This window comes from Phytophthora cinnamomi (assembly GCF_018691715.1).
Source record: "Phytophthora cinnamomi strain GKB4 chromosome Unknown Contig6, whole genome shotgun sequence".
Lineage (NCBI taxonomy): Eukaryota > Oomycota > Peronosporomycetes > Peronosporales > Peronosporaceae > Phytophthora > Phytophthora cinnamomi.
The window spans coordinates 245,886-473,900 of NW_027150939.1; the positions used below are offsets into that span (position 1 = coordinate 245,886).

General features: G+C 56.3%; 33 protein-coding genes across 35 annotated transcripts; 17 read left to right on the forward strand and 16 right to left on the reverse strand.

Annotated features, from left to right (window-relative positions):
* Positions 1 to 31,892: 31,892 nt before the first annotated feature.
* IUM83_07335 (uncharacterized protein) lies at positions 31,893 to 32,345 on the forward strand (the record flags this gene model as incomplete). The annotated part of the gene is made up of 1 exon (XM_067931621.1): positions 31,893 to 32,345. One exon carries the CDS (start codon positions 31,893 to 31,895, stop codon positions 32,343 to 32,345), a length of 453 nt encoding a protein of 150 aa, XP_067799213.1.
* Positions 32,346 to 32,537: 192 nt separating this feature from the next.
* IUM83_07336 (uncharacterized protein) lies at positions 32,538 to 32,873 on the forward strand (the record flags this gene model as incomplete). Its single annotated transcript, XM_067931622.1, has 1 exon — positions 32,538 to 32,873. One exon carries the CDS (start codon positions 32,538 to 32,540, stop codon positions 32,871 to 32,873), a length of 336 nt encoding a protein of 111 aa, XP_067799143.1.
* A 19,111-nt stretch (positions 32,874 to 51,984) lies between these two features.
* IUM83_07337 (uncharacterized protein) lies at positions 51,985 to 52,866 on the reverse strand (the record flags this gene model as incomplete). The annotated part of the gene is made up of 1 exon (XM_067931623.1): positions 51,985 to 52,866. The coding sequence occupies one exon, from the start codon at positions 52,864 to 52,866 to the stop codon at positions 51,985 to 51,987; it is 882 nt and encodes a 293-aa protein (XP_067799142.1).
* Positions 52,867 to 56,745: 3,879 nt separating this feature from the next.
* IUM83_07338 (Zea mays Retrotransposon Opie-2) lies at positions 56,746 to 57,420 on the forward strand (the record flags this gene model as incomplete). Its single annotated transcript, XM_067931624.1, has 2 exons — positions 56,746 to 56,821; positions 56,870 to 57,420. 2 exons carry the CDS (start codon positions 56,746 to 56,748, stop codon positions 57,418 to 57,420), a joined length of 627 nt encoding a protein of 208 aa, XP_067799126.1.
* Positions 57,421 to 58,041: 621 nt separating this feature from the next.
* Positions 58,042 to 60,897, forward strand: IUM83_07339 (Retrovirus-related Pol polyprotein from transposon TNT 1-94; the record flags this gene model as incomplete). The annotated part of the gene is made up of 1 exon (XM_067931625.1): positions 58,042 to 60,897. The coding sequence occupies one exon, from the start codon at positions 58,042 to 58,044 to the stop codon at positions 60,895 to 60,897; it is 2,856 nt and encodes a 951-aa protein (XP_067799125.1).
* Positions 60,898 to 77,026: 16,129 nt separating this feature from the next.
* IUM83_07340 (dihydrolipoyllysine-residue succinyltransferase component of 2-oxoglutarate dehydrogenase) lies at positions 77,027 to 79,205 on the forward strand (the record flags this gene model as incomplete). Its single annotated transcript, XM_067931626.1, has 8 exons — positions 77,027 to 77,184; positions 77,268 to 77,314; positions 77,414 to 77,488; positions 77,569 to 77,892; positions 77,974 to 78,029; positions 78,100 to 78,601; positions 78,675 to 78,750; positions 78,821 to 79,205. 8 exons carry the CDS (start codon positions 77,027 to 77,029, stop codon positions 79,203 to 79,205), a joined length of 1,623 nt encoding a protein of 540 aa, XP_067798927.1.
* Positions 79,206 to 79,403: 198 nt separating this feature from the next.
* IUM83_07341 (uncharacterized protein) lies at positions 79,404 to 96,458 on the reverse strand (the record flags this gene model as incomplete). Its single annotated transcript, XM_067931627.1, has 3 exons — positions 79,404 to 79,598; positions 95,723 to 96,124; positions 96,216 to 96,458. 3 exons carry the CDS (start codon positions 96,456 to 96,458, stop codon positions 79,404 to 79,406), a joined length of 840 nt encoding a protein of 279 aa, XP_067798928.1.
* A 1,334-nt stretch (positions 96,459 to 97,792) lies between these two features.
* On the forward strand, positions 97,793 to 100,510 carry IUM83_07342 (snf2 domain containing protein; the record flags this gene model as incomplete). The annotated part of the gene is made up of 1 exon (XM_067931628.1): positions 97,793 to 100,510. One exon carries the CDS (start codon positions 97,793 to 97,795, stop codon positions 100,508 to 100,510), a length of 2,718 nt encoding a protein of 905 aa, XP_067798929.1.
* A 572-nt stretch (positions 100,511 to 101,082) lies between these two features.
* On the reverse strand, positions 101,083 to 101,598 carry IUM83_07343 (peptidyl-prolyl cis-trans isomerase; the record flags this gene model as incomplete). The annotated part of the gene is made up of 1 exon (XM_067931629.1): positions 101,083 to 101,598. The coding sequence occupies one exon, from the start codon at positions 101,596 to 101,598 to the stop codon at positions 101,083 to 101,085; it is 516 nt and encodes a 171-aa protein (XP_067798930.1).
* A 252-nt stretch (positions 101,599 to 101,850) lies between these two features.
* Positions 101,851 to 104,523, reverse strand: IUM83_07344 (Molybdenum cofactor sulfurase; the record flags this gene model as incomplete). Its single annotated transcript, XM_067931630.1, has 1 exon — positions 101,851 to 104,523. One exon carries the CDS (start codon positions 104,521 to 104,523, stop codon positions 101,851 to 101,853), a length of 2,673 nt encoding a protein of 890 aa, XP_067798931.1.
* A 186-nt stretch (positions 104,524 to 104,709) lies between these two features.
* IUM83_07345 (uncharacterized protein) lies at positions 104,710 to 106,035 on the reverse strand (the record flags this gene model as incomplete). The annotated part of the gene is made up of 3 exons (XM_067931631.1): positions 104,710 to 105,489; positions 105,563 to 105,829; positions 105,925 to 106,035. 3 exons carry the CDS (start codon positions 106,033 to 106,035, stop codon positions 104,710 to 104,712), a joined length of 1,158 nt encoding a protein of 385 aa, XP_067799059.1.
* A 333-nt stretch (positions 106,036 to 106,368) lies between these two features.
* Positions 106,369 to 108,039, forward strand: IUM83_07346 (putative nuclear LIM factor interactor-interacting protein hyphal form; the record flags this gene model as incomplete). Its single annotated transcript, XM_067931632.1, has 5 exons — positions 106,369 to 106,540; positions 106,624 to 107,161; positions 107,233 to 107,407; positions 107,494 to 107,663; positions 107,739 to 108,039. The coding sequence occupies 5 exons, from the start codon at positions 106,369 to 106,371 to the stop codon at positions 108,037 to 108,039; spliced, it is 1,356 nt and encodes a 451-aa protein (XP_067799101.1).
* Positions 108,040 to 108,244: 205 nt separating this feature from the next.
* IUM83_07347 (vacuolar protein sorting-associated protein 28) lies at positions 108,245 to 109,203 on the forward strand (the record flags this gene model as incomplete). Its single annotated transcript, XM_067931633.1, has 3 exons — positions 108,245 to 108,298; positions 108,494 to 108,595; positions 108,718 to 109,203. 3 exons carry the CDS (start codon positions 108,245 to 108,247, stop codon positions 109,201 to 109,203), a joined length of 642 nt encoding a protein of 213 aa, XP_067799060.1.
* A 147-nt stretch (positions 109,204 to 109,350) lies between these two features.
* Positions 109,351 to 111,073, reverse strand: IUM83_07348 (CMP-sialic acid transporter 4; the record flags this gene model as incomplete). Its single annotated transcript, XM_067931634.1, has 2 exons — positions 109,351 to 109,431; positions 109,535 to 111,073. 2 exons carry the CDS (start codon positions 111,071 to 111,073, stop codon positions 109,351 to 109,353), a joined length of 1,620 nt encoding a protein of 539 aa, XP_067798925.1.
* A 1,584-nt stretch (positions 111,074 to 112,657) lies between these two features.
* Positions 112,658 to 113,783, forward strand: IUM83_07349 (putative hydrolase C9G1.08c; the record flags this gene model as incomplete). The annotated part of the gene is made up of 3 exons (XM_067931635.1): positions 112,658 to 113,015; positions 113,089 to 113,212; positions 113,282 to 113,783. 3 exons carry the CDS (start codon positions 112,658 to 112,660, stop codon positions 113,781 to 113,783), a joined length of 984 nt encoding a protein of 327 aa, XP_067798926.1.
* A 216-nt stretch (positions 113,784 to 113,999) lies between these two features.
* Positions 114,000 to 147,220, reverse strand: IUM83_07350 (the record flags this gene model as incomplete). 3 transcript variants are annotated; one of them, XM_067931638.1, is made up of 5 exons in its annotated part: positions 114,000 to 120,572; positions 124,365 to 130,357; positions 130,865 to 144,373; positions 144,719 to 145,836; positions 146,973 to 147,220. In XM_067931638.1, the coding sequence occupies 5 exons, from the start codon at positions 147,218 to 147,220 to the stop codon at positions 114,000 to 114,002; spliced, it is 27,441 nt and encodes a 9,146-aa protein (XP_067799017.1). The 3 variants fall into 3 exon arrangements, with proteins under 3 accessions (XP_067799017.1, XP_067799018.1, XP_067799019.1); XM_067931637.1 differs by lacking the exons at positions 124,365 to 130,357; positions 130,865 to 144,373; positions 144,719 to 145,836; positions 146,973 to 147,220 and having other exon boundaries at positions 114,000 to 120,761; XM_067931636.1 differs by lacking the exons at positions 124,365 to 130,357; positions 130,865 to 144,373; positions 144,719 to 145,836; positions 146,973 to 147,220 and having other exon boundaries at positions 114,000 to 115,478.
* Positions 147,221 to 148,123: 903 nt separating this feature from the next.
* Positions 148,124 to 151,219, reverse strand: IUM83_07351 (putative DNA replication licensing factor mcm4; the record flags this gene model as incomplete). Its single annotated transcript, XM_067931639.1, has 2 exons — positions 148,124 to 149,403; positions 149,494 to 151,219. 2 exons carry the CDS (start codon positions 151,217 to 151,219, stop codon positions 148,124 to 148,126), a joined length of 3,006 nt encoding a protein of 1,001 aa, XP_067799072.1.
* Positions 151,220 to 151,900: 681 nt separating this feature from the next.
* IUM83_07352 (formin-homology 2 domain-containing protein) lies at positions 151,901 to 157,447 on the reverse strand (the record flags this gene model as incomplete). The annotated part of the gene is made up of 1 exon (XM_067931640.1): positions 151,901 to 157,447. One exon carries the CDS (start codon positions 157,445 to 157,447, stop codon positions 151,901 to 151,903), a length of 5,547 nt encoding a protein of 1,848 aa, XP_067798997.1.
* A 2,587-nt stretch (positions 157,448 to 160,034) lies between these two features.
* IUM83_07353 (splicing factor 3 subunit) lies at positions 160,035 to 160,894 on the forward strand (the record flags this gene model as incomplete). Its single annotated transcript, XM_067931641.1, has 4 exons — positions 160,035 to 160,140; positions 160,219 to 160,397; positions 160,477 to 160,572; positions 160,682 to 160,894. The coding sequence occupies 4 exons, from the start codon at positions 160,035 to 160,037 to the stop codon at positions 160,892 to 160,894; spliced, it is 594 nt and encodes a 197-aa protein (XP_067799016.1).
* A 565-nt stretch (positions 160,895 to 161,459) lies between these two features.
* On the forward strand, positions 161,460 to 163,802 carry IUM83_07354 (Splicing factor 3 subunit; the record flags this gene model as incomplete). The annotated part of the gene is made up of 4 exons (XM_067931642.1): positions 161,460 to 162,148; positions 162,230 to 163,361; positions 163,438 to 163,566; positions 163,656 to 163,802. The coding sequence occupies 4 exons, from the start codon at positions 161,460 to 161,462 to the stop codon at positions 163,800 to 163,802; spliced, it is 2,097 nt and encodes a 698-aa protein (XP_067799073.1).
* A 221-nt stretch (positions 163,803 to 164,023) lies between these two features.
* IUM83_07355 (Fe-S protein assembly co-chaperone HscB) lies at positions 164,024 to 165,202 on the reverse strand (the record flags this gene model as incomplete). The annotated part of the gene is made up of 6 exons (XM_067931643.1): positions 164,024 to 164,237; positions 164,318 to 164,403; positions 164,490 to 164,579; positions 164,669 to 164,765; positions 164,864 to 164,981; positions 165,064 to 165,202. 6 exons carry the CDS (start codon positions 165,200 to 165,202, stop codon positions 164,024 to 164,026), a joined length of 744 nt encoding a protein of 247 aa, XP_067798999.1.
* A 147-nt stretch (positions 165,203 to 165,349) lies between these two features.
* IUM83_07356 (mmr1 hsr1 gtp binding protein) lies at positions 165,350 to 166,878 on the reverse strand (the record flags this gene model as incomplete). The annotated part of the gene is made up of 3 exons (XM_067931644.1): positions 165,350 to 166,600; positions 166,662 to 166,760; positions 166,831 to 166,878. The coding sequence occupies 3 exons, from the start codon at positions 166,876 to 166,878 to the stop codon at positions 165,350 to 165,352; spliced, it is 1,398 nt and encodes a 465-aa protein (XP_067798998.1).
* Positions 166,879 to 166,990: 112 nt separating this feature from the next.
* IUM83_07357 (Fe-S protein assembly co-chaperone HscB) lies at positions 166,991 to 167,944 on the reverse strand (the record flags this gene model as incomplete). The annotated part of the gene is made up of 1 exon (XM_067931645.1): positions 166,991 to 167,944. The coding sequence occupies one exon, from the start codon at positions 167,942 to 167,944 to the stop codon at positions 166,991 to 166,993; it is 954 nt and encodes a 317-aa protein (XP_067799067.1).
* A 402-nt stretch (positions 167,945 to 168,346) lies between these two features.
* Positions 168,347 to 172,368, forward strand: IUM83_07358 (Coiled-coil domain-containing protein 63; the record flags this gene model as incomplete). The annotated part of the gene is made up of 8 exons (XM_067931646.1): positions 168,347 to 170,236; positions 170,310 to 170,498; positions 170,586 to 170,674; positions 170,787 to 170,850; positions 170,949 to 171,080; positions 171,162 to 171,239; positions 171,320 to 172,007; positions 172,229 to 172,368. 8 exons carry the CDS (start codon positions 168,347 to 168,349, stop codon positions 172,366 to 172,368), a joined length of 3,270 nt encoding a protein of 1,089 aa, XP_067799071.1.
* Positions 172,369 to 174,507: 2,139 nt separating this feature from the next.
* IUM83_07359 (uncharacterized protein) lies at positions 174,508 to 175,110 on the reverse strand (the record flags this gene model as incomplete). Its single annotated transcript, XM_067931647.1, has 1 exon — positions 174,508 to 175,110. One exon carries the CDS (start codon positions 175,108 to 175,110, stop codon positions 174,508 to 174,510), a length of 603 nt encoding a protein of 200 aa, XP_067799070.1.
* A 1,752-nt stretch (positions 175,111 to 176,862) lies between these two features.
* Positions 176,863 to 180,283, reverse strand: IUM83_07360 (Nuclear pore complex, Nup88/rNup84 component; the record flags this gene model as incomplete). Its single annotated transcript, XM_067931648.1, has 3 exons — positions 176,863 to 177,008; positions 177,230 to 177,461; positions 177,602 to 180,283. 3 exons carry the CDS (start codon positions 180,281 to 180,283, stop codon positions 176,863 to 176,865), a joined length of 3,060 nt encoding a protein of 1,019 aa, XP_067798944.1.
* A 1,457-nt stretch (positions 180,284 to 181,740) lies between these two features.
* IUM83_07361 (Ferroportin (FP) Family) lies at positions 181,741 to 183,646 on the forward strand (the record flags this gene model as incomplete). The annotated part of the gene is made up of 4 exons (XM_067931649.1): positions 181,741 to 181,810; positions 181,892 to 182,051; positions 182,137 to 182,227; positions 182,309 to 183,646. 4 exons carry the CDS (start codon positions 181,741 to 181,743, stop codon positions 183,644 to 183,646), a joined length of 1,659 nt encoding a protein of 552 aa, XP_067799087.1.
* A 1,222-nt stretch (positions 183,647 to 184,868) lies between these two features.
* On the forward strand, positions 184,869 to 189,401 carry IUM83_07362 (mucin-like protein; the record flags this gene model as incomplete). Its single annotated transcript, XM_067931650.1, has 1 exon — positions 184,869 to 189,401. One exon carries the CDS (start codon positions 184,869 to 184,871, stop codon positions 189,399 to 189,401), a length of 4,533 nt encoding a protein of 1,510 aa, XP_067798943.1.
* A 1,876-nt stretch (positions 189,402 to 191,277) lies between these two features.
* Positions 191,278 to 194,148, forward strand: IUM83_07363 (uncharacterized protein; the record flags this gene model as incomplete). Its single annotated transcript, XM_067931651.1, has 1 exon — positions 191,278 to 194,148. One exon carries the CDS (start codon positions 191,278 to 191,280, stop codon positions 194,146 to 194,148), a length of 2,871 nt encoding a protein of 956 aa, XP_067799124.1.
* Positions 194,149 to 194,271: 123 nt separating this feature from the next.
* On the forward strand, positions 194,272 to 199,836 carry IUM83_07364 (putative mucin; the record flags this gene model as incomplete). The annotated part of the gene is made up of 2 exons (XM_067931652.1): positions 194,272 to 199,509; positions 199,831 to 199,836. The coding sequence occupies 2 exons, from the start codon at positions 194,272 to 194,274 to the stop codon at positions 199,834 to 199,836; spliced, it is 5,244 nt and encodes a 1,747-aa protein (XP_067799089.1).
* Positions 199,837 to 200,533: 697 nt separating this feature from the next.
* On the reverse strand, positions 200,534 to 202,032 carry IUM83_07365 (Kelch repeat-containing protein; the record flags this gene model as incomplete). Its single annotated transcript, XM_067931653.1, has 2 exons — positions 200,534 to 200,539; positions 200,614 to 202,032. 2 exons carry the CDS (start codon positions 202,030 to 202,032, stop codon positions 200,534 to 200,536), a joined length of 1,425 nt encoding a protein of 474 aa, XP_067798946.1.
* Positions 202,033 to 203,212: 1,180 nt separating this feature from the next.
* On the reverse strand, positions 203,213 to 203,542 carry IUM83_07366 (Retrovirus-related Gag-pol Polyprotein; the record flags this gene model as incomplete). The annotated part of the gene is made up of 1 exon (XM_067931654.1): positions 203,213 to 203,542. The coding sequence occupies one exon, from the start codon at positions 203,540 to 203,542 to the stop codon at positions 203,213 to 203,215; it is 330 nt and encodes a 109-aa protein (XP_067799088.1).
* A 1,337-nt stretch (positions 203,543 to 204,879) lies between these two features.
* IUM83_07367 (uncharacterized protein) lies at positions 204,880 to 214,936 on the forward strand (the record flags this gene model as incomplete). Its single annotated transcript, XM_067931655.1, has 3 exons — positions 204,880 to 204,937; positions 205,042 to 205,209; positions 214,104 to 214,936. 3 exons carry the CDS (start codon positions 204,880 to 204,882, stop codon positions 214,934 to 214,936), a joined length of 1,059 nt encoding a protein of 352 aa, XP_067798945.1.
* Between the last annotated feature and the right edge of the window lie 13,079 nt (positions 214,937 to 228,015).

Genomic DNA, 228,015 nt, shown 5'->3' on the forward strand with positions numbered 1-228,015 from the left:
ATTGGAAGAGCAGTAGGGCTGTGTTGCCCCTCCGAGTCTTCGGCAGTGGTATCACAAAATCCATAGACACTAACTGGAAAGGCCGTTCCGCCAGCATGTTACCAGGAGAGTATCCTTTCAGTTGGGGACGGCTCTTGCTGGTGCTGCAATCGGGGCACGATCTCACGTGCTTCTCCACGTCGGTGTAGAGTCCCAACCAGTAGTAATCTCGCTTGACTCGCTGGTAGGTTCTCACCACACCCTGATGGCCACCTTCCAGCGAGTCATGGCAATTCTGGAGCACTTCTTGAATCATCGTGGTGGGTACCACCAGACGCAGCGAGATCTCCTCTTGCGATTCAGCGTCCCGCCGACGACTCGTTCCCATGTAGTGTAGCAAATTGTCCTCCGACAACACGAACTTATCTGCGATTTTCCATGCATCTCTGGCGGCTCGGCATCCAAGTTTCTCAACATCTCCACGTAACAAGGTCTTCAGGTTAGCCCATCGTAATTCTTCGTCTTGTGCAGCAGCTATGCGTCGTCGTCTCTCTTTTTGGACTTCCACAGGATCAATGTCTTGTGCGTTAGGAGCTGCTGGTGGAGCTTGAGTCGTTTCTGGGGGTTGATTCTCAGGAGGGTTCCGGTTAGGGCGAGTCTTCGGCGGTAGCTTCGGCTTGTCGTGTGTGAATCGGACATGTTTTTTCTTGCTCTTGGTCTGCGCCCGAGTCATCGCCAGTAGCATTCCAGGTTCTGGACGTACGAAATCAGCAAATGTCTTGCGTTTCACGGTTGAGACGCCGTTGAGAATTTGAATAGAGCCTCCTGGAACCAGGTTTTGTGCTTCTGATCCTTGCGGCGGCGACTCGTAGATCACTTCTTGTATCCGATTGAGTCCGGCCAACTCTGCTTTCCGGGTTTCACTCAGAATGACCTTGGAAACTTTTGACTCCAAGGCTTCTGTTGCCAACGAGTTCGCGGCAGCATTGTATTCGCGTACCACGTGCAGGTATTTGACTGACCGCAATCGTGCCGTGAACTCCTTGTGATGATTCAGCTGTGCCATCAGCGATTCCTTCCGGCAAGCTATCACCCCTAGGGATTGCTGAATCGCGAGTCTCGAGTCTCCCACGACCACGTTTTCGGCGCCGTGTTCGATCGCGGTGAGAACGCCGTTGTTCATGCCGGTGTACTCGGCGATGTTGACCGTGGTTTTCTCGAGGTAAGCGTTCGCTGCAATAACTATTTTCCACTCGGAAGGCTCCATACGATCCAAGAACAGCTGCCGTAACCACCGTACTTCTCCGTCCATCGAAAGAGACCACGAAGCCTGTATGAGTCGTCGGTAGGCGTGCATAAAGCAAGTTTGGGTCCATGCGAGTCGTCGGTGAGCCTTTAGTCGGCGGGGTAACCAGTTCCAGTGAGTCATCGAGATCCACGAAGTTGGTCACCGTCGACTGGAGCAGCTGGTTGAAGGCACAGTCCTTCTCCTTGACTCGTTGGACGATCAGGTGCCACGGAGAGAGCAATACCGCGAATTGTACAGCTCTCCCAAAGAGTGACTTGGACTTGGTAACCCATTCCAATGTGGAGAAGCGAGGGTAGACTCGTATTGTCCGTCCCGTCAACTGGGTGTAGCAAGTCTTTAGTAGTAGCAACAACGCTAGCACCTCTTTCTCCGCCGCATGATAGTTCATCTCGACATCCTTCAATACACGTCCGCAGAAGCGAACAGGGTGCAACTTGTCATCATGCAGCTGTAGCAGCGTGGAGCTCAACGCCCACTCATTTGCGAACAGCATGACGTGCACTTCCTTGGTGCGGTCGAAGTGGCGGAGTATTGTGGAGAAGCGAATTCCGGGAAAGGGGTGATTGGGAGCGATCGGCAAAAAATGGATTCTGACGGAGTCACAATACCGCGGAAGTGACACCAGAGAAGCCAGATCGAGTGGATCTGGTGATGGGGGTGGATCGAGGCTATCAGATGTGTGTGGCGTCAAAGGGAGACTACTGGAAATACTAGAAGATGACATAGAAGACGTCTACATACGGCAGAAGGCCAGATCAGCACTATCAGAGGTGGTTGAATCCAGATCACCTGTACCCATGTGGATCCAAACCCAGGTCACCTGTACCCAGGCGGATCTGAGCTTCTGAGGGATGACTAGGATACGCAAAGCGGTGGATGGAGCTTACGCCAGCCGAACGACCCCAGATCAAGACAAGTTAACCCAGATCAGGGACGGTGGGATCCGGATCACATGTACCCATGTGGATCCAGATCCAGATCACATGCACCCATGCGGATCTGGGCCTCTGAGAGGTGGCAATGGCTAGTGAAGTGGAGAAAGGAGTTTGCGACGACCGAAGGACTCAAGATCAGCGAGGATCAGCGTGGATCAAGCGGATTTGGGAGAGGTGGATCCAGATCACATGTACCCATGTGGATCTGGATCCAGATCCCGTACGCTAGGGCGGATCCAAGCCTCTGGTAGACGGCTAAGACAAGGAAAGTGAGGAAAGGAGGTCGCAACAGCACAAGGACCCCAGATCAACGCAGACCGACCCAGATCAAGGCACTTCGGAGATCAGCGGATCTGGATCTGAGAATCAGGCGGATCCGGATCTGGCGGATCTGGGGATCTGGTGGATCTGGGACTCAGTGGGTGATCTGGCGACTACAGCTCAACGGAGGGAACAAGTGACGATGCAGTGAAGGTAGAGGTGGTCCGTAGAGCCGGCAGGTACAGATGGGAAGATACTTCGGATTGGGTGATAGGATTTTGGGATAGGATTGGACATAACCATAAATCAGACTCAAATTTGCCTTGGACAACGCAAGTGCCTTCGCCTTCGCCTGGAATCGGGATCGACATTGGCCCACCAAGAAACAGCAAGGTACTGGGTAGCAGATCTAGTGTCGGTTGAATAATCTGGATAATATATTGGCCAGATCAACCTTCCTAGTGAACTCCCTACAAGTGCAGATCCCAGATCACCCGGAGTTAACTACTTGGCCGGGTGATCCTTGATTCTCAACTACCCTGATCCTGCTATAGGAAGCGGCAAGTACGACAAAGGGCGACCTACCAAGTCGCAACAAGGGCCTACAACACACCACAAGGCAACCACTCGGCCGGATCCAGATCCAGGCCGCCAGATCCAAGTCGGGAATCACTTGATCTGGACCAAGAACCGCGAGCAGAGTGAAGATTTCCGCGCTGCTCCACCGGATCCCCGCGTCTCGCCAAGACGTTCCTACTTCAACACTTGGACTCTTCAGAAGTTACCAGAGGAGCAAGATCCAGCCCTACCGACGGGTACACAAGGTGAGGAGTTCAGCACTGATCACGGATCATCGGAGTACCCCCTCCGTTAGTCGGTGTCCGGGCACTGTTGGGAAGTTGGATCTAGCAATCTCGCAGATTTTGCTGATCCCGCTACACCACAATGGTGCGCGTGCCCGGATCTTCTGGTGACTCGGGATTTCACCGTGAGTCCCAAGAAGAAGTTCAAGTGAAGATGGAACAAGGGGACCAGGCGTCATCGGAGTTGGGATCGACGACGACGCCGCTGAATGAAGCAAGACCCACGGATCGACAGAGTGCTGGGAGGACCTCTGTCGACGGAAGAGAGGCAGATCCGGATCCGGATCTGGAAGACAAACCTCAACCTCCTCCCCAGGTCCCTTCGGGGACCCCGGTGGATCTAGACGTGAGTCTAGATCCACCAACAAAACAAACCAAGGCTGGCACAAATCGGTATACATTTGCTGATTCACCGGTTAAGCTCAAACGTGAGCAACTTCCCTACACTCCTCCACTGCCCAAGCCGCTGGATCAAGACCAGCCGAAGACATCGGCGGCGCGGAGGAAGATGAAGGCCCCGGATCTGGACGAAGAAGACCCCAAGGATCCCGGATCGGGATGGTCGGAAGCCGCTCTGGAGTTCGCGTTCCGCCGTGCAGAGCTGCGTGACTTCATCGTCCAAGATCCAGTGATGCGGATCCTGGATCGGAAGCAGATCGGACACCTTCAAGGCCCCATCGCAGCTCCCGCGACGGCGGACAGCAAGCTGGTCGCGGCGAAGAACCTGATGCATCTGCTGAAGGAGACCAGACTTGTGGCGGGACAGTTTGATCCGAACGATCTCTTCGATCTGGTTCTGGACCAGATCCAAGCCTCGACTCAAGGCCTCTTCGACAAGCTGAGGGTCTTGGTGGGTGAGATCCCGGCGACATCGTTGCCGATGGTCCCAGATCCCGGATCAGCATCCACCAAGGCCGGCTCGACAAGCTACTGCTTCCAAGCCGCGATGGGCCGCTTCCTGAGGGAGCAACGGACCCTCGCACCGACGCCGGCACCCCAAGCGATCCAGAACCCTGGATCACAAGACGTCGACATGGAGTCCACCGAGTCGCCGGATCCAGATCACTCTCATTGGGAGTACGATCCCGACGAACTCGCCTTCCCGACACCGAGCCGCGCCGCTGTCGCCACAACCACAGCCGGATCCACCGGATCCACCATGATCCAACGCGTCCGGATCTCGGCGATATCTGATCTCAAGGTGTTCTCTGGTAAAGACCAGGACGAAGATCGCGCGAGAGCGTGGGTCGGCAAGGTGAAGTCGGCGTTCCTACGCGATCAAGCATCCGACGGAGAAAAGTGCTTGACCTTCGCGGATCTGTTGTCTGGATCAGCGAGGAACTGGTACCGGCAACTACCCCGATCCACACGCAACAAGTGGTCGGAGCTGCTCCGCAGCTTCCAGATCCAGTACTGTGGGTTCGGGATCTCGGTAGCCCGCCAGTATTACCATGCTCGCAAGCGATCTGATGAGTCTGCGCTGGAGTACCTGCACCGGCTGAATGTCGCTGGACTACGTGCAAGACTCAAGATCAAGGACGGTGGACCCAAAGAGAAGCGCGAACATGTGGATCACTTCATTGAAACCTTGGGAGATCAGGATCTGGCCGATCGGCTGACGCTGCTACGACTTCCAGATGCGGACGAGCTCGAAGAAGTCCTGCGCGCGCTGGATCGAGCGAAGAACCGGATGAAGAAGTCTGCATTTGGATCCAGCAAGTACCGGCAGAAGGCCTCAGTGACGCCCGCACCGGCAGTCCCAGCGAAACATGTGCGAGCGGTCCAGATCCAGGCCCCCGACTCCGGATCCGACTCAAGTTCAGACGGATCTGATTCGGACGGGGACGATTACCGCCGGATCTACATGGCTGCGGGCGGTGAACAACCCCCACAAGCCGAGAAAGTGTCGAACACCCTAGATCGGGGCCAACTGGAACGCCGCTCAGCAGATCAAGTGCCTCGTGACCACAGATCCAGAGTCCATGCCGACGGATCCGATCACAGTCGCTGCTCGCACTGCGGATCCCGGAGGCACACGGAGCTTGGATGCTGGAGGCGCTTGACTTGCCAGAAGTGCGGCAAGAGAGGCCACCCGGCAGATCACTGCCTCTTCGTGTGCCGCGGGTGCGGGGAGCTCCACGACATGGGCAAGTGCCCAATGGAGGAGTTCTACAACTGGATCCGCCAGTGGTACAACCCGACCAAGCACGCGGGGATGCTACCAGAGAAAGCCGAGAAGATGTTAAACTAGGACGCTCGCCGGGTTGGAATCCGGTACGAGCCGTGCGTTCTAGGTATTGCATCTATGCATTTGTGAACAAGACATCGGTAGATCAAGTTAGCAAGCGACCAGATCTACAAGGTAATACACGTGATCTACATGGGAAACGTACTGCTGTGGTCTCAAGTCTCTATCAAGTCGACGACTTTGCCAGATCCGACGCGACGGTGACCGTGGATCTGGATCCGGAGGTGCCGCAGGGGTACTGGAAGCAACAGGATCCAGATCTGTGGTTCCGGCCCGCGGATGGAGAGGATACCACATCCCAGACGCCCAGATCCGGCCGCGTCGATGCCTATCGACGATCCGGTGATCCGGAGTCGCCAGATCTCCTTCCAGGAGATACTGGAAGCAACATTCACCGGGTAAGTGGTTCCGACAAGCCAAGATCACCGGCAAGATCAACAATGAGAAAGCGATCTTACTCCTCGATACAGGTGCCGAGGTGTCCATCTTGGACACCGCCTTTGCTCGTAAGGTTGGGTGCTACATCGACAGGAGACAGAGTCAAGAATGCGCTGGAATCAGTGACAATGTCTACACAACGGAAGGAAGAACTCGGATCAAGATTACCTTAGCAGGATCATTGGTGTATATCTTCGACATCTGGGTAGGTGATCTATCTGGCCAAGAAGCTATCCTGGACATGGACTTCATGGTCCCGGCCGGGATCCGGCTGGATCTGGCCGATGGATCACTCTGCCTGCCCGACGAGGTCCGGGTCCAGCTCAGCGGAAGGCGACAGCTCTACAATGACAAGGCTAGGCTCGTGAGGCTGGATCAGCACCTGCAGCTGGGTGCCGGAGAGTCCGTCGAGCTTCCGCTGCGCCTGCAGACATCGGATCAAGACAAGCTGTGGGTGACACGCGGAGATCTGTGGGTGCCGACCGTGGCCAAAGGACCAGGCAAGACACAATACCTTCAGATCACCAACGTCTGTGAGAAGAAGTTGGTGCTGTGTCGCGACGAGCGGATTGGCATGTGGCTCGCGGGCGACCGGATCCCGCGGCTGCAGGGCTTCGTGGCCGTCGGATCCCGCCGCTACTTTGAGTGGCAAAATCTCGCCCTGCAGGCCACCACTGAAGCCGGGTCCGCGAAGGCAGATCCCCCCGGACCCCGCCGCCGCCGATGGTTGAGCGCCCCGAGTACCCTGTGCCGCGCGCGATACTGCGGAGGCCGGATTTGCCACGGGCGCAGCCCGTGGAAACTAGATCACTGGGCCTGGAGAGCTGCCGGAACAAACCACAGCCAGATCCACATGCGCAGGCGGTCCAGGGTGATGTGCCCCAGGTGACTGCTGAGACACTGTACCTCCAAGCCTTACAGTCCGTGGAACCTTCAGATCCACAGCCGGCGAGGCTACCCAAGACCTGAAAGAGCGCGGATCTCGACACCGAGGACGCGACAGGACCAGACCAGGGTGATCCAGGCCTCGCCGTGGGCGACAGAGCACAAGGAGTCCCAACCGCCGCGGCGCCCGGGTGCTCGACGCTCGCCATGCAGTGGGAGGTGGTCCCCGAGCCGTCGCAAGCCCAGATCACCCCAGTTGAAGCCAAATCACCCGGTGGTGGGTGTGGCCGGGGCGGTCTGGCGACAAGACGGCCAGATCCGAAGGTGGTGCCAGACAGTGTGTGCGAACCCCCCAGGATTTGGGCGCTGAAGGCGACAACGACGTCAGATGACCAAGATCATGCGCTAGCGGACATGCCCAGGCCAGATCAGGACCCGCAGCAAGCCGCCGAGGATCTGCCATCCCCAGATCCATCGACGGGACCAGGCGAGGTGCCCACCGATCAAGATCCGACGCTGTACGCGCAAGGTGCCGAAGATCCAGCTGGCGTGGGACAGGCGGATCAGCCCGTTGTCCTATCGGAGAGTAATCAGGGTGGTAATCACCCAGAGACAGGGAGCGGATCTGCAAATCTGACATATGGTGATAAGGGACAGGACGCGGATCCAGCTGGCACACACGCATCAAGTGATGACCAAGCGGGAAAGGGCAGGGATCTACACGGCGGAATGAGACAGGAGGCCAACCAAGCACCGGGCACGACGGCCGCTACAAACCCGCTTAATGCAGATCAGGCTGGCTCGGATCCGGTCGAGGACGAGCAAGTCTGCATCCATGAGAGTGGCGATTTGCATGCAGAAGACGTCGAAGCCGAGATGGCGGTGCTGCCTGAAGTCACGATGGGGACTACAGACGTGAAGATCGAGGACATACAAGTGGGCGATCTGGACATCAACTCACCGGAGGAGATCGAGCACCTACGCGGGTTGATCTGGAAGCCCCGACACCTGCTGATCGGCAAAGGCAATGCGTTGTCCCCCGCCGCCCGTGGCGTAGTTTGAGATATTGATGTGGGCGACGCGAGACCCATTGCCCAGCGTGTTCGTAAGGTTGCGCCTCAGTTTCGCGAGAAGCTGTCAGACCTGATCAAGGGATTGCTCGGAGCCCAGATCATCAAGGCCTCGATCTCGCCATGGGCCTCCCCAATTGTGGTGATCATCAAGAAAAACGGCGTAGATATACGTTTGTGCATTGATTATCGGCTGGTTAACAGTCTAACTAGGCTGATGATCTACCCAATGCCCCTGATCAACGATCTGCTCGAACATCTGGACAAGGTACTTTGGTATTGCTCTCTCGACATGGCAAGCGGATTTTGGGTGGTGACCATGACAGATCGGGCTCGTGCAATCTCTGCCTTCATCACCCGTTCGGTCTGTTCGAGTGGAATCGTATGCCATTTGGCTTGAAGAACACCCCCCAGATCTACCAGCGGATGCTCGATAATGCGCTATATGGGTTCACCTGGATCCCGCGATCTGACAAAAGCGGATCCGGATCCGACGACGATCGAGCAGATTTTGCCCCGGAGCATGGTGATCTGGACACGTCAAGTGGTCTTTCGCCTAGATCAACGGGAGCTGGCTTGGACGGAAGCGAAGTCGACAAGCCCGGATCGGGCGGATCTGGATCTGCCCGATCTGGATCTGGAGCTGTTCGGCCTGGTCGACCCGGATCTGACGAAGTTCGAGCTTGTCGATGCCGGATGAGTGGTGATCTGGAGAGTACGACCCAGCATTCCCCCAGATCAAGTGGATCTGGGTCCGACGGACTTGGATCTGGCAAACCCGGATCCGGCCGATTCGGATCGGGCGATCCCAGATCAGGCCTGTCCGGATCAGATATGAGTAGATCCAGATCTAGCGAATATCGAGCTGATCTGCACCCGGCAAGTAGTGATCGGGAGAGTTCGATCAAGCGTTCGGTGTTCGGACGTTGATCTTATATTGACGACATCTTGGTGACCGCCAGATCGTGGGATCACTTGTGTGAACGGGCGGACGATCTGCTGGAGGAGTGTGACTAATGGAATATCTCGATTAGCGTGGTGAAGAGCTTCTGGGGCAAAGCCAAGGTGGAATATCTAGGCCATAAGGTGTCCAACTCAGGCCTGGAGGCGAATCCCAAGAATCTATCGGCCTTGGTGGACTTGCCGTTCCCGGGATCACTCAGATCAATGCAGTCGTTCCTCGGAAGCTTAATTTATTACAGTCGGTTTATCGAGGATTATGCGATTTACGCTGCGATCTTGTATGAGCTACGAGAGGTGGACTTCGTCGCGATGTCAAAGGCGGAAGCTCGGGCCCAGATCAAGGCACACCTGGATCAGCCCACCCCAGATCACATCGGATCACCGAATCAGGATCTGGGATCTGGTGATCTTGGATCCACGATTGGTGAGACCTCACAACCGAGTGATCTGCACCCCCGCGGTGTTGCGTCGACTCCACATGGAGGCGAAGCCCCCAGATCAGCGCTGGAACTCCAAGCATCAGGATATCCTGATCTGGTGATACCGGATCTGGAAGCACATAATCCGGAGATACCAGATCTGAGCTCTCATAGTCTGAAGACAGGCGATCTGGGCCTGGGTGGTCTGGACGAAATCGACCCCCGCTGGATCCGAGCTCACCGGGCGTTTGCTAAGCTGAAGAGCAAGGTTGCCTCGACTCCGATCCTGCGCCACTTCAACTCTGGTCTACAACCAGTAGTGGTGGTGTATGCAAATGATTGGGCGATCTCGGTAGCCCTGATGCAGGAACATGATGAGATCCACTATCCGGTTACCTTCGTAAGCCGCACGCTGAAGTCCAATGAACTCAATTATGGGAATGCCGAGAAGGAGGTGTTAGCGTTGCTGCGGATCCTGGATCTGGGTTATAATATGTTGGTGGGCCGCCCGATCAAAGTCCTGACCAGGTACTCCACACTGGCGTGGCTCTTCAGATCAAGGATGCCTAGGGCAGTGGGCCGCCCTGCTCTCTCCGTGGACGCTAGAGATCGTCAAGTGTACCAAGGGCGAAGACGAGATCCTGGGGGCGATCGCCGCCAGCATCTCACCCAGATCACAAGTGGATCAGGCCCTGATAGCGATTGCGCCGAAGAAGGAACCCAGGCGCCAGATCCAAGTACCGATCCCGACTGTACGGCTAGATGAAGAGCTTTTTGTGGTCAGCTTCGACGGATCCGCCCGCGTCAAACGTGGTGGAGGCGCTTACAGCGCGATCCTATGGAAGCTGCCCGAGTGGAGTGTGGTAAAAGCTAGATCCGGCTATGCTGAAGGGTTGACTGTCAACGAAGCCGAGTACCACGGCCTCCTGCTGTGTATGGACCTACTCGAGGGAGAAGATCGGCGCAGGCTAGTGATCTGTGGCGACTCAAACCTGGTGATCCGCCAAGTGAGAGGTGAGATCGACTGCAAAGCACCAGGGCTCACACTGCTAAGGCAAAAAGCCCTAGATCGGCTGCGGATCTGGCCCGATCACGAGCTGATACACGTCAAGCGCGGCTGGAACGGTAGCGCTGATAGTCTAGCGAGCGCCGCGCTCCAACGACAAGGCGGGATCCTGGTCGACGATGAGTCGGATCCGCAGGATCTGGTCACACGGAATCGACTGCACGAGATCCTGGTGGTTAGGAAGAATGAGGCCGACTCGGTCGCTCGAGTTTCGGCAGCAATCACCAGCTCGAAGGCTAGATCCAGATCTACACCTACCGTCCTACAAGAAGCGGTAGTGAGAGAACTGATGATCGATCGGATCCGGCAAGCTCAGGACGAGGAGGCGTGGATCTCCGGGCTGAAGAAGTATTTGGTCGGGGCGGCGCTAGATCTGACGCAGGATGAGGCCAGATCCTATGGCAACATTAGCATGTATTACGAAGTGGATCTGAGTGTTCTGCTGTTCTGCTGCCATCCTACGAGTAAATCGGAGGCGGATCGAGATGGACTGATGCGATTGGTGATTCCGGAGACACTCCAACAGGATGTTCTGCATCACTATCACGCGAGTCTGGAAGGTGGCCACCAAGGGATTGGACGCACGTATCAGAAGATCCGAGATCACTTCCACTGGAGAGGTCTCTATCGGAGCGTGCAGCAATATGTCGGAGAGTGCGTGGACTGCGAGACGGGCAAGGGGCGACCCCGGATCCAGGGTGAGTCACCCGGTAACATCCAGGCAATCTACCCGTTCCAGATCATAGCCATGGATCACATCCCGTCGTTGCCCAAGTCCTACAAAGGTAACACGGAGCTGCTGATCTGAGTGGATCTGTTCACAGGGTATGTGATCGCCAAAGCTAGCACCTCGAGAACGGCACAAACGATCGCGGAGTCATACGAGGAGTGCGTGCTCAGGCGATTCGGCGCCAGCGAAGTGATCCGGCACGACCGTGAGCCAGGGTTATGTCCGACTTCTTCAGATCGTTCAACCGGATCTTAGGACAACGACAGCGCACCACTATGGCTTACCGCCCCCAGGCCAACGGCACGGCCGAACGCATGGTGCAAACAGCGATCAGGGCACTCAAGATGTACGTGCAGGATCTGGATCAGCGTGATTGGGATGATTACGCGGAACGGCTTACCTTCGCGATCAACACTGCTCAGGATCGGATCCGGAGGGAAACCCCGTTCTACCTGGTACATGGGTGGGATCCTAGATCCACCTTGGAGGCGACGATCCCGTTAGGCAGCACTCGACGTCACGATCGAGATCCTCGGAGGCGGAGATACCAGATCCAGCGCTATTACCAACAGGCACGGGAGCAAGTCAATGAGAAGTTGCGAGAGGCGATCTCGGATCGGGCAGACCATCATAACGAAGGAGTGCACCCGCACCAGATCGAGGTCGGATCCCGTGTCTGGTTATACCTGGATCGCGTCAAAGAAGGATATACTCGGAAGTTGGCGCACCTGTGGCACGGCCCATTCCGTGTGGCGGAGAAGATCGGCGAATATGCAGCTCGGATCGAGTTGGCGGGTACAGAGTACCGCCTCTTGCTCAAGCTCAAGCTGGTGAAGACATTCCCAGATCGCCCCCAGATCCGGCTGACAGTCGAGGATACAGATCGTCTTGATTTCGATGAAGCCCTGCTGCCTGAAGATAGCTGGATCCAAGGTCTGGACGAGGACGAATACGAGGTGGAGAAGATTACAGACATGAGAACAGGAAAACGAACTCGTTATGGCCGGATCTACAGGGAATTCTTGGTGCATTGGAGAGGGTACGACGAACCGACATGGACCGATGAGACAGACCTCAATTGCGGTGCGATACTCCACGATTTCTTGCGGGATCGGGCAAATCGGAACCGGTTTGGCGTGATGCAGTCTCACGAGGAGTAGTGAGACAGGGATCAGCTGGAGTGAGTTGGTCACTCCAGCGGTGTGTTGGAAGAAGGATCTGCAGGGTGGCTGCAGATTAATGGGATGGGTGATGTATATTGCATGTGGAGATCTGGCGTTGTGTGCGTCAGATATTGGCAAACTGAAGACTGGTACGGTGATAATGCTCGCCTAAGGTCCCAGATCACTCAAGACAACTCAGAGCCGAGACGCCGAAGGTCAGGTGGATCTGGCGCATATGGATCTCGGTCAAACGGATCTGGGATTAGTGGATCCGGATCAAGCTGATTCAGGTCTTTCGCTACCCGTACTACGTGGATCCGATGCAAGGAGGGACAGATCACGTGACCTCGGATCTGAAGTGGAGCTGGATCAGGTGGATCCGGATCCGATGCGAATTGGAATATGTCTGAATGAGGTGGATCCGGATCTGACGTGAGGACAATGTGTAGCAGTGCAAGCTGGGTGACCAAGACGGCGAATGACCGATCTAAGATCGCTAGACGAGGGTGGAACATGTCGATATGGCAAAAGCGATATTGGTGAAAGAAATAAGACATGCAAGCTGGATCTGGCCTAGACAGGGGAGACTTCAACGATTGGGCAGTGGATCCGGCCAAGATCCAGGGCGACTCGGAAGGGTCCGGCCCCTACTCAGCGTCAGCAGTGTGGACACCGAAGAACTTGTCGGTGAGGCGCGCGATCTGGCGCGCTGGGTGATCTTGAGGGCTGTCGCGGTAGTGGTTGCGCCACGAGTCAGCACCGTTACACTCGTCAAGAGCCTCCAACAGATCTGTGGGCTCGGGGCGGTTGAGACGACGGTTCTTGATATTGGCCTGACGAGATTCGTATCCCGGATACCAGATCACGGACTCGTGGCAGCGGGGGAATTGGAGGAAGAAGGAATCCAACAGGATGTCCAGATCACACCACCCCTCCTGCATGGCCACTATCAAGACTTGCAGAAACCCTTTCCAGCGGTTCCCGGCGTGCGATCTGCGATTATTGCGCTCCTTGTGATACACTTTCAGCCAGGGATGAGCCTTCGCCGATGCCGGTAAGATCGGGAAAGTGTGCGTAGATTCCCAGTATGTAGTGGGTCTAACTTGACTCACTACTTTAGCTTACACGTTGCGCAACGTGTATGAGGAAGCGTAAGTACTTACTAATTACTTAGGTTAATTATATTTGAATACACAAATATAAGTTAACTTAGACAAGACTCCAAGTAGCTAGTTTAAGGTAAAATGAGAGCTGTATTGCTTGTAAATTGATCTTCCTCTAAAGTCTGCTAAAAACTGTTTATCATCTATGAAAGGGTTGACAGCGGCTGGCTGTCAGAGCCCCGCTAATATGCATGTCTCTGATTGGTAGAAAGATGCTGCTTTCTACCAATAGGATCTTTGGGTATGTGTGGACCACTCACTGTGGTGGTCCACTTCAATGTATCCATCGGTGTGTCTTACACCAATGTGAGGAAGTATCCAAAACGTTTAACAGATAACCTATCTGTTAAATTCACAAGTGGCTTGCAGCCACTTGTACGTGTAACCCCGTTACACCATCCCCCCTTAAGGTTAGACGCGCGGGGTCCCCGCACGTCAATCTTTGGAATTGACCATTCGTCAATTCTCCGCGTTTGGAGAAGAAACCCGCGCTCATTCAACGATGAGCGCGCCTCAAGAGAAGACCTCGAAGTCGGTGGGGAGTCATCTCTCCATCGACGACTACTTCGAACGCCAGAAGGCGAAGTATGGCGACGTCGTCGACTTCGACGACGACGATGAAGACATGGAGGGCGAGGAGGACTCGCCCTCAAAGTGTCGAGCGAATCGCTCGACCCTCACGCCAAGAACATTCGCCCGCGTGAAGGGGACGAATCGGACGCTTCGAGTTCGAAGCGTTCGCGTACTGAGAGCGATACCCCAGTCGCTTCCGCTGGGGCTCTTAGTACTCCGCGCGCTGCAGCTGCAGCGCGTGATGTCAAAGCTCAAAGCTCTCCGCGCGCTGCGCCTGCAGCGCGCGATCCGTGGATGCCGTCCGCGTCCGAGATCGCGGACCGGTATGGGAACTCGGTACCTCCGAATGAGGTGCCGCTGTACGTATGCAGCGCCATCAAAGATGACGCTGTGGCTGCCGAGCTGCACTTTGATGCGGAAACGCATCAAAGGCGCGATTACTACATCGGACTCTTCTATCAGCTCCGATGGTTTCAAAGCAAGAAGACCTCTTCTCGCAGCAAAGTGCCCGAATGGCAGGCACTTTGTCAAAGCTGGAACGCCTTTGTTGAAAACTTCAACAAGAGGCCGAGTGCTTACCGTGATCGGATTAAGCAAGCGCGTGATCGCTTCGAGACGTACTCGAAGCGTGGAAAGTTGGAGCAACTCCACGTTGCTGCGGAGGAGGCTAATGTGCCGTGCGCTGTGCCCGAGGGCTTTCAGGGCACGAAGTGCTTCCCAGGCGCGGTCCGCTTGAGCGACCGCGACCGGAACGGGTACACGTCATTCCGTGTGCACGAGAGTCTCAAAGAGCTCCGTGCTAAGTTCTTAGCACGTGAGGGTTCGGGCGCTAGCGATGATCGCAGCGCTCGTGTTACTTCCGCTGCGCCAGCGCGTACTGCTCTTCGTACGCCCTCACCATTTCCGGAACGTCCTCCAGCAAGACGTTCCGCGGCTCCCATGTATCTCGATGGGGAGGAAATCCTCTCCAACGAATACGAAAACGAGCCCCTTGAGGGTTCGTTTTCGGGGTACTATGGTCAACAATCCGCTCAACAATCCAGCGGGTTGAGCCGCGGGCGTCACGGATCGGCGGTGGCGGGGGTGGGAACACGCCCCGGGTATGATCAGCCCCGGGCTGATCCGTATGCGCCTCTCCACGACCGGGTGACCGTCGTGGAGCGTCTGCAGGGCGCTGAGTTCGCCGGCCTGAAACAGGAGCTGGCGAACCAGAAGGCCCAAGTCGCGGCGGTCTCGCAGACCGCCTCGAATATCCAGGTCGAGCTGGGGGCCCAGATGAAGGGGTTGCTCCAGCGCGTCCGCGCGCTGGAGGAGAGGTTGCTCGTCGCCGAGGCCAATTCCTCCGCTTCTGCCTCGGCTCCTGTCGAGGCTTCGGGTCAGCCGAGCTAGATGGCTCGTGCTGCAGGTATGGCTTCAGCCGTCCGACGTAAAAGGTCGGATGGAGGCGCATGCTAGACGGCATGTCTAACGTGTAAGCGTTGCCGTACCGTGCCAACACAGTGAACGGCCCGATGAAGCGCGGAGCAAGCAAGCTTGCTCCGAAATCCGAAACTGCATGTCTGGGCAGATTTTGAGTAGCTAACAAAACCAATGAACTAACTTTGAATTCATTTGTGTTGCCTCTGCCCACATTGTCTGCGCTCAGCTTCTGTTGATCAATACAAGCTGCTATTGCATCTTGGACAAACCGAATCACGGCTTGTCTTTTGGTGATGAAACTGATTGCATCCGAGCTGAAGTCATTCAGCTCGCTCTCCGCTAGAGGGCCTCTGCGTGGTTCTTCGCGGTGTCTGCGCCCTGCGTAGACCCGTGGTTGTTGGCCATGTTGTTGGGGGAGTCTGCGCCCTGCGCAGACTCATGTGGTTTGTCCATTGTTGCAGCTGACACTGTGCAAGTGTCAGCGGTTTTCTGCGGCTGCTGTATTGCAGTCGTAGATCCTCCCCCACTTAAAGTGGGAGCCATCACTCCGAGTAAACTCGGTAGACGTGGATGCCGCATGGCATTCACGTAGAACGTTGTATGCCCGGTTGAGGCATGCACTGAGTTATTGATGGCAAACTCTGCCATCGATAAGCACTCGCTCCAGTATTGGAACGAGTGAGCGTAGCACTTCAACATATCGACGAGCACGCGATTCACGCGCTCGGTTTGACCGTCCGTCTGCGGATGATCCGCAGTCGACATGGAAAGCTGGCTCCCAAGAAGTGTAAACACTTCTTGCTCCAGGTGCGCTGTGAAGCGCGGGTCTCTGTCCGACACGATGTCGGACGGCATGCCATGGTGTTTAAACACCATGTCGACGAGCAGACGGGCCGTCTGCTTCGCGGTCACCTCTGCTGGCACCGCAACAAGATGTACCATCTTGCTGAAGCGGTCTACAAAGACCACAACACCGGTGTTCCCTCCGCTATCCGGGGGAAGACCAAAGATGAAGTCCAAAGACATGGACTTCCAACACTCCGACGGAGTCGGTAGTGATTGTAATGGAGCCTGCGCAAACGGCGCAGGCTTTACGCGTTGGCATACCTCGCAAGCACGGATGTACTTGCGCACCCACTTATACTGGTGGTGCCAGTAGAAGTCGCGCGTGAAAAGGATGTATGTCTTCTCACGTCCGAGATGTCCCGCAGTCGGGGAATCATGATACTCGTACATGATCCTGAGTCGCAGGTCATGGTCATTTGGCACGACAACGCGATCCGCGTTGTCGTCGACTGCATTGTAAAGTAGTAGTCCGTCGTGCACACGAAAGCGGTGTGCACGCGCTCGAAGGTGCTCGGACAGCTCCTGACGGGACTTGTCAGAAGGTGCTGTGCCATAATCCAACAAGAGTTTCGTGTCCGCGTCGCGCGCGTACGCGGCCTTCACATCGTCCAACAGAGACGATGTGGGTTTGCTCGATCGCATGGCGTCAATGGCATTGACGTCAACAGCTTCTGCATAGTCCGGCCGACGTGATAACGCGTCGGCCACCACATTCAATCTTCCGGGTTTGTATTCGACCCGGAAGTTGTACTCCGCAAAGAATGAGAGCCATCTCGCCATTCTTCGTGAAATGTGTGGCGACTTCACTGCGGTGCGCAGTGATGCATGGTCGGTGTAGACCACAAATGGTCTACTCCCAAGCAAGTACACTCGGAACTTTGCGAGTGCATACTTCATGGCAAGGAGTTCCTTGTCATGCACCGGATAGTTGCGCTCAGCTGGCTTCAGCTGACGCGATTGGTAGTAGACGACACGATCACGGCCCTCGTGATCGTGCTGCATCAACGCGCATCCGATTGCAAAGTCGGATGCGTCACACACAACGTGAAATGGACGATCTTGGTCGGCCACTGCCAAGATCGGTGCCTCAGTCAAGCCCCGCTTGACTGCATCGAATGCCTTTTGGCAATCGGTGTCTAATTCCACACAGCTTCTTTCTTAAGAAGCTGTGACAGCGGGCGGATCTTGCCCGCATAGTCCTCCACGTACTTGCACAAGTACGTGGCCAAGGAACTGCCTCAGTTCCTTGACACTTGAAGGCGTTGGCCATTCATTTATCACTCTGACCTTTTCCGGTCAGGGCGAACACCATTCTTCCCTACGAGACACCCGAGGACGGGTATCTCGCTCGCCCCGAAGATACACTTCTTCAGGTTCGCGTAGAGCTTATGCTTTCGCATAAGCTCAAGTAGCTTCCGGAGATGCACCCTGTGCATCTCTACGTCGGTCTTCCGTCCACAGCTCCGGCTGTGGATGAATACATCATCGAAGTAGCTCGGTGCGAAGTCGCGCACCGAGCGCAACAAGTGCGTCACGCACCTGTTGAAAGTCGCAGGGGCGTTCTTAAGCCCCGGTGGCATTACTAGCCATTCCCAGAGCATGCCGCTTGGCGTGCTCACTGCCGTGAGAGGGATATCCCTCTCACGCATTAGGATTTGATAAAACCCATCTCGTAAGTCGAGAGCACTGTAAACGGTGCTCCCGGCCATCGAATCGATGATAACATCTTTTCGCGGTATCGGCGTCTGCGCCGGTACCGTCGCATCGTTCAGCTTGTTGTAGGCATGAACGATGCGCCATCCGCCCTGTGGCTTCTTGACACAGAACGTCGGAGCACTGTGCGGGGACTTTGATTCCCGCACGTGTCCTGCTTTACGACGACTTTCAAAGAAGTCGTCGATCGCTTTCACTTGCTCTCGCGGCAGTGGCCACTGCCGCGTGACACAGTACTTCGTGCCCGGCACGAGATCAATCTCGTGCTGAATGCCCTTATCCTGCGGAAGCTCCGCAGGAATGTCTTCCGGGAGTACGTCTTTGTACTCCCTCAACAATTCGTAATAGAGACTCGACATTAGCGAGTCCCAACCTTGTTCCTCGAAGCGCTCTCGCTTCGTCATCGCACTGAGAGTGAAGCCACTCTCAGTGGTACCTCCCATGAAGAGCTGCCTCAGCTCTTCGCTCTCGCTCTTCGTTCTTTCGCTGTTCGAATGAACGCAGACTTGCTCGATGCTTCCATCGTGCAAGTCGCGCGTGAAGCGCTTCCAGCTCGTGACTGGATGCGAAGTCAACCCCGACACCGTCGTCGGAGGATTAGCGAGTTCCATTTCCTGATACTGGAATCCAGTATCGGTACGCGTCAAGACGCTTAGCGTCTTGACATTCGGCATCACCGCCTCTGTCTGCCCAGCAGACTGCTCTTGTTGCGTCTCGGTCCCGGACCGAGACTTGCGCAGCGTTTTCCGCTTGCGCCGTCTTCTTGTTGTGCGGAGCCCGGCTCCGCACAGTTGTTCTTCTTGTCCAGGCCCGGCCGTGGACAGTCGTTCGCCGGCGGACCCTGTCCGCGGGCGCGCGGTATCAAGCCCGGCTTGACCGCATTTTCCGTCGTGCAGCCCGGCTGCACGGTAATGTGTCCCTTCGCCGGCAGACCCTGTCTGCGGGCGCGTGATATCAAGCCCGGCTTCATCGCATGGCGCTTCGTCGTGCAGCCCGGCTGCACCACAGCATGCAAATTGCGTCAGTGCGGTACGTTTGCAACCGTCCGCACTGTTTGCAGCGTCAACTCCCGGAGTTGACACGCCTTCGTCACCTCGACGCCATTCATTGGCGGAGCCCCTCATGACCGAGGGTGCGTCGGCTCCCGGAGCCGACGCGTCGTTGTCGACCTGACCGCTTCGGGTCAGGGACTGTCCCTTACACTCTTGAACGTGGGTGTTGGTTCCCGGAACCAACACATCTTTTTCTTCTGACGTCGGCAGCATTGCCGACGTTGGTTTCACTTGTGCGCGCCCTCGCGCACTTCTTGGGCATTCCGGGACAGCAGCATTAAGCGCTGTCTCGACTGGTGAGCCGCGCGCACCTGCTGGTGCGTGCGCTGCGGTAACAGGGCCATCGCTCTCTGTTCCGCTGTCGTGGCCGAAGCGCACGAGCGTGCGCTTCTTCCAGTCTATCATCGGATCATGCCGTGCAAGCCACGGCATGCCCATTACCACGTCGAACTTATCGTCCAGGTCCAGGACGATAAAGTGTTCGACAAACACTCGTTGTTTGTACGAGAAGCGCACGTTCTCGACGCGCTTCTCGGTCTTCACGATGGCACCTGTTGCCAGTCGTACCTCCAGAAGACTTCGAGGTGTATCTACCTCCTCGAAGTCAAGTCTCGGCAGGCTTCGTAGTCGAGCAAAGTTGTTCGACGCGCCTGAGTCTACCAATGCTCGAAGAGAGTCACTCGCTCTCTTCGAGTAAACGTTCAAGATGACTAGGTTTGGCCTGTCATCTTGTTTCTTGCAGTGAGAGCTGGTCTCACTGGGGGCTGCAGTCCTCAGTGTCGCGTGTCCGATGTCGGCACGCGCGACTGCATTACCAGTAGGGCGCCCCGCGCCTACTGGATGTTCGCGTTTTTTGTTGGTCCGCGGCGATGCCTAGCATCGCCACGACGGCCACCTCCAGGGGGCATGGGAGCTGTGCACTCCCGTGCAAAGTGACCGATCCTTCCGCAACGGAAGCATCGCACGTTACCTCCCTGCTGCTGGTAACCAGCAGTTGTTGCATTCGAGAGGTCCATTGGTTCTGGACCTCCCGGCCTACCGGGCGCGGTTGCGGCCTCGGCACGTTCACATGCAGTTTAGCCTGCCGCAGGCTAAACGCTTCTTGCATGGCATGAGTAATCGCAGCTTCGAGAGTACTCGGGTACTCTCGGAAGAGATAGGTCTTCACAGGCCCATCTCTAAGCCCCTTCATGAACGTGACGACCTTGGTCGCCTCGTCAATCGGGTTAGGCACGATATTTGATACCAAATATCGTGCGCGCTGCGCGTAAGCATGGACGTCATGCTTACCCTGCTGAAGGTCGAGGAACTCCGCCCTCGACCGGAGCTCGTTTTGCGGGGGCTCAAACGCTTGTTTGAGCTCCTCTTTGAACACTTCGTACGTGCTAAAGCACGTAGGATCGGAGAGTCGGCGTCCATACGCCCAACTCCTTGCGCGTCCGCCAAGGCAGGACATGGCGAACGCGACCTTCGACAGCGGGTCGACGATGCGTCGAGCCGCTATGGCTGTGTCGAGTTCGACAAGCCATCGGATGAGAGGCTCGCCCTCTCTTCCCACGTAATTGCTTACGCTCAACTTTCATGGTTGAGCACGCGGTGTCGTCCCTGACGACGCCGTCACTGAGGAAGCAGCATCACGCTGCTCCTTCATGATGAAACCCAGACCAACACCATGTTGCTCCGTCGGCGATAGCGTACGCAGCATTGTAGCTATCGCCGCTTCTCCAATGACTGTTGACAGTCGTTGGAGGGCCTCCCACTCTGGGTCAGACAGGTGGGGGCAGTCAGCGCGTGCAACATGCGTTGCAGGCGTGTTGAAGCTCTCCATGGGCACCTCCGTGCTCATGTGGTTCTCGGCTCCGCGTTCGTACACCGCGTACGAACGTCAAGCAGTCGGTCGTTGGACGGACTACAAAGTGCTACGGCCCGCGCTGCTTCCGCCCCAGATCAACTGGTGCAGGAGCGAGATCGCCTCATCCAAGATCGGGATCGGGCCCAAGCTGCGTCCACTGAGGCTGACCGTCACGTAGGGATCACCCGCGATGAGCTACATGGCAACCGGAGGCTTCTCCGGCAGACACAGGCCGATCTCAAAACCGTTCGATCCACCCAAACTGCAGCCACTGCGGATCTGATAAGCACCGTGGAGGATCGGGACAACGCTATACAGGACGCAGATCGCGCACGATCTGAGCTCGAGGATCTCCGTACGTTCCCCCGGCTTGGCTTGCAACTCCTTGGGCATGAACTGACGCATATCAGCCGCACAGGGGCGAGTTTGGGCACTGCTTAGCGGATTGTGGGTCTGCTTGAGAGCCAGATCCATCAGATCCGGGAGCAACATGAACGCCTCCAGCTGGATCATGACACTCTACAACGGAATCGCAATGCTCTCCGCTTGGAGCATGACGTCACTCTCCAACATCTGGCGATCGTGGTTACTGCAGTAGGTGCACGGCCTCTCCCTCCAATGAGTTAGGGGATCCGGCGGCTTTGCTCCGTACACTTCGCGAGCTGCCTCAACCTCAAGGAGATCGCCAGAGCGCTGGCGAGGTCCCAGATCAGTGTGCCCCAGAGCATTTTCCCGCTGAAGCAGCCAAGCACCCAGATCAAGAAGAGAAGCGTTCCAAGAGAAGTGGCGCGATCGCGGATCCGGAGCCCTCGAAACGTGCTCGCCGTGACTCAGCTGCGGGGAATCGCGATTCAGCACGCCCAAGCGAGCGCCTCCTCCGATCCGTGCCTAACAAGAGGGTCAAGAGTTCCGACGTCGAGATGGCTAAAGATCAAGCAGGATCGGAACCAGCGCACCACCCGGATCAGTACGATCTGGCTGAAGAAGGCCAAATCGACGATGACGGTGGCTTCGTAGATGACGACGAGGACGAACCCTGAGAAAATCACGGCAACCAGGCGGCCGAAGATGCGGACGACGAGAAAGAGGAGGAGGAAGGCGAGGATACCAGCGGGACTGGCGGGCACCAACGATGATGAAGAGGAGGACGAAGAAACCGCCCAGATCACCAACGAGTTGCTCGAAGCCCAGACTCTGCAGGCGATGGCTCAATCCCGATCCGCCGAACGTCGTCGTCAGCACGCGTCTCTCCGGTGTGGACCTGTGATCGGTGGATCCGGTGGACCCCCGGATGATGATCCCGACGATGACGAGGCTGCTGGTGCCAACCTGGATCCGGATCCGCGAGGGTCAAACCCAGCCCCGGCTAATCGGCGTCGTCCCGCCCGTAATCCACTAGCACGCGCCACTCCATTCGGACCTGAGGCGCAACGTATCCCTGGACGAGCGCAACCTCGGATCTTGATCCAGGCGGACGTAGATCCCTGGATCTTAGACGAGCTCGACAACAAGACCCTCGCTGCAATACGGATCCAGGCACTGTTCCCTGTCCTGCCGATTAAGCTGGGCTGGATCTTTCCTTATGGCCTCAAGTCGCCGACACCGACTTCTGCTGGGAACTGATCACGGAGAACAACGTACGAGCTCTACTAGCCACGCGTCACTGGGAGGTTCTTGAGAACTCAGATGGCGGAGATCCGCGACGAGCTGGACCGAGCGAGTAGAGAGGACCCGGTTCAAGCGACGGAGTTCTTCAGGCGTGGCGCCGGTCGGAGCGGTTAGATCGGCTGGATCCAGATCCGGGCGGTTACGCGGAGGGCTTGAATCCGAGCGCTGGCCAGACCACTTGCGGCCCGGGCCGGTCATGGGGAACACTAGCGCGCCAATGGGCGGAAATCAAAGGTGCCCGCAGTGATGCCGTTGTGCGGCAACAACTACGTGCAGGAGGCGATCGTGGAGAAGCGAATTCCGGGAAAGGGGTGATTGGGAGCGATCGGCAAAAGATGGATTCTGACGGAGTCACAATACCGCGGAAGTGACACCAGAGAAGCCAGATCGAGTGGATCTGGTGATGGGGGTGGATCGAGGCTATCAGATGTGTGTGGCGTCAAAGGGAGACTACTGGAAATACTAGAAGATGACATAGAAGACGTCTATATACGGCAGAAGGCCAGATCAGCACTATCAGAGGTGGTTGAATCCAGATCACCTGTACCCATGTGGATCCAGACCCAGGTCACCTGTACCCAGGCGGATCTGAGCTTCTGAGGGATGACTAGGATACGCAAAGCGGTGGATGGAGCTTACGCCAGCCGAACGACCCCAGATCAAGACAAGTTAACCCAGATCAGGGACGGTGGGATCCGGATCACATGTACCCATGTGGATCCAGATCCAGATCACATGCACCCATGCGGATCTGGGCGTCTGAGAGGTGGCAATGGCAAGTGAAGTGGAGAATGGAGTTTGCGACGACCGAAGGACTCAAGTTCAGCGAGGATCAGCGTGGATCAAGCGGATTTGGGAGAGGTGGATCCAGATCACATGTACCCATGTGGATCTGGATCCGGATCCCGTACGCCAGGGCGGATCCAAGCCTCTGGTAGACGGCTAAGACAAGGAAAGTGAGGAAAGGAGGTCGCAACAGCACAAGGACCCCAGATCAACGCAGACCGACCCAGATCAAGGCACTTCGGAGATCAGCGGATCTGGATCTGAGAATCAGGCGGATCCGGATCTGGCGGATCTGGGGATCTGGTGGATCTGGGACTCAGTGGGTGATCTGGCGACTACAGCTCAACGGAGGGAACAAGTGACGATGCAGTGAAGGTAGAGGTGGTCCGTAGAGCCGGCAGGTACAGATGGGAAGATACTTCGGATTGGGTGATAGGATTTTGGGATAGGATTGGACATAACCATAAATCAGACTCAAATTTGCCTTGGACAACGCAAGTGCCTTCGCCTTCGCCTGGAATCGGGATCGACATTGGCCCACCAAGAAACAGCAAGGTACTGGGTAGCAGATCTAGTGTCGGTTGAATAATCTGGATAATATATTGGCCAGATCAACCTTCCTAGTGAACTCCCTACAAGTGCAGATCCCAGATCACCCGGAGTTAACTACTTGGCCGGGTGATCCTTGATTCTCAACTACCCTGATCCTGCTATAGGAAGCGGCAAGTACGACAAAGGGCGACCTACCAAGTCGCAACAAGGGCCTACAACACACCACAAGGCAACCACTCGGCCGGATCCAGATCCAGGCCGCCAGATCCAAGTCGGGAATCACTTGATCTGGACCAAGAACCGCGAGCAGAGTGAAGATTTCCGCGCTGCTCCACCGGATCCCCGCGTCTCGCCAAGCCGTTCCTACTTCAACACTTGGACTCTTCAGAAGTTACCAGAGGAGCAAGATCCAGCCCTACCGACGGGTACACAAGGTGAGGAGTTCAGCACTGATCATGGATCATCGGAGTACCCCCTCCGTTAGTCGGTGTCCTGGCGCTGTTGGGAAGTTGGATCTAGCAATCTCGCAGATTTTGCTGATCCCGCTACACCACAGTATCGGCGCTACCGCAACCGTGTCTTGGAGAGCCTGGAAACTCCGGCGGGCCACTGTGAGGTCAACCCCCGGTGCGAAATCGTCTTCTTTCAGCTGGTACAGTGCCGCGCCGTAGGCAGTGAAGTCTTGGATGAAACGGCTGTAATAATTCAGCGCACCTAGGAAAGACTGCATCCCCTTCTTCGTTCGTGGGAAAGACAGCTTGGTGATCCCGTCCAGCTTCTTCAGGTCGGGCCGAATGCTGTCTTTTGACACTTCAGGGGATAGGAAGTCGACGCGTCCTTGCACGAAAATACTCTTGGTAAAGTTGACGTTGATCCAGCACTCTTCAAAACGACTGAGGAGGCGATCCAGCGTCGAAAAACAACTGTCGAAGTCTTCGCTCCCGAAGCAGATGTCGTCCACGAAGGATCGCCGGTCGAACACAGGCACCAGTGACGACTCGTCGGCTTCGTTGGTCGTAAACATATCGCCCTCTGGGCTGTTAACGAGTCAAGTAATAGGTTCGGTCGTCTCCGAGTCATCGCGGGCGGCTGCACACTTGGTTCGAGTCGTCGCTGTAGTGCCTGGTAGGCGAGGTGATGACTCGAGTCGTCGGCAGTACTCTGCTGAGTCTTCGGCGGCCTTCATCTTTGCTGCAAAGGCGTTCCAGCCGCCCTTCGGTTGCACAAATCCCCATAGCGCGTTGTCTATCATCCGTTGGTAGATCATCGGCGCATTCTTGAGGCCGAAAGGCATTCGTAGCCACTCGAAGTGACCCAGAGGACACACAAATGCCGATATGAGTCATCGGTGGATGCCCCTGCGGATTGTACTCCGGTCCTTGGTCTTCGTCGCGGCTTACCGTCGACTCAGCCGTCTCCAGCCCTGGTCCAGCTGCCCCTGGAGTCATGGCTTCAACGTCAGTCGTCGTCACCCCCGTCGAGTCGCCTGTAGTAGCGTCGAGTCGTCGACGATGTTCCTCCGTTATCCATTCTGAGTAATCCGTCACCGACGAGGCATCGGCACTGTCACGTTCACTGTTCACGAGTGGTTTCTCGCCCAAGTCTTCATCAGATCGCTGCAGGATACCTTTAGGCGTCGGGTAACTCGGTCGTTCCACCGCTGGGGGCTGCTTAGCCAACCATTGTTGGTAGAGTTCAGCGTCCCACTTGAGTAGTGTCTTGTCCCGTGGGGCAGCGTATGCGAGCACCTGCCACTCCTGGTACTTTGCGGAATCCAGCCGCACGTAGCCTTCAGTCTTCGGTAGCGACCCAATCGGAACCCAGACTATCACCGGGAAGTGCACCGGACAACTCGCCAGCCGATCCGTGGCGTTGGTCACTCGAATCCTGACCGGACGTCCCTTATAGAGCTTGGTGACAGTCGGGATGAACGTCTCCGTTCGGCGCATCCACGACACGTGAGTCATCGGCTCGGGTTGTCGCCGCTGTAGCTTGAACTCGTCCCATTCGTAGCCCGGTATCTGCATTGGTTCCGTCGGACCGTACGGGACGTGGCTTCCTTCGGCCTCGTCCATCATGTTTTGAGTCTTGATCAGCGGGATCACTCCCTCGTCGGGAAGCTTGGCCGTCGCGTTTAGGAGGTCCAGTCGGATACCGGCCGGGATCATAAAGTCGATGCCAAGCACCACCTCTACCCTGGGGCAGTGGTCCATAATCCAGACCTCGAAAACATAAACGCGCTCCCAGCCGAGGGTGACTTTCACCTTCGCCAGGCGAGTCGTCATCATCTTGCCCTTGGTGATTCCATGTACATCCATGCAGCGTCCATGCCCCACTACTTCGCGGAGTTTCAGTCGCTTGGCAAGTTTCTCCGAGATGACACTGACGTTTGACCCAGTGCCCAGCAATATCCTCGTGCGCGAGGCGTTCACGGCTCCGTTCACCAGGGTCTGCATCCTTACGCGCTTGTCAAATTTCTGCGCCGACCTCCATCCCATCCGTTCTCCAGCTAAGAGTCGTACTTCTGGAGCGAGTCGTCGGCGCGAGTCCTCTTGTACTGCGCTTGTCAGCCAGTCGTCGGCGGTATCCCCAACCTCGCCCTTATCGTCTTCTTCACACCATACACCTCCACCGAGGCAGTCACCTCTCTCCTTTTCCAATTCCGTTGTTTTCATGTCGTTATCCTGCTTAGTCTTCGTCCATTCGCACTCGCCAACGAATGCAAAGATACACTCTGCTTCAATTGCGGTCTTGGCTAACTGTGGCAGCCCGATTGGGACCAACCCAGTCGTAGTCGGCGGGCTGCCTAGTTTAAATGGTCCGAAAACAGGAGTTCCTGGAGCTCGGGTGTGAGGTCTTTCTTGTTCACCTTGGACTTGACGATCTTGGTGATTTCTTGGAATACGTCACATTTTCCGGCGTCGTGAACTTGTTTGCACAGCTTGCACCGGCGTCGGCAGTAGTGCGCTGTGTGATAGAGGCCTCCGCAGGCTGCACACGGCCCATACTGGCGAGGTTTCTCGTCGCGGTAGCCGCGGTTCTGGAATCGATTGTCCCGGCCTTGGCTGCGGCCCGCTGAGTCATCCCTGGGTTGTCAGTTGGCAGACCGGGCGTACGTGCCTTCAGCGGCAACTCGGCGTTCGTTGTCATTGGCTGCCGCAAGGTAGTGGTCGCTTCCACCTGACGAATAGCTATCACCCCAGCCTTCGCCGCAACGTTGTGAGTCGTCACTGTCGTGTTCATTTCCATCTTCGCTGTTGCTGTCGCCATTATATCTGTGGCGTTGTTGCTGCATCTCGCTCCGCGTGTCCCGCGTGTCCCGTCCATGAAGTTCGGCGACGATGTCGGCGACAGATGCTTCAGCTAGGCTCACGCGAGGCATGTTGCGTGAGGCTTCGCGACGACGCTCGTAATCTCGTTCGCGCCGGTCGCGATGGTTGTAAGCATCTCGCGAGTCGTCGCGGCGGCGCGAGTCGTCACGATGCCTGTCATCACGTCGTCGGGAGGCATCCCGAGTTCGAGAGTGAGGTAGCAACGAGTCGCGGGACGAATTGCGCTCGTCAATCTTCAATATCGCTTGGATCATTTCCTCCAACTCATGGATATCCGAGATACGCAGATGGCGCAAACGCCGTTCGAGTCCCCGGTCGCCGCAGGCTCGAGGAACCGCTTGACGTGGTCGCGTGCTTTGCGGCCGTTACTCTCAAACCGAATTCCGGCGTTCCTGGCATAGCCATTGAGCCGGTTTAGGTAGTCGCAAACATGTTCCCTGTCTTCGCGCTTGGCTGAGCAGTAGCGAGTCTCCGCTGACTGGCTGAACTGGGAGCAACAGTATTTGATGAAGGCTTCGCTTAGGAGGCCCCACATTCGCTTGGGCTTCTTGGACAGTTGTCGGTACCAATGCAGAGCACCGTCCCGAAGACTCAGCTCGAAAGGCATGCACCATTCATAGGGCGATGCTCGCGTCCCTTTCATCTCGTAGACAAAGGCGCGAAGCCATTGCATCGAGTTCTCGCTCTTGTTCCTGGTGCCCGAGAACGCCTTGATCTGCCCCAGTGGGTAATTCTTGCCACCTCGATACTCGGAGTCGCGTTAAGCAGCTCGGATTCGGTCACCTCACGGATTTGGCGCAGGTATTCGCCCATCTGCGCCCCTCCATCGCCGGTAAAGTCTGCTTCTTCGTCCGACGAGAAGTCGGTGGGCTGGTAGCGGCGGCTCTTGTTCCGTCCTGAACTGCTTTTCGTGCTCTTGGCCGATTTTGAGTCATCGGTGGTGCGTCCGGCGCGGTCTGAGTTGCCCGTAGTTGGTGGAGTCACCATGTGGGAGTCTTGATAGTACGGGGATCGCTCCCCTGACGCGCTAAACGCCCCTCCGGTGGATTTTCGGCTGGGGTTTTCGCGGATTGCCCTCTTCGGAGTCATCGGCAGCGGTACGCTAGCCGGGTTGACCACTTCGCGAGTCGCACGAGTCTTCTGCGAGTCGTCCAGAGTGAACGAGTTCACGCCAAAGGCTGTGCGGAGTCGCTTCTTCCATTTACAGAGCTCCGCGCCCGCTTCGGCCGGCACCCAGCACTCCAGAGTCGACGGCGAAGGAGCTCCAGAGGCCGAAGCCCCAATGCTTTCAGAAATCGCCCGGTTTCCTTCACCACTTGTTCGATTGTCACGGAACTCACTGGCCGAGCCAACTCGTGACACACAAATCTCTTCATCTCTTCGTAGAGGCGACCGAGCACCTTGTTGGCCGCCGGCGTGTCACGGTTTAGTGGCAGCCAGTTACCGGAGGTTTGCTCGGTCACTTGAGTCATCAGGACCGGTGACCTTGAGTCGTCGGCCGAGTATCTTGACCAAACAGCTGTGTCGCACGCTGTGTCCGTTTCTGTCAGTCAGCGCTTTCACTCCGCGCTCACATTCACCCGCCAAGTCGGCTCGCACGGTTGCCGCTCGCCGCTCACGCTCCTGCCGGTACGTCGCTTCACCGCCGCCTTTGTGATGTGTAATATCCTAGCTGACATAGCTGTTGCGATGATCCAGACGCTCCCATGGCCAACTCACCTCGCGCCGACTCGCCTGGTGTTGATGCCGGGGTCGGTCGTCCTGTCGACGACCACCCTGACTCTACCCCTGCTTCGGCGAGCCCTCCTCCGACAGCTACGGCTTCGCGTGGTGCTGGAGCTGCTCCCATCTTGCCTCCAGCACCCGCGATTAGCGTCGCTCCTGCCCCCTGAGCGGACTTGCCAGCTCTGGTCGCCGCCGACTCGGCGTTCGGGAGTGTCGTTCGCTGAGCTTGTTGTTGTCCCGCTGAGTCCCAGCTCGACTCCGGTGTCCTCCGCTGACCTCGTGGAGGGCGAATGCGCCGAGCCGAAGACGCATGGCCCTCGCCACGACACTGCTCCGGCTAAACAGGTACGTCAACTTCTTCTCAGCTGCATCACTGACTTGCTGCTAACGTTCGCTTCGTCTTACCGGCGTCGCACAGCTCGGCGCCAGCGAGAATGGCTTCAGGCGTCAGCAGCTCCACGATCCGCGCGCCACTCATTGTGGTTGCTGCGGGCCCCCGCTTCCTTGATGCTAAGCCTTTCGAGTCGGCGGCCGAACTCGCTGAGTTCTTCCAGGACCTCTCTCCGTCCTCGCCGTCGACTCCTCGAGTCCAAGCAGCTCCGGGCGCTTCTTCGGGATCAGCGGCAGCCTCGCCGAGTTCGACTTCGCCGCCGGCTCGGCCCCGCTCCATCTTGATAGTGCGTTCTGGCCAGGAAGGATTCCCGCTCGTCGAGTCCCCCTCTAAGCCGAGCTCCGACGACCCAGCTATGCGGCCCGTTTCTCCCGTTGCCGAATCTGACTTAGCTGGCGGTGGGTCGCTATATTCATCTATTCGCCCCGCCGGACGCCTTCGCCGAACCCCCCGCTCGCAGTCCCGTGCCTGCTGGATACCGGCGTGATGGCTTGCTCGTGGACGGCGTGCCACCTCTTCCAGCCGCCGACTCCGACAGCTTCCTGCCGAGTTCGCCGCCTCGCCGAGCTCAAGTCGCGTCCATGGGTTCTGTGTACCACCTGACGCTGCCGGCCCGCCTCCGTAGACGATCGCTGAGTTGTGGACTCGGCTCAACCAATGGGACTACGCTCGCCGAGTTGAAGAGAGTGATCGAGCCCGCTTAACAGCATATGCGCTCCTTCGCCCTCCTTCCTCGGCTGATGCCGCTCTCCCCCGGGTCCTTCTCGCCAAGTTCACGCCCCGAGAGATGCTGGAGTTACTCTCCTCGGAGGCTCCTTCGCTGCAGTGCTCGACCCAAGAACTCGCCGACTTGCGGGTCCATGTTGAGTCGCTGACGCGGGCTAATCGGGCTCAGGATCGCCGGATGAAAGTGGCTATCGCTGAGTCAGTTCGGTTGACCCACGAACTCGCTGCTGGCATCCGCGAGCGGGACCAGTGGAAGAGGGGAGCTCAGTATAATACTGAGTTCGTATCCTCTCTCCGCAAGACTATGTGCACGCAGTAGTTACATCTGAGGGAGGCGACTCGGCAACCCGGTCACTAAGTTGAATCCTCGCAAATGCTGATCGACCACCTCCGCCAAGTTATTCGCCAGCGTGACACGGATCTGGAGCGCCTAGGTCATCAACTCGTCGAGCGCGACGTAGCTTACTCGGATCTCCAAGGTGTGACCTCTTCTTACTTCGAACGTGTCCAAGAAGCGGCTCGAGCCGTCTCGCCCGGCGGCGCTGACCGGGCTTTGCGGTTCGCCAACCAGACAATCGAGCACCAGCGCCGAGTTTTCCAGCAGCAGAAGAATATACTCCGCCACCAGGGCCAGATCTCAGTGACCGACCCGAATATGGCCTTGGCTGCCGCTGCGAGTGTGGACGCCCCAGGACTCTTGCCGAGAGTATTAGCGCTCAGTGTTCGTCTGTGTCGTCTCCCCGAAGCTCTCTGGCCGGAGTTCGCTCAGATCCCGACTGGCGAGAGCAGGGATATTACTCTCCGAGTCGGCGGTGCTGTTGCTCCGATCCACACCCACCTTCGGATCCTTCGCCGAGTCAAGCGTCGACCAGCTGGTCAGGGGCTCCGGCAAGTCAGCTGGAGGTTCCTACGAGCTGGGTGAAAGCTCGCCGGACCTCGACGTTCCTTCGATCGAGCTCCGCCGAGTTCATGAGAGTCGATACCGTCGGGACCACATGACTCCAGCCACCCGGCCTTCAGCGCAACTTCCTCCGGTCTCAGCGCTTGCGTTGGCCGCGCAGAGTTCTTCCCGTGGTGCCGTGGTTAACATGGACAGCTCAGCTGAGTTAGGGACCCAAGGGACTTCTTCCCCGACCGCTGACCTCGCTGTCTCGGCGATATCTGCGGTCACTGCGTCCATCTCGCTCGATTCGAGTTCCCCCTCTTCATCGCCTGTGTCGACGGCTGGGGCTCGTTCCGCGAGTTCTCCCTCGGCGTCCGCAGTGCCAGTGCTGGACTTGTCTGGATCACCGACTCCTCGCTTGTTGTCCCCTCCGGGACCGAAGTCGGCTGCACGTACTACGCCGTCTCCATTTCGCCCGAAGTCGGCGGGTTCCAAGCACCCTGCGCCGTTCCGGAAGTCAGCTACCGCTACACAGCCTGCAGTTTTCCTAGCCAAGACTCCGGCTAACACCCCGTCCGTCTCCCGCTCCAAGAAGCCCACACCTCCTTCCAGAGCCTCCGGAACGCGATCCCTTCCCCGGGTGGCTGCCCAGAATGCTAGCGCGTTGCAGGCATTGGCTCTGAGACCTTGGAAGCTTCGGGCGACGAGGTGCTGGGTCGTCCAGACGACCCGTCGTCTCCTTCCTCGCCGCGTTCGTCGCAGGAAGTCGAGCCTTCGGATGCTACCAAGGGGTTGACTTCCGACTCAGCTGCATCTCCCGCCGCGCTAGGACAGCCCTCACCGACTCCAGCTCCGGTTCCCGTCAACCAGGAGGTCGAGTAGCTGGAGGACAAGCCGCCGGCTCCTCCGACGGCCGTCGAGACGGCTGCTCCCACCGCTGCGGCCCAAGTCTCGAGCGCGCCGTCGTCTCCCCCGGCTACCAGCGGCACCAAGCGCGCTCGACCTGCTTCTCCTCGCGTGGTGTCCAAGAAGGCTCGGTCTTCTAAGCCAGCTGCCGTGATGTCACAGACCAAGCCAGCGGCTAAGTCCGCGACGAAGTCGGCGGCCGAGGTGACGGCCAAGTCAACGACCAAGTCGACGGTCGAAGTTGCAGCTAAATCAGCGGCTAAGCCGATTGGCAAGGTGACCGCCAAGTCAGCGGCCAAGGCAACGGCAAAGGTGACCGCCAAGCCAGTGGCCAAGGCGACAGCCAAGTCAGCGGCTAAGGAAGCTACGCCCCATTCGGCCGCTACGTCGGCCAGACCCCAGCGTCCATCCAAGACAGCACGCCAGTAGTTCCGTCCGCTGTGGTCGGGTCGGTGTCAGCTACCAACTCAGCTAGCGGATAGGGTGCGTCGGACATGCCGCTCCCTGAGGTGCTGGCTCTACCGCTCACTACCCTGCGGACCCGGGCGGCTCAAGCCGTGGCTCGTGAGAACCGCGTTCCCGCTCAGATGAATCCTCCGTCAGTGCGGGGTCAACATCGTGATGGAGAGAGTCGGCGTCAAGTTATGCGTTGGTCCGCCGCCTTCGTCGCCCGAGGGCATTGCCGCCTTCCTCGACGTGGCGTCGGTTCGGCATCCTTGTCAGCCGTTGCGGTCCAAGCTCAGCGATACCACGTTCTTCCTGTCACCGGATTTGCTGCGCCGCGTTAGATCCCGGAATTCTACACCCAAGTCAGCCCCGCCCGTCGAGATTGTCGCCGAGCGCTGGCTCAAGTGTCGGGGTGAGCGGCTTGACTTTGTGAAGGTGTTCGTCGCTCTCTACGAGCGCATGCACTGGCTCGTGGACTCAAGCGTCGTTCTGGGCTACACCCCGACCTGAACCCGGGCCGCCCCATCGCTGAGTTAGCTCTGTGCTTCCAGCTGTGGTAGCAGTATAGCCACGAGCGAAAACCTCGTGGTGACGCCCTGCGCTCCATTCTCGCCGAGCTGTATGGGACACTGCACAAGGCGGTCGTCGCTTTCGACGCCACGGACAACCAACCAGCTCCTGACTTGGATCCCGAGCTTTACTTCGACCCTTCGGTCCCGTTCGCGCCCCCGGCCAATCTCCCCTAGTTTCGCGAGAAGCATGACCGTGCGCTTGAGTCCATCGACATCGACCAAGAAGTGCCTTGGCGTGCTTGGTAGCTCCGCGATCCGGCTACGCACCCCTACAATGAGTGCTTCCTGCCACTGAATCAGGAGTTTCCGGTGTTCGCCTCAGCTGACTTCGCCGCGGAGCAGGTTCAGCGGACTACTGTCGAGGACGTGGATTCAGCTGAGTCGGCTCCACCTGTCTGTCCCCCGAACGCGCCGAGTCCAGCCAGTCGCGGGGAGCTCGTAAGTCACTGACTTTCTTCAGCCGAGACACATGGACTACCGGGTAAAACCGGTAGCCGCTCTTGTATGGCAGCTCGAGCTCGTAGGCAAACTCCTCGACCTTTCTCTTCACTCTGAACGGCACATGCCAGCGGTGAGCAAGTTTCTTCTTCAGACCCGGCTCACTCGCTCCATAAACAACCCGACTTGGTCTTCAGCCTTAAACAATGAAGAGGTAGACTCAGCGACTTCTGTAGTTTCCTGATTAGCCTCTCCAGCTGACTCCGCCGAGTTAGGGAGGGCTTTCCTTTCCTTCCCTCTGAGTCGAGCCTTATGTTCTTCAGCTCGGCGAGCCTTTTAGGCCAGCTGGTATTCCTTGGCGACCTGAATGGCAATTTCTCGTTGTCGGTAGGCTTATCGGCGCCACTGGGTGGCCTCCGCCGAGTTGGCTGAGTCCTTCCTTATTGTCGAGTCGACTGGGCGTCCCAACCGTGTACGAGGTAAAATGGAGTCTCTCGCCGAGTTGAGTCTCGTGAGTTGTTGATAGCGTGCACCATCTTCTCAGCGATGTCATCCCAGTCAGCTTAAAGTGGATCTTCGACATAAACCCGTATATTCTGGATCATCGTCTTGACTGAGCGCTCTTGTTGGCCATTGGTTTGCGGCCTGTAACCCAGCGTGGCTCAGGATCTCGACTGCATTAACTCGGCGAACGGCTGGAACACTTTACTCATAAACCGAGGGTCTCGGTCATGTAGGATGAGGGAAGGTGCCCCAAACCTCCGGAACACGCAATCTTTAAAGGCCTTGGCTACATCTAATGCTGCCGTCTCACTCATCGCCTTGGCGATGACATAACCTGTGAAGTGATCTTGGAAGAGCAGCAGCGCGGTGTTGCCTCGCCGAGTTAGTGGGGGCGGAATCACGAAATCCATTGACAACATTTGGAACGGGAACTCGGATACCACGTTGCCAGGTGAGTACCCTCTCAGCTGAGGTTTGCTCTTACTGGTACTGCAGTCCTCGCAGGATTGGATATGTTTGACCACATCCGCGTACAGGCCGACCCAGTAGAACTCGGCTTTCACTCTGTGGAAGGTTCGCATAATACCTTGGTGCCCTCCTTCGATTGAGTTTTGACAACTGTGGAGTATCTCGTCGATCATACTCGTCGGAGCTACCAGTCGGAGAGCAAGGTCCGCCGAGTCGGACTCCGTAACGCGTCTCCGTTGACCTTGGTAGTGCAGCAGACCATCCTCGCTGAGTACGAAATTATCGGCGAGTTTGCCCGCATTCTGGGCTCGGCGATGAATGAGCTCGTCGAGTTCTCCCCGTAGAAATGCCTTCAAATCGGCCCATTTCAGCTCCTGTCCTGCGCCTTCGAAATGCGTCGACGCCGTTCCGCCTGCACCACAGCCGGGTCAATGTCAGCTGAGTCCGGCACGCGGTCTTCGTCGACTTCAACTTCCGCTTGGCCTTCAACTCGGCGGATTCGCGGAGGGGCTTTTTCTGATTCGTATTCATTGCTCCCGCCTTCTGGACTCAGCGACGGGGGCGTTTCGGCTTGCTTCTTACGCCGCGGCCGGCCTCTAGTGGTTCGACATCATCTTCAACGTGGACTCAGCAAGATTGGTTCCTTGTCATTACCGCCATCTCGGCTTTTGGCTCCGCCGAGTCAGCTTCAGCGTATAGGACTTCCGCTATTTGATTCAGGGCCTTGAGCTCGGCTTTTCGCTCACCGCTGAGTACTACTCGGTCTGACTGAGTGTCTAGGGCTTCCGTTGCCAGAGAGACGGCGGCTGCGTCATAGTACCGCACTACATGCAAGTAGCGAACTGAGCTCAGCTGACTGGTCTACTTATTATGGCGCGCTAACTCCATTTGCAACGTCTCCTTCTTGCACGCGATCACCCCATTGATTGCTGGATGGCAAGCCGTGCGTCGCCTACAATGATCAAGTCGGCGATTCCACGAGATAGTGCCGCCATGACTCCATTGATCATTCCAGTGTACTCGGCGATATTCACTGTAGTCGATGGAAGGTACACACTTGCAGCGATATCAATGTCCCACACCGGTAAGCGCCATAGCAGCTGCCGTTGCCTCCATTCTTCGCCGTCTTCGCCGACCCGTCAAACGATAAGACGTGCCCTTCAAAAGTCGAGAGTACGTGAGCATATAGCAACTCCGGGTCGAGTCGAACCGTAGCCGAGTTCTTGGACGGCGGGGCAAGGTGACTCAGCGAGTCGTCGAGACCAATATGAGGTTTGACAGTCGCTTGTAGCAACTGAGCGAAGTCAGCGTCCTTCTTGCTGACTCGCTTGATCTTTAGGCGATACGGGGACAGTAAGACCGCAAAGCGTACTGCCCTCCCACATAACGACTTCGATTGGAAGACCAACTCCAGGATAGACAATCTCGTGTAGACATGGAGGGTCTTCCCGGCGAGGAGAGTATGACAGATCTTCAGTAGGTGCAGCAAAGCCAACACTTCCATCTCGGCGGGATGATAGCCGAGTTCTTTCTCCTAGAGCACGCGCCCACAGAACCGAACGGGGTGGAGCTTCTCCTCGTGAGGTTGCAACAGAGTACTACTGAGCGCCCACTGATTGGTGAAAAGCATGATATGTACTTCACGCGCCGAGTCGAAATGTCGGAGTATCGGAGGTTGTGCAACCCTCTTCTTCAACTCGGCGAAGGCGGACTCAGCGGCTGTGAGGTCGCCCCCTTCGCTGAAGTCAGCGTCAGTCAGCTTATACAATGCTGCTCCGTAGACGGCAATGTTCTGGATAAACCGGTTGTAATAGTTCAGAGCACCGAGGAACGCCTGCATTACCTTCTTTGACTTTGGGAACGGCAGCTCGGCGATCGTTGCCATTTTGGCTGGGTTGGCTCTGATTCCACTCAGCGATACTTCGTGAGAAAGGAAGTCGACTGCCGGTTGGACAAATATGCTCTTGGTGAAGCTGATGCTGATCCTGCACTCAGCGAACCGAGTCAGCAATCGCTTTAGCGTCTCTAGGCACTCGTCGAAAGTCGTTCCCCCGAAACAGATGTCGTCGACAAAAGACCGCCGTTGGAATACCGGAGTCAGCGCAGATGTGTCTGACTCACCAGTGGAGAACATATCTCCGTCCGGTCCGTTGACTAGGTCTTGCAGTGGGTCCGACTCGGCGGAGGCTTGTAGACCGGCCTCAAACTTTGGCATCAAACTCAGCGATCTAGGTGATTGCCCCAAGTTCACGCTTGACCGATGCTGTCGCTGAGTTGAAGTAGCTGCTTCAGCTCGGCGGACGCGTTCCGCATGTGCATTCCACCCACCCCGGGGCTGTACAAATCCCCAGAGCGCGTTGTCGACGACTCGCTGGCATATCATAGACGCATTCTTCAATCCAAATGGCATTCTGAGCCACTCAAAATGTCCCAAGGCACAGACAAAAGCTGAGATCTCGCGAGCTCGCTGAGTCATCATAACTGCCCAAAGCCCGCTTGCTGCATCGAGTGAGCAAAACCACAGGTAGCTCTCCAACTCGGTGAGCAGGTCGTCGACCAAAGGCATCGCATATTCCATCAACACCGTGATGGCGTTGAACATTTTATAGTCAATGCACAGCCTCATGTCGACCCCGTTCTTCTTCAGCACTATCACATGGGCGAAGCCCATGGACTCTTTGAGAATGCGATGAGCCCAGCTGTGAGCAGCCCCTTCAACAGCTCGTATAATTTCTTCAGGTGCTTCAACGGAACTCGGCGAGCCTGCTGTTTAATTGGTTGGTGTCCTTGCACATCAATATCGCAAATCGCCCCATACGCCGGAGGTGGCAAAGCATTGCCGGTGGCTATCATGATACCTTCATGGGACCTGAGTGTATCGATTAGCTTCTCCCGCTGACTCGCCGAGTGAGCCGTGTACACCACGTTCTTTCCCTCATAATCCAAAGTCGTCGGTGCCGAGTAAGTGAGATCCGGCAGGAACGCCAGCTCGTGTGCGTAGTCAATCTGCAGTGGGTCTAACTTGACTCACTACTTTAGCTTACACGTTGCGCTACGTGTATGAGGAAGCGTAAGTACTTAGTAATTACTTGAGTTAATTATATTTGAATACGCAAATATAATTTAAATCAGATAAGACTCCAAGTGACTTAGATTAGGTAAAATGAGAACTGTATTGTTTGTAAATTGATCTTCCTCCTAAAACTGCTAAAACTGTTTATCATCTATGAAAGGGGTTGACAGCGGCTGGCTGTCAGAGCCCCGCCAATATGCACGTCTCTAATTGGTAGAAAGATGCTGCTTTCTACCAATAGGATCTTCGGGTATGTGTGGACCACTCATTGTGGTGGCCCACTTCAATGTATCCATTGGTGTGGCTTACACCAAGGTGAGGAATTATCTAAAACTATTAACAGATATCCTATCTGTTAAATTCACAAGTGGCTTGCAGCCACTTGTGCGTGTAACCCCGTTACACCATCCCCCCCTTAAGGTTAGACGCGCGGGGTCTCCGCACGTCAATCTTCGGGATTGACCATTCGTCCATTCTCCGCGTTTGGAGAAGAAATCCGCGCTCATTCAACGATGCGCACGCCCCAAGAGAAGAAGAACCCGAAGGCGGTGGAGAGTCATCTCTCCATCGATGACTACTTCGAACGCCAGAAGGCGAAGCATGGCGACGTCGTGGACTTCGACGACGACGACGAAGACATGGAGGATGAGGAGGACTCGTCCTCAAAACGCAAGGACTCAGTGTCGAGCGAATCGCTCGACCCCCACGCTAAGAACATTCGCCCGCGTGAAGGGGACGAATCGGACGCTTCGAGTTCGAAGCGTTCGCGTACTGAGAGTGATACCCCACTCGCTTCCGCTGGGGCTCTCAGTACTCCGCGCGCTGCGCCTGCAGCGCGTGATGTTAAAGCTCAAGGCTCTCCGCGCGCTGCGCCTGCAGCGCGCGATCCATGGATGCCGTCCGCGTCCGAGATCGCGGACCGGTTTGGGAACTCGGTACCTCCGAATGAGGTGCCGCTGTACGTATGCAGCGCCATCAAAGATGACGCTGTGGCTGCCGAGCTGCACTTTGATGCGGAAACGCATCAAAGGCGCGATACTACATCGGACTCTTTCATGAGCTCCGATGGTTTCAAAGCAAGAAGACCTCTTCTCGCAGCAAAGTGCCCGAATGGCAGGCACTTTGTCAAAGTTGGAACGCTTTTGTTGAGAACTTCAACAAGAAGCCGAGCGCTTACCGTGATCGGATTAAGCAAGCGCGTGATCGCTTCGAGACGTACTCGAAGCGTGGAAAGTTGGAGCAACTCCACGTTGCTGCTGAGGAGGCAAATGTGCCGTGCGCTGTGCCCGAGGGCTTTCAGTGCGCGAAGTGCTTTCCAGGCGCGGTCCGCTTGAGCGACCGCGACCTGAACGGGTACACGTCATTCCGTGTGCACGAGAGTCTCAAAGAGCTCCGTGCTAAGTTCTTAGCACGTGAGGGTTCGGGCGCTAGCGATGACCGCAGCGCTCGTGTTACTTCCGCTGCGCCAGCGCGTACTGCTCTTCGTACGCCCTCACCATTTCCGGAACGTCCTCCAGCAAGACGTTCCGCGGCTCTCATGTATCTTGATGGGGAGGAAATCCTCTCCAATGAATACGAAAACGAGCCCCTTGAGGGTTCGTTTTCGGGATACTATGGTCAACAATCCGCTCAACAATCCAGCGGGTTGAGCCGCGGGTGTCACGGATCGGCGGTGACGGGGGTGGGAACACGCCCCGGGTATGATCAGCCTCGGGCTGATCAGTACGCGTCTCTCCACGACCGGGTGACCGCCGTGGAGCGTCTGCAGGGCGCTGAGTTCGCCGCCCTGAAACAGGAGCTGGCGAACCAGAAGGCCCAAGTCGCGGCGGTCTCGCAGACCGCCTCGAATATCCAGGTCGAGCTGGGGACCCGGGTGAAGGGGTTGCTCCAGCGCGTCCGCGCGCTGGAGGAGAGGCTGCTCGTCGCCGAGGCCAAGGTTTCCGCTTCTGCCTCGACTCCTGCCGAGGCTTCGGGTCAGCCGAGCTAGATGGCTCGTGCTGCAGGTATGGCTTCAGCCGTCCGACGTAAAAGGTCGGATGGAGGCGCATGCTAGACGGCATGTCTAGCGTGTAAGCGTTGCCGTGCCGTGCCAACACAGTGAACGGCCCGATGAAGCGCGGAGCAAGCAAGCTTGCTCCGAAATCCGAAACTGCATGTTTAGGCAGATTTTGAGTAGCTAACAAAACCAATGAACTAACTTTGAATTCATTTGTGTTGCCTCTGCCCACATTGTCTGCGTTCAGCTTATGTTGATCAACAGAAGCTGCTATTGTGTCTTGGACAAACCGAATCACGGCTTGTCTTTTGGTGATGAAACTGATTGCATCCGAGCTGAAGTCATTCAGCTCGCTCTCCGCTAGAGGGCCTCTGCGTGGTTCTTTGCGGTGTCTGCGCCCTGCGCAGACCCGTGGTCGTTGGCCATGTTGTTGGGGGAGTCTGCGCCCTGCGCAGACTCATGGTTTGTCCATTGTTACAGCTGACACTGTGCAAGTGTCGGCGGTTTTCTGCGGCTGCTGTATTGCAGTCGTAGATCCTCCCCCACTTAAAGTGGGAGCCATCACTCCGAGTAAACTCGGTAGACGTGGATGCCGCATGGCATTCACGTAGAACGGTGTATGCCCGGTCGAGGCATTGCACTGAGTTATTGATGGCAAACTCTGCCATCGATAAGCACTCGCTCCAGTATTGGAACGAGTGAGCGTAGCACTTCAACATATCGACGAGCACGCGATTCACGCGCTCGGTTTGACCGTCCGTCTGCGGATGATCCGCAGTCGACATTGAGAGCTGGCTCCCAAGAAGTGTAAACACTTCTTGCCATAGGTGCGCTGTGAAGCGCGGGTCTCTGTCCGACACGATATCGGCCGGCATGCCATGGTGTTTGAACACCATGTCGACGAACAGACGGGCCGTCTGCTTCGCGGTCACTTCTGTCGGCACCGCAACAAGATGTACCATCTTGCTGAAGCGGTCGACGAAGACCACAACACCGGTATTCCCTCCGCTGTCCGGGGGAAGACCAAAGATGAAGTCCAAAGACATGGACTTCCAACACTCCGACGGAGTCGGTAGTGATTGCAGTGGAGCCTGCGCGAATGGCGCAGGCTTTACGCGTTGGCACACCTCGCAAGCACGGACGTACTTGCGCACCCACTTATACTAGTGGTGCCAGTAGAAGTCACGCGTGAGAAGGGCGTATGTCTTCTCACGTCCGAGATGTCCCGCAGACGGGGCATCGTGATATTCGTACATGATCCTGAGGCGCAGGTCATGGTCATTTGGCACGACAACGCGATCCGCGTTGTCGTCGACTGCATTATAAAGCAGTATTCCGTCGTGCACTCGAAAGCGGTGTGCACGCGCACGAAGGTGCTCGGACAGCTCCTGACGGGACTTATCAGAAGGCGCTCTGCCATAATCCAACAAGAGTTTCGTGTCCGCGTCGCGCGCGTACGCGGCCTTCACATCGTCCAACAGAGACGATGTGGGTTTGCTCGATCGCATGGCGTCAATGGCATTGACGTCAGCAGCTTCTGCGTAGTCCGGCCGACGTGATAACGCGTCGGCCACCACATTCAATCTTCCGGGTTTGTATTCGACCCGGAAGTTATACTCCGCAAAGAATGAGAGCCATCTCGCCATTCTTTGTGAAATGTGTGGCGACTTCACTGCGGTGCGCAGTGAAGCATGGTCGGTGTAGACCACAAATGGTCTACTCCCAAGCAAGTACACTCGGAACTTTGCGAGTGCATACTTCATGGCAAGGAGTTCCTTGTCATGCACCGGATAGTTGCGCTCAGCTGGCTTCAGCTGACGCGATTGGTAGTAGACGACACGATCCCGGCCCTCGTGATCGTGCTGCATCAACGCGCATCCGATCGCGAAATCGGATGCGTCACACACAACGTGAAATGGGCGATATTGGTCAGCCACTGCCAAGATCGGCGCCTCAGTCAAGCCCCGCTTGACTGCATCGAATGCCTTTTGGCAATCGGTTATCCACTTCCACACAGCTTCCTTCTTAAGAAGCTGTGACAGCGGGCGGATCTTGCCCGCGTAATCCTCCACGTACTTGCACAAGTACGTGGCCAAGCCAAGGAACTGCCTCAGTTCCTTGACACTTGAAGGCGTTGGCCATTCATTGATCACTCGGACCTTTTCCTGATCAGGGCCATTTTTCCCTACGAGACACCCGAGGACGGGTATCTCGCTCGCCCCGAAGATACACTTCTTCAGGTTCGCGTAGAGCTTATGCTTTCGCATAAGCTCAAGTAGCTTCCGGAGATGCACCCTGTGCATCTCTACGTCGGTCTTTCCGTCCACAGCTCGGCTGTGGATGAACACATCATCGAAGTAGCTCGGTGCGAAGTCGCGCACCGAGCGCAACAAGTGCGTCACGCACCTGTTGAAAGTCGCAGGGGCGTTCTTAAGCCCCTGTGGCATTACCAGCCATTCCCAGAGCATGCCGCTTGGCGTGCTCACTGCCGTGAGAGGGATATCGCTCTCACGCATTAGGATTTGATAAAATCCATCTCGCAAGTCGAGAGCACTGTAAACACTGCTCCCTGCCATCGAGTCGATGATCACATCTTTTCGTGGTATCGGCGTCTGCGCCGGTACCGTCGCATCGTTCAGCTTGTTGTAGGCATGAACGATGCGCCATCCGCCCTGTGGCTTCTTGACACAGAACGTCGGAGCACTGTGCGGGGACTTTGATTCCCGCACTTGTCCTGCTTTACGACGACTTTCAAAGAAGTCGTCGATCGCTTTCACTTGCTCTCGCGGCAGTGGCCACTGCCGCGTGACACAGTACTTCGTGCCCGGCACGAGATCAATCTCGTGCTGAATGCCCTTATCCTGCGGAAGCTCCGCAGGAATGTCTTCCGGGAGTACGTCTTTGTACTCCCTCAACAATTCGTAATAGGGACTCGACTTCAGCGAGTCCCAACCTTGTTCCTCGAAGCGCTCTCGCTTCGTCATCGCACTGAGAGTGAAGCCACTCTCAGTGGTACCTCCCATGAAGAGCTGCCTCAGCTCTTCGCTCTCGCTCCTCGTTCTTTCGCTGTTCGAATGAACGCAGACTTGCTCGATGCTTCCATCGTGCAAGTCGCGCGTGAAGCGCTTCCAGCTCGTGACTGGATGCGAAGTCAACCCCGACACCGTCGTCGGAGGATTAGCGAGTTCCATTTCCTGATACTGGAATCCAGTATCGGTACGCGTCAAGACGTTCAGCGTCTCGACGTCCGGCGTCACCGCCTCTGTCTGTCCGGCAGACTGCTCTTGTTGCGTCTCGGTCTCGGACCGAGACTTGCGCAGCGTTTTTCGCTTGCGCCGTCTTCTTGTTGTGCGGAGCCCGGCTCCACACAGTTGTTCTTCTGGTCCAGGCCCGGCCGTGGACAGTTGTTCGCCGGCGGACCCTGTCCGCGGGCGCGCGGTATCAAGCCCGGCTTGACCGCATATTCCGTCGTGCAGCCCGGCTGCACAGAAATGTGTCCCTTCGCCGACAGACCCTGTCTGCGGGCGCGGGATATCAAGCCCGGCTTGATCGCATGGCGCTTCGTCGTGCAGCCCGGCTGCACGACAGCATGCAAATTGCGTCAGTGCGGTACGTTTGCAACCGTCCGCACTGTTTGCAGCGTCAACTCCCGGAGTTGACACGCCTTCGTCACCTCGACGCCATTCACTGGCGGAGCCCCTCATGACCGAGGGTGCGTCGGCTCCCGGAGCCGACGCGTCGTTGTCGACCTGACCTCTTCGGGTCAGCGACTGTCCCTTACACGCTGGAACGTGGGTATTGGTTCCCGGAACCAGTACATCTTTTTCTTCTGACGTCGGCAGCATTGCCGACGTTGGTTTCACTTGTGCGCGCCCTCGCGCACTTCTTGGGCATTCCGGGACAGCAGCATTAAGCGCTGTCTCGACTGGTGAGCCGCGCGCACCTGCTGGTGCGTGCGCTGCGGTAACAGGGCCATCGCTCTCTGTTCCGCTGTCGCGTCCGAAGCGCACGAGCGTGCGCTTCTTCCAGTCTATCACCGGATCATGCCGTGCAAGCCACGGCATGCCCATTACCACGTCGAACTTATCGTCCAGGTCCAGGACGATAAAGTGTTCGACAAGCACTCGTTGTTTGTACGAGAAGCGCACGTTCTCGACGCGCTTCTCGGTCTTCACGATGACACCTGTTTCCAGTCGTACCTCCAGAAGACTTCGAGGTACATTTACCTCCTCGAAGCCAAGTCTCGGCAGGCTTCGTAGTCGAAGAATGTTGTTCGACGCGCCTGAATCTACCAAAGCTCGAAGAGAGTCACTCGCTCTCTTCGAGTAAACCTTCAAGATGACTAGGTTCGGCCTGTCATCTTGTTTCTTGCAGTGAGAGCTGGTCTCACTGGGGGCTGCAGTCCTCAGTGTCGCGTGCCCGATGTCGGCATGCGTGACTGCATTACCAGTAGGGCGCCCCGCGCCTACTGGATGTTCGCGTTTTATTGTTGGTCCGCGGCGATGCCTAGCATCGCCACGACGGCCTCCTCCAGGGGGCATGGGAGCTGTGCACTCCCGTTCGAAGTGACCGATCCTTCCGCAACGGAAGCATCGCACGTTACCTCCCTGCTGCTGGTAACCAGCAGTTGTTGCGTTCGAGAGGTCCATTGGTTCCGGACCTCCCGTCCTCGCTACCGGGCGCGGTAGCGGTCTCGGCACATGTGCATGGAGTTTAGCCTGCCGCAGGATTAGGTAAAATGAGAACTGTATTGTTTGTAAATTGATCTTCCTCCTAAATCTGCTAAAACTGTTTATCATCTATGAAAGGGGTTGACAGCGGCTGGCTGTCAGAGCCCCGCCAATATGCACGTCTCTAATTGGTAGAAAGATGCTTCTTTCTACCAATAGGATCTTTGGGTAGGTGTGGACCACTCATTGTGGTGGCCCACTTCAATGTATCCATTGGTGTGACTTACACCAAGGTGAGGAATTATCTAAAACTATTAACAGATATTTTATCTGTTAAAATCACAAGTGGCTTGTAGCCACTTGTACGTGTAACCCCGTTACACAATCAAATCTATCTCAGTTCCGGTGGTTTCGAACTCGGCGGATTCGTCATTTGAGTGCCCATCGCGGGGATCGACTCTCTCTCTCACACACAGTACCATTGCCGCGGTAAAGCGTAAGCGCAAATCCTCGTCGGGGTCATCGGCTAGCGCGTCATCGCTGACTTCAATCTCGCCCTCATTCTGTGCACTCATGGCCATCGCCCCAGGCGACGCATCCGCACTCCCTGCCAGCCTAGCGTTCCAAGCACCGGTGGATAGTAGCGACTGACGCAGCCGAGTAACTTCATCTTCTGCGTCGTGGACTCGGCTTTTCTCGCTGAGAGCGTCCGCCACCCCAGCCGACTCAGCGGTGGACTCATCACTCACCCCCTGGACCATCGGCGCCATTGCCGCTTGAAACTCAGCGATCTTGGCGCTGTGTCGTCCTGACGCCGCCAGTTCCGCTGACTCGGCGGGCTTGTTCCCTGTATCTGCCAGAGTCAATCGTTCAAGGAGTTCGTGTCTTTGGGCGCAAGTCAACTCGGTTAGCTCGGCATCCCCGTGCCTCGGGCTTCACTTGAGCATTGTCCGATACGGTGTCGTTTCCACTACAGGTGGTTGATTAGCCATGCAGTCGTCGTACAGGCGATGTTCCTTCCTTAACAAGGACTTGTCAATCGCAGTCTCGTACGCGAGAACCTGCCAATCGCGACACTTAGCCGAGTTCAGACGCACAAATCCATCATCCGGGGGTAACTCCCTGTGCAACAACCAGAGAATCACGGAGAAGTGAGCGGGGCACCACACCAGCTTCTCGCTCACGTTTGTCAGGAAGACCTTAGTTGGCTTATTCCGCGAGCCACAGACAACCGTGGGTATCCAAACTTTTGTTCGTCGTACCCACAGGTCATGGGTGTCGGAACTCGGCTGTCTGCGTCTCAGTGCGAATTCAGCGACCAGCCTGGGCTGAATACTCATTGACTCAGCTGGGCCACCACTCTCTCGACTCTCGGAAGGCGACTCATCCAACTTGACGGCCCGTGATTTCAGAAGTGGTATAACTACCTCGTCCGGCAATTTCGCGGTCGCGTTGAACAGCTCCAACCGCACCGCAGCTAGGATCATAAAATCCGTCCCGAGAATTAAGTCGACGCCAGCATAGTGCGACATAATCCATACTTCGGACTCGTAGACCAATTGACAGCCGAGAGTCACTTTCACCATTGCTCGAGCTGTCGTACTCAGCTTGCCCTTGTTGACGCCTTGCACATTAATCTGCCTATCGTTACTCACAGTGCATTTTAACCGTAGTCTCTTCGCGAAGGACTCACTGATCACCGACACATTTTCTCCAGTGTCGAGCAGCATCTGAGTCCGCTTGTCGTTCAACGCGCCCATCACTAGGGCGTGCAAGCAGACTCGGCGATCGTACTTACTCGCCGACCACCACCCCATGCGCTCACCAGAGCGCCGTCTCATCGTCGTGGCGTGGTCTGGTTCGTGTGTACTCAGCTGAGTCTCCCTCACCATACTCGTAATAGCTCGGCGACCTTCCTCTGGGTCGCCGAGGTCATTGTTCTAATCAAATTCATGTTCATGTCCGTCAGCTCCACACTCCAATTCATCACCTTCTCCACTCATTATCTCGGGCCGTTGCGCCTTGCCGTCGAAAGCGAACACGAAGTTCGCTTCAACCGCCGGCTCAGCTGACTGTGGCAGCCCGATATTATCCAACCCAGTCGAAGTTGACGGGCCATCTTGTATAAATCCTTCGGCTCGTAGATATCGTGGAGGTCGGCGGGCACCGCCGACTTGTCTACGGAGGTGCGGACGAACTTGGTGAGCTTCTCGAGTCGTTGGAACATCTCGCAGTGACCCACGACATGGACTTGCTTGCAGAATTTGCATCGCCTGGGGCAGAAGTGCGCCGAGTGACTGTTGCCATAGCGAGGGCGTTCGTCAAACTCGCCTCGGCGATCTCGGCGGTCGTAACTCCGCCTGTCACGGGTGTCGTCTCGGCGATCCCAGCGTTGGCGTTCAGCTGACTCATTCCGGCGACCTGGACGTTGCCGCTCGCCCGTCTCTTCTCAACAAGCTGGGCGGTCACCCTGCGCCGCTCCGCCGAGTTGCCCCGTCCTGAGGACTGGTCACTCTCGGCTCCAGCGTCTACATGATCTTGGCTCTCGTCGGAGTCAACGTCGCTGAAGTTGCTGTAACCACCTTCGCTTCTCGACGACTCATATTCGCTGGCTCGCCGACTCGATTGGCGCGAGTCGGAGCCGTGGTACAAATTCTCCACCGACGCGTCCACCACGTTGACTCGGCGGCCTCGGCTCTCGTCGCAACGACTTCGGCAATCATCTCGGCGAGACTCGCGACGGTCATCTCGACGAGTGTTGTCACCCCGTCGAGTTTCGCTTCCTCGGCTGCTGATCATACGATCGCGTTGCTTCTTCCTGTTTTCGCCAAGGATCTTCTTGTTGATAATCTGCTCCACTCGCTGAATGTCGGTGAGTTGGAGCGGGTACAGCACATCCATGACTTCATCGTCACCGCAGTTGAGCAAGAACTGCTCAACGTGATCGCATCCGTGCCGCCCTTCTCGTATCTTCGCGGTACGGGCGTATCCGTTGAGTCGCTTGAAACTCAGCGATCTTGGCGCTGTGTCGTCCTGACGCCGCCAGTTCCGCTGACTCGGCGGGCTTGTTCCCTGTATCTGCCAGAGTCAATCGTTCAAGGAGTTCGTGTCTTTGGGCGCAAGTCAACTCGGTTAGCTCGGCATCCCCGTGCCTCGGGCTTCACTTGAGCATTGTCCGATACGGTGTCGTTTCCACTACAGGTGGTTGATTAGCCATGCAGTCGTCGTACAGGCGATGTTCCTTCCTTAACAAGGACTTGTCAATCGCAGTCTCGTACGCGAGAACCTGCCAATCGCGACACTTAGCCGAGTTCAGACGCACAAATCCATCATCCGGGGGTAACTCCCTGTGCAACAACCAGAGAATCACGGAGAAGTGAGCGGGGCACCACACCAGCTTCTCGCTCACGTTTGTCAGGAAGACCTTAGTTGGCTTATTCCGCGAGCCACAGACAACCGTGGGTATCCAAACTTTTGTTCGTCGTACCCACAGGTCATGGGTGTCGGAACTCGGCTGTCTGCGTCTCAGTGCGAATTCAGCGACCAGCCTGGGCTGAATACTCATTGACTCAGCTGGGCCACCACTCTCTCGACTCTCGGAAGGCGACTCATCCAACTTGACGGCCCGTGATTTCAGAAGTGGTATAACTACCTCGTCCGGCAATTTCGCGGTCGCGTTGAACAGCTCCAACCGCACCGCAGCTAGGATCATAAAATCCGTCCCGAGAATTAAGTCGACGCCAGCATAGTGCGACATAATCCATACTTCGGACTCGTAGACCAATTGACAGCCGAGAGTCACTTTCACCATTGCTCGAGCTGTCGTATTCAGCTTGCCCTTGTTGACGCCTTGCACGTTAATCTGCCTATCGTTGCTCACAGTGCATTTTAACCGTAGTCTCTTCGCGAAGGACTCACTGATCACCGAGACATTTTCTCCAGTGTCGAGCAGCATCTGAGTCCGCTTGTCGTTCAACGCGCCCATCACTAGGGCATGCAAGCAGACTCGGCGATCGTACTTACTCGCCGACCACCACCCCATGCGCTCACCAGAGCGCCGTCTCATCGTCGTGGCGTGGTCTGGTTCGTGTGTACTCAGCTGAGTCTCCCTCACCATACTCGTAATAGCTCGGCGACCTTCCTCTGGGTCGCCGAGGTCATTGTTCTAATCAAATTCATGTTCATGTCCGTCAGCTCCACACTCCAATTCATCACCTTCTCCACTCATTATCTCGGGCCGCTGCGCCTTGCCGTCGAAAGCGAACACGAAGTTCGCTTCAACCGCCGGCTCAGCTGACTGTGGCAGCCCGATATTATCCAACCCAGTCGAAGTTGACGGGCCATCTTGTATAAATCCTTCGGCTCGTAGATATCGTGGAGGTCGGCGGGCACCGCCGACTTGTCTACGGAGGTGCGGACGAACTTGGTGAGCTTCTCGAGTCGTTGGAACATCTCGCAGTGACCCACGACATGGACTTGCTTGCAGAATTTGCATCGCCTGGGGCAGAAGTGCGCCGAGTGACTGTTGCCATAGCGAGGGCGTTCGTCAAACTCGCCTCGGCGATCTCGGCGGTCGTAACTCCGCCTGTCACGGGTGTCGTCTCGGCGATCCCAGCGTTGGCGTTCAGCTGACTCATTCCGGCGACCTGGACGTTGCCGCTCGCCCGTCTCTTCTCAACAAGCTGGGCGGTCACCCCTGCGCCGCTCCGCCGAGTTGCCCCGTCCTGAGGACTGGTCACTCTCGGCTCCAGCGTCTACATGATCTTGGCTCTCGTCGGAGTCAACGTCGCTGAAGTTGCTGTAACCACCTTCGCTTCTCGACGACTCATATTCGCTGGCTCGCCGACTCGATTGGCGCGAGTCGGAGCCGTGGTACAAATTCTCCACCGACGCGTCCACCACGTTGACTCGGCGGCCTCGGCTCTCGTCGCAACGACTTCGGCAATCATCTCGGCGAGACTCGCGACGGTCATCTCGACGAGTGTTGTCACCCCGTCGAGTTTCGCTTCCTCGGCTGCTGATCATACGATCGCGTTGCTTCTTCCTGTTTTCGCCAAGGATCTTCTTGTTGATAATCTGCTCCACTCGCTGAATGTCGGTGAGTTGGAGCGGGTACAGCACATCCATGACTTCATCGTCACCGCAGTTGAGCAAGAACTGCTCAACGTGATCGCATCCGTGCCGCCCTTCTCGTATCTTCGCGGTACGGGCGTATCCGTTGAGTCGCTTGAAACTCAGCGATCTCGGCGCTGTGTCTTCCTGACGCCGCCAGTTCCGCTGACTCGGCGGGCTTGTTCCCTGTATCTGCCAGATCCAATCGTTCAAGGAGTTCATGTCTTTGGACGCAAATCAACCCGGCTAGCTCGCCATCCCCGTGCCTCGGGCTTCGCTTGAGCACCCCTGTTGGTGTCCGATACGGTGTCGTTTCCACTGCAGGTGGTTGCTTGGCCATCCAGTCGTCGTACAGGCGCTGTTCCTTCCTTAACAAGGACTTGTCAATCGCAGTCTCGTAGGCGAGAACCTGCCAATCGCGATACTTAGCCGAGTTCAGACGCACAAATCCATCATCCGGGGGTAACTCCCCGTGCAACATCCAGAGAATCACGGAGAAGTGAGCGGGGCACCACACCAGCTTCTCGTTCACATTTGTCAAGAGGACCTTAGTTGGCTTATTCCGCGAGCCACAGACAACCGTGGGTATCCAATCGTTTGTTCGTCGTACCCACAGCTCATGGGTGTCGGAACTCGGCTGTCTGCGTCTCAGTGCGAATTCAGCGACCAGCCTGGGTTGAATACTCATGGACTCAGCTGGGCCGCCACTCACTCGACTCTCGTAAGGCGACTCATCCCACTCGGCGGCCCGTGATTTCAGAAGTGGTATAACCACCTCGTCCGGCAATTTCGCTGTCGAGTTGAACAGATCCAACCGCACCCCAGCTGGGATCATAAAATCCGTCCCGAGAATTAAGTCGATGCCAGCATAGTGCGGCATAATCCATACTTCGAACTCGTAGACCAATTGCCAGCCGAGAGTCATCTTTACCATGGCTCGAGCTGTCGTACTCAGCTTGCCCTTGTTGACGCCTTGCACTTAAACCTGCCTTTCTTTGCTCGCAGTTCGTTTTAACCGTAGTCTCCTCGCGAAGGACTCAGTGATCGCCGAGACATTTGCTCCAGTGTCGAGCAGAATCTGAGTCCGCTTGTCGTTCACCGCGCCCATCATTAGGGCGCACATGCGAACTCGGCGATCGGCCTTCCTCGCAGACCACCACCCCATGCGCTCACCAGAGTGCAGTCTCATCGTCGTGGCGTGGTCTGGTTCGAGTGTACTCAGCTGAGTCTCTCTTGTCATACTCGTAATAGCTCGGCGGCCTACCTCCGGGTCGCCGAGTTCATCATTCCATGTCAACTTCACGTTCATGTCCGTCAGCTCCACACTCCAATTCATCACCTTCTCCACACATCATCTCGGACCGCTGCGCCTTGCTGACGAAAGCGAACACAAAGTTCGCTTCAACCGCCGACTCAGCGGACTGTGGCAGCCCGATATTATCCAACCCAGTCGGAGGCCACCTAGTTTAAATCTTTCGGCTCGTAGATATCGTGTAGGTCGGCGGGCACCGCCGACTTGTCCACAGAGGTACGGACGAACTTCGTGAGCTTCTCGAGTCGCTGGAGCATTTCCCAACGACCCACGTCATGGACTTGCTTGCGGAATTTGCATCGCCTGGGGCAGAAGTGCGCCGAGTGACTGTTGCTTCCGCACGCTGCGCTCGGGCCATAGCGAGGGCGTTCGCCAAACTCGCCTCAGCGATCTCGGTGGTCGTAACTCCGCCTGTCACGGGCGTCGTCTCGGCGATCCCAGCGTTGGCGTTCAGCTGACTCATTCCGGCGACCTGGACGTTGCCGCTCGCCCGTCTCTTCTCAACAAGCTGGGCGGTCACCCCTGCGCCGCTCCGCCGAGTTGCCCCGTCCTGAGGACTGGTCACTCTCGGCTCCAGCGTCTACATGATCTTGGCTCTCGTCGGAGTCAACGTCGCTGAAGTTGCTGTAACCACCTTCGCTTCTCGACGACTCAGATTCGCTGGCTCGCCGACTCGATTGGCGCGAGTCGGAGCCGTGGTACAAATTCTCCACCGACGCGTCCACCACGTTGACTCGGCGGCCTCGGCTCTCGTCGCAACGACTTCGGCAATCATCTCGGCGCGGATCGCGTCGATCATCTCGGCGAGACTCGCGACGGTCATCTCGACGAGTGTTGTCACCCCGTCGAGTTTCGCTTCCTCGGCTGCTGATCATACGATCGCGTTGCTTCTTCCTTTTTTCGCCAAGGATCTTCTTGTTGATAATCTGCTCCACTCGCTGAATGTCGGTGAGTTGGAGCGGGTACAGCACATCCATGACTTCATCGTCACCGCAGTTGAGCAAGAACTGCTCAACGTGATCGCATCCGTGCCGCCCTTCTCGTATCTTGGCGGTACGGGCGTATCCGTTGAGTCGGATGAGGAAGTCGCAGATCGGCTCATTCTCTTTGCGTGTAGCCGAGTAATATCTGGTCCGCGCTGACTGGTCGAACTGAGAGCAGTAATCGTCGAGGAACGCTCCGCTGAGTAGGTTCCAACGCTGTTGAGTCTTCTTAGGCAGCTGACGATACCAGCTCTTAGCCGCTCGGCCGAGACTCAGCGAGAATGGCTCGCACCACGAGTTTTGAGGTTGGCGTGTCTCTTTCATCTCGTAGATGAAGCATTTTAACCACTGCAAGGACGCGTCTGAACGGTATCGCTTGCCCTCGAACTCGGCGATCTTGCCGAGCGAGAAGTGAGTGCGCACTTCCAGACACCTGGAGTCAGCTTGTTCCTCGTCGTCATAACTGAGTCGGCGGATTTGCGCCTTCACCGACTCATCGGGATCCCCTTTCATCCCACGGGTCCTCGCCGAGTTCCGCTTCATCGCTGGGGTCGTACAGATGGTCATAGCGATCATGACTCGGCTTCCCCTTCTTCGGGGTCAACATGTGGGAGTCCTCGAAGTACGGAGTTCCCACAGTCGATTGGAACTTTTCGGCTTTCTCGGTCTTCTTCGTCTCCGGGGTCCGGGGCAGAGGGACTTTGCTTGGATCTTCACCGAAGTCGGCGATCCGCTTGGCAATTGTCTGCTTGGGTCCAGGAGCCCGCTTCAACCCGAACTCAGCGCCCAGCCGGCGTTTCCACTGAGTCAGCTCACTCCCAGCTTGGCGAACATCCCAGCCTGATAACATCAAGCTGTTGGGCCTGCTTGTGCAGCGATATCCCATCGCCTTCAGCAGCAGCGCCGTGTCTTCGACGCGTTGGTCCAGACTGGTGCAGTTGATTGGCTGAGTCAGTTCGGGGTCCAGCACCAGCCACTTCGCCTGCGCCATCGCGACCGGCGCAAACGTCATCATCCACTCACTGGGGACTCTCATCTCCTTGCCGAGTCGGCTGAGCACCTTGTTGGCACTCCGCGTGTCGGCGTTCCGGGTTGCTCTTGGAATAAGGGGCGGACGTTCCCGTTGAGCATCCCCTTGATCATCATCTTCATCGTCTTCGTACGCACTTGCGTTCAGCTCGGCGGCGAGGCTGCGCTCAACAGGGCGTGGATTTCCCATCCGACTCACCTGGAGCGACAACTCCTCCACTTCGCTGAGTAACTCAACTGTTGACTTGACATATTCGTCGACTTCCCCCTTCTCCTCAATCCTATCTTCATTTCCTTGGCCTCGAGCGTCGTCATCCTCGAACTGAACGGTTCGAGCCGCATCCATCGTTATGGGCGCAGCTAGCGGACTCGCCGAGTTCGATCGCCCCGCCGGTGATCCAGCTCGCGCTGGGCTTCCCCGACTTGGCGATAGCGATCCCTTGGCCATCATGCTCACTTTCTCTCACTTGACTTGGTTACTTGGTACCTGCGACAACACGTACACCCTGTTCCCGGGTCGCGGCACCAGTTGTGGTGTAGCAGAACGCACAAATTAGTCCTTGCACGCAGACACAACAATCGCCGAGCTAGTCGGCGCTTATTGGCCTACGCTAGGTTGCCCCCAGCGGTCCGGCCCTTCCGGGACAGCGGTGGCGGTCCTCGCCGAGACCAGGCAACCAAGCCAGTCGCTCCTCCGGAAGTCAGCTGAGCTCACTGACTCCCGTTCCTCAAACCCGTGCCGTCCACCAAAGGATGGACAACGGCGCGCGTGCGCTTTTACGGGCCACCGAGAGCAAAGGCTTCTCGGCTAGAATTGTCACGGCACCCAGGCTATCCGGCGTACCGGCCCGCAGACTCGGCGGGACTTGTCCTCGGCGCGCTCGGCGAGATCCTTGCCCTTCCCGGGCCGACTTGTCTCTTGGCGCTACCTGTCAACGACATAAAAATCCAGCCCGCGCAGGGACTTACCAGATAGTGTACGCTTGTCTTGGACTTGGAAAATTCTGCTCTGTTTGTTTGTTATCTCTCCGAAGAGCCGCTAAGGCTCTAACCTAATTTTCCTTGTGTCCCATACAAATACCTAATGAAATGAAGGGGTTCCGGATCCCAACTGATCCCTCACGGAGTCCCTATGTAACTATCTTGAGATCTCGCTGACTTCATGACTCAGTGAGAATTACTGTATCGGGTCTCACTTTGCAACGCCAGACCGCTCTAACTTTGAAACACTTGGCCGACTTTAGTACTTTGGCGGGAAGTACCGTGACCGCTCCCACTCTGAGTCACAAACCGCTCTTACTATGAGACACCTTGATAGTACTGTTGACGATCTGACTCTGAGATACCACACCGCTCTCATTCTGCAACGCCTTCGCTCACCCAGGCTGCTGTCACCGGAAATCGGTGTCGGGTCACCTGCCGGTCACCGAATTTTGGTGTGGCGCAACACCACATTAAATACAACATTTAAGAGTGGGGGGTTAAAAATATGATTTTTCAATGTAATAATAGTGATTGGCTTAATGCAGTACTCAGTAGTGAAGCTTTAACACGTTTGCTTGAAAAACGTCTGCGCAAATGCCAATTGCATGACAAACCGCCAAAATTGGAGGAAATTCCATAATCCAGTAGAAGAGTACTGAATCGTGCCCGACGGCAGTAGAAAAAAGCAACTACTGTCGCGTCAGCGTAAAGTTCGCGTTGCGTACTTAATGTCTATTATACATATTTCGTGTCTTCTCCTAACGCCTTCCTAGTCTTACGTGGGGGTTGCCGACAAACCCTGTGCCTTCTCCGAGTGGACTGGTAGATCCATACAAAATTGATGGTATCGTGTTCAAACTACATTCTGAGCCGAGTGGGGATGTGACTTGCTGACTCCCACATTAAGTCTCTATATCCAACCTGAATTAAATAAAAATTCTAGCGATGCCGTCCACGGGTCGGCCGTCCACGTCATTGAAGTATCCGATGTCGTCCTCCAGAACATGGACGGCCCAGTCAAACTGCGCACGCTCGTCCTTTGACTGCAGGAACTCCTGCAGCTTGACGCACGTGCGCCGCCTGTTAGTCTGTAACGGGGTTACACGCACAAGTGGCTACAAGCCACTTGTGATTTTAACAGATAAAATATCTGTTAATAGTTTTAGATAATTCCTCACCTTGGTGTAAGTCACACCAATGGATACATTGAAGTGGGCCACCACAATGAGTGGTCCACACCTACCCAAAGATCCTATTGGTAGAAAGAAGCATCTTTCTACCAATTAGAGACGTGCATATTGGCGGGGCTCTGACAGCCAGCCGCTGTCAACCCCTTTCATAGATGATAAACAGTTTTAGCAGATTTAGGAGGAAGATCATTTTACAAACAATACAGTTCTCATTTTACCTAATCCTGCGGCAGGCTAAACTCCATGCACATGTGCCGAGACCGCTACCGCGCCCGGTAGCGAGGACGGGAGGTCCGGAACCAATGGACCTCTCGAACGCAACAACTGCTGGTTACCAGCAGCAGGGAGGTAACGTGCGATGCTTCCGTTGCGGAAGGATCGGTCACTTCGAACGGGAGTGCACAGCTCCCATGCCCCCTGGAGGTGGCCGTCGTGGCGATGCTAGGCATCGCCGCGGACCAACAAAAAACGCGAACATCCAGTAGGCGCGGGGCGCCCTACTGGTAATGCAGTCACGCATGCCGACATCGGGCACGCGACACTGAGGACTGCAGCCCCCAGTGAGACTAGCTCTCGCTGCAAGAAACAAGATGACAGGCCGAACCTAGTCATCTTGAAGGTTTACTCGAAGAGAGCGAGTGACTCTCTTCGAGCTTTGGTAGATTCAGGCGCGTCGAACAACTTTGTTCGACTACGAAGCCTGCCGAGACTTGACTTCGAGGAGGTAAATGTACCTCGAAGTCTTCTGGAGGTACGGCTGGAAACAGGTGTCATCGTGAAGACCGAGAAGCGCGTCGAGAACGTGCGCTTCTCGTACAAACAACGAGTGTTTGTCGAACACTTTATCGTCCTGGACCTGGACGATAAGTTCGACGTGGTAATGGGCATGCCGTGGCTTGCACGGCATGATCCGGTGATAGACTGGAAGAAGCGCACGCTCGTGCGCTTCGGCCACGACAGCGGAACAGAGAGCGATGGCCCTGTTACCGCAGCGCACGCACCAGCAGGTGCGCGCGGCTCACCAGTCGAGACAGCGCTTAATGCTGCTGTCCCGGAATGCCCAAGAAGTGCGCGAGGGCGCGCACAAGTGAAACCAACGTCGGCAATGCTGCCGACGTCAGAAGAAAAAGATGTACTGGTTCCGGGAACCAATACCCACGTTCAAGCGTGTAAGGGACAGTCCCTGACCGGAAGAGGTCAGGTCGACAACGACGCGTCGGCTCCGGGAGCCGACGCACCCTCGGTCATGAGGGGCTCCGCCAATGAATGGCGTCGAGGTGACGAAGGCCTGTCAACTCCGGGAGTTGACGCTGCAAACAGTGCGGACGGTTGCAAACGTACCGCACTGACGCAATTTGCATGCTGTCGTGCAGCCGGGCTGCACGACGAAGCGCCATGCGATCAAGCCGGGCTTGGTATCCCGCGCCCGCAGACAGGCTCTGCCGGCGAAGGAACACATTTCTGTGCAGCCGGGCTGCACGACGGAATATGCGGTCAAGCCGGGCTTGATACCGCGCGCCCGCGGACAGGGTCCGCCGGCGAACAACTGTCCACGGCCGGGCCTGGACCAGAAGTACAACTGTGCGGAGCCCGGCTCCGCACAACAAGAAGACGGCTGTTCTTCGCGGCTGCACGTTGGACAAGCAGCGCAACTGTGGACAGCCATCAGGTGTGGCGATCACCAGTCGCGCAAGCAACTCATCTCCCTAGACCTTTGTGGACCTCTGGGGGAGGTCCAGTCCAATGGGTTGAGTAGGAGTCTAAGCGAAGAACAGAACATTGTGAATATTGCATCAAAGCACTCACCCCGTGTCGTGGAACTTACAGGTTAACAGCCGCGGATCGCTCATGGTGGTGAGCACACGTGGAAGCGTAGCTGCAGCAGCGGCCAATGATGGAGGTCAAGCTAACCCCGCACCGCACGCTGCTGGAGCCAGCACGAGTCAAGCTCCTGTACCAGCCCGCCTCCCGCTCAGGCTGCACAAGCCGCTAGTCAAGCTCCTGTGCCAGCTCCGCCTCCCGCACAGGCTGCACAGGCCCCAGCAAGCGCCATGGCGCTCGAACCCGCGATCATCGCGCAGATCGCCAGCGTCGGCCCCGCGCTTACCGCACTAGCGGCTGCCTTCGGTGCGAACTGAGATGGCGGCGGAAGCCAACATTCGCAGCCCCAGCCAGAACAAGAACCCAATCACGACGATGAGTCCGACAGCGGCGCCGGCGAGATCAACAACGCTGTGCGCGGGAAGCGTTCGGACAAGATCGACCTACGCAGCATCAAGGTTGAACGGTTTGATGGCTCGGTAGCGACGGGAAACTTCGACGCCAAGGCTCGTGATTTCTGCGAGGAGCTCGACGAGCAGATCGACGACGCTCAAGCGCTCGCAGGTAGAAAGGCAGTTCCCGTGAACGCGCGCCACGCCCTAGTCGCCTTCGTGAGAAACGAATACCCCAAGTTTAAGGACTTTCTGGAGACGAAGGTCAGTCTTGAAGACGACAAGCCCGAAGACCAACTGAAGGTGGCGGTGGCAGCGTTGGCGCGCAAAGCGGAAACCGACGGGCGCCTCCCGGACCGAAGAAAGACCAAAGTCGCGCAGCCTGCAGCAACCGCGCTGAAGAGCAAGAACGCGAAGCCCGCGAGCAAGAAGCCTCAGCAGACGATTACAAAGAACGCCAAGAACCCGAAGAAACGTCCTGCGGAAGCCCAAGCCCAAGCCGCAGTCGTGTAGCGGAAGAAGAAGCCGAAGACCACCAACACTAACACCAAGAGCTCGTTCAAGTGCTACGAGTGCGGTGCGACGGGTCACACCGCTGATTTCTGCCGCACTTACTTGCAGGGCAACAAGAACGGTGAGTTTGGTAAAGGCACGGCACTTAACGCAGAAGCCGAGGAAGAGAGCGAGAACGATGAGGAAGACCAATGAAGGGCTGGCATCAGGTGGTGCCCTATCCTGCTGGACTCGGGCGCGTCTCACCATCTGACGGGCCGACTGGAAGACCTCGTGGCTACCCGCACGAGCCCCGCGCTCGCGATTAAGGTTGCTGACGGTCGCACGGTTGTCTCTCAAGTCAAGGAAAGGATGAAGATCCAGGCGATAGTAGACGATGGAAAAGGAGGAGTCTCCACGCGGGAGTTCGTACTTGAAAATGTCTACTACGTGCCAAAAGTTCCCAAGACTTTGCTTGTAATCTCGACCCTGGTTCTTACTGGACATGACGTGGAGTTTACTCCTCGCGGATGCACGGTTTTTCGAGGAAACCGTAGGCATGTGGGGTGCATTTCGCGCGTAGAAGACGGAGTGTATCCTGTGCTCACTCCGGAGAGCTTGCTGGGATCAGCCAGCGTCGCCATGTCGTCCGCGTTTGCAGTGCTGGGTCGCGACCTCGAGACTTGGCATCGGCACATTGGGCACATGAACTACAAGACGCTCAAGTGGATGGCCGCAAACAAGATCATTAGAGGACTGAACATCCAGCCTGGAGCAAAGCCTCCTACGTGTGTAGTGTGCGCACGCACCAAGTCTCTGCGACACTCGCCGCCGGCGGAGCCAACGAGCAGCGACGAGTTTCAGGATGGCGTCGTGCACGCGGACCTCAGTGGACCACTGGCGAAGACGCGTGGCGGACACCGGTACTTCATGGTGGTGATCTGGAGTGGCTTCCTCCAACTGTATCTGCTCAAGAAGAAGAGCGAGGCAACGTCAAATGTCCGAGCATTCTTGAAGCTAATCGAGCGCCAGGCCGAAGTCCCGGCAACCGACATCAAGGTCATAAGGATAGACGGCGGTACGGAGTTCCTCAACAACGATTTTCGTCGGCTAGTCCAGAGAGAAGGCCTGTGGCAAGAACACACGACGCGCTACAGTTCCTTCCAGAACGGCGTCGCTGAACGGGCTATCCGGTCTGTCACGGAAATGGCGTCTGCCGTTCTCACAGACTCGGGCTTGCTACATCAGATGTGGGGAGATGCACTGAAGCATGCAGCGTTCCTGCGCAACAGGATCCCTCGCCGAGGGGAGGCCGTGAGTCCATTCGAGAAAATATTGAAGAGAAAACCGGACGTCAGCAAGGTGCCAATATTTGGACAAGCTTTGTCAGTTCGCGTTCCTGATGAGATTTGGATCAAGTACCAGCGGTTCTCCAACACGCGTGGCCAGCTTGGTGCATTCGTAGGTTGCACTGATGAAGTAAAGGGATACCAGGTCTATTTGCCAGGCCCAGGTCACCCAGTCTTTGAGGCTCACAGTGCTAAATTGATCGATCGGATGTACCACGAGCTGGAGGACGTTGGCGACGACGACCCAGATGACTTTGCCCCAGACAGCGGTGACGAACGTGACGACCAAGATCAGCAAGCAAGCGATCAAGATAATGAGGCTCCGCATGAGTCGCAGTCTACAGCCAAGCGCCGCTCTCATCGCATAGCGGCCCAAACGTCCTTCGCTGCTGTCGCTTTCGTGGTTCTGGGGGAGGTTCTCCGTGAACCTCTTAATCTTCGTGAGGCTCAAAGATCACCTCAGTGGGCCGAGTGGCGTCAAGCCATCGAGAAAGAAGTCAAGGCCCTGCTCGAGAATGATACATTTGAGTGGGTGGATTTGCCTCCCGGCGCGTCAGTACTTGATCACACACTCCAGTTTCGCGTGAAAACTGGTGCAAATGGAGAGGTCATTCAGTTCAAAGCCAGGCTGTGCGCCCGTGGCGATCGGCAGCAGTACATGCTCGACATTCTGGACACCTACGCGCCTGTGGCAGCCCTGACGACCGTGCGCATCTTCTTCGTGATCGTCGCCAAGCTTCGACTTGTGGTTCGTCAAGCCGACGTGCCGGCAGCGTACGTCAAAGCGGTTCTCCTGGAGGAAATCTACATGCGCCCAGGCCCTGGATTCGGAACGCCAGAGCAACGTGGAAAGGTGTGGAGGCTTCGAAAAGCCCTGTACGGGCTTCGACAGGCAGGCCGCGAGTGGAACAAAGTGATCGATGCGTTTCTCAAGAAATATGGGCTGGTGCCCACGGAAGCTGATCCCTGCTTATATTTCATGTACATTGATGACTCACTTCTCTTGGTGTGTCTGTATGTAGACGACTTGCTAGTGGCGCATGCCAACGAGGAGCAAGTGTTGCACCTAATGGTGGCACTCAGTCTCAAGTTTGATGTGAAGGACATGGGTACACCCAGTCAATTCCTCGGCATGCGTGTCGAGCGTCCAAGCCCGTCGATTGTGTTGCTATCGCAAGCCTCGTACGTGGACGAGGTGCTGCACCGCTTTGCGATGGACGGGGCGCGACCCGCCAAGACGCCAATGGTCCCAGGCACCCGGCTGGACTTGATGGACAATGTGGTTCCAGAAGATGAAGCCGTCGTGATGAAGAGAATGCCGTATCGGGAAGCCGTTGGAGCGCTTCTTTATCTGGCTCGAGTGACAAGGCCAGATACCAGCTTCGCAATTGGACAGCTTGCAAGACATAATGCATATCCGAGGAAGGTCGCTTGGGATGCGGCGAAGTACCTCGTGAGGTACTTGGCTGACAGGAGAAATATGCAGCTGACATTGGAACCTACCGGTGACGACATCACCGTAGACTCCGATGCTGACTGGGCGAATGACCAAGTGGACCGGAAGTCAATTTCGGGCCGTGGCGTGTTTCTCTTCGGGTGCCCTGTTGCTTGGGCTAGCAAGAAACAGACTATTGTGACGAAGTCGAGTACTGCTGCTGAGTATGTGGCTGCAGATGACGTCATTGAAGATGCCGAGCTGATGCAGTTGATCGTCGAGCAAGTACTGCGGAAGAAGGTACCGCTTGTGCTTGCCATGGACAGCCAACCTGTCATCGCTCGCCTCAAGCGCCAAGGACTCAGCGAGAAATCTAAGACCGTAGATGTGAAGTTCAAGGCAGCAAAGAACCTGCTTCAGGAGGGGAAGATCGCCGTGTACTACACGCCGACGGGTGACATGCCGGCAGACCTCTTGACGAAAGCTCTCGTCCTCGGACAGCACTCTCGCAAATGTGGCCTGTGTGGCCTTTCGAGCACCGATAAACGTACTCGTGCGCCGCTTGTGGGGGAGGTGTTGTTCGCGGCTGCACGTTGGACAAGCAGCGTAACTGTGGACAGCCATCAGGTGTGGCGATCACCAGTCGCGCAAGCAACTCATCTCCCTGGACCTTTGTGGACCTCTGGGGGAGGTCCAGTCCAATGGGTTGAGTAGAAGTCTAAGCGAAGAACAGAACATTGTGAATATTGCGTCAAAGCACTCACCTCGTGTCGTTGAACTTACAACGGCGCATGCGGAGAACGCTGCGCAAGTCTCGGTCCGGGACCGAGACGCCACGAGAACCGTCTGCTGAGCAGACTGAGGCGGTGATGCCGGTCGTCGAGACGCTAAACGTCTTGACGCGCGCCGATACTGGATTCCAGTATCGTGAAGTGGAATCGCTAATCCTCCGACGACGGCGTCGGGGTTGACTTCGCATCCAGTCACGAGCTGGAAGCGCTTCACGCGCGACTTGCACGATGGAAGCATCGAGCAAGTCTGCGTTCATTCGAACAGCGAAAGAACGAAGAGCGAGAGCGAAGAGCTGAGGCAGCTCTTCATGGGAGGTACCACTGAGAGTGAAGACACTCTTAGTGCGAAGACGAAGCGAGAGCGCTTCGAGAAACAAGGTTGGGACTCGCTGAAGTCGAGTCCCTATTACGAATTGTTGAGGGAGTACAAAGACGTACTCCCGGAAGACATTCCTGCGGAGCTTCCGCAGGATAAGGGCATTCAGCACGAGATTGATCTCGTGCCGGGCACGAAGTACTGTGTCACGCGGCAGTGGCCACTGCCGCGAGAGCAAGTAAAAGCAATCGACGACTTCTTTGAAAGTCGTCGCAAAGCAGGACAAGTGCGGGAGTCGAAGTCTCCGCACAGTGCTCCGACGTTCAGTGTCAAAAAGCCAGAGGGCGGATGGCGCATCGTTCATGCCTACAACAGGCTGAACGATGCGACGGTACCGGCGCAGACGCCGATACCGCGAAAAGATGTTATCATCGATTCGATGGCCGGGAGCACCGTTTACAGTGCTCTCGACTTGCGAGATGGATTTTATCAAATCCTAATGCGTGAGAGCGATATCCCTCTCACGGCAGTGAGCACGCCAAGCGGCATGCTCTGGGAATGGCTAGTAATGCCGCAGGGGCTTAAGAACGCCCCTGCGACTTTCAACAGGTGCTTGACGCACTTGTTGCGCTCGGTGCGCGACTTCGCACCGAGCTACTTCGATGATGTGTTCATCCACAGCCGGGCTGTGGACAGGAAGACCGACGTAGAGATGCACAGGGTGCATCTCCGGAAGCTACTTGAGCTTATGCGAAAGCATAAGCTCTACGCGAACCTGAAGAAGTGTATCATGGGGCGAGTGAGATACCCGTCCTCGGGTGTCTCGTAGGGAAAAATGGCCCTGATCAGGAAAAGGTCAGAGTGATCAATGAATGGCCAACGCCTTCAAGTGTCAAGGAACTGAGGCAGTTCCTTGGCTTGGCCACGTACTTGTGCAAGTACGTGGAGGACTATGCGGGCAAGATCCGCCCGCTGTCACAGCTTCTTAAGAAAGAAGCTGTGTGGAATTGGACACCCGATTGCCAAAAGGCATTCGATGCAGTCAAGCGGGGCTTGACTGAGGCGCCGATCTTGGCAGTGGCTGACCAAGATCGCCCATTTCACGTAGTGTGTGACGCATCCGATTTCGCGATCGGATGCGCGTTGATGCAGCACGATCACGAGGGCCGTGATCGTGTCGTCTACTACTAATCGCGTCAGCTGAAGCCAGCTGAGCGCAACTATCCGGTGCATGACAAGGAACTCCTTGCCATGAAGTATGCACTCGCAAAGTTCCGAGTGTACTTGCTTGGGAGTAGACCATTTGTGGTCTACACCGACCATGCTTCACTGCGCACCGCAGTGAAGTCGCCACACATTTCACGAAGAATGGCGAGATGGCTCTCATTCTTTGCGGAGTATAACTTCCGGGTCGAATACAAACCCGGAAGATTGAATGTGGTGGCCGACGCGTTATCACGTCGGCCGGACTATGCAGAAGCTGTTGACGTCAATGCCATTGACGCCATGCGATCGAGCAAACCCACATCGTCTCTGTTGGACGATGTGAAGGCCGCGTACGCGCGCGACGCGGACACGAAACTCTTGTTGGATTATGGCACAGCACCTTCTGACAAGGTCCCGTCTGAAGCTGCTCAAGCACCTTCGAGCGCGTGCACACCGCTTTCGTGTGCACGAAGGACTACTACTTTACAACGCAGTCGACGACAACGCGGATCGCGTTGTCGTGCCAAATGACCATGACCTGCGACTCAGGATCATGTACGAGTATCATGATACCCCGACTGCGGGACATCTCGGACGTGAGAAGACTTACGTCCTTCTCACGCGTGACTTCTACTGGCACCACCAGTACAAGTGGGTGCGCAAGTACGTCCGTGCTTGCGAGGTGTGCCAACGCGTAAAGCCTGCGCCATTCGCGCAGGCTCCACTGCAATCACTACCGACTCCGTCGGAGTGTTGGAAGTCCATGTCTTTGGACTTCATCTTTGGTCTTCCCCCGGACAGCGGAGGGAACACCGGTGTTGTGGTCTTTGTAGACCGTTTCAGCAAGATGGTACATCTTGCTGCAGTGCCAGCAGAGGTGACCGCGAAGCAGACGGCCCGTCTGCTCGTCGACATGGTGTTCAAACACCATGGCATGCCGTCCGACATCGTGTCGGACAGAGACCCGCGCTTCACAGCGCACCTATGGCAAGAAGTGTTTACACTTCTTGGGAGCCAGCTTTCCATGTCGACTGCGGATCATCCGCAGACGGACGGTCAAACCGAGCGCGTGAATCGCGTGCTCGTCGATATGCTGAAGAGCTACGCTCACTCGTTCCAATACTGGAGCGAGTGCTTATCGATGGCAGAGTTTGCCATCAATAACTCAGTGCATGCCTCGACCGGGCATACACCGTTCTACGTGAATGCCATGCGGCATCCACGCCTACCGAGTTTACTCGGAGTGATGGCTCCCACTTTAAGTGGGGGAGGATCTACGACTGCAATACAGCAGCCGCAGAAAACCGCTGACACTTGCACAGTGTCAGCTGCAACAATGGACAAACCACATGAGTCTGCGCAGGGCGCAGACTCCCCCAACAACATGGCCAACGACCACGGGTCTACGCAGGGCGCAGACACCGCAAAGAACCACGCAGAGGCCGGGCCTCTAGCGGAGAGCGAGCTGAATGACTTCAGCTCGGATGCAATCAGTTTCATCACCAAAAGACAAGCCGTGATTCGGTTTGTCCAAGACACAATAGCAGCTTCTGTTGATCAACAGAAGCTGAACGCAGACAATGCGGGCAGAGGCAACACAAATGAATTTAAAGTTAGTTCATTGGTTTTGTTAGCTACTCAAAATCTGCCTAGACATGCAGTTTCGGATTTCGGAGCAAGCAAGCTTGCTCCGCGCTTCATCGGGCCGTTCACTGTGTTGGCACGGTACGGCAACGCTTACACGCTAGACATGCCGTCTAGCATGCGCCTCCATCCGACCTTTTACGTCGGACGGCTGAAGCCATACCTGCAGCAGAGCCATCTAGCTCGGCTGACCCGAAGCCTCGGCAGGAGCCGAGGCAGAAGCGGAGGACTTGGCCTCGGCGACGAGCAGCCTCTCCTCCAGCGCGCGGACGCGCTGGAGCAACCCCTTCATCTGGGTCCCCAGCTCGACCTGGATATTCGAGGCGGTCTGCGAGACCGCCGCGACTTGGGCCTTCTGGTTCGCCAGCTCCTGTTTCAGGGCGGCGAACTCAGCGCCCTGCAGACGCTCCACGACGGTCACCCGGTCGTGGAGAGGCGCATACTGATCAGCCCGGGGCTGATCATACCCGGGGCGTGTTCCCACCCCCGCCACCGCCGATCCGTGACGCCCGCGGCTCAACCCGCTGGATTGTTGAGCGGATTGTTGACCATAGTATCCCGAAAACGAACCCTCAAGGGGCTCGTTTTCGTATTCGTTGGAGAGGATTTCCTCCCCATCGAGATACATGGGAGCCGCGGAACGGATTGCTGGAGGACGTTCCGGAAATGGTGAGGGCGTACGAAGAGCAGTACGCGCTGGCGCAGCGGAAGTAGTGCGAGCGCTGCGATCATCGCTAGCGCCCGAACCCTCACGTGCTAAGAACTTAGCACGGAGCTCTTTGAGACTCTCGGGCACAGCGCACGGCACATTTGCCTCCTCAGCAGCAACGTGGAGTTGCTCTAACTTTCCACGCTTCGAGTACGTCTCGAAGCGATCACGCGCTTGCTTAATCCGATCACGGTAAGCACTCGGCCTCTTGTTGAAGTTCTCAACAAAAGCGTTCCAACTTTGACAAAGTGCCTGCCACTCGGGCACTCTGCTGCGAGAAGATGTCTTCTTGCTTTGAAACCATCGGAGCTGATAGAAGCGTCCAATGTAATAATCGCGCCTTTGTTGCGTTTCCGCATCAAAGTGCAGCTCGGCAGCCACAGCGTCATCTTTGATGGCGCTGCATACGTACAGCGACACCTCATTCGGAGGTACCGAGTTCCCAAACCGGTCCGCGATCTCGGACGCGGACGGCATCCACGGATCGCGCTGCAGGCGCAGCGTGCGGAGTACTGAGAGCCCCAGCGGAAGCGAGTGGGGCATCACTCTCAGTTCGCGAACGCTTCGAGCTCGAAGCGTCCGATTCGTCCCCTTCACGCGGGCGAATGTTCTTAGCGTGAGGGTCGAGCGATTCGCTCGACACTGAGTCCTTGCGCTTTGAGGGCGAGTCCTCCTCATCCTCCATGTCTTCGTCGTCGTCGTCGAAGTCCACGACGTCGCCATGCTTCGCCTTCTGGTGTTCGAAGTAGTCATCGATGGAGAGATGACTCTCCACCGCCTTCGGGTTCTTCTTCTCTTGGGGCGTGCGCATCGTTGAATGAGCGCGGATTTCTTCTCCAAACGCGGAGAATGGACGAATGGTCAATTCAGAGATCGACGTGCGGGGACCGCGCGCGTCTAACCTTAAAGGGGGGATGGTGTAACGGGGTTACACGTACAAGTGGCTGCAAGCCACTTGTGAATTTAGCAGATAGGATATCTGTTAAAAGTTTTAGATACTTCCTCACATTGGTGTAAGCCACACCAATGGATACATTGAAGTGGGCCACCACAATGAGTGGTCCACACCTACCCAAATATCCTATTGGTAGAAAGCAGCATCTTTCTACCAATTAGAGACGTGCATATTGGCGGGGCTCTGACAGCCAGCCACAATGAGTGGTCGACACCTACCCAAAGATCCTATTGGTAGAAAGCAGCATCTTTCTACCAATTAGAGACGTGCATATTGGCGGGGCTCTGACAGCCAGCCGCTGTCAACCCCTTTCATAGATGATAAACAGTTTTAGCAGTTTGAGGAGGAAGATCAATTTACAAACAATACAGTTCTCATTTTACCTCATCTAAGTCACTTGGAGTCTTATCGGAATTACATTATACTTGTGTATTCAAATATAATTAACTCAAGTAATTACTAAGTACTTACACTTCCTCATACACGTAGCGCAACGTGTAAGTTAAAGTAATGAGTCAAGTTAGACCCACTACATAGTCCAGTCCCAGCCTCGATCTCGAGATCGAGATCGAGGCTGGGTCGCCAGCGCCGTGAAGCGCAGCTCCAGGTCGCGCTGATTGCAAGAGCGCTATCTCGCGTGGGCAAGCAGCAAGTTCATGAAAGCCTGTGAACGTAGAATTTGCTATTTGTGCGGTGGTGTGGTGTAGGGAACACCATATTTCGTGGAGCACTCGAAGTCAAGGCGGAACAAGGTACCAAGACGGCCAGGAAAGCAGCACCGACGGTACTGCTCGGCTGGATGGTACATTGTGCCAGTCCGCCGAGCTCGCAGTACCAAGACGGCCAAGAAAGCGACACCGATGGTACTACTCGGTTGGGTGGGTACACTGTGCTAGTCCGCCGAGCTCGCCGAGCTCGCAGGCTTCACGGGCGCACTGCGGCCGACTGAATGGGAATCAAGAGCACCGGAAATCAAGGACGGGTGGTGCCATGCGAGAGGAAGACGCACGTACGGCGGGCCGAGTGCGGGGAGCGCTAGGAGACGCTCAGCCGAGTTCAAGGCAGTCTCTAGGCCCTGCGTTCGGCTAAACAGAGCCGCCGGCCGCCCAGACGACGCGGGGCACGGCCAGAAGGCGCACAAGAGGACCAAGCGTGAGCCCGGCGAGCCCAGCAGCACTCAGCCGAGTCTGTAACGGGGTTACACGTACAAGTGGCTGCAAGCCACTTGTGAATTTAACAGATAGGTTATCTGTTAAACGTTTTGGATACTTCCTCACATTGGTGTAAGACACACCGATGGATACATTGAAGTGGACCACCACAGTGAGTGGTCCACACATACCCAAAGATCCTATTGGTAGAAAGCAGCATCTTTCTACCAATCAGAGACATGCATATTAGCGGGGCTCTGACAGCCAGCCGCTGTCAACCCTTTCATAGATGATAAACAGTTTTTAGCAGATTTTAGAGGAAGATCAATTTACAAGCAATACAGTTCTCATTTTACCTTAAACTAGCTACTTGGAGTCTTGTCTAAGTTAACTTATATTTGTGTATTCAAAATATAATTAACCTAAGTAATTACTAAGTACTTACGCTTCCTCATACACGTTGCGCAACGTGTAAGCTAAAATAGTGAGTCAAGTTAGACCCACTACACCTGGTAGCACTTTGTAGTCCGTCCAACGACCGACTACTTGACGTTCGTACGAGGTGTACGAACGCGGAGCCGAGAACCACATGAGCACGGAGGTGCCCATGGAGAGCTCCAACACGCCTGCAACTCATGTTGCACGCGCGGACTGCCCCCACCTGTCGGATCCAGAGTGGGAAGCCCTCCAACCACTGTCAACAGTCATTGGGGAGGCGGCGATAGCCGCAATGTTGCGTACGCTATCGCCGACAGAGCAACATGGTGTTGCTCTGGGATTCATCATGAAGGAGCAGCGTGATGCTGCTTCCTCAACAACGGCGTCGTCGGGGACGACACCGCGTGCTCAATCATTAAAATTGAGCGTGAGCAATTATGTAGGAAGAGAGGGCGAGCCTCTCCTCCGATGGCTTGTCGAAGTCGACACAGCCATTGCGTCTCGACGTATCGTCGACCCGTTGTCAAAGGTTGCGTTCGCCATGTCATGTCTTGGCGGACGAGCGAGGAGTTGGGCGTACGGACGCCGACTCTCAGATCCTACATGCTTTAGCACGTACGAGATATTCAAAGAGGAGCTCAAACAAGCGTTTGAGCCCCCGCAAAATGAGTTCCGGTCGAGGGCGGAATTCCTCGACCTGCAGCAGGGTAAGCATGACGTCCATGCTTACGCGCAGCGCGCACGATATTTAGTATCAAATATCGTGACTAACCCGATTGACGAGGCGACCAAGGTCGTCACGTTCATGAAGGGGCTTAGAGATGGGCCTGTGAAGACCTATCTCTTCCGAGAGTACCCGAGTACTCTCGAAGCTGCGATTACTCTCGCAATGCAAGAAGAGTTTAGCCTGCGGCAGGCTAAACTGCATGCGAGCGTGCCGAGGTCGCAACCGCGCCCGGTAGTGAGGACGGGAGGTCCGGAACCAATGGACCTATCGAATGCAACGGCTGCTGGTCACCAGCAGCACGGAAATAATGTGCGATGCTTCCGTTGCGGAAGGATCGGTCACTTTGCCAGAGAGTGCACGGCTCCCGTGCACTACAATGGTGGCCGTCGTGGCGATGCCCAGCATCGCCGCGGACCAACAAAAAACGCGAACATCCAGTAGGCGCGGGGCGCCCTACAGGTAATGCAGTCGCGCGTGCCGACATCGGGCACGCGACACTGAGGACTGCAGCCCCCAGTGAGACCAGCTCTCACTGCAAGAAACAAGATGACAGGCCAAACCTAGTCATCTTGAAGGCTTACTCGAAGAGAGCGAGTGACTCTCTTCGAGCTTTGGTAGACTCAGGCGCGTCGAACAACTTTGTTCGACTACGAAGCCTGCCGAGACTTGACTTCGAGGAGGTAGATACACCTCGAAGTCTTCTGGAGGAACGATTGGCAACAGGTGCCATCGTAAAAACCGAGAAGCGCGTCGTGAACGTGCGCTTCTCGTACAAACAACAAGTGTTTGTCGAACACTTTATCGTCCTGGACCTGGACGATAAGTTCGACGTAGTAATGGGCATGCCGTGGCTTGCACGGCATGATCCGGTGATAGACTGGAAGAAGCGCACGCTCGTGCGCTTCAGACGCGACAGCGGAACAGAGAGCGATGGCCCTGTTACCGCAGCGCGCGCACCAGCAGGTGCGCGCGGCTCACCAGTCGAGACAGCGCTTAATGCTGCTGTCCTGGGGTGCCCAAGGGGTGCGCGTGGATGCGCACAAGAGAAATCTACGTCGGCAATGCTGCCGACGTCGGAAGAAAAAGATGTGTTGATTCCGGGAACCAACACCCACGTTCAAGCGTGTAAGGGACAGTCCCTGACCCGAAGCGGTCAGGTCGACAACGACGCGTCGACTCGGGAGCTGACGCACCCTCGGTCATGAGGGGCTCCGCCAATGAATGGCGTCGAGGTGACGAAGGCGTGTCAACTCCGGGAGTTGACGCTGCAAACAGTGCGGACGGTTGCAAACGTACCGCACTGACGCAATTTGCATGCTGTCGTGCAACCGGGCTGCACGACGAAGCGCCATGCGATCAAGCCGGGCTTGATATCGCGCGCCCGCAGACAGGGTCTGCCGGCGAAGGGACACATTACCGTGCAGCCGGGCTGCACGAAGGAAAATGCGGTCAAGCCGGGCTTGATACCGCGCGCCCGCGGACAGGGTCCGCCGGCGAACGACTGTCCACGGCCGGGCCTGGACAAGAAGAACAACTGTGCGGAGCCGGGCTCCGCACAACAAGAAGACGGCGCAAGCAGAAAACGCTGCGCAAGTCTCGGTCCGGGACCGAGACGCAACAAGAGCAGTCTACTGGGCAGACTGCGGCGGTGATGCCGGTCGTCGAGACGCTAAACGTCTTGACGCGCGCCGATACTGGATTCCAGTATCGTGAAGTGGAATCGCTAATCCTCCGACGACGGCGTCGGGGTTGACTTCGCATCCAGTCACGAGCTGGAAGCGCTTCACGCGCGACTTGCACGATGGAAGCATCGAGCAAGTCTGCGTTCATTCGAACAGCGAAAGAACGAAGAGCGAGAGCGAAGAGCTGAGGCAGCTCTTCATGGGAGGTACCACTGAGAGTGAAGACACTCTCAGTGCGAAGACGAAGCGAGAGCGCTTCGAGGAACAAGGTTGGGACTCGCTGAAGTCGAGTCCCTATTACGAATTGTTGAGGGAGTACAAAGACGTACTCCCGGAAGACATTCCTGCGGAGCTTCCGCAGGATAAGGGCATTCAGCACGAGATTGATCTCGTGCCGGGCACGAAGTACTGTGTCACGCGGCAGTGGCCACTGCCGCGAGAGCAAGTGAAAGCGATCGACGACTTCTTTGAAAGTCGTCGTAAAGCAGGACAAGTGCGGGAATCAAAGTCCCCGCACAGTGCTCCGACGTTCTGTGTCAAGAAGCCACAGGGCGGATGGCGCATCGTTCATGCCTACAACAAGCTGAACGATGCGACGGTACCGGCGCAGACGCCGATACCACGAAAAGATGTTATCATCGATTCGATGGCCGGGAGCACCGTTTACAGTGCTCTCGACTTGCGAGATGGATTTTATCAAATCCTAATGCGTGAGAGCGATATCCCTCTCACGGCAGTGAGCACGCCAAGCGGCATGCTCTGGGAATGGCTAGTAATGCCACAGGGGCTTAAGAATGCCCCTGCGACTTTCAACAGGTGCGTGACGCACTTGTTGCGCTCGGTGCGCGACTTCGCACCGAGCTACTTCGATGATGTATTCATCCACAGCCGAGCTGTGGACGGAAAGACCGACGTAGAGATGCACAGGGTGCATCTCCGGAAGCTACTTGAGCTTATGCGAAAGCATAAGCTCTACGCGAACCTGAAGAAGTGTATCATGGGGCGAGTGAGATACCCGTCCTCGGGTGTCTCGTAGGGAAAAATGGCCTTGATCAGGAAAAGGTCAGAGTGATCAATGAATGGCCAACGCCTTCAAGTGTCAAGGAACCGAGGCAGTTCCTTGGCTTGGCCACGTACTTGTGCAAGAACGTGGAGGACTATGCGGGCAAGATCCGCCCGCTGTCACAGCTTCTTAAGAAAGAAGCTGTGTGGAATTGGACACCCGATTGCCAAAAGGCATTCGATGCAGTCAAGCGGGGCTTGACTGAGGCGCCGATCTTGGCAGTGGCTGACCAAGATCGCCCATTTCACGTAGTGTGTGACGCATCCGATTTCGCGATCGGATGCGCGTTAATGCAGCACGATCACGAGGGCCGTGATCGTGTCGTCTACTACCAATCGCGTCAGCTGAAGCCAGCTGAGCGCAACTATCCGGTGCATGACAAGGAACTCCTTGCCATAAAGTACGCACTCGCAAAGTTCCGAGCGTACTTGCTTGGGAGTAGACCATTTGTGGTCTACACCGACCATGCTTCACTGCGCACCGCAGTGAAGTCGCCACACATTTCACAAAGAATGGCGAGATGGCTCTCATTCTTTGCGGAGTATAACTTCCGGGTCGAATACAAACCCGGAAGATTGAATGTGGTGGCCGACGCGTTATCACGTCGGCCGGACTATGCAGAAGCTATTGACGTCAATGCCATTGACGCCATGCGATCGAGCAAACCCACATCATCTCTGTTGGATGATGTGAAGGCCGCGTACGCGCACGACGCGGACGCGAAGCTCTTGCTGGCCTATGGCACAGCGCCTTCTGACAAGTCCCGTCAGAAGCTGCCCAAGCGCCTTCGAGCGCGTGCACACCGCTTTCGTGTGCACGAAGGACTACTACTTTACAACGCAGTCGACGACAACGCAGATCGCGTTGTCGTGCCAAATGACCATGACCTGCGACTCAGGATCATGTACGAGTATCATGATACCCCGACAGCGGGACATCTCGGACGTGAGAAGACATACGCCCTTCTCACGCGCGACTTCTACTGGCACCACCAGTATAAGTGGGTGCGCAAGTACATTCGTGCTTGCGAGGTATGCCAACGCGTAAAGCCTGCGCCATTCGCGCAGGCTCCACTGCAATCACTACCGACTCCGTCGGAGTGTTGGAAGTCCATGTCTTTGGACTTCATCTTTGGTCTTCCCCGGACAGCGGAGGGAACACCGGTGTTGTGGTCTTTGTAGACCGTTTCAGCAAGATGGTACATCTTGCTGCGGTGCCAGCAGAGGTGACCGCGAAGCAGACGGCCCGTCTGCTCGTCGACATGGTGTTCAAACACCATGGCATGCCGTCCGACATCGTGTCGGACAGAGACCCGCGCTTCACAGCGCACCTATGGCAAGAAGTGTTTACACTTCTTTGGAGCCAGCTTTCCATGTCGACTGCGGATCATCCGCAGACGGACGGTCAAACCGAGCGCGTGAATCGCGTGCTCGTCGATATGCTGAAGAGCTACGCTCACTCGTTCCAATACTGGAGCGAGTGCTTATCGATGGCAGAGTTTGCCATCAATAACTCAGTGCATGCCTCGACCGGGCATACACCGTTCTACGTGAATGCCATGCGGCATCCACGCCTACCGAGTTTACTCGGAGTGATGGCTCCCACTTTAAGTGGGGGAGGATCTACGACTGCAATACAGCAGCCGCAGAAAACCGCTGACACTTGCACAGTGTCAGCTGCAACAATGGACAAACCACATGAGTCTGCGCAGGGCGCAGACTCCCCCAACAACATGGCCAACGACCACGGGTCTACGCAGGGCGCAGACACCGCAAAGAACCACGCAGAGGCCGGGCCTCTAGCGGAGAGCGAGCTGAATGACTTCAGCTCGGATGCAATCAGTTTCATCACCAAAAGACAAGCCGTGATTCGGTTTGTCCAAGACACAATAGCAGCTTCTGTTGATCAACAGAAGCTGAACGCAGACAATGCGGGCAGAGGCAACACAAATGAATTTAAAGTTGGTTCATTGGTTTTGTTAGCTACTCAAAATCTGCCTAGACATGCAGTTTCGGATTTCGGAGCAAGCAAGCTTGCTCCGCGCTTCATCGGGCCGTTCACTGTGTTGGCACGGCACGGCAACGCATACACGCTAGACATACCGTCTAGCATGCGCCTCCATCCGACCTTTTACGTCGGACGGCTGAAGCCATACCTGCAGCAGAGCCATCTAGCTCGGCTGACCCGAAGCCTCGGCAGGAGCCGAGGCAGAAGCGGAGGACTTGGCCTCGGCGACGAGCAGCCTCTCCTCCAGCGCGCGGACGCGCTGGAGCAACCCTTCATCTGGGTCCCCAGCTCGACCTGGATATTCGAGGCGGTCTGCGAGACCGCCGCGACTTGGGCCTTCTGGTTCGCCAGCTCCTGTTTCAGGGCGGCGAACTCAGCGCCCTGCAGACGCTCCACGACGGTCACCCGGTCGTGGAGAGGCGCATACTGATCAGCCCGGGCTGATCATACCCGGGCGTGTTCCCACCCCCGCCACCGCCGATCCGTGACGCCCGCGGCTCAACCCGCTGGATTGTTGAGCGGATTGTTGACCATAGTATCCCGAAAACGAACCCTCAAGGGGCTCGTTTTCGTATTCGTTGGAGAGGATTTCCTCCCCATCGAGATACATGGGAGCCGCGGAACGTCTTGCTGGAGGACGTTCCGGAAATGGTGAGGGCGTACGAAGAGCAGTACGCGCTGGCGCAGCGGAAGTAACACGAGCGCTGCGATCATCGCTAGCGCCCGAACCCTCACGTGCTAAGAACTTAGCACGGAGCTCTTTGAGACTCTCGGGCACGGAACGACGTGTACCCGTTCAGGTCGCGGTCGCTCAAGCGGACCGCGCCTGGAAACACTTCGTGCACTGAAAGCCCTCGGGCACAGCGCACGGCACATTTGCCTCCTCAGCAGCAACATGAAGTTGCTCCAGCTTTCCACGCTTCGAGTACGTCTCGAAGCGATCACGCGCTTGCTTAATCCGATCACGGTAAGCACTCGGCCTCTTGTTGAAGTTCTCAACAAAGGCGTTCCAGCTTTGACAAAGTGCCTGCCATTCGGGCACTTTGCTGCGAGAAGAGGTCTTCTTGCTTTGAAACCATCGGAGCTCATGAAAGAGTCCGATGTAGTATCGCGCCTTTGATGCGTTTCCGCATCAAAGTGCAGCTCGGCAGCCACAGCGTCATCTTTGATGGCGCTGCATACGTACAGCGACACCTCATTCGGAGGTACCGAGTTCCCAAACCGGTCCGCGATCTCGGACGCGGACGGCATCCATGGATCGCGCGCTGCAGGCGCAGCGCGCGGAGAGCCTTGAGCTTTAACATCACGCGCTGCAGCAGCAGCGCGCGGAGTACTGAGAGCCCCAGCTGAAGCGAGTGGGGTATCACTCTCAGTACGCGAACGCTTCGAACTCGAAGCGTCCGATTCGTCCCCTTCACGCGGGCGAACGTTCTTGGCGTGAGGGTCGAGCGATTCGCTCGACACTCAGTCTTTACGCTTTGAGGGCGAGTCCTCCTCGCCCTCCATGTCTTCATCGTCGTCGTCGAAGTCGACGACGTCGCCGTACTTCGCCTTCTGGCGTTCGAAGTAGTCGTCGATGGAGAGATGACTCCCCACCGACTTTGCGGACTTCTTCTGAGGCGCGCTCATCGTTGAATGAGCGCGGGTTTCTTCTCCAAACGCGGAGAATTGACGAATGGTCAATTCCAAAAGATTGACGTGCGGGGACCCCGCGCGTCTAACGTTATAGGGGGGATGGTGTAACGGGGTTACACGTACAAGTGGCTGCAAGCCACTTGTGAATTTAACAGATAGGTTATCTGTTAAACGTTTTGGATACTTCCTCACATTGGTGTAAGACACACCGATGGATACATTGAAGTGGACCACCACAGTGAGTGGTCCACACATACCCAAAGATCCTATTGGTAGAAAGCAGCATCTTTCTACCAATCAGAAACATGCATATTAGCGGGGCTCTGACAGCCAGCCGCTGTCAACCCTTTCATAGATGATAAACAGTTTTTAGCAGATTTTAGAGGAAGATCAATTTACAAGCAATACAGTTCTCATTTTACCTTAAACTAGCTACTTGGAGTCTTGTCTAAGTTAACTTATATTTGTGTATTCAAATATAATTAACCTAAGTAATTACTAAGTACTTACGCTTCCTCATACACGTTGCGCAACGTGTAAGCTAAAATAGTGAGTCAAGTTAGACCCACTACAGAGTCGGTGAGACCTCCCCGTCGAGCTTGCCGACTTATCTGGACAACTTATCCGGCTCCGCCGAGTTCGAGGCGTTGTAGCGAGGGTGAAGGGTCGGCCGAGATCCGAAACCACTCCATTTCACTTGATATTTGTATAGGACCTTAGGAACAGTAGAGGCGCCCAGAAGACCTAAGAACAAACAGAGCAGGATTTTCTAGGCCCACAACACGTGCACACTTTCCGGTAAGTCCCTGCACGGGGTCGAATTATGCCTGCCGTCCGTACCCGAGAGGCATAGCTTGGAGGGTACTCGACTGGCAGCGCCAAGAGATTAGGTCGGCCCGGGATTGGGCGTTGGGTGCTCGCCAAGTGCGAAGGAAAAGTCTCGCTAACTCAGCGAGCCGGTACGCCGGACAGCCCGGGTGCCGTTACTCTTCAAGTCGGGTTGCTACTGCCCCGGTGGCCTGTAAAAGCGCTAGCGCCCCGCCGTCCATCCTTTGGTGGAGGGCACAGGAGTTTGTGAACGGAGTCCGCTAGCTCGGTGGATCTCCGGAAGAGTGGACCTTGGTTGGCAGGTGTCGGCGAGAGGCGAGACACCCACTGTCCCGGTTGGGCCGAACCGCGAGGGGACAACCCCTGCGCAGGCCAACAAACGCCGACCTAACTCGGCGATTGTTGTGGTTTGTGCTAAGGAATCCACATCTGACGGTGTTTGTGTGTTCTGCAACACCACAGTGGAGTTGCAACTATCTGATTCTGGTAACAACAGAGCATTCCATGATTATATTACATATAAATAATATAAATTTTATATTTTGCTGTTACGCGGTGGAGACGGTCTAACTTATGCAAGACACAAGTAATAAGTGTTAGTTGGCGTGCCGAAGCTTGCAATTGACACGAAATTTTACATCACGTACAGCGGTGCCTTCACACCCGCTGCAGCGGAAGCTCCATCAGCTAGTCCTGTAGGTACTGCAGTACCCTCTAGGGCCGAAAAAACAAGTGAAGACTTATTAGTCACGAAATCACGACCCTAAGCAAAACCTCCGTATAATGAAATTTGGTTCGAACACGACCACCGCTGAAGTGATACTTTGCTCGGCATGAGAATACTTGTCCTGTCGAACGGAGCCGGGAAAATCACGATTTTGAGAAATGGTAGTATCGTCGAACACGGTCTTAAGTGCGCATGATGGTAGCATGCGCACTTACCTGGTAACTACTCCAGTTTCGATACACCTAATCTCGTCGGGCACGATTCAGTACTTTTCTACTGGATTATGGAAATTCCTCCCAAAATTGCTTGAATTAAATCTTATCCCGAATCTGTCGCTCAGCAAATCCGGCGTGGCTGTCTCGTTGTGAACCGAGACAAGCGGGAGTTGGAAGAGTTGGGTTTCTCGTGGTACCATTGTGCTTTCGAGTGGAGCAAGCGCATCATGCCAGGATTGGAGACTTTTCATCGACTCCACGGCCATTGCCGAGTGCCTCGAACATTTGTGGTGCCATCCAACGCATCATTACCGATGGAAGTGCATGGAGTCAGGCTGGGGCACGTGGTAAATCATATCCGCAACCGCTGCTCATATTTGACTCGTTGGAGGCGATCGACTTCGACTCGAAGATCGCAGCATCGAAGGGACAAAGCGCGTCGAGCCGATGCTGGCCACATTCGAGCAGCTGCATGGTCATCGCGACGTGCTGCGCGACTTCGTGGTCCCGTCAGTCGCTCCTTGGGCGGCGAGAGATTGGGGCGTGCAGTTGGGCAAGCTAGAGCCTAACCATCAATACAGACGTGTGACGAGGCAGGAGTCTCGTACTTAGCGCTGCCCAATCGCGCGTTAGGACGTGATGGCCAAGTTCAAGTTGTGTACGCGTGGTGTGCGGGAGCGTTTGCGGCGGTCGGCGCTGGTTTGACAAAGCCGATATCGCCCGCCGGAGAGCGCAGCCACGAGACCTTCATGAGCTTCCAGGCCCTCGGACGGAGCGTGCGCAGCAGCCGCCTCGCCGCCCGCCACGTCGCCGCCAGAGCCGCGCGCTCGCAGGTGGCGCTCGCCGCCGCGCGGCCGTCGCGCGCCTTCTCGGCGCTGCAGAGCGCCGTCCTGCAGCAGCAGCGCAGGTACCGCCCGCCCGTCGCCCGTCATGTCTCGAGGCCTCGGGGGCCGCTAACCTCTCGGTCTCCTGCTCTGTCTTTGCATGCAGCTTCCTGCGCTCGCACACGGCGACGGTGGCTCGCGCGTTCTCCTCCGGTACAGTGACCTACCTACCCACGGACAAGCCCAGTACTGTACTAATAAAACCCAGGGACTAATGTCTACTGCTGAACTGTTGTGCTCCCCCCTGCTCAGCCGCCGCGGAGGCGGTGCCGGTGCCGTCGATGGGCGACTCCATCTCGGAGGGCACGGTGGTCGAGTGGCTCAAAGGTACTGGAATCTATCTGGCGTGGGGTGAAGTGACGTGACAGACACTGACTCTGAGCTGCTGCTGGGCGTGACGCGTGCAGCCCCCGGCGACTTCGTGGACGCCGACGAGGTGGTCGTCGTGCTGGAAACCGACAAGGTGAGCGTGGACGTGCGCGCGCCGTTCTCGGGCGTGCTGGAGGCCCAGCTGGCTCAGATCGACGAGAACGTGCTGGTTGGCGCGCCGCTCTTCAGTGTGGTGAAGCAGGCGGCTGGCAGCGCCCCGGCGGCGGCTGTCCCTGCCGCTGCTGCTGCCGCTCCTGCGAAGGAAGCAGCAGCGGCGCCTGCTGGCGAGGATCTGGAGACGATCAACGTGCCGTCCATGGGCGACTCCATCTCGGAGGGCACGATTGTGACCATCCTCAAGAGTGAGTTTGTGCTTTGTGCGAGAGATCTGGTGTTCTTGTGGCGGAGATGTTGACTTTATCAATTTGGGTCTTGTGCTGTAGACATTGGCGACTACGTGCGTGCCGATGAAGCTGTCCTCATTGTGGAGACCGACAAGGTGAGCTTGAACTACAGCGGTACTAGGTGGTTCGTGATTATATTAACTGTTGCGCTTGCAACTTTTTTAGGTGAGCGTCGACGTCAACGCTCCGGTGTCCGGAAAGCTGACCAGTGTGCTGGCGAAGCTCGAGGACGTTGTGGAAGTCGGATCGCCGCTGTTTGTGATCGACAAGGCGGTCCCTGCCCCTGCCGAGTCGGCTGCCCCGGCGCCTACGCCTGCTCCTGCTGCGACTGCTGAAAAGGCCCCGGTTTCGCCCCCGAAGCCTTCGACTCCTGCTCCGGCTGCTGCTGCTACGCCTTCGGCGCCTGCCACGGGCCGTTACAACCGCAACGAGACTCGCGTGCAGATGAGCGCTTTGAAGATTCGCACATCGCACCGACTCAAGGACACGCAGAACAGCGCCGCAATGCTGTCTACCTTCCAGGAGTGCGACCTGGGCAACCTGATCGCTTTTCGTGACGAGCTCGGCGAGAGCTTCGAGAAGACCCACGGTGTAGAGCTCGGCATCATGTCGTCGTTCCTCAAGGCCAGCGCGCAGGCCCTCCAGCGCATCCCTGCGGCAAACTCCTGTATGTGTGAGGTGTTTGCGCTTCTCCAAAAAGGTTCACTCTTGCTGACTTGCTTGTGCTTTCATTGACCCAGTCATCGACATGGATGCCAAGGAGATTGTTTACAACGATTTCGTGGACATCAATGTGGCGGTGGCCTCGGAGCGCGGGTAAGAAGATTTGGGCAATAATGTTGCTGTGGCCGTTAGTCTAACGCGTTATTGTCATCTTCGTTCGTAGTGTGGTGATGCCTGTCATCCGTAACGTTGAGAAGCTGAGCGTGGTCGACATCGAGAAGACGCTGGCGACGCTCGGACAGCAGGCGCGCGATGGCACTCTGGCGCTGGAAGATCTGGCCGGCGGTACCTTCACCGTGTCAAACAGCGGCGTGAACGGAGCGCTGTTGAGCACTTCGATGCTGACGGCCCCGCAATCGGCTGTTCTGGGCGTGCATGGTGTGAAGATGCGCCCGACGGTCCACGCGGGCAAGGTGGTGCCGCGCCCGATGATGTTCCTTTCGCTGACGTACGATCACCGCATCATCGACGGACGAGAAGGCGTGACGGTGCTGAAGAGCATTGCTGAGGCGATCAGTGACCCGCGTCGTCTGCTGTTGGACATGTAAGCGCTCGGAGCAATCCGCGGCATAGGTCAAAGCATGCACAAAACACTCAGAATGAGTGGACTAGCCAAGTTCTAGAGTGAAAAAAGATGAATTTGGTATTGTTACAAGTTGAGTTACAGTTTTTTACAGTAGTAGAACATGCCAGTGCATCATACTACAAAACAACACAGCTATACCATCGTGAAGTGCTCGGGGCTATTATCTCGTCTCCAATAACGAAAAGTCAGCGGCAGCAGCTTGCTCGGCCAAGCGCAGAACCTCGTCTGGATCCTCCATCTCTTCCATGAATGCAATCTCTTCGTCCTCGTTTTCCTCCTCATCTTCACCAGCCGATTCGATACGCTTCACAACCGGCACCCCGGTCTCTTCTTCAAAACTTTCCCTTTCACCTACCTCACCAGTATCAGTCCCATCAGGAATTTCACGGCTCTCCTCAACTAAGTTGGTAAAAGTTGTAACGTGGTCGGCCGACACTTCTGTGGCTTCGATCGACACAGATTCCTCGACCAAATCACTGACCAGGTCACCCACATACACAGGCTGCTCCGCTTCAACATCCGTCAGATCACTCGATTCAGCATCAACATCGACCACTTCAGCTTCCTGCTTTGTATCGACATCAGAGCCCTCAGCTTCAGTCGAAGAAGCCAACTCCGCCTCCTCTGCATCTGCCTCGACCTCAGGAACAGCAAACGCTTCCTCGCTGCTTTCCTCGTTCATCCCAGGAGTCTCGCTTTCGGAATACTCCACCAACACATCCTCCTTAGCCTCGTTGTCCAGCAAAATATCAACGTCTTCTTCCAATGCGAATCCAGCGGTCGCAGTTTCCATATCAGCGAGCACTGCCAGGTCATCTTCGCCATTGCTAGCCACAACCTCGACGTCATGCTCATGCGTGCCCACGTCATCCTCCTCAACCTCGACATGATCCGCCAACTCTTCGACGACGTGCTCAACGCCATTTTCGTTCACCTCAGCGGTGACAGCATCCTCGTCACCAACAGTTTCCTCATCACCAACACTATCTTCGTCAAGAAAAACTTCCGCTTCAACAGCACCTTCCTCGTCAACAACAGCCTCCTCGTCAACAACAGCCTCCTCGTCAACAACAGCCTCCTCGTCAACAACAGCATCCTCGTCAACAACGCTATCTTCGTCAACAGCACCTTCCTCGTCAACAGCAGCCTCCTCGTCAACGACAGCATCCTCGTCCACCACAGATTCCTCGCTCAACGAGCTAGCAGCACTTGCCTCAGACACAACCTCCTCCTCCTCAACAACGTCACTCACACCGAAAGACAGCTTAGCTTCGACCTCGGTCACGATCGGCTCTTCACCCAGGGCATTGTCGTTGACAGCGTCTTCTTCGAGTAATGTTTCCTTCTCTACCATATATTCGATCGAGTCAACCGCCTCATCATTCCTTTCCTCAGGCACAAGCTCTTCGTTCACTTCAACAGCAGAAACACCATCCGACTCGGATACCGGCACTGACGCTTCAACGTCAATGAGAAGCGAAGACTCGTCATCCGCGTCCTGCACAACAGACTCAAGGTCCTCGCTGAGCGTGTTCAAAGGATAGTCATCTGATGCAGCTTTCGTTTCGAGGTCGTCAGGGAACGATGACCCCTCACCAGCGTTCTCCACCTCCACTTCCGACTCCGACTTCGATGCGGCAGTCACCTCGACATCAGTCTCACTCGGCTCAATCTCTTCGGCGACGTTCGTCACCAGCTCGGCGGCTTCCTCCTCGGACTCATCGACAGAGACATCGTCAGACTCAACCTCGGATTCTACCACGTTCGCGTCCACTTGATCAGGTGCAGCAGACCCTTTTTCATCGTCACCCAACGCGTCTTGAGTCTCCAGATCAGTGGACGGGATTTCGGCAGACTCGACGCCAATAACTTCTTCCGTCTGCTCTGCAACAGTCTCTGGGTACGACAAATCCAACCCCTCCTGATACACTTCCACCTCCACAACGTCGCCCTCCGATTCCGCGCTGCTCTCGTCAGAAATAACACCGGCCGCTCCGTCGTTGATGTCAATCACTGCAGTTTCTGACGCTTCCTCGACAACACTATCAGCGTCGGACTCGACAGAGGCATCCACTTCTTCACCATCGACAGAGGCGTTCACTTCGTCACCATCGACAGAACTCAAATACACGTCATCGTGGCCTGCCACGGACTCAGCCACTTCATTAGAGCTGCCCACGTGGTCATCGTTCTCCGACGACACCTCCTTCACTTCAGTCTCAACGAAAACGGCTGATTCGTCTTCGCTGGCAGCGAATGACTCATCGACCTCCATCAGCGGATCAACTTCCGATTCCAGATCATTAATCGGTGTTTCCAGCGTAGCAGGTTGTTCAACCTCGACCTCAGCGGATCCAGAAAAACTGTTCTCGTCAGTAACAAGTGCCGCGTCTCCCTCCTCAGAGAAAACTGCAGCACCGTCATCCACCACCAACGACGCGTCGTCCATCGCAACATTATCGGGCTCTGGTACATGAAGCTCGTCCTGGAATTGATCACTTTCCTCCTCGATCGGCGCTTGTTCTGGCGCGTCAGCAACCACAGCATCTTCAGTCTCGGTTTCACCGCTTCTCTCGACAAAATACTCCTCCTCACCGACGAAACCTTCGTCTTCCACCTCCTCACCAGCTTCAACAAGGGAATTCATCAGCGCATCGAGTTCGTTGTCTTCATCTAGCGGAGCAACATCGGCGGTATCATTCTCAACAACGATGTCCGATACCACCGTCGTCTTTTGCTCCAAAGCCTCATCAAAACCTGCAAGCTCCATCACAGTTGACCACACAAACGAACCCACGTCCAGCGACACATCCACCACAGGCTTCGCGTAGCTGTCGTAAAACTCCTGCGACGGAACTTGTTCCTTCACACTCACTATCCACGGAGCACCAAACGAGTCCGGCGAAAACGGCACCATCCTTGCCAAATCCAGAAGCTCCAAACCCGACATATTCGTCCACAGCGCACTCTCACGAGATTTCCATTCCACGCAAAAGCACGCTTCGGGGTGCGATTGGACCACGTAGTCGCCCACGCGCTCGTATGTGAACGCCTCCAGCTCCTTCTTCAGAGAAGTGCACTCCTCAGCAGACTCGAGATCCTGATCGTCATTGTCAAGAGCATGGCACTCCCACGCATCCAGCACCACAAAACTGACGAACACAGCGCCAAGCGAGAAGTACAGCAGCACTGACAACCAAAACACCAGCGACAGCGTGCGCACGAAGCAGCCGCGACTCTTTCCCGCACCCTTACTTCCCATACGGGCGCGGTGCGCACGCTCCAGCACCTCCAGGTTCTCCTCCAGATGCTTCACGCTTAGCGCTCCATACTTACCCTTCAACAAACCAACAAGCTCGCGCTCCTTGCCTGCGTACTGCTTCGCGACAATCGGGACGTTTTTCAGCTTGTCAGGCTGGTGTTTTTTGTACAGATCCTTCAACAAACCCTCCAGCGTCACGGTGGGAGCATCAGCCGCACTCTTGGTCTGCATTTGGGTCGCAGGGTCAGACGCATTGTGGCGTTGCCGGAGACCCGAAGGACCTACGTTGCTATCCATTCCACCAACTGGAGGCGGAGAGGGCCAATCGAATTGATCACGCTGGACTGGAGGAGGAGGCCCGTTCATGACTGGAGGTCCATCGATGGTTGCTCCAGACGACTCCGTATTCTCGCTAGTTTCCTGAGCCATTGGGAACGATGGCGGAGGAGAACCGGAGAAAGGAGGGATGGTGCCGCCCGATCGACGCTGGCGGGGTGGCACGCGCGATCCTCGGCCTGGAGACGTCTTTCCGCTCGGACTTGGAGCCGTCACCGTTCCATTTGCCACCTCTGGCGTTTGTGAGCTGGACACTTCATTTTCCGGAGGAAGAACCACCGGCGGCGGAGCTGGCGGTGTATTCGCGCTAAGATCGACGCTGCTTGCAGGTGTAGGAGGGTGGAAGAACTGAGGATGCCGCGGATGGCCCTGACGCCCAGGCTTCTGATGGGTCAAGGCATCGGATGATTTTGTGGTGTCTTGGCCATTCTTAGTTTCGCTGCTGGAGGTTGTAGTGGCGGCGTTGCCGATGAACGCACCGGAACCACTACCATTTTCGAAGCGAGTCTTTAGCGCACCCACCTTCGCTGCACCATACCGCTTCGTGAGCTCAGTGAACAGCCATTTTTCGCGACCGGCGTATCTCTTCCCGTACACTTTCGCCATCTTCAGGCGCTTTTTGTCCACCTCCGTAAAGAAGTCCACCAGCAATGTCTCCAACGATACTGGTTCAGTGGTGACAGTCTTGGTCTCATTCTGAGTAGGATTAGCGGGATTAGGTGGTTCGGGCTTCAAGATTGGGGAAGCTGGAGGAGGAACGTTCAGTAGTGGCGCGTTTACAGCATCTTGCTTACTCGCAGGATAATCGGACGCTTGTTCTGCGAGTAAACCTTGGTCGGACGCACCGTTAGCAGTTTCCAAGCTCTCCTGAATACCCAGAGGCGATGATTTTATCGGCATCTCTTCCGGCGGCAATATTGCAGATTCCTGCATTTCATCTTGGCTACTCGAGTCGCACTCAGCTTTGGCAACACCTCTAGGGGTTTCGCTATTTGACTGATGTTCGTAGGGACTTTCATGGATTGGAGGCATCGCTCCAATCTGAAGCAACGGGTCAGCTAGTGTAGCATGCTCCATTAGTGGCATCTGATCTTGTACCGGAGGATCATAAGCTGCATGAGGTGTCTCGGGAGGAATACTGTCTTGCTGTTGAGGATAAGGCGGTGACAGCAGCGTTGAACCGACATCGTATACTGGAGCTTCGTCCTGTGGATCGAATGAAACAGCCTCCCGCTGTGCAAAAGCAGATTCCGTTGACAAGTCTTGCTCCGTCTGGTGGCTTCGAATGCCGTCATCGGATACAAGAACTTGGTCTCGCACACGACGAGGAGACATTAGCACTGATCTCAGCTCGTAGTCATCTGCGCTAGCTGTGGATAGATGCTGAGAAGACGTTGGCAAAGTCACCACTGGGTCCAATCCAGTTGACCCTATGGTGAAGACAGGAGGCAAGTTCTTCATCGGAGTTGCGCCCCCTGATGCCCACGGATCCCAAAGTGGCCGGTGCGGCGATCGCGGTGATAGAACTCCAAGCTGGGTAGACTGTTCATCGACTCTCTGTCGATTCAGTGGATGTAGAGTAGGCGACGGGAGCTGCCTCAGGGGCGTGGTACGCTGTAATGCTTCCAGTGAAAGCGCTGGGGCCTCTCGCGACTCTCGCAGGGGTGTCAGCTGCTCGTACGTCATGGTGCGGGGTTGAACCTCTCTAATTTCTTTTGCGATATATGCCATACCGTCATGAGAGGAGACGTTACTGCGGACAGGAGTGCATCTCGCCTGTGCCGTCTCCGCCTTCTCCAACTTGGCTGCAAGCTCGCGAATGCGCTGTTCCTTCTCCTCCAGCCTCTGCTGCGCTATTCGTCGATCCCGCTCCACCTCGTGCATAGTTCTCTGCAGCTCGTTGAGCTTCGCCAGCGACTGGTACAGCTCTTCTTCCGTGTGCTGCTTCGTCTGGAGCAGCTGCTTGCGCAAGCTCGCCTCCGATATCTGCAGCTCGTGCAGGTACGTGAGCAGGCTGTTGACGCTGTCGCGCGTGGGCAGCAGCTTGGACACGATCCGCTCCCCGTTGCGCGCCTGTCGTCGCCTGGCGGGGGAGAACCTGGTCTGGTCCGCCTCCGGACACGAGCGCGGGCCGTTCTTCTTCTCGTCGTACACGGGCGAAAAGACGTCCTCCGAGCTGTTGGCACGCGACCCGGAGGCCGCGCGACTGGCCCCGTGCGCCGACAGCTCCATCCTGACTCTCTGGGCCGCGCTGAGGCCCCTGTCACGGTTGCACGTGGCGTAGCTCGCCCTGCCCTGAGGCGTCCGCGGGGGCTGAACAGCCTCAGCGGCAGCAGCAGCAGCAGAAGAAGAAGAAGAAGAAGAAGAAGAAGAAACAGCCGGGGCTAGACACAGCGGCGGGACTGCGGCGGCCTTGTGCTGCAGGGCGGAGGGGGACACTTGCCGGCCGTCGGGCGTCGGGGACTTGCGCTGGGGCGGGGGCTGCGGCAGCAACAGCACACGGGACAGTCAGTCAGCACTCGGCGCACAGCGGCCGACAGGGACGGCAGGCGTAGCGCAGCGTACGTCGTGTCGGCCGCCGAGCTGCTCCGGTCTCCAGCTGTGCGCGCCGGGGGTGGAGACATGCGACGGGGACTCGCTGCTGCCGTTGTCGCTGTTGTTGTCGTCGGCGCGTGGCGGTGGCTGCCGCCGTGCGAGGCGTTCCATTCTCCAGGGCAGAACAATTAATTGTTCGAGCAAAGTTGTAGCGTACGGAGAATTCAGAGTACTCTTAAACTTAGCTGTGTACCTACATACCAAGCGCAATTCGGCGCATTAACTCGCTAATGTAAAATACCCCAACTGTCTTTAATTCTCCAGGCAAAATTGCTGAGGTAGTTAAGCCTTTTGGGGTGGTGCCCTCCGCTCTAGTTTGCCCAACTGCACGCCCCAAGCTTTCGCTGCCCAAGGAGCGATAGACGGGACCACGAAGTCGCGCGGCACGTCGCGATGACCATACAGCTGCTCGAATGTGGCCAGCATCGGCTCGACGCGCTTTGTCCACTTAGATGCTGCGATCTTCGAGTCGAAGCCGATAGCTTCCAACGAATCCATGACGCGCGCAGCCTGGACGAAATAGGTGCCGAGCCTGCGGAAGTTACCTAGACGGTCCCTAGCTTGACGCCATGCGCTGCAGTCGGCCACGACGCGTCCGATGGTACCACAAATGTTCGAGGCACTCGGCAATGACCGTGGGGTCGATGAAAAGCCAGCAGCGCTGGCACAATGCGCGTGCTCCACTCGAATTCGAAAGTGTTCCAAACAAAGCCCAACTCCACTAATCGAGTCTTGTCACGCGAAACTTGGGTGGAGTAAGCGTTTTGACTTCGAATTGTGCAAACGACGACCCTAGCTTGCGACCCCATGACTGTGCTGGCCAGTTCTCATGCGATGGTGCCACAAAAGAATACGGCACTCGACAATGGCCGTGCAATTGATTAAAAGACTCCAGTGCCGGCATGATGCGCTCGCGCCACTCAGCCTCATAAAACTCCCACACAGAACCCAACTCCTCTAACCGAGTCTTGTCACGCAAAGCCTGAGTAGGATTGGCTACGGATCTTATCGATGACTCTTCCAAGGTTCAGGCCCCGCGACTCTGTTGGCCAGTTCTCACCTGATGGTACCACAAAAGAATTCGGCACTCGACAATGACCGTGCAGTCCATGAAAAGTCTCCAGTGCCGGCATGATGCGCTCGCGCCACTCAGCCTCATAAAACTCCCACACAGAACCCAACTTCTCTAACCGAGTCTTGTCACGCAAAGCCTGGGTAGGATTGGCTACGGATCGCGCTGATGACGTTACCAAGGTGCAGACCCCACGACTCTGTTGGCCAGTTTTCATTCGATGATGCCACAAAAGAAAATGGCACTCGGCAATGACCGTGCAGTCCATGAAAAGTCTCTAGCGCAGGCATGATGCGTTCACTCCACTCAGACTCATAAAAGTCCCACACAAAACCCAGTTCCTTTAATCGAGCTTTGTCACGTGAAATCTGTGTCGAGTAAGTACTTCGACTACGAACCCCACTGACGACACTTCCGAGGTTCAGACCCCATGACCCTGATGGCCATGATGCGTGGGATGGCACCACAAATGTTCGAGGCACTCGGCAATGGCTGTTCAGTCGATGAAAAGCCTCCAAACCTGGCATGATGCGCTCGCTCCACTCGAGTTTAGAATTGTCCCACGCGAAACCCAACTCTTCCAACACCCGCTTGTCTCGGTTCACACCGAGATAGCCACCCGGATCTGCTGAGCGGCAGCCCCCAAACGCATTCCCCAAAGTGCTTCTGGCCACGGGAGGGACGATGGAACTGTAAACGTGCTCTTCACGTTGCAGTGACCAAACTCCTCACGAAACACCCTCAGTGCGGGCATGATTTTCTCGCGCCAGTCGCGATCAGACAATGTTGAGTCGTGGCAAAACTTCAGTCGTTCCAGCTCGTCCTTATCCGCATCCACCTGCCTCGCGAAGTCACGTCGGTTGCGGATATTCCCGACCTTGCAACCCAAATAGTAACCTCGCAAGTGCTCAGGCCATTCGAGACTCCCCTGCGGAATGCGGAACTTATCACCTACGTCTGTACGTCCATTCAGGTCGTAGAACCTGCGCAGTGCTGGCAGAAGGAAGTGGTCCCACTTGTATTGAGTCCGATCCCAGGCGAACGGCATCCCGTCCAGCTCCTTCTTCTGCGTCGGGTCGATCCTGTGTCCTCCCTCCCTCCACTGCTTCCGCAGCCACGCGGCGTGTTTGCCCAGCGGATACCCCCACGCTGCTCTGGGCCAGGCCTCGCGACCGGCACCATCAGGTGCTTCTTCAGCTGGAGGAACGTCAGGAGCGAGGGCTTAAACCGCCGCCTGCCACGCCGCGGCGTCCTCTACAGCCAGAGTCTTCCACTGTCCGTCGCGCGCTCTCGCGTCCGAGGAGAAGGGGCGGGGCGGCTCGCAGCGGCGCTGGAGCAAGGGCCACCGACTCTCCTCCAGGCAGCAGACACCAGGCGCCACGATCCCCGCAGCGCGGACGGCCCCGGCGCGCAGCAGGCTGCTCCGCAACACCAGCCACAGCAGTTGAGTGGCGAAACTCTTTTCACAAATTTCCCTCTGGCCAACGACAATTATTTTGGGGGAATTTGCAATTTGGTCAGGTGTTTGACTGGGAATTTTGCAATTCGGTCAGGCGTTTGCTAATCAGTCGGGACTTGCGAAACTTAGAATTATGGCACTGCTAAAATTAGAATAGCTAACCTGCAGCCATGCAACCAACGCCCACTCCACAACATATAGCATGGAAGTCATGCTCCGGACACCTCATCCGTATCAATGCCACCGAAGCAGACCCGCGTGTTGCTCACACTGCTCATCAATTTGCTCGCTAAGGGCTACTCGAGCACAAACGCGAGGGTCTCAAGGGGACTATGGCGGTCACTGCTTCATCAGCTAGCTACCCCTTACGCATCAAAAAGAATAGACCGTTCGATTGATCGACCCCGGCAACGGTTAAGGGGTTTAGTGGAGCAGTTTTGATTAATGTAATGCAAGTAGAAGTAAATGCGAAGCTAAAACCACCTAGGGCCCAGGTGACGATGTAGTTCCAGTTGTTGTCTTCTTTCGCAGGTTGTGACCCCTTTCGCGACAGCGTGAGCAGACGACCGGCGAGTCGTCGGGTATACATTCTCTTCGGCTGCGTACCCGTTTTGTTTTTTGGGCGACTGGGTCTACGGTATGATTCGGGACCTTCTGTCGTGCCATCACCGATTGCCGACTCGATATCTATAGGGATCATCGAGTTGGCGAAGATGGCTTGCAGGTATCCATAGCGATAATAGGGTGCAACTGAAGTGAACACCGACAAATGCATATTTTGGAGCGCAGCACAGCCATGCACGCATGGGTATTGATACTCCGCCCAAAGACCACAGGTGCAATGATTCGCATCCAAGTCAACTACCCGATCCAAACCATTCGTGCGTTGAACAGCAAACTTGCCATTTCCCAGATGCACCACCATTCGTTTGCGTCCTGCTTTCTTGTTGACATTCAGGTTTATCAAACATCGTAGAGGCAATGTAGAGAGTACCATTATCCGCTCCACGCAAATGACATGCATCTAGAGCAATTATTGGCATACAATACTGGAGCGTATCCGCCGTATAAATGCCGTAAATGAGACACAATCGTTTGAACTTGTTATTGTGGGTTCACTCGAAAGCTACAATCGTTACGGGGTTATTTACGACGAACATATCCAAGTAACTTTGAAGGATAGCTGTGTTGTAGGCTGAGAACCGATCCCTCCTGTAACTGTTCCAACACACGCCAAGCCGCATGGTAAGAAATCGTTAGCCCATAAGCGCTGCGCGCTCAGTTGGCAACCAGCTTCAGACTCTTCCCGTCTCGGTTACACTCCATACAATCTCGAGCAACTTCAACCAAGAATGCCTGGCTTACTTGGGATTGTAGCCGCTGATGTAGATCCGTGTGCGCAACATGGGTGGCAGAATGAGTTTTGTCCAGATAGGTTATACGCACGACCCCTGTGTTCGACGATCGAGATCCGCGCAGCTGAAAGGAACACTCGGCATGTGATGAGAAGACCACTTTTAAGAAGTCGCGTCGATTTGAGGGCTTATTGTGAGCAAAACCGTGAACAACGCAGTATCGCGCAACGCTAGCCTTCAACTCCTTGATGCTGGCGAATCCCATGCCACCGTCAAGCTCCACATCATCGTCTGCGTCCTCCATTACAGGACTTCTTGCCTGGAAGCGAAAATATGTTGTGGAGTGGTGGATGGGCGTTGGTTGCATGGCTGCAGGTTAGCTATTCTAATTTTAGGAGTGCCATAATTCTAAGTTTCGCAAGTCCTGACTAATTAGCAAACGCCTGACCGAATTGCAAATTCCCAGTCAAACACCTGACCAAATTGCAAATTCCCCACTGACAGGTCATTTGTATCACAAAAATGCGGCTTGGTCAACCTCAAAGTTCAGGGCTAAAATTCTAACTTGTTTTTCACCTCGGCAAGTGTGGCCATCCTAAAGTTCGTCTACAACGTGGGCGCCCTCAGTGCTGACAGCGGGCGCTGCAGTCTTGGCCGCCTCGAAAGGCTCCACCAGCCGAGCGAGAACCTCATTCACGGCAGAAGCGAGGCCACCGCTCTCCGCTTCTTCCGTAGCAGGAGCAGACAGCTCGTGCTGCGAGCCTGAAATATCCTCACCAATGCTGCCAATGCTGCCAGGTGCAGCCTCTTCCGTGTCCTCTACTCCCTCGTTGGAGATCAATTGCTCCTCATCACCTGTCATCAACTCTTCGTCGTCGGTCTTAGCCATACCAACTACTTCGTCGACGGCAACCGTGGGTTGTTCAGCAACATGAACAAGCAGCTCTTCGCTTCCAATTTGCTCGCTCGACTCCTCAGCGGAAGCGCCAACCTCGTCGTCCGCCGCTACTTCTGTGGCTTCAATCGACACAGAATCCTCAACCAAATCACTGACCAGGTCACCCACATACACAGGCTGCTCCGCTTCAACATCCGTCAGATCACTCGATTCAGCATCAACATCGACCACTTCAGCTTCCTGCTTTGTATCGACATCAGAGCCCTCAGCTTCAGTCGAAGAAGCCAACTCCGCCTCCTCTGCATCTGCCTCGACCTCAGGAACAGCAAACGCTTCCTCGCTGCTTTCCTCGTTCATCCCAGGAGTCTCGCTTTCGGAATACTCCATCAACACATCCTCCTTAGCCTCGTTGTCCAGCAAAATATCAACGTCTTCTTCCAATGCGAATCCAGGGGTCGCAGTTTCCATATCAGCGAGCACTGCCAGGTCATCTTCGCCATTGCTAGCCACAACCTCGACGTCATGCTCATGCGTGCCCACGTCATCCTCCTCAACCTCGACATGATCCGCCAACTCTTCGACGACGTGCTCAACGCCATCTTCGTTCACCTCGGCAGCGACAGCATCCTCGTCACCAACAGTTTCCTCATCACCAACACTATCTTCGTCAAGAAAAACTTCCGCTTCAACAGCACCTTCCTCGTCAACAACAGCCTCCTCGTCAACAACAGCATCCTCGTCAACAACGCTATCTTCGTCAACAGCACCTTCCTCGTCAACAGCAGCCTCCTCGTCAACGACAGCATCCTCGTCCACCACAGATTCCTCGCTCAACGAGCTCGCAGCACTTGCCTCAGACACAACCTCCTCCTCCTCAACAACAACGTCGCTCACACCGAAAGACAGCTTAGCTTCGACCTCGGTCACGATCGGCTCTTCACCCAGGGCATTGTCGTTGACAGCGTCTTCTTCGAGTAATGTTTCCTTCTCTACCATATATTCGATCGAGTCAACCGCCTCATCATTCCTTTCCTCAGGCACAAGCTCTTCGTTCACTTCAACAGCAGAAACACCATCCGACTCGGATACCGGCACTGACGCTTCAACGTCAATGAGAAGCGAAGACTCGTCATCCGCGTCCTGCACAACAGACTCAAGGTCCTCGCTGAGCGTGTTCACAGGATAGTCATCTGATGCAGCTTTCGTTTCGAGGTCGTCAGGGAACGATGACCCCTCACCAGCGTTCTCCACCTCCACTTCCGACTCCGACTTCGATTCGGCAGTCACCTCGACATCAGTCTCACTCGGCTCAATCTCTTCGGCGACGTTCGTCACCAGCCCGGCGGCTTCCTCCTCGGACTCATCGACAGAGACATTGTCAGACTCAACCTCGGATTCTACCACGTTCGCGACCACTTGATCAGGTGCAGCAGACCCTTTTTCATCGTCACCCAACGCGTCTTGAGTCTCCAGATCAGTGGACGGGATTTCGGCAGACTCGACGCCAATAACTTCTTCCGTCTGCTCTGCAACAGTCTCTGGGTACGACAAATCCAACCCCTCCTGATACACTTCCACCTCCACAACGTCGCCCTCCGATTCCGCGCTGCTCTCGTCAGAAACAACACCGGCCGCTCCGTCGTTGATGTCAATCACTGCAGTTTCTGACGCTTCCTCGACAACACTATCAGCGTCGGACTCGACAGAGGCATCCACTTCTTCACCATCGACAGAGGCGTTCACTTCGTCACCATCGACAGAACTCAAATACACGTCATCGTGGCCTGCCACGGACTCAGCCACTTCATTAGAGCTGCCCACGTGGTCATCGTTCTCCGACGACACCTCCTTCACTTCAGTCTCAACGAAAACGGCTGATTCGTCTTCGCTGGCAGCGAATGACTCATCGACCTCCATCAGCGGATCAACTTCCGATTCCAGATCATTAATCGGTGTTTCCAGCGTAGCAGGTTGTTCAACCTCGACCTCAGCGGATCCAGAAAAACTGTTTTCGTCAGTAACAAGTGCCGCGTCTCCCTCCTCAGAGAAAACTGCAGCACCGTCATCCACCACCAACGACGCGTCGTCCATCGCAACATTATCGGGCTCTGGTACATGAAGCTCGTCCTGGAATTGATCACTTTCCTCCTCGATCGGCGCTTGTTCTGGCGCGTCAGCAACCACAGCATCTTCAGTCTCGGTTTCACCGCTTCTCTCGACAAAATACTCCTCCTCACCAGCTTCAACAAGGGAATTCATCAGCGCATCGAGTTCGTTGTCTTCATCTAGCGGAGCAACATCGGCGGTATCATTCTCAACAACGATGTCCGATACCACCGTCGTCTTTTGCTCCAAAGCCTCATCAAAACCTGCAAGCTCCATCACAGTTGACCACACGAACGAACCCACGTCCAGCGACACGTCCACCACAGGCTTCGCGTAGCTGTCGTAAAACTCCTGCGACGGAACTTGTTCCTTCACACTCACTATCCACGGAGCACCAAACGAGTCCGGCGAAAACGGCACCATCCTTGCCAAATCCAGAAGCTCCAAACCCGACATATTCGTCCACAGCGCACTCTCACGAGATTTCCATTCCACGCAAAAGCACGCTTCGGGGTGCGATTGGACCACGTAGTCGCCCACGCGCTCGTATGTGAACGCCTCCAGCTCCTTCTTCAGAGAAGTGCACTCCTCAGCAGACTCGAGATCCTGATCGTCATTGTCAAGAGCATGGCACTCCCACGCATCCAGCACCACAAAACTGACGAACACAGCGCCAAGCGAGAAGTACAGCAGCACTGACAACCAAAACACCAGCGACAGCGTGCGCACGAAGCAGCCGCGACTCTTTCCCGCACCCTTACTTCCCATACGGGCGCGGTGCGCACGCTCCAGCACCTCCAGGTTCTCCTCCAGATGCTTCACGCTTAGCGCTCCATACTTACCCTTCAACAAACCAACAAGCTCGCGCTCCTTGCCTGCGTACTGCTTCGCGACAATCGGGACGTTTTTCAGCTTGTCAGGCTGGTGTTTTTTGTACAGATCCTTCAACAAACCCTCCAGCGTCACGGTGGGAGCATCAGCCGCACTCTTGGTCTGCATTTGGGTCGCAGGGTCAGACGCATTGTGGCGTTGCCGGAGACCCGAAGGACCTACGTTGCTATCCATTCCACCAACTGGAGGCGGAGAGGGCCAATCGAATTGATCACGCTGGACTGGAGGAGGAGGCCCGTTCATGACTGGAGGTCCATCGATGGTTGCTCCAGACGACTCCGTATTCTCGCTAGTTTCCTGAGCCATTGGGAACGATGGCGGAGGAGGACCGGAGAAAGGAGGGATGGTGCCGCCCGATCGACGCTGGCGGGGTGACACGCGCGATCCTCGGCCTGGAGACGTCTTTCCGCTCGGACTTGGAGCCGTCACCGTTCCATTTGCCACCTCTGGCGTTTGTGAGCTGGACACTTCATTTTCCGGAGGAAGAACCACCGGCGGCGGAGCTGGCGGTGTATTCGCGCTAAGATCGACGCTGCTTGCAGGTGTAGGAGGGTGGAAGAACTGAGGATGCCGCGGGTGGCCCTGACGCCCAGGCTTCTGATGGGTCAAGGCATCGGATGATTTTGTGGTGTCTTGGCCATTCTTAGTTTCGCTGCTGGAGGTTGTAGTGGAGGCGTTGCCGATGAACGCACCGGAACCGCTACCATTTTCGAAGCGAGTCTTTAGCGCACCCACCTTCGCTGCACCATACCGCTTCGTGAGCTCAGTGAACAGCCATTTTTCGCGACCGGCGTATCTCTTCCCGTACACCTTCGCCATCTTCAGGCGTTTCTTGTCCACCTCCGTAAAGAAGTCCACCAGCAATGTCTCCAACGATACTGGTTCAGTGGTGACAGTCTTGGTCGCATTCTGAGTGTTGGATGCCGAGGAAGCCAAAGGAGGGGTAGCTCCTAGCGGTGGGCCATCCATAATGTCAGTAGCAGCATTTGGCGTTTGAACGTCCGGTGCTTGCCCAAGCTGACTGTTTGGAACGATTTCACTTGGGGATGTGATAGAATTGACCGCATTTGTTTCACGAGAAACGCCATCGGCCGTAGCATGTGGTGGTATTGTGCCTGAAGCTGCTCCATCAATAGTCGGCGTAGGGGGCACCATACCGTCGTTGCTTTCCGGTGGGACGGAGGACACACCGGGATGCACTTCTTGCTGAGCTGAGAAACTACTCCACTCTTTGGCATCGCTCTCTGCAGTAGCAACACTTTCTACCTGCTGCTCCATAGAGTTTCTGTTGGGCAGATGTGTCTGCGCAGCAGGTCCATCTTGTGACGGAGACTCCATGAATGGAACTTCTTGTTGAGTGTGCAGACTTTCATTTTGCACCTCAGGCGACACAAAGCTTTGTTCGTCCGGGTACGGCGGCGGCGGCATTGCCGCCACACTAAATAGTGGGTCCGGGTACTGAGGCGAAAAATCTTGCTGAGGATGCGCCATTGTAGACTCGTTTTGTTCCATCTGAGCAGAGTTGCCAGACTCCGAAGCTACAACCTGACTCGGCACTCGGCGTGGGGACATCAACACCGACTTAAGCTCGTACTCTCCAGCAGCGTTCGAGTTCGAGTCAGTTGTAGACGCCTGAGCAGTCACTGTCGATGCAGATACCACAGGATCTAACCCCGTCGATCCAATATTGAACACCGGGGGGAGGTTTTTCATTGGGGTAGCACCTCCGGAAGCCCACGGATCCCAGAGTGGCCGGTTTGGTGATCGAGGTGATGCGAGGCCAAACTGAGCAGAACGGGAATTATCCTTAGGTTGGTCAGGATGCAGGGGAGGCGGTGAGACCTTGTCTTGCGACGTTACGGCTGGCTGCACGGGGAGAGCAGGAGCCTGTGTAGATCCTTCTTTCACGTTCGCCTCCTGAAGCCGTGGTTGCTCCGCAGCCGTCAATGTTGTCTCCACTGGCGGGGTGACTTCCTCTGCAATTGGTGGTAGCTCATCAACGCCAGGCGGAGCACTATTCCTCGCTTTTGCAGCCTCCGCCTGCTTCAACTTGGCTGCAAGATCGCGGATGAGTTGCTCCTGTTCCTCCAGCTTCCGCCGCGCTTGTTCGCGATCCCTCTCCACTTCCTGCATAGTCCTCTCCAGCTCGCTCACTTTCGACAACGAGTGAGACAACTCCTCCTCTGTATGCTGCTTCGTCTTCACCAGCTGCTTGCGCAGACTCGCCTCCGAGAGCTGCAACTCACGCACATACCCCATCAGACTATTCACACTCGTGCGCGTCGGCAGCAGCTTGGACGCGACTAGCTCGTTACTGCGCAGCTGCCGCAACTTGTCAATGGAGAACTGGGGCTGTTTGGTGCTGTTGAAAGTGGACGGGCATGACTGCGGGCCGTTCTTCTCTTCGTCGTAGACCGGCGGCGGGGCGTTCACGAACATGTTCTCCGAGCTGTTGGCCCTGGAGCCGGCCCGGCTGCCCGCGTGGGCCGACAGCTCCATGCGCACGCGCTGCGCCGCGCTGATCCCGCCCTCGTCGTCCGTCGTGGGCTTGCCCAGCGGCGTCTTGGGCGGCTGCACGCCCCGCGCAGCGTCGCTGTCAGTCTCCTGCGTCATCTCCAGTTCGCTCTCAGCACCAGCAGACGGAGGGGGAGGGGGGGCCGCCGACTGCTGCACCGGTGGGGTGCCAAACAGCGACGCGGCAGACGCGAGGTCCTGCGACGCAGCAGCAGCAGCAGCAGCCGGCGCCTCCTCTTTGGCCGCGACGGACGAGGCCCAGCTCAGCCGCGACACCTGCTCCTGCTCCGCCTGCGGGGCGCCGAAGCCCTCGATCTCGCTGCCGCTCCAGCTCACGTTGCTGTCGATGGACGAGGACGACGGGCGCTTGCGGTGCTTGCCGTACAGCGGCGACTGCGGCAGTGGCAAGACAGAGAGAGAGACAGAGGCGTTAGCATCTTTCTACCCAGCCATCATCCGGGGGAAAGCGCGGCGGTCTACGCACGTCGTGGCGTCCTCCGACGCGCCCCGGCCGCCAGCCGCGTCTGGTGGCGCCCGCGCTCGTGGTCACAGACGCGCGCGCGCCGTGGAAGCCGAAGGATTGCGGCGCGTGCGGCTGCTGGGGCGGCGGCGGCGGCCCGCTCTGCTCACTGCTGCCGCCGGTGGTGGTTGTGGGAGGAAAGGCGCTGCGCTGCGCGAACCCCGCGGGGGGAGCGCCGAACCCGCGCGGCGGCACCTTCCTCTCCATGTCGCTCTGCGCTCTCGAGGCTTCTTCCGCTACTGCCGGCCGCCACGTGCCTGCCCTCCCGCTGGTAGTGGTTAACGCAACATTAAAGTTTCTTTAAAGACCAATAAGGTTGCTTGAGCAACATTAATGTTAATCATATTTTCCGATTACTTTACTTTTGTATACCTATTATTTTTAATGAGTAAATTACCAGAATATTTCTTGATGAGTAAACTACCATGAAATTCCTGTAAAGTATTTCATTTGGTAAAATTTTCGAGTTCTGCTGGAAAGCCGTCTCATTCCATCCGGATGGACTGCAAGCCGAACCAGCAACTTGCGTGCTGTTCCGATGAGACGTACGTTCCTTATTATGGTTTGCTAACCTGCGTTCCTGTCTCTGCATCTAGCCACATACTCGTGTTCACAGAGCTAAACAACGCAAGCGAACGTGTTAGCGTACAAGTTCGTCGAGCGCAAGAGCATCGAATAAACGAAAGCGGATCCGCGTGCGGGGCGTAGTGCACGATGGAGCAATGTTTCTTGTCCATATTGCGGTCCGGTTGATTTATTAACTTTTACTTCAGTAAGTTAAAAAAGCACCAGTGTCGCTAATTTACCTGCGATGTGGTATGCTTGCGAAAGCCTGGAAACTAGCGATGTCAATCTAGTGGTTGAGGTCTTTTCTATCAAGGGGCGCTGGATAATCTTTGCTGCGCCAGGTGTTAGCCGGGTGGCACACGTGGTCGGCCTCCAGGCTACCGTCCTTGCTCGACTCGTTTGTCTGCTGCGGCCACACTAGGTCCAGAGACCCTGCACACGGCGTTGCCGCGCGCAAGATAGTAGATGGCGCTCTAGTTGGCGCAGGGCTTCACCTCACGAGCTTGAGGAAGCTACAACACAGGAGCAAGACCTGGAAGGCCATCAGTTGCTTCTCACGCGGTCTACCTGCTTGGCGGCGCATACTCGTAAATGTGCTCGACCGCCTTGCTGAATGTAATACGCGGGATCTGAGCGACAGGCAGCGCCATCTTCTGCCGCCAGCTCCTGGCGTGTCGTCAGTCGAGTCGATTGGAGTGGAGTGAGCAGCGGTCCGTGCTTCTTACTGAACTGAGGCATCGCGCTTGCATTAATCTTATTCTTAAAGTCTTCGCTGCTATTGTTACTTTCCATAAATTACGGATTGCGCCCAGATATAAAGTTGCTACAGGTGAAAGCTAAGGTTGCGTTACGGCCTGCCTGATGGTATATTCGTGTGGAGTTACACAGATGTACCCCGTTCCTGGTACCCTTTTTGCGCGGGACTCCGTTGCCGCCAAAAAAAAAATATTTTCAAAGACGAAGGTGCCCGCGCCATGGGCAGGGCCAAGCGCAAGTCCATCACGCAGGCGTCCATCGAGGCGTTCGTGGGTCCGAGCGCGGCGTCACGCGTGGCGGAGGACGTGCAGTTCAAGGTGCCGTTCCTGCCGCTCACGGCGCCCGAGGAGCCCACGCCCGCGGCCTTCCGCGCGGCCACGCCGCTGTACGAGCACCAGCGCCGCTCGCTGCACCGCATGCTGCAGATCGAGGCGCGGGACGAGGCCGTGGCCAGGTTCAACTTCGGCATGCTGGACTACTTCTCCAAGGGCGGCTGCCTAGCGGACGCCATCGGCACGGGCAAGACGGCCACGATGCTGGCGCTCCTCGCCGGCGAGCCGCGCGACTACGCGGCCGGCGCCAACCTGCTGGTGGCGCCGTCGCACCTGCTGGCGCAGTGGAAGCTCGAGGTGGACAAGTTCGTCAAGCCCGGCGAGATCGACGTCGTGCTCGGCCTCAGGCAGTACATGGAGCTGGTGGAGAACCCGGCGGCCCGAGCCGACATCTCCAACCGCATGCTCGTGCTTGTCGGCGTGGAGGAGGCCGTCAAGTCCAGGAACCACTACTACAAGCACGGCCAGCTGTACGCCACGGAGCTGCAGGTGAGAGGGCGGCCAAAGCCACTGGCGGTGGACCCCATCGCGCTGCAGGAGTACGAGGAGGCAGCCAAGTTCGTGCACAAGGCGTACAGCGGCCCGCTCTGGGTCTCGCCGCTGCATCTGCCGCAGAAGTCGTGGAGACGCGTCATCTTTGAGGAGGTGCAGGACCTCGTGCTGCCCGGCAAGAGCGCGCGGGACTGCTTCATCCAGCTCACGCACCGGAGCCTGAACGTGTGGCTGATCACGGCCACGCCGTTCCCCGGAAAGGCAGAGTCCATGTACGCGAACAACCAGTTGCTAGGATTCAAACGACTGCGCCTGCTGCCGCAAGACCCCGCATTTGACGAGATCAAGCGGAAGCTCTATCTGCGCAACTGCGCGCAGGTGAAGCAACAGGCTATCACCGATAAGATTAAGGTGGACGAAACGTACATCCCGGTCAAGCTGCATCCGAAGGAGCTGCTGCTGTACAAGATCGAGCGTGTTCTTGCGGTGAAGCAATCTGAGTACGATGTATTTGCACTTGGAGATGTGGACGTCTTGGCCGCTGGCGGAAAAGAGGGTACTGCGGACACTTTCATCCCAGAGGAAACGCCAGTCAGCGGTAAGGATGCAGTGTCGGAGATGTTGTGGGGTGAGCAGTACAAGTCCGCTCGTCAGAGCTGCGTGCACGCTGGTATCTCTGATCGTATCATTGAGCGCGAACGCGGGGGCAAGCAAAATGGCTCTAAGGACACCCCAACACCTCCACTGACCAAAATCAAGAGTCCCAGCGAGGTGTATCGCGATGAAAACTATCACTTAAATCGGCAACTGGCAGTAGCGAAAAAGCGCAAGAACGAAGTGGTTGTTATGGAGGCTGCAACTCGCAACACGGTCCAGATCTGTCGTGCAATTCGCTTGAACGCGTACGCCAATGTGCAGGACTGTTTTGATGACCTGGAGGGGTCTGGTCTTAGCAAGTTTTTCGACGATAGTGGAGAGTCTAAACTGGGCTTCCGTATGCTGTATAAGCACTATCCGTTTGGTGATGACATGCCAGAGCCAACTGAGCTGTTGTTTTACCATCAGGGTGAGATTGAAGACTATATATTGAAGTACTTCAACACGATGGACAAGGTCGAAAAACTCGCCAAGATCATGGAATCGACATTGAATGAACGCTGTCCACGCGCCCGCGCCGTCGTAGAAGAGCAACTCAAGCAGGTGACTGAGTGTGTGGCTCTAGTCAGCTCTAAAGAGGTTCGACAAGATGATGCGATTGAGAAAATGCCCGCTTACGGCAGCAAAATTGGTGCGCTGGTGCAGTACCTGAGTCGCCTACCGACGATTAAAGTCGTAATCTTCACGATGTGGGATCGAGCTCTGCGCGTTGTGGCCAAGGCCCTTCGTTTAGCTAACATCACGAGCGCCGTGTTTCTTCAGCACCAGTCAAGTGAGACCAAGTCCGCCCATGTTGCATCCTTCCACAGCGGCGACATCCAGGTCCTTATCCTGAACTCACTTACAAGCGCCTCGGGAATCAACTTGCAAGTGGCGTCGCACGTCATCTTCTTAGACCCGGTCGGATTCAGTCCGATGCAGGCCAGTACGCTAGAACAGCAAGCTATCGGCCGTGTGCTGCGTATGGGCCAGACAAATGAGCTCGTGACTGTGGTCCGGTTTATTGCTGAGGACACGATGGAGGCAACACTTTACGACGACATCCACGAAGCAACCACCAAGGTAGTTGCAGCAGAGGATTCGTTCTTCGACGGTGAGCGCGACGATGCGTACGTGTGCGCCGACTTCGCTGCGCCAGTTCGACGAGTGGTGCGTATGTTCGCCCCTGCCGCTGATGGTGCTGCAGCAGAAGACGAAGAAATCCAGATTGAGGGCTCCATGTCGATCGAGGAGGCCATCACTCACCGGATAGAGCAGGCTGCAGCAGAGGGCGAGATCTTCGACCTTACAGAGGACGCGCCGATGAATCTGGAGGAGCAATTAGCCGCTGCGCGAGAACACGACACCACCCCTCAATTTAAGAAGCGTCGCACACGTGGCAATGCTGGCAACCCCGCGCCGGTTGCTGTTGCCTACGAAGACGCCATGGTGAAGAACGAGCCGCAACGCGCATAACGTTGCAGCTCGTGCTCCCCATGTCTCTAGTATACTTTATCGGTGGCGTGCCATCACCACCAGCGTAGCAGATACCTGTGCATCCTACCTAACGTTAAAGCTCATGATGCTCATGCCCGTGCCAAAGTTGACGTATCTTTTGAGACTTCTTCTCCGCCGTGACGTCTTGTCCGCATTGCGCGCCTTCATCACTTGCGTTGGCGACAAGATCTGCAAGCAGATCCGCAAGACTCGGGCGCCTCGATCGCACCACACACATACACACACGTGGCTACATTCCATGGTCGCAGATCTCAACATCGTGCTCGGCGAAAGATCCTCCAACTTGGAGTCCAAGGCGGGGGGGGAGAGAACATGAGCCAGCAAGAATCAACCAGTACTGTACATGTACAACAAAGGATTGGAGGCAGACAAAGAGCAGGTGAAGGAAAGGGGGAAAGAAGCATCCGTTTAATTATCCATGTGACGCAGGCGCGTCCGCGGCCCACTAGCGCCCAGCGCTGCAGCTCCGCAGGCGCCGCCGTCGCTAGTCACTCAGCAATCAGTGGCGGGCGAGAGGCTGGCTGGCCTGCTTACAGCTCGCCACAGTTGGCGATGACGACGGCCTTCTTGGTCTGGCCCGACTGCGAGCCCACGGCCTCGATGTTCTTGACGACATCCATGCCGTCCACCACGCGGCCGAAGACCACGTGCTTGCCGTCCAGCCACGAGGTCTCCACCGTGCAGATGAAGAACTGCGAGCCGTTCGTGTTGGGGCCGGCGTTGGCCATGGACAGGATGCCCTCGCCCTTGTGCTTGAGCAGGAAGTTCTCGTCCGGGAACTTCTCGCCGTAGATCGACTCGCCGCCCGTGCCGTTGCCGCGCGTGAAGTCGCCGCCCTGGCACATGAAGTTGGGGATCACGCGGTGGAAGGCGCTGCCCTTGTAGTGCAGCGGCTTGCCCGAGCGGCCCACGCCCTTCTCGCCCGTGCACAGCGCGCGGAAGTTCTCGGCCGTCTTGGGCACCTTGTCGGCGAACAGCTCGAACGTGATGCGGCCGGCGGGGGCGCCGCCAACGGTCATGTCGAAGAACACCTGCGGGTTCGGCATCTTGAGGCTTGGATCTCTTGCTTGCTTGCGACTTGGGGAATACGCGAGTGGCTCGATGGTGTCCATCGGCGCTCCCCCCTCCTGGATACCGTGCTTGAAAGACTGCGCCCAGCACTCGCGCTCAGTATGGGGGGCGGCAATCATTTCGTGTCAGTGAAAAACCTCGTAAAGCGCGGCGGAAAAACCTCGTCGAAAGATACCGAGCGACCTCTTCAATACGATTATTCGTTTAGACGGGGGATAATGGGATGGCTACATACCGGTGTTGCCCACTTCAACTTGATCCCCGACGCGCAGCCACACACTGTTGCTGCTGTTGCTGCTGCTGTCGCTGGCCGTGAGGAACTGGCCGAAGAAGATGCTGCTGCGCTCGCGCCGGTAGCTGGACAGCACCTGCAGTGGCCGCCGATTGAATTGGCCAGTGCGCTGGTCCAGGTTGATGACGCTACAGCGACTGCATGGACCTGATACGTCGAAAGCAGCACCGCCAATGCGCAAACGCCGCCACTTGTCCTCCTCGAAGGAGTCGGCGCACCCGTCCACCACGATGTTAGCGCGGAAGGCGTCCTCGCTAATGGTCAAGGCGCTGTCCACCGAGCGCAGCACAGTGTTGAAATGGGCGATGCTCTGGCGCGAGATGAGCAGGTACTGCGCCTGGTTGGCGAACCCGATCGACGCAGGATGGCTCCCGCTGGCTGCTGTAGCTTCAGGACGCTGATCTTCTCGGGGCAAGGTTGCTGCTGCTGTGTTTCCCTTTCGTCGAGTCGCCTGCGAAGCGCGGAGGTGATTCGTGGACACCCGCACGAGCGCACACTGGCGCCCAAGACACGAGCTCAGCCACCGAGAGACGTCTGCACCAACGTCACGGCCCTTGCAGCTGTCAGTACAAACGCTCATGGTTCGGGGATTCTCTTCGTCCTCGTGCTTTGAGGTGGAGATGTCTGCGCGCAGAGGAATTGCGAACGATGATGATGCGGATCGATATTCTGAAGACGACGGCGTGGATGCCGGCTGCTGATACTGAGAATCCAAAGTCCCGGGATTGTGGTACGAAATCGTTAATGTCTCGCGTCCAAGATTGATGACAGGGCGGACAAAACACAGCTCCGGCACGGTCTTGAGTGTCAGCGCGCTTCCAGTCGACAAATCCACAATCGCGAACTCCCGGTCGAAGAGCAGCCCTCTCGATCCAAGGGGCCATGAGTCTACGACCATGCCCATGCACGATTTGATCGGGAAAAGTGTCAGTTTGCAGAGATATGGCTTCTTGGAGCGTGTTACCAAGAGATTGATACCCGATACTGGTCTAACTAGCCTTGTCGGGTCTGTTCTGCACACGAAGTACTTGGCGGCAAGTTCCACAAATGCTTCGACATCCTCAAACGTCGACATGTATCCCAAAGACAAGCGTACTGCACCGGTTGGTAGGCCATTTACCACATCAATATCGTCGCCACAGACGTGCCCAGCCGCAATATTTGACATCAAGTCTGACTCCTTCAAGCCGAGGTAGTGTTGGCAGGCGCCAGGGTTACAGAAGCAACCGGTCCTCAAGTGAATGTTGTGGATTTCTGCGAGCTTGTGAACTTCACTGTACCCGACGTAGCTACCGTCGTCACGTAGAAAGTTGCATGCGACGATAGGACCCTGCTGCTTGGTCTTGGCGTCGGTGCCACCATTGCCGTAGATCTCGCAGATTGGGTGATCGTTCCAGTGCTTGAGAGAGGTGAGTTTCTCAACGAGTAGCGCCCGTAGCGATGCTGTGTGGGCTGAAATGTTATTCATGCCTAACTTCTCCACCTGTTCAATTCCGTGCCGTAAAGCAAGAATCGACAGGAACGATTGCGTGCCGTCCGCAAAGCGAGCACTTTCATCTTCCTCGTCGTCCAACCCACGCGGAACTGTAAAGTTTCGACTAGCCAATATACTCTTCACAGTTCCGCCGCCGTAGTAGTCCTTCCTCAAAAACGACAGCGCAGACTTCCGAACGAGCAGTGCTCCAAGGCCTGTCGGGTATCCGAAAATCTTGTAAAACGACAGCACTACGAAGTCCGGGTGATACACAGAGAGATCGAGCTGGTACGTCGCCACATACTTCGCGGCATCAACCAGCACCAGCCATCTCGCCTGAGCGGAGCCTTGGCTTGAGCTCGAGGGATTCGCCCAGCAACCAGCACGAATCTTATCGACGAGATTGAGTGAATGCCGGACGCCACTGAAGTTGCACTCGGCCGGAAAAGCAAACAAACTGATGGGCGTGGTCTCATCTGTCGATGCAGCTTCAGCAGCAGCCTGCCTGCAGTAAACTTCGTCGTGTTCAAGCTGCTCTAGCTCATTCAAACCCACACACTGGGTCGCCGCGCCGCTGGCAGCCGCGTAGCCTCGGATTCCGAGCACGCTGGTGTGCGAGTCCATCGCGTGAGCGAACGTGCTGTTCTTGCTCCACGGGAAGCTCTCGCCGACCAGCTTCAGCGCCGCCGTCGCCCCCGACGTGAAGATCAGCGCGTACTCCTCCTCGCTGGCCGAGAAGAACGCCAGCACCTGGCGCCGGACCCGCTCGATTTTGGCAGTGGTTGAGCCCGCTCCCGCGTTGCCGGCGGCGCTGTGCGGGTTGGTGAACAGCCCTCCGTGCAGCTCTCGGAACGCGGCGTCCAGCTGCGTCTTCGAGTACATCGTCGCGCCCGCGTGGTCCAGGTACACACTGCCCTGCAAGTGCGCGAACTCGTCCGCGCGCATCTCGTCGATCCGCGGCGTCGCTTGGCCCGCTCCGTATCCGTACGCGCCGCCGCTCTCGGCCACGAACGCCGCCTTGGTCGAGCGCTCATCGACCGTGCGGCTTCCCTCCCCAGCGGCCTGCTCGACAGCGGCCTGCTCGACAACGGCCTGCTCGACAACGGCCTGCTCGACAGCGTTGCTCGGCGCCATCGTTGCGTCTTGTCTTGCAAAAGCAGAACTGGGGTGAATGCAAGTGCGTTGAACGCCCATCCCCCGCTGACAGACGCTGCGTCAACTTCAACAAGGACAACTGTTGCCAACACCTGTAAACCCGATCGGAGGCCAAGCCGAAGTGCATTCCTAGGGCTCAATTACTGCGGCTGACCTACTATGAAGCTACTCCGCGGTCGCCACGGGCCTCCCTAGCCGGTAGACCTTCACGGGCTGGATCGACGGCCGCGAGAGCTGGATGGTCTTGAGCTTCTCGCTCAGCTCGTCCTCCTCGTTGCTGTCGTGCTCCGGGCCCGAGCTCGCGTCCGTCGAGTGCGTCGGGGTCTGCTTGTCGACGCTTGGACCAGGTACTGCCGAGGCCAGCATCGACACAATGGGCTTCGTCGGCACGAGAGCGTTCGGAACCGAAGGACTGAAGCCCGCAGTGGTCTGGACGCTGTCTACGGCGAGGGTGAACTGAGGCGGCTTGCTCGAGCCGCTCGGAGGGAGGAGCTTGAGGGCGTCCTGCTCCACCTCCTTCTCCACCATGCCCTTGAAGAGCTGCTCCGCGCGGCTGTCCACGACGCTGCGGTCGACCTCGCCCGGGATGGAGAAGTTGGTGGCCTCCGCGTTCTTGGCATAGAAGTTGTGCATGACCTGCCGCACCATTTCCAGCTCGCCGTTCAGCATGGTATCCCGCTCGCTCTCATACTTGGCGAAGACGCGATACAGGTCGAACGTCACGGTCTGCAGCGCTACCCGGGCCTTCTGCAGCTTGTGTTCGTTGCGCTCCAGTCGTTGCTGGAAAGCCCTGCCATCGCTGCGTTTCCTCATCTTGCTGAGTTTCTGCTCATATCGGTCGAACTCGAGCTTGACGTCCTTGCGATGTGAGATCTGCGATTGCACCGACTTCATGGCGTTGATGTGGATGTCTAAGAACCGCAAGGCGCCCAACAGCACGGCGTCCTGCACAAAATCGTACACACACAGCGCAATTAGGGTCTCGTTCTTGAGCCTGCACTGAAGCGGACAGACGCACCGCGTTGAAGAAGTGGCTCTTGTCCTTGGTCTCGTTGATGGCGCACATGGCGTGTCGGAACTTCTCGGCGTCGGCTCCCTTGCCCACGGCGTCCACACTCACGACGCACCACACGTCCGCCCCGAGGCTCGCGCACGCCGAGCAGTACAGCGGCAGCGCCGTGGCGCGGTAGTGCTCCAGGCTCTTGCGGATGTCCAGCAGCTTCTGCAGTAGCCCCAGGAACCGCTGCTCGTGCTGCTCGTACACGTCGTCGGGTGACCCCAGTTGCTGCACAGCCACACGAAGAGATACACGCACCAGCGTCAGTATAAAGACTACAGTAGGATAGCGGTGCAAGCCTCGACAGGTAGAGGGGGCAGCACCTTGTGCACGCGACACATGATCTGGTACTGCAGCTTGCGCTTGTGGCGCTGCCACAGTAGGCGCCGGCTCTGCAGCAACGCGCCCACTCCGAGCGGCTTGTCCGGCCTCATGTCGATCGTGCTCTGCTGCGCTCGACCGCTCTTCGCCCGCTCGCGGCGCTGCGAATGACGCCAATATAGCGAGGCGTCCTCGGCTGTCATAAGACCTGAGCCAAAGATGGCTTCAACTTGATCTTTGGCATATTTTGGAAAACCGCGCGCAAAATTTGAATTAGCAACAGATATCCTAAGGCACACCTATTTTATACTCGCGTAACGTATGTACATACAATTCAACCCACAGTGTCTTAGGAGAAAGGAGTTCCACCTCGTTGTTGTCTGGTTGCGCGATTGCATCGATCAAGACAAGGCGGAAGTCCTCAAGGCCCACTCCACGCTCTCGGGATGGCGGACGTGCACGCCGCCAACGGCGACGCCAGCCGCAAGCGCAAGCGCCAGCGCCGCAAGAACCGCAAGGGCAAGCAGCAGTCGCCCTCGCCGCAGCACGGCCACTACGCAGACCCGCTCTCGCCCATCGCGTCCACGCCCATGAAGCGCCAGCACACCAAGGCGGCAGGTAGGCGCCCACCCACCCGCACAATGCAACAGAGATTGACAGTGACAGGAGGTCTTACCGGTGGACTATGAACCATCACGCAGAGAACAGCAAGTCCGCCAAGGCCAAGCACGCGCCGCCGGCCGACGCGCGCGACACGAACGCGCCCGAGTCCAAGGAGGAGGAGCAGTTCTTCTCGCCCCGGAAGCTGCTGAAGGAGTACGAGCAGGACGACCGGGAGCGCAAACCCAAGGCCAAGAAGGCGCGCACGAAGCTCAGCTACGACTCGGCGTCGTCTCCCAGTGGCAAGCAGGAGGAGCAGGAGGAGCAGGAGCAGAAACAGGAGGGAGACGAGGAGGACGAGTCCATGTCTGCCAGTCCGGACGGCAGCGCTAGCGAAGACGCCAACGACGAGCTGTTTTCGCCCGCACTGAAGCCGCCCAAGGCCTCAAGGTCCACCAGCGTGTCGCCACCGAACCCTCGGGTACACCTGGAGTCGAAGTATGTCAGCACGAGCGCGCTGGCTGAGGAGAACATGGAGGAAGACGGCGCGGCTGATGATGAGATGCATCACGCTGACTCGCCCGATGCAGATGAACACGAGGAGGAGGACGCCACTCCCCCTGAGCAGGAGTTCAACCCGTAAGTGTGGGTTGGATATTGGCGCCTGGCGCTAGCTTCTCACGGAATCTTTGTGTGCATCGTTGCTACAGGTTCTACTTCATGAAGACTCTGCCAAAGTATGAGGACATCGTCGAGGGCAAGCGGCCCATCTCGCTGCCGGAGAGGTCACGCAACGCGCCCAAGATCTGCTTGGTGCTGGACCTGGACGAGACCCTTGTGCACTGCAGCGTGGACGAAGTGAAGGACCCACACATGCGGTTCCCTGTACGCCCTTGCTTACTGATGTCGGCAAATTTTTCGGTCTCTTTGCTGAAATGCTTGCTGTTTCGTTGTTTTTGTCTGCCGCGCAGGTCACATTTAACGGCGTAGAATACACAGTCAACGTGAAGAAGCGCCCGCACATGGAGTACTTCCTCAAACGGGTGTCCAAGCTCTTCGAGATTGTGGTGTTTACCGCCTCTCACAAGGTGTACGCGGAGAAGCTCATGAACATGCTCGATCCCAACCGCAACCTCATCAAGTATGCGTCTTTCCTTCATGCAATGAAGTAGTTATTATCTCGGACTCACACGCTGGTTTGCCTCCGTTGCTGCAGGTACCGACTGTACCGAGAAGACTGCTTGGATGTCTTCGGCAACTATCTGAAGGACCTGAACGTGCTCGGACGCGACCTGTCAAAGGTCGTGCTGGTCGACAACTCGCCGCACGCGTTCGGGTACCAGGTGAACAACGGCATCCCTATCGAGACGTGGTACGACGACGAAGCGGACGCCGAGCTGCTGAACCTGCTGCCATTTCTAGAGAGCCTCGTAGACGTCGACGATGTGCGGCCGATCGTGGAGAAGCAGTTCCAGATCCAGAAGCTCATCGACGCCACGCCCGACGAGATCATCTAACGACCCGCTCTACAATAGTGCTCCGAAAAGTTTCGCAGGTAGCGTGGTAAGGCAAACAATTAACAACGTTCACGCACTTCAATTCAACGTGTTACTTTGCTCCCTCACTGGCCCAAATACCGTAGGACACGCGCTCTGATTGGCCCGCTACGTCTCCGATACAACTTGCAGCGCACTTTTCATCAAGACATCGAGACCCCGAGGCATGGCGTCTTCCTACAACTTCGGCGACCTGGCGCAGCCTCCAGCCTCGTCGGCAGTACGTTCCCTTGCGTGCACCCTCTCGCACAGTTCGCCATTAGTCTGACCCCAGCTGTGTCGCACGTGCAGGCTCCGTATCGCGCTCCCCCGCCGCAACAGCTCAACCGAGTAGGACAGTTCCCTCGTCGTCATGTATCCATCTCAACCTCGTAGACGCTGATTTTCCCCCGTTTCTGGCGCTCTGCAATGGCAGGAGATCAAGCTTTGGGCCGACACCAAGGACCGCCGCAAGTACGAGGACCTGGCCGACCTGTTCGCCATCTTCAAGACCACGGAGCACCTGGAAGCCGCCTACGTCCGTGACGCCATCACGCCTGAGGAGGTGCGGCGACACGTCTAGCAGTGGGGGCAGAAGGAGACATGGTAGTCTTATTGACTATGCTGCAATGTGTATGATTGTGGGTGAATTCGATTCAGTACACCGAGGCTTGCACCAAGCTCATTTCGCAGTACAAGACGGCGGAGACGGCGCTGCGCCTCGGCGGATTCATCGACAGCGTGGAGAATTTCATCACCGAGTACAGACTGGACTGCCCCCGAGCGCTGGAGCGACTCGTTCGCATCGGTGTGCCCGCCACGGTGGTGCACAACACGACCAACCGCAAGACAGACTCCGTCAACGTGGCGCAGACCGTGCAGAACTTCATCACCCTCATGGACGTGCTCAAGCTCAATATCCGTGCCGTGGACGAGATCCAGCCGCTGCTGAGCGAGATGATGAGCTCGCTGACTATGGTTAGCGGCCTCCCGCCCGACTTTGCTGGCCGCGACAAGATTGAGGGCTGGCTGCGTACCATGAATGCTATGCGCGCATCTGAAGAGCTCGACGAGGAGCAGGCGCGCCAGCTCAGCTTTGACCTTGAGCGGGCGTATTCGTCTTTCATGGCGTTCCTCAACAAGTAAAAGGAGTATCGATAGCATAGACAACACCCACATCCAAGTACCAAACTGCAGGAGCGGCACAAAGCTAGTTGGGTGTGGTGGAATGGCCCGGAGACCTTGGCATTTTTAGTGTGGCTTCTCCAATTTTTTTTGTTTTCGTGTTTTCTCCTATAAAAAACAAAACAAATATGATGCACACACATGTTGAAGGCGCATCGAAGTCAAAGACGCTGGCAGCTCGCAGAGCGCCTGAGCATACATGGTGCGTGCATCACGTCGATCCAGCAATCAAATATTAGCAGCAAAAGATAGGTTCCTCCTCAGGTTCCAGCTCTGGTGTGGGTGCTGATACCTTGTTTTCCTCTCCATTGAGTAGTGAAGTGCAGCGAGCCATAGCGGCATCGAGCTCCAAACGCATCACATCCAGCTCATCCAGCATCGTGCGCAGGTCAGCGTTGCCAACTGGCTTGAGACGCAGGGAGCTCAGCGAGATCAACTTCTTTTCCGGCCTGGAAATAGGCTCCAGCGCGATGTCCATCAGGAAGTTTGGCTCCATAACTTCAGTTGCAGGCGGCGCCTGTGGTACCATTGGCGGTGACAACGGTGGGAACGCTTCCAGCGACAGAGCATAGTCTTCTAGCTCCTGCTCGAGCTCCAGTTCGCGTTCCTTTTCAATTTCATGCTCCAGTTCCTCGTCTTCCAGGTCCACCATCGTTTCGCCTTCCGGACTCAGGTAAAGCAGCACCTTCCGGGTAACAGCCAGCTCCTGCTCCAACGCCGGCTTGCCGCGGGCCAGTTCCACAAGCGACTTTCGCTCCGGGAAAACGGGCATCAGCTCCGCAGAGGGCACAGCTGGTTTACGTACAAACGGCTCCACAACGATAGTAGCAGGCGAAGCAAGCTCCACAGGCTTGGGCTTCGATTCAATCACCACCGGTCGAACGGGCTTAGCCTTGGGTAGCACCGCCGGAAGAACAGCCTTCGGCTCCGCCTTCGGCAACACGGTCGGCAGAGGCACCTCCTTCTTGGCTGCAACCTGAGCCACCTTCTGCGCAGGCGTCCTGCGTGGCTTCTGCGGCTTGGGCTGAGCCTTCTTCTGCATCTGGGGCGCCTTCGCTCCCTCCTTCACCGACGTCTTCTGCACTACAGGCTCCGTCTTCGTCTGCTGCGTTCTCTTTTTCTTCTTGTCCTGCGTCGTGTTCGCCGGCGTCGTTTGCTGCACCTTCGGCCTCAGCGGCAGCAGCGGCCGCGTCCGCAGCACCTGCTTGGGCTCTGAGTTGGCGCGCGGCTTCTCCAGCAGCAGGTCGTGCGCCGACTCCTCCGCGAACGAATTGATCGTCGGCAGGGCCTTCATGTCCACGCGGTTGAGCGTCGCCAGCGGGGCGTTGTCCGCGAGTCTGTTGAGCCTGGTCTCCGCGCGCGTCTCCTGCGTCAGCGCCATCGTGGCCACCACCTTCTGCGGCGTTGGGTTGGCGGGCACCACGGCGATCTGCAGCTCCTTCTTCTTGTGCGGCTGTGCGTACTGCTGGCTCTGTGCGATGGACAGCGTCAGCGAGTAGTCCAGCGCGCTGCGGCGCAGCGCCAGCACGCGCGCGATGGCCTGCTTGAGCCCCAGGCCCTGCGCGCTGCCAGCCTTGGGGTCGCTGTGGTGCAGCAGCGCGAGCCCCAGCGCCGCCAGCAGCACGGCGCACACGAGCAGCGCGCCGCCGAACACGAAGCCGCCCAGCGTCACGGCCGCCACGAGCTGCAGCACGCCCATGGCCGTGACGAGGCCGCCCACCCGGAAGGTCGGCGGCTCGCAGTACACGTCGTCCGTGAGCGCGTACGGGTCGCGCATCAGCTGCTGCTGCTTGAGGCGGCGCTGCGTCTTGGTGCTCGCGCGCTGCCGCATGCTCGTCGTCGTGGTCGTCGTCGCAAGAGGCTCAAGAGACTGTTCCTCTTCGTCCCTAGCAGCCGCCACCGGCGTCTCCTTCCGTCAGTCTCTGCGTCTCGGAGCGGATTGAGTTGTTCGATACTAGCAGCGAGCAGCCCACGCGAACCGAGGCCAGGTGGACGCCGCTGACTAGTGGGGAAGGCGCTGCGATAGTCGACGCGCTTCCCGAGGTGCTTAAGTTCTTGCTGCCGAGCAATTCCCCCACTGGGCGCGCCCACGACCGGGCGAATTGCGCCAAGAGCTATCGCTCCATCGTGATCGTGCGGAGTCATTTCTTTTCACTGCTCGGCCAGTCTCTCCGCCCATCCCTACCCCAATATGCATTCTCAAAGGTGCGATTTAAACCGAGCAACACAGCGCTAGCAAATATAAATCGGAGTCTTTAGTCCGTAAAACTGACCGTATAGATTGTGCGCGGGTCCGCTGTTGACGTTGCTTGCGTACCGGCTTTTCTGCTTCTTTTTAGAAACCGCGGCGACAATAGCTCCGACGGTGCCAAGGGCGGACCGGTCGCCCGTCCGGCAGCGAGCGAGGAAGCGCGGCGCCCTCCTCGGCAGAGGCAGCGGCGGAGAAGGCCACCGCAGAGGAACCTGCAGGACGAGCGCGCTCGGCTCAAAGTTGTTGCCGACCGACACCAAGCAGCCCCCCCCCCCCTAAGGCGCCGCGCTGATTGGCCGCTGATTGCGCTGAAAGGGCAGGGAGTCAGAGCGCCCTAACCTCGATAGTAACGGCAACGCGCCGCTGCAAGCCCCTGCAAGCCCCTGCAAGCCCCTGCAAGCCCCTGCAAGCTGGATTCGGCGACCGAACAACGTTGCGGCGAGTTCCGCTTCGCTTCAAGGCCAGCTCGCTCGTTTACGCTCGTCGCACGATTGTCCGTCGCGACTGGAGTCAACCGCAGCGGTGACGCTGGCGCTGCGAGACCGGATTTCTGGCGCCCACCGGCACGGACGAGCTCCCTCTGCAACCAGGTAAGGCGCTGCGGTTGTTGCCGCCAGTTGAGGCAGCGAGGCCGTTTACGCCGGCGGGCATTGCGCACGCTCCGAGATGCCATACGCGGTGACATCCGCCATGGAGCCGAACGGCTGGCGCCGCTGACGAGCGAGCCCCAAAATCCAGGAGCTGATGCCGGAATAGCCCTACATGTATGGAGATTAGAGTCTTGTCCGCAACATCCTCATAGTCTCCAAATAATTACAGCAGCAGCCCGACACGGTTTAACGAGCGGCTGGGGGGTAACATCAGGGTGGGGGACAGCGTATCGCAGCTCACTCGACGTTGACAGCGAAGCTCGTGTTGCCTCCCTCCGTCTAGCAGCCGTCCACTGCAGCCGAGGCCTGCCTAACTCGACGAGCAGCTTCTAGCGAAGACTATGACGCAGCCCTTCCGCGGCAGCATCGTCGGCAGCAGCGCTCGAAACGCGCTGCAGTTGCCCCCGTTACCGCTGCCTCACCAAGCGAATTAACCCGAGGCAATTGAAGTGTGCACAAGTCGCAGCCAACGCTCATTGGCCATCGCCGAAACGGCCGTAGCACCAGTCGCAGCATGGCGGAGCTGGTGGTGCGCGTGCAGGAGGCAGCGCGGCTGGCGCTGGTGTGCGGCCCCGACGGCCGCACGCGCTGGGTCCCGTACTCGCCCGACCGTATGCCACCACGTGCAGCAGCAGCTCCGTCCAGCTCGCAGTCTTCGCCCATTGAGCTGCAGCCCAAGGCGACGCCCTCGGCCAGCGGCGGCCGCTTGGACCTGGACGCGTCCTGCTTCCCGGGCAGACCGCACTTCCGTCTCGTGCTGCCCCAGCGCAGCGCCCCGCCGGCGCAAAACCTGCTGCTGTTTCTGCACGGCCGCGGCGACTCCCACGAGCCGTTCGCGCGGCTTGGAGAGCAAATGGCGCTGCCCCAAACAGGTCGGTCGGATGAAAGGCAGGAGCTCGAACCTCTGAAACTCATCAAGATATGGGGATTGTGTGTGTGCTGCAGCGGTGCTCTCGCTCCGTGCTCCGCGAGAGTTGCCCTTCGGCCTGGGGTTTACGTGGATGGACGACCTAGACGCCAACGGTGACGTGATCTCCCCTGACACCCCGCACAAGCAGCGCAGCAAGAGGTACACAGAGGGCAGGACAGGAGTGCGTTTGGGAGCTGGTAATTGACAGGACGTGTGCTTGTGTTGCAGTCTTGAGGCGGCTCGAGACTACGTGTGGAAATTCCTGGGTGTGCTGCACGACAAGTACGGCTGGAGCTACTCTCGACTGTTCGTGTTCGCGTTCTCGCAAGGAGCGTGCGTCACCTTCCACTTGGCGATGACTTTGCCGCGTGATGTGCGGTTGGGGGGAGTCGTATTAGTGTCCGGCGGTGCCATCGTCGGGCCTCATGAACCCTGCTCTGGTCTTGAGAGCGGTGGTGCTGCAGCGACACCAATGCTGCAGGTCACTGGCGCAGCAGATGCTGTCTACCCCGCAGCGCTCGCTGAGCGCTCACGTCGCGAATTCAAAAGGAGGCATCCGCAGCAAGCAGCGGCAGAGCTTTTCACGAGCCTGGTGCGGCCACGCAAAGGACACGCTATGATTGACTCGCGCGAGGACATGCAGCACGCGATGCTCTTTTTCTCAAAGTACCTGTACCTACGCAATGTCGACTTGGAAAACCGCAGCGACGTCATTGAGCTCCAGACGTAACGGTATGAAAACTTCGCAACACTTTTGATTCACGCTTGGCCGGTGCTCGATTTACTAACCACGAAGTGGAATTGTTGGTTTCTGTCTGGACTCCCGTGAAGGCGAGGAACAAGCTAGAGCTGACAAGATTTCAAAGAAAAAGTGTATACAACTTCAGAAGTATGCAAATGCACAGCACAACATATAGTACGAATAGCAGCCACCAGAGTGCACCTTCTACGCGGTGGTGACCGTGGTGGCTGTGGCAAGCGCGGGGCCTTCACCCAAAGTGCTGCTGCTGGCGACGACCCGCACCGCGTACTCACGTCCTGGCACCAGGTCGCGAATAGTGTGCGCTCGGAGCTCAAACTTGGAGATGCGCCAGGCCTTCGCCTCGTAGGTCGCTGGAAGCAGGCACGCGCCGCTCCCAGGGTCGTTGGGGTCCACGTTAATCGTGCTGCTTGATGCTCCGTCCGTGATTGTCACGACCTTCATCACACAGCGAAGTGTCGAGGTCGAGGTGCTTGAAGTAGGGGAGTCGGCGACAACGAAGTAGTCTCCATTACTCAAGACAGACGTCAGCGGCATTGTGGCTGTCAAAACACCGCCGGCCGTCAATTTCTGCGCGCAGGACTCGCACAACGCCGGTCTCGCGAGGTCGGAGCTCTCGAACACGCCGCTCATGATCGCCAGATTCAGGATGCTCGGGCTGAGCGCATTGGCCAATGCAGTCGTGGCGCTCAGCGTTTGTCTGGCGATGGGAGCCGCCAACGCGGCTGCGCACTCGTTGTCGGTCACAACGCCGTTGGCGTCGACTCCGATACGTCCTTGCCCACGCTTCCCATCGAGCCCAGGCCCGTAGGCTGCGCGCTGGGCCACAACTGAATCGGGAGGTGTGGTAGTGCAAGTTTGATCGCCAGCGTTCCAGTACAGCAACGGGATAGCAACTGGAGACGTGGCTACGGCTTGGTTTTCGACAACATCATAACCTACAGCCGGAGTAGTCACTGCTTGAGGGAACGTCATGGTGTAGGTTCGGCCGTAGTCGTACGTGGCCGAGTCATCGCCCTGCATCAAAACGGTGGCCCCAGCGTAAGCCCCACCGAGCCCTTGAAGCGGAGTTTGCAGCGTAGTCGTCAGGCTGGCCGGATTCACGCATCCTACCGATACTCCTCCGTTGGCGGTACTGTCAGTGAGCAAAGCAAACTTCTTGTTCGCAGCATCTGCAGCCGAGTTGCTCACCACAACCGTCTGTGTCTCGACGGCTTCTCCGCATTGGCTCGAGAACCCAGCCCCGAAGTCCCATTCAACGCGGTACTGATCTGTATTGCTGTCAGCGCTGCGCGGCGCAGTCCAAACCACCAGCATGCCATGCGAGTAGTCGATGGTTTTTGCCTTAACGCAAAGGGATCGCGGCGCGATGGGAGGACGTGATACCAGCAGCAAACCGCTGGGGTCTGTTGCCTCTTGGAACGGGCCGAAGCCAACGCTATTGTACGCAGCTACTCGTGTGTGATAAGTTCCAGCAGCGAGGCCGTCGATCACATACGCAAATGGTAGCCGACCCACGTGCAGCTGAGCTCGTCCTTTCCTTTGCTCTATAATCGTGACGCCAACGCCATTGGTGACCGCGACAGTGATCGGAGGAATGTCTCCCTGAGCTGTGACGAACTCGATGGTGACGCCCTTTGCAGTCGCACTCGCGGAGCAAACCATAGTTTGAGTTGAGTCTCGGAAGCGCACATTAACTTTGCCCACGACACCAAGTGCCGTGATCGCGCTTGCTAGAGCGGTAGCGTCTGCAGTCCCCGGGATAACTGTTTGAGTACCTAGCAGCTGAAGTGTGAAGGTCAGCGCAGCTGTGACTGCAACATTGCCAGTGGAGATACACACCAGTGATTGAAACTCCGGGATGGAGTCTACAGCAGCACGAGCTGCAACCGTGGTGGGTAGATGCGGCACACACGTAGTCAACTCTGCGGTCGTGCAGGCTAACAAGTTCGTTCCCGACACCTCGAGCTTATAACCGAAGGGGGGCTGCGTAGCAAGAGCTGATCGCCATCGCTTGTGTTGGTTGCCACCATACCTCCGTTGCAAGAAGGTCACCAGCCAGGTGTACCCCCCTGAAGTCAACTCGCGGCTCACAATAACGTCTTCAATCGTTGGCAAGGTAGCAATAGCCATTTGCATATCCACAGCCGATACATCGTACGGAAGTTCGGCACTCCATTGGCCGTCAAATCCCACTCGGAAGGTGCCAGACAGGTAAGTGTTGGACCCCACAGTTGGAGCAGATACTGTTATGGTAGCGACATCATTAGTCACACTTTGTGAAGCTGCTTCGAGCGCATGAACTACAGCAAATGGCTTCGCAGCAGTGGGGTTTGCACCGTGCAGCCACCACTCAACGCGGAACTCTGTCACCGGTTCTCCGCCGTCGTGAGCAGGTGCGTCCCATTGCACCAGCACCTGCGACCCAGATAACACATCCGCTCTAGCAAGGCGCACCGAGTCTGGTAGCTGTTCCGCTAGTTGAAGCGATGCAGGCGTAGGTATGGACGCAACTCCCCACCCATTAGCATTATGGGCACGAACGCGCGCGTAGATAGACACTCCGCCACCAGTAGCTAGCGATTTCGTGTCGAGCTCGATAGCCTGGAAGGATGTGACGCTGACTTGGGGTGACTGCACAGCCTGCAGCGCGTAGCCATTCACTGCCAAGGCAGGGAACACACTTGCCTCCATCTGAATGGAAGGAGCTGGGAACTCAACGAACGTCACTCGCCAGTCATAGCCGTGCTTGTTTACCTGTCGATCTACATCGGCATTGCTCACAACGCTCAGAGTTTCCAGAGCAGCTTTGACATCTTCGTTGCTGGCGTCGAACGGGATGGGAGGTGTTGTTGGGGCTTGGTACACAGTGACAAAGCTGTTCTGGTCCCGCGTCACGGGCTGAGCAGTAGCCGTGCTACCGACAAACGCACTGCAACCGTTAACACCCACGTCCAGAATTTGAAGAGTGGGCATCTTGCCGCGCACTTGCACGCCCATGAACTCTACCGTGTACTCGACAGTCGCTCGGACGCCAGCAATCACTGTGAGGGCCTGCTTGACGCGGACATCATCAATTGCAGCAAAATTTTCAAGCTCACGTTCAAGAGTCTGCATGTCCCGAGAAGCATCGCTCGAAAGGGGGCCTGACGCCCACACGAGACAGCCGACATCATCGTTAAGAGACGCTCCTCCATCTCCGCCTGCACCCAGTGTCAACGAGCTCACTTCATCGCCGAATTGAATGCGGAACCCGCCAATATTGAACGCGACTGCAGCTCCTGTCACTGTCAATACAATGCGCTGAATCTCGCGCGTAGCACCTCCGTGAAGTAGATCTAGTCTCGGAGATAAGCTGATAGCGGCCGTCGGGTCAGCAAGACTTCCGAGCTGCAGCTGCGCAGTAGCAGAAGTTCGCAAACAGTCACAACTGTTGGCGTCACATTTGCCGCGCACGCGGAATGTGGCGAGCGCTTCAAGAGCTTCATCTGCAACGACATTTTCGCTCGAGGCGCGGCCCAGTCGGATGTAATCTCCACAACCAATAGTCATCGGAGCCACCAGCGTCACCTCTGCACTGCTGCCAATGGTGCCAAGTTCCGTCGCGACACTCACAGCTGAATCACTACGGAAGAGCGGCAACGGCTCGCGGCCTCCAGATGTATCGAGCCTGGCGACTAACGAGGCAGTACTTGACGCGCTGAGTGGAGTCCACGGATCGTCGCGCTCGCATAACGGAAGCAGTGCTGGTCCGCGGTGCAGATAAATGGGGTTACCAGCTGCAAGCTTGTATGCCGCTTCGGCACAGAGAGGTGTCACGAGCTGCAGCGTAGTAGCCGTCGCTGCATTCACTTTAGCACGGCAAGAACCCGCGTCTTCCGGCGTGGTACCCACTGAGATCTGCGTGCCAGCGATGACCACATCGGCCAGACGGTTGGAGAGCGGCGCCGACAGCGTAATGGTGTTTGTGCCGTCGAACGCAGTGCTGGTGATAGCTGCTACTCCCTTCACCACGAAGACAGCTAAACCACTGCCCAGCTTGGACGCTGGATTGACGCACGAATGCACGATGTCCAGATTCAGCTTGTCTGCGTGCACAGCGGTCACTACAGCGTGGCATGCAGCAGGGTGCGAAGGCCCATTAGCAGCAGCACCGACCGAGATCTGCGTACCCGCGACAATCGCCGTGAGTAGGTTTCCAGTGAGTGCCGCTGACAATGTGATGGTCGGTGTAGTTGGATCGTACGCAACGCTAGTGATCCCCGTCGTAGTGTCTCGCAGTTGCCAAGCCACACTCCCGTCGAGGCAGACGCTTGCCTTTTCGTTTCGGATTCGCACCTGCTCCCCACGAGAAAACTTCCAGTGAAGTTGGTCGGCACCATAGCCCTGCGTGCTGTCTGGTTTAAGTCGAACAAGGAATGCGGCGCCAGCCTCAAGCGCCTGTGCTGAGGCCAATGCATCTACTTGGGTGACCATTGAGCCGTGGAAAGACTTGGCATCTACAGCTGCGAGAGTAAATGTGCTTCCAACGGTGAACGGGCCAGTATGGGCTGCTGTTGTAACGCGGGCATACTTGGTAGTTGGAGGCAGATCCTGAATGATGACAGAATCCGCGAAATTCGGACTCAGAGCTGCTTCGACGCGATAGCCGTCCACTTCTAGTCCGCCCGAGATGTCCACCTGATCAAACGACAGCCCCAGCAGCTGGGGAGATAACGCCCTGACCACAACGTTGTTCAGTGCCAGCGGAGAACTCGTGGGTGCGACACCTAAGGTGGACGCTGAGGTGAACGCGCCCACCCCACGCTCGTTCGCCGCGGCCACGCGAACAAAGTAGATTGACCCAATAGCGAGCTGCGGGATACTGAACTTGAGGAGGCCGTCGTCGATTGATGTGTTGGTCGCACTAACAACTGCAGAGTCGAAAGCCATAGGAGCCTGTCCGGCAGCTATACTCACGACAGCAGCATTCGCATTCGCGCCGGTTAGGAGACGGTCGTTAGTCACGAGCAATGGGAAGGCGGGACTCGTTCGTGGCACTTGCGAAGTGAAGGTGACCGTCCACACGTAGTTGTTCGCAGTACCAGTCGACATTCGCTCGACACGAACCAAACCAACGCTCGGTAGCAGCTCCAGTGCCTCCTGCATACTGGAAGGCGTAACGTCCATCGGCAAAGGCGTCGTGCGCCATTGCGTGTACAGCTGCGCCCCCACGACCGTGTCTCCGGCGTACGTCGTTGCGGCCATACCGAGCGCACTCGCCAGCAACCCCACGCTTTGGAATCCTGTCGCGTCAGCAAGAGGCAGCTGGAACGCTGTGAACGTTCCTATCGCCGACACCAAGTAAGCCTGATTGTTCAGATACACTACGTCGCCTGCAGCGAGAAGGCCAGTCAGATCTTCACTTGTTTTGAGGAATGCTGCGCCGTGGTCCACGCTCACGGTGCCAGGCAGAAGCCTCCAAGGATACAAATCACTGCCATCGCCAAACGATAAGGAGAAGAACCCTCCAGTGATCGTGCCTGCGGTCGCAACAGTCTGAACCACTGGTGCTCCGAACAGCGGGTCGGTTGCCGCTTGTTGGTACCATTCAACTTCGTATTTCAAGACATCGGCAGACGCTTCTGGCCATGAAACTAACAGAGCCGTACCCGGCGGTTGAGCTGCAGGGTCATTAGCAGTCGTGACTAAGCTCGGTGCAGCAGGCTTTTGGCGTGGCATTTCACGTGCAGGCTGGGTAAGTACAGGTTCACCAGCCCCTACTTCGCCATTCACAGCAAACAGGCGTACGTAGGTCCATTGACCCGTCACCAACCCGCTGATGGTGTATCGGAAAGCTCCATCGGTCGCCGCCACCAACGTGTTAGCTACTATGTCCACTTGGCCAAGCGCGTCACCGTTCGCTCCGCTGTCGAACTCTGAAGACGGATCCCACTCGATGACATACTCCGTGACTGGGGCTCCTCCGTCGAATGCTGGAAGATCATAACTCACAAGGAGAGAGGTAGGTCCAGCAAGCGTTAGAATTGGAGCCGCTGCAGGGTTGAAGGGGGATGTTGGTGCAGAGGGAGATTCGTAAGGTACAGTAAACGCTGTCGGAGCCGTCACCCGCCGAGCTCCAAATCCCAGAGCGTTAAAAGCTGCTACTCGCACATAATACGTTGTGCCAGGAGCGAGCCCGTTAATGACATACTCGTACGGGACTGGAGTAGTTGTATCGACGTTGGTGATCCTTCCACAGGCCGTTCTTCCGCTCCCAGTTGTAGTAGGGCAGTACGTCGCTCCAGACAAACTCGCGGCCGGGGTGCCTGCAGCCACGGTGACCGTAACCGTCCCACCCGCGGCATAAAGTCGACTCGTGTACGTCAACGCTGGCACAGCACCTAGTTCGCTCAAAAACGTGATCGTCCACGTACACTGGTTCTTCGTGACGCAGTTGTCGCGCGTAACAGCCACATCGCCGACGTTAGGCAGATTGCGAAGCTCTTGCGCCATGTCGATGTCTGAAATTGACGCGCTCAAGGCTGACGTACTGAACGCGCTTTGAATCTGGCAGAACAAGCATGTTGTCGTATCCAGCGTAAGTCGGAACGAGCCGGCCACGCTTCCGCTTGAGTCCGACGCCGTGCTGATCGTTTGGATCTGAGGAACTGTATTCGCGAACTCAGTCGTGTCGATCCACTCGACGAGATACTGCGTCACAGGCGAACCACCGTCGCCATTCAGGTCTGTCGGGAGGGATATCGTCGGCGGGGGGAACTGCACATGGAGTGCGCTTACGCGTATGTTAGGATCGTCTTCGTCTTCGGGTGTTAACGCAGACAAAATGACATTTGGATACGGCGGCGGGTCGCTAGAAGTGATCGGGGCGAGCGCGATGCTATCGCTTGGCACACCGTAGCCTAGTGAGTTGTGAGCTGTTACCCGCACGTGCGTCGCCACACCCATGCTGAGCCATGTAGTGAGCCGGTGGACGTAAGTCTCTCGAGCATCAAGTGGCAATGTTTTACCAGTAAAGTCTGCGCATCCATGCCCTGCTGCAACCGTAATAGTCGATGCTGTAGGTGCAGCGGACGCGACTTGGAGCTGGCAAGAGATTGTTCCAGCGCCGACCATGATCCAGTCGCCAGTAGCAAGACCCAGCGTTAGACCTATGCCACCTCCAACAGAGAGTGTGTTCGTTGCAGTCACCAAGTCGGTGATGCAGTTCGGACAAAGCTGTCGTGTCAACCAGAGCGAGGGGACCTTGGTGGCTGAAGGCGTCACAATTGCGGTTTGTTTGTTTGGTGACAAGAAGTCTGCACGTGCATCCCACTCGACTCGGAACCAGTCGACGATTTCCAGTCCTGACCAGCTATTAGGATCGCTGAACGCGACTGTAAGCGTGTTTTTAGTGAACCCCAACGCGTTTGAGGTCGCTCCAGCCACACCAGCCCCGAGTAGTTGAGTCGGCACTGTAAGCGTGGGGGCTGCTGGTAGTTGTCGCGTGACTGCCAACGTTCCCGCTGCGTTGCAAGCCTCGATGCCCGGTTCGCAAATGAAGGTAGCGATTTGAGTCGCGCCGTAGCCCTCGCGGTTTTGAGCTCGGACGCGAACTGTGTACTGCGTGTTTGCTGTCAAAGACGTGAGCGTCGTAGTCTGCGGATCGCTAGGCACTGCGCTTGGTAATACCACCACAGATCCATCAGTAGTAGAATCATATAACGCATTCAAGTTGACGGTCTGAGCTGAGAATGCATCACAGCCGTGTCGTCGCTCCAGGTTGTAGACAACTTGAGTACCAGTCCACGCCGTGCTAATGAACGTCGCTGGATCCGTACTCACGGTGAGGATGCACGCAGGAGAAGCACTGCTGAGCACCACCAGTTGCCCACTGACCAATACAATACTCGCACTAAGAGTGAGTGTCGGTGCTAACGAGGCTGTTCCACCTGTAAGAGCCGTGACGCAGCCCGTGCACAGCAGCGGTTGCGAGCCAAACGCTGCTGTTGAGTATTCCACGAGATACTGTGTGACCGGCGCTCCATTCGAGGAACTTGGTGCGTTCCAGACAACATTAAGCGCCGTATGATCAGCGCGATCACTTGCCACCGTCACGGCAATCGGCGCAAACGGCGGGGCAGCAGGAGCAAGAACCGCGTTACCAGCGGCACACGGTAAGTCGTGGCACAAAGCAGTAGCACGAAGTGGAGCCCCAAGACCCACAGAATTCAGTGCCGCAACCTGCACTGCATACGCCACACCAGGCTTTAGCATGCCACCATTTAGCGCTGTATTCGTCCAGACGTTGCCTGACATATCGGCGCACCCGCCAGTGGCGTCTGTCGCTACGACTTCTAGCTGAGCGACGTCAGCTACGTGAGGGGAAGAGCTACCAGAAGCTCCAGTAGCGCTCGAGCCTGTGAATGTGATGCGGAAGTGGTTAATGCCCCCAGCTTCGATATCCAGAGACACGTCGACACCATCGTTATTTACCAAGCCCGATACCGCAGTGGCCAACGCCGCGGCGGTCGTCGAAGCTGGAATACACGCCGTCATAGGCTCCACATGAACGGTGTATGTGCCCGTTGCAAGTGGACAAGCAGTTGCGCCACTTGCAGCTGAAATGAACCACACTGGCAGCGTATTGGTCGGAAGCGTACTCACTGCCGCCACCTCGAAGATGCATCCAGCTCCGAGCTTGTCAACCATAAAACGCGAGTTCGTTCCCAGTAATGCCTGCAAATTGGTAGCCGGAGCATAGACAATAGTGCCGCTGCTACCGACTGGAACCGCAAAAGTCAGCGAGCATCCAGCACAAACCGACTGCGTGAATGATGACGTCGAAAGTACAAGGCGGAACGACCCCGTCGAAGGGGTAGTTAGCGACAAGGACTGCACTTCAGCTCCTAGGCGGAACATGCACGCTGCCGACCAGCACGTCAACGCAGCTCCAGTCGGATCTACCATTCGCACGTCGTAAGAAGTCACCGATTGAGCATTCGGAGTAGCCGAGGCCTCCCACCAACTGAGACGGTAATATGTGATTGTAGCACCGCCATTGCCAGCCGTGAACCCCAATGCGTCCTTTGTCGGCTGGACGAAGTTCACTTCGAGTAGTGTTGGCTGATCTACAGAACTCACTTGCATCGTCACAGATGTCGGGCGGTACGGACGCAGAGCCCGCGGACTCACACTCTTCACGCCTGCTACTACAGATACGACAGCCACATCCTCTGACGTTGCAGGCGTACTCACTGTCAAGATTTGTCCGAGCACCGGGGAGCCGTAGTTGCCATTGTAAGCTGACACCCGCACATATTGCTGCGTACTAGCAGGCAAACTGCCAATCGTGTACGCCACCCGGCCATCCGCGCCTATAGTGGACGCAGCAACGACTTGCGAGTTAGCTGCAGCAGTGGCGTAGTTAGTCCTCGTACCTCCACTGCTGATGGATCCCGCTCGACAAGACGCAAAATCAGGTGTTGAACTCCACTCCACAAGATACTTTGAAGCCGAAGGTGCCAGAGATGGCAACCAGCTCACACCTAATGACGCAATATCTACGATCGAAACGCGTAGGTCTCGCGGACCCGTAGCAGGTACGGCTCGCGGACGAATTGACAACGACCCGTCTTCAATTGGTGTCACCACATCTAGAACGGTTAGTGTACTTGGTCCAGTGTGTGTCGGTGTAAGCGCACCAAGTTGACTGGCGTGTATTCCATCGACTGATGCCGTGCGAAAGGTGATACTCCACACCACCACGAAATCGTTGAGCGTATTCACACCGCTTTGGTCGTACGGGGTAGCGGTTGGCCCCTTCGAATAGTCGGACCGCTTTACTGACAATACGCCAACAACTGGAAGATGCTGCAACGCGCTCTGCATCTCCAATGCACTTGCAAGAACTGCGATCGACGCGGTTGTCTGTGTAGGGTAGTTCGCAAAGGCCAGCGTGAAAGTTTCTGCGGCAAGTGTCGACTCAATTAGCGTAGTGTCCTGGACTGTAATGTGTGTAACGCGTTCATGGGCATCCACCGGTTGAGCTGTTACTGGAACGCCGTAGCCGCGCGCGTTATAAGCCACAACAGAAACGAAATAATCCATGGTCGAACTCAACCCCGTGATCGTATAGGCAAATGACATGTTTCCATCGGTGGCCAACACGACATCCGAACCTGCGAAAATACTTTGGAGATCGAAACTCGCGCTAACGTCCCATTGAATCTCGTAGTGCACCACACGAGCTCCTCCGTCGAAAAGCGGCGCCTGCCAGGAAACACCAAGCGTGGTAGCCGATAGAGGTGCTACTAGAGCACTTTGGATTTCTAACGGTGTCCTTGCAACCGGCTGCACAGATCCAGGTGCCGTCACGAATTCGCTTGTAAACATGTCGTTGGATGCCGCAATGCGTACTATGTAGTTTGTGGTGTTACTGAGCTGACTCAGTGTGGTCTGCGTAGGTAGTCCACCCTGTAAGAGCTCGTGTACTTCTACGCACGGCGTTATACCCCATAAAGATCCACCACATGCACTAGGAGTAAACGTAAGAGTCGAGTCGGTACTCACAGCCAGCAGAGGCAAATCATCCGTTGAGCTAACGAACGTCACATCCCAGTACACTCCGTATCGCACTGCTGGATAGGTCAAGCGTTCAGTAATTTCTCCAGTCACCGTCACCAGCACTTCGCCGACAGTTGATAGCCCCTCAAGAGCGACGCGCACATCATCCGCTGTAGCGCTGGTCAAAATCGCTGGAGTTGATTCCCCGCCAACGCTCAGCAAAACTGATCCACCTAGATCCACGGGTGATCCAGTGTAGATAAAAATGCGCTGGACCTCATTTTGCGGTACCACAGTAACAGTGGTGATAGAAGCTGGGGTCATGCTGCTGCCATCAACACTTCCTTGCACCAGCTCGGTCACGCTCAGTGCTACAGCTGAAACGAACTCAGGAGAGTTATATGAACTATCGTACGTCTGTTCACCGATTGCAATAAGAGGCACGTCGCCGATCGAGTCACTAAACGTGACAACCCACTCGTAGCCGTAACCATCAAATATGCCGACGCTGTTACGACTCACGCTAGCAATCACTCCTGGGATATTCAGCGCCGAAGAGAGAGCATTGCGTAGGTCATCACTTGACGAGTTTCCGAGCACTAGTGCAAACCCGGTTTGGTCACCCACTTGAAGTGTCAGTTTTAGTCGTCGCTGGGATAAATCGCCCAAAGAACTATCTACCTTGATGAGTTGCTGCTCAGCGACACCTCGGCGTGCAGCGAATTGAACGGTGTAATTCGAGATAGGAGAACCTCCTGTGCTAAGCGGCTGAGTCCACGATACCAATAATGTGTTGGCTGACTGAGGTTCAATGTCCACGTTTCGAGGAGCGTCCGAGGGGATTTGCACCATATAACGAGCTGGGGTAGAAGCACGAGTCTCCCCAAAAACGTTCCCCACTCCATTCCATGCTGAAACACGAACATGGTATCCGACACCAGGCTGTAGTCCTAATACGTCGTAGATAGCAATTCCGTCATCATCAATAGTTAGGTCTGTCGTATCCACAACAGCAACACCGTACAAATCGCTGTTCATGGCAGGTAGTCCGCCGCTTTGAGCACGAGCGGTATTGCACGAAGTCGTCGCGGTTGTGACAGAGCTTGTGAGGTCGATGCCGATGCAATTCACAAGCGGCAAGTTTGGTCCCAGACGTGATTTGTACACGATCGTGTAGACAAACCCCACGGGGGTAGAACTTTGGCGCTTGTACACGTCGATGTCCCCGACAAAGTCGTCAGCGTCATTGATCTGCACAAGGGCCTGCTTTACTGCCGCAGCGGTGGCATTTGCTGGCAGTATATCTGTCTGCTGTTGGTCGTACACCAGCCGGAAGAAGCCACCAAGAGTTCCCACAGTAGTGGACACTTGCACAACTTGTTGTTCAAACCCATTGAAAGCTTGTATGACAGTCGCAGACGCGAGTGTGGCTCCCGTACCGGTCAGCGACGTTGATGTTGTGGCCACTTGCGACGTACTAAACTGCGAGAGTAGCTGACTGCTGTCAACCGAAACTTTGAGAAGAGGAACACTGCCAAATATTCCACCACCAATGGATGTATCTGCTCGGAAAGGTGCAGTCAGGAATGTCACAAACCACGCGAAGCCAAACCCAGCAGCAACCCGACGCACTTCCACTTGGCCTATGGTCGGTAGCGTCTCGAGTGCATCAGTCAGAGCGTCTGACGAGACATCCCACGGCAAACTGGGCGTAACAGAATCCAGGAATGATAAGCGAAAAGACCCGAGGACGTTGTAGGCTGTTGCAGAAAGCAGCAGCAGTTGTGTCGTGTACTCAGCAAACAACACTTGACTAATCACATTAGTTGAGATCGCTGCTGCAGTCAACCCGTTCGAAATACCATCTAACACGCCCGGGATCACAGCGTCCAGATCCATAGCGTCCCATTCGATCTGGTACTGCGTGACATCTGCTCCTCCGTCGTCGAAGCTGTCGCTCGACGTGTTGAACGTCACGGCAAGTCCCCGGCCCACCGAAGGTTCAACTGGCCCAACTAGCACGTAAGCAGGAGGGTCGGACTGCGTTTTGGGCACCCCAAATCCGGGCATGACTGGATAACCAGCTTCCAGCGAGTAGCCAAACGAGTTGTAAGCGTAGACGCGCACGTAATAGGGTGTACCACGCTCAAGCGTCCCGACGACAGATTCACACGGAGTGAGCAGACAGTCAACACCAGGGTTTACTACCGGTTTTCGCTCGTAGCCGAGAGAGCTGCCAAAGGAAGATTCTCCAGTGGTGTCATCTCCCGAGTCAAACGTAGGCTGCTTGTCCCATTCAATACGATAGTGCGTGATGACATCTCCACCATCGCTCGACGGATGTCGCCAACGCACACGAAGAGTAGACGCACTGTCGCTAAAGAGAGCAACTTCACGAGGTGGTGCAGGTTTCTGCTTTGGTGGGGCCAACGTCAACGGGGTCGCCATTGTCGGGGCGTTGCATCCAAGGGAGTTACACGCGCTCACGCGCGCCGAATACGTCGTACCGGGGGGTAGTGTATCGAGAACCAGCGAATACGTCAGGTCTGTAACATTCAACGCAGTGGCTGGTACAATCTTCGAGTGGAAGTCGTTCGGTAGTACTCCCGGAACAGTCCACCCGAGCTGAGCGGGATAGCCTCCACTCGCGCCGGGGAAATTGGCAGATAGCGTTAATGTTGCTGTGCCTGCGGTGACCGACACTGCAACTACGCGCCAGAGTCCTACTACAACACCAGGTTGGGAGATGGAAACATACATATCGACTGCTCCGCTCGTTGCTGCAGGGTCGGTGCTCGTCGCCATAGCCGACCCTTGCACAGTAGTCACAGTAATCGCATTACTGCCGACCGGAGCTGCGAGTTGCGCTCCCACGTTGGCAGTAAGAATCGTTGCTGTCAGCATCGTAGAATCAATCGCCAGCATTTTACCCACCACAGCTGGGGCTTCCGACAGGAACGTCACGGCCCACTGATATCCTCCGCGAGACGAAAAAGCTGTTCGCTCCACCTCCACACTGCGCAGAGCTGGTAATCCTTCCAAGCTGTCTTCCAGTTCTGCCTCACTGACATCAACAGGGAGCGGCTCTGTAGAAGCCCCACTATACTGGACTCGGAACGTGCCCTTGACCACATCCGTTGCGTCCTGCCCGAAAATCTGCAATATTTGAACTTCGAACGGCGAGGTATCAGGACTTTGCGGCTGAAACCAGTCGACCACGTAGTTCGTCACAGCAGCGCCGTGAGTGTCTGCTGGAGCGACACTGACCCATGAAAGTAGCAAGCTGGTGCACGATGCCGAAGTGGGTAGGGACGAAGACGCAGGTCTCACACTCAAAGCAACGCCACCGCCAGATCCAGCAGGTAGTGGAGCTGCTTTGCTGCGTGGTACCTCGAAGGATGGCACTGGTTGTCCAATCGGCCCAACACCCATGACATTCTCAGCCCGAACTTGTACAGCATACGCGGCACCAGCCACAAGAGTGTCGACTGTGTACTTGTACCTTACAGACGCGGGGTGCGCTGCAAGGAAGAAAGCGGGACTTTCGCGGAAGCTACTGAAAGTGGCAGAACTCGATGTACTACCCGGTTGATCAAGGCGCCACCACTCTACAACGTAATACGTAACGATAGCTGCGTTATTCGTTGTTGGGGAATCCCACCATATCCGGAGACTGGTAGATGACCCAGCAACCAGCCGCAACTCGACATTCTGCGGGTCTGCAGGAACAGCCATAGGCTTCAACGAAGCCGTCGTGCTCGGAAGCCCAAAGCCCGCAGAGGTTTTGGCCAGCACTCTCACAGAGAAACCCGGCCCATTCGCGCCACCCACATCACCAGGTGCGTTCGGTGCAGTGGTTGCCGCAGTTTGTGTAAGGCCCGAAATGAGGAACTGGTAGGGATCGCCACGCTTTGGTACATCAGGAGGCGAGAACTGGGAAGGAGAGCTAAATAGACTCACCGAGCTTGTGGTGCTTTCCCCTGCGGTGCATTGTATACCATTCGCTAGAGGCTGGACGGCTCCTTTAGAGCACACCATATACGCTTGCGTCCCCACCAGCTGAGAGACGCCGACCGTAATGTTCGACACGGTCCCAACGATTGAGTTGAAAGTGATTGTGTAGTCTCGAGAGTTCGCGCTTTGTGCTGAGACCACAGTCACATCTCCTGCTCCATCCAGCGCTTGGAGCGCCACCTCCACGTCGGAATACAGAGCGGTAACTGGCAGTGGGCCAGTGGTTTGGGTCCCGAGCGTCAGCGTAAACGTGCCTCCGGTGTTGGTTGTTGCGATTTTCACGACTTGCACCTCAGGCGAGCCGTACGCTCCATACGTCCACCACTCGACTTGGTACTGAATAACAGGCGCACCACCATCATCATCTGGAGCGTTAAAATAAACTGTAAGTGCGTCGACGGCACTGATAGTCAAACTGATGTTCGTAGGCGGAGAAGGTTTTGAACCGTGCGTTGTGACGCTAAACGGACTCTGCATGATCGCGTCCGAGCGATGGAAGAGTCGAGTACTCGGCACCACACCTTTGGGCTGCGTATAAGACTGCCACAGGAGTGAGATGGAGGCCAAGCCCGCGTTCTCGCGATACTCTAACGTAACCTCTGTCAACCGATCCTTTGCTAAGCTCACAGAAGTGTTTGATGGGAACTCCACTGCTGTAGAAGACTCGACGTCGTATTCATACTGATCGATCACAAGCTGGTTCTCGATCCAGAGCCGAGCGCCATCGTTAACTTGAACAAAAAATGTATAATCCTCGCTGAAGGAAGGCTTGATGTACCCCTGCCACCGCACGCTCACGTGCTCTCGACTTGTCGGGGTGATTCGGTCGTTCTGCCACGAGAAATCAATCTGAGAGTCGACTCGCTCCAGCGTCGGTGTGCCGTATAGCCAGCGGTTGTCGAAGTAGCTACCCAACAGCCCTCGTGGTGCGACATACCGAACATCGAGTGAATAGGTCGCCTCTCGAGGTGTGTCGTAGATAGCTTGGTACGTTGCGCCGCCAAGGTAACTGACATCGGCCACCACAGTGGAGGCGCCACGAAGTACAGGAACAAACGAATGGCCTTCACGTCCGCTAACAGATTGAACTGTAATACTTTCTCTTGTCGTCGTGCTTGGGCACATTGGCGTGACTTGAATACGCACCTGGTCTCCGACAAGCAAATAGCCTTCTGCGTAGAGCAATTCGAGGTCGTCGCCATCGTCGGCTTCTGTCGACACAAGTGTAATCTGCCAGGTGTATCCTCCGTTTGATCCTGAAACTGGAGTACTCACACTTGCTGTGTGGATCCCATCCAATGCTTCTAGCGCAGTTTCCAGTGCACTCGCGCCCACATTCCAAGGTAACATCGGCGTCGCATTATCGCGGAACGAAAGTGAGAACGTGCCACTGATTTGTGATGCCGCAGTGCTCTGAAGTTGCTGAGTTCGAAGATAGTCGCAAGCTGTCACCTTGGAGGTACCACTTAGCTGCGAAATGTCAACAACGAGTGCTGGCAAGTCTCCTAGCTCGTCAGCAAACTGAATTCTGTACGTGTAGCCGGCACCCGGGTTGCTTTGCTTGTACACATAAGTCGCGTTGCTCGATGCGCCTTGATAAATCCCAGATAACGTGATGGTTGTCGCCGTAATTGCAGTGATTGAGAAGACAGGTCCGCTGGGAGATCCTACACGGATCCAGTCGCCTACTACGAAATCAGGAATAGTTAAAAAGCTCGTCGACGTCGTCAGGACATTTGATGTTTTCGTAGCTACGACAGTTCCAGTCGCCACCTGCGTTTGCACGTCGGGTGTATCGACTGTAACAAACCCACTGAGTGTGCTCAGAGCTTCTAATGCAGCCTCAACAACCTGAATTCCCGCATTCCACGGCAAGGCTACCGTCTTTAGTCCATTCAGCGCCAAAGCAAACGTGCCCGTGAGTTTGGTTGACGGTCCAGCACTGCTACTAGTCTCCACGATTTGTAGCTCTTGCAGAGGAGATCCTGTGAACCCGCCACCAGTACCATCCAGCAGATTCCCATTGATGTCGCGCGCCTGAATGATGAAGCTCGATCGCGAGTGAAATCTGCCTGAATGAAGTCCATCCTGCCCAACGGTATTGATTGATCCCGGTGTGAACGGGGTACTGCCATCCACAGCAGTGCATTTAGCTGGAACGAGTGTACCGTGGGCAACGATCGCGACAAATGGGCTAAGCCCATTCAAAGGGACGGTGACGGCCACTTGACCGTCAGGGGTGGCGCCGGCGACGAGCGTGTTCGACAGTACAGGCGCCAACGCTGGAACGTTGCCAACGAGTCTCGCATGGCGCACTAATCGTCCTGGTGTGTACAAAGCAGAGTTCCAGAACGCAGTCTGAGGAGTTCCTGCCGTTGCTCCTACAAACGTGACAGTCCATTGCTGTACTGTTGATGTAGCTGTCACTTGACTAACGCTGACACCGTTTGCCCCAATCGACGGCAACTGATTCAGCAAGGTTTGAAGTGTACCTGCTGGTGCGTTATATGGGATCAAGTCGGTCACGTCTGCGCCGAACTGCAGCTGGAAAGACCCGCCCGTCAGTTGAGCGGCCGACGTTAAAGTCACCAGTTGCTGTTCATTCACGATAGGTATGCCCTGCGTCGCAGAAGTTTTGATATGTTCGCGGGACTGTGGAGTCTGCACTGTAGCCGTTATAGTCGCGCCACCAGCGCCGTTGCCGCTGTATAGACTGTTCACGGTTTGGACCAGCTGCAGTTCCAAGTACGGTGGCAGTCTAGTGTACGTGATCATGTAATCAAATCCATTTTGTGCGTTGGGGGCTCTTGTCACAGTAATAGCGGTCGTCTGCACTGTTGAATTCTGGGCACCGTCTGCAAATACGGGCAAACTCAGCAGCGCGCTCTGCACATCTGACGCATTGGCCTCAAACACCAACGAGGCAGTAGTTTGACCGAACAAACGCAGTGCAAATGTACCGCCGCGGCTCGTACCTGGGGACACAAATGCGGTCGAGACCTGGTGAACTTCCGGCGCAGTCTGCGCAGTTACAACCACTGTATGAGGTCCCGATAACACGGGCGTGTACCAGATGTTGTACAGGCCTTCCGAAACGTAGTTAACACTCGAAACCTGTGCTACTTGAGTGGGCGAGTACGTCGTCCCAGATGGGAATATCTGGACCTGCAGCGCGTTGCTGTCACTTTCCTGGTTGTTCCCATGCGTATCCTTCATTTGAACGAAAAACGAGGCCAGAACGCCTGATGTCGCAGCATACAATCCAGGACCGTACGCTGTGCTCACGCTCGGATTCATAGTACCCGGGTTCACTTGAATGTTCTTCGGGAATCCATTAATCATTTGTGCCGCTTGCGGTCTTGTGAGCGTTCGGATAATCACTTGAGCGTTGTTTCCTGTCAGCACACCAGTGTAGGAAGCCGCCAGACTTAGAGCCGCGGCCTCTGAAATCTGTTTGAACGTAACTAGCCACCGACAGCCTTGCGAGGCACTTCCACTGACACAGGAAAGCGAGGCGGCCACGTTCCCAACTCCAACAGTCGACAGAGCCCCCAGAGCCGTCACGAGGTTAGCTGCCTGCACGTTGTAGCTCAGCGCGGTGGTTGTTTGTCCGGCCACGGATAAGTAAAATGAACCGCCGAGTGCTGAATCCGCCTGCGTAATGACTGCCTGAACTGCATTGATAGCTGGTAATCGCACGCTCAGTCTATACAAACCTTTCACGTACGGCACCATTGCAACCGTCTGACGACCCGTCGTTGCACCAGCCTTGAAAACGGGGACAAAATCACTGGTAGCTCCTCGATAAGGTTCTTGGAGCGGAACATCCATGGCGTCAAAAAGCCCCGACGTGTAGTGCACGAGATGTACTTCACGACCGACAGTAATTTGGTCGCCACGCTGCAGCGGAAAGTCACTGCTGCAAGACGTGAGGCCACTTGAGTTTTGCACGACGGAGCAAGTTCCTAGGTAGTTCCAGTCGGTCGGAGCGATAGCTGAAATGTCGAACTGTGAACCTGAAAAAGGATCACAACCGTTCGCTGACGCAACAACGACTGCGACTGCTGCTGCTACTGCATCGTAAGGCCCCGCAACGCTCTCGGTAACGAAGAAGCAGTCGCGACTGCGAGCCAATGTACCGCTATTGGCACTAATTACTCGAAACCGTACTCCAGCTTCCAGACGACTTGCCACGTCGACATTCAAGGTGAGCGTGCACGTGCTTACTACAAAGCTGACCGCACAAGCCTTGCAAATGTAGGTTGGGTCCAGTTGGATAGCAGACCCGGTAGTAACGTCGTTGATGCGTCCGCTCAGTGCCCAGCCACCAACACCGATCATCGACACCTCAAACGAATCGGCCCCGCTCTGGAAGCGACGATTTCCAAAAGTATCGTGCGCTTCGAGCTGGAACGTCATCGTGTCCAGTGCATCCACCACGATGGGCTTATTGCCTGGATTTGTCGTCATCAGACCGTCGAACGAGTTTCGCACTTGGGTGGCATTAATCACTCCTGGATATGCCTGGATGGTGAATGGCGCATTTACCAGAGCTGTGGACGTAAACAGTGAATCGGAAGTCACCACTGTGCGCGTCAAGCCTGCTTCCAAGCAACTCCACTCGAGCTTCACAAATGACTGTGCATCCTTGGTGCGATAACTGATCTCAACGTCGTAGAATGTTCCTTCTTCGAGATCAATGGCCACCGAGTCGAACTTGTACACGGTTGAAGACACAATAGGATTAGCAAACAGATCAAGTACCACCTGTCCATCCACGATAAGCACCACGGCATTATCAGCCCGCAACGTAAAAGTGTGTTCACCAGAGACAGTAGCACGAAGCTCGCCCTTCCAACGAATCGAATAATTCTTGTTGGGGAATGGATCACCAAGTGGGGATGTTTCTCCCCAGTTAAACGATACCATCGAGTCTTGGCGGCTCAAGTACGGGTCAGCAAAATCTGCTGTGGCAAAGTACGTAGCCCAGAGACCGCCCGCCTGTCGTCGAACAAGTGACAGCGTGTACAGTCCAACCCGTTGCGGCAGGAAACTCAGTGAGAAGATGCCGTTAGTGTTTGGCTGACGCTCAGTAATCGTGACGGGGTACGCTTCTCCCTGAACTGCGGGAGGATCTCCAACAGGAGGACCAGTTAGCTGTGCGACAAAGGCATCTGGGCCCAACTCGGTGCTTGACTCGAGGAGATTGTTGAATCTGTCGATGGCTTGAATCGTAAACCACTCGGTGACCCCCTGCGTAACGACAGGTGGAGCTGTGTGCGTACTTGTCGCTCCACTCGCCAATGTCGGCTGCACCAGGAAAGTTGGAGGGCAGAATGTTGCTTGGTTTACTACCGTCACACCCAAAGCATACGTCCCGCTAATGATCGGTGTAGCAGTCACGTTGAACAAACCCATTCGCGAACCATCGTAGACGAGCGACGTCAGACCTTTTGTAGCCTCGTTCATCTGCGCTACCAGGATGCCGTCGCGTACTTGAGATACTGCAATTAACGGTTGATCGCCTACGCTATTGAAAGTAACTGTGACTGCGGTCAACGGCGTTGTGGTCGAGCAGACTTGAGTTGCGGTACTCGAGACAACTACACCACCAGCCCGGGTTATGCTCATCATAGCATTGAGCTGCGTCTGAAGTGCACTCGGTGCTGTATTCGCGCCCACAGTGATTCGCTCGCCAGCAAACACAAGATCAAACAAAGCGGTGGCTGCTGTTGCAGCGCTGACTTGGCAAAAAAAGTTTTGGACCTCCGTGTTGGAGATCTCGATGGGCGTCGCACTTGGGAGGACACCCTTCACCGCCTCGGTGATGTAGATGTCATTACTCGTCACATTCCACGCAATCATCGGAACATCCAGTGGAGTCTGGAAGACAATGTCAATCCTACGAGGAGTGGCTACACTGCACACTGGGGTGAACATTGCCGCCATTGAAAGCTCTGCTGCTGGACGGCGCAATCCATCCTGTTCCGACATGGCGTAGACTTGAACTCCAGCTGAAATGGAGTTCAAACTCGCTTCAAGCTCACTGAGCGACATGTCCGGTTGAATCACAACATTTCTTCCTCCATACGTAAGAGTAAAAGGTTGACTCCCTCGACACAAAAGCTTCTGGACTTCCTGCACACCTGGGTACTGCAACGTTGTGGTCATGGTCACTGTAGTGTCACTTGTGGTCACTGAGCGATTGTTACCCACCGAGCCCCGCACCAACTCTACATTCTCCACAAAAGGGGTGTGCTGACCGTCGTCGTGCATGAAAATCCCCGAAAAGTCTGGCACGAGCTCTGGCAGGGTACCTGAGTGGCTCACAAAAGTTACTGTCCACTGCACGAGCGTTACCAGTCTCGCCGTAGCCGGCTCTGTGGTTATATCGAACCAGTCTCGAGTCACCGTCACTTGATCCACTAGTGACAAAGCCTCTAGCGCGGTATCTACGTCTGAAGCCAACGCGTTGAACGGTAGCGCTACTGTAGACTCGCTACTTCCGGGCAACGAGAGCTTGAAAGTTCCCCAGGCAGGATAGATACCGCTCACAGTATTATCCGTGTCGTCTTCACCCGCCACGGTCAGTTGTGATCCAACTGGCGTTGAATACAATAGCGGTGGCACATCTCCAAGCAGTTGAGTGAACGTAATGAAGAGCCGTGACGTTGTAGTTTGGGCACAAGCTGCTGTTTGAACACCGTCCTCTGCGATTACAGTCACAGACGATCCCACCAGAGTCGAAAGTGTTCCTGCCAGTGCTGCCAGAGTAGTTGTGGCAGCTACGTTCACCGCTGTACTTCCTTGAAATGACACAGCAAACGATCCGGCTAATGCGAGAGCGACAGCAGAAGTGCACTTCAAAGTTTGCATTTCCTGTCGCACAGACACAGCACCACTTGTGACGCGAGTCACTGTTGCCCCTCCGTTAGAACTTATCATAAGCGGCAAACTGCCCAGGGCCTTCGTGAAGGTGACGAGAAACGCATGAGTCACGGTTGCGAATGTGTCAGCAGCATTTTCTGGCGTCACCGTGACGCCACCAGTCGAGACAGTGCTGAGAGCTTCCAGCGCAGCTTTGATGTTTGCAAACGAGCTGCTAGTGGTCAGCTGGTTGGTATCAGGAGATCCACGAAAGCTCAATGTAAACGGAGTAGCTACCACGAGCACCCGTTGCACCTCCTGCACCGGGGCTAAAACCACTGCTCGCAATCGGATCGCCTGCTGCTCAAGACGACGGGTATCCTTCAGCTGTACTTGGAAAAATAGCGGCTTCCCTGCCTCAATCATCATGTTCTGGGCAGCAAGACTGTAGTTTTCAGTACGCCAGTTACCAGTAGCTGATAAAGAACTCGATCCGTCGGTAACGTCATCGCCTACGAGAACGGTGAATGGGCTTCCTGTGACATGGATCGCTTCATCCCATGTCGTGACTGCAACAGAATACGAACCAGCGTAGTGAGGAATGTACCATACAGGGTAGACACCTGCAGCCGCTGTGTAAGCTACCTGAAGGGGGTTCGAGTACAAGCTTAGCGTGTATCCGTACGTGTACTCCACTGCGAGGTGAGCTTCACTCCACTCCAGCAAATGCGAAAGGAACGTCACGGTCCACTGGTAGCAACTGCCTACTATTGCACGTGTGACTGCCACTTGTGCCCCATTATGAAGGTCCTGAAGTATTGCTCGCAACCCCGACGCACTCACATCATACGGAATTAATGGGGTCAGCGCCGCAGATGCTGCTGTCGATGACGCCGCAACTTGTAGCGCGAATTGGTTTGAACTGAAGGCAGCGCAGCCGTGGTTTGTGACAACTGTCACCGATAAAGTCGTCACGCTAGCGGCAGTGAAGATGCACTCCTGTACCGCAAACTTCGTCCCCTGAAGCAAAATCCCCACGAGATTTGTGGTCACTGTCAGAACATCTCCCGCTAGAGTCGTCACGCAGAGAGGACATAGCTGCTTCGTGAATTTTCCGAACGAAAGCTTGAAATATCCGACGATGTTCGTGCCAATGCTCGTAAGCGTCTGCACGGCACTCGACGTGCGGAATACCTCATCTTCGCCGCTGAAAGTAACAAGGAAAGCGTCGGACCTGCCGTCTCCCGTTGTCAGCGAGTGAGTTGTTCGATCCCCCTTGCGCAAGTTTCCGAATGTGTCGCGTGCATAGATATTAAATGTTGTTTGATGCCCACTCGTGGCAGAACTCAATGCACCAGTAGCCGTATCGTCCACCGTACAGCTCGGGCCATGAAGAAAGCTGTGTACAACCATAAGTGTCGCCGGAAAATTGAGCGTTATGCATGCTCCGCCTCCTGGGCACATGAGAATGGGGATGCCGTTCAAATACGTCTGGATGTCGTACAGACCGGCACGTGGCACAGAATACTCCACTGAATAGAGCCCCTGTTGGCCCGGGATGAGTACATTGCTGCGGTACTGCACACTTCGGTCTGTTTGGAGAACCATATTAGTCTCGAAAACATCATCGGCGTCCGCAGCGTTGGCGTACGTGTCGCGGGCTTGGATGGTGAAGTTCGATACAAGCCCAGCTACGGCTTCGATAAGACCATCAATAACTCCATAGGTCGTAGCAGCAGCGTTACCAAGTGCCTGGCTTGTGTGAGGTGTGGCTGGACCAGGGAGTACCGTCAAGGCAAACGGGCTGCACTTGTGAAGCTTGCCCAGACCACAGTAAATGTCGATGCCATTGACTGTTTGTATTGATGCCGTGTACGTCCCGCTCACAGAGGGCAAGTACCTGACCAAATACTGGCCTTGCCCGATGTACTGTGACTCTTCAAACGGCGCCAGCTGAACTCCAGCTGCTGTGCCTGTGCTCGTACCCTTAATTTCAACATCAAAAGCGTCCCCGTCGATGGTTTTGTTGTTGTCATTTTGGTCCTTGGCTTGGATGGTAAAATACGCCGTTACGCCCGCTGTGGCAGTCGTGAGACCGTCACCAAATGCCGTCGTGTACGGGAAATCCGTTGCACCAGGCGTGACAGATATCGAGAACGGACTACCAGCGATGTGTTCGCCGTGAAACAGCGCGTTACTTGGAATTGGCGCAATTGGAAGATACGATGAGCTCCACGAGAGTTTAAATGCAGCCGCTCCTGTCGCTTCGTGGTACTCGATGCGCAAATCGTAAAACGTCCCTGCTTTCAGCGGTTCATTAAAATTTTCGAGGGTTCCTCCGTCATCTTCGCCGTCCTCCCACGTATCAACACGAAGCTGGTGATTCAGCCAAACTCGCACACCCTCGCTAGATGATACATAAAACACGTAGGTATCAGTGGTCGGTACGGCGACCTTACCGAACCAGCGAATGCTGATGTAGTCCCTGCCATAGATGGTGACGGCATTTTGTCCCCAGTCAAAGTTCAGCTGGGGGTCAACTCGCATGATGACGGGCTCATCCTGCAGCCAGTAGTTGTCGAAGTAAAGCGCAAGGAGACCGCCCGACAGAAGCTGCTGCACTGATACGGTGTAGTTGTCTGCCGATTCGTACGGAATGTATCGACCGGTATAGCTTGGTAGCCCACTCTGCTTCTTGAAGACTGCAAGTTGCGGGAATTGGCCGGTAAGTGACTGCATGTTACCTGCTTGCAATTCAACCACACTAACGGCTGGGAAGCTTCCCGTGAGCCCAGAAGCGTCAGCAACCAGGTTACCGATGTTGCCCAGTTGAGATCTAAAAGTCACTTGCCACGCGAAGCGATTTCCTGCATCAAGCTGGTCTGTACGTGTGACATCAACCAACCCCACCGATGGCAAAGACTGAAGTGCTAACTTCATGACCTGGTCACTTGCGTCGAAAGCGATCGGAGCCGTGATCTCATTCAAAAATGCCAGAGTGAAAGTTCCTTCCAGTGGTGTCGGAGACCCTCCTAATGTCATAATCTCCTGGATTTCGTACGCCAATGGATATGCTTCCAATAGCGGTAGATCGCCTAAGTTCTTGGTGAACGAAATAGTCCAGCGGTTGCCATTATACCGCTCTTCCTTGCGAACGTCCACCTCTCGTACGTTGGTCAGAGAAGCCTCCAGTTCCTGTTTTAACTCCATGTCTTCGATGTCAAACGGCAAGTTGTGTGTCGTTCCGCCCATGAAATTCATCACAAAAGTGCCACCTAACGACAATCCCATGTGCGTCACTTCCTGAATGGTGACGGTAGCGGAGCTTCCGGTAAGAGCAGTCGGTAAATTCACTGTAATGTCCGGCACACTGCCCAGGATCTCGTTGAATGTAACAGTCCAAGTCTGCAAACCGGTAGTTGTCGCTGTCGACGGTGTTGGCGCTGCGTAATTGGTACTCTTCACCGTCACCGTCACATCATCGATCCCATTGAGCGACTCAAGCAGGTTTTCCATTGTCGGGGCGTCGGTATTGTATGGGACAGTAATACTGCCCATCCCAGCAAATGTTAGCGAGAAGGACCCTCCCAACGCAGTCGTGGCCCCCGTGGCGTCCAGCCACGTAGAAATGGATTGAACCTCAGCAGTGGATTCAACACTCGCTGAGGTCGTCACAGTCTGCACCTCGCACACTCCCTTTTGAAACTCCGTGAACATCACAGGCGTCGTGGTTAGAAGTGTGGAAGCAGTCATGAAAGCTGTGTCACCAACAAGCTGCAATGGGGGTAAATCGCACAGATCGGCCACGAAGGTGACTGAGTATGTCCATGATGTGCCTCCAGTGTTGGTTACTCTCGAGACCAACACGCTTTCGATATTGGTGAGCGTTTCGATGTTGGTCTTGATCAAATCAGCCGCCATTGCGTCGGTTGCAGCTGACAGTACAGCAGCGTCTACTGCTGCAGTACTCGTTGAGGCGACACCCCCGAGACGAGAACTTGTGGTGTCCATTTTAAGGCGGAATGTACCTGTTGCGCCGTTGAACGTCAGTGTCTGTATCTCGTAAGCAACTGGGTTATACACCGCTAGACCACCCTCAGATACCAATTCGTGTGTGCCGTCGATGATGGAGGGAGGTGTTGACCATAATTCTGTCCAGAATTGATCCTTCCCTTGAAAATTAGCAGGGAGTGTGGCGTACGTCACCACATCGCCTGAGGCCTTCCGAGGCGCAATGATAAATTCATTTGCTTCGCCTTTGACAAACTCTTCGACGTCAACGCGAATTGTATCGCTAGCAACCAACATCGGAACGTCACCAACAATCGAAATGAATGTCACGTACCACACGCAGTCAGCGCCATTGAGATCTGCTCGGGAGACATGGACAGCACCTAGACTTGGGATGGAGGCGGGAAGCAGAGCCTCAAGGTCACTGGCAGTGTTAGACGTACTGATAGCAGACGTTTGCCCGGAAGAGCCCCACTGCAAAGTGAATGTGTTAGTCGCCAAATTAACTGTCTTCACGCTCTGCACTTCGTACACGAATCCAGCCATTCCTTGCAGTAGTGCAGCTCCATAAGCTTCGGTGTAGCTACTGGAGGCTCCAGGAGATGCAGCAACTGCAGGAGTTGAGACTCCGCTATAACCATCTCCAGCAGCATTAAGGGCCATGACCACAAATGCGTACAACGTATCCGGCACCAAGTCTGTCGACGTAAAAGATAAGATCTCAGGCGAGGTTGATCCGTCGTAGACAACTCCCCCCGGCGTTCCTTGTTGAGTAGTAGTCACCTGGATGGTAGGATTGCCGCCGGTCAGCCGACCGCTGGTCACCTTCATAAGAGGCAGGTCGCCGAGCTCCGTCAAGAACGTCACATCCCATATCATAGCGTTGTTGGCCCCCACTGTAGGCGCCACTTGCACCACGCCTATCGAAGGGAGGTTCTCCAGTTGCCTTTTCATCTCTGGACCAGACGTAGTCACTGAAAGGTGTCCCGTTTCGAATCCTCGGAAAGACACTGTGAAGTCCCCTCCGAGAGCTGTGGTTCCTGGCTGCACTCGAGTCACCGACGTCGTGTATGCTACGGCAGCGACTGTGTTGGTAAGCTGGTCTGAGTTGATCACGATGGGAGCAAGTGGGCCATCCGTCAACGCGAACGTGATTGTCCAGGTTCTCCCTGTAGCCGGAGATATATGAGTTACACTCGTCGGATTGACTCCGCAGGTTGCCAAGGCAGTCTGCACATCGAGATCTGACGCAGTTACCGACAGAAGTGGGGTGGGCTGCGAATTCACGTAGAGTTTGAACTTGCCGGATGCGCCGAGCACTGTGACGGATTGAATTTCGGGCACCGGGTTGGTCACCGTCGTCTGTATGCGCTGAATCTCCACGTTGACCGGAGACCCCGACGCAGTGTAGCTCGCTGTCACCCCTGCAAACTGCCAAAGCCTGTAACCGAGCAACGGTGTGCCATTGCAGCCAGTGAGGGTTGATGTGCAAGTGGACGGCGGTTGCCACGCCACACTTATCGCAGTCGCTGACACATCCGTGATAGTCGGAGCGCTGGGGGCCGACGGCACGTTAGCTAGTACCAGCGCCAGTACTGGACTTCGCCCAGAAGGCCCCACAGAGTTTACTGCAACCACATAGAAGCGGTAGACTTTGCCCTCTGTCAGCCCATTCACCTGATGAGAATACGTGTCCGTCACCAACAATGTTTGTGGAGCCCAACCAGTCGTTCCATCGTCCATATAGAGCATGTAGCTCGTCACGGGTGACCCACCATTGTCCCCAGGGGGTTCCCAATTAACGTAAGCGATGCCGTCATTCCCTGCATTGGTATTGATCGTAGTGCGAGAGTCTCGCGTCAAAGACGCTGGAGGGTCGGGAACCACGGGGGTTCGCACGGTGAACTCGACAGGCTCGCTGAAGGCTCCATAGCACGCAGCGTTGGTGTTCTCCGACGAACAGAAGTTCACCGCACGGACTTTGAAGAGATACTGGTGCCCCGATTCAATTACGTTGTCCGCGGAAGTCTGCAGTGTAGTCTGAAGTGCGACTGCATCGTTAGGGCGATCATACACCTTCCGGTATGACGAGTCGGCCCACTCTGAGATCCACAGTTCGTACCCGCTCACGGTTGCACCACCATTGACCGTTGGAGAGTCCCACGCCACCGTAATTGACGTAGCTGTTGACGATACAAGTGTAACAGGCCAAGGTGCCCCAGGTGGCAGATTTCTCGTCGTCACAAACTCCGGTACCGACAGCGCGCGATCTCCAAAGCTCACCGAGTTGTGGAAATACACACGGGTGAAGTACTTGGTTCCGTACGTTAGACTTGAAATGACCGTTTGGAATGGATCTCCTCCTGATAAATCCGTCACGAGAATCGTACTTGCTGGCGCGACACCCTTGATAACCTCCGTGACCACAACAGTTGGTACCGAAACTCCAAGCCCACCGATCAGATTGGTGGGGGTCACCCCAGATAGTGAGTTCACGTCACCGATATTGCAAATTGCGGGGTTTTGCCTGCATCCACTAAAGGTGACAAACCACGAGTAGCCGTCCGTGTTAGTCTGACGTGTAACAATTACACCACCAATTGAAGGTAGCGTCTGCAGTGCCTGTTGGATCCCTGAGCCGACGTCGTACGGCGACAAATTGGTAGTAATCTGGGTTACTACACCCGCGGTATACGCCAACTGAAACGTGCCATCCAAAGACAAAGAGCCCTGCTGAGTCACCGACACGGACGCTAAACTGCTCGTCCCTTTCAGCAAAGTCGAATCAGCGACCAAAGTGTCGATATTGCCTGAGCCGATCGGGAAACTGCCCGGATTTGACGTGAAGGTGACAGTCCACGAGTATTCGTTCTTCAACGAAGGTGCTGAACGCGTCACCGCCACCGTACCGATGTTGGGTAGGGCTTCTAGCTTGCTCTTCATTGTCGTATCGGAGGTGTCGTGGTCGATCTGATCGGTCGTGTGCCCGCCTAAAGTCAATTTGAACCAACCGGAGACGCGATTACCGCCTACAGACACCGGAACGCCAGGGAATGGTGTAGCACCTTTCGTGTACACAACAATGCCCGCCCCGTTGCCCTGGAGAAGGTTGTTTGCCGGTCGAAGAAGCATGGCGGGGACATACCCGCTGTTCTGAAAGGTGACGCGCCACAATCTCTCCCCACTGTTTATGTTGGCTTGTGGTAACGAGCTTGTTCCGTCTGTCACTAGAATACTCATTGAGGCATCCAATGCGGCCAAGGCAGCTTGCATGGTAGCTGCGCCAACATTGTACTGTAGTGGTACGGTATCTGTGTCCTTGCCTCTGAGGTAGGTTAGCTTGAACGTACCGCTAACAGGTGCTTGCCCCTGAATAGCCTCGGTGATATCAATCCGCCGGTTGCCCTCAAGGTCGTACGTGTTGGCTGTGAGCATCGGCATGTTACCTTGATAGCCTACTACGGCTGAAAAAGTAACCATGAACCCGGACGTGCAGCCCGTAACCAGGCAGGGACTACACGCCGTCGTCTGCCCACCATAGAATGCCACAGATACGGTGGTGATCGAGTTCAGCTCCTCCAGCGCAGATTTGATATTTGCCACTGACGTTTCACTTGACTGGATAGGAGCCGTCGTTTCCCCAATGAAGTTAAACGAAAACGTGCCTGTGGTGCTGTCAGCGTCGCAGTTCACCTGCTGGACCTCGCTGATTGGTGGGCTGGTGTAAGTGCTTGTCAACCGCACAAGTTGGACTTCCCCAACAGTAGCCGTCGTAGTTGATACGGTTTGGACTTCATTTGTCACTGGAACGACCAAGCGAACCTGTTGCACCTCGTCCACGATGGGGTTCGAACCGTACTCGACTCGGTAGGAGTCCAATGATGCCCCACCATCATTCTCTGGGGAGCTTAAGCTCACCGCGATTGTAGTTCCGTCCACAGCAGTAAGAGAAACATTGGTCGGGGCACTGGGAACCTGCGCTGTAGGCACGGCAAATTGTGGTGTCGAAAAAGAGGAGGGTCCTAACCCCGCGGCATTAATCGCCGAAACTCGGAAGTAGAATGGAACGTTTTCATCGACGTGGTAAGCTGTCACAGACAAGTCACTGAGGTCGGTCACCACAAGGCTATCGAAGCTGAGGCCATTAGCTGGATCCTTGCTGTTGAAAGGAGGTAGCACACCTCTGGTAGTTTCTGTCACATCGATCTCAGGTGCTGTACCCGTGAGTGCGAGTGCATCCGGTTGAAAAGACGGGAGATCGCCAAGATTATCCAAGAAGGACACAGTCCACGCATAACCATTGTTAGGATCTGCATTTGACCTCGTGACAGCTACGCTGCCGATCGTAGAGAGTATCTCAAGCTGTGTTTTCAACACGGCAGCACTCGCGTCGAAAGGCATGTAACCCGTACGCTGGCCCTCGAACTCAAGCGCGAAAACACCGCCTAACACGCTAGAAGTGCCATCAGTGAGTGCAGCGACGGTGACAGTGTCGCCGCTCACCGTTCCAGCCGATGCAAATGTGGCACCACTATCAGTGGAGACAGTCATTAACGGCAGGTTGCCCGCGTTGCCATCAAAAGTGACACTCCACGTACAAGTCTGCTTCGCTCCGGACATGGCAGTGACGGTGACTTGGGCGACGTTTGTCAGACGCTCTAGCTCCGTTTTGATGATGTTAATTGTTCCATCCTGGATAGTCGTGAGCGAGATCGTATCATCTCCAATAGTGACTGTCGTCGCAGGGCCCGCACCGCTCGATGCGGCAATTGCTTTCATTTGAACGACGTTACCGGGCTGGTTGGTAAAAGTCACTTGCCACGTACATGCGTGAGTAGCGACAAAAGCACTAGAGCTCACGGCTACAGGGCCGGCGATGCCAGTGAGTTTGTTGAGCTCGGTAGCTATCGCAGTAGCGCCCTTCGTGCAGTCACCATCGCCTGCTTTATCCACATATATCGGTCCAGTTTTCGATATTGCCCCGCCCTCTGAATTACTCGTGTAAATCAGCTGAATAGCTGTCTGTGCTGATACAATTGCATCGCCACCTGTGGCCGTCGTGTCCACAGTAGTAACAACAATTTGCTGAATTTCAGGTCGCGTTGGCATGCACGTGCCGTCGCCTATGGGGTTGGCAAAGATTGGTCCTGTGATAGTTGTTTGTCCCGCGAAGGTCGTCTGGAGCTGGAATGATGCCGTCGATTGCACATTTGCATTTGTTGTAGTCGTTTGAATCGTTTGCACTTCTTGGATAGTCCCCGGTCGTATCCGTGTGACGCGCACTCCCATAGATGGAGTCGCACCATCGGTACGCGTCTCACCAAGGTTGGTGATATCGCTTCCCAGCTGAAGAAGTGATCCTTTCAGCGTAAGAAATGAAATCGTCCATGTGTACCCTCCCTGGAGATCCGGTGTGGCTGAACGGGTAACATCTAACGTGCCGACTGTTCCCAGCGCTTCCAACGCACTCTTCATCGTAGCAGAGTCGCAGTTGTACGATAAATCCGTAGTCGGAGCTCCGTTGTAGCTCAGTTTGAATGAACCCTTGAGCTGATTTCCTGCAGACTGCTCTGTGACCACAACACTCGCGCCTACACCCATCAGCAAATTAGACGGCACCGTCATAAGTGGTAGGTTGCCCGAATTTGACTCTCCCGTGAACGTGATGTCCCAGTAGTAGCCATGCTGCGCGTCTGGCCCAACTCTGGTGACGTCCACAGACTCGATGGTGTCGAGAGCTTCCAGAGCCTGCTGCATCCCAGCATCCGTAATGTCCGGCGTGAGGCCTTGCGTGACGCTGCCGAGAAAGCCCAGCGTGAAGGTACCTCCAGCAATCACGTTACCCTGTGTGGGTGTGCTTAGCACCACATTCGCGCCGCTTCCTGTGAGGAAATTACTCGAGAGCGTCAGCTGTGGAAGGTTCCCCAGCGCCGTGCTGAACGTGATCGTCCACGTGATGCCCCCCTGCGCGTCGGCCGTCGACTTCTGCACACTCTGGACACCTGTGGGTCCGATGTTCTGCATGGAGTTGAGGATCTCCTTCACGCCGGACCGATCTCCCGACGCCGGTGCATTGAACCCGATCACTCCGGAGCGCTGCACGCTGCCCCCGGTCGCAGTGGTGTCGAGCTGCACGGTGAAGACTCCGCCCAGCGTCTCTCCCGGCGCGGCACTCGTCGTGATCGTCTGCACCTCGGGCACCGCAGTGGCGCTCGTCGTCACGCGCTGCTTCTCCTTGACACGGCCGGCGTACGTCTGCACCGTCTGCACCTCGTTGGCGCCCGTGTTGGCGCTCGTCTGCACCACCTGCACCTCGCGCACGCCCGGGTTCGGGTCCCATTCCACCAGGTAGGCCGACACGGGCGAGCCGCCGTCCGTCGCGGGCGGCTCCCAGGCGATGGCGAGTGCGTCGGGCCCCAGCACGTCCAGCGCCACGTTCAGCGGGGCCGAAGGCACGGACACGGCGGCGTGGGCGGCGTGGACGGCGCCCAGCGCCGCCCAGGCGGCAGTCACCAGATGCCGCATCCTCGTCGTGCTCTTGCTGCTGCTGCTGCGTCTTTCGTGAGCTTCGAGGGCCGAGGCGTATCTTTTGTGCACCACACACGTCTCTTCAAGATATGGGTACATCGCACTTAATAAGCGCTTGGATCAGCGAGAATCTCGCCCGCTCCGAATAGAGCGCTGTGCACTCCAATAGAGGGCGCGGTCGCCTCACTTGATGGGGGTCTTTGACAGGCATCGTTGATAGGCATCGGCCTTGGCGGCGGAAGCCACCACGCGGAGACCCCTCCGCTCGATCAGATGACACCACCAAGGTTACCTTTTCAGCAGATCGGTTGCCGATTTGAGCTGGGTCTGGATCAGATTATATTTGGTCCCATTTGTGATTTGTGTGTACTCTAATCGATAGAATCTGATCGTGATCTAGATCCCAGATCCGAGAAAAAGTTATTAGCGGTCTTCGTAGAAACTACTTCTAGATTACACAAGGACCAGATTTGATGAAAGTCTTTTGGGTCTGGATGATTCCGCAGCAACACTGTCTTCACGGTTACCTATTTATCGGGTCGTATACGGATCGGACTTTAGATCAGGCTTTTCGGGAGAATTAACGTACAATGGGAAGCCCTCGATAAGTGAGCTCCTCGTTTGCACCGCCAATTTCGCTTCGCTCATGGCGGGCAAGGCGTCGGTAAATAGATAATACCTACTTCGCACTGCAACTACTCCGGCGCACGCGCCGACCATTGCAGACCTCCGCTTCGCTCCGGTCGCAAACGGTCTCTCTGAGGCCTCTTCACACGATGTCGCCAATCCTGTTTCTTTGTCTCTATATGACGTCCAAAATCACCTAGATTTGAGTCCGCATCAGACTACATAGGTACAATTCGGTCGCCCCGAGCTACAAAAGCAACGTGTAAGGTAGATGCACCGCAACATTTCCTCTTTAAATTATAACCTCAAACTATAATGCTAACCGTCCGAACAAAGTCAAGGTTACCAGTTTTCGTTGTTACAACTACGAAATAGTCCATCTATACGCTAAATTTAGTTGACCTAAATTCCTTTTGAGTGTACTCCGGACCAATTAGAATGTATTTTCTTCATCTGGTCAGAATATATTGGTTATATAACCGAATATAATCTGATCCCTGACCCAGTTCAAATCGGCAAGCGATCTGCTGAAAAATCCACCAACACCAAGTCGCGTGCAGGTCGAACCGCTTGCGGGGCGAGTCGACGGGCCGCCCGGCGCTGCTGGTGTGCGTCTTCATCTGGCCCACCTCCTGCAGCTTGGCCTGGTGCTTGCTGGGCTGCTTGAGCAGCAGCCGACGGCCTCCGCGGAGCCTCGGGCTCGCCTCCTCGCCTTCTGCGCCGGCCCCCAGCCCCGCGGGTAGCTGCTTGGCCTCTGCGCGCGCCTCCGCGTCTCCGTCGCTCGCAGCCGCCACAGCGAGCGCCATCGCCGCCATCCCCAGCGGCGCACCCGCGCTCGTCCCTGGGCGTCTGTGCTGCCGCTGTCCGAGTCGCCCAGGCGCCTCAGCTCCAGCCGCACGAGCAGCCACCGCCGCACCAAACCTCGAGCGTCTTCAACTGTTCGCAGATCGCAAAGCGCAAATAAGCCGTACGAGCGAATTCAGTACTTTGCTTTACTTGAGTATCCACAGCGGACAAGATCACATACCGATGTAGCAATGACGGACGGCGTACAATTGCACCAGCAGCAACCGATAGTGCGAGGTGAAAATGATGTACCATTGGCGTCTTCGTCAACAGTGTGACGTAAAGTGGTGGGGGCGCTGCGGGGTGGAGAGAAGCTGCTGGGCCTAGCGAAGAAGAGCTTGGTGTTGAAGCAGCAGTTGGCACGGACGCTGCCAATGCGGAAGGCTGGGCCGTTCGTGTTGAGCTGCTGCGTAGGTTTCAGCTGTTGAGTCCTGGTAGCGGCGAAGCGTACTCACCCATCACCTTGCGATCACCATCGAGTTAGTGAACGAGTACGACCCTCTTGCTCTCCTCCTCTTCTTCTTCTTCTGCTGCTGCGGGTGTTCATCACGGACAGCACAGCGTAAAGCGAGCCAAATACCACGTGAAGCAGTTCATTATTTGCTTGTTGCCTGCCTGGATCGCCCGAGCTCGAACTCACCGAGCGTGAACAAAGTACCTTGCATGTCAATTCCAACCTTTTTATGCCAAATGTACAGCTCAGTGTGGACTCCGTGTAGATGCACAATCGAACTCGTAGGAACGCTGTGTTGGGAAAATGCAGAGGCGTCACGGATCTGCAGACGTAACTCCATGCAATTTGATTGCAACACATAGAGGTAGAGCATCATGCGATCTTGTTGATTGGCGATCCGAAACGTACGCTCTTTAATCTAATCGGTCGGGTCGCCGAAGTAGCGGATTACACCATGGGAGACTTGAATTAGGCTGTCATCCTCGAGTGAGCGCAGCGCCATCTGAAACTCAGCGCCCTTGACCTCACTCTGGCGCTTCTCTTCCAAGTGCCGGCGAGTTTCACCCACGGTCAGCGACTGGTTCTGCGCCCCACCCAAAATCTCCTTCAGCCCAGCGATGAGGTCGGCCAACGACTCGCGTTCCAGTACACTGTGGCCTGTGTTGATCATATCCATATCGATAGTGCCTGTTCGCGGATCCATGGCTGCACGCTGCGTCGCCACATTCATAAGGCGCAGAGCTTCATCCACGTCACTTCGCGTCACCGTCTCGCACAGCTTGAGCTTGGCGAGCGCTTCAGAAATGCGGATCAACGACTCGAGCTGCCGCGGTGTCGCCGTTATGTTCTTCTTGGCGGATGCCGCACTGGCACCGCCCATTCGTCGGAGGTCCAAGTACGCACGGATGAGCCCGTCCCGAGCTTCAGCGGACAGTCGAGGGTGGACATTTCGTTTGGCGTACGAAATATACTCGGTCAGAAGCTTCATACTGATGAGCTGAGGGGCGCCGTCGCCACCTCGAGTTTGGGCACGAACACGTGCGCGAGTCTCTTCGTCATAGTACAGAGCAACGATATGTTTTGCCAGCTTGCGGTCCGACTCCGGCTGAGGCTTGTCCAGGATGAGATAGATAAGGTCAAAACGCGATAGAAGCGTAGGCAGAATATTCACGTTTTCCACCACAGACTTGTTCGGGTTGTAGCGAGATTCGATGGGGTTGGCAGACGCTAAAATGGACGCCCGTGCGTTGAGAGAACAGATGATACCAGCCTTGGCGATACTCACAGTCTGTTGCTCCATCACTTCGTGCAGCACAGAACGAGCAGAATCGCTCATCTTGTCAAATTCATCAATGCAGCAAATGCCTTCATCGGACAGAACCAAAGCACCCGACTCCAGCACAAGATCATTGGTTTCCATATCTCGGATCAGAGAAGCTGTGAGACCGACGGCTGAGCTGCCTTTGCCCGATGTGTAGATACTTCTTGGTGACAGTTTGTGTACATACGATAGCAGCTGGGACTTCGACGTACCCGGGTCTCCGCACAGTAGCACGTTCATATCAGAGCGCATTGTCTTCCGCTTGGGCGCCACACCGCCGTGCTCTAGTTCCTCTGGGTCCTCATTCACGCTACCGCTACTTCCATCCTTGCGCGTACCGCCGAATAGCATACATAGGATTCCCTTCTTTACATCATCTAGTTCCCAAATAGATGGCGCCAATGAGTGGGCCAAATTCTCATAAACCCGAGGGTGAGCCGCGATACGGCGAAAAGCTGCCAGCTTACGCGCTTGCTGGGCGTCGGCTGCAGCCGCAGCGTCTTCGTGCTCTTCAGACGGGTCAGGCATTTCGACATCAATATCTGCCGGTCCAATCACACTAGCCTCCACCTCATCCTGCTCCCGGGCAACGGAACTGAGGTTCTCACCATTCTCCCCCTCTTCGCGCTGGCTGAGTTCATCTACACGGCGAAAGTGCACCACATCAACGTACGTTTTGAAAACAGACTTGACCACTCGCTGGCGCGTGTTCGAGCGCATTGGCACTGCACGGTAAATACCCGTTACCTCCACTTTGTCACCAGGACGCACACCGTCAACGAGGTCATCGAACGCGAAAAGGAGAACAGTGTACGGTGTCTCGCCTTCGGGGATGGCATCGGGTGTCTCCTGCATCTTGATCATCTGCTTGTCCGTGAAAGCGCACCGATTGTGAATCATCTCCATGCTCATGCGAGAAGAGCAGCGCGCGCAACTGGTAGGCTCCTCGATCCGGCCGCGATCCAGGGCCACCTGGGTAGTGGCATGGCACATTGCACAACGGAAGAAAGCTTCTTTCAGATCCGGCAGCACGCCACTGCAGCGAGTGACCATGCCCTTGAGGCACACCAGCTGATCGATGTCCGACGGATTCAAGTGACGCATCGGCGACAGCTCGCGCAAATTGAACGGGCGCACTTGCAAGGCCACGTTCGCCAGGTTGTCGATGGCAGCGGCCCCAGCACCAGGACCGGCGAGCAAGGCCTGGTACTCCTCCGTCACGACCATATCCAGGATGCGGATCAGCACCTGCGGGAACAGAATCAACTGGTTGTACAGCTTCCTCGCGCCGCGGAACTGGCGCAGATGCTGCGTGTCCAGATCCAGCACCAGCGACTGGGTCAGCGCCAGTCTCCGCAGAGCCTTGACGTAGTACGGCTCGTCCTGGGCGTCGTTGCCCTCGGCCCTGAACTGGTGCAGAAAGCCTCTGAACAGCTCCATGCTCTCGGACACGCTGATGTTGGTGCCCCAGACCACCGCGCCTGAGAACGCCTGCTGCTCCTCCTGCTGCTGCCTCTGGAACTGCGAGAACGCCGACGCGGACGCGGACGCCGAAGCCGACGCCGAGGCCGACGCGCTCGAGCGCGGAGAGCTGGGCGGGGACGCCGGCGGCTGGGGCAGCGCCGCCTGAGTGGGCGCCGGCATGCCCGACCGGCTGCTGCGGATGCTGGCCACGGAGCTGCTGCTGGGCGAGGACGGGGCTCCGGCGGAGCTCGTCCCGTCGGGCCCCGTGGCGTGCGGCCCCTGCTGCGGCTGGAAGCTGTCGAGTCTCCACTCGCGCCGGCCCAGGTCTCCTCTGGGCAGCTGGCGCTGGGCCATGCGCCGCAGCTCCGCCTCCACGTCGTCGCCGTCCTCTCCGGCGGCGGCCTCGCCCGTGGTGGCTCCGTAGCGGCCCAGATAGCGCGGCGCGGGCGTCGCGTCCACCGACGCGCTCATCTCCGCGAAGCCGTAGCGTCCGGGCATGTCCGTGGCCGACACAGCGGACGCAGACATGGCGGAGGCCGACACGGACGCAGACATGGGCGACAGCGGGGACAGCGGCTGCCCCTCATCGATCGCGGGCTGCGCGGGCGCTCTGATGGACAGGCCCGCGGGCTCGGAGGGCGGGGACGCTGGAGCATCGCGCGTCAGGTAGCGGGGAGCGGGCCGCGCGGGGCTCGTAGGCGACGGCGGCGTGCCGCCTCCGTTGTCCATGATCCTGCTCGGCTGTTGGAAGTGAGCCCTTCCCGCCAAAAATTGGCTCGATATACCGACTTCGCTTTGTTACATCATACTGATGGGTACGCTAGCACATTTCGACCAATCATATTCAGCTAATGCATTTGCTGACTGCAATGTCGGGCAATAAACTGCCCTACAGACACGGGCATTGCGACTGCAGTGAATTGAAGTGCTCTGGATTTGGCTCATAACGTGGGACAGAGCTTGCTGAGCCAACAAATTTGCTAGAAACCAATGAACGAGGCGAACCTGGTGGTCGGATATAGTATGCTTAGAGATATACAGTACTTAAATACTATCTATAATATAGTTTTCGCTAGATGTTCTACATGTCTAGCGAAGGCTCAGCCCTTGCTATTGAAGCTTCACGAGGCTGGCAAACCCTGGTTAGATCGAAGTATATACAGGTGCACAGTACTTACTTTCATTTCGGGATAACAAGGGCTTCCCTTTGTTCCTGAGATTAGTCGGAGGAAAAATATGCGATATGGGTCAACAAGTTGCCTTCCACTTTCGTCAACGGCCCAACAACAGACGGCTTGTTATATTAGTTGTCTTCCCTGGTTGCATTTTTGCACAAAGCTTGGCACTCCCTCCCCACTGTATCATCTTGGAGGTCGGTAACACGAACGAATATGGCGCCACGCGCCAGGTTTATACAGCCTCCATGGCTGGCGTGGGCACTGCGGCGGCGGCGGCGGCGGCGATAGAGCTGTTGCTGGCACTACTGCGCGGCTGACTGCTGGATCCGCGGTTGGACCCCGTGGATGACGGAGGCGCCGAGCCGTTCGCCAGCATCTCCCGTCGCTTCTCCTCCACACGCTTCGCGCGGATCTTGGAAACGATGTCATCCACGTCACCGGTCTTAAGCGCTGCGAAGCCGCTCTTCTTTTTCTTCAGTTTGAGCTGCTCGAGGCGCTTCTTGGTCTCCTCCTCCCGACGAATCCTCCGCTCCTCAGCGATGCGCTTGCGCTCGTTGTCGCGGTCGGCCGACTGAAGCACCTTGGCGAACGAGTAGAAGATCGAGAAGAACGCGTCCGGGCCGCAGTCCGGGCTCGAGGGGTCTTCGCCGTAGAACGACGCTGTCTCCTCAAAGCGCTTGGTCATGCTTTCTAGGTCCTCCGCAATCTGATCAGATGTCTTCTTTGCGCGGTCTGCGAAAGGCTTTACAACCTCCTGGAATCGGTCAGAGATTTTCTCGGGTTCCTCCTCAGAGCCAGGCACTGGGTCAGGCTGCGGGTATTCCTTCTCGGGCAACTTCGCATGAGTCTCTAGCTCGTTGCAAATCAGGTTCGCAGCCTTGCGCACGGCACTTTCGCCAGCCTTAAGCACTTGCGTAGTGACACGGCTTGCACTCTCGATGGAAGGCAAACTCTTGTCAAACTCAAGGATAGCTGGGTCCTTCGCACGTAGCACCTGTGCGACATAATTCAGCAGGTTGATAGAGTTGTCGGCTGCCTTCACCTGGTTCAGCTTGAGCAGGATGTTTAACCGGAAGCCCTTCGCTCCTCCACGCGATGTACCATCGTTCAAAGCGTTTCCGAGCGAAAGCACGACGCGGAAGATATCCTTCAGAGGTTCGCATGCTTGCAGCTCTCGGCATGCATTTGAAACGGACTCCATCAGTTTCCGCTGTTCCTCAACATACGCATCGAACTGCCACGTCGCATGGATTGCCTGCAACCGTGTGGTTAACCGCGGTACGCAAAGCATCTCGCGGAAGTACTGCTCGGCATCACCCAGCAGTTTCGGGTCGCCAGTGTAGCCTTGCACAGCATCCAACTCCTCATCCTCCGGAGCGAACTGGAGAAGCGCAGATACCCGTTCAACTGACAGTAACTCTTTGTCGACGAGCAGCACAGCATTGCGAAGCTTATAATACGGCAGTCGGAAACGCGCCAGCATGATACCGATGTTGTTCGCCCGTTTCGCGTCAATCAACGCTACACGCGTCGGAGCTCGCCGCTTCGTTGGTTTCTTAGTCTCGGACTCCTTCGCTTTAGTAGGCTTGTTCACAAAGATATCCGATAGTTTGTCGACAAATTTGTCTAACACCACGTCCTTCTTCGGCGCTTCGGGTTTTGGGTTTTGTGCCTTCGCCCTCGCAGCGAACAAATCCGCGACGCTCGGAGGTCCTGCAGGCGCAGCAGATTCCTTTGCGTTCCTTTCTTCCTCTTCCTTCGCAAAGCTTTCCCAAATTGTGCCGCTAGTCTCTTCGCTCTTAACTGCCTCCCAGTACAAGTTTCGGAGCTTCGGCTTGGGAGGTCCCGTCACAACAGGTTTCGCCGGCGCCTTAGGTGCTGCGGCGGACAAGTCCTCCGGGATCATTGCATCGGGTGTGTCTAGCACTTTAGGGTCCAATGATTCAGCACTCATCTTCAGTTCCATCTGCGGGCGCGGCATTCCCATCTTCAATAACTTAAAATACTTGGCGTAGCTTGGATGTTCCGATGCCTTCACCATCTTCCCACCGTCCGCTTTAATTTCTTTTCCATCCTCGTCTACCAATTTGTCTGGAGTATCGAGAAGGTCGCCATCTAGTCCCTCCGATGCTGCTTTAAGCTTGATGTGGGGAAGTGGCATTCCCATTTTCATCAACTTGAAAAACTTTGCAAACTTCTCGTGTTCTTTCACAGGAATGCCTTTCACAGCGGGTGCTCCACCGACCACTTCCCTTCCTTCCTCGTCAACCAACTTGTCAGGTGTTTCTAGCAGACCCGCGTCAAGGCCCTCTGCCGACGCTTTCAGCTTCACATGCTCCATAGGCATACCCATCTTTAAGAGTTTGAAGAATTTTGCAAATTTCGCGTGGTCCTTCACAGGTGTACCCTTAGGTTGCTCCGTGGGCGCTGCTTCCACTTTTTTTCCGTCTTCGTCCACTAGCACATCCGGAGTGGAAAGCAACTCGCCATCTAACCCTTCAGCAGATGCCTTCAGTTTAATATGTTCAAGTGGCATTCCCATCTTCATCAGCTTGAAAAACTTCGCAAATTTCTCGTGTTCCTTCACGGGAACCCCCTTCACAGTGGCTGTTTTGCTTGCTCCCGCAACAAATTTGCTCCCATCATCATTTAGGAGAACATCTGGAGTTGATAGCAACTCGCCATCTAGCCCTTCCGCGGACGCCTTCAGCTTGATGTGCTCCAGTGGCATTCCCATCTTCATCAGCTTAAAGAACTTCGCAAACTTTTCGTGGTCCTTGACAGGAATGCCCTGTGGTTCTGATTTTCCAGCTACAAAAGGCTTCCCTTCTTCATCCAGGAGCTGATCGGGTGTGCTCAATAGAGAGGCATCCAGACCCTCCGATGACACCTTCATCTGAACATGTTCAAGCGGCATCCCCATCTTCAACAGCTTGAAAAACTTGGCGAACTTTTCGTGCTCTTTAACTGGAATGCCGGAAAATCCTGAGCCAGCATCGTCATCTTTCAGTTCATTGCCGTCGTCATCGAGAAGCAAATCTGGGGTCTCCAAGATCGATCCGTCAAGCCCCTCTGCAGACATCTTCAACTGAATATGCGGCAGTGGCATACCCATTTTCTTCAGCTTGAAAAACTTCGCATATTTTTCGTGCTCCTCGGCTCGCGTGCCCTTTTTCCGATCGTCGCCTTCAGGTTTTGCCAGCTGAATTAGCTTATCAGGGGTCTCTAAAATCAACGGATCAAATGTTTGAAGTTCGCTGCTCATTTTGAGCTGCACATGCGGCATTGGCATCCCCATCTTCAGAAGTTTGAAATACTTCATCAGCTCTGGGTGCTCATTTGCAGCAACACTCGAAGGTGCATCCTCTTCGTCAGTCTCTTCTGCAGCCACATCTGAAAGTGCAAGATCGTCGTGGTCCCGATCCTTGTTCTCAATCAGGATAATAGGTCCCATCCGGAATTGAAACGTTGGATCCTCATCCGCGCATTTCTGAAGAAACTGCGCATAGCGATCACGCATTTTCAAGAGTGTCTTGCGATCATCGTACCCGAGCTCAAAGTTGCGCACTTCCTCCACTGGAGCGAGCAAAGAAATCTGCTTCATAACCTTTTCAGATAGCGCCCACATTTCCTTTCCAATAACGCGGTCACCCGGAATAAAGAGCAATTGCTGTAGAATTGACAGAAAGCATGCTTGAAGCTCGGAATCGCTTGTCACGCTATCAAATAGAGAACGGTAGACACTGTCCACGGAGGCCAGATCTGTGTTCTCATAAATCGTGTCTTTCCGGTCGTCCTCCATGAACTGCTCGAACACATCGATCTGCTTTTCCATGTTGTCCAACTGATTTCGTAGTTGCGTAACTGAGCTGCTGATGATGCTATTGCCACCATTTCCAAATCGCGGCGCAACCTTGCCGTCTAGTGGAAGCGACGATCGGACTATACTTCCATCGGGCGAGAGCGTTGCAGGTTCCCGGTCTATGGGCGACGGTGGTGCACTTTTGCTCGCTGAAAGTCGGCCCCCACTCTGGTCTTCTGTTCCCCTGCTTATTGAGGATCGCCTACCGCCAAGAGCCTTCAAGGAGTCTAGTCTAGTGATAGGAGTTCCTGGGCCCATCACACGTCCAGTGACGGGGGAATCCGTGGACCGGCTGCTCAATACTGGCGAGGGGGTATTTCTCGCAATGTGCTTCGCTGGCACCGGTGAAGGGGTCGCTGGGGCATTAGGTACAGGAGATGGAGCTCCATTGGAGATTTCTTCAATCGTAGAACCAGCAGCGGAGGTAGCAAGTGGGTATTTGGTGCGCTGCACAGCGAGAGATTTGGCACGGATCTCTTCGAAGTAACCAGCCATCTTGAGTGCCATGAAGTCAGAACGGATCGCTAGTCGATCTTCCAACCGAATAGCCTTATTCACAATGATATTCACAAAACTGAGCACGTCCTCCTTGAACACCAGCGAGTATCTCGTCGACTTGAGCGCATCCCGCAAGCAGCTGAATCTAATACTTTCACCCTTGGTTTCCTTGTAGTGGTCAAACGCTTCGATAACGGCAGTGTGTCCGGCCGCGCTGTTGTAGCACACAATTCCAAGCAGCTGCAACGTGTACTTCTTCAAGTCACCATTTTCCGTGTGAAAGCACAAGGCAACCCTTTTTACAAGTCCTGGGGTATTCGTGATTGCCTCTACACCTGCTGTAAAATGAGTAAGAGATCGCAAAATTCGCAGGATCACCTCGCATACGCGCGTAGCCTTCTCGTACTTGGAATTTTCGATGGGGAATGGCGACGGATCGGGGAGTTTCATGGTGAGGTAATCCAAACCGAAGTGACCCAAGAAGGACTCCAGCCAATCCGGCGACGCAGCAGAGATCTTGCCACGCAGTGCCTCAAGATCCTTCAAACCTTTGTTGCCCCATTTCAGCTCGACCAGGTTCTCGGCAAACTTTTCAGCCTCCGTAGCGTTGGATTTCGTGTGGTCTTCGTTCTCGTTCTGCTGTGCGTACCACACGACATGCCACTTCGTTTCCAGCGACTCGATACGAATCAACTCGTCCATGACGTCTTCCGGGACTCCGCGCTTCAGCATGAGCTCTCGATACATCTCGTCCACCGTCTCCCACTTTGGCGGTCTAGGCGGTTTCTCCTTCTCCTTTGGCGCAGCGCCGCCCGTTGGTATCCTCGTGGCGAAGAAGTCCCTGAAGTACTGCAGCTTCTCGTTGAAGTTCCCGTCCTGCACAGGGTTCGACATGGAGATGGACGACCGGAAGAAGCTGTTGCGTCTCGGCTTCGACTGCGTGGAGGGGTTGCTCTCGTGTCTCTCGGGCTCGCGGCGGAACTCCATGGCCAGCGGCCACGCCGCCGGGTCCTTCTGCAGCTGCATGGCGTGCTTCACGATCTGCTCGAAGGGCATGTCGTCTATCGGCGTCTTGTGGATGATCTGCAGGATGTCCCCGATCTTGACGCGGCCCGTGGCCTCGACGTAGCCGGGCTTGCCGCCTTGCAGCGGGCGGAAGCCCTTCACCACCGCGCCGCGCTGCGGTTTGTCGCGCTCGATGTGTCGGGCCCGCAGGTCGAGGCCCAGCGGCCCGGGCGTCGGCACTTCGACGCGGAAGACGAGCGCGCGGTCGCTGGCGGTGGGGTCGCTGCCGAAGAACGGGCTGCTGCTGGTGATGGACAGGGACGACGGCGTGCTCGTGATCGAGTGCGAGTACGCCACGTTGGGCGACTCGCGCGCGTTGGCGCCGGTCAGCGAGCCGCGGCGCTTGCGCCACATCCTGCCGAGGCCTGCGGTCTGCGCGCTGGCGGCGGGTCTGGAGCTGCGTCTGCTGCCAACGCTTCTCCCTGCTGGCAGAGGGAGTCGGAGAGAACCGGCCGGCGTGCGGCCCCGAGCGTCTGGCCAGCCCCGAGCGAGCGAGCGAGCGTGCGCGTGCGAGGGAGCGAGGGCTGCCGGTCGAGTGCGCCGCGGCGGGGCGTCCGAGGGCCTGAGCAGAGCAGAGCGAGCCCAGTCGCAGCCGTGTCCGCAGCAGCCGTGGCTCCTTGAGGTTGTGAGGGGGCAGAAGTGTCCACTTCCGCCCTTCAGTGGTACACTGTACCTTCTGCGTGTGGCGCACACGAAGTCTTCTATGCGACGGGTGTACCCAGAGCAGCTGTTTCGACCAGGGTTCGGTAGCAGACCCCAGAATAGTAGCGTTAGTAGTGCTATGCTATAGTACCGGTGGTTTGGTCGATTAGTAGTGCTAATTGAATAGTAGAGAGAAAAATGCCAATAGTAGTGCTAGTTAGCACTACTATAGTTCCCCAAACATCAACCCATGTGAGATCTTCGAAGGGCGCGAAAATTGGTGGCTTCACGGCCTCCCCCACTCGCTTCGTCGCTCATTTCTCGTTTTGCGGCTCAAGCAACACACCCACGAAGTGTGCTAAGATTGACTGTCATTGCAGCGAGATAGCGGAGACATCTCCTTGCTCTGTTTGTAGCGGTCAGGTACATCACTTGTGCAGCAACGAGCTCTGCACGAAGCCAGATGTCGATCTCTCAAAACGGTAAGAATGCTGAGGTGATATCTTCGCGTATGATTTGTTTCCCGTAACACTTTCTGAATGCAGGTTCTGCAGTCGCTTGTGTGTGAGCAGATTCTTCGATACTGGCAGTGATTCCCTGGAGCTCACACCAAGCAGCATATCCGGTATCTCGTGTTCAAGCGACGCCACCGTGATAGATATCGCGCAAGGAGACACTCAGAAAGAAGAAGCATTGATGGGTGGCATTCCGAATCACATCGTTCGCAAGCCGCCAAAGAAAGGGACTGAGTTGTGGTGTAGCAGACGTGCCAAAATCGTTGGCTTCCCACTCCCACACCAACACCACCTACGATCGTCGAGCGTAGGTTTGTCTGGTGATCCGAAGATCGCCCAGTCCATTTACAGCGGAGTAGTGGCTCCTTCCCAGACACCTGCCAAGCCCTTCCAGGAGCCGTGCCACGAGCACACAGCACGCTCACCTTACTTCGTCCACCTCTTTTTCTCCTTCTTCTCCTTCTCCTCCTTGAACCCGTGCCCTTCTCCAAAGGATTGACGGCGACTTTCGCCTTGACGGGCTGTCGGTGCAAAGCCGCATCAACCTTAATTCGCTGGCGGGCCGAAAACCCGCGCTCGTACGTTCGACGACCTCGTTGCCCTGGGGGCAGATGTCCAGAAACCACCACACACTCACACACGCTTCTTGGACTTGCTGGGTGGCCGAGATCACTTCCGTCACTTCGGTAAGTCGATCTCAGCGGTGGGCATAATCTAGTCCTACGGGGACGGTCGTACCTCGAAGAGTCGCCGCGTGCCGCTTGTGTTGGAACCCACTCTGTATTTATGTTTGCTTTGCTGGGCTCAACAGCCCTCCCTAAGGTCCTTATACAAATATCTAGTGAAAATGGGCTGTTACGGTCTCTCCCATACTAAAACTAAGTCACTTCGCTGACCGACCCTTTAGCTCGCTGACCTCTTCGGCGAAACTACCCGGGTCAGTGTCCCGTGTACAAACTTGGACCGGACTGGCTCTGGTCACCGAATTATGTACCTTGGTGTGGAATCAGAAAGCACTTCACCACAACTGACTCGGTTTGGAGTTGGAGAAGCCAACCGCCTACAGGGGCAAGACGTTCACGCACATAAATGCAAAGGCAGACGCACTGCTGGATGAGTGGTTCAGCTATCGAGTGGAGTGGGCTGAAGTGGTCAAAGGGCAGTATCCAAGCAAATACGAATATGAGCGGGTGCTATCCAAGCTGAGTGTGCGAGATATGAAGCGAAACGTCGCGGTGTGGAACGTTGAGCAGTTGTGTGGAAGCATTGATGTGTGCCGTTGGTTCGCCGAGGTAGGCGAAAAAAAATATCCGTCTATTGCTAAACTCGCTCGTGTCTGGCTAGGGCGGGGTTGCTCGACTGCGTTTCAAGAACGCGTTTCCTTCGTTATGAGCCCGCTAAGGACAAGGACTGACAACGAGCGAGCGCAACGGCAGCTAATATTGTGCCACAATCGTCAGGAACTGAGGAGCATGGAGGAAAGCAAGCGAAAGCTGTGGTAGACAACAAAATGGGTACACAGTGCTTATTAGTAGTGCTAATTAGTAGTGATACTACTAACGCCAATCCCGTTCTACTATAGGAGTAGTAGTGATATTGGATCAGCGTCCGTTAGTAGTAGTAGTATCACTACTAATCCAAAGTTCTCACTACTACCGAACCCTGGTTTCGACGACACCACCAACCGCCGCTGCAATGTGGTGTAATCGCCAGTCTCCAAGTCGCGCCCGAGCTGCCAGGTCCTTCTCGTCGTCCTTCCTCCCTCCCTCCCCCCTCGCAGCAACATGTGCATCCTGTGCTCCGGCGATCCCGTCGAGGACGATGTGCGCAAGGGCAACCCGGGCGCCTTCCACGTCGGCATGATGCATGCGCCCGCCGCCGACCCCTTGTGTACGACAGCACTGCCTTCCTCATTAGCGATGGCCGATTGACTCTGGTGCATGTGTGCTTGTGTGCCGCCGCCTGCAGGCTGCCTGGGCGCGTGTCTGTGCCCGTGCTGCGCGCAGATCGTCATCCGCCGCAAGGCGCTCAACTATGACATGAGCAACTACACCTGCTGCCAGGGCTACATGGACGGCGTCGTGCCCTGCGCGCGCTCCGGTCGCTGCGGCGAGTCCAGCTGCCCCAACTGCTGCCTGTGCCTCGAGGTCGGCGGCTGTAGTGTATCGCGCTCGAATACGTGACGTCCGTGCTGACTCCGTGGACGCTGCTGTGCTTTTGCTACAGGCCTTCTGCTGCAATGGCTGCGCCGTGTCGGCCACGCGCCTGATGGTCATGGACCGCTACCGTCTGCAGCCGGACAAGTGGGACAACCGCATTATCGTACGTGCTGTTGGCCCTGCGAACTGTGTGGGGACTCCCCACTGGGGAGTTCAGATGTCCCCGAGCCTCTAGCTGACGCTGTCTTGTTGTTGTCGTGTGTCGTCGCCAGCGATGCAACAACTGCATTCAACTGGCGAGCTGCATCTGCAGCCTGCTGTCGATTTGCATCTCGGAGCTGGGCGAACTCGCCGACATCATGAACTGCATCGCGCAGTGCACGTACGCCACCACGCAGGGCTGCATGACGGCCCAGGTGAACGTGGAGCTGCGCGAGCGCGAGAAGGGCTTCGAGGTACAGGACGAGACCATGGACCGCGTCTAAGCGATCCAGCGTCACAAACGTCTCGACGTTGAGAATCTTCCAGCTGCGAGATTCTTGCCAGCTACGAGATTCTTGTCTGCATATCCATTCACGGGTAACCCGATGCAATATCATTCCGGTGATGTATCAGCCCCTCAAAATGTAGCCGATAGCCACATGCTGTTTTATACTACTAGTAGTAGCAAATCTCAACCACTGTCGTATAGCACTTATACGTTGCTGGTAAAGTCCAAACGGCGATGACATGGTGTTCCAGCGTTCCGCTAGCTACGTATGTCGCCGTTCTTTTAGCTTCGGGTCCAGGAGCACTTCGTAAAATATCCGCCCAAGCTCGCAGCCGCTGATCCGTTCCTGCCTCTGAGCAGATGCAGACCTTATTCGTGCGAACCCAAGTAGTCGTCTCTACTTCTATTGACTACCAAAGGTAGTCAATAGAAGTCGAAGTTGCCGTCGTTGAAGTTGCGACGTACCGAAATGTCTGCTTCATCCTCCCTCCCGGCATACCCCACCATCTGTCACGCAGCCTTTGATCGTTGGGCAGCCAGCTAACAGGCAGCGAGCGACCATGGCGGCGGAGCCCGAGGAGCAGCACGACGCCACCGTGCAGGGCCGCGTGACGGGCATCATCTACCCGCCGCCGGACATCCGCGCCGTGGTGGACAAGACGGCGCAGTTCGTGGCCAACAATGGACGCGCGTTCGAGAGCCGCATCGTGGGCGAGCGCATGTCGGCCAAGTTCTCGTTCCTGCGCGACTCGGACCCGTACCACGCCTACTACGAGCACAAGGTGAGCGAGTTCATCGCCAAGAAGAGTGAGCCGCCTCCAGCTCCGGCCTCGGAGGAGCCGCAACAGCAGGCGCAGCAGGAACAGCAGCAGCAGGCAGCCCCGCAGCAGGAGAAGGCGCAGGAGGCCGTCAAGGCTGCGGGCGACGTGGTCGTGGAGAAGAAGGCGGTGCAGGACGTGACCGCCCATGTGGCCAAGAAGATCAAGGAGAAGGAGCTGGAGCCGCCGCCCGAGGAGAAGTTCATCATCAAGCACCCGACGCTCAGCGCGCTGGACCAGGAGATCATGTACCTCACGGCGCAGTACACGGCGCTGAGCGGCAGCTCGTTCCTGTCGGGACTTGCCACCCGCGAGCAGCGCAACCCGCAGTTCGACTTCCTCAAGCCTACGCACCCGCTGTTTGCCTACTTCACGGCGCTGGTGGAGAGCTACACGCTGGTGCTGGCCAAACAGGACGCCCAGATGAAGCGGTGAGTTAGGTAGCCGGTGGAGGTGCAGGTGGGCGTGACTGAGTATTTGACTCACTCCTTGTTTTGGGTGCTGAATTGCAGGATAGAGGAAGGGATGGAGCGTATGAAGGTGCTGGACCGGTGCGTCCACCGGATGGAGTGGCAACGGACGGAGCAGGAACGCAAGGACAAGGAGGCGGCAGAAAGCGACGCGGAGCGACGTGCGCTTGCGCAGATCGATTGGCATGACTTCGTGGTAGTGGAGACGATCACTTTCGACGACGATGACGATTTGGGTGCTTCTGCAGCCGTTGAGGGAGAAGCGAAGGGGTCGGACGACGAGGATATGGACATGGAGGAAGACGATGATGACGAACCCAAGCCAGACATCAAGGTGGTGGAGGATTACGTTCCGCAGGCCACAGCGGCGACGGCGCAGCAACCGCTGCTGAGTGTTGATGGCAAGACCCTTTCGTCTGCCGAGGCCAATGAACACATGCGCATTTTGTTGATGAACCCGAAGTGGCGCGAAGAAACCCAGCGGCATTTGGAGAAGCAAAAGGAGAGCTCTTACGCGGCAGGATCAGCGATTGCAGACTCACTGCGGCGATTCGCTACGAAGCGTGCAGATATCTTTGCATCATCTGCTGAAGAAGAAGCACGGCTCCTGCAAGCGACGACAGCACCGACCGCCGCAGAGCAGCAGCAGCAGCAACAACAACAACAACAGGAGCAGCGTGAAGACGACATGGAGGAGGATTCGGATGAGGAAGAGAAAACGACTGCCCCCGCTGAGGAGCCTCAAAGCCAACAATTACCCCCTGGGTTTTCGGAAACTGGGCAACTACCGACTGGTCCTCCAATGTCTCAACCTCCATCAGGAATATCTGCTCCGATGGTCTCCGGTCCGATGATGGGCGGCCCTCCTGGAATGGTGCTGCCGCCGCCCACTGCCATGGGAGCCCCAGGCATGATTCCTCCTGGCATAATGGGGCCTGGCATGGGTCCTGCTGCTCCTAGAATGGGGGCGCCTGGCCCGCCGGGGATGGTTCCCCCGCACATGCAGGCGCAAGGTGCGCCGCCGCAAGGAATGAGCAGTGGTCCACCCGGTATCGGTGCTGGTCCTCCGGGAGTAGTAGGGCCCCCGGGTGAAGACCTCGAGCCAGCAGCTAAGCGACAACGTACAGGCGGGTCGTCGTTGCTACCGGAGCATGAGTTTGCCAGCCGGCATCCGGTACGTTTGATTACGATTTTTTTTCAATTGATAGAGCTAATAGCTCACGCTAATGTGGCTGTTGTTTTGAACACAGGGAGCTGTGCGGTTGGTTGTGAAGGTTCCGAACGATCCGGACAACGCCCAGTGGAAGCTGGAGGGACAAACATTGACGATGGAGGTGGATGTAAAGGACAACATGCGGACACTCAAGCAAAAACTCATGGTAAGCATCTTTTGTTGTGGAGTGCTTTGAAGACGCTGGCCATACCCTCCTTATTCTGGAATTACCTCACTTTATTTCGTTCTATGCAGGCCGATTTGCAAAACATGCCGGTGAACAAGCAACAGCTCAAGTTCTCGATGGGCTTCGTCAAGGACTCGCTTACATGCGCGCACTACAACTTTGTGAACGGGACTGTGCTGGAGTTGAGCGTTCGCCAGCGTGGTGGCAGGCGGTAGAAACCAAGCACACGTCACCAGAATTTGGTATGCTGTGCATGACCACTTGCCAAGTAGGCTACAACTCGCAAGGCTGGCTGGCTTTTATAGACAGAAATGAATCTCGGCAGTATTCCAAAAACAATGGCATGTCGTTTTCGTTTCACAGCAAAACTGGTGCTGAGATGTTGAACCTGAAATGATAAAGCGGTCTCCCCGTGCTGGACAGATACTAGCAATATCTAGTACCCGTCCAGCTTCTCTTCCCTCAGGTCGATTTCTTCTGCACACTTGACCATGTACTGGAGCTCGACGGCGTATTGCTTCGTAGCTTCAAGGTCCTGGTCCTTGTCGTACACTTCGCCCAGCTTGTTAATCACGGCGTCGATGTGCTCCGAGATTTCCTTGCGGATCTCATGCAGCGCATCCACATCCGGTGCTTCCGCAATGCGTTCTCTGCATGTTGTGGCAATGTTGCCATATAAGTCAATTGCGTAAAACAGATATCTAGATGTACCAGGTAGCAGTCTTCGTACCTGATCTCCATCGTCTGCATCAGCAGCTCGGGGTCTACTGCGGTGCTTGCCGTTTCTCCGAGTGCGTCAATCCCGTGCAGCGCCAGCTACAGTGATAAATTATCCCACGTCAGAAAACCCTACTACATGTACCAGCATCAGCCTGCTACAGGATATAACAGCGAACACGAACCAGGTACTTGACGCGCGTGTTGGGCTTCTTCAGCATCTTGTACGCATCGTTGATGACCGCAGCGTTCACAGCCGACAGCTCCTTCTCGAACTGCACGAGAACCCACACAAGACGTCGTCAGCACTTCATAGATCTGCCGCGTGTTGCGCCTACAATCGCTAGCATAATTCGCGTCGCACCTCCGACTTGGATCCATACAGGTCCGGGTGCAGACGCTTCTGCAGGTTCCAGTACGTCTTCTCGATGCTGCGCTGCTCCAGGTTAAAGTGCTTGGGGCTGCGCTCACCACCACCAACCAAAACCGCGTCGTCAGCCACGCAGTATTACACACACACGCTCCTCCTCCTGTCTTTGGCTCCGGGGCGCGTGCCTACATTTTGAACATCTCGAAGTAGTCGCAGTGGCAGCTCTTGTTGATGGGCTGGATGGCGTTGCACGAGCTGCAGAAGAAGGAGCAGCAGTCCGTCGCGTGGTGGCACTTCCAGCAGTCCGCTGCGGGCCACGGCACAACAAAGAGTCTCTCAGCAACTGCCAGCCAGCAACGGCTCCGGCTAACGAGCGCCACAGAACGTACGTCCTTTGGCCTCTCGGCGGCACGACGCCGCCGGCACCTCGTCCTCCACCTTCTCCGCGGCGGCAGCAAAGCTGCGCGCAGGCTTGGACGCCCGCGCGACGCGCTGGAGGCCTCGGCGCAGCACCTTTCCCGAGAGCATGGCCGAAATGATGGGTGAGACCTCTCGAAATTGAAAGTGACGATGGCCATTTTACACGAACCTGTGTGCACCACACTGTGAACAGAGGCGCATACAAAAAAGAGGTCAAAGCATGCATTCCTGATCGTGATTAGCCAATGATTAGCTCTAAGTTGAAGCGGTGGGGGCAGCGCCGCCGCTGCACGAACGATCTTCCGGCGGCGGGAAGGACAGCACCACCTTCTTGCCGTTGAGCGTGTCGCGCAGCAGCATGTTGGCGGCTCGGTTCACGTCGAGCTTCCCGCCCTTCACGCGGAAGCCGCGGAGCTGCGCGAAGGACTCGCACAGTGTGTAGGGGCACCACCAGTCATCGTCGTCGTCCACGGGCTTGAGCTTGTACACCTCGTGCAGGTGCGGGACGCAGTTCTCAGCGATGAAGCGCACGGCGCTGAAAGGCTCGCGCGTCTGGGCGATGGGGAAGCTGCCGAACAGAATCTGCAGCAGTACAGGCACGTTGAAGCGAGGGAACACCACACCGGGGCAGTCGCACACGAGCACGCGCGAGAAGACCCCGTCGTCACGCTTCAGCATTTCTACACGCTCAAAGTAGTGCGTCTGCAGGTGCTTCGTGTGGCCGGGGGTGGCGGACACACTCACGAGCTTGCGGTCGAACAGGCTGTTGAGCAGCGAGCTCTTGCCGACGTTCGGCTCCCCCACGAATCCAATGGTGAGCGTGTCTTTCTGTCGATCTTCAGCTGTGGGGTCGTCGTTTAGGCTACGGTGCTCGATGCCAGTGCTCACTTCTCCGATGGTTCGCATCAAGGTAGCGTTGCTCTCGTCCACGCGGTCGCGACTATACGCCAAAACGGGGATGTCTTGGCCATAGCGAGCTTGCAGATATGTCGACCACTTCTGAACGCGCTCAGCCGCCACTAAATCTGTCTTCGTGAGCACCAAGACCATGCGTTTCCATGGGAATTTAGTCCGAACGTGCGTCATGAGCTGGTCGCTGATGTGGAGTAGCGGGCAGCGGGCATCGGCGAGGTGCACGAGTACGGACGAGCGCTCGATCACTCGCCACAACTGGCGCCACACCTCCAAATTCCTTTCGTACAGATTAAGCTGCGCACCATCTTCACGGTTCGCTGTCTCCTGGTCAAGGTATTCGATCCATGCCTTAAAAGCCTGGTCATCCACCTCGTTCAGCTCTTCCGGTGTCATATCTCGTGACCACTTTGGTTTCGTCAAAATACGCGGCTGGTTGGCAGGGTCCTGGATGCCAAACGCGTAGATTGACTGCGATTTGCCTCGGTCCTCCGCATACACAAGTTCGCGCGTTGCATCCTTCTTCCTGGCCTCAACTGCAGCCTTGGGCTCCTTCTGGAATATCGTGCGGAGATCGCCACGCCCCGAAGATGCCTGCACCACCATGACGTTAAGGCGATGCTTTGCTTATCAAGCACCTAACATTTTGACCTACCGGCTGTGGAGGAGGCGCTGGCACATCTGGAGTTGGGAAATCGTCCTCGCCCGAGTCTTGTGTGTCTCGCGCGCGGTTCCTCGCGCGTTTGTCCCGTAGCTACAGCAATTCATGATATTGCTAGCTAAGTATGAGGCACCGGACCGACCAACTGCGAGTGCTCCTAGACCTGCTGCTTCTTGGCTTTGCCGCTGAATGGCTTCTTCCTTGGAGGCATGTTGGCAGCGGCAAACGGCGGAGGACAACCGCCTTGCTCGTTTACAAACTTTAAATTTGTGACTTAATTGGGACAGTCTCATCTGAGATGGCTACACTTGTATGATGAATGGCTACAGTTTCTTGCGCGGCGTGGCTGTCGCGTTGGCGTTGATGGCAGGCGTGAAGGTGCACTCGCGCATCTCGCGCTCCTGCCGCATGCGCTGCAGCCGCGCATTGCGCTTGCGGACGTAATCTGGGTCGTACAGGCGGCTGGACACGTTCACGACGTCCGTCTTGGCCGACTGCATCGACGCCTCGGAGCCGATCGAGTCTCGCGACGAGATGGAGTCGCGGCGGTTGGTGCGCGGCGTGAACGAGCAGTTCAGTCTCTCGCTCCGGTCGCGCATGTTCTTGAGCTTCTCCTCGCGGTTCTTGTAGAAGTCTGGCTGGTACAGACGCGAGAACACGGCGCCGCCGTCCGTGCGGATGCTCGAGCGCGACTTCTGCGAGCCGCACACGGAGCCCGTGAAGTTCTGCGGTCTCGGAGTCGGCAGGAGCGAAATGTTCTCTCGAGTGAGAGCTGCCACGCGCGTGGGGCGCGGCACCGTGCGAGAGGAAGCAGGCGTCAGGGTCTCTCGGCGCTTCGGGGGCGGCGTCTTGAGCCCACCCAGGCTCTCAAAGTCGGCGCGCGCCATGGCGCCGACGTTCTTGTATGGCGACATGCTGCCCACATTGGTAGCGACCTTCCTGCCCGAGTAGATCCCGGATCTTGAGAGGCTGTCGGAGCCGCCGCTCGCCGTGCGGACCTTCTGCCTGTAGCGCGGCGGCGTGCGCTCGGCCGAGAACGAGTCGCGCGCCGCGTAGTCGTCCGCGAAGATGCTGAGGTCGTCGTCGCCGATGTCGCGCACCGCCTGCTGCAGCCGCGCCACCTCCTGCAGGAGGTCGTAGACCGTCGGCAGCTCGTCCTCCTCGTCCGCGTCCTCCGCGTCCATGTCCAGGCGGCGGCGCACGGGAGCAGGAGGCGGCGACGTCAGCGCTGCCGGCTCTCCCTGCAGCGCCGTCTCCGCCGTGTCCACCGCCATCATGTCGGGACGCCCGCTACTTGCGGCGAGGCTGGTGGTGGCGGGGAGCTCTGCAGCTGATCCTGCAGCCAGCTCTGCTCCTGCAGCTCGCGTTGCACTTGCCTTGCACGTTTCTCTTCCTGGTGTACCGCACACCGTTTCCCGAGTCGCACTTAGTCGGGGAGAGACTTGAGTTTTTTTTTCCCGCTCGCCCGCCCCGCGTTTGGCTGTGCACTAGTGTAGAAGCAGCAGACGCGCGTCAACCAGACTCGGCAGCGACCCCCGCCCAGCGCTTCCTCCGCCCGCCAGCAGCAGCCCCCCAGCGCCCTCCCTCCCCGTGCCAGTGTGGCGCGTCTCTGGGCCGCGCGAAGCCCCACCCGACCGCAGCGCTCCGACGCCGCAGACAGCAACAGCAACAGCAGCAACATGGCGACGCGCACGCAGACGCAGGAGACGGCGCCCGCCGGGGCCGAGACGCCCACGCCCATCACGCGCCAGCTGGCGCCCCAGAGCGCCAGCAACACGCCCGCGCGGGACGGCGCAGACGAGAGCAAGGGCGGTGAGCAGCCGCTGGCGCCCTCCGCCGAGCTGCGCTGCGTGCTGTGCGGCCTGGAAGCCAACTCCACCATCCGCCTCGTGCGCTGCAAGAGCTGCGGCAGCCACTTCCACGCGCACTGCGCCAACCTGCCGCTGCCGCCCGAGGAGGGCAACCTCTTCTGCCGCCACGCCTGCTTCGCCGCCTTCAGCAAGCAGCACGCCAAGGCCCCCGTGTTCAGGACGGGAGACTACCCGCGCCTCGCCACGCAGATCCAGAGCGTGCTGCAGGAGAAGTCCGACCGCCTGCAAGTGCGGCGCCAGCTCCCCCTGCAGGATGTGGGCGCCGGATCGGGACGCGGACGCGGCCGTGGGCGCGGAAGAGGCCGAGGAAGAGGCCGAGGAAGAGGGAGAGGCAGGGGAAGAAGTGCTGGAACCAAGCGGTCTCTGGATGACACCGACGACGAAGCCAGCCACGGCCACCCGCATCTGTCGTCCATCGATGGCGAACTAGAAAGCCCTCAAGTGCCCAATGATGCCGACCCGTACACCCCGAGGAGCACGAGCGGCATGATGTCCGCCCACGGTACCAATAGCAACAGCAACACGCCGCGCCGCGTAGACGAGGACGGGAACATGCAGCCACCGTCGCGCACTGCGTCACCTGCATCCCGCCGCCCGTTGCGAGGATTCGACACGGAGCAGGACAGCCACTTCCGCAGTGCACCCCCACCCAACCTACCTGCGTCGTCGCTGCAGATGTCTCGGCAGACTCGAGGCGAGTACTCGTCCGTCCCCATGCCTGATCAGCCAGGAGCCGACGGATCCAGACCACACCGTGGGTTCTCGTCGACGGGGCAGCCGTATCCTATCGCTGGCCCGCGTCAGCCGCCATCGGAGGACCCACGGTCGCTTCAACCACCTTCGACATTCAACTCTGCACCTCAATTCTTTGATGGACGTTCGTCTGGACGTGGACCATCAGCTCAACCGGGACCACCGGGCATGCAGCCGCCACAACAGCAAATGCAGGAACACGGTGCGCATATCCGCCGCGGTGAATTTGATCCAGCCTATCGCGGCGGGGTGCCAACAGGGGCAGCACCCCCTCAAGCTCCGTATGGCGAGGCGCAAAGTGGTGACATGGCGGCAGGTCAAGTGCCGGGCTACAAGGGGGAGGCGGGGCCCCCCAACGCTTACGCTCCACAAGGTCAATTTCCACCCCAGCCGTCACCGCAGCTCCCCATACGCCGCCACACACCGAACATCCCATGGCGCAACCCCGCAGCCTTTCCTGCAGAAATCTATGAGCGCTTTAGCTGCCACTCCGACGATGCCAATCACGTGTTCCGGATCGACCTTTCACCTGTTTTCGCTGAGAAGGCTACGAAGCTGTATCAAACCGAGATCGATTTCTTCTTTCGATGCTTCGAATCGCCAGACGTGAGCCTTGTTGTGAAAGGCATGAGCAGCGAGCTGAATCAGTACATTTGGGCGTGGCCCTTCATCCTTGAGTGTTGCGGTAACGATACGCACTTTGCCTTCGACCACTTCCAGTTCAAGCGAAACTCTGAGACGGACATGCCGGAGCTGGCGTACGTTGGAGAGCTGCAGCTGTCTATGGCATCCTTCAACTCGTACCTGGAGAAGTATTTATCGAATGTACCTGGCAAGGATGTCGTCGTACTCGAAGACCATGTCACGAAAAAGACCGTGACTATCGTCGCCTCCGAAAACATTATTGCGCTTAACGATTTAGTACTCGCTAAGCACTGCGCACAGGTATGCCTGTCTATTATCTTGCGTTGGACGGGCTGAATTGACTCACGTTTGTGACGCCTCTTGTTTTCTCTAGCTGTACAACGACCTCATCAAGGGATTTCAGTGGGATGTTTTTGCTGGCGGTATCCACTGCTTGCTGCAGTACCTTCCACAGAGTAGCTGGCATGAAAAGTTTTCCAGTCCAAGGCTTCATTTTAACTTTCCCGGAGCGCGAGGCTCTTTGATGGATCCAGGCAACGGCACTACTGATACTGCGTACCAGGTAAAGGAAGACGACATGTTAACACTGTGCTATTGCATGTGAACGATCACCCTGCTTATTGATGCAATTTTTCTTGGTATGTGGTAGGTACTGGTGGGTTCGTTGGAATTGGTCATCTTTGAGCGCTTTGAGCCTCAGTACAAGGCCGATTTCGACCTCATTTTGCAAAGAGCGGGGTATGATGCGAGTAGGAAGACTATGCTACTAGATGCGCACCTGCGTGCTCTCCGGTAAGCAACAGTATTTGCATTTGGTATGTGGAAAAGCTGCATCACTTATGCGTCACAGATCTGCGGGTTTTGCATTCTCGACAGTTCTTCTACAGGATGGAGAGTTTGTGCACGTCAACAAGGTGCGTTGAGAGTCAAGTGCACCTTTTGTTTGCGGGTGGAAACATTAATGTGAGCCTTCTTCACTAAACTTATTGTACCGCTTGGTTGGAACTTGCAGGGTCGTCAACACTTTTGGCGTGTTGTGGAAAAGGACAGCGTCAGCGGTTCCATTAATGCGCCTTGTGTATTCCTCTCGTGGGAGTGGGTCTACCAAGGTGTTTCGCAGCGTGGCATTTCTACCGAATGCTGGGTATGGTTTTCTTTTCTTATTGCATGTTTTGCATTTGTGATTCCTAAAGCTGACTGCTTATCTGCTTGCCTTCTTGATCAGTTTGCCATGAAGAACGCCAGTATGTGCCCCGACGGATGGGTGTTCGATCCTCGTCGTACCATTGTTGAAGCCGCCAAGGTGGGCTGATGTGTGCTTTTACTGTTGCGATATGATACATCGCAAATAATCTAACTATCGTGCTCATCATTACAATGTAGTGCGGCGTGGCAATTGTGCGCACTGGTCAGTTCTTGCGCACGGCATTGGCCTCGGGGCGCCCACGGACATCGCAGATGCTATCGTTTACGTCTGTACCAGCGCCCATTGACCGCGGCGTTGTGGCTCAGCGACAGGCCCAAATGGTTCTCTTTCTGGAATCGATTCTGCCGTGCCTGGACGCTATCGTTGAAGAGGCTTACGAGCTGGGTCTGTCAAGCACGGATGACAGCGACGAGTTCCGCAAGGTGTTTGATGATGAAAGCATGTGGCGCACGGTAGATGCCGATCTGCGTGATCCACCGGGTGATAACGCGGAGAACTACTCCTGTGGCATCTGTGGACGCGAGATCACCAACCTGTATAAGCAGTGTCTGGGCTGCGCTGTGTACTCGCGTCGCTGCCGCCCCAATATGGCGTACCCAGTCTTCCGAATTTGCCTGCGTTGTCACTCGCAGCCGGAGCAGCACCACTTCAAGCCACGCTCCATCGCCTCGTACTACGACAAGGTGCTGAGCTCGGAGGGCCACACGGGCCTGCTGCCGGCCACGCGCCGCTACCAGTCGGTGCGCAGCTACTTCAAGTGCCGGTGCGTGCCGTCGCTCCGCTGCGCGCACTGCGGCGGGTGCGAGTCGTGCAGCTGCCTGTGCCACACGCTGTTCCAGACGCGCTTCCGCTTCACTGCTCCCGGTGCGTGTGCATGCTTGTCTACATGTCCTCTTTGTTGTCGAAGCAGGGGGTTGCTCGGTGGCAGGTGCTGGCTGGCTGGCCGATAGTGACGGATCGGTCTTCAGGCCTGCTCCTGCTGCATCACCTCCTTGTTGGCACCCGCCCCTGCTTCCGTTGACCGGCAGTGTGGCCCGACTAACATTCTGCGTCGTGCTGTCCTGCCTTGTTGTGTGCGTGTGCAGCGAACCTGGAGCGTCTGCGCGCGGACGTCGATGCCGTCGTCAAGTACCACCAGCAACAACTGCAGCAGCAGCAGCAGCAGCAGCAGCAGCAACAGCAGCAACAGCAGCAGCAACAGCAGCAGCCACCCCAGCCACGTTAGCTCAGCTAGGCGCCTTTTTGTTCATTAGTTTGCCGGGCGACGCGAGGAGGTGGGATAGATATCCTCTCCTGCCTGCCCCGCCTCAGCGGAGCTCTGCGACTCGCAGTGCGAGGAGCTGCTTGGTGGTGCCATCGCTCGCTGGGCTCGCCCCGCTCACTGCGTGCACGCGCCGGTCCTAAGAAGAAGCGTTTGTGACCCGACACCCACCCGCCTTCACCCATCATTACCTCTCGAGTTTACAGTCGTGTCTGTTGATTAATACCTCGTCTCTGCTGCTGAGCCGTCCCTCTGTCCTCCCGCCAAGTCCCCAGGCCCGGAGTGCGAGGCTGCCGCGCGCGGAATGGCTTGCACGGCCGATGCGAGAGCGAGCGCCCGCCGGGCAGCAGCACGAGCAATCAACCCTCGCGTTCTCCTCGGGACGCAGGCGCCTCAACTCGCCGCGTCTTTGGTGCGTTCCGGTCCGCGGCTGGCCATTTTCTCAGCGGCGGCGACGGTGACTGCAACGGCGGCTATTAGGCGGTGAGGGAGACCCCGCTGTCGCTGGCGCGCTCGGGCATGGTGCTCGACTGTACCGCTGCTTGGCGCTGCCGCTGCCGGCCGCGCGCCACGTCGGGGTCCTATTTTGCAGGGCGCGCACTTCTTCGCGTGCCTTTTCCGCTTTTTCTTGCGCTTGTTTCTGAAAGCAGCTTTTTAGGATCGTGTCGGCGGTGCATACAAAGCGCGAGTGAGCGCCGACCGCTTTTTCGGCGGTTTGCCTCGCGTTCTTTGCGGCCGCCGAGTCGTGTCCTCGCGAAAGGGGCGTTTCCGCAGTCCTTGAAGTTTTGCATGTTCAACTGGACTGGAACTCGCGCACGCCCAGATTTGACGGCAACCCGCTCCTGTCCTGCCTGCTCAAGAGGTTGAGGCTCGCCAGTCACATACTGCCTCAGCGCATGCCGATCCTCCAATCCCCGCTGCCTGTCGTGCGTCGGAGCCGAAATCCGGCCGTGTTGAAGCCCGGCGGGCGGAAAGGAGAGCAGACTACCAGCAGCACACCAGCCTCGCCAGCGCTGCCAGCCGCCGCCGAAACGCTCTCTGGTCGACACGCGCACGGTTCGGCACGAACACGAACCCCCCGAGCGGGTTGCCGCTGCTGGTGATCAGCCCGTAGCCGCCAGCCGCGGACGCTTCGGCCGTTCGATTTCCCCTGGAATTACACATTCCAGGGGAGAGTCTCCGTTGCGAGCTCGACTCTCTTGGAGGTGGCCTCGTTCGAGCCGAGTACCCTCACGTCCAAGTTAGGGTGTGTGTGTGTGTGTGGGGGGGTAATTGCAGGCAGTGCGCTCCAGACTCTGCTGGCGGAAGGTTCGCTGCGCCGTGCGGGCAACCGCGTTGCCCCCACTGAATGGGACATTCACCTGTATCAATCGACCACAGGGAGGCCCATTCGTCTACGCTGTTCTCCCCCATCTTCAACATCACCAAGCACCAAGCGAAGCAGCATTGGTAGCAGCATTGGCATTGGCAGTACCAATTTGGCACCGCCACTACCAGCCAGTCCCTGCCGGAGTGAATCTCTGGCCGGATCAAGCAGCGCTCCGAGTTGAGTACCCCATTCTAAGCCGCTGCGAGCGAGCACCAGAGCGAATCTCTTCATGCCGCGAATCATGCAAAAGCCTCGTCGAGAAGCCAACCCACACTTGCACTGCAAGTTGCACTGCAACTGTTGCCGCGACTCGCGCGTAGTGGTAGCTCTGGCGAGCAATCCAGACAGCACGCTGCCGCCACTGCTGGTCTCCGCGCATGCCCGAGCCCGCACGAGCAAGCCCGGCGGCAGGGCTTGAAGTTGGTCCAAAGGCAACCACGACGATTTACGGCAATCCGCCGCGAATTAACCAATTCGTGGGCACCGCACCATGAGACGCGACATCTCGTGACGCGCAAGGTCCATTTTCACATCCGGGCAGAAAAAGTCAACTCAGGGTTCCTCCGAGGAGTGCACTTGGGTGAGCGAGAACGCTGCCGATCACCGCCTAGCCGCCGCCGCTGCTCGCCTCGACGCTCGCCTCGACGGGCGAGCTCTTAATACAATAAAGCGTACTATTACGATAAGTAAGTTAAGGAAACGCCTCGTTGGGCCTCGTGTAGTGTATCTGCGGCCTAGACGCTCTGTAGGGACGGCTGGCGGATCGGCAGCAGCGCCGTCTTGGCGCGGTCGTTCACGCCGGGATATGCGTAGCTGGGCTTGTTGGACGCGACGGTGGCGTTGGCACTGTTGGGGGTGGACGAGGACAGGTTGGACAGCATCACCTTGAGGCTCAGACACCTCAGCGCGTTCAGCTCCATGTGGTGCTGCTCGTGCAGGTGCTGCGGGATCTCGCTCGACGACGGGTGCAGCACGTGGCTCACCCGCGCATCGCCGTTCTCGCTGCGTGGGCGACCTCCAAAGTGGCTGCGCGCAGGCAGCGAAAGCTCGGGCATGGCGTCCTCCATTTCAAAATCCATGTCCTGCGGGGCCTCGTCGCGCAGCGACTGCGGCGCCGAGTGCACGTCAGTACGCGGCACCTCCATGCGCTCCAAGGGGAAGCCGACGTTGTCGTCGCTGCTATACTCGGAGCCGGCGTCCATGCTGAAGTCCTCCGCGCTGGGGTCCATGGCGGAGAACCGGTCCTCGAGACTGCACTCGGCGCTGTCGGCGGCCGTGTGGAAGGGGCTGTTCAGGTCCAGCGCCGCGAGGTTGAGCGATCCGAAGTTGCGCTTCATGGTGCTTGGCGGGCGTGGTTGATGGTGGTGGGTGGACGGACAGACAGACAGGAGCGCTCAATCCCAGACGCGCTCGAACGGCACTCGACACGAAGGTGGCACGGGCAGGCCGCGGCGGGGGGATCGACAAGCGGCGCAGGGGAGGCTGGAGGGGCGGGGGCGGCAGGACTCGGGGCGAGGCGGGCTCCGACTGCTTTCCATTCGACGCGGGAACTTCTCGACTGAGCGTCGAGCGCTCGCGCGTTCCGCCCGCCTGGAAGCGGGTGGCGACCGCTGGCTTTCGAGCGGCCATAGACGGGCGGTCCGAGGCCGCCCGTCTATGGCTGCAATTGGGTCAGTTGAAGCAGAGAAAGCGCGTTTTTGGCCGGAAACCCGCGTTTTTGGCCGGCCGAGCCGCTCCCAGGCTCGGGCATCGCATGGCCGCCGCCCGCACGCTCTCGACCGAGTCCGCCGTCATCGAGCCGGCCGTCGCTCGCCGCGCTGGCCCAAGCGCCTAGAGAGTGAGAAGCCAACGTTGGAGCAAGCCGACCGCAACGGAGACTCTCCCCTGGAATGTGTAATTCCAGGGGAAATCGAACGGCCGAAGCGTCCGCGGCTGGCGGCTACGGGCTGATCACCAGCAGCGGCAACCCGCTCGGGGGGTTCGTGTTCGTGCCGAACCGTGCGCGTGTCGAGCAGAGAGCGTTTCGGCGGCGGCTGGCAGCGCTGGCGAGGCTGGTGTGCTGCTGGTAGTCTGCTCTCCTTTCCGCCCGCCGGGCTTCAACACGGCCGGATTTCGGCTCCGACGCACGACAGGCAGCGGGGATTGGAGGATCGGCATGCGCTGAGGCAGTATGTGACTGGCGAGCCTCAACCTCTTGAGCAGGCAGGACAGGAGCGGGTTGCCGTCAAATCTGGGCGTGCGCGAGTTCCAGTCCAGTTGAACATGCAAAACTTCAAGGACTGCGGAAACGCCCCTTTCGCGAGGACACGACTCGGCGGCCGCAAAGAACGCGAGGCAAACCGCCGAAAAAGCGGTCGGCGCTCACTCGCGCTTTGTATGCACCGCCGACACGATCCTAAAAAGCTGCTTTCAGAAACAAGCGCAAGAAAAAGCGGAAAAGGCACGCGAAGAAGTGCGCGCCCTGCAAAATAGGACCCCGACGTGGCGCGCGGCCGGCAGCGGCAGCGCCAAGCAGCGGTACAGTCGAGCACCATGCCCGAGCGCGCCAGCGACAGCGGGGTCTCCCTCACCGCCTAATAGCCGCCGTTGCAGTCACCGTCGCCGCCGCTGAGAAAATGGCCAGCCGCGGACCGGAACGCACCAAAGACGCGGCGAGTTGAGGCGCCTGCGTCCCGAGGAGAACGCGAGGGTTGATTGCTCGTGCTGCTGCCCGGCGGGCGCTCGCTCTCGCATCGGCCGTGCAAGCCATTCCGCGCGCGGCAGCCTCGCACTCCGGGCCTGGGGACTTGGCGGGAGGACAGAGGGACGGCTCAGCAGCAGAGACGAGGTATTAATCAACAGACACGACTGTAAACTCGAGAGGTAATGATGGGTGAAGGCGGGTGGGTGTCGGGTCACAAACGCTTCTTCTTAGGACCGGCGCGTGCACGCAGTGAGCGGGGCGAGCCCAGCGAGCGATGGCACCACCAAGCAGCTCCTCGCACTGCGAGTCGCAGAGCTCCGCTGAGGCGGGGCAGGCAGGAGAGGATATCTATCCCACCTCCTCGCGTCGCCCGGCAAACTAATGAACAAAAAGGCGCCTAGCTGAGCTAACGTGGCTGGGGTGGCTGCTGCTGTTGCTGCTGCTGTTGCTGTTGCTGCTGCTGCTGCTGCTGCTGCTGCTGCTGCTGCTGCAGTTGTTGCTGGTGGTACTTGACGACGGCATCGACGTCCGCGCGCAGACGCTCCAGGTTCGCTGCACACGCACACAACAAGGCAGGACAGCACGACGCAGAATGTTAGTCGGGCCACACTGCCGGTCAACGGAAGCAGGGGCGAGTGCCAACAAGGAGGTGATGCAGCAGGAGCAGGCCTGAAGACCGATCCGTCACTATCGGCCAGCCAGCCAGCACCTGCCACCGAGCAACCCCCTGCTTCGACAACAAAGAGGACATGTAGACAAGCATGCACACGCACCGGGAGCAGTGAAGCGGAAGCGCGTCTGGAACAGCGTGTGGCACAGGCAGCTGCACGACTCGCACCCGCCGCAGTGCGCGCAGCGGAGCGACGGCACGCACCGGCACTTGAAGTAGCTGCGCACCGACTGGTAGCGGCGCGTGGCCGGCAGCAGGCCCGTGTGGCCCTCCGAGCTCAGCACCTTGTCGTAGTACGAGGCGATGGAGCGTGGCTTGAAGTGGTGCTGCTCCGGCTGCGAGTCCGAACGGGTGGGAAGAGAAACGTGGTTGAGAGCTAATAAGCAACATGTTTGGAAGATGTTTGCCCTCTGCTGCAAGCTAATACGGGGACGAATGACCGCGCTAGCTACTCCTTCAGTTGTTGCAGGTTTACGCTCAGATCTTCGAGCAGGACCTTGGTGTCGTCGATTAGCTGCGTCTCCGCGCGCAGCACGTCGTAGCACATTTTTTTCTTCTCGTTCGACAGCACCGAGGAGCCCACCGAAGCGCTCAGAGAGCTCCAGTACCGACTCGAAGAAGAAGCCGAGAGCGCGGCGCTCTCCAGCGATCGCACAGCACGCTGGCCCTGTACCGTCAATTCAGCCACTCGAGGTTTCATACGGCGCACTTCAACAGCCATAAGCTCTAGCTCGCTCTTGAAGTCACGCTCAGCACGCGATAGGTGCGGTTGGTTCTCCTTGACCGCCTGCAGCACTGCTGCCGCGCGCTTACTTAGGTTCTGTTGCACCGCGAGGGCACGCTCCATCTTCTCCTGCAGCTTCTTCATTGATGCACGGGCTTCGTCCGCAGTCTTTTGAACAGCCACAACCTTCTCGGCTTGTGCCTTGATCATTGTAGCGTGTAACTTCAATCTATCACGCATAAGTTGGTTCATTTCATCGATGTACTCCACGTCTTCGTACAAAATCTTCACGCGCTCCAGCACAAACGCGAGTACAGCGTCATCCACTTCGTGCATCAATGTGTTGCCCGTTACCCTAGTTCCACGTGCGCTCAGCGCTTCCAGTTTTTCCTCAACGATGTCTCCGAATGGTCGGATAGTGTTGTCGCCCGAGCTACTACTACTGGACGCTGCCACTCGTGACTTTGACGATGCCATGGACGCCAGCGTACCGGGTAACGTTTTCTGTAGATCATTTGGCTCGGCAGTACTGCTGCTATCAGCAAGCACCCCCTTCAGCAACTCACTTGACGCAGCGCTCACATTTACGACCTCAAAACTGCCAGCAGCGAGGCGGAGCAGAAGCAAGTGTCCAAAGTTCACATTCTTCACAACGCGTGCACCTACGACATTTGACACCGCAGCATCGGTAGACGATGACGCAGCGGGGGCTGCACCTCCACTACTAGGCGATACGCTGAAGACATGACGAACAGAACTCTTCGGCAATGTCGTGAACTGCTTGCCCGAGGCGAGAGCAAACACCCAGCTCACGTTGATCACGTGCACACCCGTCGAGTGCAGACAGTAAACGAGCCTCGGATCAGCATTGTCCCGTTCGAGCACAGCCTTACCGCCAGAATCGTCAATGCCTAGGTTTAGACATTCGAGTAGCAAGGCCGGTAGTTTATGCGCGGATGAGGCGGCCGCAATCTGGCGGTTGCTTCTCCACTGTGGTCGGATAGGCGAGTCCAGCAGGACAAGCTCTACGTGTCCCGACGTGAACGCACGCATCAAGAAGGGCGAGGCGCTCGTAGGCCGCTTCTCCACAGAACTACGTAACGCATGCGGTACCACAAGCAGCGAGGTCGCCGAGGAGCCACCCGCAACCTGGTTCTTGCCTTCCACCACCGACTGGGGGGTCACATCCACGGGTCCTTGAAGAGCAACTGGCCACGTATCCGGCGAAATGCCGCTCACATGAGGGCTCAGGTAGCAGAATACGTCCGCAGTGACTTTGTCTTGTGCTACGGGAGAAGTGTGTGCGCGTCCACCAAAGCGAGGGCTGCTACGCCGAGCCTGCGCAGAAGCTGGGGCCCACCCTTCCTGCAACCAGTACTTCTGTGACTTGAGCTCCAGAAGCCGCGATTGCAGCCCGCTTCCACCGTTGGCTGCTTCCAACTTCTGCTTGCACACGGCGATCTGGGCATCCACCTCACTGCTCAACATCTGAAGGAAGGTCTTGCTAGCACAGCAGTCATACGGCACCAAGGGGCACAGCGCGTACACAGCGCCGTCCGAGCGCAGAACGTAGCACGTGAACGCGTCCCAAATCTGCGCAGCCTGCAGCTGCGCCGCCTGTTGCTGGAGCTGAATCGAAGCCCCGAAGCAGAAGCTCGTCGAGAAAGCCCCCGTGGCTCGAGCCTTGGTCGGGAAGTCCAGTCGGTGGCGCTGTTCCGGCTTGGACACATCCTGCTGCGTGTTGAACAGCTCGATCTCCTCCGCGTCGGATAGCACCACCAGGTGCGTGTCGCTTAGCGGGTGCCAGGCGGCGTGACGCACGTTGGAAAAGTACCCGACAGTCCTCACCGCTGCCACACAGTGCTCGCGCGACACGAAGGCCACGCGCCTGCCCTGCGCCGCGCGGCGCCGGACCTGCGCCACCACGTCGGCGTCCTTGAGCTCGTCCTCCTTGAGCGTGACCTCCTGCTCGCTGCCGTCCTCGAACCTCACGAGGAACCTGTGCGCGCTGTCGCCCTCCGCCTTGCGCTGCAGCGCGCTCTGCGGATGGCGCTTGCTGTCCACGGGCAGGCGCAGCGCCCGGAGCCAGCTCTTGGCCTGCAGCAGCACCTGCGAGCCGCTGGCGTTGAGCTTGACCTGCTCCACCTCCGCGGCCTCCTGCGGCTGCAGCGGCGGGTCCAGCGTCACGTGTCTCAGCAGCTGCTCCTTGGGCCGGGGCGCCGCCTGCTTGGCTTGGCTCTGGTGGAACACATTGACCAGGAAGAGCTTGCCGCCCTCGCCCCAGAGCGCCGCGCCGCCGTCGCGCACGTCGAAGGTCTGCAGGTGCGCGGCCGTGCGTAGGTCCGCGTACGTGGGGGGAGCCACGGAGCCGCACAGCTGCAGGTTGGCGCGCAGCGCCCAGTCGTCCCCGGGAGAGGAGGAGGCGGCGCGCATGGTGGTGACGCGTTGGACCAGTGGCGCTACGGGCTATATGCCACCGTGCACACCGATTTCGTACCGAATGACTTGTGGCAGTAGCCGTCATACGGGATTTCGGGCAGGAAATCTGTGGGTTTTGTACAGACCAAAACCAAAATGCACCGTCGGCCGCGTGCTTTTGAGCAATTGTGCAGTCGACCCATGTGCTCTTGAAAAAGGTGGTTATTGGGCTGTCGTGGGTTCTGCCCGAGGTGGTTAAACATGTATTCTATTTTGCGCACCGAGTCCGGCTGCTCATTCACCATAGAAACAGCCTTTTCGATTCAGTGGATCATTTGCACCCGATTTACTTTGCACTTACCTAATAATTTCTTCTTGGTGGCCGCTTTTAGAGGTCGGTTGGCGTAAAAATCGCAGATCTGCATTATTGACATCAAGCCAGTAGTAATAAATTCACACACGAGCCCCTTCACTCCCAAATAATCGATAACTTCCTGGCACGTGTAGGACCCCAATGAGGCCAAGACGTCGACATCTTTTTTGCCGAATGCTACTGTAATGCTATTTTGGGTTTCTAACATTAGGTAGGCAAAACGATAATGCATCAAATATTATGTTAGCCAGCGATTGGAAACTGCTTTCATTGTGTTACGAAATATCTATCAAACGAAACCAAATGCTCGAAAATCTGGTTTTGGCATTCTATTTGTTACGCATTTTTTCTGTGAGGTACGTTATTCTGGAATTAGTTCAAAATTACGGACGTAATTTGGAATTTCCCTGTTTTTTATGGTCAGCGGACAGAACATTTTGCGAAATGGTTCAGCTCTTTGGGTGAACCATTTCCGAAATGACCAACCATTTCTGAAATGGTCGGAAAGGTCAACCATCGGCAAGTTTCCACTCAGTCTTGAATCTTCCCCCGCAGCGCACACTTGGGGTAAGAACGTTTTAAACGTGTGATGGGGCGTCTACAGTATACATGCTTTTTTCCAGAGAACGTTTAAATGGTGCTTGCAGTCAGGGGAAATGACAATTATGATGCTCGGCTGTGCTTTGTTGCCGTTGCCGCAGTACCGTGGTGGAGCTGTTACTGCTCTGAGTGCCTGATTCTGTCATTTGGCGCAGAATTTGGACATTTTTCCAGAACGAAATTCACTACGCACAAACTTGTATATGGGCGGAAGTATGCGAAACAGTTTCTTCCGGATCCAGAAAGATCTACGGCGAGATCTTGTGTCCGCCTGTTGGGCAGTCTCGCCGAGTTAATTTCGGGAGTGGGTTATTCCCGGCCTAATTTCGGGCTCCCGTTTCAGATTCTAAATTGGTGGCAAATATGTACAGACCTAGTTTAGAATACACGTAGTGCCCAAATGTAGACGTGATCCCTGCACACAAAATGAGACCAAAGTATCCAATCAGATCGAGATCTGACATCCCCCGACGCGAAGACTCGCTGTGGGCTGCGAGCGATGGAGGCGACGGTGTTCGTCTGTGTGTCGGTGGGCGTGGCCAGCCTGCTGCTAGCGTTGGATGGAGCAGGTGCGGCTGGCGTGTCTACAGTGTATTCAATCACAGTGGTCTCCGCGTGACGGCTGAGAGCTCTTGTGTGTCAATACGCAGCCTGCCTGCTGGATGTGGAGAACGCGTGCCTGGCATCGCAATCCAGCAGCATTGTCATGGCGATCATCGGGGTATCGACGCTCGCGCCCATCGCTGTTTGCCTCTACGCAGCGTGGCTCGATAGCCGTGAAGCAGAAGAGCACGAACAGATTCGATTGCTGCAAGTACACCGTTGTCCATGCAGACTAAATGCAGCGACTAATAGCAGGCGACTAACGACTGCTACGGGCCGTTCGTTTTTGCAGCGGGGGTCACGAGGGTTATCAATCTCAACCTCGGAAGCAGCCTCGTCGGGTGTTGGCGTACCTCTGCGCCGGGCATTTGCTGTCTGCATGGGTGCGTGTCACTGCCTCGCTGGCAAGCCGTGTTTGTCCTGTGTGGATTCAGTCTTGACGAGAGGGCTTCGCTTTGATGCAGGGTGACCGCATGTGGGAGTTCGCCGTTCCGATCCTCTTCATGGAGATCTTTGTTGACACGCTGCTGCCCAGTGCTTGCTTCTCTCTGGTCATGTACGCCACATGCCTCATCGCGATACCGTGGGTCGGGAGACAACTTGACGCGGCAAATCGTTGGAAAGCTATGCAGTTCGCTATCGTACTGGAGAACGCGAATATCATAGCGAGCACCTTGCTGCTGGGGTCGATCTTGCTGATCACGAACGCTGATGGACTGCACAAACCCGAATGGACGTGGCCATTGATGCTGCTCTTCGTTGGCACACTTGTCTGCGGTGGTGTGGGACAAGTACTCAGTGAGGCACAGACGCTCGGCATTGAGCGTGATTGGGTTGTCATCATCGCGCAGAATGGCGGAGAGGAGCGCTCCAGTGTGTTGGCGAGCCTGAACACAGTTCTGCGGCGCATCGACCTGGCGTGCAAGCTGCTGGGACCACTTGCGTTCGGCGTCATTATGGACTTTGCAGGGCATGATCCCACGACTCGCGCCATGATTGGGGCTTCTACAGTGGCAATTTGGAACGGCCTCTCCACCCCGCTCGAGTACTTCATGACGCGAGATATTTACAAACTTGTCCCTGAACTTGCTACAAAAGAGGATCCGGAAATGCCGCATGACGAAGGTCAGCAGCAGCAAGCTGCGACCGACTCGAAGTCGACGCTGTCTCGCTATGCAGCAATGTGGCGGAACTATTCGCAGCACCCTGTCTTCCTGCTCAGTTTTTCGTACTGTGCCTTGTACATGACCATTCTGGACAACGGATCGCTGAACACCGCGTACCTCAAGTGGCGAGGCATTCCTGACTCGTTGCTGGGTTCTAGTCGAGGGGCTGGTGCTGTATTCGGCCTCTTGGGTACAATGCTGTTCCCTTATTTGCGGCGCACCATTTCGCGGCTGGAGCGCGTTGCAGTAGTGAGTATATGGCTATTCTGGCTATGCCTAGCGCCGGTGCTGGTGGCATTCTTGTTGACCGGCGAGTCTCGCGTGTCGGACTACGTCATGCTGTGCTGCATGGTCGGTGCGCGCGCGTGGTTATGGAGTGCCGACCTGGCCGAGACGCAGATCATGCAGGAATGGATCGAGCCGAGTCGTCGCGGGGCCATCAATGCCATGCAGACAGCGACGTATCAGTTGTTCTACATGCTCATCCAAGTCATGGGCGTCGTTTTCCACGACCCGCGGGAGTTCGAGGCTCTCGTGTTCTTCTCTGTCACCACGGTGCTCGCTGCGGCGGTGGGGTTCACGGTGTGGGACATTAGATTTGGCCGACACCGAGCTCTGTTCGTGCAGGAAGCTTGAAAGGCGTGGGTTTTCCATAACGTGGCTTGTTTTCCATAACGTGGCTTGCCGAGCATGTATTAAAATATTAAAATACATGCTCGGCAAGCCACGTCAGTGAAAACCCACGCCTTTGTAAGTATTATTAAAATAATACTGACAACGCGGTCGTTGGCCTCGATATGTATAGTTACCGATATATATCGAGTCTAGCAGCGAGTCTTCAAAAGTGGACCGCTTCACATTGATAAGCGACACACCGAAATGGCGGACTTCAACATGATTAACGCAATACCATGTGCAGTCAATGAGGAGGTGTATCAGTTTGCCAGCTGTCGGACGCAGGGAGATCAGGGCCGCGTGGATTTCTCGATTGCCAGGTCGGTTCGTGTCCGAGAGGAAGGTGCTCAGCTGCCCCCGTCTTCGTAAGCCCAGCGGAGGCACTCATATCGCACGGATTCTTTCTTCAGGCAGCTCGCTACCATAACATAGAGCTGTAACACGTGCTGGCCGTGAGCACCGATCGGAGGTTGCTGCGTTCGGGCCCCTCCTGGGCCATCACCACAGCTGCGCTGCGGCAGTAAAAATGCGCCCAGCGCGCGTCACGCTTGGCGGCGTCGTGGCTATCCTGCCCAGCAGGCTGCCGGGGCGTGCCACGTTGCTTGAAGGACCACCTCACTGTTCTTCACGGCGACTTGTGATGTGCATGCAACGCGGGCGGGGCCTGTCCCGACGAGTGCACGCTTTGGTAGAGGCCTGGGCGGCATCCCTCCCCGCAAAGTCGGCGAGCTTTGCCTCGAGTCATTTAGCTGCAAGAAGTGCATGCAGCAGCCCAGCCTGAACCGCGCTCCCGCCTGCCGCGCTCGGACAGTCCCGGGATCGGCCATCGCCTGTGGGCGCGAACTCCTCGCTGTACCACTTGCGCCGCGTGAGTGACTTGAGCTGCACCAAAATTTCGGCGCTGAATACCGGCACAGTGTACCGGAAAGTCAGTTCGCCGTCCCGGCGCTGCGCTCTCGCCAATCAATTGCGAGCGACGAACAGACGACAGCTGGCACCTCGAGTCTCGGCCAGTGTGGAGGCTCTCTGCTTCCCTCCGTCCTCGGCAGACCTGCCTATCCGGTCGCCTGCTCGCGCGCCCGTCATTCCATCAATCGGTTCCTCCTGGTTGTTACACCCCAACGCTCGACGCTCGCGCCGACGTACACTTTGATTGACTGACCGGCTGCGAGGACAGACAGACATGGTCCACGTGCGCGCGGTGCGCGGCCTGGCGCTCGTGGCGCTGGCCCTGGCGGCCGCCGAGACGCAGGCCCTGATGGTCGACGCCGAAGCCGCCCAGGTGCAGCGCAACCTGCAGCTGGGCCTCGGCGTCGGCACCGGCTCCGGCCTGAACCAGCTCGCGGACAGGGCCACGGTGAACCCCTCCGACGCCTCGGACTCGGCGCCGTCGTCGGGCTCGTCCTCCACGTCCACGACGACCACGGACGCGCCGGCGACCAGCACCCCGACGGACGCCCCTGCTCCGACGACCGCGCCGTCCACCACGACGACCACGGATGCGCCGCCCGCTGCTACCACGACGGACGCGCCCTCGACGCCCACTACGACGACCGCGCCGACGACGGATGCGCCGACGACGGAGGCGCCGAGTCTCCTGTCTCCAGTCACTAACCTGCTGACAACCGCTCCAGCTACTGACGCGCCGGCAACCGAGGCACCGTCAACGCCGGCCACCGACGCGCCTTCGACGCCTTCCACGACGGACGCGCCGGCAACAGATGCGCCGCAGACAAGCACGAGCTCGAATTCGGGACTTTTGACTCCGGTAACCAATCTCCTGACGACCGCCCCGACTACTGAAGCTCCGACGACGGACGCCCCAACGACGGACTCGCAGTCCACACCGGCTACCGATGCGCCCTCGACGCCTACTACGACTGATGCACCGACAACGGATGCTCCCTCCACACCGGCCACCGAGGCGCCCTCGACGCCTACTACGACTGATGCACCGACGACGAATGCTCCCTCCACACCGGCCACCGAGGCGCCTTCGACGCCTACTATGACTGATGCACCGACCACGGATGCTCCCTCCACACCGGCCACCGAGGCGCCTTCGACGCCTACTACGACTGATGCACCGACCACGGATGCACCGGAGACGAGCACGAGTTCGAACTCTGGTCTTTTGTCTCCAGTAACTAACTTGTTGACAACTGCCCCAACTACCGAGGCACCGTCAACGCCGGCCACCGACGCGCCTTCGACGCCTTCCACGACGGACGCGCCGGCAACAGATGCGCCGCAGACAAGCACGAGCTCGAATTCGGGACTTTTGACTCCGGTAACCAATCTCCTGACGACCGCCCCGACTACTGAAGCTCCGACGACGGACGCCCCAACGACGGACTCGCAGTCCACACCGGCTACCGATGCGCCCTCGACGCCTACTACGACTGATGCACCGACCACGGATGCTCCCTCCACACCGGCCACCGAGGCGCCCTCGACGCCTACTACGACTGATGCACCGACCACGGATGCACCGGAGACGAGCACGAGTTCGAACTCTGGTCTTTTGTCTCCAGTAACTAACTTGTTGACAACTGCCCCAACTACCGAGGCACCGTCAACGCCGGCCACCGACGCGCCTTCGACGCCTTCCGCGACGGACGCGCCGGCAACAGATGCGCCGCAGACAAGCACGAGCTCGAATTCGGGACTTTTGACTCCGGTAACCAATCTCCTAACGACCGCCCCGACTACTGAAGCTCCGACGACGGACGCCCCAACGACGGACTCGCAGTCCACACCGGCTACCGATGCGCCCTCGACGCCTACTACGACTGCTGCACCCGCAACCGATGCACCGGAAACCAGTACGAGCTCAAACTCGGGTCTTTTGACGCCGGTAACTAACCTTTTAACGACCGCCCCGACTACCGATGCACCGACAACCGAGGCACCGTCCACGGCGACCACGGAAGCGCCTACCGCGACGGACGCACCTACGACTGATGGATCCAATGTTCTTTCGCCTGTTACGGACTTGCTGACGACGGCACCTACCACCGATGCCCCGACTACGGATGCGCCGACCGCGACGGATGCCCCTACGACCACGACAGCACCATCGGCGACGACCCCGACTGCCACGTCGGTGCTGGATCCGGTCACGGACCTGCTGACGCCTACACCAACGACCGAACCATCAGCGACAACAACTCCTTCCGCCACCACGCAGGCGACGGTCTTGCCGGACATTTCGACGCTGGTCCCGACAACGACGGATACTCCGACAACGACGGATACTCCGACAACGACGGAAACTCCGACAACGACGGATACTCCGACAACGACGGATACCCCGACGACCGACACTCCTGGCGCCACGCCCACGCCAGCGACGATCTTGCCGGACATTTTGACGTTGGTTCCGAGCACCACTGACGCTCCGAGCACCACCGACGCTCCGAGCACCACAGACGCTCCGGGCACCACTGACGCTCCGAGCACCACCGACACTCCGAGCGCCACCGACACTCCGAGCGCCACGACCTCGCCAGCGACGATTTTGCCAGACATTTCGACGTTGGTTCCGAGCACCACCGACGCTCCGAGCACCACTGACACTCCGAGCACAACGGAATCGCCTGGCACTGTGTTCCCATCTACAGACTTGCCCACTCTCGTCCCGGGAACGGAGAATCCCGTGACTTTGACGCCTGGCACCGAGACTCCTGGCACCGATGCGCCTGCCACCGAGACTCCTGGCACCGAGACGCCTGGCACAGAGACCCCGTCTACTGGGACTCCTGCGACCGATACTCCTGGTACGAACGAGCCGACCGACTCGACTGATTCGTCTGGTTCATCGACTAATGACTTCACCGAGTCGCCACCTCCTGTGACGAAGGCGCCAGGCGATGAGACTACCGACTCGCCTGAGCCCGTGACGCAGACGCCTTCTGCCACCAAGTCCCCCATTGCTATCGAGACGAACTCAGGCAGCGAGGACGAGCAAGACGCCTCGGCCCAAAAGGACCAGACTCAATCGGATGTGATCATGTACAACGCGTCGGCAACGCCGATGACGGCCAAGAGCGGTTCGGAGGACCCGTTTGCCATCCCTGAAGACACTACCAAGACGGAGAAGCCGGTCGTGCTGAACATTGCTGGCGGCACTGGTGAGAGCGGTTCGGAGGACCTAGTGAAGTACGTCCGAGGGAAGACGCCCACGTCCGGCAGTGCTGCTACCGCGAATGCCAACGTGATCGGAGGCCGGAACACGTACGTGGACACGGAGGACAGCGACGTGTTGTCGACATCGGCCGCGGCCTTCCACGATTTCTTGCGTTACGCCTCAGTTGCGTTCGCTGGCATCTCGGTAGCGTTGTTGCTTTTCTTCCACTTCGTTTCTCTGGACGCCAACCTTGTGTGGGTCAACGCTGCGTGGAGCCCCAACACTTGGGAGTTCCTCTTCTACGTGGGCTACTTGCAACAAATGCAGGCCACGTCGGAACTCACGGTGCTCAAGACGCCGTACTTCCTGTGGGATTACACGGACTCGTTCGCGTGGAGCAACTTCTTGATCCAGGACTCTTCCAGCGACTCTACTGGAGCTCGTCGCCTTGAGACGATTGTGCTGGGTGGCGTCGTCTCGTACGCAGACCGTATTGGAATTTCGGAGGCGAGCATTCTCAACCAGGGCGCCACTGGTTTCGCCATGATCATGGGTATCCTGATCATCGTCTTCCTTGTGCTGGCCATGCTGGCTAAGCGCAAGGCTGAGCATGCGCTGGACGAGCACTCAGACCTGAGCAGCTACACTTCCGGTGTGCACCGTCTCCGTAGCGTTTCCATCCGCGCCCTTGGACTGTGCGTGCTAGTTTGGTACTTCTCGCTGTACCCGCTGAGTATGTTGGCGTCGTTCGAGATTTCGATGGAGATCCAGGCTTCGACGATGGCCGATGCGTTAGTGGTGGCGATCATCGCACTGGTTCTCGTCTGCTTCGGTGTGCTTGCTGTCGCCGGACGTGTGATCATGCACAAGACGAAGGACGAGCTGGAGCAGTTCGAGAATCTGGCCACCTGGGGCTCGCTTTACTGCGAGTACACGTACCGCAGCCGCATGTTCTTCGTGATTGACGTGGTGGTGCAGATCGCGACAGGCGTCCTCGTGGGCTGTATGTCGGGTGACCCGACGCAGCTCGTTGCGGTCATAGGCATCCAGGCGCTGTATCTCGCGTGCGTGTTTGTTATGTCTCCGTTCGCGGACCAATTGGTGCTCCGCATTACGTACGTGCTGGGCCTGCTCAAGATCCTGAACTTTGGCCTGGCCTTCGCGTTCCTGAACTCGAACACGATGTCGGCCACTGGGCGCACCCGCGTGGCCCAGGCGTACATTGGCATCAACTCGATCGTGATCCTGGTCTGGTTCGTGCGCCAGCTCATCGTCTTCAGCACGTACATCCGCGCGTGGATGGTGCGTTCGAACGACGACTCGCGCCGCAGCAACTCGGTGATCAAGTACGACCCGCAGACGGACACGGAGTCGGACCTGTGGGCCAGCCAGTTCACCGCGGCCGGTCCCAACGATAGCAGGCTCAACCAGTCGGCGAACGGCTGCACGCTGACGCTGCCCGCGAGCTCGGCGGGCAACTCGATGCAGCCGTCCTACCAGAGCGCGTCGTCGTCGTACGGACAGCACTCGCTGGAGCCGTCGTTCGGCTCGGAGGCCCAGTTCAAGCAGCAAATGTCTCGCTTCTAAAGGAAGGGCAGCGACAGAGCTAGAGCAACGTATGTAGCAGCACAGAACAAGGAGCTCTTTGGCATAGTGGATTGTGGGGTCTATAAAGACAATGATAATAGTTTTGAGTTGAAACCCGCTGCTCATGAAGTTCATGATACATGTACATGTACCGGTAAACATGCTTACAGGCAGCGACAGATTCATCATGTAACTCGGCGGTGCCGTCATGTTGCTCACAGGCATGGGGGAAAGTCCGCCCTGGATCGTTTCGCCATGTCACGGACACATTTTCCTGCTGCTGGATACGAAGCCCAGGTAGCGAACCGAATAGCACCAGCAAGCAACCCAGCGGATAGATACCGTAGGTGCGCAGCGTTCCGAGCGCGGACTTTCAGTGAACTGCCACCAGTGAACGCAAACTCAAACAGCGGAAGGAGCTGGAGGATGTCAGCGGCCGCCGTGACAGGCAGGAAGCCGCTCGCTGACCATCGTGCGGTCGCCACGGCGGCCGGAGGACGCGATCGCTCTACCCACATCGCTATGCCCAACTTCCCGAGGAACAGCTTGCTGACTGTATGGGCCTCGCGTTTCTCTATATTTTTGAATATTCTGAGTCTTTGCTGTAGATATGAGGAAAATAGGGAAAGAGTTAGCAAAACAGAGTACATCGCCACCCGCCTCAGGTGCAAGCAAAGGGGATGAACGTACTGACTTAGCACCATTCAGGCGCCAGGCATTGATGCGTCCCCATCTTCGCTGGCAGTCCCGCGTAACAGCCGTGTCTGTAGAGGCGGTGCAAATGGTTGCAGCCGCAAGGGCCAGTCCGTCGCTATCGCGGCTTCCGACACCTGGGCACGCCACGAGAGCGGACAGCATCGCGCCGTGCATTTCCCTTTCGCGGGCGGCAGTCAGTCCTCCAGCCGGCGTGCAGTGAGTAGCGGCGGCGGCGAGACTTCTATCGTTCGTGCCGTTGAGAGGCTCGGGGCACCGACCGACGGCCCCGATCCGCATAAGCGAAAAGCGGAAAGCGGACAGACACACAGCAGGGCAGAACAGGGCAGGCAGCAGGCGGGGGGAGCAGGATATTTACTGGCAGCAGGCCGCGATAGGTAACTTATTCCACAGCGCTATGGAGCGGAGGCGGCGATGGAGCCCCAGGAGACGCGCGAGCGGCCTCGCGGTGCTCGTCGCGCTCGCCATTGCGCTCTGCTCGACGGGACTAGCGACAGCGCTACAGGTCGTGGACTCCAGGCAACTCGAGGCGAGCGTGCGTCTCGCCCCCAGCGATAGCGGCAGCACCGACGGCAGCGTCGGCGTCGACTCCAGTTCTCGTAGCAAGTCAGATTCAACCTCCAGCGCCAGCTCGACGCCGACACCGACGCCGACACCGACGCCGACGACGACGCCCAGCGCGACAACCAAGACGCCTGAGACCAAGCGCCCCGAGTGGACGCCGGTGCCGAACACGCAGACTGGATCGACAACATCAGATAGCAGCTCGCCTACAGATACGCCAGGAACCACAATGCCAACGACAACAGCGCCGGCGACAACAATGCCAGCGACGACAGAGCCAACGATTCAAAGCACAAGAAGCAGCGCAAGTGGCTCCACTACAGAGACGACAACACCAACAGAAACCCCAACTTCGACGACGCGAACACCGGAGAGCACGACACGGACGCCGGAGAGCACAACACGAACGCCGGAGAGCACGACGGCGACGCCGTGGACGAATACGCCTGTGTCAGGAACTGACACCTCTTCTTCGCGCTCGAGCTCTAGTTCTAGCTACACGCCGAGCTCGACAACGCGGACGCCGGAGAGCACGACGGCGACGCCGTGGACGAATACGCCTGTGTCAAGGACGGGCTCGTCTTCTTCGGGCTCGAGCATGGACTCCAGCTTCAGTTCGAGCTCTAGTTCTAGCTACACGCCGGGCTCGACGACGCGGACGCCGGAGAGCACGACGGCGACGCCGTGGACGAATACGCCTGTGTCAAGGACGGGCTCGTCTTCTTCGGGCTCGAGCATGGACTCCAGCTTCAGTTCGAGCTCTAGTTCTAGCTACACGCCGGGCTCGACGACGCGGACGCCGGAGAGCACGACGGCGACGCCGTGGACGAATACGCCTGTGTCAAGGACGGGCTCGTCTTCTTCGGGCTCGAGCATGGACTCCAGCTTCAGTTCGAGCTCTAGTTCTAGCTACACGCCGGGCTCGACGACGCGGACGCCGGAGAGCACGACGGCGACGCCGTGGACGAATACGCCTGTGTCAAGGACGGGCTCGTCTTCTTCGGGCTCGAGCATGGACTCCAGCTTCAGTTCGAGCTCTAGTTCTAGCTACACGCCGGGCTCGACGACGCGGACGCCGGAGAGCACGACGGCGACGCCGTGGACGAATACGCCTGTGTCAAGGACGGGCTCGTCTTCTTCGGGCTCGAGCATGGACTCCAGCTTCAGTTCGAGCTCTAGTTCTAGCTACACGCCGGGCTCGACGACGCGGACGCCGGAGAGCACGACGGCGACGCCGTGGACGAATACGCCTGTGTCAAGGACGGGCTCGTCTTCTTCGGGCTCGAGCATGGACTCCAGCTTCAGTTCGAGCTCTAGTTCTAGCTACACGCCGGGCTCGACGACGCGGACGCCGGAGAGCACGACGGCGACGCCGTGGACGAATACGCCTGTGTCAAGGACGGGCTCGTCTTCTTCGGGCTCGAGCATGGACTCCAGCTTCAGTTCGAGCTCTAGTTCTAGCTACACGCCGGGCTCGACGACGCGGACGCCGGAGAGCACGACGGCGACGCCGTGGACGAATACGCCTGTGTCAAGGACGGGCTCGTCTTCTTCGGGCTCGAGCATGGACTCCAGCTTCAGTTCGAGCTCTAGTTCTAGCTACACGCCGGGCTCGACGACGCGGACGCCGGAGAGCACGACGGCGACGCCGTGGACGAATACGCCTGTGTCAAGGACGGGCTCGTCTTCTTCGGGCTCGAGCATGGACTCCAGCTTCAGTTCGAGCTCTAGTTCTAGCTACACGCCGGGCTCGACGACGCGGACGCCGGAGAGCACGACGGCGACGCCGTGGACGAATACGCCTGTGTCAAGGACGGGCTCGTCTTCTTCGGGCTCGAGCATGGACTCCAGCTTCAGTTCGAGCTCTAGTTCTAGCTACACGCCGGGCTCGACGACGCGGACGCCGGAGAGCACGACGGCGACGCCGTGGACGAATACGCCTGTGTCAAGGACGGGCTCGTCTTCTTCGGGCTCGAGCATGGACTCCAGCTTCAGTTCGAGCTCTAGTTCTAGCTACACGCCGGGCTCGACGACGCGGACGCCGGAGAGCACGACGGCGACGCCGTGGACGAATACGCCTGTGTCAAGGACGGGCTCGTCTTCTTCGGGCTCGAGCATGGACTCCAGCTTCAGTTCGAGCTCTAGTTCTAGCTACACGCCGGGCTCGACGACGCGGACGCCGGAGAGCACGACGGCGACGCCGTGGACGAATACGCCTGTGTCAAGGACGGGCTCGTCTTCTTCGGGCTCGAGCATGGACTCCAGCTTCAGTTCGAGCTCTAGTTCTAGCTACACGCCGGGCTCGACGACGCGGACGCCGGAGAGCACGACGGCGACGCCGTGGACGAATACGCCTGTGTCAAGGACGGGCTCGTCTTCTTCGGGCTCGAGCATGGACTCCAGCTTCAGTTCGAGCTCTAGTTCTAGCTACACGCCGGGCTCGACGACGCGGACGCCGGAGAGCACGACGGCGACGCCGTGGACGAATACGCCTGTGTCAAGGACGGGCTCGTCTTCTTCGGGCTCGAGCATGGACTCCAGCTTCAGTTCGAGCTCTAGTTCTAGCTACACGCCGGGCTCGACGACGCGGACGCCGGAGAGCACGACGGCGACGCCGTGGACGAATACGCCTGTGTCAAGGACGGGCTCGTCTTCTTCGGGCTCGAGCATGGACTCCAGCTTCAGTTCGAGCTCTAGTTCTAGCTACACGCCGGGCTCGACGACGCGGACGCCGGAGAGCACGACGGCGACGCCGTGGACGAATACGCCTGTGTCAAGGACGGGCTCGTCTTCTTCGGGCTCGAGCATGGACTCCAGCTTCAGTTCGAGCTCTAGTTCTAGCTACACGCCGGGCTCGACGACGCGGACGCCGGAGAGCACGACGGCGACGCCGTGGACGAATACGCCTGTGTCAAGGACGGGCTCGTCTTCTTCGGGCTCGAGCATGGACTCCAGCTTCAGTTCGAGCTCTAGTTCTAGCTACACGCCGGGCTCGACGACGCGGACGCCGGAGAGCACGACGGCGACGCCGTGGACGAATACGCCTGTGTCAAGGACGGGCTCGTCTTCTTCGGGCTCGAGCATGGACTCCAGCTTCAGTTCGAGCTCTAGTTCTAGCTACACGCCGGGCTCGACGACGCGGACGCCGGAGAGCACGACGGCGACGCCGTGGACGAATACGCCTGTGTCAAGGACGGGCTCGTCTTCTTCGGGCTCGAGCATGGACTCCAGCTTCAGTTCGAGCTCTAGTTCTAGCTACACGCCGGGCTCGACGACGCGGACGCCGGAGAGCACGACGGCGACGCCGTGGACGAATACGCCTGTGTCAAGGACGGGCTCGTCTTCTTCGGGCTCGAGCATGGACTCCAGCTTCAGTTCGAGCTCTAGTTCTAGCTACACGCCGGGCTCGACGACGCGGACGCCGGTAGAGCCGGCGGCGAGCTTCAAGTTCGGGCTCGAACACGAATGATGTTCTGACGGAAGCTCCTACTACAACGCCTTCTACTGAAGCGCCAACGTCGCCTCCTACGACGGATACGTCAGTGGCTGGATCGAATGGGAATGCACCCAAGCAGACTGAGGCTCCAGCGACCTGGACGCCAACGACGGAGGCTCTACGGAAGTTCCTACGACAACGTCTTCTTCGGGTTCGAACACGGACGCCTCCGTGCGGACCGAAGCGCCGACATGGACCCCTGGCACGGTAACCCCAGCAGAGCCGGCGGCGAGCTTCTCAAGTTCGGGCTCGAACACGAATGATGTTCTGACGGAAGCTCCTACTACAACGCCTTCTACTGAAGCGCCAACGTCGCCTCCTACGACGGATACGTCAGTGGCTGGATCGAATGGGAATGCACCCAAGCAGACTGAGGCTCCAGCGACCTGGACGCCAACGACGGAGGCTCCTACGGAAGTTCCTACGACAACGTCTTCTTCGGGTTCGAACACGGACGCCTCCGTGCGGACCGAAGCTCCGACTGAAGCGCCGACATGGACCCCTGGCACGGTAACCCCAGTAGAGCCGGCGGCGAGCTTCTCAAGTTCGGGCTCGAACACGAATGATGTTCTGACGGAAGCTCCTACTACAACGCCTTCTACTGAAGCGCCAACGTCGCCTCCTACGACGGATACGTCAGTGGCTGGATCGAATGGGAATGCACCCAAGCAGACTGAGGCTCCAGCGACCTGGACGCCAACGACGGAGGCTCCTACGGAAGTTCCTACGACAACGTCTTCTTCGGGTTCGAACACGGACGCCTCCGTGCGGACCGAAGCTCCGACTGAAGCGCCGACATGGACCCCTGGCACGGTAACCCCAGTAGAGCCGGCGGCGAGCTTCTCAAGTTCGGGCTCGAACACGAATGATGTTCTGACGGAAGCTCCTACTACAACGCCTTCTACTGAAGCGCCAACGTCGCCTCCTACGACGGATACGTCAGTGGCTGGATCGAATGGGAATGCACCCAAGCAGACTGAGGCTCCAGCGACCTGGACGCCAACGACGGAGGCTCCTACGGAAGTTCCTACGACAACGTCTTCTTCGGGTTCGAACACGGACGCCTCCGTGCGGACCGAAGCTCCGACTGAAGCGCCGACATGGACCCCTGGCACGGTAACCCCAGCAGAGCCGGCGGCGAGCTTCTCAAGTTCGGGCTCGAACACGAATGATGTTCTGACGGAAGCTCCTACTACAACGCCTTCTACTGAAGCGCCAACGTCGCCTCCTACGACGGATACGTCAGTGGCTGGATCGAATGGGAATGCACCCAAGCAGACTGAGGCTCCAGCGACCTGGACGCCAACGACGGAGGCTCCTACGGAAGTTCCTACGACAACGTCTTCTTCGGGTTCGAACACGGACGCCTCCGTGCGGACCGAAGCTCCGACTGAAGCGCCGACATGGACCCCTGGCACGGTAACCCCAGCAGAGCCGGCGGCGAGCTTCTCAAGTTCGGGCTCGAACACGAATGATGTTCTGACGGAAGCTCCTACTACAACGCCTTCTACTGAAGCGCCAACGTCGCCTCCTACGACGGATACGTCAGTGGCTGGATCGAATGGGAATGCACCCAAGCAGACTGAGGCTCCAGCGACCTGGACGCCAACGACGGAGGCTCCTACGGAAGTTCCTACGACAACGTCTTCTTCGGGTTCGAACACGGACGCCTCCGTGCGGACCGAAGCTCCGACTGAAGCGCCGACATGGACCCCTGGCACGGTAACCCCAGCAGAGCCGGCGGCGAGCTTCTCAAGTTCGGGCTCGAACACGAATGATGTTCTGACGGAAGCTCCTACTACAACGCCTTCTACTGAAGCGCCAACGTCGCCTCCTACGACGGATACGTCAGTGGCTGGATCGAATGGGAATGCACCCAAGCAGACTGAGGCTCCAGCGACCTGGACGCCAACGACGGAGGCTCCTACGGAAGTTCCTACGACAACGTCTTCTTCGGGTTCGAACACGGACGCCTCCGTGCGGACCGAAGCTCCGACTGAAGCGCCGACATGGACCCCTGGCACGGTAACCCCAGCAGAGCCGGCGGCGAGCTTCTCAAGTTCGGGCTCGAACACGAATGATGTTCTGACGGAAGCTCCTGCTACAACGCCTTCTACTGAAGCGCCAACGTCGCCTCCTACGACGGATACGTCAGTGGCTGGATCGAATGGGAATGCACCCAAGCAGACTGAGGCTCCAGCGACCTGGACGCCAACGACGGAGGCTCCTACGGAAGTTCCTACGACAACGTCTTCTTCGGGTTCGAACACGGACGCCTCCGTGCGGACCGAAGCTCCGACTGAAGCGCCGACATGGACCCCTGGCACGGTAACCCCAGCAGAGCCGGCGGCGAGCTTCTCAAGTTCGGGCTCGAACACGAATGATGTTCTGACGGAAGCTCCTGCTACAACGCCTTCTACTGAAGCGCCAACGTCGCCTCCTACGACGGATACGTCAGTGGCTGGATCGAATGGGAATGCACCCAAGCAGACTGAGGCTCCAGCGACCTGGACGCCAACGACGGAGGCTCCTACGGAAGTTCCTACGACAACGTCTTCTTCGGGTTCGAACACGGACGCCTCCGTGCGGACCGAAGCTCCGACTGAAGCGCCGACATGGACCCCTGGCACGGTAACCCCAGCAGAGCCGGCGGCGAGCTTCTCAAGTTCGGGCTCGAACACGAATGATGTTCTGACGGAAGCTCCTGCTACAACGCCTTCTACTGAAGCGCCAACGTCGCCTCCTACGACGGATACGTCAGTGGCTGGATCGAATGGGAATGCACCCAAGCAGACTGAGGCTCCAGCGACCTGGACGCCAACGACGGAGGCTCCTACGGAAGTTCCTACGACAACGTCTTCTTCGGGTTCGAACACGGACGCCTCCGTGCGGACCGAAGCTCCGACTGAAGCGCCGACATGGACCCCTGGCACGGTAACCCCAGCAGAGCCGGCGGCGAGCTTCTCAAGTTCGGGCTCGAACACGAATGATGTTCTGACGGAAGCTCCTACTACAACGCCTTCTACTGAAGCGCCAACGTCGCCTCCTACGACGGATACGTCAGTGGCTGGATCGAATGGGAATGCACCCAAGCAGACTGAGGCTCCAGCGACCTGGACGCCAACGACGGAGGCTCCTACGGAAGTTCCTACGACAACGTCTTCTTCGGGTTCTTCAGACGACACGACTTTCAGCCCGCCTCCTGTGACGAGTACTCCCCAGACAGCGGCCCCGACGACCACCCCGACGACGACTGCACCTTCGTCTGGATCAAGCACTTCGTCAAAGTCGCAAACGGCTTCCGCTTCGACGGATTCGTCAGGCTCCTCTGACACGACATGGAGCCCTCCACCGGTAACTAATGCACCGAAGACGACTTCATCTCCGTCGACTCCAGCTTCTTCTAGCTCGGATGCAGTGGCTTCATCAGGATCAGCGGATTCGTCTGAGTCTGGTACAGATACAACGTCATCCACCTCAGAGTCCTCTGATGATAGTACACCGAGTCCGGCACCTGTGACGAGAGCTCCTGTGGTAACAACCGACTCGACTGAAGCTTCCGAAGGTGGCGACGATGTTTCACAAACGGCCCAACAAGATGACTTGTCAGGTTCATCGAGCTCGTCAAGCTCATCGACCCCAAGTCCAGCACCCGTGACTAGATCACCATCGTCGGGTTTCCTGACGATGCCCCCATCTTCTGCTTCATCGGAGTCGATGGGGACAGTGATCCCTGCTGATACCTCGGACATCGACAATTCAGCTGCAGAGGCAATTGCCAAGCAGACCGATTCAGGCAGCAGCGACGAAGCTGACCAGACGGCCCTTGATAACAACAACTTGATTCTGTTGGGAGACACGGGCTCCAAAATCATCTACACTGATGGAAGCAAGGTTACGACATTTGACAAGTTCACCCGTGGCCAAGATCTGAAAGCTCTTGAAGACGGCAGCGGGGGGTATAGCGACATCGTCGTTGGTGGTAGTAACCGCTCTAACCTGCCTCCTGGTGCCTCAATTTCTCTGTCGTCTACAGCACAAGAGGTGCAAAACGCATTGCTTTACGCGAGTTATGCCCTGGGTATCGTGTCTGCAGTGCTGCTTGTGTTCTTTCACGTGCTGGCTCTCCAGCGTCCGCCGTGGCTGGGTGGACCTCCCGACTCAGGAAACCAAGATGGTGGAAACGGACGTTCGACTATGGGCTGGCTTACGCCGAACGTTTGGGAGCTTGCTGTCGTGGTGGGCTACATCCAGCATGTGAACTCCATCTCGATGCTTGAGCTCACAAAGGCTCCTCAAATTGTGTTGGATTTTACGGACTCCTTCTCATTCGCCAACCTGCATATCTCGTCGGTGACAACTACTGCCGTCTCTGATGCCTCGCGCAGACTGCAGCTTATCATCCTGACGGGCATTGTGGCATTTTCGGACCGTATCGGTATTGACGAGGATCAGGCGCTGATGACCGCGTTCTGGTTCTTCCTGGCTGTCGTTGGAGTTGTGGTTGTGCTCTTCGCTCTTGCTGCCGGCTTTGCGTTCTATCGCCACAGCATGTCTGCGGACACGTGGTCAGCATTTTGGCCGACGTCGCTTCGAAACAGCTTTGCCATGTGCATGGTGGGTTTGGGCGTGGCATTGTGGATGGTCTGTGTTTTCCCACTTGTGGCGATGTCTTCGTATGAACTGGTCATGGAGCTGCAATATCGGGTTGGTGTTGGTCTTGCTGTGGCGCTCTTCTCCTTGTGGGCCGTCGTGGTCGGTGGATTGTGCTATGCGTTCGTGAGTGTGCGAGCAATTCCGATCAACGACGCTTTTCGCTTCAAGCACTTCGCTGTATGGGGTTCGCTCTACGGCGAGTCTAAGATGGCTTTCCGCTACTTCTTTGTGGTGACTGTGGGCTGCCAAATGCTGCTTGGTATCCTCACTGGTGCTGTTTCCGGTGTCCCGACGCAGTTGGTAGCACTGATGGTGACACATTTGCTGTTTATCGTCGTGGTGCTCATCATTCGCCCATTTGCTGCTCGCTGGGTGCTGGGCGTAGTGGTGGGTCTGCGCGTCGTGGCAATTGTGAACTTTCTGTGTGGTTTCGCGTTCCTCACGTCCAGTGAGCTGAGCACGCATTGGCGCGGTATCGTGGCGCAGGGCTTTGTGATCTTCAACTCGATTGTGGTCTTCCTGTTTTTCGCACGTTATGTGGCGATGTTCGTATTGGCGCTGAAGCGGTGGTCGGGCTTTACTCACCGCGAAAGCTTTCTTCACTCGCAAGAGGGCTACGACATGGAGCAGCAGACCGACTCGCGTAGCGACCACAACCCGATGTTCATGACGTACGATGTACGCCAGCACCGGCAACACAACGACGGTGGCAGGTTCATTGCCTCGGGGGCAGGGTTTGCGCCTTCAAGAGGCCCAAGGTCCGGGTATTCGTCTGGGTATTCATCTGAGTACTCGTCTGACCGATATGCATCCACGCCCGCGTATTCATCGGGACACTCGTCTGGGCAGCGATCTGCTCCCACACCGTCCGGGTCTTCTGGGTACTCGTCGGACTCACGTGCCCATGGGCAGTCACGTGGAGCCCCACGCTTCTACCAATAAGCGTCTGAAGACCGTGAAGTTTTGCTGACAATATCTGTGTGAATGTTTTGTCAATAGGCTTAGAGATATGCATAAGTGGCAAATTTGCAAATAAGTTTATTAGTACCCTTTTATAGCAACGCGGCGCGGCTCAGCCGTGATATGGTTTCATCCACATCGTCACCTTCGTCGTTCCCTTCACCTTCACCTTGAGGAGGCTGGGGCTTCAGCTCCTCCAGGTCAGGATCGTCGTCGAAACAACACTCGTTCGACAATGGAGGCAGCGAGTGGTTGCGCCGGAAATGCCGACATACTGCTTGCAATTGGACAGCATTGGCCCGGTCGGCCGCATCTGCAATCGCCTCGATGCTTCCGATACGCACAGCGTACTGTAGTGTCCGCTCACAGCGCTGCTTGAGATGATCCAACATGAATTGATCCGCAGCCACAAGCAGCTCTAGCAGAGATTCCAGCTCCATTTCCAGTCCCATGTCGAACGATTGGGCCTGCTCAGCTTCTCGACGACGGGCCTCTTCAATTTCGTTGAGACCATCAGCGGATTGTGGGCATGCTGCTATGCTGTTGCTGACAAAATCCGGCGCGTGGTCTGCATCTTGAGTTCTCGAACACAGAGCGAATGCATCATCATGTGTTTCGATGTGCCCGGTGTAGAGATACTCAAGCAGCAACACAAATACTTGATACCGCACATCCGGAACAACAATTTGAGACTCTCGAGCCTCGCGAAATCCGGAAGAAAACATCCCTCGGAAGCGCTCACTCAGCGCTGACAAAATAAGTTTGTGCGCATATACCACGCGTCCTTCGACAAGCTGGTCATACCAAAAGCACGTGTGAGACTTTTCCATCCAGCTGAACAATACACAAACGAGAGCAGGCACGTACGAACGAAATGTCTGCAAACTCCTCGCAGTCAACATATCGGGCGAGTGCGTGGCGCAACATTCTTGCCGGCGATGGTAAGGATACAGAAGCGTGAGGTGGTGGGTCCGTGTCTAATGTGAAACAGTCATTCAGGTAGTCAGCGCCGCAGGAGCCTCCGAAGATCACGAGCATGCGGTCCACAACGGTGCACGTGTGTCCGGCTCGCCGCCCAGGCCCCCTTCCTACCACTAACAGGGGTTCGTCTCTCTTGAGTATCTCCACGTCAGCAAATTCGCACATTTCGTTCGGGTTCGCCGAGTCGCACGAGTCATTGGCCAGGTCTTGCGCCACCATCATGGCCTCGCGGTCGCTGTGCGCATCTTCAAACTCCTCGTCGCTGTCCAGGTCCTCATCAAACTCTTCTGCGTCGTTCCCGGACCAGCTGCCGTCCTGCTGGTCGTCATCCTCGTAGATATCCCACCGCGGCTGGGACCGGGCCCTGTTGCGACTGGATCGGTAGCTCTGCCTCCACTTCTGCCGCTGCTCGTGCGGGTTCTCGGCCGCAACGACGGCCACCGTCTCCACCCACTGGCGCCGCCGCGGGTCGTACACGTGCAGGTCGTCGTAGCACTTGGCGGACGGGCCCGAGCCGCCGAACACGAAGAGGCGGTCTCGGTGGCGGGCCATGGTCATGCCGGCGCGGGGCAGCGGCGGGGCCACGTAGTGCCTCGTGTCCACGCTGAACTCGTCGTCCACGGCCGACCAGGCCATGCCGCGCGTGTCCAGCACGTGCACGTCGTTGAGCCGCTGGCGGCCGTCCCAGCCGCCGAACACGAGCAGGTCGTCCCCCACGAGCGCCGAGCTGTGGTTGGCGCGCGGGGCCGGCGCGCGGCCGCGCGTGCGCACGGTGGTCCACGTCATGGCGTCGATCTGCAGCGCGTGCAGGTCGTTCAGGTACTCGCGGCCGTCGCCGCCGCGGAAGACCAGGATGCTGCGCAGGCGGGCCACGTAGTCGGCCGTGTGCATGTTGCACGGGCCCAGCGCGGCGGCCAGCGCCGGCTGCTCCCACGTGAGCGAGTCCAGGTGCAGCACGTGCAGGTCGGCGGCGGCCAGCGGCCCGCTGCCCAGCCAGCCGCCCAGCACGAACAGCTTGCGCTCGGCCAGCGTGGCCGTGTGGCCGTTGCGGCCCGCCGGCAAGCGGCCGCGGGTCTCGTGCGTCAGCTCCCGCCACGCGCGCCGCCGCACGTCCAGCAGGTGCAGCGCGTTGTGGTTGCGCCGCCCGTCGTAGCCGCCGAACACCAGCAGCTCGTGCGCAGACACCGCCGTGGCCGTGTGGTTCTTGACGGCCGGCGCGCCCGCCGCCGACGGCCGCAGCGGCTCCCAGCGCAGCACCATTTGGGTCGCGGAATCTCGACGCCAGTTGAAGCCAGTCGGGATTGGGCCCGAAAACAAGTCTGGAACGCGTCTAGAACCCGAAAATAACGTCTGGAACGCCCGAAATTAGGCCGGGAGAAACTCCTGCCCGAAATTAACTCGGCCAGTCTTCCAAACAGGCGGACACAAGATCGCGGCATAGATCTTCTGGATCCGGAAGAGACTGTTTCGCATACTTCCGCCAATATACAAGTTTGTGCGCAGTGAGTTAAGTTTATGAGTAGTACGTTTTGGCGGGCACGTGTGAACTTTGGGATTGCGGGCACTCTTGCCAGAGCTGCATTATGCAAGACGAAAGTCAAGTAAGCTGGCACAGAAATGGCCTAGTTCAACCAGGGACAAGTAGAGCAGCCGCACGACAGCACCCAACTGCCGTTGCTCCTCACTTCAAACTCCCACTTCGTGTTGCTGCGTTTGCTTGCACCACTTGCACGTCGTGCGCAACTACTTGCTGTGCGGCACTGGTAATACATTATGGAGCTCGCGCAGCTTCGGGAACGGTTGCGGGCCAAGCGGCTTCGTGAAGATGTCCGCAACATTGTCTTCACTCGGACAGTACTCAATTGCGAACACGCCACGCTCCACAAAGTCCTGAGTCTTGTGAAACTTCAAATCCATACTTCTGACCTTGTATCCACTGCTAACCTCCTCGATCACATGGATCACTCACTGCCTGGTTGTCTTCAAAGAGAACCATCGTTGAATCTTCAGCTCAGCGAACAAGTTGTGTGTCCACATAAAAAGGTTGGAGCACTCACTGGTTGCAACAAACTCTGCACTGCATGTCCCCAGTCGCGATCGACTGCTTTCTGCTCTTGTAGGCAAACGTGCAACCGTGTAGCTGTAACTCATAACCAGTAATAGAACGGCGATCCTGTTTTTCGTTATCAGGATCAGCATCTGCGTAAGCCACTAACTGCATCACTAGAGACTCGGTCTTGTACGACACGAATCCACATTCCCGCGTACCCTGCAGGCAGCGTAGAACACGTTTAGCTAGCACGAAGTGATCTTTCGTGTAGCACGTCAAAACCTTGTCCAAAGTTCACACAGCATCGACAATATCTGATCGAGAACAGCTGACCAGATACTGCAGCGAACCCGCAATGCTAGGATAGTCTACACCCGGGTCGATACACACTCACCGGCTCTCTATCCGGATCACCCGGAAGCGGGAAGTTGCCCTGGACTGCGGCGTCGGCACCGCCTTGCGCTTAGTCATCTTAAATCTCTCCAGCAGCTGAGCCACGTACCCACGCTGCGAAATTGACAACATCATACCAGGAACATACCGGATCTCCATTGACAACTGGTTCATATCTCCAAGATCTTTAATGTTAAACTTTCTGCTAAGCTCGTCCATCGCAAGCTTGATGCTCGCGGTTGTCGAAGCGATCACAATGTTATCAACGTAGATAGTCAAGAAGATCGGACTTCCACCCACCCACCGAAAGTAGATATCACCGCCCATCTTCTAGTGCTGAAAGCCACACTATCGCAAGTATTTGTCTAGCGCCTCGTATCAGATGCGCGGAGCAAGTAGTTGAAGGAAACAGAGCACCTGACTAGACTGGCAGCACGTCTGCAGGAAGGTAGCAAGTGTATTGCACGACTTCTTGTGGTTTGTAAGCAAAATGTAGCGTGCCGCAAGTGTTCTAGCTAGTTCTTCGTCGGAGGTCCATTCTGGAACTCCTGTTGGGAGTCCTAGCGCTGCATATAGAGTGCCGTAGTCGCAACCCAAGTGATGGTGAACTCCAGCTTCACCATCATCTTAAATTGTACTGCAAATTGGCAACGCGAAGGCTGGTTTGATTCCCAAGAATCCACCGCACTGTACGTTAATTCACACAAAGCTCATTCTCAAACAAATCATTGCTATGAACTCCAACAGTAATCCGTCGGTCGACAAGACCATCGCGTTTTACGTGCAAGCGTCTTGTTTGATCATTTTCGTTTTTCGATTGTCGATGTTGCGCCACGCTGGTGTGCGTCTGCGCTGGTTGCCGATGAATTGTACTGTCTCGACTACCTCCATTCGGTTCTCGCCACAGATTTTGAAATCGGCGCTGCCGAAGACGATTCGGCCTACGATTACGTTCGACTACCAGGCGGTGCAACTGATCGTCTTCATCTGTCGTGTACGTTATCGTGCCAGCTGTAAGAAGAGCGTTTATGGCGGGAGCGCTGCATTCTCTGCGGGGCGATAATAGCCTTGACACGAGGGCTGAACATCCTCAGTTTTCACGGCACTATATTGTGCTGGCAGTGCCTGGGACGCACCGGCTGACTCCGACGGCAGCTCAAGTGATGAACGCACTACGAGCCGAAGCTTTAGACGAGAAGATCGCTGACGAGGCTCCTCGTTCTAGTATTAGTTCGACTCACAAGAAGTCCAATGGCGACAACAACAACAAGTCTGCCGAGAGTTCTGGCTAGAATAACACTGGAAAAGGGAAGCGGCAGCGTGGCAATTGCAGATATAAATCGAAAGGCCAAAATCAAGATAACAAGACAAATTCTGGTGGTGGTGGCAAGTCTTCTCAAAGTTGCTGGGATTGCGGCGACTTAAACCACATTCTTGCAAACTGTCCTACTGCAAAGCCGAAGGAAGGCTCGCAGGGGCAGAGTCAACCTACTATCAGTGAGTACGAACGATGGTAGAATAAGAAGGGTGGAGATGGTAAGAATAGCATTGATGCGCTTACAGCGCGCAAGGTCAGCGCGACTGCGATTGGTGCTCGCCCCCGCAAGGCTGATATTACGGAGTGGGTGCTTGACACAACTACTGCTGTGCATGCATGCACGGATATGAACTTGCTGATGGACCCTCAGCCTGATCAGCAGCATCTCTTCCTGGATTTTGATGGTAAACCAAAACGAGAGCGATTAATTGGTGATGTGCATATTCTGGTGAATATTGAGATGGCAAACCAGAAGTTTTGACTTTGGTTGGTTATGTTCACACACCAGCCAAACCAGATAATCTGTTGAGCTCTCACTTTCTCGAAGAAGATGACTGGGAAATGAGCTTCACGATCGAGGCTGGAGATTCGATTTGCTGGCCGAGGAAAACCCAATCTGGAACTTCGATTGAAGAAAACGCGCGGACGCTGTCGCTTGCACGCGAGAACCGCCGGTGTACGAGAAGTGCATACTGTTTCGAAAGCCCCTAATAGTGAAAAGAATATGCTTGAGCGGTGACATATGCGTTTCACGCGTCTCAACTACCCTGTATTGTATCGGATGATCTCGCAGGAATCTGCTGTTGATTTTTGGGGACTTGTGTGATGCTGGCGGTGAAGACCTGGTGGAAAGTTGCTGGTCTTGCATTTCTTCGAAGCTGAAGCGAATGTCTTATAAGAAAACGCTTACGAGGCGAGCAACAGAGCCGTATCAGCTGCTGATGTCAGAAATGTGCTATGTGGGTGTGGATGCCTACGACAGCTACCAGCATTTCCAGCTCATACAGATGAGGCGACACGGTGGGTGTGGGGTTCCTGATGAAAGTCAAAGAAGAATCTACTGGTGTGGCGATCTCCCACATGATGTGATTATTGGATCAGAGACACCGCATCGAGGTGTTTGCGTCTGACAAGGTTAAGAATTGGTGAACAAGCCGATGAAAGTTTTTGTCAGGGCGAAGGGAGTAGAATATATTTCTATAGACAAATGCATACAGTCCGGATAAAAACGGCGTTATGGAAAAGATGAATGACATGTTGTTGGCGCGTGAACGTAGTCTGTTGACGACCGCTCAGCTTTCACGTTTGCAGTGGAAGTGGTTAACGTTAGTGCGCCTAGTGGTCTTGATGGAGACACCCCGTTCGCACGACGCTTTGGTGAGAGACCTGACGTTGGGATCATGCGTGTGTGGGGATGTGTGGTACATGAGGTCACTCCAACGGTGCTGCGAGCTAATAAACTTGAGAATTTTGGCAAGCTGGGCCTTTTCTCGGATATTCAAAGAACTCCGAAGGATATCGCAATCGGCGGGGTCGGTTCAATTTCCCAGCTGTGATTCCGCTGGTGTGACTTCCGGTAATGGCGGCGGTCACTCATAACGAATTGACAGCGCCTCCGGCAAAGCGTCAACGTATCGCAAATACGCGTGGAGGTGGACGATCTAGTGTTGTGGTGGAGTGGTCTCCGGTTAGTGTGTGTGTGTGTGTGTGTGTGTGTGGGGGGGGGTCTGTGACTGAACCGTCGAGCTCGACTCCAGCGCGAGTGCCCTTGACGGACGTTCAGCTGTCGCCGTTTGGTGAACCACAGAAAGAGGTCGAATGATTGGAGCATGACCAACTCCATGAAGAATGGTGATACTGGAGAAGCTGCATGTGTGCCTAACCGCCGCTCAATGCCTCTGAGGGAGTTGCCTGCTTCGTTTCAAGCGCAATTGTGAATGACGAGGATGCATAGGAGGAGAAGGCTGATGTGATTGCTTCCGGTGACTCGGTGAGAAGATGCTTAAGTTCAGAGGGAGCTAACTTATCGAGCTATGAAAGTAATGAGGACGATGATGAAGACAAGGATTGGGTACATCATTTCGCCGCTTAACACGCATTTACCACCACAATGTGCGGCTTGCTGACTACGAAATAGACCTCCCCGTGAGTCTATTAATCCAATCAGTAAATGCCATCTTGGAACTGACTTCGATGCATGCTGCTTCGGAAGCCCCCGATACAGAGAAGTGGTTCGCGGCACTCTTTGTTTCGCACGACCTCCCCCAAGTCAAGCTTCTTCCTGTTAAAACGACTCCTTGGTCGGTTGGGTAACGAGGTCGTATGGAAGAGCCCGATACAGGTCAATGACAGGTCAGGTCAATGTAGGTCAAGTCACAGCTGTTGCATCAGATGGTGTACGACTATTGGAATACACATCAATCCGTTAAAAGTACTACAGTACTACTGTACATGTGGAACATGCACTAATGTAACCCCACAAAAGTGTGGAAGTGCACCGACGTACACAAGCTCTATTAGAGGCGAGTCCTAAGAATCAACTCTAAACGCGCCGTCATCCAGCTAGCAAACGCCTCGTTTCCAACAATTTAATCGTTGAAATTGCCATCGTTAGCATGGTTCTGCTGTTTCGTGATTATAGGGTGTTGAAGTGTAGATGTAGCACTTTAGAAATGGTACCCCGGTGCGAATATTGCTCGGTTAGCTTCTGCGTCTCGCTAGCTATGCATGTTCACACTAATACAACAATTCTATCAGAGCCGATTCGTAATATATGAGTGTAAAATTTCCGGCAGTGGCATAATGCTGCTGTTTCGTGATTATAGGGTGTTGAAGTGTAGATGTAGCACTTTAGAAATGGCACCCCGGTGCGAATATTGCTCGGTTGGCTTCTGCGTCTCGCTAGCTATGCATGTTCACACTAATACAACAATTCTATCAGAGCCGATTCGTAATATATGAGTGTAAAGTTTCCGGCAGTGGCATAATTCTGCTGTTTCGTGATTATAGGGTGTTGAAGTGTAGATGTAGCACTTTAGAAATGGCACCCCGGTGCGAATATTGCTCGGTTGGCTTCTTTTTTTCTATAGGTCTGTATTTACGCTCTAATACTACAATTGTATCGGAGCTGATCTCCAAATGGAAAAACTAAAATTTTGTATATCTCATATTGGATATGAAACGGACACTAGCTTAAGAGGCGCTAGAGTGCATTTGTGGTTATGCACAATAGCAACAGATGGAGCTGCGCTCCCGTAGGAATCATGGGGTAGCCCGGCGTACCGGAGAAAATGGAAGGAGGGCGCGGCGCCGATCACCTGCCCGACCTCAAAATCGGAGAAACCGGCGGGTGGATTCAGGTAATGTGAATTGAGTTGAAGTGCCAATGTTTTCATAGCTCACATTCGCCGTGTGTGTTGATGTCGTGGATCTAGCGCAAGCACAAGATGGAGGCCCGTTACAGAGTGATATTGCTGTTAGGGCGAATGTCTCCGAAAATCAAGTGAATACAACTAGGAGTTTGGCTTGCACGATGCACTTTATCTTGAACCCCCTCCCGTTAGAGATTTCTCAGACAAATGGAAATTTGGACCCGCACGCGCAGTCCGTATCGAGTACTCACTCGAATTTTGACGAGGACTTTGAATTCAGATTCGATGAAGGTGATGAGGAATTACGTGCTATGAATCCTCCAAACATAATTACGGATTTGACGGCCCATTTTGCTCAGCGACCGGATACAGCCAACTCTGACAGCAACAGGCGAACTGGACGGACAAATGTGTGGGTTGGCGGATACAAATACACGATATCGAACAAGAATCGAAACAAAATATTCTTGCGCTGTAGTCATTACCGGGGTCGTCATGGTTGCAAGGGAAAATGTCAGTGTGTGGTTAGTGTGGAGCGGTACATTAACTTCGAGCCGCACACATGTGGTCGTGGTGCACTCCCAGATGGAAATGAATCTTCACCTCCTAACACAGATGTTGACGTATCTGAAGAAATGAAGCGGTACGTTGACCATCTGGCTGTGACTTCTACCGCAACCCGGAACGCAATCTGGGACGCAGTGCGAGCTAAGTTTTACGGAATTGCAGATACGAACGTATCTTTTACCGGTTTGCGTGGGGAAGAGGTCTTGCGCCGAGTAAACCGTGCACGTACCGAAGAGTTTGGCGGGTCGGTCTACGGTCAAATTGAGACTTCACCGTGGTGTCAAGTTCTGGACGACTCGGGAACAGCTACTGAAACAAACTTCATGATGTTCCACTACTCGTACTACGACAAGCAAAGCAAAAACCGTGAGCGGTTGTTGGGTTGGGGCCATCCCTCACTATTGAACATGCTTAAGCAGAAGAAGACAAACGTGTTTGTAGATGGTACGTTTCGAACAGTTCCCCCAAAGTTTAAACAGTGCGTGATTTTTTCGACGTATGATCGTCCCACGAAGGCATACTTCCCGGCTGCTTTCGTTTTGTGTACATCCAAGAAATATGCGATGTATTTTCACGCAATGAGATTGGTGTTGGACGAGACTGACTACGCTATGGATCCGGAATTCATCTACTGTGATTTTGAAGCGGGATTGATTCGGGCGATCCGGGATCATTTCCCTGACACAAACATTGTTGGCTGCTTGTTTCACTTTAAACAGGCTTGCAGACGCAAAATGAAATCGTATGGCATTTCGGATCGTGAATGCAAGATCGCCACGAGAGCTGGCGTGCTGGATATGCTCACCGTGATTAAGCAGGAACAGGTCAAACCCAAGGGTATTGCGTGGGTTAAATCTACTATTGCCCGAGAATGTGCGGCGGGGGGTATTTCTCTTTCATCTTCTCCATGGGCAAAATTCTGGAGATACTTTGAAAAACCCTGGATAGAAAGATTTCCACCAGTTCTCTGGAATATCGAGCCGATTCGCCGGGACGCGGTGAGCCGTACAAACAACCCTTTAGAGAGATTCAATCGTTAAATGAATGCAGCATTTCCAGTACCGCATCCTAACTTGCCCGATTTCGTAGTTGGATTGGAGAAACTTGCGAGACGTTACGCACATTTGAAGTATGACATCGACATCGGAAGAGCTTTAGCCCCCAAGCGACTTCCGATTCATCTGCCAACACCGGTGGTGCTCCCTGATACAACTCCAAATGCAGATGTTGAGATTATTTCTGCAGCTGATCCTTACGAAGACTCAAGCGATGAGGAAGGTGACCACACTATTCGAGCAGATCCCAGGAACGTCATATGGCGGCGTCTACAACGCGTGACGACTGGTGATTTAAGACACATCCAGAATCTTCAAGGATACTATGACGAGATTGGAGATAGTTAAGATCACCAGCGCTGGTGATCGATTCCAAGTTGAGGTGGATATATTTCTCATAGGTAGATTTGCCGCATAATCCTACCGTAAATGCATGAATATATTTCTTATCTTACACATTCGACGATGCGGGAAAACTTCCAAAGAAGCGGTGGTTTGGCAGTAGTACAGGCGGATCTGGGTCCTCCACTGACGATTCATCGCGCAGGTGTTGGCGCATGTCCTCGAGACTCTCCTGGTAGTTCCTCTTTGCTTGCATGATTCTGGCGGAAGCAAACTCAGGAGAAGGAGCGTCGCTGCTGTAATCTGGATCCGGTGATGACGTCGCAGCCGACAGAGCTCCAGCAAGAACGTCAGAAACTCTTGTACACACGGCTTTGAAAACGGCTTCGGGGGCCTGGCAGTTATCCTTCGCGCGAGCAAGCAGGATGCCGTTTTGAACGCCCGAAGCTAGAGAAGTGATCACCCCGGTCATGTTTCCGCGATTGTATGCCGTATCTACTCGCAGATTCTCTTCCTCACAAACTACTTGATGGTAGGTTGACCGATGTTTCTTCAAAAGCTGCATATTTTGCTTGAGCACTTTGCTTCCTTGAGGCTCTGGATCGACATTGGTCTGTCGTATAGGTAAATTCCGTGTACTGGTGTCTGCCCGAGACGGTTGATGGCTCTCTTCTTGATTTGCGGATTCAATACGAGCAGCCCCTTCTGTTGTTTTTCCTCGATTTCCTGTCATCTTGAATTCCGTTGGACTCTCCTTTGAAATCATGATCCGGATGAGCTGCGAACCAACGCTTTTTTAGCAGCTTTCGAAAGCTTCAGCCATGCTTCTCGTAGTCGTTGACCACCACGACCACGAAGCCACTTGGAGTCTTGAATACGTTTTTGGTCAGAGTCAAAGAGCTTTCTTTTCTTGGCATAGGCACGGGCATACGCGTTGCCCTTCGTTTCAGCATAAACCCAGACCGCTAGGTGGACCTTCATCCGAATGATGTGGCGAAAGATGCAAATTGAACCCAAAAAAGGCTGAATCGACAGGGGTAATCCCGGGCCGCTATTATTATACAATAACATCGAGGTCAGACACTTCCGAGGATACTTATCTCGGAATAAGAGTATTATTGACTAGCGCGAATCTGTAGTAACGTTATCAGCAAACACAAAAGCTAACCGAGCAATATTCGCACCGGGGTGCCATTTCTAAAGTGCTACATCTACACTTCAACACCCTATAATCACGAAACAGCAGAATTATGCCACTGCCGGAAACTTTACACTCATATATTACGAATCGGCTCTGATAGAATTGTTGTATTAGTGTGAACATTCTTATTATATACAGCAGAGCCCTATCATAGCAATATTTTCAAATGCATATCTGTTGGAATATCTTGTCGAACTGATATGACACTTCTGTGAGCATTCAAATCACAAAGATCATCAGGATTATTTAGTAACATTTAAAATATTTATTTTTTAATAAATGTGCTAGCATGAGCAATACTTAGCCTGCGCTTTTTCGATCTCTGTCCGGCGTGTGCGCCATCAGTGCTCTTCTTCGCAAATTCTGGATTCTTGGCCATCACGTCTTCAGTAAAAGCCTTTACTTCATTCCTTAACATTCGTGAATTAAAGGCTCGTCCATCCATCGCGCAATAGGCCCCCAGCACTTGAGTCCATGAAGTGTCCGAATTTTTACGAGTACCCGTGTTCACCTGAGTGGCGTATAGATAGGAAAATAATTTATCCTCTCGAAGAATAAATAAAAATCCGTCTATGATACCCCATTGCTTCGTGGGGGGTGTCCCATGTGCGTAGCCAAGACTTACAGAATGGTACACTAATGGACCGACATAAACCACATCTCCAGGACGCTGGACGATGATCACTGTGTTTGGATCTGAAGCCATTCTGTTGAAAGCCTCGTTATCACATTCAACGAAATTTTTTTCGCACTTTTAAAGTCCTTGAAAGCAATCCATATTTTAAATGTGTGTTGTAGAGAGGGTGGTATGTAGGCCAAAACTCGTCCAGCATCCATGTGCCCAGGACTCTCCCTATTACCAGCTTGTAGCCAACACTCTCTAGCAAAACAATATCCTTGGTTTAATTCCAAGCGAAATGCGTCTTTGTATGCACCGATGTGCCACGTACACTGATCGGGTGGCGCGCTTTGCACCCGCCGTCTGGTGACCATAGCGCGCTGGTGAATTAAAGTCGGTACGTCATCGGTGCCCAAGGCTTCGTAAAGATGAGCAGGTGTCTTAGGAATTGGCGTATGTTTTTCCGAAAGGACAATCTTGTGATGAGCATCACGAAATACCAGTAATGGAATTTTGGTTGAGTTTAGTGTCGATAGGGTGAATTCGTTGTCGCAATAAAAGCCAATGGAGTCGTCAAGTTTAGCTGCAATAAGCTCACGGTTGTAGTTGACACTACCAAGTTCTCCATCCAAAACAATTTGCTTTAATGTATGTAAATCATCCAACGACAACATTTGTTTGCGGACAAGCTAGACAAATCTGCATAGTGATATATTAAAATGAGCAAAAACAAAATTCTTTGCCTCGCGTTATATTTCGTACCTTGCACAAGCTGTACAGCTAGGTAGAAAACGAGGCGGCTCTGGGAACCACTGCCACGGTGGCACACTCACGTGAGTCCGACCAAATGCGTGTGTTCGTTCTATTTGTGCTTCAACATTTATTACACACTAAACAAATGTCTTTTTTTGGCTGACATATGATGTGTATGTGTAGAGGCCCAACCAAATGTCTATTGACCTAACCAACCAAATGTCTATTGACCTATCTAGACCTGACCTGGCATTGACCTCTTTCGGAGGCTATCGGTCGTATTTTTCCCCTGAGATACGAACTTACTTGCGTCGTAGCCCACGGCACTTCACCTACTCTACGTGCGAGATGGACGTGATCATCGGGAACCACAGACGCGAAAATTGGAACGAAGCATTTCGATGTCTTCTCTTCCGAGTCATTTTGGGGTGCGTCGGTTTGCTATGACGCTCCTTGAGCGAATCTCACGACACGATGTAGGTGAGAGAACCACTAAAGCATTCTGTAAAGTGGGTCCCGGCTGTTTTAAGCTTACAGACTCTGCAGCAATCGCCACACGCATCCGGTACCGTCATCAAAGAACTCGGGTTAGTTCATTTAGATCTCGCAATCGATCGAGTCATTGAGAAACGCAGCTACGAAATCAATGTGACGACAGTCTAACCTGTAATGTAGCGCCAGCACTAGAGCTAGCCTCACGCACTCAGCACACACAACAGGGGCGTACGTTTCATAAAAAACTCAAACCATACTTCGCTTGGCACCCCTTAAGCGTAATCCGCGCGAGGTGTTATTCAACTTTTCTTCTCACATTACGTTTCCGAACAGATACCCACTTGCTGTTAAAATGTTAGCATCTGCTGATCATTCCACCAGCTTCCACGTTTTTTTGCGCAGCAGCTCCGCAAACTTAGTGTTCAGCGCCTCCCCCGCAGTTCAGGCTTCTAGAAGCGTCCACAGCCGCCCTACGTCTGCCGTATGTATTTTAACCTGGCTTCACTATACCTACCGTAAAGGTGAGTCATTCCTATATCTACCTCCTATTGACTACTATTTCTACCAATCCGATACACTCACCCCTTCTCTGGCTTGCGCGTCCCTTCAGACTTGTCATTCCCGAAAAAGAGCGAGAGCCGCGAGGTGTCCCGCTGCTGCCTCAGGGATTCGTCCGACTTCTCGTCCCCCACGCTGCGGCCTGGGTGGCGGAGGCTTGGGTAGGTCTCTGATGGTGACGGTGGTGCCTCCCGTGACTGCTCCTGTTACCGGCATGTCGCCGCTTGCTCCTGCTCGGTCCGCGTCGCCTCCGGCGACGCCCTTGCCTGACGCTTTGGCCGCGCTGCTTGCCTCGCCTCTGGCGACGGCAAATCTCGACGCCTCGCTTGGTGCTGCTTCGTCGGCAGCACCCGCTGACTCCTTGGGCGTCTCTCCGGCTGCGCCAACCGTGCAACCTGCTAGTCCTGTCCGTGCCCCCAGTGATCTCGAGTCCGAGTTCGGTGAAGAAGACGAGCGGATGTGGGAAGCGATCGTCCGCGACAGTCAACAGCCTGACTTCGCTGTTTCAAGCCCGGCTTCCATCAAGCCCGGCTTCCTCGCCTCTAGCGTCTCCTCAAGCGTCGCCTGCGATTCCTAGTGGTGCTGTTGCTGTGGTTCCTGCTGCTTCAGATGGCCTCTCTCCGGTATCGCGCCTCCAGGAGTTGATTTTCGAACTTGAGGTTGAAGGATGGAGCGGTGACGAGACGACGGCTGCTGCTACGGGTGAAGACGGCTCGACTTCCACCGCTGAACCTGTGGCTGACGATCAGACTTCTCCAAAGGCTGGTATGGGTCTCTTCGATGACAGCGATGATGAAGAATACAGACCGACGAAACAACGCTCGCGTTTGCGTCGTGGTGACGAGACGTCTAGCTGGAATCCACCGCTCCCTCCAGCGCCCGACCGACATCCGTCGAGTAATCAGAAGAATCACTACGATCCGACGGCGCCGTGGGACTACAGCAAGATCGTCGACATCGTGCGCTTGCTTGATTCTCATGGAGATCCTCTGCATCGCTGTTACTTGGTTCAGTGGAAGGGTCGTCCACTGCAGTTGAGCTGGGTTTGGATGGAGCAACTCGATAAGCCGTGGCTGCGTCGCATGATGGATCTAGTTGGTACTTGGAAACGTGAGGGATCGTCGAAGCCCCTCATGCGTTGGGCCAAAGAGCGTGACGAAGCGTCTGAAGCTGGAACTTGTTTCATGGACGCCTTCCGGTCTGCGCTGTACTATCTCGGTCTGCCGGACTTGGTTACCATGGCAATGTGGGATGCATTCGAAGACACGCGTCTCTCATCTATCCAGTTTGGTGTGTCGCGTGAGGATGTGACGGAGTTCTTCAAGCTACTTCAGCGGCAAAGTGTGCCTTTGAACTACGACCACCTTCTCCAAAATGTTCTCTTAAGCTCGAGCGACAAATGTCGCAACGCTCTGATCTTCCAGCTGGTGTTTACATGGTGAGCGCGGGTCAGGATGGCCTTGGGCACTGCTTCGTTCTGGTGAAACGTCGTCCTGATAGCCGCGTCATTGCTCTCGATATCTTCAAAGTTGGTAAAGACCCACCGATGAACGTGCTTCCTCTGAGAGACCAGCTATGGATTCAGCACGTGAAGTGGATGACTCGAGTGGAGTTGAAGCCTGGATACAAGTGTCGTCACGGCAAGCGCAAGTCGAAGACGCAGCGAAAGCGGGAGAAGCGCATGACGCAACAGGAGCAACAACAGTACGGGATGTAGTACGGGAATACATGTAGGCCTTTGAACCCCCCTTCAATTGCTCGCGCTTCACCGTTTTCGGCGTTTCTTTCGCCGTGCTGCTTCAAACTCGGCGATGAGATCAGGGACTTGCGACAAGTTCTCAATTGGTTCCCAGGTTTCTTTCTCCTCGCCCACTCACCCACTCCACAAGATATTGTGTAACGGGGTTACACGTACAAGTGGCTACAAGCCACTTGTGAATTTAACAGATAGGATATCTGTTAAAAGTTTTAGATACTTCCTCACCTTGGTGTAAGTCACACCAATGGATACATTGAAGTGGACCACCACAATGAGTGGTCCACACCTACCCAAAGATCCTATTGGTAGAAAGCAGCATCTTTCTACCAATTAGAGACGTGCATATCAGCGGGGCTCTGACAGCCAGCCGCTGTCAACCCCTTTCATAGATGATAAACATTTTTAGCAGATTTAGGAGGAAGATCAATTTACAAACAATACAGTTCTCATTTTACCTATTCTAAGTCACTTGGAGTCTTATCGGAATTAAACTATATTTGTGTATTCAAATATAATTAACCTAAGTAATTACTAAGTACTTACGCTTCCTCGTACACGTAGCGCAACGTGTAAGCAAAAGTAGTGAGTCAAGTTAGACCTACTACATCTGGTAGCACTTTGAAGTCCGTCCAACGACCGACTGCTTGACGTTCGTACGAGGTGTTTGAACGCGGAGCCGAGAACCACATGAGCACGGAGGTGCCCATGGAGAGCTCCAACACGCCTGCAACGCATGTTGCACGCGCTGACTGCCCCCACCTGTCTGACCCAGAGTGGGAAGCCCTCCAACGACTGTCAACAGTCATTGGAGAAGCGGCGATAGCTACGATGCTGCGTACGCTATCGCCGACGGAGCAACATGGTGCTGCTCTAGGATTCATCATGAAGGAGCAGCGTGATGCTGCTTCCTCAGTGACGGCGTCGTCAGGGACGACACCGCGTGCTCAATCATTAAAATTGAGCGTGAGAAATTACGTGGGAAGAGAGGGCGAGCCTCTCCTCCGATGGCTTGTCGAGCTCGACACAGCCATAGCGGCTCGACGCATCGTCGACCCGCTGTCGAAGGTCGCGTTCGCCATGTCCTGCCTTGGCGGACGCGCAAGGAGTTGGGCGTATGGACGCCGACTCTCTGATCCTACGTGCTTCAGCACGTACGAAGTGTTCAAAAAGGAGCTCAGACAAGCGTTTGAGCCCCCCGCAAAACGAGTTCCGGTCGAGGGAGGAGTTCCTCGACCTTCAGCAGGGTAAGCATGACGTCCATGCTTACGCGCAGCGCGCACGATACTTGGTCTCAAATATCGTGACCAATCCAATTGACGAGGCGATTAAGGTCGTCACGTTCATGAAGGGATTTAGAGATGGGCCCGTGAAGACCTATCTCTTCCGAGAGTACCCGAGTACTCTCGAAGCTGCAATCACCCTTGCCATGCAAGAAGAGTTTAGCCTGCGGCAGGCTAAACTACACACAAATATACCGAGGCCGCAACCGCGCCCGGTAGCGAGGACGGGAGGTCCAGAACCAATGGACCTCTCGAACGCAACAACTGCTGGCTACCAGCAACAGGGAGGCAACGTGCGATGCTTCCGTTGCGGAAGGATCGGTCACTTTGCAATGGAGTGCACAGCTCCCGTGCCCCCTGGAGGTGGCCGTCGTGGTGATGCTAGGCATCGCCGCGGACCAACAAAAAACGCGAACATCCAGTAGGCGCGGGGCGCCCTACTGGTAATGCAGTCACGCGTGCCGACATCGGGCACGCGACACTGAGGACTGCAGCCCCCAGTGAGACTAGCTCTCGCTGCAAGAAACAAGATGACAGGCCGAACCTAGTCATCTTGAAGGTTTACTCAAAGAGAGCGAGTGACTCTCTTCGAGCTTTGGTAGATTCAGGCGCGTCGAACAACTTTGTTCGACTACGAAGCCTGCCGAGACTTGACTTTGAGGAGGTAAATGTACCTCGAAGTCTTCTGGAGGTACAACTGGCAACAGGTGCCATCGTGAAGACTGAGAAGCGCGTCTTGAACGTGCGCTTCTCGTACAAACAACGAATGTTTGTCGAACACTTTATCGTCCTGGACCTGGACGATAAGTTCGACGTGGTAATGGGCATGCCGTAGCTTGCACGGCATGATCCGGTGATAGACTGGAAGAAGCGCACGTTCGTGCGCTTCGGCCGCGACAGCGGAACAGAGAGCGATGGCCCTGTTACCGCAGCGCACGCACCAGAAGGTGCGCGCGGCTCACCAGTCGAGACAGCGCTTTATGCTGCTGTCCCGGAGTGCCCAAGAAGTGCTCGAGGGCGCGCACAAGTGAGACCAACGTCGGCAATGCTGCCGACGTCGGAAGAAAAAGATGTGCTGGTTCCAGGAACCAATACCCACGTTCAAGTACGCATTGGACAGTCCCTGACCCGAAAAGGTCAGGTCGACAACGACGCGTCGGCTCCGGGAGCCGACGCACCCTCGGTCATGAGGGGCTCCGCCAATGAATGGCGTCGAGGTGACGAAGGCGTGTCAACTCCGGGAGTTGACGCTGCAAACAGTGCGGACGGTTGCAAACGTACCGCACTGACGCAATTTGCATGCTGTCGTGCAGCCGGGCTGCACGAAGGAAAATGCGGTCAAGCCGGGCTTGATACCGCGCGCCCGCGGACAGGGTCCGCCGGCGAACGACTGTCCACGGCCGGGCCTGGACCAGAAGAACAACTGTGCGGAGCCGGGCTCCACACAACAAGAAGGCGGCGCAAGCGGAGAACGCTGCGCAAGTCTCGGTCCGGGACCGAGACGCAACAAGAGCAGTCTGCTGGGCAGACTGCGGCGGTGACACCGAATGTCAAGACGCTAAGCGTCTTGACGCACACCAATACTGGATTCCAGTATCGTGATATGGGACTCGCTAGTCCTCCGACGACGGCGTCGGAGTTGACTTCGCTTCCAGCCATGAGCTGGAAGCGCTTCACGCGCGACTTGCACGATGGACGCATCGAGCAAGTCTGCGTTCTTTCGGACAGCGAAAGAACGGCGAGCGAGAACGAAGAGCTGAGGCAGCTCTTCATGGGAAGTACCACTGAGAGTGAAGACACTCTCAGTGCGAAGACGAAGCGAGAGCGCTTCGAGGAACAAGGTTGGGACTCGCTGAAGTCGAGTCCCTATTACGAATTGCTGAGGGAGTACAAGGACGTACACCCGGAAGCGATTCCTGCGGAGCTTCTGCAGGACAAGGGCATTCAGCACGAGATTGACCTCGTGCCGGGTACGAAGTACTGTGTCACGCGGCAGTGGCCACTGCCGCGAGAGCAAGTAAAAGCAATCGACGACTTCTTTGAAAGTCGTCGCAAAGCAGGACAAGTGCGGGAATCAAAGTCCCCGCACAGTGCTCCGACGTTCTGTGTCAAGAAGCCACAGGGCGGATGGCGCATCGTTCATGCCTACAACAAGCTGAACGATGCGACGGTACCGGCGCAGACGCCGATACCGCGAAAAGATGTTATCATCGATTCGATGGCCGGGAGCACCGTTTACAGTGCTCTCGACTTGCGAGATGGATTTTATCAAATCCTAATGCGTGAGAGCGATATCCCTCTCACGGCAGTGAGCACGCCAAGCGGCATGCTCTGGGAATGGCTAGTAATGCCGCAGGGGCTCAGGAACGCCCCTGCGACCTTCAACAGGTGCGTGACGCACTTGTTGCGCTCGGTGCGCGACTTCGCACCGAGCTACTTCGATGATGTATTCATCCACAGCCGGGCTGTGGACGGGAAGACCGACGTAGAGATGCACAGGGTGCATCTCCGGAAGCTACTTGAGCTTATGCGAAAGCATAAGCTCTACGCGAACCTGAAGAAGTGTATCTTCGGGGCGAGCGAGATACCCGTCCTTGGGTGTCTCGTAGGGAAAAATGGCGTTCGCCCTGACCCGGAAAAGGTCAGAGTGATTAATGAATGGCCAACGCCTTCAAGTGTCAAGGAACTGAGGCAGTTCCTTGGCTTGGCCACGTACTTGTGCAAGTACGTGGAGGATTACGCGGGCAAGATCCGCCCGCTGTCACAGCTTCTTAAGAAGGAAGCTGTGTGGAATTGGACAACCGATTGCCAAAAGGCATTCGATGCAGTCAAGCAGGGTTTGACTGAGGCACCGATCTTGGCAGTGGCTGACCAAGATCGTCCATTCCACGTCGTATATGACGCATCCGATTTCGCGATCGGATGCGCGTTGATGCAGCACGATCACGAGGGCCGTGATCGTGTCGTCTACTACCAATCGCGTCAGCTGAAGCCAGCTGAGCGCAACTATCCGGTGCATGACAAGGAACTCCTTGCCATGAAGTACGCACTCGCAAAGTTCCGAGTGTATTTGCTTGGGAGTAGACCATTTGTGGTCTACACCGACCATGCTTCACTGCGCACCGCAGTGAAGTCGCCACACATATCACAAAGAATGGCGAGATGGCTCTCATTCTTTGCGGAGTATAACTTCCGGGTCGAATACAAACCCGGAAGATTGAATGTAGTGGCCGACGCGTTATCACGTCGGCCGGACTACGCGGAACCTGCTGACGTCAATGCCATTGACGCCATGCGATCGAGCAAACCCACATCGTCCCTGTTGGATGATGTGAAGGCCGTGTGCGCGCACGACGCGGACGCGAAACTCTTGTTGGCCTATGGCACAACACCTTCTGACAAGGCTCGTCAGAAGTTGCCCAAACACCTTCGTGCGCGTGCACACCGATATCGGGTGCACGACGGACTACTGCTTTACAATGCAGTCGACGACAACGCGGATCGCGTTGTCGTACCAAATGACCATGACCTGCGACTCAGGATCATGTACGAATACCACGATGCCCCGACTGCGGGACATCTCGGACGTGAGAAGACATACGTCCTTCTCACGCGCGACTTCTACTGGCACCACCAGTATAAGTGGCTGCGCAAGTACATCCGTGCTTGCGAGGTATGCCAACGCGTAAAACCTGCGCCATTCGCGCAGGCTCCGTTACAATCACTACCGACTCCGTCGGAGTGTTGGAAGTCCATGTCTTTGGACTTCATCTTTGGTCTTCCCCCGGACAGCGGAGGGAATACGGGTGTTGTGGTCTTCGTCGACCGCTTCAGCAAGATGGTACATCTTGCTGCGGTGCCGGCAGAAGTGACCGCGGAGCAGACGGCCCGTCTGTTCGTCGACATGGTGTTCAAACACCATGGCATGCCGACCGACATCGTGTCGGACAGAGACCAGCGCTTCACAGCGCACCTGTGGCAAGAAGTGTTTACACTTCTTGGGAGCCAACTTTCAATGTCGACTGCGGATCATCCGCAGACGGACGGCCAAACCGAGCGCGTAAACCGCGTGCTCGTCGATATGTTGAAGAGCTACGCTCACTCGTTCCAATACTGGAGCGAGTGCTTATCGATGGCAGAGTTTGCCATCAACAACTCAGTGCATGCCTCGACCGGGCATACACCGTTCTACGTGAATGCCATGCGGCATCCACGTCTACCGAGTTTACTCGGAGTGATGGCTCCCACTTTAAGTGGGGGAGGATCTACGACCGCAGAAAACCGCTGACACTTGCACAGTGTCAGCTGCAACGATGAACAAACCACATGAGTCTGCGCAGGACGCAGACTCCCCCAACAACAAGGACAAAGACCACGGGTCTGCGCAGGGCGCAGACACCGCGAAGAACCACGCAGAGGCCGGGCCTCTAGCGGAGAGCGAGCTGAATGACTTCAGCTCGGATGCAATCAGTTTCATCACCAAAAGACAAGCCGTGATTCGGTTTGTCCAAGACACTATAGCAGCTTCTGTTGATCAACAGAAGCTGAACGCAGACAATGTGGGCAGAGGCAACACAAATGAATTCAAAGTTAGTTCATTGGTTTTGTTAGCTACGCAAAACCTGCCTAAACATGCAGTTTCGGACTTCAGAGCAAGCTAGCTTGGTCCGCGCTTCATCGGGCCGTTCACTGTGTTGGCACGGCACCACAACGCTTACACGCTAGACATACCGTCTAGCATGCGCCTCCATCCGACCTTTTACGTCGGACGGCTGAAGCCATACCTGCAGCACGAGCCATCTAGCTCGGCTGACCCGAAGCCTCGGCAGGAGTCGAGGCAGAAGCGGAAACCTTGGCCTCGGCGACGAGCAGCCTCTCCTCCAGCGCGCGGACGCGCTGGAGCAACCCCTTCATCTGGGTCCCCAACTCGACCTGGATATTCGAGGCGGTCTGCGAGACCGCCGCGACTTTAAACCTTCTGGTTCGCCAGCTCCTGTTTCAGGGCGGCGAACTCAGTGCCCTGCAAACGCTCCACGACGGTCACCCGGTCGTGGTAGGGCTATACTGATCAGCCCGGGGCTGATCATACCCAGGCGTGTTCCCACCCCGCCACCGCCGATCCGTGACGCCCGCGGCTCAACCCGCTGGATTGTTGAGCGGATTGTTGACCATAGTATCCCGAAACGAACCCTCAAGGGGCTCGTTTTCGTATTCGTTGGAGAGGATTTCCTCCCCATCAAGATACATGGGAGCCGCGGAACGTGTTGCTGGAGGACGTTCCGGAAATGGTGAGGGCGTACGAAGAGCAGTACGCGCTGGCGCAGCGGAAGTAACACGAGCTCTGCGATCATCGCTAGCGCCCGAACCCTCACGTGCTAAGAACTTAGCACGGAGCTCTTGAGACTCTCGGGCACACGGAACGACGTGTACCCGTTCAGGTCGCGGTCGCTCAAGCGGACCGCGCCTGGAAAAGCACTTCGTGCACTGAAAGCCCTCGGGCACAGCGCACGGCACATTAGCCTCCTCCGCAGCAACGTGGAGTTGCTCAACTCCACGCTTCGAGTACGTCTCGAAGCGATCACGCGCTGCTTAATCCGATCACGGTAAGCACTCGGCCTCTTGTTGAAGTTTTCAACAAAGGCGTTCCAACTTTGACAAAGTGCCTGCCATTCGGGCACTTTGCTGCGAGAAGATGTCTTCTTGCTTTGAAACCATCGGAGCTCATGGAAGCGTCCGATGTAGTAATCGCGCCTTTGATGCGTTTCCGCATCAAAGTGCAGCTCGGCAGCCACTGCGTCATCTTTGATGGCGCTGCATACGTACAGCGGCACCTCATTCGGAGGCACCTCATTCGGAGGCACCGAGTTCCCATACCGGTCCGTGATCTCGGACGCGGACGGCATCCACGGATCGCGCGCTGCGCCTGCAGCGCGCGGAGAATATGAGCTTTGAAATCACGCTGCAGCTGCAGCGCAATTGAGCCTCAGCAGGAAGCGAGTGGAATTATCACTCAGTTCGCGAACGCTTCGAACTCGAAGCGTCCGATTCGTCCCCTTCACGCGGGCGAATGTTCTTCGCATGAGGTCGAGCGATTCGCTCTGACACTGAATCCTGCGCTTCGAGGAAGAGTCCTCCTCGCCCTCCATGTCTTCATCGTCGAAGTCGACGACGTCGCCATACTTCGCCTTCTGGCGTTCGAGTAGTCATCGATGGAGAGATGACTCTCCACCGACTTCGAAGTCTTCTTCTCTTGAGGCGCTCATCGTTGAATGAGCGCGGAGCTCTCTCCAAACGCGGAGAATTGACGAGTGGTCAATTCAGAAGATTGACGTGCGGAGACTCCGCGCGTCTAACCTTAAGGGGGGGGTGTAACGGGGTTACACGTACAAGTGGCTACAAGCCACTTGTGAATTTAACAGATAGGATATCTGTTAAAAGTTTTAGATACTTCCTCACCTTGGTGTAAGTCACACCAATGGATACATTGAAGTGGGCCACCACAATGAGTGGTCCACACCTACCCAAAGATCCTATTGGTAGAAAGATGCTGCTTTCTACCAATCAGAGACATGCATATCAGCGGGGCTCTGACAGCCAGCCGCTGCCAACCCTTTCATAGATGATAGACAGTTTTAGCAGATTTTAGAGGAAGATCAATTTACAAACAATACAGTTCTCATTTTACCTAATCTAAGTCACTTGGAGTCCTATCTTACTTAACTTATATTTGTGTATTCAAATATAATTAACCTAAGTAATTACTAAGTACTTACGCTTCCTCGTACACGTAGCGCAACGTGTAAGCAAAAGTAGTGAGTCAAGTTAGACCCACTACATCTGACGTCGGCAGCATTGCCGACGTTGGTCTCACTGTACGCGCCCTCGCGCACTTCCTGGGCACTCCGGGACAGCATTAAGCGCTGTCTCGACTGAAGTGAAACCGCGCGCACCTTCTGGTTGCGTGCGCTTTGCGGTAGCTGGGGCCATCGCTCTGTTCCGCTTCTCGCGGCCGAAGCGCACGAACGTGCGCTTCTTCCAATCTATCACCGGATCATGCCGCGCAAGCCACGGCATGCCCATTACCACGTCGAACTTATCGTCCAGGTCCAGGACGATGCAGAGTGTTCGACAAACACTCGTTGTGTTTGTACGAGAGCGCACGTTCACGACGCGCTTCTCAGTCTTCGATGGCACCTGTTGCCAGTTGTACCTCAGAAGACTTCGAGGTACATTTACCTCCTCGAAGTCAAGTCGGCGGGCTTCGTAGTCGAACAAAGTTGTTCGACGCGCCTGAATCTACCAAAGCTCGAAGAGTCACTCGCTCTCTTTGAGTAAACCTTCAAGATGACTAGGTTCGGCCTGTCATCTTGTTTCTTCAGCGAGCTAGTCTCACTGGGGCTGCAGTCCTCAGTGTCGCATTACCCGATGTCGGCACGCGTGACTGCATACCAGTAGGGCGCCCCGCGCCTACTGGATGTTCGCGTTTTTGTTGGTCGCGGCGATGCCTAGCATCACCACGACGGCCACCTCCAGGGGGGCACGGGAGCTGTGCACTCCCGTGCAAAGTGACCGATCAGCTTCTGGCGGAAGCGTACGTTACCTCCATGTTGCTGAAGCCAGCAGTTGTTGCGTTCGAGGAGGTCCATTGGTTCTGGACCTCCCGTCCTCGCTACCGGGCGCGGTTGCGGCCTCGATATATTTGTGTGTAGTTTATGCCGCAGGCCTGAAGCTCTTTCTTGCATGGCAAGGGGTGATTGCAGCTTCGAGATACTCGGTACTCTCGGAAGAGATAGTCTTCACGGGCCCATCTCTAATCCTTCATGAACGTGACGACCTTATCGCCTCGTCAATTGGATTGGTCACGATATTTGAGACCAATATCGTGCGCGCTGCGCGTAAGCATGCATCATCTTACCTGCTGAAGGTCGAGGAACTCCCCCTCGCCGGAACTCGTTTTGCGGGGGGCTCAAACGCTTGTCTGAGCTCCTTTTGAACACTTCGTACGTGCTGAAGCACGTAGGATCAGAGATCGGCGTCCATACGCCTCTCTTGCGCGTCCGCCAAGGCAGGACATGGCGAACGCGACCTTCGACAGCGGGTCGACGATGCGCGAGCCGCTATGGTCGTCGAGCTCGACAAGCCATCGGAGGAGAGGCTCGCCCTCTCTTCCCGTAATTTCTCACGCTCAATTTAATGTGAGCACGCGTGTCGTCCCTGACGACGCCGTCACTGAGGAAGAGCACACGCTTCCCATGATGAACCCAGAGCACACCATGTTGCTCCGTCGGCGATAGCGTACGCAGCATGTAGCTATCGCCGCTTCTCCATGACTGTTGACAGTCGTTGGAGGGCCTCCACCTGGGTCGACAGGTGGGCACGCGCGCGTGCAACATGCGTTGCAGGCGTGTTGGAGCTCCATGGGCACCTCCGTGCTCATGTGGTTCTCGCTCCGCGTTCGTACACCCCGTACGAACGTCAAACGTCGGTCGTTGGACGGACCAACAAGTGCTACCAGATGTAGTGGTCTAACTTGACTCACTACTTTTGCTTACACGTCGCGCTACGTGTACGAGGAAGCGTAATAGTACTTAGTAATTACTTAGGTTAATTATATTTGAATACACAAATATAGTTTAATTCCGATAAGACTCCAAGTGACTAGAAGGTAAAATGAGAACTGTATTGTTTGTAAATTGATCTTCCTCCTATCTGCTAAAAATGTTTATCATCTATGAAAGGGTTGACAGCGGCTGGCTGTCAGAGCCCCGCTGATATGCAGTCTCTATTGGTAGAAAGATGCTCTTTCTACCAATAGGATCTTTGTAGGTGTGACCACTCATTGTGGTGGCCCACTTCAATTATCCATTGGTGTGACTTACACCAAGGTGAGGAAGTATCTAAAACTTTTAACAGATATCCCTATCTGTTAAATTCACAAGTGGCTTGTAGCCACTTGTACGTAACCCCGTTACACAGCTGGTGTTTGCATGGTGAGCGCCGGGTCAGGATGGCCTTGGCACTGCTTCGTTCTGGTGAAACGTCGTCCTGATAGCCGCGTCATTGCTCTCGGTATCTTCAAAGTTGGTAAAGACCACCGATGGACGTGCTTCCTCTGAGCGACCAGCTATGGATTCAGCACGTGAAGTGGATGACTCGAGTGGAGTTGAAGCCTGGATACAAGTGTCGTCACGGCAAGCGCAAGTCGAAGACACAGCGAAAGCGGGAGCGCATGAAGCAACAGGAGCAACAACAGTACGGGATGTAGAGCGGAATACATGTAGGCCTTTGAACCCCTTCAATTGCTCGCGCTTCACCGTTTTCGGCGTTTCTTGCCGCTGCTTAAACTCGGCGATGAGATCAGGACTTGCGACAAGTTCTCAATTGGTTCCCAGGTTTGCTCTCCTCGCCCACCCACCCACTCCACAAGATATTGGTCCGTCGTTTATGAGTGCGTTTTCCACGTAAATCCTTGACGATCTGGCCAATGCTGCCGTCTGCTAGAACAACTTCGCTTGGTCTTGACAAACGAGTCGGTCCCTTCTGTACGGCTTCAATGACGCAGTGTTGAAGACGGATACGCTTGTTGCCAGCTTGGATGTTGAGTTGATACGCGTGGTTGTGGATCTTCCGCACCACTGTGTACGGTCCAATCCATTTCGGTCCAAACTTGGTGGAGTTTGGCACGCTGGAGTGCTTCGGGTCCAGGTTCTGCGTGCTCAAGTAAACGTTGTCGCCAACCTCGAAGACTTGTTCAACACGATTTTGATCGTAGACGTCGCGCATGCGTTCTTGAGCCTGGGCTATCGCTTCACGGCAGCGTAAGAGGATGGCTGCTTGTCGCTCGTGAAACGCTTCTCCGCGTCGACTATTTGGAACAGCTGCAAGTTTCTCAGATGCGCGTGAAGCGGGTCCAATGGTATATAGCCAGATCGGCTTCAAAGGGCGCGAATTTCGTGCTGGCGTTCACAGTAGAATTGACTGCAAACTCAGCATTGGCGAGATGGATGCCCCAGTCATCTTGAAGTGGACCAACGAAATATCGGAGATACTCTTCCAAGGTTCGGCTCATCCGCTCCGTTTGACCATCGCCTTGCGCTCGGTGTGCTACGGTCATGCTCAGCTTCGTGCCGATGGATTTGAATACATACTATCAGAAGGCAGACACGAACTTCCGGTTACGGTCGGAGACGATTCCGCTGCAACTTCCAGATGTTGTCGATAAGAGTCGAGCAACACCTTCGCTTCACCTTCTTGGTAGTTGGCAGAAATGACAACGATTGGTCAACGATCGATGACGACCAAATGGAGTCGACGTCCCGCTTCGTTCGCGGAAGATCAGTAATGAAGTCCATGGAGATCGACCTCCACGCTTCGTCTGGGATGCTCAATGGTTCGATCAAGCCAGAGGCTTCGTCAACTGCGGCTTGTATCTCCGACAGCTCACAGTCGGCGATAAACCTCTGGATGGACTTCAACATCTTCGACCAGTACCAATGGCGTGCTAGCGTCAAGTACGTGCGCTCAGCACCGGAGAGTCCGCCGTAGTTGGTATCATGACACTCGCTGATAATTCTCTGGCGCAACTTCGCATCGTTGGGCACGACAATACGTGCTATCCGTGGGTAATCTGTGGACGCGTTATCCGCGCACTGAGGGGGGGGGGGACTTCAAGCAGATTTGTCAAAGCCTAGTGCAAGTGTGTTTTATTAGGCGTGTGGTTGGCAAAAACACTTCCTCGCTGTTGTTCCGGCATCTGAAGGAGCGGAGGGCTGCTTCCTCGGAAGTCGTCGCTCTGCGGCAGCTTTCGAAGAGGTACACGAAGCTGGTAGCACTGGGATGAGAATCCAGGGACCCTAGCTGATTTTGCATGAACAAATGGTTTATCGGAAACTGCGGGTGCCTTACAGCTCTTTGGAAGACTCGGTTACCCCTCAATTCCTCTCAGAAACATGACGTACATTGAAGTACCGAGCCAATCGCTAGATCAAAAGAATTCTGAACAAATGGTCTTTGTCCAGCTACGTGTTTATAAAATCGCGCAGTAGAACATGTCATGCCTCGGGAATCTGGGGGGGGGGGGGGGGGCTGGGAGGAAGTGGCGACGATTCAACTATGAAGCAGATTGGTACGGAGCTTCTGCGAAAGCATACCGGAAATGGAAGAGCCTTCCTCGAACTCCGGAAGGGGATGACCCGCTCTACGGCCTTGTCGACAAATTTGGCGTGTGGAGATTTGTTGTACCTGTAGCAGCGGCCGGGAAACTTGCTGGAAGCTTGACCCGCTCGACGGTAGGAACAATTCACGCTACTGTCAAACTTAAACCCCTCATGAAGTAGACGTAGCTTTGTGGATTCTGGGGCTCCTGCAGAAAGAAAATGCATTGTGTGCGTAGAGAGTCATAAGCGTAGAAGTTGTTTTGTGAATTCCATCCCGGAAAATGCTCACCTTTGAAAACCAACACTATGCACGTGTTGAACACTAA